We start from the raw sequence: 288358 nt of genomic DNA, 5'->3' as shown, positions 1-288358 counted from the left end.
ATTTGGGCTGTACAGATAGGATTAGGCTGTAAAGTTGACTGTACAATCTTATGTATACTGTGGTCATGCTCTATTGTCTGCACGGGTGTTGTTGTGTTAGTCTCTGGCTTTGCGGTTTTGCTCTTGTTATTGTAAAAGACAAATGTGTTCTCAATAATGTACCTGGTTACAAACGCAATGAAGAAATACATCTTGACATACAAAGAAAATACAATAAGTCTGCACTGAGACTAAACGATTCCGAACACACTATTTCATATTTGAATAATAATAGGGACTTGTTTTTCCTAACTGTATGCATGTTTATTGTTGATGTAGAGCCGACTCCAGAGGAGCTAGCTGCAGTGACCATCCAGTGGGCCACTCAAGGCCTGCTGGCCAGGTGAGAGCGGGGCTGGAGACAGAAGGGAAAACAGAAGTACGAAGACCTTATGGATCATTTACACTTTAGCAGACACTCTTAGCCAGAGAAACTTACAGCAGCAATTAGGGTTAAGTGCCACATCAACAGATTTTTCACTTAGCTGGCACGGGATTCAAACCAGCAACCATTCGGGTACTGGCCCAACTCTTTAACTGCTAGGCTACCAACCTACCTTCTCACATTGAGAAATAGGCTTTAGCTAATTAGCTATAATAATGGTGTTAGGTTTGGATTTATAAAGCATATTAACATTTTAAAATGTTAAATTCTGAGTCATAGAACTCTTGGCATTACACGTTGACTCAGATCTCCTCCTTTGTTCTTCTTTTAAATAGCATCCGTGAGTGTGCCTATGAGTGTGTTGTAGCGTACAATCAATGTGACGCCATTGTTTCTGAAAATTACAAGTGTGTGTGCCCTGATAAGTGTGTTTTGATTGGCCTGCAGTCTTTTATGGCACTACTACGAAGAGAACAGGAATAGGCAGAGCGTGAAAGGAAGAAGGAGGAAGACAAGAGAAAGAAGGAAGAGCAATTTCTATGAACCCGACTTCTGGAAGCAGTGTTTGATGGAGAGGCAGAGGAAGTGTTAGCAATTCCAAAGGTGGCGTGACTGATATCTGTAAGATCTGTGGGGACGTGTAATGAAGACATGAGTAATTGACAAAAAAATGTATAGATGCACATGGGCCACATACTAAAGTGAAAAAGCTGTTGTGAAAAATGTTTATGTGGCAAGTGACAATGACTTACTTATCCATAACTTGGAAAAATGTTTTTCTTTGTCTTTATTATTGTGGCATCAATATAATCCACAATAGTATACACAGAATGTACAAACCATTAGGAACACCTTCCAAATATAATGTTGCACCCCCTTTTGCCCTCAGAACAGCCTAAATTCTTTGAGGCATGGACTCAACAAGGTGTTGAAAGCATTCCATAGGGACGCTGGCCCATGTTGACTCCAATGCTTCTCCCAGTTGTGTCAAGTTGGCTGGATGTTGTTTGGGTGGTGGACCATTCTTGATAAATACGGGAAACTGTTGAGCATGAAAAACCCAGTAGCGTTGTAGTTCTTGATACACTCAAACCGGTGCACTCGGAGAGCGCTGAGAGTCTGGAAGCATGTTCAGGGAGTGAGTGTTTTAATAAATAAAAGAAACAATGAACACAAACAACGTACTGACATGAAAACAGAATCAATAACGCCTGAGGAAGGAACCAGGAGGAGTGACAGATACAGGGAAGATATTCAAGGAGGTGATGGAGTCCAGGTGAGTGTCATAAGGCGCAGGTGCGCTTGACGATGGCGACAGGTGTGCGGGATAATTAGCAGCCTGATGACCTAGAGGTCAGAGAGGGAGTATAATCAGCAGCCTGATGACCTAGAGGTCAGAGAGGGAGTATAATCAGCAGCCTGATGACCTAGAGGTCAGAGGGAGTATAATCAGCAGCCTGATGACCTAGAGGAAGGAGAGGGAGGATAATCAGCAGCCTGATGACCTAGAGGAAGGAGAGGGAGTATAATCAGCAGCCTGATGACCTAGAGGAAGGAGAGGGAGTATAATCAGCAGCCTGATGACCTAGAGGTCAGAGAGGGAGGATAATCAGCAGCCTGATGACCTAGAGGTCAGAGAGGGAGTATAATAAGCAGCCTGATGACCTAGAGGTCGGAGAGGGAGTAGAATCAGCAGCCTGATGACCTAGAGGTCAGAGAGGGAGTATAATCAGCAGCCTGATGACCTAGAGGCAGGAGAGGGAGTATAATCAGCAGCCTGATGACCTAGAGGAAGGAGAGGGAGTATAATCAGCAGCCTGATGACCTAGAGGTCAGAGAGGGAGTATAGTCAGCAGCCTGATGACCTAGAGGTCAGAGAGGGAGTATAATCAGCAGCCTGATGACCTAGAGGAAGGAGAGGGAGTATAATCAGCAGCCTGATGACCTAGAGGAAGGAGAGGGAGTATAATCAGCAGCCTGATGACCTAGAGGAAGGAGAGGGAGTATAATCAGCAGCCTGATGACCTAGAGGAAGGAGAGGGAGTATAATCAGCAGCCTGATGACCTAGAGGTCAGAGAGGGAGTATAATCAGCAGCCTGATGACCTAGAGGAAGGAGAGGGAGTATAATCAGCAGCATGATGACCTAGAGGTCGGAGAGGGAAGATAATCAGCAGCCTGATGACCTAGAGGTCAGAGAGGGAGTATAATCAGCAGCCTGATGACCTAGAGGTCAGAGAGGGAGTATAATCAGCAGCCTGATGACCTAGAGGTCAGAGAGGGAGTATAATCAGCAGCCTGATGACCTAGAGGTCAGAGAGGGAGTATAATCAGCAGCCTGATGACCTAGAGGTCAGAGAGGGAGTATAATCAGCAGCCTGATGACCTAGAGGTCAGAGACAGAGTATAATCATCAGCCTGATGACCTAGAGGTCAGAGAGGGAGTATAATCAGCAGCATGATGACCTAGAGGTCAGAGAGGGAGTATAATCAGCAGCCTGATGACCTAGAGGTCAGAGAGGGAGTATAATCAGCAGCCTGATGACCTAGAGGTAGGAGAGGGAGTATAATCAGCAGCCTGATGACCTAGAGGTCAGAGAGGGAGTATAATCAGCAGCCTGATGACCTAGAGGTCAGAGAGGGAGTATAATCAGCAGCCTGATGACCTAGAGGTCAGAGAGGGAGTATAATCAGCAGCCTGATGACCTAGAGGTCAGAGAGGGAGTATAATCAGCAGCCTGATGACCTAGAGGTCAGAGAGGGAGTATAATCAGCAGCCTGATGACCTAGAGGTCAGAGAGGGAGTATAATCAGCAGCCTGATGACCTAGAGGAAGGAGAGGGAGTATAATCAGCAGCCTGATGACCTAGAGGTCAGAGAGGGAGTATAATCAGCAGCCTGATGACCTAGAGGTCAGAGAGGGAGTATAATCAGCAGCCTGATGACCTAGAGGAAGGAGAGGGAGTATAATCAGCAGCCTGATGACCTAGAGGTCAGAGAGGGAGTATAATCAGCAGCCTGATGACCTAGAGGAAGGAGAGGGAGTATAATCAGCAGCCTGATGACCTAGAGGAAGGAGAGGGAGTATAATCAGCAGCCTGATGACCTAGAGGAAGGAGAGGGAGTATAATCAGCAGCCTGATGACCTAGAGGTCAGAGAGGGAGTATAATCAGCAGCCTGATGACCTAGAGGAAGGAGAGGGAGTATAATCAGCAGCCTGATGACCTAGAGGTCAGAGAGGGAGTATAATCAGCAGCCTGATGACCTAGAGGAAGGAGAGGGAGTATAATCAGCAGCCTGATGACCTAGAGGCAGGAGAGGGAGTATAATCAGCAGCCTGATGACCTAGAGGAAGGAGAGGGAGTATAATCAGCAGCCTGATGACCTAGAGGTAGGAGAGGGAGTATAATCAGCAGCCTGATGACCTAGAGGTCAGAGAGGGAGTATAATCAGCAGCCTGATGACCTAGAGGAAGGAGAGGGAGTATAATCAGCAGCCTGATGACCTAGAGGCAGGAGAGGGAGTATAATCAGCAGCCTGATGACCTAGAGGTCAGAGAGGGAGTATAATCAGCAGCCTGATGACCTAGAGGTCAGAGAGGGAGTATAATCAGCAGCCTGATGACCTAGAGGTCAGAGAGGGAGTATAATCAGCAGCCTGATGACCTAGAGGTCAGAGAGGGAGGATAATCAGCAGCCTGATGACCTAGAGGTCAGAGAGGGAGTATAATCAGCAGCCTGATGACCTAGAGGAAGGAGAGGGAGTATAATCAGCAGCCTGATGACCTAGAGGTCAGAGAGGGAGTATAATCAGCAGCCTGATGACCTAGAGGTCAGAGAGGGAGTATAATCAGCAGCCTGATGACCTAGAGGTCAGAGAGGGAGTATAATCAGCAGCCTGATGACCTAGAGGAAGGAGAGGGAGTATAATCAGCAGCATGATGACCTAGAGGTCAGAGAGGGAGTATAATCAGCAGCCTGATGACCTAGAGGTCAGAGAGGGAGTATAATCAGCAGCCTGATGACCTAGAGGAAGGAGAGGGAGTATAATCAGCAGCATGATGACCTAGAGGTCAGAGAGGGAGTATACGTGACACCTACTGTACTACCATACCCTGTTCGTGCCCATTCACCCTCTTGTGTAAGTGTGCCATTCAATGTCTCAATTTTCTGAAGGCTTAAACATCCTTCTTTAACCTGTCTCCTCCCCTTCATCTACACTGATTGAAGTGGATTTAACAGGTGACATCAATAAGGGATCATATCTTTCATCTTTCATGGAAAGAGCAAGTGTTCTTAATGTTATGTACATTTACAGGACATTTCTAACATAATTGTGCTTTGGTACTTATCTAGGTCTATGACAGAGACACAAAACACGCCAGTGGCTGCTAAACCAACTTCGCATGATCAACATCACAGATGCCATCAGCAACACATCGGTGTCAGAAGCAGAAGGTGGGGTCAGCTGGAGGTTACCACCCTATTGGTGGAGAGAACACACTGGTGAGATAATACAGCACTAACAGAAATATTAGCTCTTGGTTAGGTGAGATTGAGTGTTCCCCCACCAATTCCCATTGACATATACAAACTATTGATAGGCAAACAAGCATGACTTGACTTAATCCCTTTCTTTGGGGAGCTTAGGTCATACACAAACTTCCTCCAGCAGGGAAACAACTTCTGAGTATTGGAGTTAGGTGTCCATGCCTAAGGCCTTAGCAATTGCATAAGTATGTCAGGTAGTGTGTTTTTTTATTAGGGTGTGTTTGGATGGCCGCCAATCTACAGAGCTCCTTTTTGGGGGCCATCTTGGAGCAGTTCAGCTGGGGGCAGACCCGAGGACCCACGCGGATGATGGCAGCACTCCAGAGCAAGCATGCAATAATCAGGGTTATATATATATATGTGTGTGTGTGTGTGTGTGTGTGTGTGTGTGTGTGTGTGTGTGTGTGTGTGTGTGTGTGTGTGTGTTTGAGAAAGAGAGAGAGACAGAGGGTGTCTGTGTATTTGTGTTTTACAAGCCTTGTTTGGGCTTATGTGTTTGTTGGCATGTTCCAGGCGGCTTCTTGGGATGGCTGTGATTGCCACTTTACGGAACTGGGATCTGAGTGCCATTGAATCCATGCTGAGGAAGATGAAGGCGGAGCAACAGAGTAGGACAGAGGAGGAGCTAAAGCAGAAAGAGGCTGAAACTGACCGGTAACGCCAAACTGTTCAGCCCCACCCACTCAAGAGACATTTCATAGAGTTAGACACTCAAAACATACAGTGCATTCAGAAAGTATTCCAACCCGTTCACTTTTTCCACATTTTGTACATTACAGCCTTATTCTAAAGTTGATTAAATTTCAAAAATCCTTGCACCATCCCTATTTTTTTTATTTGTAATAAATTTGCAAAAATGTTTTTGCTTTGTCATTATGGGGTATTGTGTGTAGATTGTTGAGGGGGAAAAACAATTGAATCAATTTCCAAATTAGGCTGTAACGTAACAAAATGTGGAAAAAGTCAAGTGGTCTGAATACTTTCCGAAGCCACTGTACATGCTCCCAAACATTCTAATTAGGTCATGTTTCATGTGTACAGCATAAAGAACAGAGTAGGATACAAAATCTATCCAGAACACTAAGAGAAACTGAATAGCTTATCCAGAAATCAGATGTCGTATGCACCCAGTATGATGCAATGTGTTAACTATTTGTAATATCTACTTCCCCTCCCCCTTAACCAAACTCTCGAGCTCACAAAGCAGCTTGTTGATCCTGTTAAGTCACATATCCATGATTTCCCCACACATTGTTCACTGATAGTGGGGAAACAGTGCAAACATAACATTACGCAACTTTCACTGGGGATGGCGGGGGGGGGGGAGACATGTCACCCCCACATTCTGAAATTACATTTTTGTCTCCCCCAGTTTTATCATTGGAATGTGATACAAAACAACACAACGGTGTGCTTTAGGACCATGCAGATGCCTCCGAGCGGTCGGGTAGGCTGTTTGGAGTGTTTATCCAACTGGACACTTTTTTTAAATGAATTGCCCCCCCCCCACTTCTAAAACCAAAGTTGCGCCCCTGGTTTTCCCTCAGCCTGAATGTGGAGGTAGAGCAGCTCCAGAAAGGGCATGAGCGATGCCAGTGAGAGGTAAGACACATCTGGAATCAATAGCTCAAAGATTAACAGGAAACATTTTCTCTGTGTGTGTTTATATAGCAGCAGAAGGCCTTAGTTGAGCTGAATAAAGCCCCGTTTCCACTAGCACTTAAAATTAGGGCCAAATTCGAGCTGACTGGAATGGAATTCTCAAAATCGAGCTCAGTCAGGGGTAAACACAGGCCAGCGCAGCCCATTTTCAAAACTTGTGCTAGCTTGATTAGAATGCAACCACCAGCTGTTCACTGCTGGATGCTGACACCATGTTTAGCTAGCTCGTCTGGGCCTGTTGCTGTTAGCTAGTACATGGACAAGCAGTACTGCAGTAGTCAGACATGATACCAATTACCACCATAGCTGGATCCTTCATTCATTTTTGCACTAAATAAACTTTTATGAGAACAGTCAGTCGTAGAATGCTAGCTACCTAACGTTAGCTAGCAAATCAGAGTTGAAAAAAGCTGGCTAGCTAATGTTAGCTAGCAGGAATTTTAGCTGGCCAGGTCTTATTGAAAGCTAGCTCGCTAGCTAGCTACATCATATCAAACCTGTCGTCTGGTATGCTTGGTTAGATGGCTAGCTAATAGCCAGTCGAAAATCCCTGTTAGGGGTATCATCTCATGCAAGACCAAGGGAGTAATCTATTCCATCACCTGTTCATGTGGGAAAGCCTATGTAGGACAAACAAAAAGACAATTAAAACAACGCATAGCTGAACACAGCAGCTCAATCAGGTGTAAGAACATTGACTATCCAGTAGCAGCTCACTTTGTTGAAGCTGACCATCCCATCTCTTCTCTCAAATACACAGGCATTGAGCATGTTGCTCTACCAAGGAGAGGAGTTAACACCGAGATCCTACTACTACAAAGGGAGGCTTACTGGATATCATATCTAAAAACATTGACCCCTAGTGGTCTGAATATTGACTTTGACCTCAGGCCCTTCTTATGAACAATTCTCTCTTTTTTTTTCTTTTTTTTTCTCATATCCAGAGCAACTTACAGTAGTGAATACATTTCATACATTTTTTTTCCTTTTTTTTTCTTTTCGTACTGGTCATTTTATGAACATAAATAATAAATGGATACACCCAATATGTTCCCCCCTGTTGATGAGGCTTATTATGCATTATGGTTGAACCAAAAGATTACATGGAACAAAACAATGTAATGAAATAGGTAACAATTACATATATATGTTAAATTGAATTAAACAATAATGTATGTTGATGCTAATATTATGTACAATATTTATGTTTCCATATGATAACAATAGCATAATATATTCAATATGCTATAAACTATTGTTTAACAGTTTCACTCAATTCATTCTAATTAACTTTAATTATGACACACCCCTCACTATTGTCATTGGTTGCACTAATTGTCTACATAACCTGGTTCAAGTATTCATGACATTACCCTGAAGAAGGCACAGCGATGCCAAGAAGTTGGTGATTTACCCAATAAATTACTGGGAGTTTATTTATATATATATATAGAGTGTGCGAATCTCTTTACTTTTACAGCTAATATCCAATGCAAGGGCAAGCAAGGTAGGAATTAAGCTAGCTAGATAACTTGTTACGCTAGCAACGACACTAACCATTTAGCTAGCTAGATAATGTTAGAAAGTAGAAACCCAATTCGAGCTTGCCCACTAAGGCCAGCCCAACCTGGGTTGACTTCAAAGTGCCAATGGAAATTAGGCTTTAGAGGATCATAGAACATGACAAATGTGTGAGGAGGGTATTGACGCCAGCTGACTTGCTTAGTTAAATAACGGTTAAATAAAAAAATATATAAAAAGAGGAGCAGGCTAGTCAACTTGCAACTGTACCCTTTCAGCACACTGATGAAGTTGTATTTTCTCAGTACTGATGGACTAATGTATTGTTTTGAGATTAAAAATCAACAAACAAAACAGGTATAACAAGCGCAGTCAACACCACACAATGTCATACAAGTACCTCCAGTCCATGATAAATCACAAAAGAGAAATACAATTGAATGTACAGATTTGGTCAAGCCTCCCAACCATCTCCCACCAACAGCCCGTAGCCATCTTCTCATATAGCAAAGACAATCCAAAAGAAACACAAAAGGGGAAGAGAAGTAGGTCGTTCTACCAGTTGGTCCCTTATGACAGAGGACAACCCTGAATTAAAATGGATTAAATGTACATTTTGTGTCACCTGATCTACACACAATAACCCATAATGTCTCCCGAGTAGCGCAGCGGTCTAAGGCACTGCATCTCAGTGCTAGTGGCGTCACTACAGACACCCTGGTTCAAATCCAGGCTGTATCACAACCGGCCATGATTGGGAGTCCCAGAGGGTGGCACACAATTGGCCCTGCGTTGTCTGGGTTTGGCCGTCATTGTAAATAATACATTTTTCTTAACTGACATTCCTAGTTAAATAAAGGTTACATTTCTTTTTTTTGAATTAAATAATAATGTCAAAGTGGAATTATGTTCTTAGAAATGTTTACAATGGGGCCACAGTGTCTCCCGACCCCTCCTGTCTCAGCCTCCAGTATTTATGCTGCAGTAGTTTATGTGTCGGGGGGCTAGGGTCAGTCTGTCACATCTGGAGTATTTCTCTTGTCTTATCCGGTGTCCTGTGTGAATTTAAATATGCTCTCTCTAATTCTCTCTTTCTCTCTCTCTTGGAGGACCTGAGCCCTAGGACCATGCCTCAGGACTACCTGGCATGATGACTCCTTGCTGTCCCCAGTCCACCTGGCCGTGCTGCTGCTCCAGTTTCAACTGTTCTGCCTGCGGCTATGGAACCCTAACCTGTTCACCGGACGTGCTACCTGTCCCAGACCTGCTGTCCCAGACCTGCTGGAACTCTGACCTGTTCACCGGACGTGCTACCTGTCCCAGATCTGCTGTCCCAGACCTGCTGGAACCCTGACCTGTTCACCGGACGTGCTACCTGTCCCAGACCTGCTGTTTTCAACTCTCTAGAGACAGCAGGAGCGGTAGAGATACTCTCAAAGATCGGCTATGAAAAAGCCAACTGACACTTACTCTTGTGTTGCTGACTTGTTGCACCCTCGACAACTACTATGATTATTATTATTTGACCATGCTGGTCATTTATGAACATTTGAACATCTTGGCCATGTGCTGTTATAATCTCCACCCGGCACAGCCAGAAGAGGACTGGCCACCCCTCATAGCCTGGTTCCTCTCTAGGTTTCTTCCTAGGTTTTGGCCTTTCTAGGGAGTTTTTCCTAGCCACCGTGCTTCTACACCTGCATTGCTTGCTGTTTGGGGTTTTAGGCTGGGTTTCTGTACAGCACTTTGAGATATCAGCTGATGTAAGAAGGGCTATATAAATACATTTGATTTGATTTGATTTACAGTTACAGTTTTGACTCACTCTGTGTGCAATAATAGTGTTTAACATGATTTTTTTAAACGACTACCCCATCTCTGTACCCCACATACAATTCTCTGTAAGGTCACGCAGTTGAGCAGTGAATTTTAAGCACAGATTCAAGCACAAAGATCAGGGAGGTTTTCGATTGGTTCACAAAGAAGGGCACCTATTGGTAGATGGGGGGGATAACTGAGGATGAATCATAAACATGTTAGTTACTCTACAATACTAACATAAATTACAGAGTGAAAAGGAAGCATCCTGTTTGCAATAAGGCACAAAAGTAATACTATAAAAAAAATGGGTCAAAGAAATGTACTTTTTGTCCTGAATACAAAGCGTTATGTTTGGGGCTAATCCAACACGTTACTGAATACCACACTTCATAATTTCAAGCATGGTGGTGGCTGCATCATGTTATGGGTATCCTTGTCATCGGCAAGGGAGTTTTTGGGGGGGGATAAAAAGAAACAGAATAGACAAACTCACCTTACAATAGGACAATTACCTAAAACACAAGGCCAAATATACACTGGAGTTGTTTACCAAGACGGCATTGAATGTTCCTGAGTGGCCTAGTTAGAGTTTTGACTTAAATTGACTTGAAAATCTATGGCAAGACTTGTAAATGGCTGTCTAACAATGACCAACAATCAACTTGACAGAGCTTGAAGAATGTTAAAAGAAATAAATGGCAAATATTGTACAATCTAGGTGTGCAAGGCTCTAAGAGACTTACCCAGAAAGACTCACAGCGATAACCGCTACCAAATGTGATTCTAACCTGTAATGACTCAGGGGGGTTTAATACCCATCTAACCAATATATACATTATTAGTGTTTTATTTTCCATAAAAACATTTTTTTCTTCCACTGACATTAGTATTTTGTGTAGACAGTTGACAAAAAAATACAATTAAATCCATTTTAATTCCACTTTGTAACACAACAAAATGTGGAAAAAGTCAAGGGGTGTGAAAACTTTCTGAAGGCCCTGTATGCATTAATTAAAGCAGCAATTTTAAAATCAAATGATACATTTGACTTTGTTTTTACCAATCTAACTACATAACGACATAATGGTAATAATGTTTTTTTAAAGGTAAATCTCTTGATAAACTGGGTAAATTAAGATGGCATAGGCCTATTCACAATACAGGTGAATGCAGTTATTGAGTTGTTTTAGCTGATCAGCGGAGTCTATGGTGCTACAGATGACAAACAATCTGTTTGCCTTCCATTTGGGGACTTATATTAGCCTACTGATCAACACTTTTTTTTGTTGCATAGAAGCATCACTCTTGCGTGTCACACTTGTATGGAAGGACATCATATAGGCTCTGTTGTTAGTTTGAGAATAAAAATATATATATTCGATGCAAATGGGTCCAACATAACATCATGATTTGTGATAATTTATGAAACAAGTATTTTTTGTCATTTTCTGTGATTGGGAGATGTTTTTTTTTTTTTTTGCTGTCAGGACTCATCTCTAATCAATTTGGTTGCCAGGACAAATTCGAAACAACTCAATTGGGCAAGGAAGTGTTCAGGAAAGATCATCGCAGACCCATTCCACCCTGGTCACCACCTCCTCCAAAAATTTGCCTCTGGCAGGGCGGTTCAGGTCACTCATGATCAAAACCTCCCGCCACCTGAAAAGTATCTTCCCCCGGCTGTGGCCCTCACCAACCGGCCTATATAGACTAAAGGACTATGCACTTTATGCTGAACACTGCATCAAGCCATCTGTGAACTGCACACAAAATAACTGCCCTACACTGCATTGCACTCTGTCCATCTCGCTGCATTTAGATATACTGTATTCTTACTGATATTGTAAATGTGTACATCCACTGTATATCAACCGTATACCCACGGTACATTTGTATATCTGCTCATTCTCTTATAGCTCTATGCTCACTCTACCTAGTATGTAATGCATGTCAACTTTGTTTAAACTCAGCTGTCTGTATGTCTCTAAATGTTGTTTATCAGTAGCAGCACCATATCACCAAGAACAATTCTGAGTATGTATAAATGTATTGTACTTGGCTAATAAAGGCGATTATGATGACTCAAATCTTCCAATAGTTTAAGTGGGAACGGACACACACACACACGGTGATCTACAGCGTTCTTGGTCCATAAACATGCAGGAAGATTCTTACTATGCTAAAGCTATTGCCAACCTTTATTTAGGCATTTTAAAACACTTCTTTCCCTATTACGACAATCATTTAATCCGACTATCAATGTACGGGTACGACTGCGGCTGGTCAGATCAGCACACCAGTAAATAGCTAATGTTACAGCGCAAATCAGATGGCTCGTTGCTGAAAATGGTGCATGTTCAAAATGATAACCAGCTAATGTTAGCTAGCTACGTTGGCTAAATAGCTCCTATCGAATATCATAGCACCATGTTTATCTAGCAGGCTAGCTAGCATAGTAGTTCATGTAGCTAGCAAGCTAACACCACATATGAATGGGTTAGTTATCGTAATATTTGGTGACAGGTCACATAGCTTGCTTATTGCATGCATGTCCGGTGCACGTCGACTCAAGCCTTATTTGCAACATTAGTTCGATTTTGGTCACTGTGTCAATTAATCCGTTTCTCAATACTGCACCTTGCTGTTGGAGAATGAGCTATCTTGCTGCTGATTTTCCCAACTAGACATTCCTCGGCATTGTCCAGTGTCCGTGGCTCAGGCGGTGAGTGTTGGCTGGCGTAGCAGCAGTTTTGCTATGTACAGTAGTCGATAGACTAGAAAAGATTATCGGTCGTTCATATAGATATTCCACTATACTCAGTGATTGTGTCTTTGCTGACACCACCAGGTGAAGAAAATTACTCGAACATAACTGTTGTAATTACTTCATTACAAAAAAAGGGAGATTGTAGCTAGTAAATTAAGGATGGCAAAAACACTTAAAAAGAACATTTGGTTTGAGAGCCTGTCAAATATAGGTTTGGTCTTCCTCAGGTCTACAAAGAGATGCTTCAGAACCAATCGTTTGTGGGCTGTATCAACCCCCAGTGCTCTGCTCAACACCACCAAATGTAGGTCAGAACCACATACCTTAATGTACACGGCACATTCGTTGTACAGAGTTGCATGTAGAAGTGCTTTAATAATGATATTTCTCTGCTATATAAATGCATGTTAGAAGTATTAATATGAGGTTCCTCAAGGTTCTGAATATTTAGCTTTTTTTCTTTTTCAGCCAGGAGCTATTCTTCCCCCAAATATTATACGACTTCGGCAACTTGTGGTTTTCTGTAAGTGTAACAGTATAGCTTCCGTCCCTCTCCTCGCCCCTACCTGGGCTCGAACCAGAGATCCTCTGCACACATAGACAACAGCCACCCTCGACGCATCGTTACCCATCGCTCCACAAAAGCCGCGACCCTTGCAGAGCAAGGGTAACAATTACTTCAAGGTCTCAGAGCGAGTGACATCACCGATTGAAACGCTATTAGTGCGCGCCCCGCTAACTAGCTAGCCATTTCACATCGGTTACATATGTATGGTGCTCATCAATGCCTGGAAAATTAATTGAGGTACCATACTAGAGATTGGTACTTTTCTTATAACCAGAGGCTGTGATTCTGGGCCTGTTTTCAGTAATAGTTTGAGTGGGAGTTCTGATCTAGGATCAGTTTAGAAATTCAGATCATAATAAATAAGATAAGGACAGGAATAACCTGATTCTAGATCAGACACTTTGAAAATACATGCACAAATACTTGGCTCTGAGTGAGTTTGTGACGTTGTATTGTTGCTGGAGCTTGCACCACTCTATGACCAGGCCATAAGATCAGTGTGTCTTGTTTGCAGGAAGGAAATCTTGCTGGTTTGCCATTGCTGCTTGACAACTACACCCCTCCTATGGAGGGTCTGCCCATGTTCATCCTACATTTGGCTACTGGGGTGTGAACTGTGAACTATTCTTATCCATGACCATGTCCTATCAATATCTGATCAATATGTATCAATAAGTTCTTCTAGACTAGAGTGACTAATTGGAAGGTTTGTGTTATGTTGCGTACTTGAACTGGGACAATCACAAGGATTGCTTCAGAGACTTCAGCAAGGAGTGCATCCTGTTCTATTCCATCAGGAAACAGTAAGTCCTGGAGGTGGAGGTAGGAGAGGGTTGGTATTTCACATGCACCATCTTGGGTTGTGTTCATTCGGCACCAAACAGAAGAAAACGGACTGACATGGAAGGACTACTGGACTTTGCCAATAACAAACTATCATTTTTGTTTTCTTTTGCATGCCTAATAAATACAACCCTGTTGAGTGATTAGGATGGGCCTTGCACTTGTCAATCTAAGATAAGTGGGCAGTTGATGGCATCTAGATTACATTTAGTAGGTACCAAGAAAGGATTCAGGAGCAAATCTTTTGAAATGGAAGAAGTACTTCCAGAATGCCAAATAGGAACCCAGTCTTGTGTTTTCAGTTTAAACTTTTGGTCCGATTAAAGGGATACTTTGGGCACTTTGTCTACTTCCCCAGAGTCAGATGAACTCGTGGATACCAGTTTCACGCGCCAATAATAACTAGCATTAGCACAATGACTGGAAGTCTATGGATATCTGCAAACATGTTGCGAATTCTGTAACAGCAAACCCACAGGGATTTAAAGACAACTACTATTCATTTGAAAGGAATTCATTTGCCTATCAAAAGTAAAAAAAAGTTTTGACTCAGCTTAAAAGAGAAAAGGTACAGATTGCGCTCCTACAGGAGACGCATCTGACTGACTTGGAACAGGAGAAACTAAAGCGAGACCAGATTGGCAAAGTGTTTTACTCATCCTATAATTCTAAAAGCAGAGGTGCTGCAATTCATATTCACAAAAATCTCCCTTTTACACTGGATAACATTCTGTAGGTAGATATTTTATTATTACTGGTTTTCTATATGGCAAGCATATTCAGCTGGGATCAATTTATGCACCTAATGTTTACAAAAATACCTTTATTGCAAAACTTGTAAATGATGTGGCCTCACTGGCAACACCATTGTCATAAGCGTCGTAATGATCGGACCAAACTGCAGCGGGTGTGTGAAACATCTTCTTGATTTATTAAAGAAATGAACACTGAACAAAAGCATGACGAAAAACAGTCCTGTAAGGTACTCTGACTATACATGGAACAACCACCCACAAAACACAAGACAAAAACCCCTACTTAAATATGGCCTCTAATCAGAGGCAACGAGATACAGCTGCCTCCAATTAGAGACCAATCCCAAACAATACCACATAGAAATAGAAATACTACAAAATCAAACATAGAAATAGAAAACATAGAACATAAACCAAAAACCCCGAAACACACAAAACAAACACCACCCTGCCTCGCCCTGACCAAACTACAATAACAAATAACCCCTTTTACTGGTCAGGACGTGACAACCATTCTGTGTTTTAGGAGGAGACTAGAATTGTCCATTGAACCCACTGGTCGATCAAAAACCTCCCAACCAGAAGGTATCTAGGATAACTAAGGGTATACATATTTGTGATGATTTCTGTCTGCATGATGCCTGGAGGATAATGCATCCAAATGAGAAGGACTCTATTTTTTACTCCGCCAGACTAGAATTGACTACTTTCTAACTTCACAACAGGTATTAGACCGAACACAGTCTTGTGATGTCGGTATCATGTGTTTGTCAGACCATTCCCATGTCAGCATTGTAATTTACCCACCTTACAGGGATCCATCTAAAAGAAGGTGGCGTTTAAAACCTATGCTATTTAACACACCTGAATTCACTGTCTTTTTAAAGAATCCATGGAATCTCTATATGGAGAATAATGACACCCCCGACATATCTCCTTCAATAATTTGTGAAGCAGGCAAAGCAGTTATGGGAAGGAATATTATTTCCTATGTCACAGCTAAAAGAACGAAAACATTTAAAGTACAGTTGGAATTAGAGATAGAAGTAAGGCAACTTGAAGATGAAGTTGACTTCTTCCAAACAGCTCTTCAAAGAATTACAAGCTGCAAGATCAGCATTAAACCAACATTTTACAGACAACACAGAAGCACCTATTTTCCAGGCTAGACAGATTAAATGAACATGGAAATAAGCCAAGTCGAATCCTCTCAAGACTGGCAAAGAACAGAACAGAACCAGATCCTATACCCTCATTAAAGGATCAATCAGGGGTGGAACGATTCACCACTAGGGAAATGAATACCATTATGAGGGACTACTACTACTTGTCACCCTACTGTTCTGACTCCAGCAATAATCTGGCTGACATGCAATCCTTTCTGAACAAACTCTCTCCCATGTGGGAGACAGAATTATTATGCAAGGTGATTTACAAAGAAGAAATACAAGAAGCGATTAAAACCCTTAAAAATAGGAAATCCCCAGGACCTGATGGGTTTGGACCAGAGTTTTATAAGAATTGTCAAGATTTCATAATGTAACCGCTTCTCAGAATGTATACAGACTAATTTGCCAGGGGCGAATTCCCTCCCACTTCAAACCTTGCTAATATTCTCATTCTTAAGAAAAATAAGCAAGCCGAACTCTGCTTTAGCTATAGGCCTGTGTCCCTTATTAATGTGGACAGTAATTTCCTATCTAAGATCCTGGCTAGGAGACTAGAAAGATTTCTACCAACTTTTTAATAAAGCCGGACCAAACTGGTTTTATAACGCAAAGGCATTCATTTACAATTGTCAGACGTCTCCTCAGCATAATACAACACTGTGAGCAATAGAGCAGTGTCTCTATCATTGGATGCCGAGAAGGCATTTGTCCGAATAGAATGGCCAAACCTATTTAAAGTAGGAAAGTAAGAGAGAATTTTGTTAACTGGATAAAGTTGATATAACATGCCCCAGGCCGCTGTGATAACAAATGGAATGCAGTCACCCACTTTCTTTTTGGGTAGAGGGGCACGCCAGGGTTGCCCAATGTCACCTCTGTTATTTGCCTAGGTTTTAGAGCCTCTGGCAGAGGCTTTACGTACTCAGGAAGGTCTTACAGGTGTCGAGATTTAGAAAACAAACTCACATCTCTCTATATGCAAATATTATGCTATTCATTTCTAAACCATAAACCTCTGTTCCCTTTCTTATTGACTAAAGAGGTTTAGATCTTTTTCTGGCTCCAAAATAATTCCAATACATCAGAAGCTATGCCCCTAGGGAGCTTGAGTGAGCGACAACAATTTGAATGACTTCCCATTCAATTGGACAAATTTCTTTTTGCTTATCTTGGTATAAAAATCACAACATCACAACCTGTCTAACAGCAACTTTGTACCTGTACTTCGGCAGTTAAGGAACACCTACATAGGTGGATGGACCTGCCATTATCATGGTTGGGTAGAATTCTTAAAATGACCCCAGACTTTTGCATCCCCTTTAGATGGTCCCAGTGCATTTGTAAAGTATTCAGACCCCTTGACTTTTTCCACATTCAGTTACAGCCTTATTAAAAAAAAACCTACGTGCTAAAAAACATTTTTTTTACTCTATAATAAGTAATCAAAAACAGTTTTTTTGATTTTGAAAACTGAAATATCACATTTACATAAGTATTCAGACCCTTTACTCAGTACTTTGTTGAATCACCTTTGGCCGCGATTACAGCCTCAAGTTTTCTTGGGTATGACGCTACAAGCTTGGCTCACCTGTATTTGGAGAGTTTCTCCCATTCTTCTCTGCAGATCCTCTCAAGCTCTGTCAGGTTGGATGAGGAGCGTCGCTGCACAGCTATTTTCAGGTCTCTCCAGAGATGTGTGATCGGGTTCAAGTCCGGGTTCTGGCTGGGCCAATCAAGGACATTGAGACTTGTCCTTAATCCATTCCTGCGTTGTCTTGGCTGTGTGCTTAGAGTTGTTGTTCTGTTGGAAGTTGAACATTCCCCGCAGTCTGATGTCCTGGGCAGGTTTTCATCAAGGATCTTTCTGTACTTTGCTCCATTCATCTTTCCCTTGATCCCGACTAGTCTCCCAGTCCCTGCAAAACATCCTCACAGCAGGATGCTGCCACTACCATGCTTCACCGTACAGATGGTGCCAGGTTTCCTCCAGATGTGAAGCTTGGCATTCAGCGAAAGAGTTGGTTAAATAAGACCAGAGAATCTTGTTTCTCATGGTCAGAGTCCTTTAGGTGCCTTTTGGCAAACTCCAAGCGGGCTGTCATGTGCCTTTTACTGAGGAGTGGCTTCCGTCTTGCCACTCTACTATAAAGGCCTGATTGGTGGAGTGCTGCAGAGACGGTTGTCCTTCTGGAAGGTTCACCCATCTTCACAGAGGAACTTTGGAGCTCTGTCAGAGTGACCCTCGGGTTCTTGGTCACCTCCCTGACCGAGGCCCTTCTCCCCCAATTACTCAGTTTGGCCAGGAGGCCAGCTCTAGGAAGAGTCTTGGTGGTTGCAAACTTCTTCCATTTAAGAGACCTTCAATACTGCATAAATGTTTTGGTACCCTTCCTCAGATCTGTGCCTCGACACAATATATCTTGGAGCACTACAGACAATTCCTTCGACCTCATGGCTTGGTTTTTGCTCTGACATGCACTGTCAACTGTGGGACTATATAGAGACAGGCGTTTGCCTGCCCAAATCATGTCCAATCAATTGAATTTACCACAGGTGGACTCCAATCAAGTTGTAGAAACATCTCAAGGATGATCAATGGAAACAGGATGTACCCACGCTACATTTCAAGTCTCACAGCAAAGAGTCTGAATGCTTATGTAAATAAGGGTATTTCAGTTTTTTATGTTTAATACATTTGCAAACATTTCTCAAAACCTGCTTTGTCATTATGGGTTATTGTGTGTAGATTGATAAACAAAATGTAATGCATTTTAGAATAAGGCTGTAATGTAACAAAATGTGGAAAAAGCCAAGGGGTCTGAATACTTTCCAAATGCACTGTATAACAAAAAATAATTTAATAAATGGAATAATACACAAACGTATGTGGACACCCGTTTCTGACAGGTGTATAAAATCGTTCACACAGCCTTGCAATCTCCATAGACAAACTTCAGCAGTAGAATGGCCTTACTTTAGAGTGCAGTGACTTAACGTGTCACCGTCATAGAATGCTACCTTTCCAAAAGGTCAGTTTGTCAAATGTCTGCCCTTTTAGAGCTGCCCCATAGTTCCATTGAAGGGAAATCTTAATGCTACAGCATACAATGACATTCGAGACGATTCTGTGCTTTCAACTGTTATGACAAACTCAAAATGTCGGTTACAGCAAAGGGAACTGACAAAGAAAATCACTTTAACAACAAAACAATACAGAAAGGGGTTCAAAATGGGTTCTGAAAAGCACCCACTGAAAGTTGGCAAAGCCCCTAGTAATGGGTTCTAAAAGACAACCACCATGGATGCCCACTAGGTTTGCCTCTGCAAAGACAAACTAAAAGAAATACCCACAACAACTTAGGATAGAGAGTAAAAAGACTATGGAGCAAAACACAAACACTCAGGCTTCTTTCAAAGTTAAATAGGTAGAGCTCAAAATCACACCATAGCTGAAGTGGTTACCATAGCAACACCCACCTGTAGCACGCGCTCCAGCAGGTATATTGCACTGGTCATCCCCAAAGCAAACACTTCCTTTGGCCGCCTCTCCTTCCAGTTCTCTGCTGTCAACGACTGGAACGAATTGCAAAAATCTCTGAAGCTGGAGTCTTATATCTCCCTCTCTAACTTTAAGCATCAGCTGTCAGAGCAGCTTACCGATCACTGTACCTGTACACAGCCAACTACCTCATCCCCATATTATTACTTACCCTCTTTCTCTTTTGCACCCCAGTATCTCTACTTGCACATCATCTGCACATCTATCACTCCAGTATTAATGCTAAATTGTAATTATTTCGCCTCTATGGCCTATTTATTGCATACCTACCTACTCTTCTACACTTTCACACACTGTACATAGATTTTTCTATTTTTCTTTTCTATTGACTGTACGTTTGTTTATCCCATGTGTAACTCTGTGTTGTTTTTGTCGCACTGCTTTGCTTTATCTTGGCCAGGTCGCAGTTGTAAATGAGAACTTGTTCTCAACTGGTCAACCTGGTTAAATGAAGGTGAAATAAAAACATTTCAATAAAGAATTAAAGTGTAGCTCTCCCCAACATCTCTCAAGCTCCACTGGAGCACTGGGCCAGGCACTCCTAAATAGCACCTGGGCCAACACAGGTGAAACACCTTCCCACTAACGAGATGGCAACCAACAGAGGTGTTACACATACTAACTGACGAAGTGACACCAATCGATGCACCCTACGTGCTATAAGTGCAAGTCCAATTTCATAACATAAATGGAAAAACCAAAGCCTATATTTTTGTTGGACAAGTTTGCTCACCACCAACAGAAAACAACTTCCATCGCACAACATAATCAACTTAAATGTGTCGCTACTTATGCATCGCCTTCTCCAAAATAAAGTGGCTGTCAATCATTAAATACAAGACAAAAACAGCCACTTAAAATAAATAAAATATATATATATCTATTTTTTTATATAGCTGCCGAAAACGTAGACGTTTTGAAAAACGTACATACATTTCTATAACTCTCATCCCCCTGGTACGAGTGCAACCAAAACAATATTCATATCTAAAACGGCAAAACGTACAGTCAAAATAAATGGTGAGCCAGGGCTACACACGGCTAAAGACAACACAAAACTTATGAACTGACCACCCTTGAAAGACAATCAACAACCAAGTTTTCCTTACCACAGACTTGTCTGATTTCAAGGGGAAACTCCTACAATATTCTTAGTAACTTTCCTCTCTTTAAAGGGTTCACTCGATAGGCATGTTGTTGGATCGGGGCAGAGTCCCCAATGTCAATGTCATGCTCGAGTACATTTGTTTGGGTTGGCACGTCTGAGAATAAACCCTAGTATTCTAAAAGCAGTGCAACAATGTCGCCTTTTTCCTCCGCAGACAAGTATGCAAAAAATACATCAAGGTTTTCCAAAATCTCAGTTGCTCAACCGTCCAACTGGCACAGGGTGTATTGGGCTTTCCTCATACTATTGAGAAGACTATAGTCAACGGTGACAGCAATGGCCACAGGCAGAACATGATTACTGGTTTCCACCAACTTTGCCGCCAATCGTAGTGGGTGAAGTGTGGTTTCAACATGTTGACATGACACAGCCGAGTTTCTCCTGTGCTCTGGTGTGGCAATGATGTAATCCAGATTACATTTTTTTTTCTCATTATGAGGTAAGGGCCTGAAAAGCGAACCTGCAACAGTGACCCCAGAACGGGCAACAAAACCAGGACTTGGTTACCCACATCGAAAGTGCGGTTTCGGGCCTTTCGATCATACCAAACTTTTATTTTGTTTGCGCCTTCTCCAGATTCTCACTGGCAAACTCACAGGCGTGGTGTAATCTGTATTGAAAAGCGCTAACGTGCTCTGACAAATTTAAATAGGTTGTGCTCGAAATCGCACCACAGCTGAAGTAAAGTGTAGCTCTCCCCAACATCTCTCATCAGCACTGGGCCAGCCACTCCTAAATAGCACCTGGGTCAATACAGGTGAAACACCTTCCCACTAACAGCATGGCAACCAGCACAGGTGTAACACATACTGACTGACGAGGTGACACCAATCAGTGCACCCAACATAGTGACGACCCATCATTCAGGGCCTGTTTTGCATGTTATTTTCGCATTAATACGTGTCACATATCAGTCTGCAATGTAAAAAATAAATAATCATTGAGTTAATAAAGCCGCATACAACAGGTATATTAGCATACAACAGGTATATTACCGTGAAATGCTTACTTACAAGGCCTTAACCAACAACTCAGTTCAATAAATAGTTAAGAAAATGTTTACTAAATGAATGAAAGTTAAAAAAAATGAATAAAATCAAAAAGTAATAATAATAACAAGGCTATTATACAGGGGTTACCGGTATCCAGTCAATGTGCGGGGGTACAGGTTAGTCGAGGTAATTTGTAAATTGACTAAAGGGGGGGGCAATGTAGATAGTCCTGGTGGCCATTTCATTAATTGTTCAGCAGTCTTATGGCTTGGGGGTGAAAGCTGTTAAGGAGCCTTTTGTTCCTAGCAGAGAGAACAGTCTATGATTTGGGTGACTGGAGTCTTTGACAATTATTTGTGCCTTCCTCTGACACCGCCTAGAATATAGGTCCTGGATGTCAGGAAGCTTGGCCCCAGTGATGTACTGGGCCGTACGCACTACCCTCTGTAGCGCCTTACGGTCAGATGCCGAGCATTTGCCATACCAGGCGGTGATGCAACCGGTCAGGATGCTCTCGATGGTGCAGCTGTAGAACTTTTTGAGGATCTGGGGACCCATGCCAAATCTTTTCAGTCTCTTAAGGGTGAAAAGGTGTTGTCGTGCCCTCTTCACAACTGTCTTGGTGTGTTTGGACCATGATAGTTCGTTGGTGATGTGGACACCAAGGAACTTGAAAATCTCAACCCGCTCCATTTCATTAAGATTTACCCATTGAGTAAAATCTTCTGAGAAAACGTCAAAACAGAGCTTGAGGGCATGTTCATATGTCCTATAAGAATGAACCCATGGCTATTTGTACTGGGTGTCGTCGGGAACAGGCCCTCACTTACTTTAGCACAGCTCAATCTTCTTAAAAAAGTATCATTTCTGGCCTGCAAATGCATTCTCCTTAACTGGATAAAAGATCACCCACCAACAATAAATCAGTGTATTGTGAGATCTTGAAAGTGTTACCACTGGAGAAAATTAGTGCTATATTTAGGAACAAAGGAGATTTCTATACAATATGGGACCCCTTTTTGCCATCTCTTCCCCCTAATCTTGCAGATACTCTGAGAGGTGTCAATATACAAATTTGATTAATTTATGGGTCAACTGGACCTTGGTCACTTTCTTGTATAAAATAAATATCTTGTTGTGTAGGTATTTTACACACTACAGCCACAGTGTTGCGAGTCAAATTATTAATAAAGGTATGTAAGGAAGAAAAACAAAGTGTTAATGAAATGTAAAAATAAAAAATACAATAAAAAGCAGAGCACTGAAAGGGAATGTATAATCATTGTTTTAGTATTTGTTGGTTATGTTTTATGTTACCGTTTTGGAATTCAAATATATGTACATACTGTATGTACAGTTTGTTGATGTTGACCCAAAACAAGGAAAATTATATAACAGTAATAAAAAATATCTAACAATTTGTTCATGATTGTTGGAAAAATGTTACAAAAAAAGGCCAGTATAAATCTGGTATAGAGTTTATTCATAGAGTATTTCAATGCAGTAGGTGCCCCAGTCACAATCACTGTGTGGTCCTGAGACTTGAAACTGCTTGGCTTTCAGAGCAATGAACAAGGTTTGAGGACAAAGTGGAATGTAGTGCCGTCTTCTGTTGCTGTACTTGCCTTTCTTTTTTAGCTCAAAGAACCCTGAATCATCACTCCTCTTAAAAAAAGGGAATTCACTGTGCCATAACCCATGCAAAAAAATAAATCCACCTTATATATACACACAGTTCTGTCATTTGCACATTTATTTTCAAGAAATCTTTTAAAATATATATATATTTTTAAATTCTTTATGAAATCTCAAAACAATTGGTTCTATATATTTCATCAAATCATGACTGCACCTTTAAATACATTATTTTGTACAAGTTATTATATTTGTTTAAAATCTTAAGATAATGTAAAACCCTCAGTCTCTAGGTGTGAGAAGGCACTTCACTGTGTGAGGGATTATAGATAGGTGCAGGCCAGAGAGAGCAGCCTTGAGGGTTTAACAGTTCAAAATAATCATAATACTCATTCATGCAACTTATCAAAAAATACAAAACAAAGAAATAGCCAAGCACCCAGCCAGAGATAAGTAAAACCTTGTGAATAACATGTAGTCCAAAGCATTGAAAAATAAAGTCATGAGTTGCGAATTTATTAGAGTCATCATCATCCCCTAATAACTATGGTTTAATAGGTTTTTGAGGTTCCCTTTGAAAGACACTGGCACACAAAAAAGACAAACCAATGCCTATATTTTATTTAAAAAATACTTCTGCCTCTCTGCTACCAGTGTTGCTTTTTTCTGTAAGTGTTTTTGGTTTTGCTACACAACAAGTGTTACTGAGGAAGAATGGAAACGTGCTCCAGACGCAATATGGCAGTCAAAGGTACGAGTTTAACGGCTTCTGTGGCAATCCAGCGGCCTTCACTGCTAAGACAGAAGGTCGTTCCGATTGGCCTTCATCTTCTCAAGGCGCTTTACTAGGTGGTTGTTGGTCATCTCCATCTCCTCAATCTTATCTAGTGCAATCCGCAGCTGTGGGAAAAAGAGGGGAATGGTTAGAAATGAAAGGTTAGACTATGTTTTATGTCAAATCAAACATCGGCCACTGACATTTTTTATCTATTGTTTTGTTCCTTACCTCTCTTTGAAGTTTCCTTTTTTCAATTTTCAGTTCATCTTCTATTTTCTCTGAGTTATCCGCTGATGCCTTGTATCTGGACACTTGTCCTTCAAGTCTGTTGATCTAGATATGAGGATAATGAAACAGAAACAAAGTAAATGCAACCTTCACATCTGACGCTGACATTTATTTTCATTTTCTCATTCAAACACTAAAATGTATGTATATTAATGTGTCTGGTTCAGCAGTTTGCATTTGGTCAGCTAGGGTACATATGGAAAGTATGTCAGTGTTTCCGTGACTTACGTTTTGTTCCATTGTGCCCATTTCCTGTTCTGCCTTCGAGAGCTTGAACTTGTATTCACTTATCTGTCTGTTGGCATCTCCTGCAGAGAGTAAAACATTAGAACATTTGAGTTAGTACATTTACATTACACAGGACAAGGGAATTAAGATGTGAGCCTTGCTGTTAGTTTCTTTTTGGCAGTGTGTGTTTAATGTAAAGAGAAAGCCTTTTAGTGAGTGTGCATAGGCTTTGTATCAATGGTGACGTTTATGCCTTTGTATGTTTTGTGTGAATGGTAGTGTGAACTTTTGTAGGTTTGGGCAGGAACGGGACTTACTTTGCATCTCAATGAAGTGCAGGTCAGTGCCATTCTCCATCCTCTCTCCATCTGTGAAGGCATTCTCCATCCTCTCTCCATCTGTGAAGGCATTCTCCATCCTCTCTCCATCTGTGAAGGCATTCTCCATCTTGGAGTGCTTCTGCCTCTCATCCTCCAGACACATTTTCAACTTCCTGATCTAACGGACACCACACAGTATGGACAGCATGACTTATTATACCTGAACAGACAGTTAAAAAAGACCATGAGAAAATAGTCAAGAGGAAACTAGTATAGCCCTGCCAGACATCACTGGGATCGAAGAGGAAAATTATACATGTACCTGGGCTAAGAGTTCGTCCTTTTCATCCGCAAGCTTTTGTATCCTAACATCTGCAAAGATGAAAAAATATAATAATTATAAAAAAGGTGCCTTGCAACTATGACCGCAACACCATTGTGCTAAAATAACAATGAAGTTCGCCCCCTGGTGTATTATTGACTGAATAACACATGTACATCACAGATATTAATTCATTTATTTCTCCCACCGCTCCCTTTAGGAGAACCTGTTCTGTCCCCTCCACTCACCCAGAGACCCTTCCCCTGCTGACTCCAGCACCTGGGCAGCCTCCTGTGCGACCCCGGTGATCCCTGTGGCTGGGTCATTATGGTTGATGTCCCCGTTAGGCATTCCCTCTGGGATGATGGCCAGGCCGTGTTTCTAAGGAGTCAAAGGGACACAGGGTTAAAAGAGGATCTCAACACAGAGAGGCTATGTCCCAATATCAACACTAGCATACCACTCAGTGTGAATTGGACCATGATAGTATGGTCATTGAAACTTGGCTAGAGTGAGGCAGCATAGAGGGGTTTACAACTTATTGTATTTCACGGTTTGAAATGCAATAAGCCACAGAGCTGTGTGAAGTAACGGTTTACTGAGGTTTCCATTGCTTGTACACAGACTGACAGACACACAGCATACACTTAGTATACAAAACATTAAGAACACCTGCTCTTTCCATGACAGATTGAACAGGTGAAAGCTATGATTCCTTATTGATGTCACTTGTTAAATCCACTTCACTCAGTGTAAATTCAGGGGAGACGACAGATTAAATAAGGATTTTAAGCCTTGAGACAATTGAGACATGGATTGTGTATGTGTGCCATTCAGAGGGTGAATGGACAAGACAAAATATTTCAGTGTCTTTGAACTGGGTATGGCAGTAGGTGCCAGGCACACCAGTTTGTGTCATGAAATGCAACGCTGCTGGGTTTTTCACGCGCAACAGTTTTCCGTGTGTATCAAGAATGGTCCACCACCCAAAGGACATCCAGCCAACTTGACACAACTGTGGGAAGCATTGGAGTCAACATGCGTCTGTGTAAAGCTTTTGACACCCTGTAGAGTCCATGCCCTGACAAATTTAGGCTGTTCTGAGGGCAAAGGGGGGTGCAACTCAATATTACGAAGGTGTTCCTAATGTTTGTTATACTCCGTGTAGTTCAACACATTTGTGGAAGAAACAACCTAGTCGGAAAAAAGACAAAACAAACTTAGGTACACAAGAAGACATACATAGCTACATACATTACATTACATTTACATTTTAGTCATTTAGCAGACGCTCTTATCCAGAGCGACTTACAGTAGTGAATGCATACATTTCAGACATTTCATACATTTTTTCCCCCCGTACTGGTCCCCCGAAGTAAAATGCACAGGCCAATTGAGCCAACACGGACATATAAATATTCAATCTGTAACTTTTTACCTTGATTGGATATATGTTGTGGTCTGATTTTTCTCTAGGTCCTTCATTTCTCTGCTTGTGTTTGCTTAGTTCATTATACAGTATATATGCCATTCTGACTGTCTCTTCATGTTCCCTTGTTTGTAGAGGAAAGCTACATCAGCAGATTCCATCTTTATCCGTTCATAATATGGTATACCTTTTGTTTGTTTGCGGGTTCGTTTTCTCCGTGTAGATTGGATCAGTGGTGTATAGTACTTAAGTAAAAAAAGACTTTAAGGTGCTACTTAAGTCGTTTTTTTGGGGGTATCTGTGCTTTACTATTCTCTGACTACTTTTACTTCACTACATTCATAAAGAAAATAATGTACCTTTTACTCGATACATTTTCCCTGACACATGTTGTTTCTAGCAAGCTTATTCCTGGAACCTACTTCGTCTATTCAATGGGGATATAGACTAATCCCAGCCCTCTGGTGGTGAGACCTACCTCTCCTGTTTTGGCCTTCGCCTTGATGTCAGCCAGCTCATCCCTCTCATTCCCAATGCAATCAAATAACTCTGTCTTTCTAGGGCTTGGTGACCACACGCAGGAGGGAGAGAAGACAAAAGGAAAGAGAAAGGAGAGAAGACAAAAGGAAAGAGAAAGGAGAGAAAAGAAGTGGAGGAATGGTTGGAAAGACTGATATACGTACAGTATATGCATGCACACTACAATGACCTTTGTAGATGCATATTTGTCTGTATAGACATGCAAACGGTACACCAGAATGGTAAGGTTGAGTTGGAAAGGCAAAGCGACAGATGTTGACACAACCACCACATGCTCACAGATAAAACACCACATGACAAAACAGTTATGTAAGGGAGAGCTAAAGGCCAAATAAAAATATCAATCTGACACTAGAGAGGCAGAGCTTTAAGTCTAGGCCTATATAACTTAAATGGATTTCATGCTGTCATTTCAGGGTAAATAAAATATGAGTTTTAAAAAGGGAGAAATTTCTCTTTTTTTCCCCCGATACACATCAAATGCTTGAAGGTTCACAGTTTCCCTTGCACTGACTAAACTTTACAGAGTGCACACAAAACCTACATCTTAACCTAAAATGACCACAGCATCAAAAGTTTATGAAATTAGTGAGCCCACAATCATCATATCACATGCAAATTTAGGGAAACTCCAAACTGTGAATTAGAATTGGTCCAACAACTACTGGCTATTATACAGAGTCCCTGTCGTGCAACTATGAGAGGCAATAAACTGTTTAGGACCAGTCGATTACCTGATACAGATTTCATTGATCGGTGAATCAGCACCAAGTTTCCTTCAGGAAACTCTAGAGGTTTATATGGGTGGTCCGATTCCTTAGCCTTCTGCTGAATTGTACACTCATAAGACTTCCCCTCATGGATTTAAAAGGAATTGGACTGATGTAAGGAATATGGTGGAAACTCCCTCCAGCCATGCTTGCACCAACCCAATGCTTTTAAATACACGGGAAGGGAGTGAACGACTGTACACTTCTGGGTGAAGGGTATTGAATCTAAACACAAACCTTCAATTTCCATTTGGTCAGAGAGAAACATACAAACCAAAACAACACAAGCTGTCTGTGCACATCTATTGCCTCTCACAATCCTTCAGAGCCTCCCCAAGCGTGACCTCCTACCCCAATGTTTTTGTCCTTCCAGTTTATCGGTTCCTGCAAGGAAAACACCTCTCTGGTGAGGGTATCTAACTTAGTCTGGATTTGCTGGTTCTCCTTTAGTGGTATTGCGTACAGAGAGTGAGATACGGGATACAGGGTAAAATAGAATGAAAAACAGAATAAAATAGATGACAAGGATGGAAAGAGAAATGACAGGATGAAACATAAAAAATGTAGATGGCCTTGAATAGAAAAGTGAGTGATAGAGTGATGAAAAGTAAGGGACCAGAAAAAAAGACATGTGGCCAGAAAATGATCTGGAATAGAGATCATTTCAGTATAGAGAGACGAGGCAAAGAAAAGTGACAAAGACCAGACAGAGAAAACAATGAAACAGGAGAGGAGACACTGGGATGAGTGTGAGACTATGAGAGAGAGAAGTATAGTCTCACACTATGGATCTTTATCAAGCTACTGCAGTACACAGACTACAGGACTGTAAAGAATGGAAGTGTAGGTGTGAAGTGATGGCCACCAAATGTTGGTTTTCTTAGTGCAGCCATACCGCAATGTGCTCATCTCTTTGGCGGATTCCCTCCTTTAACTCCACTTGTTTGTGCTGCAGGATTGTGCATGTGTGCTTTTGTCTTTCTAGTTCCTGGAATGAAAGAGGGCCGTTGTAAGAGTCACAATCAATCAGAAAGTGCAACCATTCTTCATTACACAAGTTAAAAATCTCAAAACCACCCCAAAAAAAGAGTGCAGTCATGGGCAGTGAGCAAGATTCCATTGACGTTTACACCATAGACGTTTACACTCTAGCCAGGTAATTGGATCAGGGAGAATTTTGATTTGGCCTTGTTTCCTCTGGAATTATATAGCTACACCCATTGTCAGCAAAGAGCAGTGGATCTCATGGTCAGACAGACAATGGTGCAGTTGGACTTGGCCGCTTTGCTGATTATAAGACCTGCACACATGAATGAGTTAAAGTATGTGAACAAGTTGATAGTGCGGTTGGAGACTTTGCTGCAATTTGCATATGCTCACCTCTGTCCGAGTCTGCATATGTTAACAGCAGATGATAACGGTTATCTACTATGCTGTGTGTGAGAGAGTGTTTAACACTTCACCTTAGACTTGTCCTCAGTTTCCCTACGCAGCTCGGCCATCTGCTCTTCCATCTCCTCGATGACATCTTTGAGTGTGTCCACGTAATAGATGAGGTTGGCTTTGTCGTTGTCCAGCTGTGCGTTCGACACCATGGCTTTCTTATACTTCTCCTCCACCTCCGACAGCGACTCCTACCAGACACACACACACACACACCTCTTTACAGAATGAACCATGAGGGAGATACCACAGAACAATAATTACTATTATTACTATAGTAATTACAGTAATAATAGTACAGCTCTGCACAACCACACTAGGGTTGGGCAATAGTATCGTCTGTCGACGATGATTAACAGCCATCATCAATGGTGACAACATCGTGATGTGACAGACAACGATGGTTTAGCTTATTTGAACTTGACTGGCGCCGCGCAGTAAAGAAAACAGTCTCGCAGTGCACAGCAGGGCAACACACAAGTGACATTCCGAGTAATTTGCCTATTTCTTTTTGCTATAGCCTATTTCAATAAATATTCTATATAGCCTACAGAATGCAAGAGAGGAATGTAGGCCAGACAGAGCGGAGAATTCCACCAAAGCGGCGCAAAATGTCCATTCAGAAAATATTATTTCTCTCTCTCTCCCATTCATGGGCATTTAGGCTATAGCCTAAACCTATTTATTATTATTTTTATTATAAAGGACACTAGTGAGATTGACAAGTGATAAAACTGATCCACTTGATATCGATGGTGCATTGATTCAGTCGGTGGAATGATTCAAGCCACTGATAAAAAATTAATAAATAAGGAACTCTCAATTCCAAAGAACAAAAATATATCAAACTGGAGTGAGTTCAGCTATTGCGTTTCAGTTCAACCAAAGTGCAGGACATGCCAGGAATCAGGTGTGTTAGTCAATTACCCTTTTAAACACAAATAGTTTGCTCCATTTTATGAGGCAAATAAAGCAACTATTATCCAGTTCTGAAGAATGCTTCTATCCAGGCCATGATGTAGGCCTATAACATCATCAGACAGTCACTGCTCCATCATGTGCACACCACAGACACAAATAAACCTGTCCAACTCCTCCACCAGAAAGGAATATCAGAAAAGATTAGCATTGCCTGCACTTAGCTTCTGCCCAGGCTTTCAACATCATTTTTCATCAGGATTCGTCCAGTAGCATCGCATATCACAATGTTTTATGGGTAGATAAATCACAATAGGACAAAGGTTGATGTCTCCCAACCCTAGACCACACTGATAATAGGAGCAACACACTAAATGTATTCGTACGTTAATTTAGTCTCTCAACTAGGAAACCATGTTTGGGATGTTTGAAACACACTGGCGAGTCTTAAATGCAACCTCAACCTTCAAATGACTCATTCAGTATGACACATTTAACAGTGACTCGAGTTCTTACATTAAATTAACAATACTCATATCAAGACACATAAAAGGTATGAACGTTAGTCATATTTTAAATACGATCTATAACAGAGGAAAGGTAACTTTTCTCAAGTGTTCCATCAGTTGTCCAACTCAGGTTTGATTGTGTTTGAAAATATGGGGTGTTGAAACTTCATCACAATGCTCCCTCTGAAGCCCACCTTGGAATTGGCTTACATTGTAATCAATTTCACAAAACCCGAGATGGACAAGTGATAAAAACAGATCCACTTGATATCGATGGTGCACTGATTCAGTCTGAGGAATGATTCAAAGCACTAAATAAATTAAATAATTCAAAAAGAAAAATCTTGAGAACAAAGATCAAAAATATATCAAACTGGAGTGAGTTCAGCTATTGTGTTTCAGTTCTACCAAAGTGCAGGACATGCCAGGAATCAGGTGTGTTAGTCAACTACCCTTTTGAACACAAATAGATTCAGAGAACAGTGAGCTTTTAGAGTGACTACAGAAAAGAAACCAGGAGTTCCTCAGAGCTGTGTGAATGAAAGCGAATTATAGATTTTAGCGTAGGACTACAAACCTGGAAACCCATCCAACAGACAGAAGATTGTTGAAAGACAAGACAATTCATGGTCTTGTTCTTACTCCCCAAGCACTGCTAGAGTTCAAACGAGGTTTTCAATCCATGCCATAAACAGTGCGTTTCAAACTGAGCAGGAAAGGTCATGCAGGGAACATGCCATCAGACTGAGTGTTTTTGGTGTTACAGTTAGCGGTTACAGTGTGGGGCCCTAGAGGGGGTGAGATGTAGGTACAGTGGGGTTAGTGATGCCATAAGGCTACCAGGGGACAAGAGAAGGCACACTGAGCTCAGGTCTCTCTACCTTCAGCTCTTTAAGTCCCTGCATGTACCGCCCCTCTACATTCTGAATCTGGTCCTTTAGATCATAGATGTCCTGTAGAGCAGATGGGAAGAAAGGGTTCATGGGTTGGGGTGAATAGGGGGAAACCAGGAAGAATTAAGGACAGATTTCAAACAAAGCACCCATGCTGTTGGCATCTCCAGACAGTAATTTACGTAATGGAAATGATATGATTAAAGGTTTGACTAAATGATTTCACCCTGAAAATGTATAACCGAGTGATTATAATGTTAATGTACTAATGTGTGTGCATGGGACAAGCTGAGACTTTAATATTTAGCAATGTAAGTGAGACGTTCAAGGAAAAGGGGAATTGTTAACAGACAACTTGGGACCACGGAGGAAGTGATAACAGGAAGAATGTCTCCCCACCCAGGGAGGGGAGAAACCTTGAGGCTTACAGTGGATTGGGTACCAGGTGCAAGATATGAGAAACAATGTATGTGTTGTAGCAAAGTTTGTAAACTGCATCGTCAGTGTTAGAGAAGAGGAGGGACATTTGTATGACGAAATGTGTAATATAAAAGGCTGTTTGCATTGTATGGATTTTAGAGCTCTCGTAAATAAACGTTCTGATCATTGTAGGCTGGGTCTCAGTCTGTTTCTTTCAACCAGAACCTTACACCTTCTGGTATACAAACTGAGTAGTTAAATTGAAGTTCGGTTTAAGAACATTGATAACTTAATTCCCGTAACATTTACCCAACGGTAGGCCCAGACATGCAGGATGACAGCTTTATAGGAAGTTTAAAAAACATGTCACATACAATCTTCCCGTGCATACATGAAGCCCACATGTTAAATGAGGTGCTGAGTAGCAACGCACATGCCCCGCCCACCTGAGGATCTGTCTTTTTAAGCAATCTATTTCCTGTGTTTGAGGGACGCAAAATCCACTTGTCACTTAAATCTCGCTGGATTGATTGCTTTCATTTTACTCCAGCGACTCTTTCATACTCTTGCTTGTGCCTGTTGTTTTCCCCCGTTAAAGTTACGAACGCGGAAATGCTTATAATGACCTGTCAAACACCAAAGTGAAAACTTGGATAATAGTGATGTCTGATCTCACAATGTAAAGTATGTATAGATAGGTGTAATCTAGAGCCAAGCATGTTGATTTTTGATCCGAGGGTATCTTGCTATTGACACGCTTGTTGAATTATGCAACAGAACGTGACAACAGTAATTAAATGAGGAAATCTAGACAGTGCAGGATAGTGCAGGTAGGCCTAGACAAAGAAAGTTTGTGGTTCCAGCCCTGTTCCACCCCTTTATATTAATGTATTCATACCCCTTGACTTATTCCACATTTTGTTATGTTACAGCCTGAATTCAAAATGTATCATTTATATATATTTTTTTTTACCAATCTACACACAATATACCCCATAATGACAAAGTGAAAACATGTTAAGAATATTTACAAATTGATTGAAAATGAAATACAGAAATATCTAATATACATAAGTATTCACACCCGAGTCAATACTTTGTAGAAGCACCCTTGGCATCGATTACAACTGAGTGCCTTTCTGGGTAAGTCTAAGAGCTTTCCACAAGAGGATAGTGCAACATTTGCCCATTATTCTTTTAAAAATTCTTTAAATTCTGTGAAATTGGTTGCAGATCATTGCTGGACAACCATTTTCCGCTCTTGCCATATATTTTTAAGTAGATTTAAGTCAAAACTCTAACTCGGCCACTCAGGAACATTCTCTGCCTTCTTGGTAAGCAACTAAAGTGCAGATTTTGGCCTTGTGTTTCCTGCTGAAAGGTGAATTAATCTCCCAGTGTCGGGTGAAAAGCAGACAACCAGGTTTTCCTCTAGGACTTTGCCTGTGCTTAGCTCCATACTATAGATATTTTATTCTGAAAAACTCTACAATCCTTAACGATTACAAGCATACCCATTACATGATGCAGCCACCACTATGCTTGAAAATATGGAGAGTGGTACTCAGTAATTTTCTCCAAACATAACACTTTGTTATTCAGATCAAAAAGTGAATTGCTTTACCATATTTTTTGCAGTATTACTTTATTGCCCTGTTGCAAACAGGATGCATGTTTTGTAATATTTTTTATTCTGTACAGGCTTCCTTCTTTTCACTCTGTCAATTAGGTTAGTATTGTGGAGTAACTACAATGTTGTTGATCCTTCGTCAGTTTTCTCCCATCACAGCCATGTAACTGTTTTAAAGTCACCATTGGCCTCATGGGGAAATACCTAAAGCGGTTTCCTTCCTCTCCGGCAACTGAGTTAGGAAGGACGCCTGTATCTTTGTAGTGACTGGGTCTATTGACACACCACCCAAAGTGCAATTAATAACTTTGCCATTCTCAAAAGAATAATCAATGTCTGCTTTTTTTTTTTACACAACTACCAATAGGTGCCCTTCTTTGCGAGGCATTGGAAAACCTCCCTGGTCTTTGTGGTTTGAAATTCACTGCTCAACTGAGGGACCTTTCAGATAATTGTATGTGTGGGGTACAGAGATGAGGTAGTCATACATTTTTTTTAAATGTTAAACACTATTATTGCACACAGAGTGAGTCCATGGAACTTATGTGACTTTACTCTTGAACTTATTTAGGCTTGCCATAACAAAGGGGTTGAATACTTAGACTCAGAACATTTTAGCTTTTCATTTTTTTATAACATAGTTCAGTTCCACTTTGACATTATTGGGTATTGTGTGAAAATTTCAATTTAATGCATTTTAAATTCAGGCTATAACACAAAATGTGGAAAAAGTCAAGGGGTTTGAATACTTTTTGAAGGCACTGGACATCCAGTATATTTATGCAAATAAGGCAAATCTAATTGTCTTTATTTTAACACAAAATAAATACCTGATACCATTAGAAAATGTATGAGTGAATTCTAAGAAAAAAAAACTGAAATTTGACAAAATGAATACCTGAATTCCCACCAGAATCCCTGAACTCCATTCTTAGTCCGTGCCAGTAAAACGTTTTAATGCGCTATAATTCAGTCAATACCAGATGCATACCAGTTTGGAGTATCTTCATCATTGTCCAACTGTTGCATTTATTAGAATTGTTTAAAACATGAACAATTTTGATCACCGTTGCTACGGAAAGCCGAGAGAAGTGTGGATGTTTCAGATATTATTCTCTGACCTCAAATAAAACAGTAGTGCGGAAGAGTAAACTACTACACAAATGGTTCACTGTAAAAAGTAAATGGATTGATGTTTAAATGTTAGTGTTTATTAGAAAACATTGGTATTGTTACTGGTACTGACACGTAACACTTATCTAACAGGTTGTAATGACACCTAATGGTGGTTATGCAAGTGGAGGTGTGTGTTGGCGCGCAGGCATCTTACCCTAAATTCACTCAGACTGGTGTCAGGGTCGACAATACTGCCCGTGTCTGCACTGCCCCGTCTCAAGGAGGTCCCCCCCAGGGAGGCCAAGTTGCCCGCAGAGAGACAGGGAGTCGTGCAGCGCGAAGACGGCTGGAAAACAATATAAAACAAAGCACCTTAGTTAGAGCTCAAGTCAACATAGCAAATAAAAACAGTCAACACACCCCAGGACTGTCATTCAACACCAACCCTGCCATCTGACACCACCGGGCCTTGGCTTCACTTATTCTCCCACTAAGCTTGAGCAGTATACAGTATATACCCTGTATACTGGGGTATTCTGAAATACCAACTATTTTGGGGGGGTTGGTGGCCACTGCTTATTATAAATTAACTATCTAAGATGTACCAAATAAATTATCTCCAGCTCAGGGCTCAAGCTATGCCCCCTTCCATAGACCTACATGGTAACTATTTGTAAGTCGCTCTGGATAAGAGCGTCTGCTAAATGACTTAAATGTAAAAAACTATGACGAGTTCCGGAGGACATCCTCTAACCAATCAAAGCTTTTGCCGTATGAACTGATATGTTGTCCATCCAATTAGAGGATCAGAGAATGAACCTAGTATTACGCATGTGATTTAGAAGCTTGGTGAAATGATGACATTGTTGGATAGATTGAGATAGTTAAGCATTTTTTGTATATTATTCAATTCAAATTAGTTTATTCAATCTACAGTTTTCTTAGTTTTAGAACTTTATTTTCGTGTCAAGTTAGCAAGGACATTTTTTTTATAAATTGCACAAATTTGTAGTAGCAAGCAGCTAACTAACTACCAGAATCCAGTTATATCCACCAGAATGGCTAGCTAATGACAATTTAGTGGATTTTAATTTTTTCTTAAGAACCCTTTTTATTGAAAAAGCTGCATAAATCAGGTAATGGATGAAGGTCTGCATATTCAAACTGCAACTCAACGAGAAGGTAAGAAGAAACAGACTTTGACACTACTGCATTTTTGGGCAACACATAGTACCAGTCCAAAGTTTGGGCACACCTACTCCAAAAAATTGCTAAACAAATCCAAATATATTTCATATTTGAGATTCTTTAAAGTAGCCACCTTTTGCCTTGAGACTTTACACACTCGTCACATGGTTGTCTAAGTCTTAACTGAAAGGAAAAAACACTAGGCCCTCCATGGAATGAGTTTGACACCCCTGGTCTAAACCATTCGATTATGAGACGAGGGTGAAATACAAAGTTGTGCACATTTTTGAAGATAAATATTGATACATTACTAGCTCAAACACTTTTACATTTGACAAATTAATTAGTGTGTGATTGTGATTTCAGATCAAATGGGAGGGGGGGGCTCAGCTCAGGTGCCTACATACACATGATTTACACACACACACACACACACACACACACACACACACACACACACACACACACACACACACACACACACACACACACACACACACACACAGACACACAGAGATCCAGCTCAGAGAGCTCATAAGCTCCATTAGCAACAGATTTTCATTTAGAATGGAAAATTAATGTGTTAATGCAACAAATGTTTGTGCATCGAATCAAATAGCATTGAACCGAATCACATCGATTCGTTCCTCTAATCAAACCAAATGGTTTTAAACTAAAACGTATTGTTCCTGTATCGTAACCCATGTATCTAGATACACATCGAATTGTCTTGAAAGGAAAAGATGCACATCCCTACTGGTTAATATGTCTAAAAACAAGTTTGTGGGTGTCCTAGCAAGCTAAACAGCCAATTAGCTAGCTTGTCAGTGACCGTAAAAGTATGTAAAAGCTTTTTTTTCCCGCATGGCTGAAACCACAGACATCAACTGTCACTCGCAGTTGTAAGTTATAGCCAGTAATGTGGATGATCAGGGCTTTATTCAAGAACGTTTCTTGGGCTGCATTGATGTGTCAAGTGGAGGGCACAGGCCCACCCACTTGGCAGCCAGGCCCACCCACAGGGAGGCCAGGCTCAGCCAATCAGAATGAGTTTCTCCCCACAAAAGGCCTTTTTACAGACAGAAATACCTCCTTTTTTTCTTACCCTCGCCCCCCTTCTTAGATATTATGCACACTGATAGCAAATGTCCTTGCCATTTGATTAATCATAGTAGCAGGCTAACAAGAGGCAACAGCAGTCTGAATGATCAGACTGAAACAGAAGTGAAAGTGATCGGGTGAAATTATGACACGAGTGGACAGAGAAATACAGCTTCACTATCCAATCAGAGCAGCAGGACCAAGGTACACCCCGCCCTTCTCTTTACAGACAGGCAAACTAGCCAGTTGAGTTATTTAGACCATGTAGAGCCTCACTTGACTGACCGACATGAGAAAGATGCATGCTGGCACCAGAATATATTTTTTTCACCCTGATCACAGATAATTACAAAATATATTTAGATCGTAATCATATTCAGAAAATTGCCCATATCTGTTACGATACTAATTTTGTCTGACTACAAGGCCTCTACTTCTTAGCAAAGAGTAATAACTCAAACAAGAATTTTGCAAGGACCATCTGGGAGTGGTCTGAGTGGGGAGGAGGAAACTGAAAATGAGCTGTTATTGGCAGAGAGGTTTGGAACTCTTTCCTATTGGTCTATTAACTAATTTAAAACTCTATCCCACCAAAACAGGCTGAAATTTAAGGCAACCTTTTCAAACAGCTCTTACACAAAGGGCATTATCATTTTCACAATATTATTCCAACCTCATAGTGCGGAAATAAAATGAACAAAAATATGAACGCAACATGTAAAGTGTTGGTCCCATGTTTCATGAGCTGAAATAAAAAAAATCTCAGAAATGTTCCATATGTACAAAAAGCTAATTTCTCACATTGTGCACACTTTTTTTTACCTCCCTGTTAATAAGCATTTCTACTTTGTCAAGATAATCAATCCACCTGACAGGTGTGGCATATCAAGAAGCTGATTAAACAGCATGATCATTACACAGGTGCAACTTTGTGCTGGGGACAATAAAAGGCCACTGTAAAAATGTGCACTTTTGCCACACAACACAATGCCACAGGTGTCTCAAGTTGAGGGAGCGTGCAATTGATATGCTGACTAGGAATGTCCACCAGAGTTGTTACCAGGTAATTTAATGTTAATTCTCTACCATAAGCCTCCATTGTTTTAGAGAATTTGGCATTACATCCAACCGACATCACAACCGCAGACCAAGTGTAACCACACCAACCCAGGACCTCCACATCTGGTTTCTTCGCCTGCGGGATCATCTGCATTTTATCGATGGCAATTTGAATGCAAAGAGATACCGTGTTCCTGAGGCCCATTGTTGTGCCATTCATCCACCGCCATCACCTCATGTTTCAGCATGATAATGCACAGCCCCATGTTGCAAGGACAGGGTTCTACAGTGTGAGTATTTCACTTGCATTTGCCCCTAAAAATAGAAATGTGCGAGCAGAGTGTGGGAGTAAAGATTACAACCTACCGTGATATATTCCCCCCCCGCTGCTAATTGTTTAAAAACTACAGGTCCCTACATTCCACAAGCGGCATGCGCCAATCACAGTAGAGTTTTCTGTGATGACGCAGTCTAGTCAGAGTGAGAAAGGTGAACAACACTGGAAAAAAGTATCGGTATAGGCTATAAATTCATTTGCAAGACATCTCTAAAAATGAAGCCCATACAATTTTATTTTAAGCGAAAAAGAGACGAGAAAGAAGAATCCGGCGAGGGGAATTCGCAAGGTTCAACTAATGAAGCCTTTTCACAAGGTTTTCCTGAGGTGGATAACGTTAGGGATGCTGAGAACAACTTTAGCGAAGCTGCTGAGAAAAATGTTAGCGAAGCTACCGTGACCCCCGCTGTCACTTCAACGTCCACTGTAGCCGGCGGAGGGAGAACATATAGATTCAATGCGAATTGGCTCAAAATGTTCCCACGGCTAGAGTTCGAAAACAACGTCATGTTCTGCAAATATTGTAGAGGGCAGAAACAGGCTCGTCCTTCGTGTCAGGAAACTCGCACCTGAAAAGAGAACATTTCGCGGCGGCATATCCAGTGCAGAGATCTGTACCTGTTGAGACAGGAGAAACCATCAGTCGGGGTATCAGCAGCATTGAGGAGGCAAGTGCTGCTGTCTGAAGAGTAGGCAGCTGAAATTGAAGATAAACATCGCATATTCATTGTGAAGGAAGAAACTTCAGTCAAATTTGGGCCGCTTATCAGACTCCACCACAAAAACGGAGTTAACATTAATCCCACATACGACAATGAGGTAAAATGTGCGGAGATGATCGGTCAAATTGCTGACATAATGAGAGAGCCTGTCAGCAAAGCTGAAAGCCGCAAAGTATCTTGCCGTTCTAATAGACACTGATATATCCAACACCAAATGCAAGATTTTCTATATGCCTTGTTGGAGGATGGGAAGCCAGTCAGTCTCCTGGTCGGACAACAGACCCTTGAGCACTCCCATGCCATTGGTAAATTGTTTCTCCTTTATAGGCTTTATTCTTGTGTCAAGTTTAATCATTATTTGTAATGGAGATACTTTTGTATAATCGTTTTTTTGTGTTGTCATTCAAGATGTTTTGGATGCCATCAAGGCTGCATTTTGTGCTGTTTGTCCAAAGGATGGAGGGTCATGGATAAAGTGCCTCTCCTTCGGGGCAGATGGTGCCAACGTGGGGGAGTGATTGCCCACTTGCAGAGAGAGGCAGGGGGGCATATACACTGCTTGCACAATTATTAGGCAAGTGAGTATTCTGATCTTATCATTATTTCTATTCACTTTTTCGAACTCCAAACCATATAAACTTGAATTCTTATTGGATTTAATCATTTTCAGGTGATATGTATTTGTGTAATGAGGGAGGGTGTGGCAAAAGTGAATATCACCTTATACCAAGGTGTGCATAATTATTAGGCAGCCTCATTACCTCAGGTAAAATAGGCCAAAAAAGAGATTTAACTGACACTGAAAAGCCAAACGTAAAATGCCTTTCAGACGGATGCGACACTCTTTAAATAGCTAAACTATTGAGGTGTGACCACCGGACAATCAAACGTTTTGTTGCGAATAGTCAACTGGGGCGCAAAAAACGCATGGGGAAGAAAAGGCGCAAATTAACTGCAAAAGACTTGAGAAGAATTAAACATCAAACTACCAGGAACCCATTATCCTCCAGTGCCACCGTATTCCAGAACTGCAACCTACCTGGAGTGTTCAGAAGTACAAGGTGTCAAGTGCTCAGACATGGCCAAGGTCAAGAAGACTGAAACAAGACCACCACTGAATAAGATTCACAAGTTGAAGCGTCAAGATTGGGCAAAGAAATACCTGAAGACAGATTTTTCAAAGGTTTTATGGACAGATGAAATGAAAGTGACTCTTGATGGACCAAATGGATGGGCCCGTGGCTGGCTCAGTAATGGACACAGGGCACCACTTTGAGTCAGGTGCCAGCAAGGTGAAGGAGGGGTACTGGTATGGGCTGCTATCATTGAGGATGAGGTAGTTGGACCTTTTCGGGTTGAAGATGGACTGAAACTCAACTCCCAAACCTACTGCCAGTTTCTGGAAGATTCTTTCGTCAAACAGTGGTACAGGAAGAAGTCCTCAGCATTCTAGAAGGCCATGATCTTTATGCAGGACAATGCTCCATCACATGCATCCAAGTACTCCACTGCTTGGCTAGCCAGCAAGGGCCTCAAAGATGCCTGAATAACGACCTGGCCCCCTTCCTCACCTGACTTAAATCCTATTGAGAACTTCTCAAATGTGAAATTTACAGTGAGGGAAGACAATGCACCTCTTTGAACAGCATTTGGGAGGCTGTGGTTGCTGCTTCAGCGAAAATTGATCGTGAACAGATCAATAAACTGACAGACTCCATGCATGGAAGGCTCATGGCAGTTCTTGAAAATAAGGGTGGCTATATTGGTCACTGAATATTTGTGAAAGGCCAACATTTTTTGATAATTGTCATTTTGTGTTACTTATCTGTTACACTTACTCTAAAAATTGAGAATCAACAAGTGAGTTGAGATTGTTTTTGTAATTTAGTTGCCTAATAATTGTGCACACTTATATTTCCATGAGAAAGACAACTCACTTTTCCTTTGTTAAACATTCAGGTTTGAGGTTCAATAACATTTTGGATTGTGTTTGTATTTGTTCAACAATAAAATTAATCCAGAGGAATACAATTTGCCTAATAATTGTGCACACAGTGTAATCTCAATCCACTATATGCCACAGGTTTGTAACTAATAAATTCTCTATGATTTAGTTTTATTTGCTTGCAGAGAATGTTAAACAATACTGTGTCTGTCTGTGCTAAGTGCTGGAATGGTAAATACCATAGAATTGTTTTCTGTTGGCACAAGAGACAGGGGGGAAGGAGACGTTGAATTGTTTGGAAGATTCTGTTCTGACTTTCACAGGCTAGAGCTGGCCAATACTGACCGTTCAGAAGAAAGAGCCAAAGGTGTCTGTCATGTACCACCTTCTGAATCTGATATGGAAGATGTATCACTTCAGCGGAAGATCCAAATGAGAGCTCTATGTTCCCGGGCAAGAGCTCGGTGTGGATATTTGCACACCGTCAAGGGAACTCACTGGAACCCCATGTCCACAGAACACTCAGTGTTCTTGCAGCATGGACAAGGCAAGGACCTTGCCGACGAAGGCCAGTACTCCGTTGTTCTGCAGGACCTGGCCGTAGTATCAACAGCGGAAATTCAAGGGCGGGCAAAGAAGTTCAGTTTTACACAGGAAATGTAATACCACACTAGTTTTAAAAAATTGGTTCAAGACTCAAACTTTCAGAATCAAGTAATTGACAGGTGACAGTTTATTTACTCACTACTTAACAGATAAAGCGGGAAATGGAGAATGCACTCTTGTATATTCTGCCATTTTCTCAGACATGCTTGAGGAGCTATCCTCACTTAGCCTCACTCTGCAAAGGAATGACCTGATCCTCCCCCAAGCCACATCAGAGTTGAGGAAGACCGTGACCAGACAGGAAGCACTAAAGCTTAGGGCAAAGGCAGGAGGCATGCTGGAGAATATCCAGACCATGCTTGCTCAGCAGCAGGGTGATGAGGAGATTCCAAGTGTGTTAGGATGAGAGCTTGTTAGGATGTAAGAGAAATCGATGATTACCGTAATTTCCGGACTATTGGGCGCACCTGAATATAAGCCGCACCCACTGAATTTAATTTTTATTTTTATTTTGAACATAAATAAGCCGCACATGTCTATAAGCCGCAGGTGCCTACCGGTACATTGAAACAAATGAACTTTACACAGGCTTTAACGAAACACGGCTTGTAACAACAATAAATAGGCTTTAATGAAACACGGCTTAAAATAAAAAATTAGCAGTAAGCTTTAGTTGTCTTTTTGCACTGAGTCAATTCCTCACACTGCTGTTTCCAACGTCTTATCATCCACTCATTAAGACCAAGCTCCCGTGCAGCAGCTCTATTTCCTTTTCCAACAGCCAGATCAATCGCCTTCAACTTAAACTGCATCATTTGCAATTCTCCGTGTCTTTGCCATGATGAGGGTGACAAAATGACTACCGTAATCAGAATGATGGGAAGTTTGAGAGCGCTCAATTTAATCTAAACAGTAAACAAAAAAGTTGTTTGACATTAACCCGTTCGGCAATTTCATTGGTCTAATGAAAGCTTCATGCCGCCAAAAACTGAGCACATCACAGAATGTGTTTTTTTTTTGAAAATAAAATTGAAAGCGGGAAAAATCCATATATTAGCCACGTCATTGTTTAAGCCGCGAGGACAGATTCTCGGTGTGAGAATCAATGTACGTTGCCCAATAGAATGATTTGAGGATAAGGAGGGAAATGCAGTGGAGGAGTCTTTAAAAAATGTTTTATGGGAGACAGACAAATGGCCAAACATTTCATTGTGTGTGTGTGTGTGTGTGTTATTTCTGTTAAAGGGAATAACACTGAAGGGGAATCTGAAAGGCTTCATGGACCTCGCCAATCCCCAGCTGAAGCAGCATATGGAGCCGGCCATCAACATCGGCATGGATGATCTCAAAGCCAGGTTTGGTGGTTTGCTGAAGGATGAGGGTGTCCAGACCGCAGTGGAGTCTTTCAGAGTGATAAACCCTGACACATGACCAGAAGACCAGGCCAGCCTTCTCACCCATGGCGATGATGGTGTGGCAGACCTGATGAGGCATTTCAAGGAGCCCTAGAGAGGTAAGAATTTATTTCACACTGCATTGCCATATGAGAATGTTATGTTTGCATATTTGCAAACTCACTTGCTCTGTTCAATCGGGGTGTGACATGGCTGCAATCCAGGATGAGTGGCAGGGGCTGAAAATCCTGGTCAGCCACAATTTCAAGGACAAGTCCTACAGTGGCCTGTGGGAGACCATGTTGACAAAGGACCCCTACAGGCACAATTACAAGGGAGGCTAACAGTCCTGAGTGGTTATGAATGATATCCTTCTATGGTTGGTTTTGATAAGTTAAAACCTGTTATGGCTTGATCCCGTTAGTGGTCTCATAATAAAAATTCTTCAAACATACAAGTATTATACACCATTTTAAAGCTTTACTTGTTAATCCAGCCACAGTGTCTGATTTCAAAAATGCTTTACGGCGAAAGCAAACCATATGATTATGTTAGGTTAGCGCCAACACACAAAAACACAGCCATTTTCCAGCCATAGAGAGGAGTCACAAAAAGCAGAAAGAGGAAAAATTAATCACTAACCTTTGATCTTCATCAGATGACACTCATATGACTTCATGTTACACAATACATGTATGTTTTGTTAGATAAAGTTCATATTTATATCCAAAAATCTCAGTTTACATTGGCGCGTTATGTTCAGTAATGTTTTGCCTCCAAAAACATCCGGTGATTTTTGCAGAGAGCCACATCAATTTACAGAAATACTCATCATAAATGTTCATGAAAATACAAGTGTTATACATTGAACTTTAGATAACCCCCCCCCCCCCCCCAGGAAGAAGTAAACATTTCGCGCCCCCCAACTCTCCGCCGCGACTGTAAATAGTATAATTTGTCTATAAAATTGTTATAAAGTACACCTCTGCATAATTGTGTCCTTATTAACAGTAAAGAAAACAAAAAAGAAAAATATAGATCAACTTACAAAGAATAACTTTAACATTGCTTTTTAGTCTGTAACAGAAAATACTTAAAGTGCATCAATTTGCCTGAAATGTAAAAAAAAATTCAACCCTTATTTAAACTGTAAACATTTTTTGACCATTTTGATACTGAAAAATAAAATTAAAAATAAATAATAATATATTCAAATTGATCAGCAACATTAACTCGGAGCACAATATATGAAACACTTTGACCTATAAAACAAAAATGAAAACAATGTGCTGATTTTTTATTTTTTTTTTAAATCAAAATGAGGAAGTCAGGATTAATGGCTACAATGAGCACGTTTTGCAAAGCACAGCTTTTCGAAGCGGGGTTTGAAGCATGATACTGCAACTGTCAGCTCCTGCTCAATGTTTAGCTGGGACCTGTACTTGGTCTTCAGTGCAGCAACAGCAGAGAAGCCAGTCTCACAAAGATAAGATGTTGCAAAAGGAAGAAGAATGCCCATGGCCCTCTGCCCTAAGAGTGGATACTGCCTCTCTACACTCAGCCAGAATTCACTCAGTGTCTGTGATGTGAACCTCAGTCTCAATGTGGAGTCAGACGTCATATCAATGAACTGGTCCTCCTCTGCAGAGCTGAAACCAGTTGGAGCTGGTGCATTGAAAGGATCTATCACCCAGTCATATTGGGAACTGTTTTCAGGTAAGTACTTTTTAAAGAATCCCATCAGTGATGAAATATGCTCCTTAATATATGGAATCACTGAGGTGGCATCATAGTCAGTAGTGTCAACAAATTCATGCAGGTTCTCGAATGAATCAGTATTTCCTTCATCAAGTCACCTGCCCCACATTGCAAGCTTTCGAGTGAAAGAGCTGATCTTGTCTGTGACCTGAGGGAGGTGTTTATCTTTCCCTTGAAGCTGTAGATTTAGTTCATTTAGCTTTCCAAATATGTCACTCAGGTAGGCCAGTTTTGCCAGGAAGTTCTCATCACAACATTTTTCTGCGAGGTCATACTTGTGCTCCTGCCCCAAAAACATTATCTGCTCTCTGAGCTCAAACTCAGGACAATACTTTTCCTCGTGACAGCCGCCTTGCTTCACTGTGAAACAGCACAGCTTGATGTTCAGCTCCCATCTCCTCACAGATAGCAGAGAAGACTTTGTTTTTAGTGGTCTGGTCTTTATAAAGTTGACTACACCTACAATGTCAGTCATAACCTCACTTAATTCAGAGGAAAGGTGCCTTGATGCCAGTGCTTCTCTGTGTATAACAGTGTGTCCACTCAGCATTAGGTGAGGCCTTCTTGATGAGTGCCCGAAGTCCTTTTCTCATCCCTGCCATGGTCTGTGCACCATCACTGCAAACACCAATGCAGTTCTCCCACTTTAGCCCATTCTCAGTCAGGAAGCAGTCCAGCATTTTGAATAGCTCTTCAGCTGTGAGTCTGTCTCTGACATATTTACAAAAAAGTAGATCCTCACACAGGGAGTTTGTCATGTCAAAACGTACATAAGCGATAAACAAACAGTCTTTGTTGCTGTCAGTTGCTTCATCGAACTGTAAGGCAAAACGTTTGTCTTTATCTACCAGCTGTTCTTTAAGATCGTTAGCAATGTCATTTATACGTCTGGCGACAGTGTCATTGGACAGAGGGATAGTTTTTATTTTTGCAGCACTTGCGTCATCCAGCATGACAGAGACTATGTCTAATGCTGCAGGCAGTATCAGCTCCTCTGCTATGGAGTGGGTTTTTTTGCACTGAGCAATTTGGTACGCCACCTTATATGATGCTAACAGTGCTCGCTGGTTTACTGAAGTAGCATTTACAAAGCGGACGATTGTTGGCAATATTCGGCACGTTTTCACTGAAAACTCAAGCGGCTTATCAGCGTGATTGGGGTGTAATGTCTTTAAGTGACGCCTTAATTTATTTGGCTTCATGCTTTCCGCTGCCAACATTTTTAGACACAGTAAACATACCGGTCTCTCCTCGTCTCCCACCATAGTCACAGTGAAGCCAAGCGCTACATACGCTTCGTCATATTTCCTCGTCTTAGCTTTCGGGAGACTTACGTTTGTCTCATTATCTCCGTCTCTCTCCGCCTTTCTTTTCATCCCTGTTAAATATTTTTCCATGGTGTCTCTTAAGGGTTTGTTATCTGCACTTCATATCTTCTGCTCTGTGCTGTGTGCTCCTGTTTGGTGCAAAAAAACCCTACTCCCTGAGGCAAAAAAAAGCATGTTCCCCGGGGTCACACGTGCCCCCCCTGGCATCGCTGCCCCACTATTTGATAAGGACTGCCTTAATGCAACCACTGTCAGATTTCAAAAAAGCTTTACCGAAAAAGCAATAATCTGAGTACGGCGCTCAGACACAAAAACATGCCATACAATATATCCGCCATGTTGGAGGCAACAATAGTCAGAAATAGCATTATAAATATTCACTTACCTTTGATCTTCATCAGAATGCACTCCCAGGAATCCCAGGTCCACAATATATGTTTGTTTTGTTCGATAAAGTCCATCCTTTATGTCCAAATACCTCCTTTTTGTTTGCGCCTTCAGTTCACAAATCCAAATTCAGGACGCGCATGTCAGACGAAAACTCAAACATTTCCATTACAGTTCGTAGAAACATGTCAAACGATGTATACAATCAATCTTTAGGATGTTTTTATCTTAAATCCGCAATAAGTTTCAACCGGAGAAATCCTTTGTCTTCAGAAATGCAATGGAACTGAGGTACCTCTCACGTGAGCGTGCATTCCTGAGGCTCATGCCCTGCTGGCAGTGTTCTGACTGCAGGAGCTCTTATTCATCATCACTTTACAGTAGAAGCCTCAAACAAGGTTCTAAAGACTGTTGACATCTAGTGGAAGCCTTAGGAAGTGCAACATGATCCCACAGACACTGTAGTTTGAATAGGGAATTAATTGAAGTCCTACAGACCACTTCCTGTTTGGATTTTTTGTCAGGTTTTTGCCTGCCATATGAGTTCTGTTATACTCGCAGACATCATTCAAACAGTTTTAGAAACTTCAGTGTTTTCTATCCAAATATACTAATAATATGCATACCTTAGTTTCTGGGAGTGAGTATCAGGCAGTTTACTCTGGGCAAGTCAGTCATCCAAGCTACTCAATACTGCCACCATCCATAAGAAGTTAATGGTAAGAGTTTAAATGCAATTGAAAGAATCTTTTCCCTAGAACATACTGGAGTTTATGCTGGCGCTGCCCAGTGTGAGCGAGGCTTCTCTGCGCAGAACCGGATTAAGAATTTGACAAGAAGCTGCCTTGGGACCTCCACCACCGAAGACCTGATGAGGATCGGCCTGGATTGGCCTTCTGTCGAGGAGTTCAATCCCACTCCTGCCGTGGACCGCTGGCTGACCTCTAAGCGTGCCCGACGGCCAACATACAAAAGCAGCTGGACAACTGATATCCTTTGTGTCTAGTAGGCATGGGTCAATGTGTGATTTTGGTGGTTTGTGCTGTTGCACAGATGTGTGTCCCTTAGTACACGTACACACACGCAGTATAAATATGTAATGAATTGTTTGTTAATTATTATTTTTATTTTTTATAAATTTCACTGTGCTCCTAAATGTCTTTCTGTGTTCCTACATTTTTTTCATTTAGGGAAAAAAAGTTTGCATTGAGCCCTGAAGGATCTTGCACACAATTGCCAGATGCTGAAAATGCTCAGACATGTCACCCATTGAGAATGTTTGGGATGCTCTGGATTGACGTGTATGACAGCGTGTTCCAGTTCCTGCCAATGTCCAGCAACTTCGCAAAGCCATTGAAGAGGAGTGGGACAACATTCCACAGGCCACAATCAACTCCATGCAAAGGAGATGTGTCGCTCTGCATGAGGCAAATGGTGGTCACACCAGATACTAACTGATTTTTCTGATCCACACCCCTACCTTTTTTTAAGGTATCTGTAACCAAGAGATCCATATCTGTATTCCCAGTCATGTGAAATCCATAAATTAGGGCGTAATGAATTTATTTCAATTGAAAGATTTCCGTTAACGAACTGAAACTCAGTAAAATTTTGAAATTGTTGCATTTATATTTTTGTTAAATATATACAGTTGAGTTCTAAACTTGAAATATTGTTAGTTATCAGGTATCCTATTGGAATATTGAGTGCCATAGTCTAGTTGCTACACAAGAAGTTAATGGTTATCTGTAGGGGGAATGTATTGAGTAAAGGAAGGGAATTGTAATGTTAAGGTGCATCAATACATATGGATTGCTGGATGATACGGTACAATTAATTACATACAAGGCTCATAATCTGTCTTGCGTTAAGACCCAAGGATGAAAATGAAGGTGATGGGCATGTGGACCCATGGTCATAGAACAGAGCGGACAGAGTTTCCCCTCCCCCAGTCTTAGTCGCTTCAAGGGTGGTATGAAATGATTGAACATGTATTTTCTCTCTTCCCTGTTCAAGTCAATATGTTTTTTTAGGTGTCGTGGAACATAAGAGTGATCATTGTTCCATATTGACTAATTGATTTGAGAATGTTTTAGTATGGCTATAACCATAGTAGTGACTAATGTGTTACGGGCTAGATGGAATGATTTATGTGCAAATGTATTTGCAGCCTGTGTTTGAGACAGAATGTTTGCATAAGGCTGTTAATCATAGAGTCTGGGCTCATAAATTAAGGAAGTGGGTAATAGTCTCTGGGGAACGATACCACTCCTATGTATATTGTTACAGGGGATAGCTCGTAGGAGAGGAAGGACAGCTAACTGTGCACAATATAGAGACTACTATGACGTTAAATTGAACGTCACAAATACCCAGATCATGGTGAGTAGCAGAGATAGTGTTGTCATTTCAGACAATATTGTCCACTTTCAAGAAACCTGTGACTCAGAGTTTTGTTTGGTGGGATAGTAGCAATAGTAGTAACTGAAGGATACTAAGGTAACAGGAAGGAATTGGACTAGGGTGCAAATGAGGGATTATAAGGTATGAGTCATGGGCAGTGTTAGTAGTAGCAGGGGTTACTTTAGTAGCATTGTTGGTGTTACGAATCCCTTTGGCCCTGCAGTCTAGGGGGATGGAGACGAGACCCGTAACATAACGCATGCAAATTATAATAGTGATAAAGAACAGTGAGAACCAAAAACCACAGACAACTTAACTCTACCGTCAAACTCTTAGGGTTTATTTATGAACACACGGTAATGGGGGTGTGAGAAAAGGGGCTGAGCTGGACCCAAGCAAAGAAACAATCCAAAACACCCTTAAGCTAGATTAGCCTACTTCAACAACAGCTAGCTAACTAACCAAAAATACAGTGGGTGGTCTGCCCAGTTCTAACTAGGGTACTTAGACAAAGTATTCCTACGGGTAATGTATGCCCATGGGCGACTTGTCTTGGTACCCCCTTTCCCCAACAAACAAACAGTCAACACTTTAACAAAAACAATACTCACAGGTGGGATGGACAAAGTGACATGTAGTTGGAAAAACGAGAGAGAGCGAGAGAGAGCTACATAGAGAGAGAGCTACATAGAGAGGGAGAACTACATAGAGATTGATCTGGGGAGAAAACAACTGACTGGGTTTTTAAACCAAGGGAAAGGGGATGTGATTAGTTGAGGGGAAAGGAACAGGTGTCTTCTGATTGGGGAGTGATGATTGTCACCTGTGAGGAGGAGAAGGAGAGAAAAGATATACACACACAGGATACCTGTATCCGTAACAGTTGGGATATCATTTTCTGAGGGGATTGATGTTGAAACGTATATACAGTGCTGAGTTACCTCAAGAGGAGGTAAAGTTGATTAAGGCCACCACACGTACAGTTGAAGTCTTAAGTTTACATCCACTTAGGTTGGAGTCATTAAAACTCGTTTTTCAACCACTCCACAAATTTCTTGTTAACAAACTATAGTTTTGGTAAGTCGGTTAGGACATCTACTTTGTGCATGACAAGTCATTTTTCCAACAATTGTTTACAGACAGATTATTTCACTTATAATTCACTGTATCACAATTCCAGTGGGTCAGAAGTTTACATACACTAAGTTGACTGTGCCTTTAAACAGCTTGGAAAATAACAGAAAATTATGTCATGTCTTTAGAAGCTTCTGATAGGCTAATTGACATCATTTGAGTCAATTGGAGGTGTAGCTGTGGATGTATTTCAAGGCCTACCTTCAAACTCAGTGCCTCTTTGCTTGACATCACGGGAAAATCAAAAGAAATCAGCCAACAATGTAGACCTCCACAAGTGTGATTCATCCTTGGGAGCAATTTCCGAATGCCTGAAGTTACCACATTCAAGTATAAATACCATGGGACCACGCAGCTGTCATACCGCTCAGGAAGTAGACGCGTTCTGTCAACTAGAGATGAACGTACTTTGGTGCGAAAAGTGCAAATCAATCCCAGAACAACAGCAAAGGACCCTGTGAAGACGCTGGAGGAAACGGGTACAAAAGTATCTATATCCACAATAAAACGAGTCCTATATCGACATAACCTGAAAGGCCGCTCAACAAGAAAGAAGCCAGTGCTCCAAAACTGCCATAAAAAAACTGATTACGGTTTGCAACTGCACATGGGAAGAAAGATCGTACTTTTTGGAGAAATGTCCTCTGGTCTGATGAAACAAAAACAGAACTATTTGGCCATAATGACCATCGTTATGTTTGGAGGAAAAAGGGGGAGGCTTGCAAACCGAAAAACACCATCCCAACCCTGAAGCATGGGGGTGGCAGCATCATGTTGTGGGGGTGCTTTGCTGCAGGAGGGACTGGTGCAATTCACAAAATAGATGGCACCATAGGGCAGGAAAATTGTGGATATATTGAAGTAACATTTCAAGACATCAGTCAGGAAGTTAAAGCCTGGTCGCAAATGGGTCTTCCAAATGGACAATGACCCCAAGCATACTTCCAAAGTTGTGGCAAAATGGCTTAAGGACAACAAAGTCAAGGTATTGGAGTGGCCATCACAAAGCCCTGACCTCAAACCTATAGAGTATGTGTGGGCAGAACTGAAAAAGCGTGTGCAAGCAAGGAGGCCTACAAACCTGACTCAGTTACACCAGCTCTGTCAGGAGGAATGGGCCAAATTTCACCCAACTTATTGTGAAAGGCTACCCGAAGTTAAACCCAAGTTAAACAATTTGACCCAAGTTAAACAATTTAAAGGCAGTGAACCAAATACTAATTGAGTGTGTAAACTTCTGACCCACTGGGAATGTGATGAAAGAAATAAAAGCTGAAATAAATCATTCTCTCTACTGGTGATCCTAACTGACCTAAGACGGACTTTTTACTAGGATTAAAATGGAATTGATATCTCAACTAAAACACAGGTAAATCATGGTTTTGACTGCACTGGGCCATGAATGATTTAGGCCTGCATTGGTCATATTCATCAATGATACAAATAAAATGGCCTAAAGACGAACAATAGAAAGCTCTCTTGCTCGTACTCACCCGGCTATAGTCTACGAAGGTCTTATCACATTTTTCCTCCAGCTGAAAATAAGGAAACTATTATTAACAGACATGCCAAATCCGTTCATAGCCTGCAAATCAAAAAGAGTTAGTCGATAGAATATGAGTAAAAGGTACTGCTGCATGTTCATAGATCACACCAGGCATAGACCATCGAACACACACACACACTCATTATGAGCCAATAAAACATACACAGGTTATTCAGAACAGATAACTTTATTTAATTGTCTTTATTTGTACCAAACACATGCTGTTAAGACACAAACATATCCATAATACTATTCATAACTAGTCCCAGATTTTTATTTCACCTTTATTTAACCAGGTAGGCTAGTTGAGAACAAGTTCTCATTTACAACTGCGATCTGGCCAAGATAAAGCAAAGCGACACAAACAACAACACAGAGTTACACATGGAATAAAAAAGCGTAAAGTGAATAACACAATAGAAAAAAAAGAAAGTCTATATACAGTGTGTGCAAATGGCGTGAGGTGGTAAGGCAATAAATAGGCCATAGTAGCAAGTAATTACAATTTAGCAAAATGAACACTGGAGTGATAGATGTGCAGATGATGATGTGCAAGTAGAAATACTGGTGTGCAAAAGAGCAGAACAGTAAATAAAAACAATATGGGGTAGGTAGATTGCATGGGCTATTTACAGATGGGCTATGTACAGCTGCAGTGATCGGTTAGCTGCTCGGATAGCTGATGTTTGAAGTTAGTGAGGGAAATATAAGTCTCCAGCTTCAGCGATTTTTGCAATTCGTTCCAGTCATTGGCAGCAGAGAATTGGAAGGAAAGGCGGCCAAAGGAGGTGTTGGCTTTGGGGATGATCAGTGAGATATACCCTGCTGGAGCATGTGCTACGGGTGGGTGTTGTTATCGTGACCAATGAGCTGAGATAAGGCAGAGCTTTACCTAGCAAAGACTTGTAGATGACCTGGAGCCAGTGGGTTTGACGACGGATACGTAGTGAGGGCCAGCCAACGAGAGCATACAGGTCGCAGTGGTGGATAGTGTATGGGGCTTTAGTGATAAAATGGATGGCACTGTGATAGACTACATCCAGTTTGCTGAGTAGAGTGTTGGGGGCTATTTTGTAAATGACATCGCCGAAGTCAAGGATCGGTAGGATAGTCAGTTTTACGAGGGTATGTTTGGCGGCATGAGTGAAGGAGGCTTTGTTGCGAAATAGGAAGCCGATTCTAGATTTAATTTTAGATTGGAGATGCTTAATGTGAGTCTGGAAGGAGAGTTGATAATCTAACCAGACACCTAGGTATTTGTAGTTGTCCACATATTCTAGGTCAGAACCTTCCAGAGTAGTGATGCTAGTCGGACGGGAGGGTGCGGGCAGAAATCGGTTGAAGACCATGCACTTAGTTTTACTAGCATTTAAAAGCAGTTGGAGGCCACGGAAGGAGTGTTGTATGGCGTTGAAGCTCATTTCAAGGTTTGTTAGCACAGTGTCCAAAGAAGGGCCAGATGTATACAAAATGGTGTCGTCTGTGTAGATGTGGATCAGAAAATCACCAGCAGCTAAAGCGACATCATTGATATATACAAGTTTCTGCAGGGGATGTTGGATGTTAAGATGTTGGCCAGGGTAGTGGTAGCCAGGTGGAAAGCATGGCCAGCCGTGGAAAAATGCTTATTGAAATTATTGATTATCGTAGATTTTTCAGTGGTGACAGTGTTTCCTATCCTCAGTGCAGTGGGAAAATGGGAGGAGGTGCTCTTATTCTCCATGGACTTTACAGTGTCCCAAAACATTTTGGAATTAGTGCTACAGGAAGCAAATTTCTGTTTGAAAAAGCTAGCCTTAGCTTTCCTAACTGACTGAGTATATTGGCTCCTGACTTCCCTGAAAAGTTGCATATCGCGGGGGCTATTCGATGCTAATGCAGAACGCCACAGGATGTTTTTGTGCTGGTCAAGGGCAGTCAAGTCTGGGGTGAACCAAGGGCTGTTAAGTCTGGGGTGAAGAGCAACCAGGCATCATCTACTGACGGGATGAGGTCAGTATCCTTCCTTCCAGGATACCCGGGCCAGTTCGATTAGAAAGGCCTGCTCGCTGAAGTGTTTTAGGAAGCGTTTGAAAGTGATGAGGGGTGATCGTTTGACCACGGACCCAGTACGCACGCAGGCAATGAGGCAGTGATCGCTGAGATCCTGGTTGAAGACAGCAGAGGTGTATTTAGAGGGCAGGTTGGTCAGGATGATATCTAAGAGGGTGGCCATGGTTACAGATTTCGGGTTATACCTGGTAGGTTCATTGATGATTTGTGTGAGATTGAGGGCATCTAGCTTAGATTGTAGGATGGCCCGGGGTGTTAAGCACGTCCCAGTTTAGGTCACCTAACAGTAAGAACTCTGAAGTTAGATGGGGGGGGGGGAGGCGATCAATTCACATATGTTGTCCAGGGCACAACTGGGGGCCGAGGGGGGTCTATAACAAGCGGCAACGGTGAGAGACTTGTTTCTGGAGAGGTGGATTTTTAAAAGTAGAAGCTCGAATTGTTTGGACACAGACCTGGATAGTAAGCCTGCAGAGTTCTGTCAATATCTGCAGTAGATTGCAACTCTGCCTCCTTTGGCAGTTGTATCTTGTCGGAAAATGTTATAGTTAGGGAAGGAAATTTCAGGATTTTTGGTGGCCTTCCTAAGCCAGGATTCAGACACGGCTAGGACATCCGGGTTGGCGGAGTGTGCTAAAGCAGTAAATAAAGCATCTAGACGTTCCGCTAGCGGAACACTTGATCCAATATCAAATGATGGGCGTGGCGCGAAATACAAAGTCCTCGAAAATCCGAAAACTACCATTTTTCAAACATATGACTATTTTACACCATTTTAAAGACAAGACTCTCGTTAATCTAACCACACTGTCCGATTTCAAAAAGGCTTTACAACGAAAGCAAAACATTAGATTATGTCAGCAGAGTACCCAGCCAGAAATAATCAGACACCCATTTTTCAAGCTAGCATATAATGTCACATAAACCCAAACCACAGCTAAATGCAGCACTAACCTTTGATGATCTTCATCAGATGACAATCCTAGGACATTATGTTATACAATACATGCATGTTTTGTTCAATCAAGTTCATATTTATATCAAAAACCAGGTTTTTACATTAGCATGTGACGTTCAGAACTAGCATACCCCCCGCAAACTTCCGGTGAATTTACTAAATTACTCACGATAAACGTTCACAAAAAACATAACAATTATTTTAAGAATTATAGATACAGAACTCCTTTATGCACTCGCTATGTCCGATTTTAAAATAGCTTTTCGGTGAAAGCACATTTTGCAATATTCTGAGTAGATAGCCCGGCATCACAGGGCTAGCTATTTAGACACCCACCAAGTTTAGCCCTCACCAAAGTCAGATTTACTATAAGAAAAATGTTATTACCTTTGCTGTTCTTCGTCAGAATGCACTCCCAGGACTTCTACTTCAATAAGAAATGTTGGTTTGGTTCAAAATAATCCATAGTTATATCCAAATAGCGCCGTTTTGTTCGTGCGTTCAAGACACTATCTGAAAGGGTAAAGAAGGGTGACGCGCCCGACGCGTTTCGTGACAAAAAAATTCTAAATATTCCATTACCGTACTTCGAAGCATGTCAACCGCTGTTTAAAATACATTTTTATGCCATTTTCCTCGTAAAAAAGCGATAATATTCCGACCGGGAAACCGTGTTTTAGTTCAAAGAGAGAGAAAATAAAAACATGGGGTCGCCTCGTGCACGCGCCTCAGTCTCATTGTCCTCTGATAGACCACTTACCAAAGGCGCTAATGTTTTTCAGCCAGGGGCTGCAAAGACATCATTCAGCTTTTTCCCGGGTTCTGAGAGCCTATAGGAGCCGTAGGAAGTGTCACGTTACAGCAAAGATCCTACATTTTCAATAAAGAGAGTCAAGAAGCCCAAGGAATGGTCAGAGAGGGCACTTCCTGTACAGAATCTTCTCAGAATCTTCAAACAGTTTTAGAAACTTTAGGGTGTTTTCTATCCAAAGCTAATAATTATATGCATATTCTAGTTTCTAGGCAGTATTAATAACCAGATTTAATCGGGTACGTTTTTTTATCCGGCCGTGTAAATACTGCCCCCTAGCCCTAACAGATTAAGGAGGAGGCTACTAATGTTAACATGCATGAAACCAAGGCTTTAACGATTACAGAAGTCAACAAATGAGAGCGCCTGGGGAATGGGAGTGATGCTGGGGGCTGCAGGGCCTGGGTTAACCTCTACATCACCAGAGGAGCAAAGGAGGACTAGGATAAGAGTACGGCTAAATGCTAAAAGAACTGGTCGTCCACAGCTTTCGGAACAGAGAGTAAAAGGAGCAGGTTTCTGGGTGCGGAAGAAATGGTTCAATTCATTGTACTTCCGGCGCCGACAGAGATGGCCGCCTCGCTTCGCGTTCCTAGGAAACTGCAGTATTTTGTTTTGTTTATGTATTATTTCTTACATTGTTACCCCAGGTAATCTTAGGTTTTATTACATACAGTCGGGAGGAACTATTGGATATAAGAGCAACGTCAACTCACCAACATTACGACCAGGAATACGACTTTCCCGAAGCAGATCCTCTGTTTGGCCTACCACCCAGGACAATGGATCGGATCCCAGCCTGCGACCCAAAACAACGACGCCATAGAAGGGGCAGACGAAGCGGTCTTCTTGTCAGGCTCCGTAGACGGGCACATCGTGCACCGCTCCCGAGCATACTACTCGCCAATGTCCAGTCTCTTGACAACAAGGTAGACGAAATCCGAGCAAGAGTAGCATTCCAGAGAGACATCCGAGACTGTAACGTTCTTTGTTTCACGGAAACATGGCTCACTCGAGACACGCTATCTGAGTCGGTACGCCACCTGGTTTCTTCACGCATCGCGCCGACAGAAACAAGCATCTCTCTGGTAAGAAGAAGGGCGGGGGTGTATGCCTTATGATTAACGAGACGTGGTGTGATCATAACAACATACAGGAACTCAAGTCCTTTTGTTCACCTGACTTAGAATTCCTCACTATCAAATGCCAACCGCATTATCTACCAAGAGAATTCTCTTCGATCATAAACACAGTCATGTATATCCCCCCCAAGCAGACACATCGACGGCCCTGAAAGAACTTAATTGGACTCTATGTAAACTGGAAACCACATATCCTGAGGCTGCATTTATTGTAGCCGGGGATTTTAACAAGGCTAATCTGAAAACAAGGCTCCCCAAATTCTATCAGCATATCGATTGTGCTACCAGGGGTAGCAAAACCCTGGATCATTGTTATTCTAACTTCCGCGACACATATAAGGCCCTCCCCCGCCCTCCCTTCGGAAAAGCTGACCACGACTCCATTTTGTTGCTTCCAGCCTATAGACAGAAACTAAAACAGGAAGCTCCCGCCCTCAGGTCTGTTCAAAGCTGGTCCGACCAATCGGATCCCACGCTTCAAGTTTGCTTCGATCACGTGGACTGGGATATGTTCCGCATTGCGTCGAACAACAACATTGACGAATACGCTGATTCGGTGTGCGAGTTCATTAACAAGTGCATCGGTGATGTTGTACCCACAGCGTCTATTAAAACATTCCCCAACCAGAAACCGTGGATTGATGGCAGCATTCGCGCAAAACTGAACGCGCAAACCACTGCTTTTAATCAGGGCAAGGTGACCGGAACCATGACCGAATACAAACAGTGTAGCTATTCCCTCCGCAAGGCAATCAAACAAGCTAAGCGTCAGTATAGAGACAAAGTGGAGTCGCAATTCAACAGCTCAGACACGAGAAGTATGTGGCAGGGTCTACAGTCAATCACGGACTACAAAAGAAAAACCAGCCTCGTCACGGATCATGATGCCTTGCTCCCAGACAGACTGAACAACATTTTTGCTCGCTTTGAGGACAATACAGTGCCACTGACACAGCCCGCTACCAAAACCTGCGGGCTCTCCTTCACTGTAGCCAACGTGAGTAAAACATTTAAACGTGTTAACCCTCGCAAGGCTGCAGGCCCAGACGGCATCCCCGGCCGCATCCTCAGAGCATGCACAGACCAGCTGGCTGGTGTGTTTACAGACATATTCAATCAATCCTTATCCCAGTCTGCTGTCCCCACATGCTTCAAGAGGGCCACCATTGTTCCTGTTCCCAAGAAAGCTAAGGTAACTGAGCTAAATGACTACCACCCTGTAGCACTCACTTCCGTCATCATGAAGTGCTTTGAGAGACTAGTCAAGGACCATATCACCTCCACCCTACCTGACACCCTAGACCCACTCCAATTTGCTTACCGCCACAATAGGTCCACAGACGACGCAATCGCCATCACACTGCACACTGCCCTAACCCATCTGGACAAGAGGAATACCTATGTAAGAATGCTGTTCATCGATTACAGCTCAGCATTTAACATCATAGTACCCTCCAAACTTGTCATTAAGCTCAAGACCCTGGGTCTCGACCCCGTCCTGTGCAACTGGGTCCTGGACTTCCTGACGGGACGCCCCAAGGTGGTGAGGGTAGGTAACAACATCTCCACCCCGCTGATCCTCAACACTGGGACCCCACAAGGGTGCGTTCTCAGCCCTCTACTGTACTCCCTGTTCACCCATGACTGCGTGGCCATGCATGCCTCCAACTCAATCATCAAGTTTGCAGACGACACTACAGTGGTAGGCTTGATTACCAACAACGATGAGACGGCCTACAGGGAGGAGGTGAGGGCCCTCGGAGTGTGGTGTCAGGAAAATAACCTCACACTCAATGTCAACAAAACAAAGGAGATGATCGTGGACTTCAGGAAACAGCAGAGGGAGCAGCCCCCTATCTACATTGACGGGACAGTAGTGGAGAGGGTGGAGAGTTTTAAGTTCCTCGGCGTACACATCATGGACAAACTGAAATGGTCCACCCACACAGACAGCGTGGTGAAGAAGGCGCAGCAGCGCCTCTTCAACCTCAGGAGGCTGAAGAAATTCGGCTTGTCACCAAAAACACTCAAACTTTTACAGATGCACAATCGAGAGCATCCTGTCGGGCTGTATCACCACCTGGTACGGCAGCTGCTCCTCCCATAACCGGGTGCAAACTACCTGCCCTCCAGGACACCTACACCACCCGATGTCACAAGAAGGCCAAAAAGATCATCAAGGACAACAACCACCCGAGCCACTGCCTGTTCACCCCACTATCATCCAGAAGGCGAGGTCAGTACAGGTGCATCAAAGCGGGGACCGAGAGACTGAAAAACAGCTTTTATCTCAAGGCCATCAGACTGTTAAACAGCCATCACTAACATTGAGTGGCTGCTGCCAACATACTGACTCAACTCCACCCACTTTAATAATTGGTAAAATTGATGTAATCAATTTATCACTAGCCACTTTATATTATATCATGTTTACTTACCCTACATTACCCATCTCTTATGTATATAATGTACGCTATACCATCTACTGCATCTTGCCATCTGATGTAATTAAATGTATCACTAGCCACTTTAAACAATGCCACTTTATATAATGTTCTCATACCCTACATTGCTCATCTCATATGTATATACTGTACGCTATACCATCTACTGCATCTTGCCATCTTGATGTAATGTATCACTAGCCATTTTAAACAATGTCACTTCATATGTTTTCATACCCTGCATTGCTCATCTCATATGTATATACTGTACTCAATACCATCTACTGCATCTTGCCTATGCCGTTCGGCCATCACTCATTTATATACTTTATGTACATATTCGTATTCATTCCTTTACACTTGTGTGTATAAGGTAGTTGTTGTGAAATTGTTAGGTTATGTTACTTGTTAGATATTACTGCATGGTCGGAACTAGAAGCACAAGCATTTCGCTACACTTGCATTAACACCTGCTAACCATGTGTATGTGACAAATACATTTGATTTGAAGGCATAATGTACAGACAAGGGTATGGTAGAATGTGAGTACAGTGGAGGTAAACCTAGGCATTGAGTGACGATGAGAGAGGTTGTCGTCTCAAGAGGCACCATTTAAGCCAGGTGAGGTCACCGCATGTGTGGGGGGTGGAACATAAGGGCTAGCTAAGGCATATTGAGCAGGGCTGGAGGCTCTACTGGGAAATAGGGCAAAAATGACTAACCAAAACAGCAATAGACAAGGCATATTGACATTATTGAGAGGCATGTGTAGCCGAGTGATCATAGGATCCAGTGAGTAGCTAGGTGAGCTGGAGGCACGGCGATTCAGACATGTGTATCGGAATGGCATGCGTTTGCCTTTTTAAAGTAGGTCCTGAATCCTAAGGTGGTTTTTAGAAATTAGTTGTGCCTAGACACAATCTTGTCTCGGAGCTCTACGGACAATTCCTTCAACATGGCTTGGTTTTTGCTTTGGCATGCACTGTCACCTGTGGTACATTATATTAGACAGGTGTATGCCTTTCCAAATCATGTCCAATCAATTGAATTTACAACAAGTGGACTCCAATCAAGTTGTAGAAACATCTCAAGAATGATCAATGGAAACAGGATGTACCAGAGCTCAATTTAGAGTTTCATAGCTAAGGTCCTGAATACTTATTTTTTGGCTTATATATTTAAAACATTTCTGAAAACATGTTTTTCGCTTTGTCATTGTGGGGTATGGTGTGTAGATTGCAGAGTCTTTGTTCTTTTTTAATCCATTTTAGAATAAGGCTGTAACGTAACAAAATGTGGAACAAGTCAAGGGGTCTGAATACTTTCCAATGGCACTGTATATCACTACTAAATTTACCGTTAATTCCCATAATTTCTAATCTACAATGTTTGGTTACGGACATTTATGTCAATATGTTATTACAGTCGTTTACCTTTCTCATTGTCGGAATGACACATTGTTTGCAGAGCACAAAACCTATGCTACACTTGTAAGAAACCAATTTTTGGTTTATTTCATTATATTTGCGAGATGTCCATTTATTCATTGTACAGTGCATTCGGAAAGTATTCAGATCCCTTCCCTTTTTCCACATTGTTACGTTACAGCCCTACTCTAAAAGAGCGCTCATGACCTCAGATGGCGGCGAAGGTTTACCTTCCAACAGGACAACAACCCTAAGCACACAGCCAAGACAACGCAGGAGTGGCTTTGGGACAAGTCTCTGAATTTCCTTGAGTGACCCAGCCAGAGCCTGGACTTCAACCCGATCTAACATCTCTGGAGACCTGAAAATATCTGAGCTGCAACGCTCCCCATCCCACCTGACAGAGCTTGAGAGGATCTGCAGATAAGAATGGGAGAAACTCCCCAAATACAGGTGTGCCAAGCTTGTAGCATCATACCCAAGAATACTCGAGGCTATAATAACTGCCAAACGGTGTAAAGGGTCTGAATCTGCCTGCCTGGAGCACTCCTGTCATATTGAGTAAGGACGCGCACCTGATTATGCAAATTAGTAAAAATAGGCTACCTGGCCTGTGCGCAAATGTATAAATGTGCCCATTTAGGGAGGTCTCAGTATTTCTGATCCTCTTAACTCACCACCACTAATGAGCTGTGGAGTATTTTTTTTTGCTTCCCCTCAAAAACAGCAAGTAAACAAAGTATTTTCACATTCATTGAGAATGACAATAGTTCCTCAATGTATCCAGCCATTTCCCTTTCAATAACTGGGTTTTGGCATGAAAAAGAAAAAAAATGTCATGCTCTGATTCAGTAGAAACATAATAAAATACCAGATTACTTGTGTCTTTCCAGAGCTCACTGGCACAGGAGACTGAGGGCCCAGAATAGTTTATACAATGTTGCAAGTTTGCTAGTGATAGCTGCTGGCTATACCCAGTTGATACAATGTTTCAAGTTATTTGCAGACAGGCTTAGTAGAGTGATGAATGCGATTGAAGAACATGAACAAACCCCCAAGCATAGCCAGTGACTTATAGGATATTTATTTATAAAATCAGGATATTTCCTACATGCAATGTTTTTATTTGTTGGCTTTATGTAGACCATTTTAACCTAGTTGAAAATAGAACAAAAATACCTACCTACATACATACATACATACATACATACATACATACATACATGCATACATGCATACATGCATACCTGCGAGTACCAGTCAAATATTTGGACACTTAATAATAAGGGTTTTTCATTATTTTTACTATTTCATTATTTTTACTATTTTCTACATTGTATAATGTATAAAATCCTCCCCTTCATCTACACTGATTGAAGTGGATGTAACAAGTGACATCAATAATGGATCATGGCTTTCACATGGATTCACCTGGTCAGTCTATGTCATGGAAAAAGCATGTGTTCCTAATATTTTGTACACAGTATATGGGAAAATAGGTTAAAAAAAATATGTAGCAATCCATTGGTCAAAAGAACAGAAGACTCTCGGTCGGGGACAGCCCTATCGGACTGACAGACATGCTATGGGAATGCGTGTTCACAATGCAGATTACAAGAGTCGTGAAAACGAATGGCACACCAAGTCATAGCTACATTTTGAGGAAGTAATTCAACAGTTAATGATAAGTTGAATATATTTTGGGGTTAGGAAAATACGATAGTGCTTCATAAACAATTAAAATGTCCATTGCTAACATGCCGATTAATTTGAGGTAGCCAAGTAATTTGTCTATATTTAGACTTAATAACGCCATCTCAGCTGTTTGAATGTTGTTAGGAGCCACATAGCCATAGGATCTTAGCCTACCCCATAACAAAATATAGCACTGCCTAATATATACACTGAACAAAAGATAAATGCAACAATTAAAGATTTTACTGCGTTACTGTTCATATAAGGAAATCAGTCAATTGATATGAATTAATAAAGGCCCTAATCTATGGATTTCATGAATGGGCAGGGGCGCAGCCCTCAATCTCACACAAATCATCAAGGAACCTACCAGGTACAACCCCAAATCCGTAAACACGGACATCCTCAGATATCATCCTAACCAACCTGCCCTCCAAATACACCTCTGCTGTCTTCAACCAGGATCTCAGCGATCACTGCCTAATTGCCTGCGTCCGTAATGGGTCTGCGGACCACCCCTCATCACAGTCAAAAGCTCCCTAAACACTTCTGCGAGCAGGCCTTTCTAATTCACCTGGCCCGGGTATCCTGGAAGGATACTGACCTCATCGTGTCAGTAGAGGATGCCTGGTGATTCTTTTAAAAGTGCTTTCCTCGCCATCTTAAATAAGCATGCCCCTTTCAAAAAATGTAGAACTAAGAACAGATATAGCCCTTGGTTCACTCCAGACTTGACTGCTCTTGACCAGCACAAAAACATTTTGTGGCGTATTGCATTAGCATCGAATAGCCCCCGCGATATACAACTTTTCAGGGAAGTTAGGAACCAATATACACAGTCAGTTTGAAAAAGCTAGCCTTTCCTTTCCTAACAGAAACTTGCATCCTGTAGCACAAACTCCAAAAAGTTTGGGACACTGTAAAGTCCATTGAGAATAAGAGCACCTCCTCCCAGCTGCCCACTGCACTGAGGCTAGGAAATACTGTCACCACCAATAAATCCACGATAATTGAGAATTTCAATAAGCATTTTTCTACGGCTGGCCTTGCTTACCACCTGGCTACCCCTACCACGGCCAATAGCTCTGCACCCCCCACAGCAACTTGCCCAAGCCCCCCCCCCTTCTCCTTCACCCAAATCCAGATAGCTGATGTTCTGAAAGAACTACAAAATCTGGATCCCTAAAAATCAGCTGGACCCTCTCTTTCTAAAATTATCCGCCACAATTGTTGCAACCCCCATTACTAGCATGTTCAACCTCTTTCGTATCGTCTTGAGGTCCCTAAAGATTGGAAAGCTGCCACGGTCATCCCCCTCTTCAAAGGGGGAGACACTCTAGACCCAAACTGTTACAGACCTATATCCATCCTGCCCTGCCTTTCTAAAGTCTTCAAAAACCAAGTTAATAAACAGATCACCGACCATTTCGAATCCCACCATAGCTTCTCCGCTATGGAATCTGGTTTCCGAGCTGGTCATGGGTGCACCTCAGCCATGCTCAAGGTCCTAAACGATATCATAACCCCCATCGATAAAAGACAGTACTGTGCAGTTGCTTCATCGACCTGGCCAAGGCTTTCGAATCTGTCAATCACTGTATTCTTATCGGCAGACTCAACAGCCTTGGTTTCTCAAATGACTGACTCGCCAGGACAATATGAACACCAGGACAATGTGTGTCAAATCGGAGGGCCTGTTGTCCGGACCTCTGGCAGTCTCTATGGGGGTGCCACAGGGTTCAATTCTCTGGCCGACTCTTTTCTCTGTATATATCAATGATGTCGCTTTAGCTGCTGGTGATTCTCTGATCCACCTCTACGCAGACGACACCATTCTGCCCCTTCTTTGGACACTGTGTTAACAAACCTCCAGACGAGCTTCAATGCCATACAACACTCCCTCTGTGTTGCCTCCAACTGCTCTTAATTGCTCGTGAAACTAAATGCATGCTTTTCAACCGATAGCTGCCCGCACACGCCTGCCTGACTGACTAGCATCACTACTCTGGATGGTTTGGACTTAGGATATATGGACAACTACAAATACCTAGGTGTCTGGTTATAGTGTAAACTCTCCTTCCAGACTCACATTAAGCATCTCCAATCCAAAATTAAATCTAGAATTGGCTTCCTATTTCGCAACAAAGCCTCCTTCACTCATGCTGCTAAACATACCCTCGTAAAACTGACTATCCTACCGATCCTTGACTTCGACGAAGTCATTTACAAAATAGCCTCCAATGCTCTACTCAGCAAATTGGATGCAGTCTATCACAGTGCCATCCGTTTTGTCACCAAAGCCCCATATACTACCCACCACTGCGACCTGTATGCTCTCGTTGGCTGGCCCTCGCTTCATATTCATCACCAAACCCACTGGCTCCAGGTCATCTATAAGTCTTTGCTAGGTAAAGCCCCGCCTTATCTCAGCTCACTGGTCACCATAGCAATATTTCACTGGTCATCCCCAAAGCCAATTCCTCCTTTGGCTGCCTTTTCTTCCAGTTTTCTGCTGCCAATGACTGGAACGAATTGCAAAATTCACTGAAGCTGGAGACATATCTCCCTCACTAACTTTAAGCATCAGCTGTCGGAGCAGCTTACCGATCACTGCACATAGCCCATCTGTAAACAGCCCACCCAACTACCTCATTCCCCAAATTGTTATTTATTTTTGTTTGTTTTTCACCCCAGTATCTCTACTTGCACATCATCATCTGCACATCTATCACTCCAGTGTTAATGCTAAATTGTAATTATTTCACCACTATAGCCTATTTATTGCCTTACCTCCCTAATCTTACCACATTTGCACACACTGTATATAGATTTTTACAAAATGTGTTTATCCCTATGTGTATCTCTGTGTTGTTGTTTGTGTCACACTGCTTTGCTTTGTCTTGGCCAGGTCGCAGTTGTAAATGAGAACTTGTTCTCAACTGGCCTACCTGGTTAAATAAAGGTGAAATCATTTTTTTAAATAATTTGCGAGCGAGGCCCATCCACTAGGGAGGCAGGCCCAGCCAATCCGATTGAGTTTTTACACACAAAAGGGCTTTATTACAGACAGAAATACTCCTCCCTTTCATCAGCTGTCCGAGTGTCTCGTCTCAGACAATCCCACAGGTGAAGAAGCCGGGTAGTGGAGTTCCTGAGCTACCGTGGTTACACGTGGTCTGCGGTTGTGAGGCAGTTTGGACGTACCGCCCAATTCTCTAAAACGACGGAGGCAGCTTATTTTAGACATCTGTGACATTGCTGTATGACAAAACTGCACATTTTAGAGTGGCCTTTTATTGTCCCCAGTACAAGGTGCACCTGTGTAATGATCATGCTGTTTAATCAGCTTCTTGATATGCCACACCTGTCAAGTGGATGGATTATCTTGGCAAAGGAGAAATGCTCACTAACAGGATTGTATACAAAAATTTGAGAGAAATAAGCTTTTTGTGCATATGGGACATTTCTGGGATCTTTTATTTAAGCTCAAAACATGGAACCAACACTTTACATGTTGCGCTCATGTTTTTGTTCAGTATAGTCCAGCTATCTTTCTGCCACCCAGCTGTGAATTCAACACTGGTCTTTTATAGGCCAGCAAACCCATCCCTGCTTCCTTTCTGCACAAACAGTCATGCCATCCATCCCATCCAATCTTTACCCTGAAGCATACACCACCAGGTCTCTTCAACAAGAGGTGCTGGCCCGGCTTTAATGAGATGCCCAGGTTTCGCAATGAGGCCGACTTCAAAACCAGAACAGACACATCACAACATAATTACTCAAGGAACATTGAAGTATTCCAATTTCCATGTTATACATGATCAAAGTCTAACAATTAGACATAAGCCAATGCAATTTCGACAAGGTCAATGGCTTCAAACGTCAGTGTGGCCTTTCCAATAAAATTCTACATCCATATTAAATAGACTAAAATAAATCGCATGACATCGTCAATGAGATGTAATGTACACACCCTGCAGCTTCCAGTGCTGTGGACCAACATGACATCCTGTTGCGGAGAAACATGGGGGACAGAAATAGGACAGGACAAGTTAGGACGTAAGGTGAGAAAGAGATATGAAGTAAAGGATACAAACCCGGCAATGATGGCTACTGGATCTACTAGTGCTCCAGAGTGTCGGCCATTTCTGTGTCAGCCTGGAAATGGAGGAGAATGTTGGTAACAAGATGAGGGAGATGAAAGGAAGAGGAGCACAGTAAAGGTAAACACAAGAAGATACAACAGGCTAATATTCTACATGCGATGGCACAACCACGCAGAACATCTTCTTGGAAAAAATAAATTGCCAACAAGCTGTGCAGCTCCATTAATCCATCAGAAACACTGCAACAGGAACTGTTCAACCACAAATGGACAGAACATAAGGGAGAAAGGGGCTTGCATTCTCCAGGTTTCCACAAAGAAATACCTTTGAAAGATTACTAGCTAGATACACTATTGAACACTCCTGTAATTTCACTATGTGACTATCACAATATACTAGAGTCAGTTCATTCCAAGTAGCATAACCAAGGCCGAGTTTTGGTTGGGGGCCCATGCAACCCATCAGGGGTAAGTTTCCATAAAACATAAAGATCTTTAGCTTACCATTGGACTTAATAATCTTAGTGCACAAAATTATCTTCATGTTTTTGGGAACTCACCCAGTTTCAGCAATGCTCACTCAATAGGGGTTAGAGAACAGAAAACAGGATCAAACTGCCTCATTCCAATGAAATTCAACATGAGCCCCAAACTGCCTCATTAAATAGCATAAGTCTAAAATAAGGTAAGACGCCAAAGCCAACTCTAAACCCACAGATAAAGGCGTCTCCAAAGCAAATATATGGCAAAACAATATTTGTAATGTGATGCAAGGTTCTGTTAAAGGGCACTGTTCAGGGGGATAGAGGCCAAATTCCACAACAGAGCAGACTGCTAGTAGAGAGAGGACCATGCTCCTTGGCCTAGCGTTACCATCCATTGGCGGATCGAGCCCCAGCTTTTCCTGCTGCTGGATGAGGAATGGTGAGAGGAGAGCTGGACAGAACAGGGGGAGGGAGAGAGTGCTAGGGAGTTTACACACAAATACCTTATATGATATAGACTCAGTCAGTCACAAGGTTAATAATTTGCATACAAGGGAAAGAAAAATAAATACAGATCTGGATTTGATCTGTGAACATGCAGCACTTGTATACCCCAACATCTCCTGGTTCAACAGAAATGGCGGGAACTCTTTCTTGAATGAATCAAAGTTGACTGTACCTGTATATGTGTGGCACGATATACAGAAACTTCAATTACTTTTGAGACTCGAACATAAAAAACGGTTTGGTATTAGATAATTTTTTACTTTCAGTACTTCTGTCAAATGTCTCACGTCATCCACAAATTGAGAGGATTGAGTCGGTCTAGCAATTTGTTGGAATCTTTTCAAGAGAGCAGCAGTAGGCTGGATACTTGCGCTTGCAGCGGACACAGCACAAGCCACTTTTGAGAAGCAAGCGAGAGGAGAAAATGCAGACAGCATGGCTAATGAAAACATACCTCCACGCCCGCAGCTTGTTGACAAAACTGGCTCCAGAAGCGAACGTTGGGAATACTTTGCTAACAGAGGAGATGAGGCCCAGCCTCAAAAGGTGTTACAAAGCAGTGCAAGGGAGGTTTGCACTTGAGATTAATAAGCTTCTTGTGCGTATACTTTTGTTCAGTGTATTTAGAAGACTTCATGTTTGTCTGGGCTTGCTATCGGTAGCCAGCCAGCAACCCTTGGTTGAGTATTGCACCCTGGGAGTTGAAATACACAGCATACCATGACTCCGAGTGTAAAACCTATTGTGTCTACGATTTATAGACTATATTGCAATATAGAAGCTTCAGATATGAGCTTCAAAGTGTTGTTGTCATTTTGGGACCAAAACTATTTAATACGTGAAATGATTTACCTGTAATGAATCATAGGTCTAATTAATGTATTTGACCCAATATTATGACTATAGATGAGCATTTTTAACCTTGATATGTACCAAATTAGATATCATTGGAAAATTGTGTATGCTCTGAATCTCAGATGGTATTTTACCAAATAGGGCTGGGTCCATATTATGGCAAGAATAGCTCAAATAAGCAAAGATAAACAACAATCCATCGTTACATTAATAGATGTAATAGCAACATCTTGCTAAGTGGATGGGTCTGTACAGAAGGTGTAAACGGTACACCGGAATGGTTACTTGCAAAGTAGCAATATCAGAAACAGATTGTGTCAATAAAGAAAATAATATTGAGTATGTACAAGAACAATAACGATATCAGTGATTGATGAGGTAGTTATATGCATACAATCAGGGGTAAAGTGGTTGAGCAGCAGGATAAAAAAATTGAAGCAGCAACAGTGTGTTAGGCGAGAGTCATTTGAATAGAGGCACTGCAGATAGTGCTGATGACTGGGAACTCGCCCCCAGTGATGAACTGGCGCATCCGAACCACGCATGAACAAGATAATCTATATTCGGAGAGGCTGTTTCTGTTCTGCCCTTGACATTGGAGCAGGAAATGTGATGTCCATAGCCTCTTCGTCGCAAAACTCCCTGATCTCCCCAAAAAGATAAGTTTGACTAGCTGTGCCCAGTCCAGGTGGTGCTTGTACAGGGAGACCATCTATGGGAGGAAGGATATCAGCGTTGCGCAGCAGCTGAAACCTGGTCCCGACGGAGTCCGAACACTCCTTGGCGACAACACCAGGCTCCAGAGCATCGAAGCTGTAAAACAGGAAATAACAAAAAATAGGCTGTAAGATCAATAAAAGTAGGTCCAATCAAGCTGGAGGTAAATTAAATAATCAAAACGTGTTGTTTATGCTTTACATACCAAGTATTGTCATTGATTCCTTGTAGAGACACCACACCGCTGCTTGTCGTCACATTGGATGGCAGCAGCTTTCCACCAAGTGTTTGTGTTCTGGATGGCGTACTGGTAATACTATTTATTGCATTATCCTCTGCGTAGTTGTTGTTGATGAAGTTCACTCGCTGCAAATCCTCATGCTTCAGGTGTAACCTGTGCTTGCATGGGCCAGCTCTCTTTTTGATGGGAAGCAATGATGGGAGACCATTCTCCTTGTATGACTGGTGGAGGAGAGTCAGGCGTGTTCTACTGATGCTGAAAGACAAATTCCAGATACAAATATGTCTGCATTTTTATACGATAGCCGTAATCACCGTCAGAAGTGGAGTCTTTTAGACATGCTAGCTAAACAATGAGCCATAATCCTAATCCATAGGACTAGCAATACAAACCGGTTGTCATAGCTAGCTAAAGTAACCCAAATAGTTTCAATGTTAGCTAGCTAGCATTAGGCAATAACTAGAAATGCAAATTGCATTTGAGATACTACACACAGATCATAAACGTAATGTTAGCTAGAGAGCCAGCCATCTAAATGTCAGCTAGCTAACAGTAAGCTTTAACTTGCAATGAAAATAACTTTCTGACAAAATTAGAAACCTATATCTGAAACTGTAGCTAGACTCATACCCGTATACATGGATGAATGCTTCACGGCAGACAGCAACCCCGTTCATTAAATAAGACGTCCTGTGTCGTTTCCGTTTTGTTTGTACAGCTTGCTTGGCCTGTTGTGTCAAGTCACTCTGGTTCACACTGAATGTGTGCAATGCCATAAGAATCATCTTAAGCTTTAGCCCCCACCCAAGCTCTGACCATTTTACTCGCCCTAGCAGAGCTGGTTAGGCTGTTTTCATGTTATCCAGAGCGTTGGTGACTAACTGTGCTCCTGGCAACAATTGAATTATGCTTTATTGCAGAGGTTTACTGACACCGGCCATATTCAACTGGTGTTGAGCATATGTAAATTCATCAGTTATTCTGTGCTCTGGCACACTCAGACGAGAGTGCTCTGAAACGGTTGTTGCAGTGACATTCTATTGAAATGGATACTTGCATAGTGGCGTCTTTTGTTAAGTTTTACTACGCGATACATTTTTTTTTTAAAGCCATGTTAGACAGGATTACTCAGACATACTGACCTGTTCAAATAGACAGAAGCGTGCTATATGGCAGACCAATTCAAGCTCATCTCTCGGCATGTCCAGCCGACTCATTATCTTAGCCAATCATGGCTAGCGGGAAGGTAGCTGGCTTTTTCTGTGGCTAAACCAATTTGTCTCGTAATTTAACAATTGCATTCGTATTTACAGATGGCATACAAGTGTTTCATGAAAGTTCACATGTTCCAGAAGGGAACATGATAACATTTTTGATAAAATAAAAAAAAAGTTTACATTCAAACGGCTCTCCTGTGAAGTAGTGACCAGCGACATTTACATTTACATTTAAGTCATTTAGCAGACGCTCTTATCCAGAGCGACTTACAAATTGGTGCATTCACCTTATAATATCCAGTGGAACAACCACTTACAATAGTGCATCTAAATCTTTTAAGGGGGGGGGGGGTTAGAAGGATTACTTTATCCTATCCTAGGTATTCCTTAAAGAGGTGGGGTTTCAGGTGTCTCCGGAACGTGGTGATTGACTCCGCTGTCCTGGCGTCGTGAGGGAGCTTGTTCCACCGTTGGGGTGCCAGAGCAGCGAACAGTTTTGACTGGGCTGAGCGGGAACTGTGCTTCCTCAGAGGTAGGGAGGCGAGCAGGCCAGAGGTGGATGAACGCAGTGCCCTTGTTTGGGTGTAGGGCCTGATCAGAGCCTGAAGGTACGGAGGTGCCGTTCCCCTCACAGCTCCGTAGGCAAGCACATTGGTCTTGTAGCGGATGCGAGCTTCGACTGGAAGCCAGTGGAGAGAGCGGAGGAGCGGGGTGACGTGAGAGAACTTGGGAAGGTTGAACACCAGACGGGCTGCGGCGTTCTGGATGAGTTGTAGGGGTTTAATGGCACAGGCAGGGAGCCCAGCCAACAACGAGTTGCAGTAATCCAGACGGGAGATGACAAGTGCCTGGATTAGGACCTGCGCCGCTTCCTGTGTGAGGCAGGGTCGTACTCTGCGAATGTTGTAGAGCATGAACCTACAGGATCGGGTCACCGCCATGATGTTAGTGGAGAACGACAGGGTGTTGTCCAGGGTCACGCCGAGGCTCTTAGCACTCTGGGAGGAGGACACAAGGGAGTTGTCAACCGTGATGGCGAGATCATGGAACAGGCAGTCCTTCCCCGGGAGGAAGAGCAGCTCCGTCTTGCCGAGGTTCAGTTTGAGGTGGTGATCCGCCATCCACACTGATATGTCTGCCAGCCATGCAGAGATGCGATTCGCCACCTGGTTGTCAGAAGGGGGAAAGGAGAAGATTAATTGTGTGTCATCTGCATAGCAATGATATGAGAGACCATATAAGGATATGACAGAGCCAAGTGACTTGGTGTATAGCGAGAATAGGAGAGGGCCTAGAACAGAGCCCTGGGGGACACCAGTGGTGAGAGCACATGGTGCGGAGACAGATTCTCGCCACGCCACCTGGTAGGAGCGACCTGTCAGGTAGGACGCAATCCAGGCGTGGGCCGCGCCGGAGATGCCCAGCTCGGAGAGGGTGGAGAGGAGGATCTGATGGTTCACAGTATCAAATGCAGCAGATAGGTCTAGAAGGATGAGAGCAGAGGAGAGAGAGTTAGCTTTAGTAGTGCGGAGAGCCTCCGTGACACAGAGAAGAGCAGTCTCAGTTGAATGCCCAGTCTTGAAACCTGACTGATTAGGATCAAGAAGGTCATTCTGAGAGAGATAGCAAGAGAGCTGGCCAAGGACGGCACGTTCAAGAGTTTTGGAGAGAAAGGAAAGAAGGGATACTGGTCTGTAGTTGTTGACATCGGAGGGATCGAGCGTAGGTTTTTTCAGAAGGGGTGCAACTCTCGCTCTCTTGAAGACGGAAGGGACGTAGCCAGCGGTCAAGGATGAGTTGATGAGCGAGGTGAGGTAGGGGAGAAGGTCTCCGGAAATGGTCTGGAGAAGAGAGGAGGGGATAGGGTCAAGTGGGCAGGTTGTTGGGCGGCCGGCCGTCACAAGACGTGAGATTTCATCTGGAGAGAGAGGGGAGAAAGAGGTCAAAGCACAGGGTAGGGCAGTGTGAGCAGGACCAGCTGTGTCGTTTGACTTAGCAAACGAGGATCGGATATCGTCAACCTTCTTTTCAAAATGGTTGACGAAGTCATCCGCAGAGAGGGAGGAGGGGGGGGAGGGGGAGGAGGATTCAGGAGGGAGGAGAAGGTAGCAAAGAGCTTCCTAGGGTTAGAGGCAGATGCTTGGAGTTTAGAGTGGTAGAAAGTGGCTTTAGCAGCAGAGACAGAAGAGGAAAATGTAGAGAGGAAGGAGTGAAAGGATGCCAGGTCCGCAGGGAGGCGAGTTTTCCTCCATTTCCGCTCGGCTGCCCGGAGCCCTGTTCTGTGAGCTCCCAGTGAGTCGTCGAGCCACGGAGCAGGAGGGGAGGACCGAGCCGGCCTGGAGGATAGGGGACAGAGGAAATCAAAGGATGCAGAGAGGGAAGAGAGGAGGGTTGAGGAGGCAGAATCAGGAGATAGGTTGGAGAAGGTTTGAGCAGAGGGAAGAGATGATAGGATGGAAGAGGAGAGAGTAGCGGGAGAGAGAGAGCGAAGGTTGGGACGGCGCAATACCATCCGAGTAGGGGCAGAGTGAGAAGTGTTGGACGAGAGCGAGAGGGAAAAGGATACAAGGTAGTGGTCGGAGACTTGGAGGGGAGTTGCAATGAGATTAGTGGAAGAACAGCATCTAGTAAAGATGAGGTCAAGCGTATTGCCTGCCTTGTGAGTAGGGGGGAGGGTGAGAGGGTGAGGTCAAAAGAGGAGAGGAGTGGAAAGAAGGAGGCAGAGAGGAATGAGTCAAAGGTAGACGTGGGGAGGTTAAAGTCACCCAGAACTGTGAGAGGTGAGCCATCCTCAGGAAAGGAACTTATCAAGGCGTCAAGCTCATTGATGAACTCTCCAAGGGAACCTGGAGGGCGATAAATGATAAGGATGTTAAGCTTGAAAGGGCTGGTAACTGTGACAGCATGGAATTCAAATGAGGAGATAGACAGATGGGTCAGGGGAGAAAGAGAGAATGTCCACTTGGGAGAGATGAGGATTCCAGTGCCACCACCCCGCTGGCTCGATGCTCTAGGGGTATGCGAGAACACGTAGGCAGACGAGGAGAGAGCAGTAGGAGTAGCAGTGTTATCTGTGGTAATCCATGTTTCCGTCAGCGCCAGGAAGTCTAGGGACTGGAGGGTAGCATAGGCTGAGATGAACTCAGCCTTGTTGGCCGCAGACCGGCAGTTCCAGAGGCTGCCGGAGACCTGTAACTCCACGTGGGTCGTGCGCGCTGGGACCACCAGGTTAGAGTGGCAGCAGCCACGCGGTGTTTTGCGTTTGTATGGCCTGAGCGACATATGCCTAGTTTCCTGAAACAGGTCACATTTGAGAAATTTACCAGACAGAGGATATTTGAACATAACTATGGATTATTTTGAACCAAACCAACATTTGTTATTGAAGTAGAAGTCCTGGGAGTGCATTCTGACGAAGAACAGCAAAGGTATTAACATTTTTCTTATAGTAAATCTGACTTTGGTGAGGACTAAACTTGGTGGGTGTCTAAATAGCTAGCCCTGTGATGCCGGGCTATCTACTTAGAATATTGCAAAATGTGCTTTCACCGAAAAGCTATTTTAAAATCGGACATAGCGAGTGCATAGAGGAGTTCTGTATCTATAATTCTTAAAATAATTGTTATGTTTTTTGTGAACGTTTATTGTGAGTAATTTAGTAAATTCACCGGAAGTTTGCTAGTATGCTAGTTCTGAACGTCACATGCTAATGTAAAAAGCTGGTTTTTGATATAAATATGAACTTGATTGAACAAAACATGCATGTATTGTATAACATAATGTCCTAGGGTTGTCATCTGATGAAGATCATCAAAGGTTAGTGCTGCATTTAGCTGTGGTTTGGGTTTATGTGACATTATATGCTAGCTTGAAAAATGGGTGTCTGATTATTTCTGGCTGGGTACTCTGCTGACATAATCTAATGTTTTGCTTTCGTTGTAAAGCCTTTTTGAAATGGGACAGTGTGGTTAGATTAACGAGAGTCTTGTCTTTGAAATGGTGTAAAATAGTCATATGTTTGAGAAATTGAAGTAATAGCATTTCTAAGGTATTTGAATAACGCGCCACGGGATTCAACTGGCTGTTGAGTAGGTGGGATGATTTCGTCCCGCTGACCCTAGAGAGGTTATTAACAATGTTTTCGAATAGTAATTTTGTAAATTGTAGCGCTGATTCACCAGAAGCATTTGAGGGAAAATATTTTCTGAACGTCACGCGCCGATGTAAAATGCTGTTTTTATATATAAATATGAACTTTATCGAACAAAAAATGCATGTATTGTGTAACATGATGTCCTAGGAGTGTCATCTGATGAAGATTGTCAAAGGTTAGTGCTGCATTTAGCTGTGTTTTGGGTATTTGTGATGCATGCTAGTTGCTTTGAAAATGGCAGTGTGATTATTTTTGGCAGGGTACTCTCCTAACATAATCTAATGTTTTGCTTTTGCTGTAAAGCCTTTTTGAAATCGGACAACGTGGTTCGATTCAGGAGAGGTGTATCTATAAAATGGTGTAAAATAGTCATATGTTTGAGAAATTGAAGTTATAGCATTTGAGGTATTTGTATTTCGCGCGACGCGATTCCACTGGCTGTTGACTAGGGTGGGACGCAAACGTCCCACGTTGCCCAGACAGGTTAACAGAACATACAAGTGGAGGATGCAATGATATGCGGTCCTTCTTACCCAATTCTGATGCGCACTTTGAAGATTGAAAATGTGGACCGTATTCTTACAACCAGAAGGCATGCCTAGGCTACATTTAAAAGTTCAAAAGTTATGAGTCTGATTCAACAAATTAGAACATTCAACTTAAATTGATAAACTAATATTTCTTGACATTCTTGCACAACAATGCGCACAAGGCAGTAGGTAACGCGCAAATGTTCATTCCATAATGCAATTAGCAGGAAAACATGCATGTTGGAAATAACAAGATTATGTTATAATACTTTTATTGCATCAAATGGTTGTTTTATGCAACAGAATAAGGGGTTGTTAGAACGCTCATCTGTGTGTGTTCTACTGAGGATGGGCCTCTGGGAGATAATACTGACAGGAGATTTACGATGTCTTTTGGGTGATAAAACCTAAAGAGACCGCATTCCAGAGCATGAGTTAATGTTTCTGTTCTATATGGTACCAGGGAGAGATGACCCCAGGGGCAGACCGTGGTCTCTACACAAAGATAACTGTTTTTACAGCAGATACTTATAATTCACAGCAGACAGTATCTTTCATACAAATCTTCACCTTGTGACCCATTCTATACATCTGTTGTTCGTCATGTAGGTTGAAAGGGGTGCATCTTGGCTATAAAAGACCTTTGTACTTTTGTTTCTGGGCTCTCAACGAATCATCTGAGGGTGATTCGTCGACCAGCCATCATTATCGAAGAGCACTCAATTGGTTGTCTTTATATGTGTGCGTTGTATTGACCTGCTCCCTTAATAATCAAAGATTTAGTTTATGTATAACTGACTTGTGTGATAAGTTTGTCTCTCCTCATTTGATAGTAAAGAAATTAACCATCACACACAGAAGCGATTTCATGTGACAGATGAAAATATCCATTAAATATTTAGAAAGTTGGGAGATCTAATAGGCTATGCAACAACTAGCTTGGGTTGCTAATGACTAGGATTGTACCTTTGGCTACTGGACAATGAAAGAGAGTTGATATAAAATAATTGCCTCCACAGATGGTCTGATTTTGGCTAGGTTACTTTATTATGCCTCAATATGTAGTAAAACATTCAGGTTTTAAAAATTAAGCATGTTCCCAAAAATGCATACTGCCTTCAGCTCATTGTGTGAGGTGCTGATGAAGCCTGCCTTCTGTTGCCTATGCATTTGCAGTTTGAGACACTAACAGCGTTGTACGCATGTGATAAAGATAGAACAAATATACTTTACACACAAATGTAATTCTAATCAATTATGCAAATGAACCAAAAGACTGATAAGCATCATCAGTCAAATGTATTTCCATAAATGAATAGGCTAAAAAGCATTATTTCCCAATGGGATTTCCTCTTCTGCAGAACAATTGGCTAGTGCCAATTTTATTTATCTGCATTTCTATTTATTTAAAAATCAGAGCGAGAGAGATCAGTTAAGACAGATCCAGCTCAGTGAGTTTATGCAACATATGTTAGTGCATCGAATCATATTGCGTCGATTCGTCCCTCCAATCCAGTGGCTCCCAAAAACTTTTTATAGTCCCGTACCCCTTCAAAACACTCAACCTCCAGCTGCATACCCCCTCTAGTACCAGGGTCAATGCACTTTTTTGCCATCATTGGAAGCCTGCCACACACACACACAAATACATTTATTGTCACAACCCAGCTCGTGGGAAGTGACAAAGAGCTCTTATAGGACCAGGGCGCTAATAATAATAAATAATTTTACTCTTCATTTAGCCATCTTACATATAAAACTATTTGTTAATCGAAAATTGTGATTAACTCACAGGTTAATGAGAAGGGTGTGCTTGAAAGGATGCGCATAACTGTGCAATGTTGGGTTGTATTGGAGTGTCTCAGTCTTAAATCATTTCCCACACACAGTCTGTGCCTGTATTTAGTTTTAATGCTAGTGAGGGCCGAGAATCCACTCTCACACAGGCACATGTTTGCAAAGGGCATCAGTGTCTTAACAGCGCAATTTGCTAAGGCAAGAAACTCTGACCGCAGCCCTATCCAGAAATATGGCAGTGGCTTCTGATTCAATTCAATTTTCACAGAACCTCTTGTTCAGATATCGGTAAGTGGACTGGAGGCAGGGCATGACAGGAATAACGAATCCAGTTGTTTGTGTCGTCCGTTTCGGGAAAGTACCTGCATAATTGCGCACCCAGCTCACTCAGGTGCTCCGCTATATCACATTTGACATTGTCCGTAAGCGCAGGTTCATTTGCACACACACGCAAAAAACTTGAGTTCATTTGCACACAAAAAATCATACAATGATGGAAAGACCTGTGTGTTGTCCTTGTTAATGCAGACAGAAAAGAGCTCGAACTTCTTGATCATAGCCTTAATTTTGTCCCGCACATTGAATATAGTTGCAGAGGCCCTGTAATCCTAGATTCAGATCATTCAGGTGAGAAAAAGTATCACCCAGATAGACCATGCGTGTGAGATACTCATCATCATGTAAGCAATCTTTCGAAGATGTCAGGAATTCCCTTGGCAGCAAGAGCCTCTTTGTGGATGCTGCAGTGTACCCAAGTGGCGTCGGGAGCAACTGCTTGCAGGCGCGTTACCACTCCACTATGTCTCCCTGTCATGGCTTTTGCGCCATCAGTACAGATACCAACACATCTTGACCACCAAAGTCCATTTGATGTTACAAAGCTGTCCAGTACATTAAAAATATCCTCTCCTGTTGTCCTGGTTTCCAGAAGAGAATGTCTTCCTTAATTGACCCCCATAAACGTAACGGACATATACCAGGAGCTGTGCCAGACCGCCACATCTGTTGACTCATCCAGCTGTAACACATAGAATTCACTGGCTTGTATGCGAAGCAGTAATTGTTTCAAAACATCTCCTGCCATGTCACTGATGCGTCGTGAAACAGTGTTGTTTGATGAAGGCATTGTCTGTAGGGATGCACAATATATCGGTGAACATATCACAATCGGCCGATATTAGCTAAAAATGCCAACATCGGTATTGGCCCGATGTCTAGTTTAACGCTGATGTGCAAAACAGATGTCAAAGCTGACGTGCATACCTATATAACGTAGGTACATAACGTAATGATACCACGTAAAATGTTGCTCTACATGTGCAACACAACATTCCTAACCTAGCTCACAATGTCTGCTGTGTGGATCGAGCACTCAACATGTCGAGCAGTCATTTGAGAGTAAGAAAATTTCAGCTAAACAACTCATGCGAAATCCATTAACGCCAAGATAATTGAATTCATTGCCCTTGACAATGAACCGTTCTCTGTCGTGGGCGATGTTGGCTTTCGCGACTGGTCCAGCACCAGTACACACTACCAAGTGCGCTATTTTTCAGATGTTGCACTACCGAAGTTACACAGTAATAGCGTCACTGCCATTAGCTTCACGACATACTATGGAACACAGTTTGGGTCTTTGCGTGCCAAAAAACATACACGTCAAATAACACTATTTGATGCGTTAAATAATATTTTAATTTGACACGTCAAATAACACAGTTATAATATAGAATGTTGGGTGTTCTGAATTTGCACATGCAAGCTAAGCGCCACCACTACAATCAGTAGCACTGTCAAAGCTGTACAAAAAAGTCTGCAAACAAGCAAATACCGGCCACGAACGATGTGTTTACAACCGCAACTTCTGGGGTACCTAGCTAGCACCAATACAACAAGCCTGAAAACAATGACCAGCAGAAACTGCAGTCATTTTCATTATTATTAGCAATGATTTAGGAATCTTTGTGAGTAAGTATTAGCTAGGTAGCCACTTGTTGTTCGCCTATTGAAATTGAACTTCAGTTCATGAAAATAAATAGTTAGCCAGCTAGCCTTGTTGCCGAAAGCTAACGTTATAAGCAGCCTGCTAGCTTCATCTGGCTCGTAAGGCTTGACCGGAGCGGGTTGTGTTGTGAAGCTAGCCACAATAAGTATTAGGCACAATAGTGGAATTTGCGGTTTGCCTTCAAAATAAAAGAACCTCTTTAAAAGTGATGCAGAAGGTTACAATTGGTGGAACCATGCCATATTTAGACTAGATAATGTTAAATAAGGTTGGAATGTGAAGCAATGAAATGGGGTATCAGTTTACTCGGTGACACCCACAGAACACAACTGTGAAGAGTTTACGCAAATATTAGCGTTGTAGCTCTTATCGCAGGACTGTGACTGTGTGAAATCACCTCCCCAGTCAGCCTATTGTGTGTATTGACATTCATATAGCACTGTACAGCTTTACCTATGGATTGGGGATCAATGAAATGGGGTATCAGTCTACTCAATACCCAAGCTATTTTTTCCCCAACGTCCTCTTTAGAGTTATCAGACTCCAAAACATCCACGCAGTAATGTTTTTCCTTGGGAATAGTGTTCAATACACACAGGTTGACAATAAACGTGGCTCAATTCACAGTTGTTTCAGAGTCCCACAATAAGAGCTATGACGCTAATGTTCTCTGGGTGTCACTGAGTAGACTGATACCTCATGTCATTGATCCACAATCCATAGGTAAGGCTGTACTGTGAAATAAGTATGCTCCCAATGCAATTCTAAAGTATAATACATCCAGTGTGATTTCAACAGAATTTTGTCAAATTAACAAATTATTGTCTTTTGTTGATTTTATATAACAACATTCCAAACTTGTTTAGCATGATCTATTCAATTATGGCATAATTCTACTATTTGTATTCATTTGCATCACTGTCAGTGTCATACTTTTATTTTGAAGGCTAACCACAAAGTCCACTATTGTGCCTAATCCTTATTGTGGCTAGCTTCACATAGATGGGTCTGACCACCATTAATAAAATAATAACTGCCATATAAATTAGGGTTATTTTAGATGATGACACCTAGCTATATAGCTAGCTAACTATAGCGACTGAAACAGATTGTCATTTTGCTATGTTTTTGGGGAAGAACATTGTTTGCGTCCATGAGCTAGCTAGCTTTTTTTTGACCAGCACTGTAGGTGCGCGAGACAACTTTACCAGCATCATAGCATATGTATCAATGAATCGTTGTGACATATGAAATATGAGCGATAGTGTAATCAATGTGTAACAACTACGTAAAAAAATTATGAACGCGTTACGTTGTGACGTGCAGCCATATTCAGGTCCTGATTGGTCAACAAGCTTATTAGTGTTTTGACGTGTATCTTTTTTTGACATGCAAAGATCCAAACGGCGTTCCACAGAAATCCTGGTTGAGAATGAAATGACTGAATAAATGAACAACGAAACAGCACAGCAAGTAAGTGAAAGAAATAGGTTTTACTGGTAATGGGGACATATGTAAATGCCAACAAAATAACTTTTTGGTCACTGTGTGTGTGTGTGTGTGTGTGTGTGTGTGTGTGTGTGTGTGTGTGTGTGTGTGTGTAACCTATATTTAACTAGGCAAGACAGTTAAGAACACATTCTTATTTACAATGATGGTCTACTCCGGCCAAACCCAGACGACGCTGGGCCAATTGTGTGCCACCTTACGGGACTCCCAATCACGGCTGGTTGTGATACAGCCTGGATTCGAACCAGGGACTGTCGTGACACCACTTGCACTGAGATGCAGTGGCTTAGACCGCTGCGTCCATGTGTGTGTGTTTTAACTATTTAACTGTACTAGAATGCTTAAAAGGATCGGTTATCGGTATCGTTTTTTTTGGGAAGGAAAATATCGGATAATGGTATTGGCCAAAAATGTGATATCGGTGCATCACTAATTGTCTGGATAGTGTTTTTGGGCCTTTTCCCCCAGTATTGTCTATTCTCGCTCAAAAAACTCCCGTGGCTTATTTTTCAAATTGTCATGTTTCGTTTCTAAACGTATGCGCAAGAGTGAAGGTTTCCCATGAGAGAGTAACAGTTATGTGATTGGATGTTAATTATTTGACTAGGCTACCTGTTTTTGACATTGTGTTGTTATTTCTTTGAACACTAGATGGTTTAATTTTATTTTTGGCAGTGAAACGAGGCCACTCAGGTGAGAAAAAAACCTCACCCAAATGTTGGAAAATTTTAATGTAATGTTTGATAAAAAAATATATATATTATAAAAAAAAAAATGTTAATCACATTTTTATTTGGCGTACCCCCGACGGCATTGCTCGTACCCCTGGGGAATACCTGTTCTAACCCATCGCTTTTTATTACATATAGTAATACGATTAAATTATAACTTTACATTAAAAACCAAAGTCTATCAAAATTCCAGTCAATACAATAAATGGTATACCCCTTGATCTTCAAGAATAGGACTTGGAAATATGGAAGTATAGGTTAGCCATATTGTTTTACCTGAGTATAACCCCAAAATTAAGGACTTATTAGCCAGCCCTACTCTGTTGTTTATGATTTTGATGTCATGGAGGACTGATTTGGCTCATTGATTCCAGTTGAAAAATAAATGCTGTGCTCATGGAATGGCATGTCATGAGCACTACTGAAAAGTGCTATTTACATGTGAAAAATGAATGCCATATGCTGCATTTGCTATAGGCCTATTGTTTACCTTTTTGTTGGTGACACTTTAATATCTTGATAATATGCAGCTTTATAAAGGGCAAATCTACAGATGAAACAATAACAAAACGGCCACCCCGCCTCTGTTTAGGTTAAAAGCTGAGGGATTGGCCTGGAGAAATATAAGGCCTGACCATCCATGATATCAACATTATTGTATTTACCATGTTATGAGGCTATACAGTGTTTGTCAAACCATTGGACACTGCTGAGCCGGAGAAGCTGACCACGACGCAGTGCCACGAGCATATCAGAGAGAGATAGAGCTGGTTTTGGGGCTGTGTTCACAAACACAACCAGACCCCACAGAGCCCCAGGAGTGCAATACAATTGGACCCAACCAAATGATGAGAAAGCAAAAAGGAAGCAAAAACTATTTGACACACTGGAAAGAATCAACTACAAACCTGAGCAAATTGGAACGCTATCTGGCCCAAAACAGAGAGTACAGTGGCAGAATACCTGACCACTGTGACTGACCCAAAATTACGAAAATCCTTGACTATGTACAGACAGTGGGCATAGCCTTGCTATTGAGAGAGGTCACCATAGGCAGACCTGGCTGTCTCTGAGAAGACAGACTATGTGCCAACTGCTCACACAATTACGTGGAAACTAAGCTGCACTTCCTAACCTCATGCTAAATGTTTGACCACAAGGAATACACATTTCCTACAGAGCCACAAAGAATTTGAAAACAAATCAAACATTGATAAACTCCCATATGTTAGGCGAAATACCACAGTGTATAATCACAGCAGCAATGTTTGTGTCCTGTTGCCATTAGAAAACGGCAACCAGCGGAGCACAAACATTGTAAATATCACCAATTGTCACATCTACTCCTCTCTGGTGTTCGACGTCGCCGGTTAACTAACCACCGGACCTGACATTCATCATTACGCGCACCTGCGCTTCATCATTAGGTACAGCTGGACTCCATCACTTCCCTGATTACCTCCCCTATATTTGTCACTCCCTTAGCTCCATTCACCAGGTAGTATTGACTATGTGTTTCATGTCTGTACGCTACTCGTGGCCGAATACGATACGTCTCATAACATGAAAAATAATTGTCCGTTTTTACAATGTAAAAAGTCGAATAAACGCAACTAAAGTTAATTCGAGTTGCCCATTTGTTAGATTCCCCCCATCTCTCTCAGAACTAGAATCAGATTGACTTTCTCTCCCCCTCACTCTCTGTATTCTGATAGATATAAACCTTTAACTCTCATCTATCCAGCACTGCACTTCATTTATTTCCTTATAGAGCCGCCCGAAGGGTTCTGGAGGAGCTGCAGCACGCCTGAAATTGACATACATTTGCCAACGTTAGTTACGGCTGTCTGTTCAGAAATTAATTAAATAATAGCCTAGTACACCACGAGAAAGCCTCAAATGTAGCTACAGAGTATAAATAGCTTCCTTAAGAAATAGCCTAACTGTGGAGTATAGCCTACAGTCGGGAACGCGAAGCAAATCTGTCAGTGAGCAGACAAAACCGGCCTTTCGCAATATTGCAAATAGTCTACAATAGCGGGAAAACACAGTTTGGAAAGAAAATGGCGCCTGCTGAAAAAAGAAGACTAATCTGTCAACTGTAGGCTACCTAAACATTTGATCAACTGGTCTTCCAAAAATAGTTTTACAAAGTAAAATGAGAGAGAGAAGAGAGGCTTTTGGCACGAGCACATATGCCATCACCAGGGAGAGAGCTGCGCATCATTGGGTGAGTCAGTGAAACTGGAAAGCATTTTTAGGACTATAATTTCCTCCTCATATTGTAAACATACAATGTCTCCACAAACCTAGGCCTAGGCTATTAATGGATTCAAGACAAGGTCGTTTTCATTGGTTTAATATTCTCAGTTTGTCCGTGTCAACGTAGCCTGTCATTTGGAATAATTTGTGCTTTCAAGACAACTGGGAACTCGGAAGAAACACTAGGTCGAATCATGACGTCAGTGATCTTCAGGTCGGAAAGCCAGAGCTCTAGAAGTTGCCAGAGTCCTCCACTTATTACCATATCTAAGGATCAACAGGAAAGATGCTCATTAAATTGTATACCTATTATTGAAAAAAACTAAAAGTTGAACCATTGGTTGCAGAGGGATTTATCCTTGAAAGGTCGAGTATTGCTTTCTAAAGCTGAAGGTATCTCCAGACTTTCTTATGCAGCCCAGTCCCTATATCTTGACAACAAAATAGGTAAAGCGGTTGACCAGGTGCTTTTCAACTTCATCTGGAAAAATCGTACACATTATATTACGATGAACTCGTCGCTATGAACTCCTATGAATATGGTGGTCTCAATTTTTTTGATTTTCCTACTTTTAATAATACTTAAGATAAATTGGGCTAAACATTTTTTAAAGAATCCAACTTCAATTTGGAATTTCATCCCTCATATCTTCTCCCGTTTTGGTGGCCTCAATTTTATGTTACTTTGTAACTATAACAAGTTTCCTGCAAAATTATCTGGTGCTTCTACACCTGCATTGCTTGCTGTTTGGGGTTTTAGGCTGGGTTTCTGTACAGCACTTTGAGATATCAGCTGATGTAAGAAGGGCTATATAAATACATTTGATTTGATTTTCATAGACAAGTATTCATAGCGTGGTCGTTAATATATAAACAATTTTTCCCGCATAGATATTTCATTTGGAACAATAAGAACATTTTGTATAGAAACAAGTTTTTATTTTTTAAGAACTGGTTCAATAATCATATCCTGCTGGTGAGTCAAGTTTTGAATGCAGAAGGATTGTTACTCAATTATGATGAATTTTTATCTCGTTACAATATCCCTGTAACACCTAGAGAGTTCGCCATAGTCTTTGATGCTATTCCATCTGGAACTCTCATGTAATTTAGAGGTGTAACCAGACCTCACCTTCTTGACCTACCCTCGCTTAATCTAGTTGACTCTCCAATAGGGAAAATGTTTATCTTTGCTCCCTCAGAACAACAGATCTATATGTGCTTTGTTTCAAAGGGATATTGTATCCATTCCTTATGTCACAAGTTACTGGAATACATTGGTCACTAATATCTGTTGGGGAAAAGTCTGGTTATTACCACACAAATACTTGCTTGTTAACAAGGTCAAAGTGGTCTCTTTCAGAATGATCCATAAGTATTACCCTGCGAATCATTACCTCAAGAAACTCAAAAAATACATTAACATTGATTGTACTTTTTGTGTTGAGCATCCAGAAACAGTTTCGAACTTATTTTGGCATTGTCTACATGTAAAACAATTATGGAAAGATATTCACAGTTTTATAATTGTTAATATTCTTGAAGACTTTTGTTTGTTGTGGGAGAATGTGCTGCTCGGTGTCCTTAAGCATAATAAGGATTTATAATATTTTTTTTTTTTTAGAGTCCCCCACTTGGAATTCCGAGCTGGATGACCGTTCAAAACAAATTTTCCCAGTCAGAGCTAGATTTTCCCCAATTTCCCAGTTGTCTTGGAAGTAGGAGATTTTACAGCTCCGAGTTCACAGTTTTTCTGAACGCAGCATTAAAAAAAGATTATGCTAAAGTCTCCAGTCATGTAAAATGAGGTAGAATGCAACTTCTGTAAGTGCCTCTACAATGCTGCTCTATGCCACTACACAAATGTGATGATATGAATGCAATGCTTTATTAGAAAGGTGATATTTTTTAAATCACGTGTTCTGATACCTCAGAGCTCCTCAGGTCATCCCCCTCTCGCGCTCACTTTTTGTTCCGGCACCTTCGGCTGTACAATTTAAGCACAGGGCTACAGTCACATTAGCATCGTCAGATTCTATAACTGTTAACAGCCGAACCGATGTTAGCAATGCAGCACTGCAAGCCGAAACTTCAACAAAAAAACCCATCAAACTATATCAATTCGGTAGTTGGTGGATTTTAAAAGGATTTTTTTAATGCACGTAATGCTGAAATAATCGATGTAATTTTGTAGTCTGGGACCGGGTCCTAAATTCGGACTATTGTCTCGAATCTACATTGGGTCTGATAATTGCCACGGGTCTCGGTTATGTGAAATTACAATTGATTTATATACTGGACCCGCCCTCTGTTCATTTAATGTGTGTGTGTTAGGTGATTAGAACGGTGCGAGCTTGTTATCTGTGTCAGCCAATTGAATCTCAATAAAACATATAGTTTAGAGTGCATTCGGAAAGTACCCTTGACTTTTTCCACATTTTGCTACAGCCTTATTCTGAAATTAATTAAATTGTTTTTTTCGTCATCAATTTACACACAATACCCTAAAATTACAAAGCAAAAGCAGGTTTTTAGAAATGTTTGCAAATTTAGAAAAAAATGTAACTGAATTATCACATTTACATAAGTATTCACTTTGTTGAAGCACCTTTGGCAGCGATTATAGCCTCGAGTTCTCTTGGGTATGACGCTACAAGATTTCTCCCATTCTTCTCTGCAGATCCTCTCAAGCTGTCAGGTTGAATGGGGAGCCTCGCTGCACAGCTATTTTCAGGTCTCTCCAGAGATATTGGATTGGGTTCAAGTCCGGGCTCTGGCTGGGCCCCTCAAGGGCATTCAGAGACTTGTCCTGAAGCCACTCCGTCATTGTCCTGGCTGTGTGCTTAGGGTCATTGTCCTGATGGAAGGTGAACCTTTGCCCCAGTCTGAGGTCCTGAGCACTCTGGAGCAGGTTTTCATCAAGGATCTCTCTGTACTTTGCTCCGTTCATCTTTCCCTCGATCCTGACTTGTCTCTCAGTCCCTGCCACTGAAAAACACCTCCACAGCATGATGCTGCTACCACCATGCTTCACCGTAGGGATGGTGCCAGGTTTCCTCCAGCCGTGACACTTGACATTCAGGCCAAAGAGTTCAATCTTGATTTCGTCAGACCAGAGAATCTTGTTTCTCGAGGTCTGAGAGTCCTTTAGGTGCCTTTTGGCAAACTCCAAGTGTTCTGTCATGTGCCTTTTACTGAGGAGTGGCTTCCGTCTGGCCGCTCTACCATAAAGGCCTGATTGGTGAAGTGCTGCAGAGATGGTTGTCCTTCTGGGAGGTTCTACCATCTCCACAGAGGAACTCTGAAGCTCTGTTAGAGTGACTATAGGGTTCTTGGTTACCTCCCTGACCAAGGCCCTTCTCCCCCGATTGCTCAGTTTGGCCAGATGGCCTGTTCTAGGAAGAGTGTTGGTGGTTCCAAACTTGTTCCATTTAAGAATGATGGAGGCCACTGTGTTCTTGGGGACCTTCAATGCTGCAGAAATGTTTTGGTACCCTTCCCCAGATCTGTACCTCAACACCATCCTGTGTCGGAGCTCTACAGACAATTCCTTCGACCTCATGGCTTGGTTTTTCCTCAGACATGCACTGTCAGCTTTGGGAACTTATATAGACAGGTGTGTGTCTTTCCAAATCATGCTCAATCAATTTAATTTACCACGGGTGGACTCCAAACAAGTTGTAAAAACATCAAGGATGATCAATGGAAACAGGATGCACTTGAGCTCAATTTGAAGTCTCATAGCAAAGGGTCTGAATACTTAAAGTAAATAAGGAATCTGTTTTTCATATGTAATACATTTGCAAAAATTCTAAAAACCTGTTTTCGCTTTGTCATTATGGGGTATTGTGTGTAGATTGATGAGGGAAAACAAATATTTAATCAATTTTAGAATAAGGTTGTAATGTAACAAAATGTGGGAAAAGCCAAGGGATCTTAATACTTTCTGAATGCACTGTATGTCCAGCTGAAACTGGGTCTGGCTGCTCAACTCACGTGTGCCTAAACTTTTTATTTTCATATTTATCATTCGTTTTATTATTATGGTATATTATTAGTATTGTAGGCCTATTTAAGAATTTTAAACCAGTTCTTTAAATATGCAAAAGTGTTTTGTTTCATTTTGTTGAGACATTTTCGTTGGCTAAATTAAGTTTGAACTGTCTTTTTAATTTTGTTGTCCGTATTTAGGTTAAAGGTAGGCCTGTTTTAAAATAAATAACATTAGCCTTGTTGTCATTTGTTGGGTAGTTTGCCTTTGTTGGTAATTGCTGCAATATAAGCCTGTTCAAAACTTTTGAGACATTTTCTTTGGACAAATTAAATCCCATCTGTAATGTGTTTGACGCAATATAATAGAATTACTGGTAGGCCTACTATAGGGCTACTCGCACACATGAAAAGGCAAAACTAAAGAGGGCGAGATGGAAACTTAATTTGATGCCGCAATATAACTTGTTCATATTTTCCCTATAAACAATGACTTGACTTAATTTTATTAGTTTAATATCAAAATTAAGAAACTTTTGTTTAGGTTTGGTGGGGTATGGCTATTATTAGGCTTAGCTACTGCATGCCTACGAATGCAGTGCGCAACAGCGTTACAACGGAAACCAGACAGTTGAACTTGAGGTGAGGAAGAATGTTGAAGGCCTACCAGAGTTAATCTAACAATGTTTATCTTTATAAAAAATATTCTGATTGAACATTTACAAATTAGCCTCATTTACGCCTATATCTGTATAGCAGTAGTAGACTATCTGTCGGGAACATGGCATCAACATATCTCTCTTTCTCTAGGGCTGTGGTCACCCACCGGTTGATCGCTATCGACTGGTGTATCTGCAACACGTTCCATGTCGATCACCAAACATTTCTGTAAAAAACCCAACGATAAAGCCTTGCGTTCATATTTTTGTTATTCGTTTTACGCTGTTGACGGTAGGTGCACCCCGGAAAGGCAAAGTGTTCCCATTATTAACAATTTCATTTGTTTGAAGGTAGAACTCTGCCTACCCGGCAGGCCCAGAGATCAAATCAAGTGCACCTATAGTTCTACCGCTGGCCAATCAGACATCTCAGATCATCATGTCTGAAAAAGTTTCCTCAGACATCTCAGATCATCATGTCTGAAAAAGTTTCCTCAAGCTATATACTGTAAAAAGAAGCCTCGAACGCACAGATAAGTTGACACGGTGAGATTTCAAAACTTTTAAACCATGACTAGAGCGAGACGAATACAACAAAAAGCTGCTGTTATGTGTAAGTTCATGTTTAAGTTTTTATTCAGCACTGTCAGCAATTTGTTCAACACCTTTATAAGCCATAAAATGTGCGTTCTCCCTACGCTACAACCAGCACCGCAGCTGCAATGAATGAGTAGAGGAAAGTGTTCCGATTAGCTTGCGTTGTTATTATTACTGGCTTGTGTTTTTTATATCGAGGAACATTTCACATTCTTTAGTCATAGGAGTAACAACATGAATTGGTGCATGAGACAAAATAATGCTGTGCGACATGAGTTTCGCCATCAGCTGGAAGACTGTCCCCTTTTCTCAGCGGGACGGTGAGTCGGGTGACAGGCAGCCTCAGTGCTGCTCCCTCCCTCCCCTCAGACTGACCATCAGATGCAGGCCATCAGTGAAGTAAAAACATGTTTTTTTATTATGCCCTCTTAGCTGTGCCTCAAGTTCTGACGGCACTGTACATGCACTGGTAACTTTTTTATTTGGGAGACTATAATTCTCAAAATTGGGGAATAGGAATAGAAGAGCATCTGCTAGGCTAAATTAACAAACTAGGCATGCAAAGCTCACCGCATGACCCTCAAACCAATGACTGGCCAAACTCGTGTTTCTAAAAGTGAATTCAATGACATTGTAGAATGACTGTATAGCCTCATTATTTTGTTGTTTAATTGTTGTTTAGTTAAGTCATTTAATTGTAATTGTATACAGCCTAAATGCAAAATGTATAGGCATGCTGTTGACGTGCTTTTGTTGTTTAAATGCTGAGTGCTCCTGCCAGCCTTTCGTGTGTCACAAATGCTTCACAATTTATTAAATGGCATGCTATAGCCTTGAAATAATAATATAGCCTAAATAATTAATTTTCGTTCTTAGGATACCTGGCTTGCTCCTGACTTATTTAGAGTTAGTATGTTGTTTAATAGCCTGTTGAAATGTTGAACGTCAATTGATAGTGAGAGAATCACACATTACTTCCCAAGTCCATTTTTGCCCCCCGGCTGTAAGGGTTGTTGCGCAGCCTCTGAATGTCAAAGACGAACCAAAGATATCCCATATGCGTCGGAGTCGCGTCTTTCCCCGGCATTTTAAAACTTGTTTCTAGCGTAAAACATTGTGGACTAAAACATTGTTATAGATCTCTTTATATAAATCAGGTACATTTATTTTATTTTTTATCGAAAGCTAACAAGGGCTAGGCCTATGCTTTTAGCCATTTTCTTTAACAAAAGCCACAATACCCTCACAATTTGAGCCCTGGTTTTAACTTACCACACCAAGCCCTTCACTGATACTGAGATATTTAAAGAACGCATGGTGACAAAGAATTGGCTGACAAAATCTATGGATAGTAGACTGTGGCAGTGGAATCAACCAATCACAATGTGACTTGTAATGAGTGGGCCTGTTTTTACAAAAAACGTATGGAAACTTCTGCCTTGTCAAAGGCCAACAGGTCACTGCGCAATAGTTCTCCCATGATCTAGCTAGCTTTCTTTTGTTGTAGGCTAGTTTGCAGTGGCGGCGGCAGGTGTTTATTGAAAATCATGTTTTTGGTCATTTGTTAGCGTCTCCCTTTTCAAGAATAACTTTCAACAAGGAGTTAACCTTTTACTGCCATGGGCTGAATCAGGATCACAGGGTGATTCTTGGCAGTCTTAAACAACTCTACATTGAAACCAAAGAATGCACCTCACACATGGTTATGGCCTTGGCACCTGTACCATGTCAGATAGAGTTGAAATGTATTCAATTTTAAGTTTGCATCCCAATATTACACTGAGTATTTTTGTAATAATAATGTATTTTGTTTTTGCTCAATCTGATTGGGTGGGCCTGGCAGGGCCATGCCTACATCCCTGATACAAACAGCACATGATTACCGAATTGCACATCATAAATAGCCTACCAACCCAGACTTTGTACCAAACTTTTTCAATACCTGGTACTTGGTAGAGTTGAAACGTCTTTCCTACCTACCTTACCGGCCACCGATGTCATTCTTCTGTGAGCTGCTCCATGCCAAAACCAGATGAGAACTGCGCGCAGATGATATTCCGCTGAAACCAGGCTGTGTGCTGCACGCATGTGAATATATTTCACGTGCTTTGTGATTGTGTAGGCTACTTTGTGCATGATTTCTCTACTGTACTACATCATTGATAAATCAGTGGGGATTGAGGGAGTATACACAATCCCCACTGAAAAATAAGTGTGTATACGGCTTATAACTGCATATAGCATCCCACTACACCACTGGCCATTTGTGTTTTACAAAAAGTGCACTCCTACATGAGTATGCTCATCTTATTGTTGCTGTCCTTTCAGCATCACAAACCAGTCACACACTGACGACCAAGGTCCAATAGGTTCGCCACTGCGTAAACATGTCAATAATAGATATAAAGACTGTTCACGTATGTCCCAAGAAAGGAGTGTATATATTTGGCCTGGTGAAGCGGTTTTAAGAATTTACTCTGCTGGTCTCTTCAAAAGGGGGAGACACTCTAGACCCAAACTGTTACAGACCTATATCCATCCTGCCCTGCCTTTCTAAAGTCTTCAAAAGCCAACTGAACAAACAGATCACAGACCATTTCGAATCCCACCATACCTTCTCCGCTATGCAATCTGGTTTCCGAGCTGGTCACGGGTGCACCTCAGCCACGCTCAAGGTCCTAAACGATATCATAACCCCCATCGATAAAAGACAGTACTGTGCAGCCGTCATCGTCGACCTGGCCAAGGCTTTCAACTCTGTCAATCACCGTATTCTTATCGGCAGACTCAACAGCCTTGGTTTCTCAAGTGACTGCCTCACCTGGTTCACTAACTACTTCTCAGATAGAGTTCAGTGTTTCAAATCGGAGGGCCGGTTGTCCGGACCTCTGGCAGTCTCTATGGGGGTGCCACAGGGTTCAATTCTCAGGCGACTCTTTTCTCTGTATATATCAATGATGTCGCTCTTGCTGCGGGTGATTCTTTGAGCCACCTCTATGCAGACAACACCATTCTGTATACATCTGGCCCTTCTTTGGACACTTAACAAACCTCCAAACGAGCTTCAACACCATACAACACTCCTTCCGTGGCCTCCAACTGCTCTTAAATGCTAGTAAAACTAAAATGCATGCTCTTCAACTGATCGCTGCCCGCACCAGCCCGCCCGAATAGAATCACTACTCTGGACGGTTCTGACTTACAATATGTGGACAACTATAAATACCTAGGTGTCTGGCTAGACTGTAAACTCTCCTTCCAGACTCACATTAAGCATCTCCAATCTAAAGTTAAATCTCGAATCGGCTTCCTATTTCGCAACAAAGCCTCCTTCACTCATGCTGCCAAACTCACCCTCGTAAAACTGACTATCCTACCAATCCTTGACTTCGGCATTTACAAATTAGCCTCCAACACTCTACTCAGCAAATTGGATGCAGTCTATCAGTGTCATCCGTTTCTTCAGCAAAGCCCCATATACTACCAACCACTGCGATCTGTATGATCTCGTTGGCTGACCCTCACTTCATATTCGTCGCCAAACCCACTGGCTCCAGGTCATCAAAAGTCTTTGCTAGGTATAGCTCCGCCTTATCTCAGCTCATTGGTCACCATAGCAACACCCACCCGTAGCACACGCTCCAGCAGGCATATTTCACTGGTCATCCCCAAAGCCAACACCCCCTTTGGCCGCCTTTCCTTCCAGTTCTCTGCTGCCAATGACTGGAGAAAAAAATAAATCACTGAAGTTGGAGACATATCTCCCTCACTAAATTTAAGCATCAGCTGTCAGAGCAGCTTACCGATCGCTGCAGCTGTACACAGCCCATCTAACCAACTACCTACCTCATCCCCATATGTTTTTCTGCTCTTTTGCACACCAGTATTTCTACTTGCACATCCTCATCTGCACATATCACTCCAGTGTAAATTGCTAAATTGTAATTACTTCACCACTATTGGCAGATTTATTGCCTTACCTCATTTGCACACACACTGTATACAGATTTTTCTATTGTGTTATTGACTGTACGTTTGTTTATCCCATGTGTAACTCTTGTTGTTTGTGTCACACTGCTTTGCTTTATCTTGGCCAGGTCGCAGTTGTAAATGAGAACTTGTTCTCAACTGGCCTACCTGGTTAAATAAAGGTGAAGAAAATAAATAATAAAGTCTCGGGTAGATATTACAAATGTATCCGATATCGAGACAAGACCCAGACACTCAAAACGTTGTCTCTAGACCAGACTCCAGTACTACAACATTGGAATCAGGAATGAGGGGCAGCGTCGGGCACACGTCGAGATATAATAAGCAACTAATTCCCAAACATTGAGCAATGACATTTAATCGATTACAAATTACATGACCCTCCCCTGGACTAAATTTAAAAAAATAAACACTCCCCGATTGAAATATAAAAAGCATGACCCTCCCCCATTTTCCTCATGGTGATAATTGTGTAAATTTCGACCGCTCCCTAAGAACATTTTAAGCATTAATTTATAATAAAAAACATGTATTTTTCGTCATTAACAGTGTGCAGGTCTCTCTTTTCTATCAATAACTCTAATAATAATTGGATTTATATTGCGCTTTTCCCTATATTCAAAGCACTTTTCATTGTATGGAGGGGAACTCTCCACATAACAATCAAGTAATGAGATCAAGCTGAACCTCCAGGAAACATGATTCTGCGATTGCATAATTCAATGCATAATCAACTATTGTGAATACAAAGCTGTATGAAACCTCACATCTTACAATGCCTAAGGGATTTGATGATAGCCCATTTACCTTTTTATTTTGTCATTGTGTAAACATGACCTCACTTTTAGAAATGACTACAAAAACCTATTGATTAGCTTCCAACTTACACCTATTCCAGGGTACTCCAACCCTGTTCCTGGACAGCTACCCTCCTGTAGTTTTTCAATCGAACCCCAGTTGTAATTTACCTGATTCAGCTTATAAACCAGCTCATTATAAGAATCAGGTGAGCAAGATTAGGGTTGGAGGGAAGACTTACAGGATGGTAGCTCTCCAGGAACAGGGTAGGAGAGCCTCTGAACTAGTCCCTATATAGTACACTATTTTTGGGTCAGGCTCAATAGGAGCAGGAGGACCTGCTACCCAAAGGGGCTGAGGACAGCTGTCCAGCAGCCATACAGGGAGTTCAGGTGTGTATGTGCTTGTCTTCACTACAGGGTGTTCTTGGCTATAGCGTTCAGAGAGCGGACTTTGCTCACGTCTGCCACCTTCAGGCCATACTCAGGAGCTGTCAGCGAGGCGCCCATGTTCACACAGGAGTTTCTGCAGCGGAGAACAGACAGAACTAATAAATGAAGTACTAATTTCATTTATGTAGCACTTTTAACTAAACGCATTGTCACAAGTGCTTTATGGGTAAACGGGTTTGCTTTATAGCAAGGACTGACCTGAACTTCATGGCAGAGTCCTTACTGGAGCGAGCAGAACAATGGAACTCCAGAACCCCAGAACTTTCTAGAATCCTCTGGAGATTCCGCTCTGTAATACCCCCTCCTAGAACAGACACACACATTAGAAAGATAAGAACATTAGGTACATTGTTACTGCAGACTTGTATGCAGTATCCAGTGATGATCAGCTGAAAGGGGGAATTCACTTGACTTATACAAATGTAGGGCACTTACCAGGCATAATGGTTATTCTCCCTTTAGCCTGTTGGATGAAAAGACAGGATTGGTGAAAAAGTAGCAAAGGACAGATCAGAAAACATGTAAGGTTACAGAGGGGCAAGACAGCTGACATGATGGGTTGGATAAATAAGGTGTGAAATTAGTTTTGAAACCTATTTCTTCGAAGGTAAATGGGAGGACATTAGGCGAGAAAGTCTCTTCAGACTATTGAGATGCACCCTGTGTGTAGGGAGTTTGGGGTTGTTTTGGGACTGGGTAGTAGGAGAAAGTTTTAGGATTGGATCCCTGCCTATTGTTCCAGACTCTCACCTGTTCCACCAGGCGTTTGATGAGAGGCAGTCCCTCCAGAGCTGAACAGTCACATCCGCTGGTCAGAACACGCTCAAACCCCAAAGACACCAGCGTCTCCAAGGTAACCATGGGGTCGTGCACCATGTCAAAGGCTAAACACAGCAATCAAAGGTCAGGGTTGGGGTCAATTTCTTTCATGTGTCAGCTGTTGCTTCTATGTCTTAACATAAATGTCACCAAGACCAGACCAAACCAATCAGTCATGAAACCATAGGAATCTGTTTTACCTCTGTGAAAAGTAACAGGTAGAGGACGAGAAACAGCTGGTGGAGAGAGGGAATAAAGGAATAAATTGGATTAAATGATAATCTGCATCACTGACAGTTTCTGTCGATTTTCAAACACTCGCTCAAGGATCCCAGGAACCTCAGATGGCAGGGCCAAGACTCTGTGCCCACTTAAATTGCATGAACTCATGCACACTCCTACCTAGCAATTCCATACAGAGTTCAGCGTCTACTCTCCCATCCTCAGTCAGAGCTCCCAGCACCAGTCCATCTGCCCCATGACTCCTCACCAGCTCAATGTCCTTTCTCATCACCTCTACCTCACGGTCCGAGTACAGGAAATCCCCCCCGCGTGGACGGATCATGGTATAGACCGGGATACGTACATACTGCTTCACCACCTGCAGCAGACCTGGGCCAAACCAAGTGATGGAGAGATAGGGGGAAAGAGAGGTTACAACACAGCATTGATACTTAAGTTATGAAAAGTGAAGACAATACTACAGCCTTTTCATTACCATGTGAAAACACTACCTTCATACAACATAAAGCACAGACAGTGAAAAGCCCTACATGCACGCAATCTTTTTGCCATCCGTTGACAGACACCCATAAACATGAATTGAGATCTGTATGGGTTTACCCATATACAGGCTGTGGGTCTCACCCTCACCTATACTGGGCGTGATTCCTCCTTCTAGCAGACTAGAACACAGCTCCAGCCGACCAGCACCTGTGGGTTATAAACATACACCCCAAGTATTTATTTTGATTTAACTAGGAAGTCAGTTAAGAACAAGTTCTTATTTACAATGACGGCCTACTCTAGATAAAGCTGGGCCAATTGTGCGCTGCCCTATGGGACTCCCAATCATGTTGTAGCACTTCCGGTTTGGAGCGAGCAGTTGCACTATGCTTCGCTCCACAGGTAATATTACACTTCACTACATTACAACGGTTTGATTTGTTTGATCTGAGCAATTCTTCTTAGCTAGCTACATAGCCGTCTTTGTATCAAAGATAATTGTGTAGTTTAGAGTAATTAGAGTAATTATCGAGGCTAGCTATCTTCGTCCTCCTAACGTAGTCAACACTGCTAGCTAGCTAGTCAACACTGCTAGCTAGCCAACTTCTACCGACTAGCAGCACTGTAGAAACTATTACATTACAACGTAACGACTTGATTAGTGTTAGTGTTAGTTAGCCAGCTACATAGTTGTCTTTGCTGTCTCTGTATCTAAGATAATTGTGTAGTTTAGAGTAATTATCGAGGTGAGCTAGCCAGCCGCGACGCGATGCCAGACTTAGTCAACACACCGAGTCATCATTAACCCACTGCTAGCTAGCCAACCGTTATCGACTAGCAGCGCTGTAGATACTAATACTTTACAACGGAACGATTTCACTAGTGCAGTGTTAGCTAGCTAGCTACATAGTTGTCTTTGTCATAGCTTGATAATTGTGTAGTTTAGTAATTATCGAGGTTAGCTAGCCAGCTATTTCCGTCCCCCGCGACGCCATTTTTCCAAACCCAGCCAACTATTACCGACGAGCAGCATTGTAGAAACTAAATACATTACAAAGGAACGTCTTGATTAGTGTTATGTTAGCTAGCTAGCTACAAAGTTGCTTTGTATCATGACAAGGTGTAGTACTGAAACTATCGAGGTTACCTAGCCAGCTACACGTTCAAAGTCAACAACGCAGCCACTGCTAGCTAGCCTACTCCACCAGCCAGCAGTACTGTATCATTTTCGTCATTTTAGTCAATAAGATTTTTGCAACGTAAGCTTAACTTTCTGAACATTCGAGACGTGTAGTCCACTTGTCATGCCAATCTCCTTTGCATTAGCGTAGCCTCTTCTGTAGCTTGTCAACTATGTGTCTGTCTATCCCTGTTCTCTCCCCTCTGCACAGGCCATACAAACGCTCCACACCGCGTGGCCGCTGCCACTCTAACCTGGTGGTCCCAGCGCGCACGACCCACGTGGAGTTCCAGGTCTCTGGCAGCCTCTGGAACTGCCGGTCTGCGGCCAACAAGGCTGAGTTCATCTCAGCCTATGCTACCCTCCAGTCCCTAGACTTCCTGGCGCTGACGGAAACATGGATTACCACAGATAACACTGCTACTCCTACTGCTCTCTCCTCGTCTGCCCACGTGTTCTCGCATACCCCTAGAGCATCGAGCCAGCGGGATGGTGGCACTGGAATCCTCATCTCTCCCAAGTGGACATTCTCTCTTTCTCCCCTGACCCATCTGTCTATCTCCTCATTTGAATTCCATGCTGTCACAGTTACCAGCCCTTTCAAGCTTAACATCCTTATCATTTATCGCCCTCCAGGTTCCCTTGGAGAGTTCATCAATGAGCTTGACGCCTTGATAAGTTCCTTTCCTGAGGATGGCTCACCTCTCACAGTTCTGGGTGACTTTAACCTCCCCACGTCTACCTTTGACTCATTCCTCTCTGCCTCCTTCTTTCCACTCCTCTCCTCTTTTGACCTCACCCTCTCACCTTCCCCCCCTACTCACAAGGCAGGCAATACGCTTGACCTCATCTTTACTAGATGCTGTTCTTCCACTAATCTCATTGCAACTCCCCTCCAAGTCTCTGACCACTACCTTGTATCCTTTTCCCTCTCGCTCTCATCCAACACTTCTCACTCGGCCCCTACTCGGATGGTATTGCGCCGTCCCAACCTTCGCTCTCTCTCTCTCCCGCTACTCTCCTCTTCCATCCTATCATCTCTTCCCTCTGCTCAAACCTTCTCCAACCTATCTCCTGATTCTGCCTCCTCAACCCTCCTCTCCTCCCTCTCTGCATCCTTTGATTTCCTCTGTCCCCTATCCTCCAGGCCGGCTCGGTCCTCCCCTCCTGCTCCGTGGCTCGACGACTCACTGCGAGCTCACAGAACAGGGCTCCGGGCAGCCGAGCGGAAATGGAGGAAAACTCGCCTCCCTGCGGACCTGGCATCCTTTCACTCCCTCCTCTCTACATTTTCCTCTTCTGTCTCTGCTGCTAAAGCCACTTTCTACCACTCTAAATTCCAAGCATCTGCCTCTAACCCTAGGAAGCTCTTTGCTACCTTCTCCTCCCTCCTGAATCCTCCTCCCCCCCCCCCCTCTCCTCCCTTTCTGTGGATGACTTCGTCAACCATTTTGAAAAGAAGGTTGACGACATCCGATCCTCGTTTGCTAAGTCAAACGACACCGCTGGTCCTGCTCACACTGCCCTACCCTTTTTCCCCTCTCTCTCCAGATGAAATCTCGCGTCTTGTGACGGCCGGCCGCCCAACAACCTGCCCACTCGACCCTATCCCCTCCTCTCTTCTCCAGACCATTTCCGGAGTCCTTCTCCCCTACCTCACCTCGCTCATCAACTCATCCTTGACCGCTGGCTACGTCCCTCCCGTCTTCAAGAGAGCGAGAGTTGCACCCCTTCTGAAAAAACCTACACTCGATCCCTCCGATGTCAACAACTACAGACCAGTATCCCTTCTTTCTTTTCTCTCCAAAACTCTTGAACGTGCCGTCTTTGGCCAGCTCTCTTGCTATCTCTCTCAGAATGACCTTCTTGATCCTAATCAGTCAGGTTTCAATACTGGGCATTCAACTGAGACTGCTCTTCTCTGTGTCACGGAGGCTCTCCGCACTGCTAAAGCTAACTCTCTCTCCTCTGCTCTCATCCTTCTAGACCTATCTGCTGCCTTTGATACTGTGAACCATCAGATCCTCCTCTCCACCCTCTCCGAGCTGGGCATCTCCGGTGCGGCCCACGCTTGGATTGCGTCCTACCTGACAGGTCGCTCCTACCAGGTGGTGTGGCGAGAATCTGTCTCCGCACCACGTGCTCTCACCACTGGTGTCCCCCAGGGCTCTGTTCTAGGCCCTCTCCTATTCTCGCTATACACCAAGTCACTTGGCTCTGTCATATCCTCACATGGTCTCTCATATCATTGCTATGCAGACGACACACAATTAATCTTCTCCTTTCCCCCTTCTGACAACCAGGTGGCGAATCGCATCTCTGCATGTCTGGCAGACATATCAGTGTGGATGACGGATCACCACCTCAAGCTGAACCTCGGCAAGACGGAGCTGCTCTTCCTCCCGGGGAAGGACTGCCCGTTCCATGATCTCGCCATCACGGTTGACAACTCCCTTGTGTCCTCCTCCCAGAGTGCTAAGAGCCTCGGCGTGACCCTGGACAACACCCTGTCGTTCTCCACTAACATCAAGGCGGTGACCCGATCCTGTAGGTTCATGCTCTACAACATTCGCAGAGTACGACCCTGCCTCACACAGGAAGCGGCGCAGGTCCTAATCCAGGCACTTGTCATCTCCCGTCTGGATTACTGCAACTCGCTGTTGGCTGGGCTCCCTGCCTGTGCCACTAAACCCCTACAACTCATCCAGAACGCCGCAGCCCGTCTGGTGTTCAACCTTCCCAAGTTCTCTCACGTCACCCCGCTCCTCCGCTCTCTCCACTGGCTTCCAGTTGAAGCTCGCATCCGCTACAAGACCATGGTGCTTGCCTACGGAGCTGTGAGGGGAACGGCACCTCCGTACCTTCAGGCTCTGATCAGGCCCTACACCCAAACAAGGGCACTGCGTTCATCCACCTCTGGCCTGCTGGCCCCCTTACCTCTGAGGAAGCACAGTTCCCGCTCAGCCCAGTCAAAACTGTTCGCTGCTCTGGCACCCCAATGGTGGAACAAGCTCCCTCACGACGCCAGGACAGCGGAGTCAATCACCACCTTCCGGAGACACCTGAAACCCCACCTCTTTAAGGAATACCTGGGATAGGATAAAGTAATCCTTCTAACCCCCCCTTAAAAGATTTAGATGCACTATTGTAAAGTGGTTGTTCCACTGGATATTATAAGGTGAATGCACCAATTTGTAAGTCGCTCTGGATAAGAGTGTCTGCTAAATGACTTAAATGTAAATGTTGTGCAGCCTGGATTCGAACCAGGTACTGCAGTGACGCCTCTTGCACTGAGATGCAGTGTCTTAGACCACTGCGCCACTCGGGAGCAGATTGGTGTAGGGTCTACCTTTTTAACTCGGCAAGTCAGTTAAGCACATATTCTTGTTTACAATGACGGCCCACGGTGTGTAGTGATGATCAACTACATACCGCGCCCGCCAAGTTAAGCCACGCGAGAGCTGGGTTCAATAGGGTCTGGCTTCAGACATGTGTGCTAGCTAGCTAGCGTTGTACATGCTAGCTAGCACACGCTAGCACTACCTAGTTGTACTCCTACAAGTACCCTCAATGACAGTGAGTGCCACTATAACCTTCAACCTGGCATTTCTGCTTTCCACAACAGCACTGTAGTTCCACCAATCTGTCTTAGTCTCTGCATATGATACATCATGACTGATTATATATCTCAACCTCTCTGCACCTGGTATCCACCGAATGCTGCACTATGTTCCCCTCCACAATTACAACACTTAACCTTCACATTGCTCCCACATATTCACCATAATCATGTTCCCCCACACTTGGCACATATTTTCTTTCCTTTACACTGAACAGCTACATGTCCCATTCTTTGACACTTAAAACACAGCAATGGGAATGGTGACAAATTCTCTGACATTGAAACTACGGAATCCTATCTGTACTTGTCCAGGCAAAACCTCAAACCTCAGCAGCACTGATACGCTTTCACATCTTTGACCCTTTTTCCTACTGATCAACCTTTTGGCCTCAATCACTGCCTCCCTTCACATTAATATATTCTATGGACATAGATATTGGAACCCCAGCGATGACTCCCTCAACCTAGCATAAGCACCAGGGACATGGCTTTTAATCTTCTCTTTTTTTATTGGCAGGATCTTCCCTTGCTGAGCCGGACTACCACAAAATATTATCAATCTACCTTCAACGAACCGGGCTAGTTTGACTTCACCTCGCTCTTTCTCTACGACATTGGTTAGTCGGATGTGGTGTAAATGAGGCCTTGTGGTCTCACCAAACACCATCACCACTTTCCACTCCAACACATTATTACTTGTGCATCTGACCTTGGCCTTCTTTATGATCGCTCTTCTTCCTTCACCCTCATCCTCCCGCTCCATAGCAATCAGAACTGACACCAATATTGTTCGCATTCCAGCACAGCTGTTGCTTCTCCAACCTTTCCTCCATGTCGTCCACAGTACTGGCTGCCATTTCCAACCCGAGCGTGTTGTCAAGACCTTTCTCACACTCAAACAAGGGCCAGCCTTATCATGTTTTTGATGAGGTAAATAACATTTAAACTGTTTTCAGCGTCACAAGTCTACTCCTCTTTGGCAAGCACACACCCAACCCTAATCTAATCTAATGCACCTGATTCTAATAATTAGCTGGTTGATAAGCTGAATCAGGTTAGTTACAGCTGGGATTGGATTGAAAACCTACAGGAAGGTAGCTCTCCCGGAACAGTATGGCAGAGTCTTGGTCTAAAGTCAACTTCACTTAGGGGAGGTTAGTTTACACTATAGCATTACAGCAGCATAGCCTACCTCCCCTCTCGGCGTTGATGGCAGACTCCACACTGTCCACACACACCTCCATCAAAAAGCCCTCTGCCATCCTACACACACACACACACACACACACACACACACACACACACACACGGAGAGAAATATTGTTTCCATGAAATGCCAGACTGGTGTAACGTTACTCAAAATCAATTCACACAGCATATGTCGACAAATACCAAACTTTTATGCTATTTCAAGTTGACGTCCGTGTTCACCTACCCGTCAACCAAAGATTTGTATTACTAGCTCCTTGTTCTGTGTGCGCGTCAACTCTCCACCGTTTCAGCCTTCACTAGTAGTCAAGATCCAACCCTTCATTCGGCCATTGGTCACGCTCATCTGTTTTGCCCTATCTGTGATCGATTAATCGTCCTGGTGAAACGTCAATCATAGAAAGAGTTGATTGAATATGGGTTTTTAATCCACAAGTATCAATACATGTATGTTTGTGATGTTAAAAATGTTTTAAATAGTACAACTGTAAAATGTTATTTGCGTAGCCTCGATGTGACGTCAGAGGTCAGAGTTGAATTGCATGGCTCTGTTAGGAAACACTTACGGTTGTGTAACGTTTTTTTTTTTTATCGATGCCCCGTCTTCCTACCGCTGTTGTGTGAGAGGACCATTTTAAATAAGGATGCTGCTCCCTTCGTTACGGACGTTGGTGTCGTGTGGCTGTCGAAATGCTGGGAGAGGATTTCAGCAGAGCAATGTAAGTTTTGGAAATGGGCTAGCTAGCAAGTTGCTAACGTTATCATGACTGACTAAGCTGTATCATGTCGGGAAAAATGGTCATATCATGACGTCAGTGATTTTCAGGTCGGAAAGTCGGAGCTCTAGAAAGATGCCCGATTTCCCGACTTGGAATTCTGGGTTGAATGACCGTTCAAAACTATTGTTCCCAGGCGGACCTGGTTTTTCCACGGAGTTCCCAGTTGTCTTGAACGCACTGAAATCGGAGTTTCGAGTTCCCTGTTTTTTTTGAACGCGGCATAAATTTCACTCCAAGGTGAAGGAAGCATACAGTAGATGCGGTAACTAAAGAGGGCAATGCAGACCGTGGGGTATAGAACAAGGACGCTCGATTGAAGCACATTAAACAACTCTAATCTAACAAACTGGATATTCGTCATGATTGATGTATTGTAACACGCCCACAGTGTGGTTACTAAACTCCAATTTGGATATGTGGCTGTTTTTCGCTGCATAACATTTAGAAGTTGTTCCTTTTCACATTTAGAAGTGACTGCTAAATGCTAAGTCCAGTTCATATAAACTGGTAACATAGCTAGCATACAGAAATCGGTGCTGGTAGGCAGTCGTTTTTAACTGCAATGCAGTTGATTGGTGACGATTACATTTATGGGGTCATTTTCACGCCATATGTATTGAATTCCAAATAAATTAATTGTTAACATGAAAAATAGAGTTGAGAATGTAAACATATTTTCGAGGACGGGTTAAATAATGATGTTGGAAGCAAAAACTTGTTAGCAAATCATTTTAAAGCGAGAGCAAAACTCTGTGACATGATTAAAAAATATTTGAAAACGAATGCAAAATCGTTTTCGGTTAAACTTTCCCAGCAATCAATCCTATTGAATACATTTTGCCTACGCCCTTGCCTGCATGTACTACCTTTTGGTTGCGCCACTCGTATCTTTGCTTTCACTGCCAGTCTTTTCGATTGCGAGTTTTGTCGTTATTTTTCCGTGAAGGGCGGGGTTTAGAGGGAAGCGTAGACAATGAGTCTCCATTGGTCCGCTAGTTTTGGAGTGACGGTTCGTCTTAACCCAATCAAATGAACATGATAGACAGGCTTTTTTCTTCTATTGCCTACTTAAGTAGACGGTCTGACTTCACCTCTTTAGGGTTTTTAGCTAACGTATTTCAAAATTGTCAGTCACTGGTCAGTAATGTACGGATATTAGAAGCATGTCTATCTAAAACATTTAATGACAAACTATCTAACGACTTGGTTAAACATATGAATTACCTGTTGTACAGGTGTGTATGGCAAACCAGTTACCAACACCTGCGCCGAACGTTACGTTGTGCAACAGGTAATTCATATGTTTAACCAAGTAGTTAGATGGTTTGTCATTAAATGTAATGGATAGACATGCTTCTAATATCCGTACATTATTGACCCATGACTGACAATTTTGAAGTACATTAGCTAAAACGAGGTGACGTCAGACCGTCTACTTAAGTAGGCAATAGAAAAAAAAGCCTGTTCAGGAGACTCCAAGATGGCAGCTTGAGCACATGCTTCCTTCTGAGCTCTGCATACCAAATTTTTGGACACATAGTGAGAAAAGTGTATTATTTTGAACTATCAAATTAATACTTTGCTTGCTAAAAATACCAGGTTATTGATGATTTAAGATTATATTTTCCAAAATGTGACAAAGAGAAATCTTGGCTACCTCCTCGGCTAGCAATGCTCAGGCATCATCCAATGTTATTATACAGGAGGTAAGTGCTTTGATTGACAACTGCCACAGCTATACTGGCCTGACAGACTGAGGATTTTCCTTCTTTGCATATAATCCCACGCAAACCTCCAGCTTCCAAGAAAGGCATGTTTGAACTGGGCCCAGATGCCACTGGCAATAATGATGTTATCGCCACTCTTTCCAGGCTCATCAATGCAAGGCTGATGCCATAGAGAAAATGGTCAGTGACAACGCAATGAAATAGAGGGCTTAAAAACAGTTGACTTTGCATGCATGGAAATCAAGAATGTTAAGGTCACCCACATCGAAAGCGTGTCAAAAAGGAGGGAAAGATGGACTTGTACTGAAGAAGAATCGCGGAACTCGAAAGATACTCCAGACGGTGGATTCTGAGACTATGGAGTTCCCGAGGCAGATGGGGAGAACGTGCGGCAAGAGACCATCAAAGTCTGCCAAGCTATCCTACCTAAGGAGAAGGCTAAGCTAGCAGATGTTGTCGACACTACATTGCCTCGACACGAGAAGGCAGGGTGACTCCAAGCCCAGAGGTGTCATTCTCCAGTCCACATCACGGATCTACAGGGATGCCACTTGGAAAGCAGCCAAGAAATCTACCTTCCTACGTGACAGCAACCTGCGGTTTGCTGAATACCTCTCGAAGGCAGACAGAGAAAGGAGAGAGAAACTGTGGCCAGCTATGGAAAAAATCACGAAAAAAGGGGAAAGGGGCTTACTTCATCAGAGGGCGCGCTTTCATCAACGGATCCGAAATCAACGTTCCTCCATGAGGACTGTCAGACTGTGCCTGGTGATCAGCATAGGCTACCTAGATAGCTAGCTCTGTGATCAGATCCCACTCCCGGCTCTAAGGTTATTTAACTTTCATTCTAACTGCACAGGACTACTGGAGTAATGGATATTTACTATTTGATTTGTTCTCTGACTTCTGATATTTTTATCTGCAGTATAGGCAAGCTCTTTTTAAAAATCTTTTATGCTAAACTATTCTCACTCAATCATTTATATCTATATGGTGTGCAATGCTGGTTTCTTTTCATTCTGACTCGATTTGCGATTGTTGTTTAGCTTGTAGTACTTTCTGTTCTGTATTCCACTTTGTCGTTGTCTATAGTTTCACTCAATAAAGCTAGGGGGTTAAGAAATAATGTAAAGCGGAAAGCCTTATTTTTATTTGCCAAACAGCTTAAAACAGATTTATGTTTTTTTCAAGAGTCTCATTCAGTTTCTACCGATGTCAACTTCTGGAGATCTCAGTGGGGAAATTATGTATGGCTGTCATGGTTCTGAACGCTCTGCTAGAGTTAATACTCTAAAGAATAATTTCAATGGAAGCTTTTTTCACTCTGACTGTGACTCTTTTGGTCACTTTCTTTGCCTTGTTATTAACTGCAACATTATTATTATTATCACCAACATTTATGGTACAATTCCATACTTGAAAATGATCAGTTAGTTGAATCTTTGGAAAAGTGTATTCTCCATTGGCTAACCAAGTTCCCTAATGCTTTACTTATAGTAGGTGGGGATTTTAATATTTCTCAGAATAATTTAATTTATAGATGGCCTCTGGGACAGTCCAATTCTACGAATACAAGTTTGAGGCAGTTTATGGAAAGGTTTGATATTATAGGTATTTGGAGAGTAAAGTTTCCTAATGACAAGTCTTACCTGGAGTAATAAGGCACACTTCAGACAATCAGGCATACATTTTTGGCTGGTGTCTAAATATTTTGATTAACAGGGTAGTTCTGTTAACATCCTTGCCACTCCCCTTACTGATCAGAGCTATTTATATTGACATTCAACTTTTAATCTCTGATTATGGTCTTGGCAGAGCATCCTACTGGAAGCTTAATAGCTCTATTAAAACATGAGTTGGTCAAGATGGAGATAAACAATTTAATCACACACTTCTGGAGCAAAGCTGTAAATGCCAATTCATACAGTATTAACTGGGAGATTTTTAAATATGAGGTTGGACAATATTTATGAAACTATGGGAGTATTCTTGCCAAGAAGAGGAGAGCTGAAGAAGTGTAATTACAAATATCACCTGTCTTGTTCAAAAGCCTGTTGAAAGTCTCTCAGAGGAGGATAACACAAGTTGGAGGATATGTATTAACTTAAAGCAGAGGGAGCCTTTGTCAGATCTAGGAAGAAATGGCTAGAGGGTGAACAAAATTCATATTTTTTTCAGGTTAGAAAAATACCACTCTAAAAATAATACAATTCAACAATTAAATGTTAATTTTCTCATCACAGATGATCCCAAATTAATCTAACTTTAGTTGCAACTTCTACAGTAATTTATATAGTTCTAAGTTTTGTGAGGTTTCCTCAACTCTCTTTTTTTTTTACTCTGGGGAATGTGAAATGAATTGGGGAGGCTGAGAAGGAACGGTGTGATGACCCTATTATAGTTGAAGAGGTAATTTATTCTATTGAACACCTTAAAAATAATAAGTCTCCTGGGACTGATGGTATATCTGCTGAGTTTTACAAAACTTCTCAACAGTTAGCCCTATTTCTGTTGGAGGTCTTTTCTGAAAGCATTGCAAATAATGCTTTCCCACCCAGTTTGACTCAAGGTCTGATTACATTAATATCTAAGCCCAAGAAAGACTTGCTTCTCCTCAGTAATTGGTGTCCAGTCTGTCTGCTCAATAATGACTACAAAATATTAGGCAGTATTGGACTCAATTATATAAGAGACCCAATCTGGCTTCATGAGAAATAGACATATATCTAATAAGATCCGACTGGTGTAATTGGCATTACCTTATTGACTATTCTGATCTAATCATCGAAGATAGTTTTGTCTTCTTAGACTCTTATAAAGCCTTCGATACATTGGAACATGCATTTCTATTTCTCTCCCTTGAAATTTTGTTTGGGGGAATTATTTTGTTGTACTATTAACTATGAATGGGAACAGTTCCATTACATTAAAGCATGGCATTTCTCCTAGATTTGATTTGAAAAGAGGAATTAGGCGAGGTTGCCCAATTTCGCCTTACCTCTTCCTGCTTGCAACCCAACTTCTTACAAGTTCTGTTAAATCCAGCAATATAAAAGGGATCTCTATTGCTGACAGAGATATTATCATAAGTCAGCTTGCAGATGACACCACCCTCTTTTTGAAAGATGCTGACCAGATTCCTAGAGCAGTCGATGTGATAAATATTTTTTCCAAAGCATCTGGTCTTTGCCTAAACCTTAAGTGTGAATTGTTTGCTGTTAAACACTGTGATACCCTCTATATGCAATGTTCCAGTCAAGGAAAAAGTAACATACCTTGGGATTACCGTATCTAAGGATCAACAGGAAAGATGCTCATTAAATGTCATACCTATTATTGAAAAAAATGAAAAGAAGATGAACCATAGGTTGCGAAGGGATTTATCCTTGAAAGGTTGAGTATTGCTTTCTAAAGCTGAAGGTATTTCAAGCCTTACTTATGCAGCCCAGTCCCTACAAGTATAGGTAAAGCGGTTGTCCAGATGTTTTTCAACTTCATCTGGAAAAATGGTTCACATTATATTAGGAAATCTGTCGTTATGAACACATATGAATATGGTGGTCTCATTTTTTTCATAATAATGCTTTTAAGATAAATTGGGCTAAACATTTCTTAAAGAATCCTACTTCAATTTTGAATTTCATCCCTCATATCTTCTCCTATTTTGGTGGCTTCAATTTCATGTTACTTTGTAACTATACTGCTCAAAAAAATAAAGGGAACACTTAAACAACACATCCTAGATCTGAATGAAAGAAATAATCTTATTAAATACTTTTTTCTTTACATAGTTGAATGTGCTGACAACAAAATCACACAAAAATAATCAATGGAAATCCAATTTATCAACCCATGGAGGTCTGGATTTGGAGTTACACTCAAAATTAAAGTGGAAAACCACACTACAGGCTGATCCAACTTTGATGTAATGTCCTTAAAACAAGTCAAAATGAGGCTCAGTAGTGTGTGTGGCCTCCACGTGCCTGTATGACCTCCCTACAACGCCTGGGCATGCTCCTGATGAGGTGGCAGATGGTCTCCTGAGGGATCTCCTCCCAGACCTTGACTAAAGCATCCGCCAACTCCTGGACAGTCTGTGGTGCAACGTGGCGTTGGTGGATGGAGCGAGACATGATGTCCCAGATGTGCTCAATTGGATTCAGGTCTGGGGAACGGGTGGGCCAGTCCATAGCATCAATGCCTTCCTCTTGCAGGAACTGCTGACACACTCTAGCCACATGAGGTCTAGCATTGTCTTGCATTAGGAGAAACCCAGGGCCAACCGCACCAGCATATGGTCTCACAAGGGGTCTGAGGATCTCATCTCGCTACCTAATGGCAGTCAGGCTACCTCTGGCGAGCACATGGAGGGCTGTGCGGCCCCCCAAAGAAATGCCACCCCACACCATGACTGACCCACCGCCAAACCGGTCATGCTGGAGGATGTTGCAGGCAGCAGAACGTTTTCCACGGCGTCTCCAGACTCTGTCACGTGCTCAGTGTGAACCTGCTTTCATCTGTGAAGCGCACAGGGCGCCAGTGGTGAATTTGCCAATCTTGGTGTTCTCTGGCAAATGCCAAACGCCCTGCACGGTGTTGGGCTGTAAGCACAACCCTCACCTGTGGACGTCGGGCCCTCATACCACCCTCATGGAGTCTGTTTCTGACCGTTTGAGCAGACACATGCACATTTGTGGCCTGCTGGAGGTCATTTTGCAGGGCTCTGGCAGTGCTCCTCCTGCTCCTCCTTGCACAAAGGTGGAGGTAGCGGTCCTGCTGCTGTGTTGTTGCCCTCCTACGGCCTCCTCCACGTCTCCTGATGTACTGGCCTGTCTCCTGGTAGCGCCTCCATGCTCTGGACACTACGCTGACAGACACAGCAAACCTTCTTGCCACAGCTCGCATTGATGTGCCATCCTGGATGAGCTGCACTACCTGAGCCACTTGTGTGGGTTGTAGACTCCGTCTCATGCTACCACTAGAGTGAAAGCACCGCCAGTATTCAAAAGTGACCAAAACATCAGCCAGGAAGCATAGGAACTGAGAAGTGGTCTGTGGTTACCACCTGCAGAACCACTCCTTTATTGGGGGTGTCTTGCTAATTGCCTATAATTTCCACCTGTTGTCTATTCCATTTGCACAACAGCATGTGAAATTTATTGTCAATCAGTGTTGCTTCCTAAGTGGACAGTTTGATTTCACAGAACTGTGATTGACTTGGAGTTACATTGTGTTGTTTAAGTGTTCCCTTTATTTTTTTGAGCAGTGTATATCCACAGTAAAAGGAGTCCTATGTCGATCAGCAAGGAAGAAGCAAGGAAGAAGCCACTGCTCCAAAACCGCCATAAACAAATCCAGACTACGGTTTGCAACTGCACATGGGGACAAAGATCATACTTTTTGGAGAAATGTCCTCTGGTCTGATGAAAAAAATAATAAAAAATAGAACTGTTTCACCGTAATGACCATCGTTATGTTTGTAGGAAAAAGGGGGAGGCTTGCAAGCCGAAGAACACCATCCCAACCGTGAAGCACGGGGGTGGCAGCATCATGTTGTGGGGGTGCTTTGCTGCAGGAGGGACTGGTGCAATTCACAAAATAGATGGCATCATGAGGCAGCAAAATGATGTGGATATATTGAAGCAACATCTCAAGACATCAGTCAGGAAGTTAAAGCTTGGTCGCAAATGGGTCTTCCAAATGGACAATGACCCCAAGCATACTTCCAAAGTTGTGGCAAAATGGCTTAAAACCTCTCTAGGCTAGGCGGGACGAATTCGTCCCACCTACGTAACAGCCACTGCAAGCCTGTGGCGCGATTTTCAAAACGTTAAAAATCCTATTACTTCAATTTCTCAAACATATGACTATTTTACAGCCATTTAAAGACAAGACTCTCGTTAATCTAACCACACTGTCCGATTTCAAAAAGGCTTTACAACGAAAGCAAAACATTAGATTATGTCAGCAGAGTACCAAGCCAGAAATAATCAGACACCCATTTTTCAAGCCAGCATATAATGTCACCAAAACCCAGAAGACAGCTAAATGCAGCACTCACCTTTTGATGATCTTCATCAGATGACAACCCTAGGACATTATGTTATACAATACATGCATGTTTTGTTCAATCAAGTTCATATTTATACCAAAAACCAGCTTTTTACATTAGCATGTGACGTTCAGAACTAGCATACCCCCCGCAAACTTCCGGGGAATTCGCTAACATTTTACTAAATTACTCACGATAAACGTTCACAAAAAGCATAACAATTATTTTAAGAATTATAGACCTCCTAAGACCTCCTCTATGCACTCGATATGTCCGATTTTAAAATAGCTTTTTGGTGAAAGCACATTTTGCAATATTCTAAGTACATAGCCCAGGCATCACGGGCTCGCTATTTAGACACCCGGCAAGTTTAGCACTCACCATAATCATATTTACTATTATAAAAGTTTGATTACCTTTTGTTGTCTTCGTCAGAATGCACACCCAGAACTGCTACTTCAATAACAAATGTTGGTTTGGTCCAAAATAATCCATCGTTATATCCGAATAGCGGCGTTTTGTTTGTGCGTTCCAGACACTATCCGAAATAGTAAAGAAGTGTCACGCGCATGGCGCAATTCGTGACAATAAAATTCTAAGTATTCCATTACCGTACTTCGAAGCATGTCAACCGCTGTTTAAAATCAATTTTTACGACATTTTTCTCGTAGAAAAGCGATAATATTCCGACAGGGAATCTCCTTTTCGGCAAACAGAGGAAAAAATCCCAAAGGCGGGGGCGGTCGGGGTCACGAGCATAAGCCCAGTGTCCCTTGATCGGCCACTTGAGAAAGGCGATAATGTGTTTCAGCCTGGGGCTGGAATGACGACATTCTGTTTTTTCCCGGGCTCTGAGCGCCTATGGACGACGTGGGAAGTGTCACGTTAGAGCAGAGCTCCTTAGTAAATGATAGAGATGGAAAAGAAGTTCAAGAAATGGTCAGACAGGCCACTTCCTGTAAAGGAATCTGTCAGGTTTTGACCTGCCATTTGAGTTCTGTTATACTCACAGACACCATTCAAACAGTTTTAGAAAATTTAGGGTGTTTTCTATCCATATGTAATAAGTATATGCATATTCTAGTTACTGGGTAGGAGTGGTAACCAGATTAAATCGGGTATGTTTTTTATCCAGCCGTGTCAATACTGCCCCCTATCCTAAACAGGTTAAGGACAACAAAGTCATGGTATTGGAGTGGCCATCACAAAGCCCTGACCTCAATCCCATAGAACATTTGTGGGCAGAACTGAAAAGTGTGTGGGAACAAGGAGGCCTACAAACCTGACTCAGTTACACCAGCTCTGTCAGGAGGAATGGTCAAATTCACCCAACTTATTGTGGGTAGCTTGTGGAAGGCTACCAAGGCAATACCCTGAATTAGTATTTGGTATCATTCAAACTTCTGACCCACTGGGAATGTGATGAAAGAAATAAAAGCTGAAATAAATCATTCTCTCTACTATTCTTCTGACATTTCAGATTCTTAAAATAAAGTGGTGATCCAAACTGACCTAAGACAGGGAATATTTACTAGGATTAAATGTCAGGAATTGCGAAACACTGAGTTTAAATGTATTTGGCTAAGGTGTATCTAAACTTCAGACTTCAACTGTACAATATACAGTATATATTGTACTTCAAACTGTATATTGTACTTCACATTACTCTCTGGTAAACACACTATGTCAAATAAAATCTGTGTATTTGCACAGGATACAGGTGTAAATGGTACAGTGAAATGGTTACTTGCATTAGTAGCGATATCAAAAACAGAAAGTGTCCAGATAAATATTTTATAAATGTTTTATAATTATTGAACTTGTCTTAATTGATGGGTCATATGAAGGAAATGCTATAACCACCAACATTTAGCTAAGTGGATGGGTCACTATTGTCTAGACATGTACCCATGTTCATGAAATATAGTAGATGGCTGTAATCACCCCCAGACACACCTGGCTAATTTGATGGATCATGTAATCATCTGGTGAAGTGGAGTCTTTTCTTTAGACATGTAGCTAGTTAAACAATGACCGGCATAATCCCAACTCATACTACTACCAATACAAACATAGCTGTAGTATGAATCTGCAGGTAGGTAAAGCTAACCAACTAGGTTCAATGTTAGCTAGCTAACATTAGGCTATAACTAGCAATGCAAGTGGATTTCTGAGTCGAATAATATTACTACACAGATCATACATGTAACGTTAGCTAGCGAGCCAGCAAGCTAACGTTCGCTAGCTAGCTAACAGTATGCTTTAACTTGCAATGAAAACTAAATTAGAAATTATAATATCTGAAAATGTAGCTTGACTCTTATCCATATACACAGACGATCGCTTCACGGCAGACTGGAACCATTTAACTATGTTTTGTTTGTAGCTACATCTTGTTTGGCTAGCGTTGTGTCAAGTCACTCCGGTTCACACTGACCATGGCATGTGCAGAAAGTAGCCCATCACTTTTTGCTACTGATCTGTCGATAGCGCCTGCTAAATTCGGGGCATCAATGTTGGTGAGAAAAGTAGCAAACCTTTTGTAATTCTCAATGGCTAACGTTATATCTTTGAAAAACGGCGCGGTAGAAAGGACTATCAACACATACTGAACAGCTCACGTTATAGACAGAAGCGGGCTACATGGCAGACCAATCCTCCAAACTCATCTCCCGGCATGTCCAGCCCATCCATTATCTTGTGGAATAGACATCGGCTGGAATGCGGTTTTAACCAATCAGCATCCAGGATTAGACCCACCCATTGTATAATTAAGCAATAAGACCTGAGGGGTGTGGTATATGGTCATTATACCACGGCTTAGGGCTGTTCTTAGGCACAACGCCCTTAGCCGTGGTATATTGGTCATATACCACAAACCCCAGAGGTGCCTTATTGCTATTATAAACTGGTTACCAACATAATTAGAGCAGTAAAATAAATGTTTTGTCATATCCGTGGTATACGGTCTGATATAGCACGGCTGTCAGCCAATCCGCAGCATTCAGAGCTTGAAACACCCAGTTTATAATCCCGGTATATCAGCACAGTAGAATTCAATGGATAAAGTTCATTCTTGCATGTTCTATGTTTGCGCTGCCTTAGAAGCATAAGTCTAATTGAAAACGTTGTCATTGTTGAATTCTATTTTCAAAATAGCAAGCCAGGACCGATGGTTTGGTTAGCTAAACTAGCAGGTTTGTTTTGTTACCATGGCAATGTGCTAGCTACTTCAATGAATGTTGAACACATTTCTACCTGAAAATGTATTAAATTATAGCCATTGTATAAAAGGATTAATCAACTCGGCACTCTGTCTTCTCTCAAAAATAATGGTACTCTGGAAAGGGCAATTTCATGAATATTCATGAGTCTCGACATAGAACCCACCGTGTGATTGGTTGAGCCTTCTTGAGTGCGTGACGTCACACAGATGCTCTACAAAGCCTTCTGTTTAGCAAGCTCGTGCCACCGGCAAATTGTCAGAAATTGTCAGTCATGTTTTAGTAAGGGTTCAGAGAGACGTCACGCAACCAAGAGGGCTAAACTAATCACCCGACAGATTCTATGTCGTAACTCATGAAATTGCCCCCAGCCTTCCTACGAAAGGAATTTTAACTTACCGCATCCTATAGAGATCCTATTAAATACTAGAGGGGTTATGTCATAAACCCTAAAAGTTCCATAATGGGGTGAAAATGGGAGCCATCTTGGTCAGGGAGAAATCCAAAACCAGTCTAATTGGAATGAATGGCAGTAGAGGCATCCCACCTAGAAAAAATGTTGTAAAGACAACTGCCTGACATCCAATCTACGCTCAGTTTTGGTTGAAAGTGAAAGTTAAAGGACACAATTTTCAGGTCGTGGTTTCAATGACTTGAAACAATTTAATTTCAATATACTTGTTACCTATACGCATGGACGCAGTATAAAAAATTATTCTATGAACAATTTTATTAACAATCATACATCACTCCAGTATTTTTTTACAACATTCAAGTGCTAATTGTTTTTATTCCACTGTTGAAGAAGCATGACTCAAATCATCATACCTACTCATATTTCAAACATCCAGCGTGACAAGACATTTTTCCATGCCTCACTATTAACTTAATTATTGCCAATACATATTAAGAACGTTTTTTATTCTTATTTTGACCTAATTTTCAGGTCATGTAACATTTAGTCATTATTATTTATGCAACCAACTGATAATTGTTTTGTACACTTATATTGTTTACCAAAACAAGCTGGACATTACATCCGATTCTTACTCTTTTAATCAATGGCATCAACATATTTCAAAACCAATGAACTGACCAATCAACCGACTGTTGCAAAACCAATGAACAAATATGTGCAAAAACAACACATCCTTGTCCATCTTAGTATGAGAAACAAGGGCCTCCCGAGTGGTGCAGAGGTCTAAGGCACTGCATCGCCGTGTTGAGGCATCACTACAGCCTGGGGTTCAATCCCAGGCTGTGTTACAGCCGGCCGTGACCTGGAGTTCCATAGGGCGGCGTACAATTGGCCCAGCGTCGTCTCGATTAGGGGAGGGTTTGGTCGGGGGGCTTTACTTTGCTCATCGTGCTCTAGCGACTCCTTGTGGCATGACTCGACCTTGCAGGGATGAGACAAGATCACATTTTGATATCACGAAATTGGGCAGAAAAAGGTGGTAAAAAAATAAAAGGCGGTATACATTCATAAAATTGTCCATGGTATGTACTGAGTGTACAAACATTAGGAACACCTTCCTAATATTGAGTTGTACCCCCTTTTGCCCTCAGAACAGGCTCAATTTGTTGGGTCATGGACTCTGTAAGGTGTCAAAAGCCTTCCACAGGCCCATGTTGACACCAATGCTTCCCACAGTTGTCAAGTTGGCTAGATGTCCTCTGGGTGGTGGACCATTCTTGATACACATGGTCAACTGTTGAGCGTGAAAAACCCAGCAGTTTTGCAGTTCTTGACACACTCAAACCGGTGCGCCTGTCACCAACTACCATACCCCGTTCAAAGGCACTTAACTTTTGTCTTAGCCATTCACCCTCTGAATGGCGCACATACACAAACTTTAACCTGCCTCCTCTCCTTCATCTACACTGATTTTTTTTTTAAAGTGAATTTTAACAGGTGACATCAATAAGGGATCATAGCTTTCACCTCGTCCGTCTGTCATGGAAAGAGTAGGAATTTCCTAATGTTTTGTACACTCAGTGTATAGCTGATGGTCTAACATCCCTCTCTTCCATAACAACAGCGGACTCCTCATTTGCGGCAATGGCTGGCGAAGAGAAGCCAGCACTCCATCACAGCAGAGGCAGGAGTCAACACAGCTCCAGCTACAGTTCCCAACGCGGCCACCAATCGGATCCTCGGCCGATGGCTGTTGGGCTGCAGTGGACTGGTGGTCGGGGCAGTGGTTTTGGGTGGTGTCACAAGGTAATGCAACACATCATGGAAGTGAAGCGATGTATTATGTACTGTAGTTGTAACCACATTGGTTGGATCTTCAGTGTTCAAGGGAATTACAACTGAGAATGGGTCTACTTTGATTTAATGTGAGATGAAAAACTTGGAGCTGCAAGACCTAGCTAGTTAGCTGTAATGGTTGTGAAGACGACTCCTACGTAATGTATTGAGAGATCCTGTTTGTGTGTGTTCTCCCTATCCAGGCTGACGGAGTCAGGGCTCTCAATGGTAGACTGGCACCTGGTGAGAGAGATGAAGCCTCCTCAGACTCGGGCCGAGTGGGAGGCTGAGTTTGCCAAGTACCGGCAGTTCCCAGAGTTCAAAATGTGAGTGCCTGGCCTGTATGTATAAGTCTTGATAGTTAGGCTACCTCAAAGTCTACATCAACAGAACATGTATAATTATGTTTTAAAGGGATACTGGGAGATTCTCCTGTTTTTTCTACTTAGTGTTTGATGAACTCGTGGATACAATTTTTTTGTTTGTCTCTGCGTGCAATTTGAAGGAAGTTAGCAGTAGTTTTGCGAGCCAATGCTAAGTGGTGTTAGAGCAATGACTGGAAGTCTACAGGTACGCTAGCATTCTTCCTCTGACTTCCTTCATACTGCACACAGAGACATGCAAATGGTATCCACAAGTTCATCTGATTTTAGAATCTTGCAGTATCCCTTTAAGAACCTGTTTCTGACCTTTCTAAGATACTCGACAGTGGTGTGAAAATGCTCAATTTATAGCTGCCTTAGAAAATAAGTCCTCCAAATGTCCTCTTAAAATGCTAAAGGAATTAACTATCTCAAACCATTGGTTAGATTTAATTTCACCTGGGAATCACTCTAAAATAGCAAGCCTTTCTGTCAAATATAGCTTGTTGCAAACGACTTTTGACTACTCATCTCATTGTTGACTCACTGTCCACTCTGTTTTTCTCCAGAATGAACCATGACATGACTCTACCAGAGTTTAAGTTCATCTTTTACATGGAGTGGGGCCACAGGATGTGGGGCAGGCTGGTAGGGCTGGCCTATGTCCTCCCCACCATCTACTTCTGGAAGAAAGGCTACTTCAACAGATCTATGAAGGGACGTGCACTGGGACTCTGTGGATTTGTCTTCTTTCAGGTAAGCGAGTAAGGGGGGGGGGACGGGGTATAGTTCAACAAATTTATGATGGGATGCGCACTGAGACTCTAGATTTTGTCATCTTCCACCTATGGAGGAGGGTTGGAGGATGAAGTGATGGAGAGGGAGAAAAAGAAAGTGAGAGCGAGCACACGATAGTTCAACACAGATAGGGACGTATACTGGGATTTGTTTTCTTCCAGGTGAAGAAGGATGTGATTGAGGGTGAGGGAGGGAGGGAGTTATTTTATACTTGCCCGGGTTGAACCTGGAACGGGCGAAAGCGGGGAGGGAGGAGTGCCCTTCTCAAATCGAAAAGTAATCTGCGCCACTCGGTCATGATGTCAACAAGGCAGCATGGTGTATCGTCCAGAAACGTACATCTCTTTTCCATAAAATAAATGCTGGAATTGAACTCATTTTCATTGGGGAGGCATGTAAAACGTGTTCACTTTGCATGGGAAGACACAGAATCTTACTAATTACAACATGTGCCTAATTCCGCCACTTTGTTTTGAGCCGGCTTCGCCATCAGACAGAGCATGGCAACTGACTCACACTCAACACAGCCTGGTTCCACATCGAATCCAATCAACTTTCAGCCGGTGCAAAACATGCCTACACGGGCGCCCGGGCGAGATTAATCGAACCCCCTCAGAGTGAGAGGGAAAGGATAGGTCAACCGATCTATGAAGGGAATGGCGGCGTACTGAAGCACTGTGGATTCGCAGACCTGACAACCTGCAGGCATTTTGCGTATCATGCACACAATTAGAGGTAAAAATATGCTGGTACAAAAAACTATAAAATATGCACAAAAAAAATATTGCTTATTGTTGGCACGTTGTGGTTTTTGACTCAACCGTCTGAAGTTGGAGCTGAGCCAATCAGGGGGGCATCTCATATTGTATGTGTTAGTCAAGCACATATCCACAATTCTTTTGTAATTTGCTCCTTAGCTAAGGCGACATTATGACGAAGGTAGTTAGCTACAGCGGTTAGTCAACTAAGCGAAAAACGTTCTTGCCCGCACGTGCTTTATCTCTGCAACGGTAGCGAGGCCATTGATGAGTAACGTGAGGTGTTGCCAAAGTTCAGTGCGCATCGCTGCGTGGATGGAAACAAACATGGCAGATACCGTCCTTCAGAGAGCTATGTTAGACTGTTAAAGATTTAGTAGGCTTATGTTAGTTAATCGGTTCTTGATCTGTCCTCTTGATACAGCTGTATGTCAACAGTAGGCTGCAAATGATGTGATAATAGTCAGTTCACCAATGTCAACAAGGCATGTTGAATGAATGGGAGCCTAGTAGTCAGACCTAACTTGATGGATTAGGTCAGGGATGGAGACAATGACTGAATAAATGAAGATGATGGAGCTCTGAAACAAGCTCATATAGACCTAGTTCAGTTGCTTCATATTCTAAGTAACCTACAGTACGCTAGACTTCAAGATGGTATCCAGTCATTTAATTATTCCGAATTTTCTCCCCAACAAAATGTAAGAATAAGACAATTTATATTTTCACTAGACTATCCACATAAAAACACCTATTAATTAGAATAATAATTACCACTAAATGTTACCTATGAAAGTGTCATGGAGACCACCTTAATTTCATTAAATATCAAACACAAGGCTTTTGCTATAATTTAATGCTGACCACCTCTGGACCTCCCCCCTACCCAACCTTAGGCTTACATCAGCACCACCTTGTCTGAAAATCCTAGGGAGAGCCCTGATTGTACATTTAAACGTATTTCTAGTTAGCTACTGAAGAGCAGCCAATTACCTAGTACCCATAACTCTATAGCCTACCATTCCTACCGAGGCAGTCTTCTGCCAACATCATTATTAGGCAAAAAAAGGTGCATTTGCCTATGACTTGAGCAGTGTGAGTGTCGCTTGCGCAGTTGTGGGGACCAGCCACGATGCTGAAGTGGTACTCATACAAATTATTCAAGATTGGCAGGTCTGGATTTGCCTCTTCCAGATGATACAGTACACAAATGTTCTGGGACTGTCTGAGAACCTAATTTGTACATGGCTTCTACAGTCTTAAGTTGTCTAAAATGGTTTCCCCATCTCTTTCCATTCCCTTCTTGTAGGGCCTCCTGGGCTGGTACATGGTGAAGAGTGGTCTGGAGGAGAAGCCAGAGTCCTATGATGTCCCCCGAGTCAGTCAGTATCGCTTGTCTGCTCACCTAGGGTCAGCTCTGCTGCTCTACTGTGCTAGTCTATGGACTGGACTCACACTGATGGTCGAGCCGCACAAGGTACTGAAACACGCACACACGCGAAAGCTCAAACTTTGCATATTAATCATGTTTTGAATCCGTGTCCCCTTCCTCTACTCCTAGTTGGCTAATACTAAGCGTCTGAACCAGCTGAGGGGGTTTGCTAAGGGCACTGTAGGATTGGTCTTCCTCACTGCACTCTCAGGTAATGGTGTGTGCTGTGTGTGCCAAAGTGGCGGTTGTAGCAGGTTTGGATGTGCATTGTGTATATACAGTGCCTTCGGCAAGTATTGAGACCCCTTGACTTTTTCCACATTTTGTTAGGTTACAGCCTTATTCTAAAATTGATTAAATCATTTTTTCCCTCATCAATCTACACACAATACCCCATAATGACAAAGCAAAACAGGATTTTATCCATTTTCGCTAATAAAAAAAAGAATATATTACATTATGTAAGTATTCAGACCCTTTACTCAGTACTTTGTTGAAGCACCTTTGGCAGCGATTACAGCCTCAAGTCTTCTTCGGTATGACGCTACAAGCCTGGCACACCTGTATTTGGGGAGTTTCTCCCATTCTTCTATGCAGATCCTCTCAAGCTCTCAGGTTGGATGGGGAGTGTTGCTGCACAGCTATTTTCAGGTCTCCAGGGATATTCGATCAGGTTTAAGTCCGGGCTCTGGCTGGGCCACTCAAGGACATTCAGAGACTTATCCCAAAGCCACTCCTGCGTTGTCTTGGCTGTGTGCTTAGGGTCGTTGTCCTGTTGGAAGGTGAACCTTCACCCCAGTCTGAGAGCTCTGGAGCAGGTTTTCATCAAGGATCTCTCTGTACTTTGCTCTGTTCATCTTTGCCTCGATCCTGACTAGTCTCCCAGTCCATGCCGCTGAAAAACATCCCTACAGCATGATTCTGCCACCACCATGCTTCACCTTAGGGACGGTGCCAGGTTTTCTCCAGATGTGACGTTTGGCATTCAGACCAAAGAGTTCAATCTTGGTTTCGTCAGACCATAGAATCTTGTTTCTCATGGTCATTGTAAATAGTGTTTGGCCAATATTCCATTAGACCAATTTACCATAAAGGCCTGATTTATGGAGTGCTGCAGAGATGGTTGTCCTTCTGGAAGGTTCTCCCATTTCCACAGAGGACCTCTAGAACTCTATCAGAGTGACCATCGGGTTCTTGGTCACCTTCCTGACCAAGGACCTTCTCCCCGGATTGCTCAGTTTGACCGGGCGGCCAGCTCTAGGAAGAGTCTTGGTGGTTCCAAACTTGTTCCATTTAAGAATGATGGACGCCACTGTCTCAGCTCTACAGACAATTCCTTTGATCTCATGGCTTGGTTTTTGCTCTGACATGGACTGTCAACTGTGGGACCTTTATATAAACAGGTGTGTGCCTTTCCAAATCATGTTCAGTCAATTGAATTCACCACAGGTGGACTCCAATCAAGATGTAGAAACATCTCAAGGATGATCAATGGAAACAAGATGCTTTGTCATTATGGGGTATTGTGTGTAGATTGCTGAGGATTTTTATGTGTTTAATACATTTTAGAATAAGGCTGTAACGTAACAAAATATGGAAAGAGTCAAGGCTGTGATCAAATCAAATTTATTTATTTAGCCCTTCTTACATCAGTGATGAGACCAGTATTGTAAGGCTGTGATGAGACCAGTATCGCAACTTTTTCCCAAGGGAAAAATAAATAAATGTGACTCTGGATGACGACAGGGCGGCAGGTAGCCTAGCGTTGGGTCAGTAACCGAAAGGTCGCTGGTTCGAATCCTCGAGCCGACTAGTTGAAAAATCTGTTGTTGTGTCCTTGCTTCTGTAAGTCACTCTGGATAAGAGCGTCTACTAAATGACAAAACATTTAAATGTAAACATAATGATGCTTCCAACATTAGGGCTGTTTTCCTAAAGACTTTAAATACGCTTCATATTTTGTTTTCTTGCCACGATACCAATGCGTATCGCCATGCTGGTATCGTCCCGTCCCTAGTTTTGTTTCCTTGCCACAATACTGGTATCATCCCAGCCATAATAACCCTAACATGACTGACTATGGTGTGTGTCCGTGTTTGTGTGTTACAGGTGCGTTTGTAGCAGGGCTGGATGCTGGGTTGGTGTATAACTCGTTCCCTATGATGGGAGACAGATGGATCCCTGACGACCTTCTGGCCTTTTCTCCAACACTCAAGAACTTCTTTGAGAACCCCACCACTGTTCAGTTTGACCATCGGGTTCTGGTACATAACGCACCCAGCCTCGTTTTATTAATCTGATTTCTGTTATTTATGTAGGTTATTGATTTCGCACTTCATACCTTTTACAAAACAATGCAGCTTACGCTCATGCATGCATACATTTTCGTATGGATGGACCCAGCGGCAATCGAATCCATAATCCTGGCGTTGCAAGCGCCGTGCTCTACCACCTGAGCCACAGATGACCACTAAACAGTAACTGTTACTCCCTGCCTCTCCCTCCAGGCAATCTCGTCTCTGACGGCCATCACAGGTCTCTATATGTTCTCCAGGAGGATGATGCTACCTAGGAGAGCTAAGATAGCCATATCCTGCCTTACAGCTATGGCCTATGCGCAGGTACACACACACACACAGTACGTCATACACGAATGCTTTCTTTTACACTGATGCTTTTAAGTCTGTGAGGGGAGAGTGTTTTTGAAAATCAGTATGTACAATGGGTGTTAATTTGTCCCTGTGTTTTCATCCTCAGGTTGCCCTGGGCATCAGTACCCTGCTTCTTTACGTGCCCACTCCCCTGGCAGCGACCCACCAGTCAGGCTCTGTCGCCCTGCTCTCATTGGCCATCTGGGTCCTCGCAGAGCTCAGGAAGGTGGCCAAATAGATGCCCACTTTGCCATGACTCGAACAGGCCTCCAGAGACAAACCAGTCCAAGGAAGAAAAAAAAAAAAAGATATTCACAAGATGTTCCAGGAAAAAAGAGAGGAGAGAAGAGAATCATTCTATAAAACAATGGTTTGGGTCTTTTGATACTATGTCGGGGAACTTCTATGTTGCAAAGCTGCAAGCTCCTTCCAAGGGTTTTAAGTTATATCATAACATTAAAATTAAGTCATATAAAGGTTGTTTTGATTGATGAAATGGCAAGAATGTTCAAGCTTATTTTACTACATTTTTCCCCTGCAGTGCAGTGGTTGGGCCAGGAGGTGAGTCGCCTGTAGTTCAGAAATCTCACTGAAAGGCATTACTGTAGCTGACGACAGATGTAATTTCAATGTCACTAAATAGTGACTATTAATAAACTGAAATTGAATTGAGCAGAACGGCCACAAATTCAGTTCAGCTTTCCAAGTTTGAAAACAGATTCTGCTCCGGCGGGAGAAATCAATAGGTGACTATCACAGCCAATCACAACACTGGCGGGTAAGTAATACTGTGAAACACTGATTCCACTGTTAGTGGCAGACATATTATGGACATTTTCTGAAATTATATTGCAAAAATTCTAAAAAGAAATCCTATGTCGGCACCTTTTAATGCCTTCAGAAAGTATTCATACCCCTTGACTTATTCCACATTGTTGTTACAGCCTGAATTTCAAGAAATAAAAAAACTCATCCATCTACAGTGCATTCTGAAAGTATTCAGACCCCTTCACCTTTTCCACATTTTGTTACGTTACAGCCTTATTCTAAAATTGATTCAGTCGTTTTTTTACTCTTCACACTACCCCATAATGATAAAGCAAATACAGGTTTAGAAATGTTTGCACTCTCCCCTCACATATATAAAAAAACGATCATATTTACGTAAGTATTCAGACCCTTTACTCAGTACTTTGTTGAAGCACCTGTTTTAATTTTGTCATTATGGGGCATTGTAAATTCAGGCTGGAACGCAAAAGTCAACTGATCATTTTAAAGGCTTGCATACAATAATTACATAATACTAACGGGGACATAGGAAGTGTGTGTGTGTGTGTGTGTGTGTGTGTGTGTGTGTGTGCCTTTTGCTTCTGAAACGGACAGGACATGAATGCTTTTGACTTATTGAGTTGTTTCTCATCCTTTGACTTCTGTCTGTTTCTGCTGATCAATGCACTGCCTCTTGATTTTTCTGTATTTTCATACTGGGGTGAATATTAATGCTTGCGGTAACCACAGATCTCGGATCAGTTGCCCAACCCCCCCAATCCTTACCTGAACGATTGAGGTATACCGGCATGTCTGAGCCAGGATCAGTGGCTGGAGGGCAATCTTTGTATGTTAAATAATGTATTATATATTGCTTTAGGGCGTGAGTGTCTGTGTGATAAATACATATGGAATCTTGGGTTTGTTTTGTTACTCGAGATGTCTTTAAATAAAGGCAATGTTAGACCATATCAGTATTTTCAGAGCTTCATAACTCCACACACTTTCCTTCTCAATGGACACAGTTTAGGAATAGGCTGTAGTTACATAGTGAAATTGCGAATGAAGCAAAATGATCACTAAAAACCCTTCACACAAGAAGATGCATAGCAATGTGATTTTTATTCTCTGTACAAAATATACACATCTTAAATATGCAATGCAACAGTTGAGGCTAGCCAACTTACTAGACACGGTCAGTAACAATGGGTTAGTAGGTATCATTGCTTTATGACAGTACATGCGAGTATAGACAGGTTTCACTGGTGGTCAGTTCAGGAAATCTCCTACGGCACCTGCAAGGGGGCAATCAGAGCCAGACCACTCCCCCCGCCTCCCCAAAAAAGAGATGTGAAAACATTCAATTGGATAAAATGGAAATGTAAAGAAATCAGAAGTTACAAATACTGTGTTGGAAGAAAGTGCAGGTTATTACAACAAGGGTGTTAACCGATTAATAATACACTCTTGGTGGAAGTTAGCCTTAACCAGAGTTCTAGGGTCAGTTATCCTTCGCAATCATAATCAGTATGTGACTGTAGGAAAATTGGAGTCTGGACCAGTGGGTTAGGGGCAACTTTTATCTATTCCCAGGAGTAGGTAAAAGGGGGTAAAATATGGACATTTTGCTTATGCCACTGTTGTTGTTTTATTGACCCACCTGATGGCATATTATAATTTTTTGGGGGGTTGAAAGTGAAGTAATTAATGTAATTTAATGAAAGACACAGGAAGTAGTTGATGGATACAGGTAGTGTTATCTTACAAAAGATCAGCATTCTATTCAGAACCACGAGGCAGGCGTTCCACCCCATTTCAAACAGCATTTTTTTAAACACCCAGTAGGAAACGGCATCAAGTTGGCAAAGAATTGGGAAACTGTACTATTCAATCGACAAATCTTCACTCTCTCACAATGTACACACAAAAACACTCATACTCTCCTTTCCACTCCAATCTCTCTTTCTCTCCTCCTCTCTTCCCTCTCTCTCACATTTCACAAATGTGTCTATTTATACCCTGATATAACTGAGGGTGGCTTTAAATACTTCAGTTGGTGTGCCTGACTCTTTGGTGTCAGTGTGGGGGAAAGGCAGGAAACATTGGTGGTGTCTTCATACCCACACACCCACATGCACACACGTAGACATGTAACAAGAGGCTTAATTTGGATTATGAAGGAGATTAAATTGTTCTTGACATGTTGCTGCTCTTTCATAGTTGATCTAAACAGAAATGCTTTCAGTTTCAACTGTATGATCAGTATAATGCAAAATAATCATATCATGTATTACAGTATTGAACTTCAATTCCCATAATTCACTGCATCAGTTAGTCACCTGTAAATACAGAAAGGGGTCTTCGGGAGCCTAGATGGTCCAACCAGCATGTTCATCAATATAGCGGCACAGACTGTTTAGTAGTTCTTGACCACAGGGTTATTGGAAGAGGTACAACAGTCAGCATACACCTACAGCTAAGGTGACAGGTATAAAGGCCAGAGGGTAAGTTAGTGTTAGTACGAAGGAGGTCTCATGGGGTTGAAATCTGAATGGGTTCCTACCGGAGACGGGAATGCCAGTACAGCCTCTCTCACATGCACGCAAATACGTACACACGCATGCACATTCGCACACACATACACGGAGCGAGGCACCTGTGGGTGACTCTAGGACCAGCAGACAGACAACAGACAGGCTGTAGTATTTCTGTAAATATATATAGGTTATTATTAAAGACATCATCATGCGATATTAAAATCAGTCCCTTATTGAAAACAACTAGGTCTCTTCTGTTCGTGAAGAGTGAGTCTCATCCTTCAGATCCTCAGTCCCTTCTGTTCTGTTCTCTTTTCCAGGTGTCCTTTCCTCCTTTTGTCCACTAAGTGGCGCTAGTTACCTCTGTATTAACGACAGAAGTTTCAGGAGTCAAGCTGCTCTGGTAGAAGTTGGATCCGCTGAACCACTCCTGACCCTAACCTTAACAATTAGGTGGGGATATGCAAAACTGACCTTAGATCAGTGAGTAGGGGGATTTAATCCTATGTTGAGTCCAGCCAGCAGGCTACAGCAGCTTTCTCAGAAACGGGAGTGTTTAATAATAAAATGGTTAATGAAACGAGTGTATTCAATGAGGCAAATCACCTCGAACGTTGCAGATAGACAAATAGAGCTGACACGATTGACTCCCTATTACAAACGACAGGAAATCATATCTGTTCTGCACAACACATTTCTATCTGAACATTCTGTAATGTTGCACATTCCTGAACAGGTCCTTGGTGTGGTTGTGGGTGTGGATCAGAGTCTATGAGCCAGCCCCTCTCTTCTCTTTGTCTTTGGAAGAGATGAAGGGTTGGATAAGAGGAGGTGCCTCCTTTTGGCTTGGAGTGGGTGCGGAGAGAAAGGAGCTACAAGGAGGGGTTAGGATTGGGGGGGGCTGAGGGTCAATGTCCAAGGCCCTCTCGGAGCCCCCCCACAACACACAAATGCACGCACACACGTGCACAAACACACAAATACAGGCGCACACTCACACCCACACCTCCCCTGTTCTCCAGCCCCTTTTCTGTGTCAGAGGCTCCTAGATGACGTTGTCAAACAGCTGCATGGACTGCATGATGTTCTCATCCTGAAGAGAGTGAGAGAGAGAGAAGGAGAGATAGAAATCTTAGTTAAAGAGAGACAGCAAGTTTCCAGAGGCACAATGAAACCCTGTTTGTTTCAGCTTCTTGTTCTTTCTCATGGGAATCTGAATCCCTAAAACAGAGATGACAGTAGAGGTGACCCTCAGAGTAGTCTCTCCCTGTCGTCGGAGTGCATGCTGGGAGTGAGTCAGGAAGCAGGCGCGAATGTGGTATCAACTGGAATTATTTTAACTATATTCGGTAGTTGAGTTGTTTTAAGGTTATATTGTCTCACTATCACTGACAACGTATAGGGGTGGTGGGATCGTTGAGGTTGGTTCTCTCCAGGGCGCAACCAGTGGGAGAGGCTGGTTGTAATGGCCACTCGTGGAGGTTTAGAGTTTGAAAAACTTCGTCAGGGGCATGGGGTGAATATTCCAGTTGCGGCAGGGTGTTCGGTGGAAGAATGTAGTTTAGCAGTGGGCGCTATCATTGGGTATGATAGCATAAAATCAGCCTCAAAGATGAATAGCGCTGTAGTAATATTCTTAGATTCCATTTAAAAGGTGAATACGATAGTTGAGAGTGGTGTTGTGTTGCGGTAGACACAGACCTCGGTATTCCCTCTGTTGAATCCGGCGAAGAAAGTTATACTTTCTAACGTGCCCCAATGTGTTAGAGATGAAAGTGTTGGAGCGAGAGTTCTCGTCATGGACAACTTGTATCTACAATAAAGAATCTTATTTTTGGATGCAAATCTCCTTTGCTGAAACATGTATCTCATAGGAAACAAGTGCACATGATTGTAAAGAAGGATACTGACGAATTGAATTGAGCGTTTTAGTTTCAGGGTTGATGGCTTTGATTATGTGTTCTACGCTTCTACTGAGTCAATGAAATACTTTGGGTGTGGATGAGGCATTTGGTGCGTAATTGTCAAGAGAACGAGCGCGCAGAGCCCAGTAGCAGCTCTAGCGCTGGTGCAGCTGAAGCACCACTGAGAAGGGATGAGCAGGCTAAGGGTTCAGGAGAAGGGAGAAGGTGGGCAGATGTGGGAAAAATAGGAAAGGAGAGCATGTGGCTTTGGGGGCAGTGCCCATGTGACAACAATTTTGGACCCCCTTGTGGCCCCCCTAAATGTGGAGTATGAAATCATTTTTACATAACTAATTTTTGCTATCGTTCTTTTTTTACATCCATTATTAGACAGTGGCAACGCAGAACATGGTATTTTGCCTGCTACCAGTGAAGAAAACGATATGACAACAATAACGTCTAATGTAACTGGCCCCTCTAACAGTACAACTGGCCCCAGCTTGGCCCCCCCAGTCGAAATGGTCTAGAACCGCCACTGGTAGTTGAGGGGAGGTTATTAAAAGTTAGAGCGAGATATGAAAACATCACTATGTGATTAATAAATGTATTTGCCCCAGTAGTGGCAGTTGAGAGGGTATGTTTTTTAGAGACATTATCAAATACCATTGAGAAATGTAGTATTTAGGATTATTTATTTCTTGCTGGGGATTTTAACTGCACAGTCAGTGATTTAGATAGAAATCACAAAGAACCTCATATAGCCACAAGGACTTTTTTAAAAGGCCTTATTGTAACACATTAACTATGTGATATTTGGCGGAGTCAAAATGGAGGCACGAGACAGTACACATGGGCCAATGTGAGAGAGAACACCATCTCTCTGGCCAGGTTAGATAGGTTTTATTGTTTTGAGCACCAATCTCAGGTCTGTAAATCAAGTGTGATAACCCCAGTGGGATTTTCTGATCATTGTATAATAACTGAGGTGGTGTATATTAACACTGTAAAACCTAAAAGTGCATACTGGCATTTTAATATAACTTTATTGAATGATGCTCACTTCAGGAGAAAAAAAAAAGGTATCAAAAGGACAGTTTTGTATCCTTTCAACAGTGGGGGGACATAGGGAAAATCCAGATTCAACAATTATGTAATCAGTACACGATGAATGTCACCAGAGACATCACCAGATCAATGAACGCCCTAGAGTCTGAAATAGTAGAACTCCTGACGTTAATTGAGACCACGGGAGATCGAGGCCATACTCAGGCACTCAAGAGGAAATAAGCCGCATTGGCAGACCTGCTGGGTATCAGAGCACAGGGGGCATTGGTGAGAAGTAAGTTTCAGGGAATCTCTGAAATGGATGCCTCATCCCCAAAAAATGTTGGTTTAGAGATGGACGAAGAATGGACAAAGAAGAATTATTCATTGCCTCAAATCACCTGTTGGACAGGAGCTCACTAGACCTAGTGAAATTAGAAAGAGGGCAGTAGAGTTCTATGCTGAGCTCTACAAGTGTGAGTACAAAGAGGATAAAACAGTGACACAGGAGTTCCATGATGGGCTTCCACAGGTTGCTGCAGAAGCTCAGATTGAACTAGAGCAACCATTGTCTTTGCAGGAGCTATACACTGCATTAAAAGGCATGGAATATGGAAGGACACTGGGTATTGATGGGCGTCAGATATCCTCCATGACTTTTTTAAGTCTTTTTGGGATAAGTTTGGAGAGGATTGGCTAGCAGTAGTTAACGATAGTTTGACCGGAGGGTTACTACCGATAAGCTGCAGAAGGGCTGTCCTCACCCTACTGCCATAAAAGGGTGACCCTAGGGAGGTGAAGAACTAGAGGCCGGTGGCCTTACTTTGCACTGATTATAAGATCCTGTCCAAGGCTTTGTCCAACAGGCTGAGGGAGGTGATGGGGCAAATCATACACACGGACCAGTCCTACTGTCTTCCCGGCAGGCAGACAGGGGATAACATTTCCCTGAATCAGGATTTTTTGGACATCTCTAGGGCTATTGGATTAGATGCTGGTCTAATTTCAATTGATCAGGAAAAGGCATTTTGAGGCTTTTGGTTTTAGCTCTGATTTTATTGCCATTATCAGGGTGATATATGGTGACATTGAAAGTGTATTGAATGTTAACGGTGGTTTGAGTGCCCCTTTTAAAGTGTGTAGAGGAATTAGGCAGGGGTGTTCTTTGTCAAGAATGTTATATACCATCGCTATAGAGCTACTACTAAATAGCATTAGAAGTCACATTGAAGGGGTGCACCTTTCAGAGGATATTCCTCCTATTCGTCTCTCAGCCTATACTGATGATGTAGTTATTTTGGTGAAGAATCAAGCAGAGGTGGATAGTTTGAGTCTCATGGTTGATCAGTTTAAGGGATTATCCTCTGCAAAGGTAAATTGGGAAAAAAGTTGTGCTTTACAAAAGTTGTGCTTTACCTGGGGCGGCAGGTAGCCTAGTGGTTAGAGCATTGGGCCAGTAACCGAAATGTTGGTGGCTTGAATCCCCGAGCTGACAAGGTAAAAATCTGTCCTTCTGCCTCTGAACAAGGCAGTTAAATAAATGTTAAATAAAATAATAATAATTACAGATTGGGAAATGGTCTGGAGGGATCATGGCTTTGCCAAGGGGGTTGGAATGGTGTAAGGGAGGTTTTAAGTATCTTGGAGTGTACCTAGGGGATAAGGGGACAATGGAAAAAAATGTAATGGGGTGCTTGAAATGGTGGAAGGAAGGATGAGGAGATGGCGTTGGTTGTTATCTTGAATGTCATACAGGGGTGTACTATTATTGTTAACAATGTGGTTACCTCTGCACTGTGGCATCGGTTGTCATGTTTAGAGCCACGGTCTGGCCTTCTGGCTAAGATACAGGGAATTATTGTAGATTTATTTTGGGATAAATATAATTGGGTTCAACAAAGTGTTTTGTATTTGTCAAAAGAGGAGGGGGGACAAGGTCTTGTACATCTTGCTAGTAGGGCTGCTGCTTTCCGGTTTCAGTTTATTCAAAGGTTGCTTTATGGACCGAAAAATGTGGTGTGGAGGGGGGTGGCAGGTCTGGTATTACAGAAGGTAGGGGGATTAGATTTAAAGAAGGCTTTATTTTTGGTTGATAGTAGCCAGATTTCTAGGGATGGAGTACCTCCATTTTACAGAGGCCTTCTTAGGGTTTGGAGTATAATGAAGGTGTCCAGACACACTAAGGTGGAGTCAGTGCATTGGCTGTTGGAGGAACCTATGATGTATTATGGGGCAAGACTGGATTGTACAACTGAAGCTGTTCCACATTTCTCCAAGATGCTGGTGAAGGGCAAAATCATCACCCTAAGGAAGTTAATGGACATGGCTGGGCCCACATTAATGGATGGAGGTCGGGTGGCTGAACATTTGGGGGTGAGGTCGGAAAGGATTGTTGGACAATTGCTGGAAGTTGCAGGAAGGCTCTGTCAGCAGAAGAGTGGATTATGCGCAAGAGTCACAAGAAAATGCCCCAAGATGAAGACACCCATTTTCCAAGACTTGGGATTACACCTAATATCCCAGAGTCAGACAGAAAGGTTTAATTACTGGATTTGAGAGGGTTGGAAGAGGTGGGTTTGGATGAGGTGAATGGGAAGGAGTTATATAAGGGGTGTGTCAAGGTTTAAAATAAAGATACATTGAAAAATAGAAAAGACACTCCTTGGAGGGTAAAACTGGGCCTTGATGACAAGGTAAAGCCAGCATGGAGAGCACTGTACAAGCCACCGGTACAAAAGGGCACTGGTGACATGCAATGGAGGGTGATGCATGGCATCATTGCAGTTAATGCTTTTGTATCTGTCATTAATTCAGATGTTGGAGATGGATGTCCTTTTTGTAATATAAGAAACAATTTTTCACTGTTTTATGGTGAGGATAAAACCTATTTTTGAAATACTATATATAAATGTAATGTAAATGTAAAAATACTAGAGCCTTTGTTTACAGCTGTAGCAGAGATTTTCAATAACACTGTTTTTATTTTGGGGTTTCAATACAGTAAGCAACAGAAAAGAAAATGTCAACTGTTGAATTTTATTTTGGGACAAGCTAAGATGTCAATTTTTCTGAGTAGGAAAAATAAAATAGACATGGTAAGGATGTAAGATGTGTTTTTAAAGGATTAATAAAAGCGAGAATAAAAGTGGATTTTTAGTTATTCTCGGCTGTAAAATATCTCCCATTGTGGACTTATGCGAAGTGGACTTATGAAGGAGTGGTATGTTTTGTGGAGGAGGGGAAACAATTTTTTCTTGATGAAATAAGTTGAATGTAAATTATTTAACATTTTTATTATATATTTTTATATATATATATATGTTTATTTAAGAATGACACATTGTTGTGTAATTTCCGAAAAGGCAGTGTGCCAATATTTGTTTTAATACTTGGGTATAAAATAAAGTCTCCCTCCCTCCCTCCCTCCCTCTCTGGTCACTTAAATAACTTTAAATAAAAACACACAACCTACCTTTTGGCATGACTCAATGAACTCATCAATAGTGACCACCCCATCATTATTACGATCCATTTTCTAGAAGGGAGAAAGGGGAGGAAAAATGGGTCAAATGTCAAGCAGTGCCTGCCTGTGGAACAGTTTGGGGGTTAAGTGCCTTGCTCAAGGGCTTTGATAAACACAAAGTGTCTGTTGACCTGGAAGAAGCTCTCCACATGTTCTCTGGGCGCTTCGTCCTGCATACAGGGATATGTGTACTTCCCCATCATATCATAGATAGACTTCATTATATCCATCATCTCCTACAGAGAGAGGGAGAGGGAAAGAGAGCGAGAGATGACACAGGGTATACTTCCACAGTACAAGATCTGTCAATCACTCTCCAATTTGAGATTGATGGTCAATTTAAGAACTGTCCATTTTAGAATAGACTTTAGATTTCTGTCTGATTTCTCTATTGAGGCTTATGTCAAATGTAAGTGATTTGCTTATTTTTTACGTTTTTAAAAGTATAGATATCATACAGTGTAGTTTAGTAAACCTGGGAAGATATGCTGCTTTAAAAGTTGATAAACTTGTTATCCCATTTAGGAGACAACTTGGAGTAAATTCCCTTAGCAAGAATTTTGCTAGGACTCTCTAGGAGTTGTTTTAATGGGGAGGGCAAAACTGAAAATGTATTAACCACATGTTGATTTCATCATGGAAGGCAAAAACAGCCTGAATTTCCAGGGTGTCTTTTCAAACAGCTCTGACACTAAATGGGCATTATCATCATTTTCACAATTTCAAAGTATTATTCCAACCTCATAGTGTGGAAATATATATAAAACACAGGAAAATCACATTTTTGTGAGTCAGCATAGCATTGTCCTCCAGAAAGTAGTCTCTTTACTTAAACCCAGCTAAATTATCGTTAATGCCGTTTTTGGTGTGCTTATCTATGATTTTTTAAACATTTTTATCAAGTCAAACAAAAGTGTACATTGCGTGAAGTTTAAAATGCATTCTGTCATTACTAAATGTGTAATGTGATATATTTTAACATTTTACAGAAAAAACTAAAACATTTGATTAATAAAATATTAAATCAGTTGTCTTCCTTAAATGAAGGGGATGATGATGCAATCTTTGCAAGAGGGAGGGAATCTGACTTCCTTGGTCCTCAACTCGTGGCTCAGTCATTTGATTCAGGGTAAGTGAAGTTAGCCGTGAGTTAGTCTGTTAGCCAGGTTAGTTGTGAAGGATTCGTTGACATAGAAATGTATCTGGCTAAAAGGTGAGCCACTTTCGTATGACCGGTTAACTCGAGTTGAACTCAGAGTTGACCAAAGTTACCTCGCTAACTCCTCAAACCTGCTTCATAGGATACCCCTCAGGGAAGCCCCCATTATGTTATAGACAGAAGCTTGTAACATGACAGACCAATCAGGACTTATCTCTCTGCATTTCCAACGACACAATTATGTCAGCCAATCATAACTAACCAGGAAGTATCCTGTCTTTCTCCCTGAATAGCTCAGTGCTTTCTCCTTTGGTAAACTAGGCCATTTTTTTCTTGATATTTACAGATCTCATACACATTTGTAATTAAGGCACATGAAAGTTCACATGTTCAAGAAGGTTTTCAAAAAAAATGTAAATAATGATTTTTAATGGCCTGTGAAGGAGGACATAGTGTCAAACGCCTCCTGTAACCGGTCACATTTAGAACAAAGAAAGCTCAGAACTTAGAACTTCAGAATTCAGAATGGTAGGTATATTGTGTGCGTGTGTGTGTATATGTATGTGTGTGCATCCGTGTGTGTTACCTCTTTGGTGATGCAGCCGTCTTTGTTCAGGTCGTACAGGTTGAAGGCCCAGTTTAGCCGGTCATTTATCGTTCCTCTCAGAATGATAGACAGACCGAACACAAAGTCCTGTGAAAAGACAGAAAAAAATCCTCGCCACCTGTCACACCAGCATTCAACATTTACCTTTTTTCCACCACTACAAGTTAATAACCATCCATATAAGCTGTTTAAAGCTATGCACTGACATTGAGTGAGAGGAAGGGCATATATTGTGTTGTGATATCACAATACGAGTTGCCTGGGGCTATAGCATCAGCAAAGAAGATTATGTGGCTCACTGCAATACATTATATGCTCACCAGTGTGTTCATCAACAATGTTGCGACCCTTAGGTTGTGTGTGTGTGTGTGTGTGTGTGTGTGTGTGTGTGTGCGTGTGCGTGTGTGTGTGTGTGTGTGTGTGCGCGTGTGCGTGCGTGCGTGTGCGTGTGCGTGTGTGCGCGTGCGTGCATGCGCGTGCGTGTGTGTGTGTGTGTGTGTGTTGAAAAGGAGAGGAAAGGCATGTATTCTGTTACAGCTGCATATTTACAGATGGAGAGTTTTCCTCACTCCCTTAGGAAGTAGACAATAATAAAAATAGTCTTACCTCGAAACTAACTGATCCATTCTTGTTAGTGTCAAAGGCTTCAAACAAGAAATGTGCATACGCACCCGAATCTGAAAGGACAGAGATGTACACAATGTATCATAGAAAATATATCTGGGAATACTTCATACAAAAAAAATATACTGAGAACAAGACCCAAAGACCCTTTCCTACTGTAACTTGATCAAACAAGTTGTGAGTACATAAATGTCACTTCAAACAAGGCACTATCCACCTGTGACAAGCAGTTGAATAAAAATTCAACCTAAATATAATTTCAAACACAGCCGTGTAATGTTTAAAAAATATATTCAATGGGGCATCACATAAATACAAGTGTCATTGTTGTTAAATGTTGCCCTCCTTGTTCAATTTGTCAGTTACTTTGGGGAGTATCAGATCTTTGAAATACTATGTTAATTAAAAACTCACCACCCTGGGGGAAGAATTTAGAGTAGATGGTTTTAAAGGTTTCCTCATTCACCACTCCACTCGGACACTCCTACAAACAACAACACAGAAAAGAACAGGATCAGAGTCAATTTGCAAGTCTGCTACCATCTATATACTTCTACTATTACAGTTGAAGTCAGAAGTTTACATTCACTTAGGTTGGAATCATTAAAACTCATTTTTCAACCACTCCACAAATTTCTTGTCAACAAACAATAGTTTTGGCAAGTCGGTTAGGACATCTACTTTGTGCATGACACAAGTCATTTTTCCAACAATTGTTTACAGACAGATTATTTAACTTATAATTCACTGTATCACAATTCCAGTGGGTCAGAAGTTTACCTACACTAAGTTGACTGTGCCTTTAAACAGCTTGGAAAATTCCAGAAAATTATGTCATGGCTTTAGAAGCTTCTGATAGGCTAATTGACGTCATTTGAGTCAATTGGAGGTGTACCTGTGGATGTATTTCAAGGCCTACCTTCAAACGCAGTGCCTCTTTGCTTGACATCATGAGAAAATCAAAAGAAATCAGCCAAGACCTCAGAAAAAAAATGCAGACCTCCACAAGTCTGGTTAATCCTTGGGAGCAATTTCCAAACACCTGAAGGTACCACATTCATCTGTACAAACAATAGTACGCAAGTACAAACACCATGGGACTATGCAGCCGTCATAAAGCTCAGGAAGGAGACGCATTCTGTCTCCTAGAGATGAACGTACTTTGGTGCGAAAAGTGCAATTCCAGAACAATAGCAAAGGACCTTGTGAAGATGCTGGAGGAAACAGGTACAAAAGTATTTATATCCACAGTAAAACGAGTCCTATATTGACATACCCTGAAAGGCCGCTCAGCAAACAAGAAGCCACTGCTCCAAAACAGCCATAAAAAAGCCAGACTACGGTTTGCAACTGCACATGGGGATAAAGATCGTACTTTTTGGAGAAATGTCCTCTGGTCTGATGAAACAAAAACAGAACTGTTTGGCCATAATGACCATTGTTATGTTTGGAGGAAAAAGGGGGGGGCTTGCAAGCCGAAGAACACCATCCCAACCGTGAAGCACGGCTGTGGCGATGCTTTGCTGCAGGAGGGACTGGTGCACTTCACGAAATAGATGGCATCATGAGGCAGGAAAAGTATGTGGATATATTGAAGCAACATCTCAAGACATCAGTCAGGAAGTTAAAGCTTGGTCGCAAATGGGTCTTCCAAATGGACAATGACACCAAGTATACTTCCAAAGTTGTGGCAAAATTGCTTAAGGGCAACAAAGTCAAGGTATTGGAGTGGCCATCACAAAGCCCTGACCTCATACTATAGAAAATGTGTGGGCAAAACTGAAAAAGCATGTGTGAGCAAGGAGGCCTACAAACCTGACTCAGTTACACCAGCTCTGCCAGGAGGAATGGGCCAAAATTCATCCAATTTATTGTGGGAAGCTTGTGGAAGGCTACCCGAGACGTTTGACCCAGGTTAAACAATTTAAAGGCAGTGAACCAAATACTAATTGAGGGTATGTAAACTTCTGACCCACTGGGAATGTGATGAAAGAAGTAAAAGCTGAAATAAATCATTCTCTCTACTATTATTCTAAAGTGGTGATCCTAACTGACCTAAGACAGGGAATTCTTACTAGGATTAAATGTCAGGTATGGTGAAAAACTGAGTTTAAATGTATTTGGCTAAGGTGTATGTAACTTTCCGACTTCAACTGTATATATCAAAACAGCTTTGCTTAAAGAAAAGCTTGTGAAACCCCTGTAAAGAACTTGAAGTTTCCTCCCCTTTCCCAACTCCCATCCTCAGCGGCGGGCTTCTAACATCCCATAACTCCATCCCCATACCCTCTCCCGCATCCCCAGACTCACATTCTTGAAGCCCCTGTAGAGAACTTGTAGTTCCTTCTTGGTGAACTTGGTCTGCTCCTGTAGTTTGTCCAGACCCTCTGGTCGATGGCACACAGTGGACAACTCAAAGTCATCTTCTACGCTGTCTGTGGGACAGAGAGATGTACTGTATGTTATATATACGTACCTATAGGCTACTCCTACAGGTGCCTGCCTGGCACACCTTATAATTGGTGCTAGTACACTGAGTGTACAAAACATTAGGAACACCTGTTCTTTCCATGACATCGACTGGCCAGGTGAATCTAGGTGAAAGCTATGATGCCTTATTGATGTCACTTGTTAAATCCACTTCAAATCAGTGTGGATGAAGGGAAGAGACAGGGTAAAAAATGTTTTTTTTTAATCCTTGAAACAATTGAGACATGGATTGTGTATATGTTCCATTCAGATGGTGAAAAGCAAGGCAAAATATTTAAGTGCCTTTATGGTTGTAGGTGCCAGGTACACCAGTTTGTGCTTAGAACTGCAACTCTGCTGGGTTTTTCAAGCTCAACAGTTTCCTGTGTGTATCAAGAATGGTCCACCACCCAAAGGACTTTCAGCCAACTTGACACAACTGTGGGATGCACTGGAGTCAACATGGGCCAGTATCCCTGTGCAACTCTATATGTTGAAGGTGTTCTTAATGTTTTGTACACTCAGTGTATATCAATGTTAATGATCAACTTTTGAAATATCATTAAACTATTGTAGCTTTACCTGAACATACAGCTAGATGAGTAATCGTTACATTTACATTATATTACAATTCTCCTAAACTGAAGAGCACAAAGGAAGACACGTAGTTGTCAAGTCATCAATAGAAAATATCAACATCACACTGTCAGTTTCCTGAATATCTATGCAGTGGTTAATATAGTAAACTGATGTACTCATTGACGATAACGTTCAGTGAAAGTAGTGGTAAGTAGTGGTAACCTATCGAAACAACAGTGTAACAACAAAAAACATCAGATCTTCAACCAAAATTATATGATCCTCACATTACATCTCTCCCTCCTCATCCATTTCTCTCTCCACTCATCCCTCTCTTCCTCTATCCCAACCTCCTTACACACACGGTCAGCTAAAGACAACCATCCCCCACTCGTTCTCCTATCCCAACAGGTATAGCATGGGTGACTGTCTGTCCCCATCTCACCTCTGCACATCAGACTCCATCACACACCATATCAGACAAAAATATCATCATTTTCCCAGGAGTCCAAAACACACAGTCCAATGATACTGAGATACAGTATATCCAGGTATATTGTGTGTGTGTGTGTGTTTCCGTGGGTGTGTGTGTGCGCATTTGCGCTCCCGTGTGTTTGTAGAGAGTGAAGAGTCACTTGCATTGACTGACTGAGGCGGCAACGGAAGGCGTGCAGCAGGGGAGCAGCTTGAGGAATCTCTGCTTTATAGTCTTTTTACTTTTGATGGTGGGAGTGTTACCTGTAATCACCAACCATAGCAGAGGTTAGACAGAGCACACACAGAAACACAATCTCACAGACGTAGACCTGCACATGCACATAAAATGACATGCAAACCCACAGCCATGCACGCATGCATGCACACACAGCATAAGCAACACGCATTGAAGCATGCGCGGCAGTCTCCCATAGTAAGGGCAGCGGTTTGCGGTTTGGTTCGCTGACCTGGCTTTTCTAGGACGGGCGTCCATTTCAGCTATTAGTTTACACCACCATACACAGACCTCTACGGGGGAGTCATTGGTAAACACAAACAAATCATGAATACTCAGTATGAAGCCATAATTACATCTTTAGTCTGAACCGATTATAGGGAACTGAGGGAAGTCAATGGCAAACAGAGCAAGATAAAAGGTTCTTATGAGGTAGGAATCACATTTATGTAATATTTTCAGAGAGATTAAGGAATTAATGCAGCACAATTTCTAGACAATTCCTAGGCTACCATAATACGGTAAGCCAGTTGAGGGCAATTCCACAATAACAGATTTGTCAGTTAAAATGTATGACACACAAAAAACATTGATTTCAAAGTTGAACAAACCATACTACTCAATGCACAAGGACTATTTTTAACAATTTACATTGAACAGATGCAAAGTTTGGTACCAGACTTTCAGTAAAATCTCCCTCAGTTTATGACTATGACATGACACATTGTCTTTGAAAAAAACTATTTTGGTTATTGAACTACAGTAAGTGAAGTGGGTTTACACACGGTAACGGAATTGCGGTAACGGAATTTCATCATGGTTCCCTGATCTGTACTACAAAGAAATGCATAATTATGGATATGAATGTAATTCTTTTCATGGTGATAGGTACAGAAAGGTATAAATATTCAATGTCCTCCTTTGCATATTTGGGTATTATTCTACACACTGGCTATTATTTTAATGAACTTTGCCCCCAAACAAGACTACATTTGGTTGGTCCGGACCAAATCTGAACCAATCATAGACGTCTATGTTTTACAAGTTTGGACGTCAAAGTAAAGCACAGTAGATCACAGAACAGTAGAGTTCAGTACAGTAGAGTTCAGTACAGTAGAGTACTGTACAGTAGAGTTCAGTACAGTAGAGTTCAGTACAGTATTGTGAACCTAAACCTGTGAACCCAAATATGTTTTTTTAATACTACGATTTGCCATTGTAGCCAGTTGAATTGCAGAAATTCAGCCACCGATTTGGTAACGGAATTTTGAGTTTGAATCACTTAATGGGAGCTTGGTCATAAAAAAAATTGATATCAGTAAAAACACTAACTTATTGATAGTTTTACATTTACTTGTTACTTCTATGAACTTTCATTATTCTAAAATATCTTAAAGATATGTGGGTTTTTGGTAACGGAATTTCAAGGCACAAGGCAATGTTTCTTAAACTTATAGAAGGCAGAAAATTTATCCTAAACTAAAATGTGTTGCTATAAGTTGGCAGTGGTCTTTACTTCAACATTGTTATTTTTTTTATATATTTCTAACACATTTTAAGACTTTTTTATTCCTAATTTTAAGGATACAAAATGGTTGAAAAATGTATATATGCCTTCTTTTCTCAAAAATAGTTTTCATTTGACACCCAATTTGACATGCTCCTATGAACTTCACATGTTGGTGCTCATGGCTCCTATTACTTGGAAACGACCTTGAGCTATCTGTTCGATCAAGATTCACAGGGACCTTAATCGAACGACACAAACCCCACCAGTCCTCACATTCTCACAGAGCAGAACTCATCCACCAGAACTCATCCATCAGAACTCCAAAACAAATCCATCACAACTCATCCACTAGAACTCATCCATCAGAACGTCTCCATCAGAACTCATCCACCAGAAATCAGCCCATGTTACGCGCTGCTCACCCCATCTTCACCTTATCACACAAACAGTACAAGTACAACCCAAGTATAACAATACTGCATCCCTCTGTGTCCTAAAGGTTAAGGCAAAGAGAAGAAGAGAGGGACTTACTCTTGCGTCTCCATGGTAACAGCAACTTCACACCTTTGAGTAGAACTCCAGCAGTCTGAGGGATGAAGGCCATGATAGAGACCAGCACTGTATAACCTTAACCCTAACTATACCAATACATTAATACACTTCTGTACTCTGTATTGTATATCAGTTCTCTCTATCTATCTAACTCTTTACCTCTCTCTTTCTCCATGTCTCTTCCTCTCTCCTGGTCTGTGCTGGTCATTGGGAGTCTGTTGTCGTCATTTGAAGGCTGACCATGCAGCCAATTAGGCCTCAGATAATACATCTGGCCACGTCGCACAGTTCCAGTCAGCCCTCTGCCCCAGGGTGTGTGGTGTGTGCACTTGAGAGAGTGTGTGTGTGGATGGGATTCTGCCAGCAAGTAATGTACTTTATAATTTGTGCTTATCAATGCAGTGTTTTGCCATTACAGAGATTGAATTACACAAGTAAAGTAGTGGAATACAGCTCAGAGGGATGTACCAGAGTGGTTTTAGGGGCAGCGTAGGGGCAGCGTATAATCATGACAGCTGCTACTGTATCTGTATGATATATTACCTTATTTTTTCTGCAGAATTTCTTATTTACTCCAGTCTGAATCAGCTAAAGAGATGAAAACTCTTTACCCAGGTGGGAACTCTGTGTATGCAGTTGTGAAGGCCAGGGGGGGGGGTGAATAACAGATGTCTCACTTTGCACACAATAGCTCTATATTGCTCTCTGTCATCTGGTAACCTGAATGTCCCACGGCAGCCCCCCCAACATGCACTAATATACACACAAACACACACACACAGGTTGACATAACAATGACTATGTTTCAGCGACAAGCTGTTGACCTGTCTTACCGTAATTTCCGGACTATAAGCCGTTACTTTTTTCCCACGCTTTGAACCTCACAGCTTAAACAATGACGCGGCTAATATATGGATTTTTCCCGCTTTCAAAAAAATGTAAAAAAATAACACATTCTGTGACGTGCTCAGTTTTTTGGCGGCATGAAGCTTTCATTAGACCAATGAAATTGCCAAACGGGTTAAGGTCAAACAACTTTTTTGTTTACTGTTTAGATTAAATCGAGCGCTCTCAAACTTCCCATCATTCTGATTACGGTAGTCATTTTGTCACCCTCATCATGGCAAAGACACGGAGAAATGCATATGATGCAGCTTTCAAGTTGAAGGCGATTGATCTGGCTGTTGGAAAAGGAAATTGAGCTGCTGCACAGGAGCTTGGTCTGGAGCAATGACTTTCTTGGTAGGCTACTGTTTACTGCAAATTTTTTATTTTTTGTTACAAGTCGTGTTTCGTTAAAGCCTATTTATTTTTGTTACAAGCCGTGTTTCGTTAGAGCCTGTAAAGTTCATTTGTTTCAATGTACCGGTAGGCACCTGCGGCTTATAGACATGTGCGGCTTATTTATGTTCAAAATAATATTTTTTTTTAAATTCAGTGGGTGCGGCTTATATTCAGGTGCGCTCAACAGTCTGGAAATTACGGTACCTTGTCCTACCCCCTACAGGTGTGCTGCCAAAATAGGTAGCTCAAGGTTAGATATTAGAGCTAGAGGTACTGACACACACACACACACACACACACTAGCATGGTTTCACACACACACACACACACACACACACACACACACACACACACACACACACACACACACACACACACACACACACACACACACACACACACACACACACACACACACACACACACACACACACACACACACACACACAGTAGCCCAGGGAGATGGGATGTAGTGTGTGTGTTTGTGATCTGGCCCACGCAGGGTAATCACAGCCATATGGCCACCAGGGCTAAGTCACTCACATACTGCTCCGTCTCTAGCCAAAGCGCACGCACACACAGGGTGACATTATTACCTATGTAATGAGGGAAAGCAGTTGATGAAATGGACCCTATCATCTCAAGTCAAAGAATGTCTGGAAAACTCTGCCTTGTGTTCCCTTGAGGGTACCCATACACAAACCACGTTTAGGAAAAACATGTTTACTATTAACCTCAAACTGCCACAATCCATGACCCACTATCCAAAAAATGTCATCTTTCCAGTACAAATATAAACTCTAGACTGTCCCAGTCCACAGCTCATTAGGCACAGAGAAGAGTGCGAGAGGACAGAGAGAGTAGACACACATGCAGAGCTATTTCTGCCCCACATCTCCCAAACCATCGACACACACACACACCTGATGATAGGGAGAAATCAGGTCACGCTAATTTACTACGTATGTTTGGGTTAGGGCGCATTAGCATGGCTTCACACACACACACACACACACACACACACACACACACACACACACACACAAGCATGGTTTCACACACACACACACACACACACACACACACACACACACACACACACACACACACACACATATACCACTTGCTTAGACATACAACAACCTGAATTATAGCCAATAAAGTCCACCATTTATCGGACAGCTGAAGGATTTAGTCTTCTTGCCGCACAGAGACGTTCCTGTCTTGAATAACAACCAGAAACATTTCCCTCCTTTAATATTTTTATTTTCTCTTTCCCTTCTTCTTCCCCTACTGTTATCCCTACCCCGGCCTGAATCACCACCTTCTACACCTACTTCTGCCCCAGAACATGCTACTGCCCAAGCCTGACTATCTTTTACCGAAACTCTAGTGTTACCCCTCTGCCTCCTACCTTTCCCTTTCTCCGGAGGTTATCCTCATCCTAATCGCAACCTACCCCTGTCCCCAAACCTAATCCATGTCCCTAACCCTCTCCCTAACCCGAAACTCCTACTTCTGTCCCCAGCCCATAAAATTGCCTATTCTCCTACCCATATCCCTACCTATGCCTGTCCCTTACCTCCCCCTGTCCCCTGTCTCATATCCATCCCTCAGCCCCCTGTATCTTACCTTCTGAGGAGAAATCGATGAGCCCCAGGAAGTGCATCAGTTTGAGGGAGCTACAGACCACCAGGAGTATCCCCACGGTTTGCAATCCCTCCATCTCCCACACCTCATGGAAAAACAACAACTGCATCTTGACACACTGTCCCAGAGAGAGAGAGATAGATCTCTCCCTTCCCTCTTTCTTTTTCTCCTTCTCTCGGTCTATCCGTGTCAATCCAAGAGAGCCCCCCCTTAGCTCAGACCCCCTCCGGTCTCTCAAAGTCGCATTTATATCTCTGTCCACCTTGATCTCTCTCTCTTGTTCAGTCTCCCACTATCTGCCAGTAGAAAGCCATGGTACGTGCACTCAGGTCAGAAGTGATGACGATGTAGAGTTTCACTCTCTCTGTCCCCTCTACTCTGTCTGTAGTAGGTAGTACTGACATTGCAGAGTTGACTCTGTCCATAGTAGCAGACCTGTCAAGAACAGCTCACAGGTGGTTGTCTGTCAAAGGTATAGAGAAGGTCCTCTGTAACTCAGCCCTACGGGTTGACCTGTCAGCCAGCCTAGTCAACTCTCATCAATCGTCCGTTACTTCTAATGACCGTTATCTGGACTAAGAAGAACTCTCCAATATCATTAGGTAGTTAACCAGAGTAAAGAGGTGATCATAGTTCTCTGTAGATCTAAGCTATATCTAAGGTTCATGATTTTACTCTCACTCCTATACACTTAGAATAAACGGTTCCAAAAGGGTTCTTCGACTGTCTCCATATGATAACCCTTTTTGGTTCCACACCCTCTGTCGAAAGGGTTCAACATGGAACCTAAAAGGGTTCTACCTGGAACCAAATGGGTTCTTCAAAGGGTTCTCCTATAGTGACAGCCAAAGAACCCTTTAAAGTTCTAGATACCACCTTTATTTCTAAGCGTGTATCTATCTACCTACTCCCTTTTCTTTCTGTAACTCTGTTTGTTTCTCTTCCCTCCCTTTTTCCATCTCTCCATCACCTCCTGCTCAGTCCCTCCTAGTGTGTAGTTGGGTAGGTAGCATGAGTTTGGATAGAGGGAGGAAAGAGTGAGGAGAGAGGGATGAAAGGAGGTGAGAGGGGAGAAGAAGGAGGAGAGGAGGAGATGGTGGAGAGAAGAGACAGGATGGTTGAGTCGGGGGAGAAGAGAAGAGGGAAGGAAAGGGGTGGAATGGAGGAGGTGAGGGAGGAGAGGGAGTGACATGCAGCTAGGATTCACACGTCGCTGGCAGCTGTGGCCAGACTCACAGATGTGGCTCTCTTTCCCATGAGTGCTTCCCTTGGCTTGCATATACACTAACATACCCACATGAAGGTAGGTGTGTGCCAGTGAGCTGTAATGTGTAAAATTGGGTGAAATCTGACTCCGGGTGTATCACGTCTCTGTGCCAGTAAGATGCCAGACCTCAGGATGTTTAGACTGGATGTCATAATAACACCACAATTGCCAAACTAACACCATGCCAACATACCAAAAACTGACACCAAACCAACAGTAAACCAACCAATTAGACTAACAGACCAACCATAGTTCAACTTACCTAGCCAAACAAAGCAGAGACTGACAAACTATAGCCACAGTTAAACTAACCAGTGAAACTAAGTGATCAAAACTAAACCGAACCAACACTAAACCAACACTACGCTTAAGCCTAAAAAAAATGATCTCACTTTATAGCAAAAAGAGAAAGACATTGTGTCACAACCTTTTAGGTACAAGATGTGGGACATCAAGTGGAACATTTCAACAAGTGGAAATATATCCACTCTCAAGGAGATTGATAAAACTGTGGAAGAAGAGTAAAAAGGAACAAGGGATGAGATGGAAAGTGAGTTGAGGATCAAGGCTGTGTGTGTGTGTTCTCAAGGAATTTTCACTCAAAAAAGCAAAAGGGGGAAAAAGGGGGGTGAGGGGGGAAATAGAGGGGTGAGAAAGGGGGGAGAAGAGTGAGGAGGACTGGTCTGTTTGCTCAGTGATTAATAATGCTCCACAGGCACTATTGGAACTAAGCTCCTTGGCAAAAGCTCTTAAGGAACCATGGAACACTCAGCCACACCACTGAGCAAAATGAGTCCTCCAAGATTCAGTCCTTGCTAAATCAAATAACCTCACTCAACACACACACACACACACACACACACACACACACACACACACACACACACACACACACACACACACACACACACACACACACACACACACACACACAGTAGTAAGGAATACCTGGGATAGGATAAAGTAATCCTTCTACCCCCCCTTAAAAGATTTAGATGCACTATTGTAAAGTGGTTGTTCCACTGGATATTATAAGGTGAATGCACCAATTTGTAAGTCGCTCTGGATAAGAGCGTCTGCTAAATGACTTAAATGTAAATGTTAAATGAGATGGGATGTAGTGTGTGTGTGTTTGTGATCTGGCCCACGCAGGGTAATCACAGCCATATGGCCACCAGGGCTAAGTCACTCACATACTGCTCCGTCTCTAGCCGTCTCTGTCTTTTAACCCTTTGAATTGCATAACAGTTCAAATGAAATGCCCCTAATATACAGTGCATTCGGAAAGTTTTCAGACCCCTTGACTTCTTCCACATGTTGTTATGTTATAGCCTTATGTAAAATGTATGAAATTGTTTTTTTCCCTCATCAATCTCCACACAATACCCCATAATGATAAAGCAAAAACAGGTTTTTAGAACATTCTGCAACTTATCAAATAAAAAAAACGGAAATATCATATTTACATAAGAATTCAGACCCTTTACTCAGTACTTTGTCGAAGCACCTTTGGCTTCGATTACAGCCCCGAGTCTTCTTGGGTATGATGCTACAGGCTTGGCACACCTGTATTTGGGGAGATTCTCCCATTCTTCTCTGCAGATTATCTTGGATGGGGAACGTCGCAGCACAGCTATTTTCAGGTCTTTCCAGAGATGTTCGATCAGGTTCAAGTCCAGGCTCTGGCTGGGCCACTCAAGGACATTCAGAGACTTGTCCGAAGCCACTCCTGCGTTGTCTTGGCTGTGTGCTTAGGGTCGTTGTCCTGTTGGAAGGTGAACCTTTGTCCTAGTATGAGGTCCTGAGCGCTGCCACCACCATGCTTCACCATAGGGAAGGTACCAGGTTTCCTCCAGACTTTACGCTTGACATTCAGGACAAAGAGTTCAATCTTGTTTTCATCAGACCAGAGAATCTCTAGGAATAATCTTAGTGGTTCCAAACTTTTTCCATTTAAGAATGTTGGAGGCCAGTGTGTTCTTGGGGACCTTCTGTGCTTTGACACAATCCTGTCTCGGAGCTCTACGGACAATTCCTTCGACCTCATGGCTTGGTCTTTGCTCTGCTCTTACAGTATATAGACATGTTTGTGCCTTAACAAATCATGTCCAATCAATTGTATTTACCACAGCTGGACGCCAATCAAATTGCAGAAACATCTCAAGGATAATTAATGGAAACAGGATGCACCTGATTTTTTTTATTTCACCTTTATTTAATCAGGTAGGCCAGTTGAGAACAAGTTCTCATTTACAACTGCGACCTGGCCAAGATAAAGCAAAGCCGTGGAACAAAAACAACAACACAGAGTTACACATGGGATAAACAAACGTACAGTCAATAACACAATAAAAAAATCTGTGTACAGTGTGTGCAAATGAAGTAAGGAGGTAAGGCATTAAATAGGCCATAGTGGCGAAGTAATTCCAATTTAGCAATTAACACTGGAAGTGATAGATGTGCAGATGAGGATGTGCAAGTATAAATACTGGTGTGCAAAAGAGCAGAAAAACAAAAACAAATATGGGGATGCGGTAGGTAGTTAGATGGGCTATTTACAGATGGGCTGTGTACAGCTGCAGCGATCGGTAAGCTGTTCTGACAGCTGATGCTTAAAGTTAGTGAGGGAGATATGTCTCCAGCTTCAGTGATTTTTGCAATTCGTTCCAGTCATTGGCAGCAGAGAACTGGAAGGAAAGGTGGCCAAAGTAGATGTTGGCTTTGGGGATGACCAGTGAAATATACCTGCTGGAGCGCGTGCTACGGGTGGGTGTTGCTATGGTGACCAGTGAGCTGAGATAAGGCGGAGCTTTACCTAGCAAAGACTTATAGATGACCTGGAGCCAGTGGGTTTGGCGACGAATATGTAGCGAGGATCAGCCAACGAGAGCATACAGGTCGCAGTGGTGGGTAGTGTATGGGGCTTTGGTGACAAAACAGATGGCAACTGTGATAGACTGCATCCAATTTGCCGAGTAGAGTGTTGGAGGCTATTTTGTAAATGACATCGCCAAAGTCAAGGATCGGTAGGATAGTCAGTTTTACGAGGGTATGTTTGGCAGCATAAGTGATGGAGGCTTTGTGTAATGTTGCCTTTAGAGAGAGCGGACCAAAACGCAGCGGAGTTAGTGTTCGTCATTTTTAATTGAGAAAACGGACACTATATAATACAAAACTCTGGCTGATCCGGCATGGCGGGCCACTCTGGCTGATCCGGCATGGCGGGCCACTCCGGCTGATCCGGCATGGCGGGCCACTCCAGCTGATCCGGACAGGCGGGGCACCCTGGCAGATCCGGACAGGCGGGCCACTCTGGCAGATCCGGACCAGGATTCACCAGGCTGGGGAGACATGAGGGAGGCCTGGCTCTGGGCGCAGGCCCTGGACTCACCAGGCTGGGGACACCCGCTGGAGGCCTGGTCTGAGGAGGCGGCACAGGAGAGACCAGGGTGGAGGGATCCACCGGAGGACTGGTCCTTGGAGGAGGCACAGGACGAACCAGGATGGGGAGACCCACTGGAGGACTGGTCCGAGGAGGAGGCACGGGCTTGACCAGGATGAGGAGACCCACTGGAGGACTGGTCCGTGGAGGAGGCACGGGCTTAACCAGGATAGGGAGACCCACTGGAGGACTGGTCCGTGGAGGAGGCACGGGCTTGACCAGGATAGGGAGACCCACTGGAGGACTGGTCTGTGGAGGAGGCACAGGCTTGACCAGGATGGGAAGACATGCAGGAGGCCTGGTTCTGGGCGTAGGCACAGGACGTGCAGGGCTGGGAAGACATGCAGGAGGCCTGTTTCTGGGCGCAGGCACAGTCTTCACCAGACAACCAGCACGCACCTCAGGACGAGTATGGAGAGCTGCCTCAGGTGACATCATTTCCACGACACGCTCCGTAGGGCGAATGCCGTGCCTTATGCACCAAACTAGCAGCTCTCTCATCTCTCTCTCCTTTAATTTCCCCATTAACTCCGTCACAGTCTCTGCCTCGTACCCCTCGCTCACCTCCAATGTCAGCCCGACTGGCTCTGGTTCCGACCTCGGCTCCGCCGACTGTCCCTTGTGCCCCCCCCAAAAAATTATTGGGGCTGCCTCTCGTGCTCGTTGCGCTCTCTCTCCTCATAGTATCGCCTCTCCGCTCTCGCCACTTCAATCTCCCACTGCGGGAGGCGATACTCCCCAGCCTGAGTCCATGGTCCCTCTCCGTCCAGTATCTGTTCCCATGTCCACGAGTCCATCAAGCTGTTCTCCTGTTGCTCCTTCCTCCTCCGCTGCTTGGTCCTGGTTTGGTGGGTAATTCTGTAATGGTTGCCTTTAGAGAGAGCGGACCAAAACGCAGCGGAGTTAGTGTTTGTCATATTTAATTGAGAAAACGGACACTATATAATACAAAACAATAAACAGACAACCAAAACAGTCCTGTCACGTTAAACACAGTAACACGAACAGAAACAGAAACATAGAACGCCCACCCAATGTAACACCCTGGCCTAACCAAAATAAAGAACAAAAAAACCCTCTCTATGGCCAGGGCGTTACACTTTGTTACGAAATAGGAAGCCGATTCTAGATTTAATTTTGGAATTTTAATAAATTTTCAATTTTTTTTAACGTGTTTTCATTTTGGGGTATTGTGTGTAGATTGATGAGGAAAAACATTTATGTAATCCATTTTAGAATAAGCCTGTGACGCAACAAAATGTGGAAAAAGTCAAGGGGTCTGAATACTTTGCGAATGCACTGTATAGTGTGCTGCTGATGTTTTCCAGTTGTTTGCTTGTGATGTTGACCATGTCACGGACAAGCCAAACACCAATTTTCTACATGGATTCAATTTCCATCTATTCTCAGTGATAGTGACAGTTCTGTGATATGTAGGTCATGTGGTGCCATGCTAGAGAACGTCTTGTTTGTCTGTTACCTGCGAGAGCGAGTTCTGAGCGGTACTCTGGATCTGACTGGTGCAGGTTTGATATGTGTATGTTTCAAATGACAGTTTGGAAGTAGAGCAAACTGAGAAACCTTTTCCTTTTCAAACCGAGTTGTCTTTATACTGCAAACTTTTATGCTCAGACTGAAGAGATGATAATAGGATAATTATTTTCTATATCTTGATTGCATCTGTATGTGTGTGTGTGCGTGTCCTGATATCCTGAGAATGTACTCCATTTCACTGCAATTAGCTTAGTTAAATGGGCTGTCTGTCTGTCAGACATTCTAGAGACATGCGTTCAATAGCTCCCATTCCATGTCATACTAACACACACACACATGCATGCACGCACACAAACACACATTCTTGACCTGGATCAGGTCCTTCATAGATTCTGAGCTTATTGCAAATGGCTGGGCTAATCAAATACAACATTGTGTCTGATGAACATCCTGCTGAAATGAACTCATATTCCAAACAGGCTCCTCTGCTCTAGCTCCTCACTGTGTAAAAGCAATTATTCATTCATCATTGTATTCTCTACCTTACAGGAGGTGGCGACAGGTAGAGAAAAGCTGGAAGATTGTTAGTTTAAATATGGAACAAGGGGGAATTGAACTGGAAACTGGAGGGCTGCTAGTTTCAGATGCCAGGTAAAATCTACTATCATTAGGTAGACCAACATCTTACTATGAACACCTACAGTAACTGTAAGATAATGATATGTGAATACCTGGTCCTCCATCTCTGTCTAAACACAGCTTGAGGCAGCAGAAATGTTGACATATTAACCACGCCCTGTCTGAAACGGACCTGTATCCCTCTGTCTATTTAAATCCTGTACAGTCTGTCTTGGTTTGATGACTGCTGCGTCCCTGTAGGGGTGTCTGTTGGCCTGCAGAGTAGCAGGTAGGGCAGGATGGACACACACAAACACACACACAGACAGCCTTACACAGCCCTACACAGAAAAAAGGGTTCAGAAAGGGTTCTTTGCAAAGGGATAGGGTTCTACCAAGAACCGTTTTCATCTGAAGAACCCTTTTTGGAAGTAGAGGGTTCTTTGTAAGGCAAAGGGTTCTACCTAAAACCTTTAACATCCTAAGAACCGTTTTCTTGGAAGAAAAGGTTATTTGATGACTCAAGAAGGAAGGCAGTAAGGATTCTTTGGAAGGCAAGAAGGGTTCTACATACAGTAGAACCCTTCTGAATCTGATAGGCTTTTTTATTGTCTTTTTTTATTTATTTTAAATAGTTAGTGTTAGTGTTTACCTCAGTGTTTATCCTTTAACATCAGGAGTTTGAGTAATCTTCTAAGTTTAAAAAGATACTTGTGAGAATGTTTTAAAATGTACCTATATGGGAATATTTGCGCATGTATCTGGCATTCCCTTAATCATTTTACATACAGTATACAGTACGGACATAGTTGATCTCTTTGACATGATTTCTATCTTTCAAATTAGTATTTTCTGTGATTTTATTGAGCAGAGCGTAGGAGAATAGAAGGGAATGAGTGAACCAGCAGTGTATTGTATGGTAAACAGCAAATTGCCCAGTTTTACTTAGTGCTGATTTTTCAGTGTAACATGCCTAGTGTTGATTCAGGAGTTAAATTAACGCAACACTCAGTGGTGTAAAAGAACCTTGGTGTTGGTGTTAAAGAGCCACTGAACACGCCGATGTGCTCGTGTATTTCTGTTGCTCACTAGAAAAATTCGATTTCAGTCTTGGAGGTGTGTTTCCTGACCGATTCTGTATTTGGTTAATGACATTTGTCCCCTATGAGACACTGTGGCCTATTTCACTTCCTCGAAATCCCTAGAATGCTGATGGGCAGGTCTGTCTCACTGTCTATGCTGTAGAGAGCAATCACCGCAGCTGTTCACTCCATGTAAGTGAGTAAATGGACATTGACAAATCAAAACCCAACCTTCATTTACACATTGTGATGCACAGATGTTCCAAACTCCATTTTAGACAAGACTGACTTTATGACCAAAATGATCCTATTTACACTTTGTAGTCAATTTTGACACTAGAATAACTGTTTCTGACTCATATCGATGCCACATAGGTCATTTTCATAGGAATTTGTTGCTTTTTTAGCAAATTTTTACTCTGTGTAGAGTAAAACACTCAAAACCACACCCGTCATTAACATATTTCCCAGCATGCTCTACTGCAGGTTGATTTTCAGAATTGCAGAATATCTGTGTTTTTGTATGTATATTGTTTGGTTGATTAATATTATGCTACACAAAGATAAAATATATTTTCTAAACGAATCTAATCTGTTCATAGTTGGAGTTATTGCACATGTTACTGAGATGGTTGTTCCAGTTTAGATTTTTTTTAGGTAATCTCCTTACTCAATTTTCCCTATTCTGGCAGTCATTCTGAATTCAGGATGCAGGTGATTAAAAGCTCCAATTGTTGGATATCCTCACTCTGGCTGGATTCCAATAGGCAACTCCTGGTTTACAGATGTGGCCTGTAAACCAGGAGTTTCCTAACACCACTGTGTTAGGATATAGCTAGGCCCTCAAAGAAGGTCTTATGATATAGGCCTGTGTAATGTATTGTCATAAAGAGTTTACTTTTTTATTTTATTTTTTATATTGTGTGCATATCCTTGTATTTTTAATTTGTGTGACTGTCCTTGTCTATTAGTTTATCAGTGTTTTGTTACTTTTCATGTTTTGTGTTTTTTTGTGGACCCCAGGAAGAGTACCTGCTGCTTCTGCAAAAGCTGATTAAAAAAAACTAATAATAAACAAATAAAGGCTAATAAGGCTGGTGGAACTCTTTATAGAGGGTTCTGGGAAGAACCCTTCAAAGATGAAAGGGTTCTTGGTAAAACCGTTTATAGAGGGTTCTGGGAAGAACCTTCAAAGATGAAAGGGTTCTTGGTAAAATCGTTTAAAGAGGGTTCTAGGCATAACCCTTCATATAGGTTTCTAGATAAACAACATTTACAGAGGGTTCTATGAAGAACCCTACATAGAACCCTACATGGTTCTACCTTCTTTTCTAATCAGCCGAACTGTGTATTAGTTATGAAGATGAATACTTTGGAGCGGGAGCAGGCGTGACAGTTATTGTGAAGTGGAAACATCTAGGAGCAACAACGGCTCAGCCGCGAAGTGGTAGGGCACGCAAGCTCACAGAACGGGAGCACCGAGTGCTGAAAATTGCTCCTCGGTTGCAAGACTCACCAGACAGTTGAAACACCTCCAGATGTAGACTTCTACCTTTGGAATTATCCCTCTGAAAAGATAATAAGCGAATTAAAATATCTAGCTGTGTGTGTGTGTGTGTGTGTGTGTGTGTGTGTGTGTGTGTGTGTGTGTGTGTGTGTGTGTGTGTGTGTGTGTGTGTGTGTGTGTGTGTGCACGCATGTGTGTGAGTGAGTGCGTGTGTGTGTGTGTATACTGTAGGTGAGTGAAAGAGGGGGGCATTGACGAATGGCGCTCAAAATTGGGTAACATGTTTCCAATTACTGTAAGTAAATGAAAGGGGAGATCATTTGCATAGATCATTAGCTTAGGGGAGTTTTTTTAAATAGGGATCTGAAACAAAAATAGATTAATTACAATAACTAAGCCCTTTTGGCATGAACTACACCAACGGACAAATCTGACTACAAAGTAGGAAAAATCTTCACTGTGTTCAAAACAGAAGCATGTGCGCACACACACATGCACTGAACTGGCAGCATTGAAGGATCTGCTTTGAGGATGTCTTTTTAGTCACATTATCAACGTTTTGTTGAAGCCTCCTTTCTAAGCCAAAATACAGCATTACCTTTACCTTATTCTGCTCAAATTATGTTATTCTTGCTCATTGGTACCTAATTTTAATAATGCATAATAAACTAGTCATAACAGTCATTAATCAATTCATGATTGAAATTCACTAACATTCCTCCCGAGGGCAGTGTTGTATAAATCAAACAGAGCATTATCATTAACATTTGTATTCAACAGTGATTTGTCTGTCTAAATTCCACCTCCTTTATTTCTTCCTGTCTGCCTGCCTGCCTTTCCTGCCTGCCTGCCTGCCTGCCTGCCTGCCTGCCTGCCTGCCTGCCTGCCTGCCTGCCTGCCTGCCTGCCTGCCTGCCTGCCTGCCTGCCTGTCTCCTCTCCCTTTCTGTAATTGTCCTTCATTCAGATTGTGACTGCGCAGACAAACAGTGGGAAGGTAATGAAGGATTATTGGTTATAAAAAGACATGAACACAGCACAGAACTTCACAGTATGGGATCCGGTTCTTACTGAAACGATTTATACATAAATATTTTGTGGGTGTTAATGGTTATGATTATGATTATCATCAACATCATAACCATTTTTTATTTAACTAGGCAAGTCAGTTAAGAAAAAAATCTTATTTACAATGACGGCCTACTCAACACTGAGTAAACCAAACATGAGCATTGGCAGTAGAATGGTCCGTACTGAAGAGCTCAGTGACTTTCAATGTGGCACCTTCATAGGATGTCACCTTTCCAACAAGTCAATTCATCAAATTTCTGCCCTGCTAAAGCTGCATCGGTCAACTGTAAGTGCTGTTATTGAAAAGACCTACGCTGGTGATGAGAAGCAGGTACAGGGAGTTGAACATTTAATGCGGAACAGACCGGTAACAAGACAGGAACAGCGTCAGCACACGGGTAACAACAACATTCGGGCATTTAATGCAGCTTCAGGGAACAGAGCTGGGGAACAGACAAATATAGGGGAGGTAATAAACAGGTGATTGAATCCAGGTGAGTCCAATAATCGCTGATGCGCGGGATGGGCGGAAGGCAGGTGTGCGTACTGAGGGTGGCAGGAGTGCGTAATGCTGGGGAGCCTGCCGCCTTCGGGCCACGCTACAGGATACAATGACATTCTACACGATTCTGTGCTTCCAACTTTGTGGCAACAGTTTTGGGAAGGCCCTTTCCTGTTTCAGCATGTCAATGCCCCCGTGCACAAAGCGAGGTCTATACAGAAATGGTTTGTCGAGATCGGTGCGGAAGTACTTGACTGGCCTGCACAGAGCCCTGACCTGAACCCCATCGAACACCTTTGGGATGAATTGGAACGCCGACTGTGAGCCAGGCCTAGTTGCCCAACATCAGTGTCTGACCTCACTAATGCTCTTGTGACTGAATGGAAGCAAGTTGTTGTGGCAATGTTCCAACATCTAGTGGAATGCCTTCCCAGAAGAGTGAAGTCTGTTTAGCAGCAAAGGGTGGACCAACTCCATATTAATGCCCATTATTTTGAATGAGATGTTCAACGAGCAGTTGTCCACATACTTAGTGTATTTTGTCTTTCCCATTCACCATCTGAATGGCACACATACACAATCCATGTGTCAATTTTCTCAAGGTATAACAAAACATTTTTTAACCTGTCGCCTGCCCTTCATCTACACTGATTGAAGTGGATTTAACACGTGACATCAATAAGGGATCATAGCTTTCACCTGTAATTCACCTGGTCAGTCTATGTCATCGAAAGAGCAGGTGTTCATACTGTTTTGTATACTCAGTGTATAGCGGTGTTACATAAAAATCAGCAGTAACTAAGATCAAATCAAATCAAACTTTATTTGTCACATGCGCCAAGTGTAGACCTTACCGTGAAATGCTTACTTACAAGCCTTTAACCAACAGTGGAGTTTAAGAAGAGTTAAGAAAATATTTACCAAATAAACTAATGTAAAAACAAAAAAATTATAAAAAGTAACACAATAACATAACAATAACGAGGCTATATACAGGGGGTACCGGTACCGAGGCAGTATGCGGAGGTAGAGGTTAGTTGAGGTAATTTGGACATGTAGGTAGGGGTGAAGTGACTATGCATAGATAATAAAGAGCGAGTACCAGCAGTGCACAAAACAAATGAAAGGGGGGGTCAATGTAATAGTCTGGTGGCCATTTGATTAAATGTTCAGCAGTCTTATGGCTTGGGGGTAGAAGCTGTTAAGGAGCCTTTTGATCCTAGACTTGGCGCTCCGGTACCGCTTGCCGTGCGGTAGCAGAGAGAACAGTCTATGACTTGGATGACTGGAGTCTCTGACAATTTTATGGGTTTTCCTCTAACACCGCCTATTATATAGGTCCTGGATGGCAGGAAGCTTGGCCCCAGTGATGTACTGGGCCGTATGCACTACGCTCTGTAGTGCCTTCCAGTCAGATGCTGAGCAATTGCCAAACTAGATGGTGATGCAACTGGTCAGGATGCTCTCGATGGTGCAGCTGTAGAACTTTTTGAGGATCTGGGGACCCATGCCAAATCTTTTCAGTCTCCTGAGGAGGAAAAGGTTTTGTCGTGCCCTCTTCACGATGACTCTTCATGTCTGGTGTGTTTGAACCATGATAGTTAGCTGGTGATGTGGACACCGAGGAACTTCTATCTCTCGACCCGCTTCACTACAGCCCCGTTGATGTTAATGGCAACCTGTTAGGCCTGCCTTTTCCTGTCGTCCACGATCAGCTCCTTAGCCTTGCTCACATTGAGGGAGAGGATGTTGTCCTGGCACCACACTGCCAGTTCTCTCACCTCCTCCCTATAGGCTGTCTCATTGTTGTCGGTGATCAGGCTGTTGTGTCGTCAGCAAACTTAATGATGGTGTTGAAATCGTGTTTGACCACGCAGTCGTGGGTTGAACAGAGAGTACAGGAGGGGACTAAGTACACACCCCTGAGGGGCCCCAGTGTTGAGGATCAGCGTGGCAGATGTGTTGTTGCCAACCCTTACCACTTGGGGGCGGCCGTCAGGAAGTCCAGGATCCAGGTGCAGAGGTAGGTGTTTAGTCCCAGGGTCCTTAGCTTAGTGATGAGCTTCGTGGGCACTATGGTGTTGAACGCTGAGCTGTAGTCAATGAACAGCATTCTCACATAGGTGTTCCTTTTGTCCAGGTGGGAAAGGGCAGTGTTCAGTGTGATTGAGATTGCGTCATCTGTGGATCTGTTGGGGCACTATGTGAATTGGAGTGGGTCTAGGGTACCTGGGATGCTGTTGATGTGAGCCATGACCAGCCTTTCAAAGCACTTCATGGCTACCGACGTGAGTGCTACGGGCGGTAATCATTTAGGCAGGTTACCTTCGCTTCCTAGGCCACGGGGACTATGGTGGTCTGCTTGAAACATGTAGGTATTATAGACTCGTTCAGGGAGAGGTTGAAAATGTCAGTGAAGACACTTGCCAGTTGGTCCGCGCATGCTTAGAGTAGACGTCCTGGTAATCCATCTGGCCCTGCAGCTTTGTGAATGTTGACCTGTTTAAAGATCTTGCTCACATCGGCTACCGAGAACGTTATCACACAGTCATCCAGAACAGCTGGTTCTCTCATGCATGCTTCAGTGTTGCTTGCCTTGAAGCGAGCATAAAAGGCATTTAGCTCGTCTGGTAGGCTCTCGTCACTGGGCAGCTCACGTCTGGGTTTCCCTTTGTAGTCCGTAATAGTTTTTAAGCCCTGCCACATCCGACGAGTCTCAGAGCCAGTAATCCTGTATTGACGCTTTGCTTGTTTGATAGTTCATCTGAGGGCATAGCGGGATTTCTAATAAGTGTCCGGATTAGTGTCCCGCTCCTTGAAAGCTGCAGCTCTAGCCTTTAGTTCGATGGGGATGTTGCCTGTAATCCATGGCTTCTGGTTGGGATATGTACATACTGTCACTGTGGGGACGACGTTGTCGATGCACTTATTGATGAAGCCAATGACTGAGGTGGTATACTCCTCAATGCCATTGGATGAATCCTGGAACATATTCCAGTCTGTGCTAGCAAAACATTCCTGTTGTGTAGCATCTGCATCATCTGACCACTTCCGTATTCAGTGAGTCACTGGTACTTCCTGCTTTAGTTTTTGCTTGTAAGCAGGAATCAGGAGGATAGAATTATGGTCAGATTTGCCAAATGGAGGGCAGGGGAGAGCTTTGTATGCATCTCTGTGTGTGGAGTAAAGGTGGTGTAGAGTTATTTTCCTTCTGGTTGCACGTGACATGCTGGTAAGAATTTGGTAAAACTGATTTAACCTGTTAGGGCTAGGGGGCAGTATTGAGACGGCTGGATAAAAAAACATACCCGATTTAATCTGGTTACCACTCCTACCCAGTAACTAGAATATGCATATACTTATTACATATGGATAGAAAACACCCTAAATTTTCTAAAACTGTTTGAATGGTGTCTGTGAGTATAACAGAACTCATTTGGCAGGCAAAACCCTGAGACATTTTCTGACAGGAAGTGGATACCTGATGTGTTGTATTGCCTTTAAACCTATCCCATTGAAAAACACAGGGGCTGAGGAATATTTTGGCACTTCCTATTGCTTCCACTAGATGTCACCAGCCTTTACAAAGTGTTTTGAGTCTTCTGGAGGGAGATCTGACCGAACAAGAGCCATGGAACGATGATGTCCCATTAGACACCTGGCGCGAGTTCATGTTGGGTACCCTCGTTCCAATACGTTATAAAAGAGTATGCATTCGTCCACCTTGAATATTATTCATGTTCTGGTTAAAAAGGCCCTAATGATTTATGCTATACAACGTTTGACATGTTTGAACGAACGTAAATATATTTTTTCCCCTCGTTCATGACGAGAAGTCCGGCTGGCTTAGATCATGTGCTAACAAGACGGAGATTTTTGGACATAAAGGATGAGCTTTTTTGAACAAAACTACATTCGTTATGGACCTGTGATACCTGGAAGTGACATCTGATGAAGAGAATCAAAGGTAATGGATTATTTACATAGTATTTTCGATTTTAGATCTCCCCAACATGACGTCTAGTCTGTATCGCAACGCGTATTTTTCTGGGCGCAGTGCTCAGATTATTGCAAAGTGTGATTTCCCAGTAAGGTTATTTTTAAATCTGGCAAGTTGATTGCGTTCAAGAGATGTAAATCTATAATTCTTTAAATGACAATATAATGTTTTACCAATGTTTTCTAATTTTAATTATTTAATTTGTGACGCTGACTTGACTGCCGGTTATTGGAGGGAAACGATTTCCTCAACATCAATGCCATAGTAAAACGCTGTTTTTGGATATAAATATGAACTTGATAGAACTAAAAATGCATGCATTGTCTAACATAATGTCCTAGGAGTGTCATCTGATGGAGATTGTAAAAGGTTAGTGCATCATTTTAGCTGGTTTTATGGTTTTGGTGACCCTGTCTTTGAATTGACTAAACATTACACACAACTCTTGTAAATGTACTGTCCTAACATACTCTAAATTTATGCTTTCGCCGTAAAACCTTTTTGAAATCGTAAAACGTGGTTAGATTAAGGAGATGTTTATCTTTCAAAGGGTGTAAAATAGTTGTATGTTTGAAAAATTTGAATTTTGACATTTATTTGGATTCAAATTTGCCGCTCTTGAAATGCACCTGCTGTTGATGGAGTGCACCACGGGTGGTACGCTAGCGTCCCACCTAGCCCATAGAGGTTAAGTTTGCCTGCATTAAAGTCCTCAGCCACATGGAGCACCGCTTCTGGATGAGCCTTTTCTTGTTTGCTTATGGCCTTACAGAGTTTGTTGAGTGCGGTCTTAGTGCCAGCATCGGTCTGTGGTGGTAAATAGACGGCTATGAATAATATAGATGAGAACTCTCTTGGTAGATAGTGTGGTCTACAGCTTATCATAAGGTACTCTACCACAGGCGAGCAATACCTCGAGACTTCTTTAATATTAGACATTGCACAACAGCTATTATTGACAAAAACACACACACCCCCACCCCTCGTCTTACCAGACGTAGCTTCTCTGTTCTGCCGGTGCATGGAAAATCCCGCCAGCTCTATATTATCCGTGTCGTCGTTCAGCCACGACTCAGTGAAACATAAGATATTACATTTTTTTTATTTCCCGTTGGTAGGATAATTGTACATTTTATTCTCCAATGATTGCATATTAGCAAGTAGAACGGATAGCAGTGGGAGTTTATTCACTTGCCTACGGATTCTCAGAAGGCAGCCCGATCTGCGCCCTCTTTTCCTCCGTCTTTTCTTCACACAAATGACGGGGAGTTGGGCCTGTTCCCGGGAAAGCAGTATATCCTTCTTGTTGGACTCGTTAAAGGAAAAAGCTTTTTCCAGTTCGGTCAACGGATCATGTCTGTAAAGCACTCCCCACAAATTGTGCTTGCATTGCTCTTCTCACTTCCATCTGTGTGTGTCTGTGTATGTGTGTGTGTGTGTGAGTGAGTGTGTGTGCCTGTGTGTGGGTGTGTGTTTATGTATGTGTACGCGTGCCTGTGTGCATGTCTGTGTCTGTTTGTCAGGCTGCCTTTAACTCTAAATTGTGTATGTATAGCTTTCCACACTTCCTTAATGTGATTACCATCTCTGACCAATCAGAATCACCCTGACCGCAGCAAACCAAAATATTAATTCAGGGAAGCTCCCAAACCATCAATACCCACGCCTCACGCTATTGGCCATTTGATAGCCAATTGGGTCTCCGCAACACTTGCACTGCCGCGTTTGAGGAGAAGCAGTCTGCCTGCTGCCAACCAGCTAGTACGATTAACTGACAGATAGCAATCTAAATGCCACGCTATATGTAAACTAAGCAAGCTAGCACACTAATTAGATATGGTTACGAGTAGAATTGCTTGTTTTCAGATACAGAAATATAGCTAAAGTTGAATCATTGACATTGTAAAAGAAATAGCACCATTGCATTGATTGGTATGTCGTGTTGGTGGCGACTTTGACAGACTGAGCAGTAGCCTACTGGAAGAAAGTGAAGAAAACCACTCACTGGGGTAGTGTCGCGGAAATTACCACCAGGGACACCTGAAGTCAATCTTAAATTAATCATTCTGTTTATTAACAGCAAGCTGGAGAGGTCACAGTCGAACTTAAATGCATAAAGTACCAGTCTGAAGTGAGCTCCACCTGGGCAGTCCTGTTAGTTCTCTTATATACTGCTTACACAGACAAGTTATTTTTGCATGATTTAGCTTATTCATATTGAATTCATCATTAACGTTTGGTTCATACATGCGACTGACCAATTCCTCACAAGGCTTCTTCTCTCCAACCTGAGACCTTGAAACTGAGATATCCTTTTTGTTCTCAAAACAAGGTTCTGGGCATACTGCCAAATTGTAGATACTGATAGGGAGGATTCTTCCCAGGCACGATCAGTCACTTGCATGAACCCAGTCAAATTGGTTATTAGAGACGCACAAACATAACATTTTCCTTCACAATAGCTAGCTACTATAATGTATCTATCTGGCTGTGATGTGTTAATCTGATCCCTTCCAGAATGTCAACAAAATTACAAGATGTCTATACACCTTCCGGAGACACCTGAAACCCCACCTCTTTAAGGAATACCTAGGATAGGATAAAGTAATCCTTCTACCCAAACTTAAAAGATTTAGATGCACTATTGTAAAGTGGTTGCTCCACTGGATATCATAAGGTGAATGCACCAATTTGTAAGTCACTCTGGATAAGAGCGTCTGCTAAATGACTTAAATGTAAAAGTAAAATGTAATTCCAATAGAGTGTGCATGTCCTTCCATATAAAACAGCATGCACCAGTATCATGAAAGGTAATAGGTAATTGACCTAATGGTAAATGCTAACTTTGAATTGTGGTCATGTCTAGCATTTGACATTTATGTTTCCATCATTCCCCGCCCCTGGTATGGTGAAAAGCTGAGGGATGGGCCTGGAGAAATGTAATACCACTCTCAAATTCATAGACAGATGCAAGGACTGACCATTCATGATATCAACATTATAGTTTTAACCATGTTGTGAGGCTATATAGGGTTTGTTTACATTTTCCTTGTTTAGTAAAACAAGCTTATACTTTGGGTTCTGATCGGGTATGACAGTTGAACTAAAGTTCATGAGGCTTTTACAAGTATATTCTTCAAGAATCAATAAATACATATAATTAAGTAAGAAAATTGATGTTACAACTGCTGATTGCCCCTTTAAAGTTTGCACATTGGAAAAACTATCCATCAATGCCAATTGGAGGCTACCCCAGTGGAAGAAGAGGTCAACCACCTCAGGTGTCAACTGCCTGTCTCTGCCACCTCAGAAAACGCAGTGCCTTGCCCACACAAAGGTAGTGACAAGGGAGACGGAGGCAAAAGCACCAGTCAAGATCCAGGGAGGAAACTGCTGGCAGACCATGCCAGGGCTGCCCACAACAGAGAACAAAGAAACATAGGCCTATCTTAAAATACTTATCTCTCAACTCCTACTCTATAAAAAGGCATATTATGCAATAAAAAGGCATATTATGCAATAAAATGTAGCCTAAGCTATGATATTGGATAGCCTATTAGTATGAAGTATCTATTATCATAGTGTTTATGATGGAAAGTAAAAATTGTTATCAAATGATTAATAGGCATCAGGTAGGTGCCTGTAATGGTGTTCTGTAATGTCCGTATTTATGCTGTTTCAGAGTTTGATGAGGGCGGCATTTTCTGTGCTAAACTGACCAAGACGCACCTCCAACAACACATAACACCTCACATTATTCTGCCCAAAAACAATGAGAACTTCTCTCACCCAGTGGCGTAGGGGCTATTTAGGTGAGCGCTGATCCCATGATAGGCAGTGCCCACTTTGCCAAAGGCAGGGGCGCAAAATATTTAGCTCCACCAACACTCCAACAAATTAATTGAACGTTATGTTGCCTACGTTGGAATGAGTAGTAGCCTATGTGGGTTTTTCTGTAGCCCATAGACTGGAGACCAAATGTATCACAATGTCATGAGACAGACACTTTTTAAATCATTAAGATATTAACGAGGAGAGAGAGTGCAAGATAGAGGCAGTCACAATGCCCAAGCGATAGGCAACTAAAGAGCACCATGCATGGTGCAGCTCATGTAAGAGACCTGTGATTTTGGAAAAGGCCTGAATGTGTACAAGCAAGCACATACAGGAATGATGTGCACACACACACACACACACACACACACACACACACACACACACACACACACACACACACACACACACACACACACACACACACACACACACACACACACACACACTCTCCCCTGGACAGGACCAACGATACTCCATATCTAAATCATGTTACTTGGCAACTTCCTACACCACTCTGAACAGACTCTGCCAGCCTCACAACTTCCTACACTACTCTGAATAGAATCTGCCAGGCTCACAATCTCCTCAAAGTACAAATGAGCAATACATACACTTTTGCCAACTGACATTCAAGGAGTGGGGAGAGGAGGAAGGGAAGAGGGGTGGAGGAGTAATGAATGAGAGGTCCTTTGGCTGTGTGCCCGGAATGAGGTAAAAAGTAGAGAGAAATAAAATGAGAGAGAGAATGGGAGAGACAGAGAGAAAGAGGAAGGAGGGAGAGAGGTGGAGAGAGTGAGACAAATAGAACATCCTCTCAGAGTAATAAGTTATCAAAAGGATTAAAGATCAGCTCACTCAGTGTGTAGGTGATGTGTAAGTGTGTGTGTGTGTGTGTGTGTGTGTGTGTGTGTGTGTGTGTGTGTGTGTGTGTGTTATATGTGTTATCATGGTCCTCCAGCCCCCAGTCAGCAGAGCAACAGCGCATCAATACGACCTGTTCTCTTATTCACTGACAGAATTACAGTAATGGATGCCACACAGGCAACACACACAAGTCTCTGTCCAAATCCGTCTGATCGGCATGAAGTAGTTAGGGGCTAAATGTTGATTTGGAAAGGGAGATCACACAAGGCATCCTTTCATTCATGCATTATACCTCTGCTCGATCTGACTAAAATCATTGAGATCGAAAACTTGTCTATAAAGGTGGTAATTGCGATCATATACAGTGTGCTGGCCTTTCTGTTCTTTTTATGTATACTATATTAGCACAGCACCTAAGTTTTTGTGTGTATAACCACACAGTTTTTTTATACAGATGTAGGATCTTAATTTGATCCCTCTTTTGTTGCTGAGAATTTTCCTGCATCTCAGGAGATGTAGATGAGCGTTATGATTGACATGAATTCACAGAAAACACGCAATAACACATGGTTAGATTAACAAGATTGCACTTTCATGCAGCCAAATTTTCGCCAGCTAATAGCCAAACCACCGATGAAGCAACATTATGGACTAAACGTTAAAATCCTTTTGCGGCAGAATTTTTTTACTGCGCCAATATTGGTCAAATTAAGATCTTACACCTGTACCTCTTCTCTCCAATATACACTAAGTGTATCAAACATTAGGAACAACTTCCTAATATTGAGTTGCACCCTCTTTGACCTCAGAATCTTGTCAGGGCATGGATTCTACAAGGTGTCGAAAACGTTTCACAGAGATGCTGGCCCACGTTGACTCCAATGCTTCCCACAGTTGTGTCAAGTTGGCTGGATGTCCTTTGGGTGGTGGACCATTCTTGATACACACGGGAAACTGTTGAGTGTGAAAAGCCCAGCAGCGTTGCAGTTACTGACACACTCAAAGCGGTGCGTCTGGCATCTACTACCACACCCCGTTCAAAGGCCCTTCAACTTTTTGTCTTGCACATTCACCCCCTGAATCCCTGAATGGCACACATACACACATCTCAATTGTCTCAATGCTAAAAAATCCTTATTTAACCTGTTTGGGATTAGGGGGCAGTATTTTCACGGCCGGATAAAAAACGTACCCAATTTAATCTGGTTACTACTCCTGCCCAGAAACTAGAATATGCATATAATTAGTAGATTTGGATAGAAAACACTCTAAAGTTTTAACTGTTTGAATGGTGTCTGTGAGTATAACATAACTCATATGGCAGGCCAAAACCTGAGAAGATTCCATACCGGAAGTGCCCTGTCTGACAATTTGTTGTCCTTCTGTAGCATCTCTATCGAAAATACAGCATCTATGCTGTAACGTGGCATTTTCTAAGGCTTCCATTGGCTCTCAGAAGGCGCCAGAAAGTGGAATGACGTGTCTGCTGTCTCTGGGCGAAGAACAGCAGGAGAATTTGTTAGTGGTCAGCCTGGGAACAGTGAGACTGAGAGGCGCATTCACAAGAATTCTCAATTTTTTTCTTTCAGCCTTTGAATGAATACAACGTCGCCCAGTTGGAATATTATCGCTATTTTAAAAGAAAAATAGCATAAAATTTTATTTTAAACAGCATTTGACATGCTTTGATGTACGGTAATGGAATATTTTGACATTTTTTGTCACGAAATGCGCTCACCCTTCGGATAGTGACCTGAACGCACGAACAAAACGGAGCTATTTGAATATAACTATGGATTATTTGGAACCAAAACAGCATTTGTTGTTGAAGTAGAAGTCCTGGGAGTGCATTCTGACGAAGAACAGCAAAGGTAATCCAATTTTTCTAATAGTAATTCTGAGTTTAGTGAGCACCAAACTTGGTGGGTGTCAAATTAGCTAGCCTGTGATGGCCGAGCTATCTACTCAGAATATTGCAAAATGTGCTTTCGCCGAAAAGCTATTTTAAAATCTGACACCGCGATTGCATAAAGGAGTTCTGTATCTATAATTCTTAAAATAATTGTTATGTTTTTTGTGAACGTTTATCATGAGTAATTTAGTAAATTCACCGGAAGTTTGCTGTGGGTATGCTAGTTCTGAACATCACATGCTAATGTAAAAAGCTGGTTTTTGATATAAATATGAACTTGATTGAACAAAACATGCATGTATTGTATAACATAATGTCCTAGGAGTGTCATCTGATGAAGATCATCAAAGGTTAGTGCTGCATTTAGCTGTGGTTTTGGTTTTTGTGACATATATGCTTGCTTTGAAAATGGCTGTGTGATTATTTTTGGCAGGGTACTCTCCTGACATAATCTAATGTTTTGCTTTCACTGTAAAGCCTTTTTGAAATTGGACAATGTGGTTAGATTAACGAGAGTCTTGTCTTTAAAATGGTGTAAAATAGTCATATGTTTGAGAAATTGAAGTTAAAGCATATTTGAGGTATTTGTATTTCGCGCCACGCTCTACCATTGGATATTGGTGAGGCGTTCCGCTAGCGGAACGTCTGTCCTTAACCTGTCTCCTCCCCTTCATCTACAAGGCATGACATGGATTTAACAGGTGACATCAATAAGGGATCACATCTTTCACCTAGATTCACCTGGTTAGGTCATCGAAAGAGCATGTGCTCCTAATGTTTTGTGCACTCAGTGTACCTATAGTGCATTTCGGAAAGTATTCAGACCCCTTCACTTTTTCCACATTTTGTTAAGTAACAGCTTTATTCTAAAATGGATTAAAGAAAATAAATGTGCTCATCAATCAACACACAATACCCAATAATGACAAAGCGAAAACAGGTTTTTAGACAGTTTTGCAAATGTATAAAAAACCAACAGAAATACCTTATTTACATAAATATTCAGACCCTTTGCTATGAGACTCGAAATTGAGCTCAGGTGCATTCTGTTCCATTGATCATCCTTGAGATGTTTCTACAACTTGATTGGAGTCCACCTGTGTACATTCAATTGATTGGACATGATTTGAAAAGGCACACACCTGTCTGTAGAAGGTCCCACAGTTGACACTGCATGACAGAGCAAAAACCAAACCACGAGGTCAAAGGAATTGTCCGTAGAGCTCCGAGACAGGATTGTGTCGAAGCACAGACCTGGTGAAGGGTACCAAAACATTTCTGCAGCATTGAAGGTCCCCAAGAACCCAGTCACTTCCATCACTCTTAAATGGAACTAGTTTGGAACCACCAAGACTCCTCCTAGAGCTGATCGTCCGGCCAAACTGAGCAGTCGGGGGAGAAGGGCCTTGGTCAGGGAGGTGACCAAGAACCCGATGGTCACTGACAAAGCTTCAGAGTTCCTCTTTCGAGATGGGAGAACCTTCCAGAAGGACAACTATCTCTGTAGTATGGTAGAGTGGCCAGACAGAAAACACTTCTCAGTAAAAGGCATATGACAGCCCGCTTGGAGTTGGCCAAAAGGCACTGAGGGGAGTCTCAGACCATGAGAAACAAGATTCTCTGGTCTGATGAAACCTGAATGCCAAGCGTCACACTCAGGACCTCAGACTGGGGTGAAAGTTCCTTTTCCAATAGGATAATGACCCTAAGCACACAGCTAAGACAACACAGGGACAAGTCTTTGAATGTCCTTGAGTGGCTCAGCCAGAGACCAGACTTGAACACGATCGAACATCTCTGGAGTGACCTGAAAATAGCTGTGCAGCGATGCTCCCCATCCAACCTGACAGAGTTTAGGAGGATGTGCAGAGAAGAATGGGAGAAACTCCCCAAATACAGGTGTGCCAAGCTTGTAGTGTCATACCCAAGAAGACTCAGAGGTTGTTTTCGCTGCCAACGGTGTTTTAACAAAGTACTAAGTAAAGGGTCTGAGTACCTACACTACCGTTCAAAAGTTTTAGAACACCTACTCATTCAAGGGTTTTTCTTTATTTTTGACTATTTTCTACATTGTAGAATAAATAAAACAAATGATAATCACACTAAGCCCAAACCAGATGGGATGGCGTATCGCTGCAGAATGCTGTGGTAGCCATGCTGGTTAAGTGTGCCTTGAATTCTAAATAAATCACAGACAGTGTCACCAGCAAAGCACCCCCACACCATCACACCTCCTCCTCCATGCTTCACGGTGGGAAATACACATGCTGAGATCATCCGTTCACCCACACCGCGTCTCACAAAGACACGGCGGTTGGAACCAAAAATCTCCAATTTGGACTCCAGACCAAAGGACAAATGTCCACCGGTCTAATGTCCATTGCTCGTGTTTCTTGGCCCAAGCAAGTCTCTTTTTCTTATTGGTGTCCTTTAGTGGTGGTTTCTTTGCAGCAATTCAACCATGAAGGTCTGATTCACACAGTCTCCTCTGAACAGCTGATGTTGAGATGTGTCTGTTTCTTGAACTCTGTGAAGCCTTTATTTGGGCTACAATTTCTGAGGCTGGTAACTCTAATGAATGTATCCTCTGCAGCAGAGGTAACTGGGTCTTCCCTTCCTGTGGTGGTCCTCATGAGAGATAGTTTCATCATAGCGCTTGAAACTTTCAATGTTCTTGAAATGTTCCGGATTGCCTGACCTTCATGTCTTAAAGTAATGATGGACTGTCGTTTCTCTTTGCTTATTTTGAGCTGTTCTTGGTATTTTACCAAATAGGGCTCTTATGTATACCATTCCTATACCATGGAAAGAAATTCCACAAATTAACGTTTAACAAGGCACACCTGTTAATTGAAATGCATTCCAGGTGACTACCTCATGAAGCTGGTTGAGAGAATTATAAGAGTGTGCAAAGCTGTCATCAAGGCAAAGGGTGGCTAATTGGTTACTACATGATTCCATATGTGTTATTTCATAGTTTTGATGTCTTCACTATTAATCTACGATGCAGAAAATAGTAAAAATAAAGAAAAACCCTTTGATGAGTAGGTGTTCTAAAACTTTTGACTGGTAGTGAATGTAAACGTGATGTTTTGTTTTTATTTTTATTTTTCAGAAAACAATTAAAAACCTGTTTTTGATTTGTCATTATGGGGTATTGTGTGTAGATTGATAATATATATATTTTTAAATCAATTTGATAATAATGCTGTAACGTAACAACGTGAAAAAAGTCAAGGGGTCTGAATACTTTCCGAATGCACTGTACATGTATAAAAAGCAGCATTTTTCCTTCTCTCTCTGGTTTACCTTTATATACTAAAGACCAGTGATACTTTGCATTGTGAAGAGATCAGAGGCCCATGTAATGCAAAGCAAAAGAGACAAAACAAAAGAGACCCTTTCTATCCCTATGGAATAGACAGCTGTAAATGTACCTCAGACTCCCCCAATTTTGTTATTTTTACAAATTTAATGCTAGGGCTAGAGTCCTTTTTTTCTCAATTTCCGCCTGACTGATGTGCCCAAAGTTAACTGCCTGTTGTTCAGGCCCTGAAGCCAGGATATGCATATAATTGGTACCATTGGAAAGAAAACACTTTGAAGTTTGTAGAAATGTTAAAATATTGTAGGAGACTATAACATAATAGATATGGTAGGAGAAAATCCAAAGAAAAACCAACCGGAAACTTTTTTGTTTTGAGAGCCTATGCTCTTACAATGGAAAGTATAGGGAAATAATGAAATCTAGCTCCCAGTATGCAATTCCTCTGGTTTCCATAGGTGTCAGCACTCTATGTTCAAGGTTTCAAGCTTGTTTCTTCCAAAACAAGTAAGAAATATGAGTTTTAGTACTGGGACACACACAGGTGTTTGGGCGTGCGATGAAGACAAGACGCACCAGCTAATATCGGTTTCCTATTGAACGTACTTCTTTCTGTATGAAATATTAAAGCTTGATAAAATTTTAGGGTATCTCAGGAGTCAATAAAAATGTATTTTGACTTGTTTTAACCTCTTACATCTAGATGTTCCGCTAGCGGAACGCCTCACCAATATCCAATGGTAGAGCGTGGTACGAATTACAAATACCTCATAAATGCAAAAAATGCAATTTTTCTAACATATGACTATTTTACACCATTTTAAAGACAAGACATTATATCCTAGGACATTATGTTATACAATACATGCATGTTTTGTTCAATCAAGTTCATATTTATATCAAAAACCAGCTTTTTACATTAGCATGTTTTGTTCAGAACTAGCATACCCACCAAAAACTTCCGGTGAATTTACTAAATTACTCACGATAAACGTTCACAAAAAACATAACAATTATTTTAAGAATTATAGATACAGAACTCCTTTACGCAATCGCGGTGTCCGATTTTAAAATAGCTTTTCGGTGAAAGCACATTTTGCATTATTCTGAGTAGATAGCCCGGCCATCATGGCTAGCTATTTTGACACCCACCAAGTTTGGCACTCACCAAACTCAGATTTACTAGAAGAAGAATTGGATTACCTTTGCTGTTCTTCGTCAGAATGCACTCCCAGGACTTCAACACCCAATGTTGTTTTGGTTCCAAATAATCCATAGTTATATCCAAATAGCTGCGTTTTGTTCTTGCGTTCAAGACACTATCCGAAGGGTGACGCGCCGGTGCATATCGTGACAAGAAATGTCAAAATATTCCATTACCGTACTTCGAAGCATGTCAAACGCTGTTTTAAATCGATTTTTATGCGATTTTTCTCGTAAAAAAGCGATAATATTCCAACCGGGAGAGGTTGTATCCGTTCAAACACTGAAAGAAGAAAAATGGAGTCGTCACATGCACGCGCACGCCAGTGTCATTGTTCTCAGAACGACCACTTTCCAAAACCCCTACTATTTTTCGCCCAGGGACTGCAGAGTTTTCATTCCACGTTCTGGCGCCTTCTGAGAGCCTATGGGAGCCTTAGAAAATGTCACGTTACAGCAGAGGTCCTATATTTTCGATAAAGAGGCTACAGAAGGCCAAGAAATGGTCAGACAGGGCACTTCCCATATAGAATCTTCTCAGGTTTTGGCCTGCCATATGAGTTCTGTTATACTCACAGACACCATTCAAACAGTTTTAGAAACTTTAGGGTGTTTTCTATCCAAATCAAATAATTATATGCATATTCTAGTTTCTGGGCAGGAGTAATAACCAGATTAAATCGGGTACGTTTTTTTATCCGTCCGTGAAAATACTGTCCCCTACCCTAAACAGGTTAATTAACAAAGTTTAGCAGTAGATTTTTGGATTCCTTTCTCTGTATGTTGAACGAGTGGTTAACTCAAATCGATGGCTCCAACTTAACTGACTTTTTGGGATATAAAGAAGGATTTTAATGTAACTATGTCACCGAATATGTCGTACTCTTCGGCGAATATGTCGTATGTGAGAGAGAAGGACCAAGGCGCAGCGGGAATATGGATACTCATATTTTAATTTAAAAAAAAAGAGTAAAGCATCCACTGAATAAACAATAAACACGACAGTGACAGTCTTACAGGCATACAAAACGCAGTGCAAGTACAACCACCCACAAACCCCAGTGACAAACAACTCCTACATATATGACTCCCAATCAGGAACAACGATTCCCAGCTGTTCCTGATCAGGAGTCACAAGACACACAAGACTGCCACGTCCTGACCCCCAAACTACTACAACAGCTCCATCTGCTGGTCAGGACGTGACAAACTAGTTGACTCTGAATCAGATTCCCTTTTCTACCCTAGGGTTTTTAGGCTAGAGTACTTGAAAGTTCATACATGTGGTCCCTAAAGAGACACCTATGAAGTTGTAGCTCTTTGGTCTCAGGTAAAACAATAGCAATAGGTAGCGTTCATACTTTGTTGTCTTTGCTGATGACAATGCCCAGGTTTGTGAAATCCTCAATGCAACCTCCAGATTTATAATCCCCCATGTCAAACTTCTAAAAAGCCAAATACAAATCCCCATGTTGAACCAAATACACGTCAACACGTCCTGTCACACGTCAGTCAATTCCTTGGCGATATCTGAGCGTGATTTACCAATCCGAAGCTCACTATAGATTCCAGCCCCTATTGGATTGGCTGTTGATACCTAGCACTACCTACCATGCTACTAGGTGGCATGGAGAGGATCTGTGTCTGCACCACGTGCTCTCACTACTGGTATCCACACAAATAAAATAAAATATTATTTGTCACATGCCGAATACAACAGGTGTAGGTAGACCTCACAGTGAAATGCTTACTTACAAGCCCTTAACCAACAATGCAGTTATAAGAAAAATACCAAAAAAATAAGAAATAAAGTAACAAATAATTAAAGAGCAGCAGTTTGATTAGATGTTCAGTAGTTTTATGGCTTGGGAGTAGAAGCTGTTTAGAAGCCTCTTGGACCTAGACTTGGCGCTCCGGTACCGCTTGCCATGCGGTAGCAGAGAGAACAGTCTATGATTAGGGTGGCTGGAGTCTTTGACAATTTTTAGGGCCTTCCTCTGACATCGCCTGGTATTGAGGTCTTGGATGGCAGCAAGCTTGGCCCCAGTGATGTACTGTGCCGTATGCACTACCCTCTGTAGTGCCTTGCGGTCGGAGGCCGAGCAGTTGCCATACCAGGCAGTGATGCAACCAGTCAGGATGCTCTCGATTGTGCAGCTGTAGAACCTTCTGAGGAACTTGAAGCTCTCAACCTGCTCCACTACAGACCCATCGATGAGAATGGGGGAGTGGTCGGTCCTCCTTTTCCTGTGGTCCACAATCATCTCCTTAGTCTTGAGCGCGTTGAGGGAGAGGTTGTTGTCCTGGCACCACATAGCCAGGTCTCCGACCTCCTCGCTAAATGCTGTCTTGTTGTTGTTGGTGATCAGACCTACCACAGTTCTGTCATCAGCAAACTTAATGATGGTGTTGGAGTTGTGACTGGCCATGCAGTCATGAGTGAACAGGGAGTACAGGAGGGGACTGAGCACGCATCCAGGGCACAGTTCTAGGCCCTCTCCTCTTTACACCAAGTCACTTGGCTCTGTCATATCCTCACATTGATTCTCCTATCGTTGCTATGTAGATGACACTCAACTACTCTTCTCCTTCCCCCCTTCTGACACCCAGGTGGCGACACGCATCTCTGCGTGCCTGGCAGACATCTGAGCTTGGATGTCGGCCAAGAGCAACCTTGACAAACACCTTCTTCCCAGGAAAGTCCTGCCTGCTCCAAGACCTCTCCATCATGGTTTCCCCCTCCCAGAGTGCAAAGAAGAGGATGCTGGTGGGAGAAGCTGTAGGAGGACAGGCTTATTGTAATGGCTGGAATGCAAAAGATGGAACGGAGTCAGCCTTGTCTTAGGACGTCCACCTGGCCGTGCTGCTGCTCCAGTTTCAACTGTTCTGCCTGCGGCTATGGAACCCTGACCTGTTCACCGGACGTGCTTGTTGCACCCTCGACAACTACTATGATTATTATTATTTGACCATGCTGGTCATTTATGAACATTTTAACATTTTAACATTTTGACCATGTTCTGTTATAATATCCACCCTGCACAGCCAGAAGAGGACTGGCCACCCCTCATAGCCTGGTTCCTCTCTAGGTTTCTTCCTAGGTTTTTGGCCTTTCTAGGGAGTTTTTCCTAGGGAGTTTTTCCTAGCCACCGTGCTTCTTTCACATGCTTTGCTTGCTGTTTGGGGTTTTAGGCTGGGTTTCTGTACAGCACTTTGAGAATATCAGCTGATGTACGAAGGGCTATATAAAAATAAATTTGATTTGATTTGAAATTTGAAACGAGGTTTTGAAATATTTGATACCATTCCATTGATTCCATTTCAGCCATTTCAATAAGCCCATCCTCCAATAGCTCCTCCCATCAGCCTCCACTGGTGAAAAGAACCTTGGTGTGACCCTGAACAACACCCTGTTGTTCTCTGCAAACATAAAAGCAGTGACTCGCTTTTATGAGCTGGCGGGATTTTCCATGCACCGGCAGAACAGAGACGCTACGTCTAGTAAGACGAGCGGAGGGGGTGTGTGCCTTTTTGTCAATAACAGCTGGTGCGCGATGTCTAATATTAAAAAATCTCGAGGTATTGCTCGCCTGAGGTAGAGTGCCTTATGATAAGCTGTAGACCACAATATCTACCAAGAGAGATCTCATCTATATTATTTATAGCCATCTATTTACCACCACAGACCGATGATGGCTATAAGACAGCACTCAACACACTTTGTAAGACCATAAGCAAACAAGAAAAGGCTCATCCAGAAGCGACGCTCCTAATGGCCAGGGACTTTAAACAGGTCAACATTCACAAAGCAGCAGGGACATATGGATTACCAGGACGTGTACTCAAAGCATGTGAGGACCAACTGGCAAGTGTCTTCACTGATATTTTCAACCTCTCCCTGACTGAGACTGTAATACCTACATGTTTCTAGCAGACGAGCATAGTCCCTGTGGCCAAGGAAGCGTAGGTAACCTGCCTAAATTATTACTGCCCCATAGCACTCACGTTGGTAGCCATGAAGTGCTTTGAAAGGCTGGTCATGACTCACATCAACAGCATCCTTCCACATACCCTAGACCCACTCCAATTCGCATACCGTCCCATTAGATCCACAGATGACGCAATCTTAATTGCACTCCAAACTCCCCTTTCCCACCTGGACAAATGGAACACCTATGTGAGAATGCTATTCATTGACTACAGCTCAGCGTTCAACACCATTGTGCCCACGAAGCTCATCACTAAGCTAAGAACCCTGGGACTAAACACCTCCCTCTGCAACTGGATCCTGAACTTCCTGACGGGCCGCCCCCAGGTGGTAAGGGTTGGCAACAACACGTCTGCCACGCTGATCCTCAACACTGGGGCCCCTTGGGGTGTGTACTTAGTCCTCTCCTGTACTCCCTGTTCACCCATGACTGCGTGGTCAAACACGACTCCAACACCATCATTAAGTTTGCTGACGACACAACAATGGTAGGCCTGAACACCGACAACAATGAGACAGCCTATAGGGAGGAGGTCAGAGAACTGGCAGTGTGGTGCCAGGACAACATCCTCTCCCTCAATGTGAGCAAGACTAAGGAGCTGATCGTGGACTACAGGAAAAGGCGGGCCGAACAGGCCCTCATTAACATCAACGGGGCTGTAGTTGAGCGGGTCGAGTGTTTCAAGTTCCTTGGTGTCCACATCACCAACGAACTATCACAGTCCAAACACACCAAGACAGTTGTGAAGAGGGCACGACAAAACCTTTTCCTCCTCAGGAGACTGAAAAGATTTGGCATGGGTCTTCAGATCCTCAAAAAGTTCTACAGCTAACTATTGAGAGCATCCTGACCGGTTTCATCACCGCTTGGTATGGGAACTGCTCGGCATCTGAATGTAAGACGCTACAGAGGGTAGTGCATTCGACCCAGTACATCACTTCCAAGCTTCCTGCCATCCAGGACCTATATAATAGGGGGTGTCAGAGAAAATTGTCAGAGACTCCAGTCACCCAAGTCATAGACTGTTTTCTCTGCTACCGCACGACAAGTGGTACTGGAGCGCCAAGTCTAGGACCAAAAGGATCCTTAACAACTTCTACCCCCAAGCCATAAGACTGCTGAACATTTAATCATATGGCCACCGGACTGTTACATTGACCCCCCGCACATTGGCCACCAGACTATTACCTCAACTAACCTGTACCCCCGCACACTGACTCTGTACCGGTGTCCCCTGTATATAGCCTCGTTATTGTTATGTTATTGTGTTACTTTTTATTATTTTAATTTTTTACGTTAGTTTATTTGGTAAATATATTCTTAACTTTTCTTAAACTGCACTGTTGGTTAAGGGCTTGTAAGTAAGCATTTCACGGTAAGGTCTACACTTGTTGTATTTGGCGCATGTAACAAATAAAGTTTGATTTGATCAAGACAAGAGAGACAACACAACACTACATAAAGAGAGACCTAAGACAACAACACAACATGGTAGCAACACAATATGACAACAAAATGGTAGCAACACAACATGGCAGCAGAACAACATGGTAGCAGCACAAAACATGGTACAAACATTATTGGGCACAGACAACAGCACAAAGGGCAAGAAGGTAGAGACAACAATACATCACGCAATGCAGCCACAACTGTCAGTATGAGTGTCCATGATTGAGTCTTTGAATGAAGAAATTGAGATAAAACTGTCCAGTTTGAGTGTTTGTTGCAGCTCGTTCCAGTCGCTAGGGATGTGTGTGCTTTGGGACCCAGGGATGTGTGTGCTTTGGGGACCTTTAACAGAATGTGACTGGCAGGACAGGTGCTGTATGTGGAGGATGAGGGCTGCAGTAGATATCTCAGATTGAGGGGAGTGAGGCCTAAGAGGGTTTTATAAATAAGCATCAACTAGTGCGTCTTGCGATGGGTATACAGAGGTGACCAGTTTACAGAAGAGTATAGAGTGCAGTGATGTGTCCTATAAGGAGCATTGGTGGCAAATCTAATGCCCGAATGGTAAAGAACATCTAGCCCACTCGGGAGCACCCTTACCTGTCGATCTATAAATTACGTCTCCGTAATCTAGCATGGGTAGGATGGTCATCTGAATCAGGGTTTGTTTGGCAGCTGGGGTGAAAGAGGAACTATTACGATAGAGGAAACCAAGTCTAGATTTAACTTTAGCCTGCAGCTTTGATATGTGCTGAGAAAAGGACAGTGTACCATCTAGCCGTACTCCCAAGTACTAGCATGAGGTGACTACCTCAAGCTCTAAACCCTCAGAGGTTGTAATCACACCTGTGGGCAGAGGGGCATTCTTCTTACCAAACCACACTACCTTTGTTTTGGAGGTGTTCAGGACAAGGTTAAGGGCAGAGAAAGCTTGTTGGACACTAAGAAAGTTTTGTTGTAGAGCGTCTAACACAAATCCGGGAAGGGGCCAACTGAGTATAAGACTGTATCATCTGCATATAAATGGATGAGAGAGCTTCCTACTGCCTAAGCTATGTTGTTGATGTAAATTGAGAAGAGTGTGGGGCCTAGGATCGAGCCTTGCGGTACACCCTTGGTGAAAGGCAGTGGCTGAGACAGCAGATGTTCTGACATTATACACTGCACTCTTTGAGAGAGGTAGTTAGCAAACCAGGCCAAAGACTCCTCAGAGACACCAATACTTCTTAGCCGGCCCACAAGAATGGAATGGTCTACCGTATCAAAAGCTTTGGCCAAGTCAATAAAAACAGGAGCACAACATTGCTTAGAATCAAGGGCAATGGTGACATCATTGAGGACCTTGAAGGTTGCAGTGACACATTTGCATAGCCAGTTTGCATAGCAGAGAGAATACTATAGACATCAAGAAAGCCAATCAGTTGATTATTGACAAGTTTTCCCAACACTTGATAAACAGGGAAAAATAGAAAGTGGCGTATAACAGTTAGAAAAGTGAAGGACGACCGTTATACCGATGACGTGTTTCTGCTCATGAGCTTAGCTAGCCAACGTCGCTTACAAGTGTGATCAGGGATTTCTATTGGAGAAGCAGTTCCTGCCTATCTTCATACTGTACTTTCTTTGTTTCTATTATATTTTACAGCATATTTTATGCAGCAATTTAGCAACAAACTGAAAATAGCTGTTATTTTGATAGGGTCATTAAAGAGAAAATATTAGTGTGCCATTCATCTTCATGACAAATTAATTCATGTTTTCTGTATGTTCTCTCTTAATCTATCAATTTCTCTTTCAGTCTGTCAAATCTGACCTGCAGAAATGACGTTGATTCTAGCTGAACTTGTTCTGATTCTTTTTGTGGGGGCTCAAACCAACATGTGGGCTTAAGCCAAAGCTAAAGCCAAAATGGTAGCCAAATAGGCCAAAATGCCAAGTTCTCTGTAGTAGCCACTCAAGGTTAATATCTAGACTTTGCAACATTTTCTACTGATAATAAAGTGTAAGTAAATTGAAATAAATACAAATTGTATAGAATTTGATTAAATACAATTATTTCAGAAATATTAATAACACACTCACCCCCCCCGTCCATTACCTTCCTCTCCTACAACTTCGAAGAGTCCAAACTGCTCCAGGACTTTGACGATCAGTCCCATCACCACCAGGACAGCTATCATCTCCAGCCCATCCAGACTCAACATCCTGGGGACACGATCTCATCAAACCAGGCCCAGCCAAACCCAGTCCCTTGTGCCGGATTACACCTATATCCTTTGCCTTTTCACCCAAAAAGAGCAGTACATCTGCCTGTACCAACAGAACTAAGCTGGGCCAACCAGATTCAAGGTGGGTACACCCAAGTGGTCACCAAGTATCCACAAAAAAGTCCTGTTATCCCATAATCTCCTGCAGCAACAGTTGAGAGAGCTAGTTGGATTTCTCTGATCCCTCCTCCAGAACCCGTCCTCTCCTCTGCGCTCGCTCCCCGTTCTCCCCATCCTGGGATCAGATGGCCCGTCAACACCCCCCCGGAGCTAGAAATAGGTGTCCATACAGCCCCAATAATGTATCAGTCCTGGACTACCATCAGGTAAAAATTCCCCCTTCAACATCACAGGGAAAGAGTGAAACTCTTCTCCTCTACTCGCTTCCCTTCTTCTTCTCCTTTCTGCTCTTTCCTGTCCTCCACCCCCTGTTTGAGTAAAATAATCCGGGGAAGAGTGCTGTCTGCTAGTCCTTTGGCTGTGTGTGTGTGTGAAGGAGAGATGACTGAGTGAGGTAGATGCGGGAGACAGCGGGAGGGAGAGAGAGTGAAGGGGAGGCGGGAGAGTAAGAGAGAAAGGGAGGAGAGGGTGGCATGCCCAGTGATATTACTTTCATTGATTTGCCAAATGTGGTTTCCAAGGTAACTGGCTGAAAATGTTTGGAAGAACCAAACACGACAACATGCATGTCTACAGAAGCAACATTTAATCTCGCTTTTAAAGAAATAACTATTTCACTATGACAGAAATAACTGTTTAACTTTTTTAAATAAATGTCTAATTAGAAGTTTTGGCAGTCTCAATACACTCTCTTGCAGTATGCAGTAAACCTCTACCGAAATAATGAATGCAGTATTTCATTATCTAGGTTACGTAAACACCAACACAAATTCCCTTCAGTATTAGCATTAGGAGAAGCAGCAACAGATGCATCTTAGCAATGAGTGGGTGGAGGCAACAGTTAGATGGAGGAACACTGGTAAAATTGAATGGCTTAGACTGATGTTTAATCAAAACAATGAATCACAAAAATGGACCCAATCACAAGAAGGTAGAGACAGATCAAAACCCGATTAATTTAAAACCAGAGTAGTATTTCACTACGTGACAGGGGGAAAGAAGAAGGGAGTGAAACAAATAGAGAGTGCATGAGAGCAGAAAAAGGTTAAAGAAAGAAAATAAGAGAGAGAGAGATGAGAGGGTCACTCCTCCCCACTTGTGAGTGTAACTCTAGCTTATTCATTTCTGTATTCTCTCCTAGACCAGGGTTTCCCAAACTCGGTCCTGGGGCCCAACATGGGTGCACGTTTTGGTTTTGTCCAGCACTACACTGCTGATTCAAATAATCAAAGCTGGATGATGAGTCAGTTATTTAAATCAGCTGTGTAGTTTTAGGGCAAAGAGCTCTTCTCCCATGCTTTGTGAATACAGAAAGCATCCATGGGTGGTCAACTAAAATAAAATGCAAATAATATATATATATATATATATATATACAGTGCCTTTGGAAAGTATTCAGACCTCTTGACTTTTCAAATTTTTGCTGTTACAGCCTTATTCAAAAATGTATTAAATAAAATTAAAATCCTCATCAATCTACACATAATATCCCAGAATGACAAAGCAAAAACAAGCTTTACATTTTTTTTTTAAAATACCCGATATAAATAAATATTCAGACCCTTTGCCATGAGACTCGCAATTAAGCTCAGGTGCATCCTGTTTCCATTGATTGAGATGTTTCTACAACTTGACTGGAGTTCACGTGAAGTAAATTCAATTGATTGGACATGATTTGGAAAGGCAAACACCTGTCTATATAAGGTTCCAAAATTGACACTGCATGTCAGAGCAAAAACCAAGACATGAGGTGGAAGGAATTGTCCGTAGAGCTCCGTGACAGGATTGTGTTGCGGTACAGATTTGGGTAAGGGTACCAAAAAATGATGGTCATTCTGAAAGAGCTCCAGAGTTCCTCTGTGGAGATGGGAGAACCTTTCAGAAGGACAACCAGTTCTGCAGCACTCCACCAATCAGGCCTTTATGGTAGAGTGGCCAGTTGGAAGCCCCTCCTCAGTAAAAGGCACATGACAGCCCGTTTGAATTTTGCCAAAAGACACCTAAAGACTCTCTGACCATGAGAAACAATATTATCTGGTCTGATTAAACCAGATTTAACTTTTTGGCCGGAATGCCAAATGTTACATCTAGAGCAAACTTGGCACCCTCCCTAAAGTGAAGAAAGGAGGTGGCAGCATCATGCTGTGAGGATGTTTGTCAGTGGCAGGGACTGGGAGACAAGTCAGGATTGAGGAAAAGATGAACGGAGCAAAGTACAGAGAGATCCTTGATGAAAATCTGCTCCAGAACACTCAGGACCTCAGACTGGGATGAAGGTTCACCTTCCAACAGGACAACGACCCTAAGCACACAACCAAGACAACGCAGGAGTGGCTTCGAGACAAGTCTCTGAATGTCTTTGAGTGGCCCAGCGATAGCCTGGACTTGAACCCGATCGAACAACTCTGGAGACCTGAACATACCTGTGCAGTAAAACTGCCCATCCAACCTGACAGAGCTTGAGAGGATCTGCAGAGAAGAATGGGAGAAACTCCCGAAATACAGGTGTGCCAAGCTTGTAGCTTCATACCGAATAAGACTCAAGGCTTTAATCACTGCCAAAGGTGCTTCAACAAAGTACTGAGTAAAGGGTCTGAATATTTATGTAAATGTGGTATTTCAGTTTTTTTAAACAGTTTTTGATTCATCATTATGGGGTATTGTTTGTAGATTGATGAGGGGAAAAAAGAATGATGAGGCTGTAACGTAACAAAATGTGGAAAAAGTCAATGGGTCTGAATACTTTCCTAATGCACTGTAAATGTGATATCTCAGTTTGTTTTATTTTATAAATGTGCAAAAATGTCTAAAAACCTGTTTTTCCTTTGTCATTATGGGGTATTGTGTGTAGATTGATGAGCGGAAAAAATGATTTAATCAATTTCAGAATAAGGCTGTAACGTAATAAAATGTGGAAAAACTCTAGGGGTCTGAATACTTTCCGAATGAACTGTAATCTCTCTCTCTCTCTCTCTCTCTCTCTCTCTCTCTCTCTCTCTCTCTCTCTCTCTCTCTCTCTCTCTCTCTCTCTCTCTCTCTCTCTCTCTCTCTCTCTCTCTCTCTCTCTCTCTCTCTCTCTCTCTCTCTCTCTCTCTCTCTCTCTCTCTCTCTCTCTCTCTCTCTCTCTCTCTCTCTCTCTCTCTCTCTCTCTCTCTCTCTCTCTCTCTCTCTCTCTCTCTCTCTCTCTCTCTCTCTCTCTCTCTCTCTCTCTCTCTCTCTCTCTCTCTCTCTCTCTCTCTCTCTCTCTCTCTCTCTCTCTCTCTATATATATATATGCAAGGGGCTTTATAGGCATTGGAAACATATGTTTACATTGCCAAAGCAAGTGAAATAGATAATAAACAAAAGTGAAATAAACAATAAAAATGTAACAGTAAACATTACACTCACAAAAGTCCCAAAAGAATAAAGACATTTAAAATGTCATAGTTTGTCTATATACAGTGCTGTAACGATGTGAAAATAGTTAAAGTAAACAGGGAAAAATAAATAAACATAAATATGGGTTGTATTTACAATGGTGTTTGTTCTTCACTGGTTGACCTTTTCTTGTGGCAACAGGTCACACATCTTGCTGCTGTAATTGCACACTGTGGCATTTCACCCAAAGGATATGGGAGTTTATCAAAATTACATTTGTTATCAAATTCTTTGTGGGTCTGTGTAATCTGAGGGAAATATGTGTCTCTAATATGGTCATACATTTGGCATCAGGTTAGGAAGTACAGCTCAGTTTCCACTTCATTTTGTGGGCAGTGTGCACATTGCCTGTCTTCTCTTGGGAGCCAAGTCTACCTACGGTGACCTTTCTGAATAGCAAGGCTATGCTCACTGAGTCTGTACATAGTCAAAGCTTTCCTTAATTTTGGGTCAGTCACAGTGGTCAGGTATTCTGCCTGTCACGGTTCTCGTCGGTAGAAATGGACCAAAACGCAGCAGGCATGCGGTTGTTCATTTTGAACATTTATGCACTCCAAAACGAACACAAAATGAACAAAAGAGAACGAACGATAAACTGACAGTCCTGTAATGTTGACATACACTAACACGGAACAATCTCCCACAAATGACAAACACAAACACACCCTAATATATGGGACTCTCAATCAAAGGCAAATAGACAACACCTGCCTTCAACTGAGAGTCCCAACCCCAATTAACCAAACATAGAAACAGACACACTAGAGTAAACATAGTATACGTGAAAATCAAACAGTGCCCAAAAACCCCGGAATACTTAAATCAAATGCCCCTTCAACAAACACACCACCCCGAACCACATAAAACGAATACCCTCTGCCACGTCCTGACCAAACTACAATACCAATTAACCCTTATACTGGCCAGGACGTGACAGTACCCCCCCCCTTAAAGGTGCTAACCCCGGAAGCACCTTAACAAAAATAACCCCAAGCAACACCAAAAAGAAAAATTCCCCTCTACTAAAGGGAGGGAAGGGAGGGTGGCTGCCGTCAACGACGGCACTGTGCTACACCCCCCCCTCCCCAACCCACCTATCTCTGGAGGTGGCTCCGGCTCTGGCCGTTCCAGGCTGTCGGGGCGGTCTGGCAGCTCGGGACAGTCTGGGCGGTCTGGCAGCTCGGGACAGTCTGGGTGGTCTGGCAGCTCGGGACAGTCTGGGCGGTCTGGCAGCTCGGGACAGTCTGGGCGGTCTGACGACTGTTGACTGGCGGGCGGCTCTGACGACTGTTGACTGGCGGGCGGCTCTGACGCCTGTTGACTGGCGGGCGGCTCTGACGACTGTTGACTGGCGGGCGGCTCTGACGACTGTTGACTGGCGGGCGGCTCTGACGACTGTTGACTGGCGGGCGGCTCTGACGACTGTTGACTGGCGGGCAGCTCTGATGACTGTTGACTGGCGAGGCTGGGTTTACGCACTTGAAGGCTAGTGCGGGGAGCGGGAACAGGACGAGTCGGACTGGGTTGACGCACTTCCGGGTCCGCACGAGAGACAGGAGCTGGAAACCCAGGGCTATGGAGGCGCACAGTCGGTCTTGATCTTACCTCCTGCACAACGCGTCTTGGCTGGATGGAACTAGTAGCCCTGTACGAGCGGGGTGCTTGTACAGGGCAGACTGGGCTGTGCAGGGGCCTGATGGTAGCCGTGTGTAGAGCGGGAGTTGGGTAGCCTGGTCCTCGGAGGCGTACCGGCGACCAGATGCGCTGCGCAGGCATCCTCCTACCAGGCTGGATGTCCGCTCTAGCACGGCACCTGCGAGGGGCTGGAATGATGCGCACCGGACTGTGCGTGCGTATGGGTGAGATAGTGCGCTCCTCAGCGAAACATGGCGCTCTCCACCCCATACGCTCCTCCATATAACCACGGGTAGCTGGCTTCCGGCTCTTCATAGGCCTAGCCAAACCTCTCGTGCTTCTCCCTCAGCGCGTCCATGGCCTCGTACCTCCGCCTCTCTGCCTTGGCTGCCTCAATTTCCCACTGAGGGCGGCGATAATCCCCAGCCTGGTGCCAAGGTCCGGCCCCGTCCAGAACTTCCTCCCAGGTCCACTTCTCCCGCCAGTCCAACTCGAAGTCCCTCTGCTCCTTCCTCTGCTGCTTGGTGCTTAGTTGGTGGGAGATTCTGTCACGCTTGTCGTCGGTTAAAGAGGACCAAAACGCAGCAGGTATGTGAATGCTCATCTCGACGTTTTAATAAGTACCAAATGAACACAAAAATAACAAAAGAGAACGAACGATAAACTGACAGTCCTGTAATGTTGACATACACTAACACGGAACAATCTCCCACAAATGACAAACACACCCTAATATATGGGACTCTCAATCAAAGGCAAATAGACAACACCTGCCTTCAACTGAGAGTCCCAACCCCAATTAACCAAACATAGAAACAGACACACTAGACTAAACATATAATACATGAAAACCAAACAGTGCCCAAAAACCCCGGAATACTTAAATCAAATGCCCCTTCAACAAACACACCACCCCGAACCACATAAAACGAATACCCTCTGCCACGTCCTGACCAAACTACAATACCAATTAACCCTTATACTGGCCAGGACGTGACACTGCCACTGTGTACTCTCTGTTAAGGACCAAATAGCATTCTAGTTTGCTCAGTTTTTTTGTTAATTCTTTCCAATGTGCAAGTAATTATAGATATTTTGTCTCATGATTTGGTTGGGTCTAATTGTGTCGCTGTACTGGGGCTCTGTGGGGTCTGTTTGTGTTTGTGAACAGAGCCCCAGGACCAGCTTGCTTAGGGGACTCTTCTTCAGGTTAATTTCTCTGAAGGTGATGGCTTTGTTATGGAAGGTTTGGGAATCGCTTCCTTTTTGGTGGTTGTAGAATTTAACGTCTCTTTACTGGATTTTTATAATTAGCGGATATCGGCCTAATTCTGCTCTGCATGCATTATTTGGTGTTTTAAATTGTACATGGACACTCTCTCTCTCGCTCTCTCTCTCTCTCCCTCTCAGTGCATGCTGGGAGTGTTTGTAGTTGAGAAGCAGTGAGAAGGGCTCTGTTCTTACTTACTTTCTTGCTTCTTAATTTTGACTTTTTTTCTCCAAAAATGTTTTTGTATGGTGTGCCATACGGTGTACTAAACCAACGCACTGTTAGTTTAGTGGTACCCACTGTTTTTGTTCAACGTTAGGGATGAAGGGGACAGAGTTTTGGTTTCCTGGGGTTTGAATGGTGTGTTGTGCGCGATGGCTTCGCAGCCTAGTGTGGAGGAGATGCTGTCATTAGGGCATGTATTCAGGTGTGTTCCTGAGAATGGAGTTAAGGTGGAGGAGGTGCTGCTCACGGATCTGTGAACAGGTAGGAGCTGAATTTATGCAGTCTGCATCCAGAATGAACAAAGCTGTGGTTGTGTTCATGAAAAGAGAACATTTAGTGGGCAGGCTGATTGTTAGTGGAATATTTGCAAGGGATGTCTTGGTGCCGATTTCTCCTCTTTCGACAAGGGTTGTATTTGCGAATCTGCCTCCGTTTATTACGGATGATCAAATCAGGAAAGAGCTGAGTTGTTTTCGTAAGTTTGCTAGCAATTTTCGTGTACTGTCGGCAGGTGTTCAGGCTGATGCAGTTAAACATATTGTTTCGTTCCAGAGGCAACTGTTCATGTTTCTGAAAAACAATGAGCAACAGTGAAATGCGCATTTCAAAGTGAGGCATGAGGAGGGGCTTTACGCAGGTTTGCCAGCACAGATAGTTTGCGGTGTTTTGAGTGTGGGGATTTGGGGCTTAACCTCTATACCCGTGGTGCACTCCATCAACAGCAGGTGCATTTCAAGAGCGGCAAATTTGAATCCAAATAAATGTCAAAATTCAAATTTTTCAAACATACAACTATTTTACACCCTTTGAAAGATAAACATCTCCTTAATCTAACCACGTTTTACGATTTCAAAAAGGTTTTACGGCGAAAGCATAAATTTAGAGTATGTTAGGACAGTACATTTACAAGAGTTGTGTGTAATGTTTTGTCAATTCAAAGACAGGGTCACCAAAACCATAAAACCACCTCAAATTTGATGCACTAACCTTTTACAATCTCCATCAGATGACACTCCTAGGACATTATGTTAGACAATGCATGCATTTTTAGTTCTATCAAGTTCATATTTATATCCAAAAACAGCGTTTTACTATGGCATTGATGTTGAGGAAATCGTTTCCCTCCAATAACCGGCAGTCAAGTCAGTACCACAAATTAAATAATTAAAATTAGAAAACATTGGTAAAATATTATATTGTCATTTAAAGAATTATAGATTTACATCTCTTGAACGCAATCAACTTGCCAGATTTAAACATAACCTTACTGGGAAATCACACTTTGCAATAATCTGAGCACTGCGCCCAGAAAAATACGCGTTGCGATACAGACTAGACGTCATGTTGGGGAGATCTAAAATCGAAAATACTATGTAAATAATCCATTACCTTTGATTCTCTTCATCAGATGTCACTTCCAGGTATCACAGGTCCATAACGAATGTAGTTTTGTTCAAAAAAGCTCATCATTTATGTCCAAAAATCTCCGTCTTGTTAGCACATGATCTAAGCCAGCCGGACTTCTCGTCATGAACGAGGGGAAAAAATATATTTACGTTCGTTCAAACATGTCAAACGTTGTATAGCATAAATCATTAGGGCCTTTTTTAACCAGAACATGAATAAAATTCAAGGTGGACGAATGCATTCTCTTTTATAACGTATTGGAACGAGGGTACCCAAAATGAACTCGCGCGCCAGGTGTCTAATGGGCCATCATCGTTCCATGGCTCTTGTTCGGTCAGATCTCCCTCCAGAAGACTCAAAACACTTTGTAAAGGCTGGTGACATCTAGTGGAAGCAATAGGAAGTGCCAAAATATTCCTCAGCCCCTGTGTTTTTCAATGGCATAGGTTTAAAGGTAATACAACACATCAGGTATCCACTTCCTGTCAGAAAATGTCTCAGGGTTTTGCCTGCCAAATGAGTTCTGTTATACTCACAGACACCATTCAAACAGTTTTAGAAACTTTAGAGTGTTTTCTATCCATATATAATAAGTATATGCATATTCTAGTTACTGGGTAGGATTAGTAACCAGATTAAATCGGGTACATTTTTTTATCCAGCCGTGCAAATACTGCCCCCTAGCCCTAACAGGTTAAGAGCTTTGCATGCCCACATATAGGCCGTGGACAAGGTGAGGGCGCCAGTGGGGGAAATTGAGGTCAACGTGCAGGGGGCCAAGAGACTCAGGCAGCAGAGACTGGGCCTAGTCATGCTATGGATGGTGGTGTAGATTAGGCTGGGTCTAGTCATGCTGTAGATGGTGGTGTAGCTGAGGCTGGGTCTAATCATGCTATGGATGTGTAGCTGAGACTGGGTCCAGTCATGCTATGGATGGTGGTGTTGTCCAAATTCATCTTTTCTGTCAACAGTATACAGCTCTCTCATCCTCAGAGGCCTCCAGGCTAACTTAGCTGAATTAGGTAGGGACCTGGGCAGTTTTTTCCAGGTTAAAGCAATGGGAGCACTTTTAAGAACTAGGTTCTCCATGTTTCAGGAGATGGACGCTCCCAGCTCCTTCTTCTTTGGTTTAGAAAACCGATCGATGGACCCAAGGGTATGCATTGTCTACAGCTGTCGGATGGGCAGGTGGCCACTGTGGTGGGGGAGATGCAGGAGCGGACTGTGGAGTTTTATACTGAGTTGTATAGGACAGAACTGTGTGATCCTATGTGTGCTCAGGTCTTGTGCTCCAGATGTCCCCAGCCATGGGGGTCGATGGACTCCTAGTGGAGTTTTATTCTGGGGAATAATTGGACAGGACTTATTTTGTGTGTTGAGTGAGCGCGTCAGGATAGGAGAGTTGCAGATTAGCTGTCGCCAGGTGGCTCTGACTCCTGCCCAAGAAAGTGGACTCGTGTGAATTTAAGAACTGGAGGCCTGTGGCATTGCTCTGTGCGGACTACAAAATATTTGCCAAGGTCCTTGCTAACAGACTGAAGTCCCATCTGGACTTTATACTACAGTACACAAGGACCAGACATATTGTGTACCGGGATGCTCAATCACGGACAACCGGTTCTTAATCAGGGACATGTTGGACTTGTCGAGAGTTGCTAATGTGATCTTTGGACTGGTCTCTTTAGACCAAGAGAAGGCTTTTGATAGAGTGGACCATGAGTGTCTGTTTAATGTGATGTCTGCGTTTTGGTTTGGGGAAAGGTTTTGTCCTGTGTGAAGATGTTGTATGCTGGGGTGTCATGTATGATCAAGGAGGGAGGGGGGCTCAGTAGGCCAGTCTGGGTGAGGTGGGGCATTAGACAAGGATGCCCTCTATCGGCGCAGTTATATACACTAGCTATAGATCCTTTTTTAGGCCTGCTACGCTGGAGACTGCGGGGCGTGTGCTGGACAGGCATGGGTGTGTTTACAGGCATAGCAGTGTCGGCATACGCAGATGACATTACATTTTACATTTTTTTTGTCATTTAGCAGACGCTCTTATCCAGAGCGACTGACAGTAGTGAATGCATACATTTCAACAACAACAAATCCGTACATCTCTGTGATGGTCAGGGATGGGCAGGACATGCAGGCACTAGAGACTAGTCTGAAGGTGTATGAGGGAGCTTCGTCAGCTAAGGTGAATTGGGGTAAGCTCTGTTAGGTGTGTCTTTCAGGGGTTTTGCAGTTGGGTTGTGAAGGGCTTAACATTTTGGGGGTGTACCTGGGCTCTGAGAGGTGGGTCAGGAAGAACTGGGAGAGGCTGTCACAGGCAGTGGTGTCAAGACTGGCCAGGTGGAGGTGGCTTCTGTCCCAAGTGTCATATAGAGGGAGGGTGCTGATAATCAACAACCTGGTGGCATCCTCCCTGTGGCATAAATTGTCGGTCCTCAACACCCCCACTGGTCTGCTCGTAGACCTGCAACGCAAGCTGGTGGATTTTTTTCCGATTGGGCCATCACTGGCTGAGGGCGGCAGTGTTGTACTTGTCCATCCACGAAGGAGGACAGTGCCTGGTGGAACTGGAGAGGACGGTGGCTGCTTTCCAACTAAATGCGGCGCAGAGACTGCTGTACCATACTTATGTCGCCTGGAGGGAACCAGCATGCGCGCTGCTGAGGAGAGCTGGCGGATTAGGGTTCCTCATGAAGCTGGAGAGGCTGAGTACAGCAGGTCTCTCTGACTTTTACTTTGTGGTGCTGAGGGCCTGGCAGCTGCTAGAAGAGGGTGTGGAGCCTGGGCTGTGGGTGTGGGAGGAGCCTATCTTCCACAACCCAGCCATCCTTTTGAGATCAGTTCAGTTGGCCACCCTACAGAGGTGACTGATGGCATCAGGTTTACTAAGGCTGGGTGACCTGCGGCTACTGGGGGAGGAGGGGTGGAAAAACCCAGAAGTCCTGGAACAACAAACAGGACTAACATCTCTTAGGCTGCTGGAGAGATTCCTGGGGGAGGTCCAGGAGGCACTGTCTGAGCCAGTAAGGGGGGTATTTGAGCAGCCAAGAGGGAGCGGCCTCCAATGTTTCTGCCACTGCAGGTCACGGCAGAGACTGGGGACTGGCAAGGGGGTCTGAAGGACTTGTTAGAATTTGAGGGGGTTGGAGATAAAGCCCTCTACAACCTCTGCATTAAGGTGAGGAACATTAGGAGCCTAACAGGAGTGAAGGCACATCAGTGTCAGGAGGTATGTGGGGCGGAGAGTATGGTGAGTTTTAGATAGAGGGGGCTCTATAAACTCCCAGTATCAAAGAGGTCAGCGGACCTCCAGTGGAGGGTTCTACATGGAGCCCTGGCCACTAACAGCTGGTTTGCACGGGTCGACCCGGGACTCGGACAGGGTTGTCCTTTCTGTGCCATGAGTGAAACTGTGCGTCATGTGATTTCTGTGTGCTCCAGGTTAATGCCATTACTGTCTCTGTTGGAATGTCTGTGTGTGAGGTTGGGGGTGGAGTTTACTGTTGGGATGTTTATAATGGGGTACAGGTATTCGAAGAAGGAAAAGGCCAAATGTGTGTTGTTGAATTTTCTGTTTGCTCAGGCGAAGTTGGCTTTTTGGCTAACAAGGAGGAACAGGGTCAAAGGTGGAGGGATAACAGACCCTTTATTATTATTTAATGTGATGGTCTCTGCACGCATTCGGGTGGAATTTCAGTTCTATAAAATGATGTGTGGAGTGTGGAGATGTACAGCTGGGGAAGATATACGGTTGTAGAAGTGGTGAGGTTTTGGTTATTGTGATGTGTGGCGTTGTTTTATATCATGGGGTAGAGGGCAAGGTGAGTATGCAGCACAGGGGCTATTTGTTTTTAAAGGGGGGTGGGGGGGGTGGTGAGGTTTTAATTAAATTAAATGAGGATATATCATTAAAGAAAGACAAAAAGTCAACAAAAAATGTGTCTCTCTCTCTCTCATTTCAATGCCTTTCTACTTCCCCCTCTATATGTTTGTGAGTCATGTCTGTGTTGTTTGAGAGTCTCTGCACTAGACATCTCATTAATATGATGGCTTTCTCAGCAGTACACAACACCAGGGAACACCACGGCATGACATGCCGACTTAGCCTGTCCTTGGCTGACACACTACAGGTGGGCATACAATATGATAGGGAACACAATCTGACATAACTGCTGATATCTGTGGGGGTTTGACAACAAAGCAAACACCATGCTGTGACCTGTTGCTCCAATCAATGTTGACAGTAATGTATATGTCTGTATTAAGCACAGGCTACTTTCAAAAACATACTAGCCTCCTGTCGGCACACACACACGTACATGCATGAGCACACATGCATGCTCACACACGCATGGACACACACACACACACACACACACACACACACACACACACACACACACACACGCTCAGGAGGAACATTTGTTAGAGATGACTCTTGGATGTATTGATGAGATGTCATCTACTAAGCCAGGGATGAGAGGAGAGAGAGGGAACAAGGGATTATTTCATAATAATTACTGTGTAAATGAACATGCACAATGTAATCATGTATGTGTGTCAAAGTGTGTCAAATATGTAAGTTGAACACGTTGTATGTTAAAAGCACTGTTTGTGTGTGTGGGTATCCCTAACCTTGCCAACAGACAAAGAGCTGTAAATGGATCAGTGGTTCACCAATCAGGGCTTGATGGGCTCGGCAACAGCCAGTGTGGTGTGTAAAGAAACATTACTTTTTTCAGAGAAAGTTTCTTTGGGAACATCAGGCGACGTCCTAAAAACTTATTTAGGGACATCCCCGGAACAAGCTGGGAACTAAACATAAACCTCCGATGGACCATGACAGAACGTCCTATGTTTTATCCATTATTGGACACAGGAATGTTCTTGCAACGTCTCCATGAAATGTGTCTAGAATATTAATATCTTATATTCTGAGAACATGCATGGCAATCGTATTCTATGTATGTTTGGTGTGACATTGATGGAATATTCTCCTAACCCTCAGAAAACTGGACATCTGAATGTTCTTGCAATGTTCCCATGAAACGTGTCTCGAACATTAGTATTAAAAAGTCTGAGAACATGGTAACCATGTTCTGGATATGGTCTGTTCGACATTAAGGGAATGGTCTCTTGGAAACAGTCCTTGCACATCATTGGACCATTCCTATGAAAACGTTATGTAATGACCTAATGATTCTCGTAAGGGAACGTTCTCTAAAGTTGTGAGAACGTTTGTTGTTAGCTGGGTAAGGTCTGACGACATTGTAAGTGTCAGGGAGAGAACGACAGAATGAGGAGAAGAAAAACCATCCCTACTTTATTACCCTCCATGACCTCTTTTCTCCTGCAGTATTCTTCACCTCATTGTATCTGTCAGATGGTAAATTGGCCTCGCAGATGTGTTCTCTAGTTGTATAATCAGCTCTCCTCCCTCTTCTCCTCCATCCGCTCTCTTCTATACTCTACTCTTCTCACCTGCTCCCTCTTCTGGTCCTCTCTCCTCTGATCTCCTCTCTCTCTCTCGTCTTCTCCCCAAACATCCCTGGTCATCAATACACAGTTATACACAGGGCCAAAGCCAAAGCTATTGATGAAGTATAAAAAAGCCAATACTATAAACACACACACACACACACACACACACACACACACACACACACACACACACACACACACACACACACACACACACACACACACACACACACACAGTGTTGCTATTTAATTCACCAGTCTCAGTGAATTAATAAACATCACCTCAGAGAGTTCATCTAACTAGCGCTAAACAACACACACAGCTTTCATTTAGCCTTAGCGCCTGCCTCTCTAACCCTCCATACAATAATGCTGTTATCAAATACACTCACTCATCTGTCAGGATGAGGTCCGGGTACAGAGCGGAGTGGGAGGCGGAGGAGGGGACACACAGACACAAAAAACACATAAAGACCATCAGAAAGATGTTTACACGCACACACACACACACACACACAGTCCATCAAAACCAAACACAGCCTATTATAAATGAAGAACAGCTTGCCTTGTTCTAAAGCTCTCTGAAGCCTTGGTAAGGAATGAGATAGAGGGGACAGGCAGCTCTGACTGTTCCTGTTATTTCCGAGGCGTATGGATGACTGCTGTATTCACACACTGAGCTGGGATAACTAAAACTAATGAGCTCCATTCAATACTCACTCCACTCCATATTCTTTTAGTCGTATATTTTGAACCTCTTTCTCTCTTTCTCTCTCTTGATCACTTTAAACAGGCCAAATTATATTCTCTACAGCAGTGCTTAATTTGTAAATGGGGAGGTGTCGGAACAAAAAGTGAGTGCGAGAGTGGGGTGACCTGGGGAGCTATGACGTACCGGAACGCATGAGAGAAAGATCACCTTTATAATAAAGCATTGCATGTGTATCATCACATTTGCTACCTAATAACTAGCTAATACAAACAAATCTAAGTAAAGGAATGGAATATTTATATATTCATGTAAATACACTGCTCAAAAAAATAAAGGGAACGCTTAAACAACACATTCTAGATCTGAATGAAAGAAATAATCTTATTAAATACTTTTTTCTTTACATTGCTGAATGTGCTGACAAAAAAATCACACAAAAATAATCAATGGAAATCCAATTTATCAACCCATGGAGGTCTGGATTTGGAGTCACACTCAAAATTAAAGTGGAAAACCACACTACAGGCTGATCCAACTTTGATGTAATGTTCTTAACAAAAGTGAAAATGAGGCTCAGTAGTGTGTGGGCCTCCACGTGCCTGTATGACCTCCCTACAACGCCTGGGCATGCTCCTGATGAGGTGGCGGATGGTCTCCTGAGGGATCTCCTCCCAGACCTGGACTAAAGCATCTGCCAACTCCTGGACAGTCTGTGGTGCAACGTGGCGTTGGTGGATGGAGCGAGACATGATGTCCCAGATGTGCTCAATTGGATTCAGGTCTGGGGAACGGGCGGGCCAGTCCATAGCATCAATGCCTTCCTCTTGCAGGAACTACTGACACACTCCAGCCACATGAGGTCTAGCATTGTCTTGCATTAGGAGGAACCGAAGGCCAACCGCACCAGCATATGGTCTCACAAGGGGTCTGAGGATCTCATCTCGCTACCTAATGGCAGTCAGGCTACCTCTGGCGAGCACATGCAGGGCTGTGCGGCCCCCCAAAGAAATGCCACCCCACACCATGACTGACCCACCGCCAAACCGGTCATGCTGGAGGATGTTGCAGGCAGCAGAACGTTCTCCACGGCGTCTCCAGACTCTGTCATGTCTGTCACATGTGCTCAGTGTGAACCTGCTTTCATCTGTGAAGAGCACAGGGCGCCAGTGGCGAATTTGCCAATCTTGGTGTTCTCTGGCAAATGCCAAACGTCCTGCACGGTGTTGGGCTGTAAGCACAACCCCCACCTGTGGACGTCGGGACCTCATACCACCCTCATGGAGTCTGTTTCTGACCGTTTGAGCAGACACATGCACATTTGTGGCCTGCTGGAGGTCATTTTGCCAGGCTCTGGCAGTGCTCCTCCTGCTCCTCCTTGCACAAAGGCGTAGGTAGCAGTCCTGCTGCTGGGTTGTTGCCCTCCTACGGCCTCCTCCACGTCTCCTGATGTACTGGCCTGTCTCCTGGTAGCGCCTCCATGCTCTGGACACTACGCTGACAGACACAGCAAACCTTCTTGCAACATCTCGCATTGATGTGCCATCCTGGATGAGCTGCACTACCTGAGCCACTTGTGTGGGTTGTAGACTCCGTCTCATGCTACCACTAGAGTGAAAGCACCGCCAGCATTCAAAAGTGACCAAAACATCAGCCAGGAAGCATAGGAACTGAGAAGTGGTCTGTGGTTACCACCTGCAGAACCACTCCTTTATTGGGGGTGTCTTGCTTATTGCCTATAATTTCCACCTGTTGTCTATTCCATTTGCACAACAGCATGTGAAATTTATTGTCAATCAGTGTTGCTTCCTAAGTGGACAGTTTGATTTCACAGAAGTGTGATTGACTTGGAGTTACATTGTGTTGTTTAAGTATTCCCTATATTTTTTTGAGCAGTATATATGGATGAGCAACGACAGAGCAGCATAGGCAAGATGCAATAGATGGTATAAATGACAGTATATACATTTGAGATGAGTAGGCAGCAGCCTCTCTGTGTTAGTGATGGCTGTTTAACAGTCAGATGGCCACGAGATAGAAGCTATTATATTTGCATTGTTGCATAGTGCAGTAAGTAGAGCCACTTACAGAAGTTGCACACATGGGAAACATTTTTTGTGGTCTAGGGCACGGGAAATTACTGGCCTTTTATAAACGCATTTCATGCAATTCTACATAATTTTACATGACTGGAGACTGGAGACTTTGACAAATCTATTTTATGCCATGTTCAAAACAACTGGGAACTCTGGGCTGAGAAATCTCTGATTTCCAACTTCAGTGTGTTCAAGACAACTGGGAAATTGGGGAAGAACGAGCTCTAACTGGGAAAATTCATTTTGAACAGTTATCTAACTCAGAATTCCAAGTTGGTGTAACGACCGTCCAAAGGAGTAGACCAAGGTCCCTTTCTGTCTTCTACACCTCTCTCCCCACCTCGTCTTTCTGCCCCGTTTTATAATGCACACCATATATGTATTGAAGTACAGATTGAACTTGTATTTATAATATTACAATTATTATAATTATAATGCATTTATGTATTTATAACACCTGGATAATGAAGTTCTTTCAATAAAGCCTTTGACATTCTCCACTGGTTGAAATTAAGTATCTCATTGAAATACTATCCTGTGTCCTCAGATTAATGCAGATGAAGGGAGTTAGAAATGCATAGGTTTTTTTCTTCTGTATATATGAATTACAAATCAATCATGTTTCTAGTCTATTGCATAGTTACAATATGTAATCATTAATGTCCCAGGAGTAAACACTGTTGAAGTGTATAATTGTAATACATACATGCAGACACAGCATCATTAAAATAATGGAGTTTGATATGACTGAAAAAGAATGTCTCAGAGATTCATACCTGAACTGCACCTTCATTTACCAAGGAAGAGTACATGATCAGTGAATATATTCAATGTCCATGCTACAATGTGGGGATCTCATGCATGGTAATAACTACAGTACATGTGTATATAGGACTTGCATCCTTGGCACAATAAAGTTATTATATTCTACTCTATCCATAGGCTTCATTAATGCCATTCAGACTTGATGTTGATACAACAACTATGATAGCTGAGGTTCATAGATTGGTATGAATATTAGTTCAGAAGCTAACGTTTTAGGGTCCATACAGAGATCGGCTACATACTGTAGTTAGCTACACATCCATAGGCATACAGTTATTTTTATTCTCCACTACACAATAAGCAAGTAAATAGTTAGCTAGCTATGTTACTTCAGCTGCATTGCAAGGCAAGCTTACACAATTGTACATTGAGTTTGCAGTAAATGCTTTAGCTAGCTTGATTCTTTACATCCACTGTTTCACAAGACGACAGCCTGGTTTGCTGGTTTTCTCAGGAGTCCCTAAAACATTAAACAACACAAATTACAAATTCATTCTTCTAACACTAGCTAGCTGGTTAATAGTAGCTAGTCAGATAACTTGATAAATAGAGATTTTTGTAAATTAACTTTCTGACCAAATAATATGCACAAACGTTTGTCTCTACGTTAACTACGATATTCCTCTCAATTGTAAATGTTTTGCTTGACTCGTTATGACGTTATAACAACTTACATCTGGTTCCACCGTAATGTTTTGTCAGCCATCTTTGTTGAAGAACGACACAAGGAAAGGGTGGCTCTCGTCAAAATTCGTCATTGGAACCACTCGATATGATTGTTTATATAAAAACCTTGGGACCCAAATGCATAATGAGTGCTCTATCTCCCCCTTGTGGTGATGCTGGGTACCTCTAAGTCCAGTGGGGAAAGCTCGCAACTTTTAACCTCTATGGGCTAGGTGGGTGTCACGTCCTGGCCAGTAAAAGGTTAATTGTTTTTGTAGTTTGGTCAGGACGTGGCAGAGGGTATTTGTTTTATGTGGTTCGGGGTGTTGTGTTTGTGTAAAGGGTGTTTGATTTAGTATTTCCGGGTTTTGGTTTATGTTTAGTTAATTCTATGGTTAGTCTAGTGTGTGTGTTTCTATGTTTGGTTGATTGGGGTTGGGACTCTCAGTTGAAGGCAGGTGTTGTCTATCTGCCTTTGATTGAGAGTCCCATATATTAGGGTGTGTTTGTATGTGTTATTTGTGGGTGATTATTCTGTGTATAGCCTTGTGCCTTACCAGACTGTTTATTTGTCGAGTGTTCGTTTTTTTAGTTATTTTGTATGTTCATTTTTGAGAGTAATTAAAAATCAAGATGAGCATTCACGTACCTGCTGCGTTTTGGTCCTCATTCACCGACAACAACCGTGACAGAATCACCCACCACCAAAGGACCAAGCAGCAGAGGAAGGAGCAGACGGAGTTCGAGTTGGACTGGCGGGAGAAGTGGACTTGGGAGGAAGTTCTGGACGGGGCCGGACCCTGGCATCAGGCTGGGGATTATCGCCGCCCGCAGTGGGAAATTGAGGCAGCCAAGGCAGAGAGGCGGTGGTACGAGGCCAGAGTGGACGCGCTGAAGGAGATGCACGAGAGGCACCCCCAAGAAAAATAATTTGGGGGGCACACGGGTAGTTTGGCTAGGCGTAAGAAGAGCCGGAAGCCAGCTACCCGTGGTTATATGGAGGAGCGTATGGGGTGGAGAGCGCTATGTTTCGCTGAGGAGCGCACTATCTCACCCATACGCACGCACAGTCCGGTGCGAGTTATTCCAGCCCCTCGCAGGTGCCGTGCTAGAGCGGGCATCCAGCCTGGTAGGAGGATGCCTGCGCAGCGCATCTGGTCGCCGGTACGCCTCCGAGGACCAGGCTACCCAACTCCCGCTCTACGCACGGCTACCATCAGGCCCCTGCACAGCCCAGTCTGCCCTGTACGGGCACCCTGCTCGTACAGGGCTACTAGTTCCATCCAGCCAAGACGGGTTGTGCAGGAGGTAAGATCGAGACCGACTGTGCGCCTCCATAGCCCTGGGTTTCCAGCTCCTGTCTCTCGTGCGGACCCGGAAGTGCGTCAACCCAGTCCGACTCGTCCTGTTCCCGCTCCCCGCACTAGCCTGGAGGTGCGTGTACATAATCTGGTAAGCCCAGTACCAGCACCACGCACCAGGCTACAAGTGCGTCAACCCAGCCTCGCCAGTCAACAGTCTTCATCAGAGCTGCCCGCCAGTCAACAGTCATCATCAGAGCTGCCCGCCAGTCAACAGTCATCATCAGAGCTGCCCGCCAGTCAACAGTCATCGTCAGATCTGCCCGCCAGTCAACAGTCATCGTCAGAGCTGCCCGCCAGTCAACAGTCATCGTCAGAGCTGCCCGCCAGTCAACAGTCATCGTCAGAGCTGCCCGCCAGTCAACAGTCATCGTCAGAGCTGCCCGCCAGTCAACAGTCATCGTCAGAGCTGCCCGCCAGTCAACAGTCATCGTCAGAGCTGCCCGCCAGTCAACAGTCTCGTCAGAGCTGCCCGCCAGTCAACAGTCGTCAGAGCTGCCCGCCAGTCAACAGTCGTCAGAGCTGCCCGCCAGTCAACAGTCGCCAGAGAGGTCAGACTGCGCTGAACTGCCGGAGAGGCCAGACTGCGCTGAACTGCCGGAGTGGCCAGACTGCGCTGAACTGCCGGAGTGGCCAGACTGCGCTGAACTGCCGGAGTGGCCAGACTGCCCTGAACTGCCGGAGTGGCCAGACTGCCCTGAACTGCCGGAGTGGCCAGACTGCCCTGAACTGCCGGAGTGGCCAGACTGCCCTGAACTGCCGGAGTGGCCAGACTGCCCTGAACTGCCGGAGTGGCCAGACTGCCCTGAACTGCCGGAGTGGCCAGACTGCCCTGAACTGCCGGAGTGGCCAGACTGCCCTGAACTGCCGGAGTGGCCAGACTGCCCTAAACTGCCGGAGTGGCCAGACTGCCCTGAACTGCCGGAGTGGCCCGAGTGGCCAGACTGCCCAGACTGTCCCGAATTGCCAGACTGCCCAGACTGTCCCGAATTGCCAGACTGCCCAGACTGTCCCGAATTGCCAGACTGCCCAGACTGTCCCGAATTGCCAGACTGCCCAGACTCTCCCAAATTGCCAGACTGCCCAGACTGTCCCGAATTGCCAGACTGTCCCGACTGCCCCCCGGCGATGCCAGACTGGCCCGACTGCCCCTCGGCGATGCCAGAGTGGCCCGACAGCCTGGAACGGCCGGAACCAGAGCCACCTCCAGAAATAGGTGGGTTGGGGAGGGGGGGTGTAGCACAGTGCCGTCGTTGACGGCAGCCACCCTCCCTTCCCTCCCTTTAGAAAAGGGGATTTTTTTTTTTTTTTTTTGGTGTTGCTTGGGGTTATTTTTTAAGGTGCTTCTGGGGGGGTACTGTCACCTTTAAGGGGGGGGGTACTGTCACGTCCTGGCCAGTATAAGGTTAATTGTTTTTGTAGTTTGGTCAGGACGTGGCAGAGGGTATTTGTTTTATGTGGTTCGGGGTGTTGTGTTTGTGTAAAGGGTGTTTGATTTAGTATTTCCGGGTTTTGGTTTATGTTTAGTTAATTCTATGGTTAGTCTAGTGTGTGTGTTTCTATGTTTGGTTGATTGGGGTTGGGACTCTCAGTTGAAGGCAGGTGTTGTCTATCTGCCTTTGATTGAGAGTCCCATATATTAGGGTGTGTTTGTATGTGTTATTTGTGGGTGATTATTCTGTGTATAGCCTTGTGCCTTACCAGACTGTTTATTTGTCGAGTGTTCGTTTTTTTCGTTATTTTGTATGTTCATTTTTGAGAGTAATTAAAAATCAAGATGAGCATTCACGTACCTGCTGCGTTTTGGTCCTCATTCACTGACAACAACCGTGACAGTGGGACGCAAGCGTCCCACCCGTGGTGCACTCCATCAACAGCAGGTGCATTTCAAGAGCGGCAAATTTGAATCCAAATAAATGTCAAAATTCAAATTTTTCAAACATACAACTATTTTACACCCTTTGAAAGATAAACATCTCCTTAATCTAACCACGTTTTCCGATTTCAAAAAGGTTTTACGGCGAAAGCATAAATTTAGAGTATGTTAGGACAGTACATTTACAAGAGTTGTGTGTAATGTTGTGTCAATTCAAAGACAGGCGTCACCAAAACCATAAAATCAGCTAAAATTATGCACTAACCTTTTACAATCTCCAACAGATGACACTCCTAGGACATTATGTTAGACAATGCATGCATTTTTAGTTCTATCAAGTTCATATTTATATCCAAAAACAGCGTTTTACTGTGGCGTTGATGTTCAGGAAATCGTTTCCCTCCAATAACCGGCATTCAAGTCAGCACCACAAATTAAATAATTAAAATTAGAAAACATTGGTAAAATATTATATTGTCATTTAAAGAATTATAGATTTACATCTCTTGAACGCAATCAACTTGCCAGATTTAAAAATAACCTTACTGGGAAATCACACTTTGCAATAATCTGAGCACTGCGCCCAGAAAAATACGCGTTGCGATACAGACTAGCCGCCATGTTGGGGAGATCTAAAATCGAAAATACTATGTAAATAATCCACTACCTTTGATTCTCTTCATCAGATGTCACTTCCAGGTATCACAGGTCCATAACGAATGTAGTTTTGTTCAAAAAAGCTCATTTATGTCCAAAAATCTCCATCTTGTTAGCACATGATCTAAGCCCGCCGGACTTCACTTCATGAATGAGGGGAAAAAATATATTTACGTTCGTTCAAACATGTCAAACGTTGTATAGCATAAATCATTAGGGCCTTTTTTAACCAGAACATGAATAAAATTCAAGGCGGACGAATGCAAAATCTTTTAAAACGTATTGGAACGAGGGTACCCAGCATGACCTAGCGTGCCAGGTGTCTAATGGGCCATCATCGTTCCATGGCTCTTGTTCGGTCAGATCTCCCTCCAGAAGACTCAAAACACTTTGTAAAGGCTGGTGACATCTAGTGGAAGCAATAGGAAGTGCCAAAATATTCCTCAGCCCCTGTGTTTTTCAATGGCATAGGTTTAAAGGTAATACAACACATCAGGTATCCACTTCCTGTCAGAATCTGTCTCAGGGTTTTGCCTGCCAAATGAGTTCTGTTATACTCACAGACACCATTCAAACAGTTTTAGAAACTTTAGGGTGTTTTCTATCCATATATAATAAGTATATGCATATTCTAGTTACTGGGTAGGATTAGTAACCAGATTAAATCGGGTACATTTTTTTATCCAGCCGTGCAAATACTGCCCCCTAGCCCTAACAGGTTAAAGGAGGAACCATTGTAGGTGTGTGGAGACATATTCTATGCTACAATATGAGGAGGAAATTATAGTCCTAAAAATGCTTGCCAGTTTCACTGACTCATTCAATAATGCACAGCTCACTCCCTGAGGATGGCATATGTGCTCGTGCCAAAAGCCTCTCTCTCTCTCTCTCTCTCTCTCTCTCTCTCTCTCTCTCTCTCCTCTCTCTCTCTCTCTCTCTCTCTCTCTCTCTCTCTCTCTCTCTCTCTCTCTCTCTCTCTCTCTCTCTCTCTCTCTCTCATTTTACTTTGTAAAACAATATTTGGAAGACAAGTTGATCAAATATTTTGGCCTACAGTTTACAGATTAGAGAATACTCTTTTTAGCAGGAGCCATTTGCTTTCCAACCTGTGTTTTCCCGCGATTGTATACTATTTGAAATATTGCGAAAGGCTAGTTTTGTCTGCATGCTGTTTTTTCACTGACAGATTTGCCACGTGTTCCCGACTATAGGCTATGTCTTGTTATTGGGCTACACTCCACAGCTAGACTATTTTTAAAATAAGCTATTTATACTCTGTACTCTATACTTTGGGGCTTTCTCATGGTGTAGTAGTGCTACAGATGAGGGCTACAGTAGAATGAGTCTGTCAGCTAGAATAGGACTCCTAGTGGACTCCTAGTGGGCAGAGAGATTAAAAACAAGACCCAAAGACAACTGTTGAATATAGAATATGACTATTCTTCAAAATAACATTTATGGCATTTAGAGCCTTCAGGGACTGTTGGTCTAAACAAATCCTTAAATATGCAAACATTCAAAGAAAGAACGAGACACACATACTCGTGCGCACACACACACACACACACACACACACACACACACACACACACACACAGTGGAGCTAAACTCACCCTTTCCAAACAGAAGATAAAATAGAGGGAATAGAGACATGATGACGACAGCGCAGAGACCTCCCATCCCCTTCTCTGGGGAGGCTTGGAAATGCCAATGACCCGACAAGCATAGCCAACACAGAATGTGTGTGTGAGAGAACAAGTGTGTATTTCAATGTGTGCGTGAGGAGGTATATTCTGACCTACTGCCACACCCAAGTGTCCCCTCCTTTCTAAACAAGAACACACAATCAAAAACACACCCATCCATGTACCATCACCTGTGTTCAAAATGTGTTATAAAAATGGTTTACCGAAACTTAGCCAGTGTTTGCAGCTATAGGTAAATATATGTGATTTATGTGTGTGAGTTATTAGCCCTGTTTAGCTATTCTGATTGTGCCCACATTTTAGGACAGGTGTAGACAATTAAAAGACGCTTTGGGATCTGATTGTGATTAGATCTTCCAGACCACCTCTGGAGGTATCTGGATATCAATCAAGTGTAAACTGATCCGGATTATCAAGTCATTTATATCATCATTATACTGGCCTCTAAAATCATTGACACCATCAGTACCATGACTTCTGGCATCAATAAGGGTCTTCAAATATATACACACAGTGGGATATGCTCTCTCTCTCTCTCTCTCTCTCTCTCTCTCTCTCTCTCTCTCTCTCTCTCTCTCTCTCTCTCTCTCTCTCTCTCTCTCTCTCTCTCTCTCTCTCTCTCTCTCTCTCTCTCTCTCTCTCTCTCTCTCTCTCTCTGATATGATTGAACACACTCTCATACAGTGTGACAGGATCACTGCCTGAAAATGTCAATTTCCAAATTTCCACACAAAAACACAGCCCCCAGCACACACACGCACCAACACGTACAGAAGAAAGACAAATTGATTCAATGTTGAGTGGAAAAGACAATGCAGAAATGTGAGCTCTGTATAAAACTCAGGGAGAGTGCAGAATGACAGAATAAACAGAACGGGGAAAAAATAATAACAGAAAAGAAAGACAGGAAGAGACAGACATAGAGCGAGAGAGATAAGAGAGGGAGAAAGCAGAGGGTGCGAGAGATTCATAGGGAAAAGCACTAAAATAGAGAGGGAAAGAGAAAGAGAGACAGAGGAAGAAAGTTCACTCAATCCACAGAGAGAGAGGAAAAGCGAGAGAGAGATATGAGGTGTAGAGAGCTAGATGAAAGCTATAGTCAGGGCATGGAGCATAGACACCTATATTAATGATGTTGGTACTCTCAGAGAGATAAAAACTAAGGACACACACACACGCCACTCAAAACTGACTTTATGAGCTGGCAGTTACTCAGTACACATTCCCTACTGGCCTGCAAGTCTCTCACTAGCTCACTATTCTGTATTTCTGTCTTTCTCATAGACACATACGCTACATGACCAAAAGTATGTGGACACCTGCTCATCAAACATTTCATTCCAGAATCATGGGCATTAATATGGAGTTGGTCCCCCCTTTGCTACTATAACAGCCTCCACTCTTCTGGGAAGGCCTTCCACTATATGTTGGAACATTGTTGCGGGGACTTGCTTCCATTCAGCCACAAGAGCATTGGTGATGCACTAATGTTGGGCAATTAGGCTTGGCTCGCAGTCGGTATTCCAATTCATCCCATAAGTGTTTGATGGGGTTGAGGTCAGGGCTCTGTGCAGGCCAGTCAAGTTCTTCAACACCGATCTCAACAAACCATTTCTGTATGGACCTCGCTTTGTACACGGGGGCATTGTCATGCTGAAACAGGAAAGACCCTTCTCTAAACTGTTGCCACAAAGTTGGAAGCACAGAATCATGTAGAATGTCATTGTATGCTGTGGCGTTAAGATTTCCATTCACTGGAACTAAGGGGCCAAGCCCAAACCATGAAAAACAGCCCAAGACCATTATTCCTCCTCCACCAAACTTTACAGTTGTCAGTATGCATTGGGGCAGGTAGTGTTCTCCTGGCATCCGCCAAACTCAGATTCGTCCGTCGGACGGCTAGATGGTGAAGCACGATTCATCACTCCAGAGAACACGTTTCCACTGCTCCAGAGTCCAATGGCGGCGAGCTTTACACCACTCCAGCCGGCGTTTGGCATTATGCAAGGTGATCTTAGGCTTGTGTGTGGCTGCTCTGCCATGGAAACCAAACTAAAATAACAAATAACGCCTTATACTGGTCAGGACGTGACAATATCCACAGTAAAACGAGTTCTATATCGACATAACCTGAAAGGCTGCTCAGCAACGAAGAAGCCACTGCTCCAAAACCGCCATAAACGATGGCCATAAAAAAACTACGGTTTGCAACTGCACATGGGGACAAAGATCATACTTTTTGAATAAACGTCCTCTGGTCTGATGAAACAAAAATAATGACCATCGTTACGTTTGGAGGAAAAAGGGGGAGGCTTGCAAGCCGAAGAACACCATCCCAACTGTGAAGCGCGGGGGTGGCAGCATCATTTTGTGGGGGTGCTTTGCTGCAGGAGGGACTGGTGCACTTCATGAAATAGATGGCATCATGAGAAGGAAAATGATGTGGATATATTGAAGCAACATCTCAAGTCATCAGTCAGGAAGTTAAAGCTTGGTCGCAAATGGGTCTTCCAAACGGACAATGACCCCAAGCATACTTCCAACGTTGTGGCAAAATGGCTTAAGGACAACAAAGTCAAGGTATTGGAGTGGCCATCACAAAGCCCTGACCTCAATCCTATAGAACTGAAAAAGCGTGTGCGAGCAAGGAGGCCTACAAACCTGACTCAGCTACACCAGCTCTGTCAGGAGGAATGTCCCAAAATTCACCCAACATATTGTGGGATGCTTGTGGAAGGATACCCGAAACGTTTGACCCAAGTTAAACAATTTAAAGGCAATGCTACCAAATACTAACTGAGTGTATGTAAACTTCTGACCCACTGGGAATGTGATGAAAGGAATAAAAGCTGAAATAAATCATTCTCTCTACTATTATTCTGACATTTAACATTCTTAAAATAAAGTGGTTATCCAAACGGACCTAAGACAGGGAATTTTTACTAGGATTAAATGTCAGGAATTGTGAAAAACTGAGATTAAATGTTTTTGGCTAAGGTGTATGTAAACTTCCGACTTCAACTATATATATATATATATACTGCTCAAAAAAATAAAGGGAACACTTAAACAACACAAAGTAACTCCAAGTCAATCACACTTCTGTGAAATCAAACTGTCCACTTAGGAAGCAACACTGATTGACAATAAATTTCACATGCTGTTGTGCAAATGGAATAGACAACAGGTGGAAATTATAGGCAATTAGCAAGACACCCCCAATAAAGGAGTGGTTCTGCAGGTGGTGACCACAGACCACTTCTCAGTTCCTATGCTTCCTGGCTGATGTTTTGGTCACTTTTGAATGCTGGCAGTGCTTTCACTCTAGTGGTAGCATGAGACGGAGTCTACAACACACACAAGTGGCTCAGGTAGTGCAGCTCATCCAGGATGGCACATCAATGCGAGCTGTGGCAAGAAGGTTTGCTGTGTCTGTCAGCATAGTGTCCAGAGCATGGAGGCGCTACCAGGAGACAGGCCAGTACATCAGGAGACGTGGAGGAGGCCGTAGGAGGGAAACAACCCAGCAGCAGGAGCGCTACCTCCACATTTGTGCAAGGAGGAGCAGGAGGAGCACTGCCAGAGCCCTGCAAAATGACCTCCAGCAGGTCACAAATGTGCATGTGTCTGCTCAAACGGTCAGAAACAGACTCCATGAGGGTGGTATGAGGGCCCGACGTCCACAGGTGGGGGTTGTGCTTACAGCCCAACACCGTGCAGGGCGTTTGGCATTTGCCAGAGAACACCAAGATTGGCAAATTCGCCACTGGCGCCCTGTGCTCTTCACAGATGAAAGCAGGTTCACACTGAGCACATGTGACAGACGTGACAGAGTCCGGTGACGCTGTGGAGAACGTTCTGCTGCCTGCAACATCCTCCAGCATGACCGGTTTGGCGGTGGGTCAGTCATGATGTGGGGTGGCATTTCTTTGGGGGGCCACACAGCCCTCCATGTGCTCGCCAGAGGTAGCCTGACTGCCATTAGGTAGCGAGATGAGATCCTCAGACCCCTTGTGAGACCATATGCTGGTGCGGTTGGCCCTGGGTTCCTCCTAATCCAAGACAATGCTAGACCTCATGTGGCTGGAGTGTGTCAGCAGTTCCTGCAAGAGGAAGGCATTGATGCTATGGACTGGCCCGCCCGTTCCCCAGACCTGAATCCAATTGAGCACATCTGGGACATCATGTCTCGCTCCATCCACCAACGCCACGTTGCACCACAGACTGTCCAGGAGTTGGCGGATGCTTTATTCCAGGTCTGGGAGGAGATCCCTCAGGAGACCATCCGCCACCTCATCAGGAGCATGCCCAGGCATTGTAGGGAGGTCATACAGGCATGTGGAGGCCACACACACTACTGAGCCTCATTTTGACTTATTTTAAGGACTTTACATCAAAGTTGGATCAGCCTGTAGTGTGGTTTTCCACTTTAATTTTGAGTGTGACTCCAAATCCAGACCTCCATGGGTTGATAAATTGGATTTCCATTGATTATTTTTCTGTGATTTTGTTGTCAGCACATTCAACTATGTAAAGAAAAAAGTATTTAATAAGATTATTTCATTCATTCAGATCTAGGATGTGTTATTTTAGTGTTCCCTTTATTTTTTTGAGCAGTGTATATATATATATATATATATATATATATATATATATATATATATATATATATATATATATTGTACTCATTAATATATGTACAAAAGAGGTTTATCTAATAACAAAACTTGCACACTGATTGTCACACACTTCCTACCAGCACATACGGGATGCCTGTATGTTCATTATGCAGACGCTAAGGGGCAGTGTAGTCTCTAGTAGAACAATATGCAGATAAACACAGATCTCTCAGTTGGAGCATCAGAGTGTGTTTGTCCTGATGACTTTGCGGTGCTCTCTAAATGTCAGCTAAGGAGATGATATTCCATAGTAGAATTGTATTCATGCCATGGTTTAAAAACACCTTCAAGCACTTATTTGAAACAGAGAATAGTGTGTGTGTATGCGTGCGTGTGTGCGTGTGTGTGCGTGCATGCGTGAGTGTAGACATCTGTGCAGTATTTATGTGTGTGTTTGATAGTGTTTTTTTTTTAAACGTCAGGTGTGAAATCTTTAGACAGGTGTAGATGATTAAAAGATCTGATTGTGATCAGATCTTCCTGACCAGCTCCGGAAGTAGTCACAGACTAATTGTATCTGGATATGAATCAATTGGAAACAGATCTGGACGGTCAAACCATTTAAATCATCATTATACCGGCCAAGAAAATCCTTGACAGGTAGCACCATTGACTTACGGCATCAATAACTGTCTTCAAATAAATACATTCATATTATCTTGAAAGAATGTCTATCAAAAAATGTGCATACAGGGAGGCACCAGGAAATATGGTCACAATGCAGACACAGTGGCTGGACAAACCTTGATCAGTTAGTGATTGGATCATATTGGTGAGATCACGAAACCCACGTTAGTGGAAGGTGTAAATGAGGCCTATTTGTTGTATAGAAATTAGGTTAGCCCAGACCGTAGACAACACGTCTTTCCTTTAAATCAGCCATTTTCAAAGTCTGAGACAGTGGGCCTCCCTTCAGAGAACATCATGACAACTGCTTTAAAATTTGTTTTTTTCCCCATTCAGAATACACTTTACTTCAGTCTATATGCACAAACAGACAAAAGGTACCTGTCATAAACAAAGATCCCCAGCGACCACAGTACCACAAATTTACATTTAAGAAAAGACAAACTACACTCAGTATGATGAGAGATACGCTATCTCGCTCAAATCATCTTTACATATGGGATTTTTACTGTAATCTCATTTCTTTATACGACATAGTTCAAAGTGGTTGTGGTGAGTTGAAAGCTGCTTGGCAGGAGAGGCTGTTCTCTCTCTGGCCTCTCTCCCTCTCTCTCCTTCACCAATTCTGTTGTTCAGTGGTGTTAAAATGCAAACACCATGTTCACACCCTGATACCTTTTCGATTTTATTTTATTTTATTTCACCTTTATTTAACCAGGTAGGCCAGTTGAGAACAAGTTCTCATTTAGAACTGCGACCTGACCAAGATAAAGCAAAGCAGTGCAACAAAAAACAACACAGAGTTACACGTGGGATAAACAAAAATCCAGTCAATAACACAATAGAAAAATCTATATACAGTTTGTGCAAATGGAGTAAGGAGGTAAGGCAATAAATAGGCCATAGTGGCGAAGTAATTAGAATTTAGCAAATTAACACTGGAGTGATAGATGCAGATTATGTTGTGCAAGTAGAAATACTGGTGTGCAAAAGAGCAGAAAAAAGAAAAGAATACAATATGGGGATGAGGTAGGTAGTTGGATGGGCTATTTACAGGTGGGGTGTGTACAGCTGCAGCGATCGGTAAGCTGCTTAGATAGCTGATGCTTAAAGCTAGTGAGGGAAATAGAAGTCTCCAGCTTCAGCGATTTTTGCAATTCGTTCCAGTCATTGGCAGCAGAAAACTGGAAGGAAAGGCGGCCAAAGGAGGTGTTGGCTTTGGGGATGATCAGTGAGATATACCTGCTGGAGCGTGTGCTACAGGTGGGTGTTGCTATGGTGACCAGTGAGTTGAGATAAGGTGGAGCTTTACCTAGAAAAGACTTATAGATGACCTGGAGCCAGTGGGTTTGGCGACGAATATGTAGCGAGGGCCAGCCGACGAGGCCATACAGGTCGCAGTGGTAGGTGGTATGTGGGGCTTTGGTGACGAAACGGATGGCACTGTGATAGACTGCATCCAGTTTGCCGAGTAGAGGGTTGGAGGCTATTTTGTAAATGACATCGATGAAGTCGAGGATCAGTAGGATAGTCAGTTTTATGAGGGTATGTTTGGTAGCGTGAGTGAAGGAGTCTTTGTTGCGAAATAGCAAGCCAATTCTAGATTTAATTTTGGATTGGAGATGCTTAATGTGAGTCTGGAAGGAGAGTTTACAGTCTAGCCAGACACCTAGGTATTTATAGTTGTCCACATATTCTAAGTCAGAACCGTCCAGAGTAGTGATGCTAGTCGGCGGGCGGGTGCGGGCAGCGATCGGTTGAAGAGCAGTCATTTAGTTTTAATAGCATTTAAGAGCAGTTGGAGGACACGGAAGGAGTGTTGTATGGCATTGAAGCTTTTTTGGAGGTTTGTTAACACAGTGTCCAAAGAAGGGCCAAATGTATACAGAATGGTGTTGTCTGCATTGAGGTGGATCAAGGAATCACCCGCAGAAAGAGCGACATCATTGATACGTACAGAGAAAAGAGTTGGCCCGAGAATTGAACCTTGTGGCACCCCCATAGAGACTGCCAGACGTCCTGACAACAGGCCCTCCAATTTGACACACTGAACTCTGTCTGAGAAGTAGTTGGTGAACCAGGCGAGGCAGTCATTTGAGAAACTAAGGGTGTTGAGTCTGCCGATAAGAATACGGTGACTGACAGAGTCGAAAGCCTTGGCCAGGTCGATGAAGACGGCTGCACAGTACTGTCTTTTATCAATGGCGGTTATGATATCGTTTAGTACCTTGAGCGTGGCTGAGGTGCACCCGTGACCAGCTCGGAAACCGGATTGCACAGCGGAGAAGGTACGGTGGGATTCAAAATGGTCAGTGATCTGTTTGTTAACTTGGCTTTCGAAGACTTTAGAAAGGCAGGGCAGGATGGATATAAGTCTGTAACAGTTTGGTTCTAGAGTGTCACCCCCTTTGAAGAGGGGAATGGCCGTGGCAGCTTTCCAATCTTTAGGAATCTCGGACGATACGAAAGAGAGGTTGCATAGACTAGTAATAGGGGTTGCAACAATGGTGGCAGATCATTTTAGAAAGAGAGGGTCCAGATTGTCTAGCCCAGCTGATTTGTACAGATCCAGGTTTTGCAGCTCTTTCAGAACATCAGCTATCTGGATTAAGGAGAAGCTGGGGAGGCTTGGACAAGTAGCTGCGGGGGTGCGGAGCTGTTGGCTGGGGTTGGGGTAGCCAGGAGGAAAGCATGGCCAGTCGTAGAGAAATGCCTCGATTATCGTGGATATATCGGTGGTAACAGTGTTTCCTAGCCTCAGTGCAGTGGGCAGCTGGGAGGAGGTGCTCTTATTCTCCATGGACTTTACAGTGTCCCAAAACATTTTGGAGTTAGAGCTACAGGTTGCAAATTTCTGTTTGAAAAAGCTAGCCTTTGCTTTCCTAACTGACTGTGTGAATTGGTTCCTGACTTCCCTGAAAAGTTTCATATCGAGGGGCTATTCGATGCTAGTGCAGTACGCCACAGGATGTTTTTGTGCTGGTCGAGGGCAGTCAGGTCTGGAGTGAACCAAGGGCTTTATCTGTTATATTTTTTGAAAGGGGCATGCTTATGGTGAGGAAATTACATTTAAAGAACAACCAGGCATCCTCTACTGACGGGATGAGGTCAATATCCTTCCAGGATACCCGGGCCAGGTTGATTAGAAAGGCCTGCTCGCAGAAGTGTTTTAGGGAGCGTTTGACAGTGATTAGGGGTGGTCGTTTGACCGTGGACCCATAACAGATGCAGGCAATGAGTGCTGAGATCCTGGTTGAAGACAGCGGAGGTGTATTTGGAAGGCAAGTTGGTAAGCATAATATGAGGTTGACCATGTTTACGGATTTAGGTTTGTACCTCGTGGGTTCCTTGACAATTTGTGTTAGATTGAGGGCATCTAGCTTAGATTGTAGGACGGCTGGGGTGTTATTAAGCATATCCCAGTTTAGGTCACCTAACAGAACAAATTCTGAAGAAAGATTGGGGGCAATCAAGTCCTATATGGTGTCCAGGGCATAGCTGGGAGCTGAGGGGGGTCTATAACAGGTGGCAACAGTGAGAGACTCATTTCTGGATAGATTTATTTTTAAAATTAGAAGCTCGAACTGTTTGGGCATAGACCTGGAAAGTATGACAGATCTTTTTAGGCTATCTCTGCAGTAGATTGCAACTCCTCCCCCTTTGGCAGTTCTATCTTGACGGAAAATGTTGTAGTTGGGGATGGAAATTTCAGAATTTTTGGTAGCCTTCCTAAGCCAGGATTCAGACACAGCAAGGACATCAGGGTTGGCGGAGTGTGCTAAAGCAGTGAGTAAAACAAACTTAGGGAGGAGGTTTCTGATGTTAACATGCGTGAAACCAAAGCTTTTACGGTTACAGAAGTCAACAAATGAGTGCGCCTGGGGACAAACAGGGCCTGGGTTAACCTCTACATCACCTGAGGAACAGAGGAGTAGGATGAGGGTACGGCTAAAGGCTATCAGAACTGGTCGTCTAGTGCGTTGGGAACAGAGAATAAAAGGAGCAGATTTCTGGGCGTGGTAGGATAGATTCAGGGCATAATGTACAGACAGGGGTATGGTAGGGTGCAGGTACAGTGATGGTAAACCTAGGCATTGAGTGACGATAAGAGAGGTTGCATCTTTGGAGGCACTAGTTATGCTAGGTGAAGTCAACGCATGTGTGGGAGGTGAGACAAAAGAGCTATCTGAAGCATGTCGAGTGGGACAACGGGCTCCGCAGTAAAATGAAACAATGATAACTACCCTAAACAACAGTATACAAGGCATATTGACATTAGAAGAGACATAAAGCGAGGCATAAAGCAATCACAGGTGTTGATTGGGAGAGCTAGCTAAGACAACAACACTAATCAGCTAAGACAACAATAACAGGTAAAATGGCAATGAATGGGCAGAGAGGGTCAGTTAACTATACACAGGGCCTGAGTTTGAGGCTGGAGCCGACAGATAAACAAAATAAACAGAATGGAATACAGTGAATAATGAACAGTCCAGTAGGCATCAGCTATGTAGCTAAGTGATCATAGGGCCCAGTGAACAGCAATAGATGAAACAGGGAAGGCGTTAGGTAGTTGTTACTACGCTAGCCGGGAGATGCTCCTGGCTTGAGGCTAACTGGTGCTAGCTTCGGGACAAGGGCATCACCGACGTCCGGCAAAGGCCGGTTGAGGGCACATCGGCCGGAATTTCATCGGCAGACCAGTCGTGATGGATCGGCGGGGCTCTGTGTCGACAAAGGGTCCAGGCCAAATTGGCAAAAGAGGTATTGTAGCTGGAGTAATTTTGTTTGCTAGCCGGGAGATGCGCCTGGCTCGAGGCTAACTGGTGCTAGCTTTGGGACAAGGGAATTAGCCACTATAGCCACTCCGGTGCTTCTGGTGCAAAGGTACAGAGCTTACGGCAGGAATCCGGTGATGTAGTGGCTTCTAGTCGTGTTAGTGAAGAGTCCGGGAGGCGCCAACTGTGTAGCCGAGTGATCATAGGGTCCACTGAGCAGGCTGAGAGATGGGCCTGGCTCAAGGCTAGCTTCGGGGCTGGGCCACTCGGTAGCAGCTAGCTTGTTGCAGTGATCCGGAGTAATGGTCCAGAGCTTACGGCAGGAATACGGTGATGTAGTGGAGAAAAACAGTCCGATATGCTCAGGGTTGATATCGCGCTGTGTAGTCTGGCAGGTATTATCCAGGCTAAAAGCGGCTGGTGTCTGAGCTAAAGGTAAAGGCCGCTAGCAGTGGCTAACAATGACTAAATAGCTAGTAGCTAATTAGCTAGTTAGCTTCTGATGAAGGTTCTGGCTAAGGTCTAAAAATAGAGAGCACTCTCTCCGCTCCGGAGAGAGTGCTCTTATTGACAAATTAACCTCTACACCTCTTTCCTTTCCCCTTTTCTCTTTCCTTTCCCACCTATTCTCCTTGAATAATTGTCTCCTCTTGTCTGTCCTTCACATATTCTTCTCCTCTAATCTCCACCCTCTCTATCATTCTCCTCCCTCCCTTTTTCATTCCCTGATGGAGGTGTATTGTCTTTAGCCTAAGAGTTGATTGCAGTGCTTCACTGATAAATTATCTCTCACAACACTACACTCACTGTTGCAGACACCTGTGTATGGTCCAGTGTGTGTGTGTTTGTGTGTGTGTGTACGTTTGCGCGTGTATTTGTGTGTGTGTTTCAATAAGAGTGTTAAGAGTGTTGTGCGTACAGCATACCGGCCACACACCCAAGCACACCCCCATACATTCACACACCCAAGCACACCCCCATACATCACACACACACACACACACACACACACACACACACACACACACACACACACACACACACACACACACACCTGGATCAGTCAGAAGAATCAGAAAGAAGACAGTCAGAGAAAGCAGAGAAGACAGAAATAACCTCCCATATTAGATATTACCACTACTGCAATACACAGGGTTGAGGAGTTACGGCTTACATGTAATCTAAGGGATCTAAGGGACATTCAAATCAGCATTGAAAAAAGGCGCGAGTTTAAGTTTGTTCTATCTGAGCGAGTCTGACTACAAGTCAGAGACCACTATGATGACACACCAAATGTGTTTGGTGGATCGCGGGAAAGAGCAGGAATAGGCTTTTGTAGGCTACAGTCCAAGCTATGTCTCCCAATGGTGTTACTGCTCCGGCATCCAAAGATTATCCAATTTGAGTAAACGCTTGGAGGTAAGGATGACAGCAGTGGTGTAGTCTACGGTGATACGGATATCACTTATTATTGATATCTACATGTCGAATTGATGTGAACCACACTGCTGCTCTCTCATTTAGCCATTTGCGTCTTACGGATTGTGGTTGTAGTGGATGGCTGTTCACAAATCTAAATGTGCTTTGGAATCCAATAATGGTTGAATTCAAGAAGTTTAAGCTGCATATCAATCATTGTTTTTGAAACCAGTGGACAGCCAGTGAAAAATGCGCTTGGGCAACAGCTGCATAGTGCGGATCCCAGCCCATGGAATAAAAGTGGGGCTTTTATTGCTCAATTTAATTAATGCTTATTAAAAATAAAAATCCATAGGCCTAATGGACACATGCTCAAACTCGCACACTTTTGATAGATTTAGAGGGGCAATCTGTAGTTGCTATATCCATTTTTGGACTTATAAATTATATATATATATATATATATATATATATCCATTGATTATTGAAGGATATAACTTAGAAATGCCTCATGAGCTTAGTTCAACTGTCACATAATGAGTCCAATCAGTCCTCCATGACATCAAAATCATAAACAACAGAGTAGGGCTGGCTAATAAATCCTTAGTTTTGGGATTATGCTTAGGTAAAACTATTTTGGCTGACCTATACTTCCATATTTCCAAGTCCTATTCTTGAAGATCAAGGGCTATAATATTTATTGGAATGACTGGAAATCTGATAGACTTTTGTTTCTAATGTAAAGATATCATTTAATCGTATTATGTGTAGTAGAAAGAGATGGGTTAGAAGAAGCCTAGATAACCAACCCATAAAGTAAAATTTAACATCCATATATGGCCAGCAACTTTAACATTGATTTATCCTGCAATAAATGTCGTTCAATTGGTAACATACATGTTTGTCTTCTTCTAATGGCTCTAAAAGTAACTGAATGTAATCAAATTATGTTACTTAGCTTGGGTAATTATTTTTTAAAATGTTTTATTTAACATTTAACTAGGCAAGTCAGTTAAGAACAAATTCTTATTTACAATGAAGGATTACACCGGCCACACCCAGACGACGCTGGGCCAATTGTGCGCCGCCCTATGGGACTCCCAATCACGGCCAGTTGTGATACAGCCTGGAATCAAACCAGGGTGTCTGTAGTGACACCTCAAGTCCTGAGGCCTTAGACCGCTGCGCCACTCGGGAGCCCTATCCAAAAGTTACGTTACTGATTACAATTTTGGACAGGTAACTAGTAACTGTTAAGGATTACATTTAGAAAGTAACCTACCCAAGCCTGGCAATACCATAGCAATGATGATAATGGGGATGATAGTTCAAATCAAATCAAATCACATTTTATTAGTCACATGCGCCGAATACAACAGGTGTAGACCTTACATGCTTACTTAAGAGCCCCAAACCAACAGTGCAGTTAAAAAAAATACTGATAAGATTAAGAGATAAAAGTAACAAGTAATTAAGGAGGAGCAGTAAAAAATAACAATATATACAGGGGGGTGCCGGCTACAGAGTCAATGTAGGTAGAGTTAATTAAAGTGATGATGATTGATGGTAATGACAACGATTGAATCTGAACACCATACTATAGCAACAGTATAGCAACCCTAATCTCAACCCCAACCCCATAAACACCATTCAATAAAACATGCATGTTCCAAACTGACAGAACCCACACGTTGAGTCAAGGATGCCATACATAAATAAGTAATGAACTCTTATGGAATCAAATATGTATAGGAATGAAAATGTGTTCTGTATATGTTATTCTGATGTGCACTTTAAATACGTTTTAAACTGTACTTCTAAATATATACAGTGAAAAAAGTAGTAGTTGATCCCCTGCTGATTTTGTACATTTGCCAACTGACAAAGAAATGAAGAGTCTATAATTTTAATGGTGGGTTTATTTGAACAGTGAGAGACAGAATAACAACAAAAAAATCCAGAAAAACGCATGTCAAAAATGTTAGAAATTGATTTGCATTTTAATGAGGGAAATAAGTATTTGGCCCCTCTGCAAAACATGACTTAGTACTTGGTGGCAAAACCCTTGTTGGCAATCACAGAGGTCAGACGTTTCTTGTAGTTGGCCACCAGGTTTGCACACATCTCAGGAGGGATTTTGTCCCACTCCTCTTTGCAGATCTTCTCCAAGTCATTAAGGTTTCGAGGCTGACGTGTGGCAACTCGAACCTTCAGCTCCCTCCACAGATTGTCTATGGGATTAAGGTCTGGAGACTGGCTAGGCCACTCCAGGACCTTAATGTTCTTCTTCTTGAGTCACTCCTTTGTTGCCTTGGCTGTGTGTTTTGGGTCATTGTAATGCTGGAATACCCATCCACGACCCATTTTCAATGCTCTGGCTGAGGGAAGGTTTGACGGTACATGGCCCCGTCCATCGTCCCTTTGATGCGGTGAAGTTGTCCTGTCCCCTTAGCAGAAAAACACCCCCAAAGCATAATGTTTCCACCTCCATGTTTGACGGTGGTGATGGTGTTTTTGGGGTCATAGGCAGCATTCCTCCTCCTCCAAACACGGCGAGTTGAGTTGATGCCAAAGAGCTTCATTTTGGTCTCATCTAACCACAACACTTTCACCCAGTTGTCCTCTGAGTCATTCAGATGTTCATTGGCAAACTTCAGACGGGCATGAATATGTGCTTTCTTGAGCAGGGGGACCTTGCGGGCGCTGCAGGATTTCAGTCCTTCACGGCGTAGTGTGTTACCAATTGTTTTCTTGGTGACTATGGTCCCAGCTGCCTTGAGATCATTGACAAGATCATCCCGTGTAGTTCTGGGCTGATTCCTCACCGTTCTCATGATCATTGCAACTCCACGAGGTGAGATCTTGCATGGAGCCCCAGGCCGAGGGAGATTGACAGTTCTTTTGTGTTTCTTCCATTTGCGAATAATCGCACCAACTGTTGTCACCTTCTCACAAAGCTGCTTGGCGATGGTCTTGTAGCCCATTCCAGCCTTGTGTAGGTCTACAATCTTGTCCCTGACATCCTTGGAGAGCTCTTTGGTCTTGGCCATGGTGGAGAGTTTGGAATCTGATTGATTGATTGCTTCTATGGACTGGTGTCTTTTATACAGGTAACAAACTGAGATTAGGAGCACTCCCTTTAAGAGTGTGCTCCTAATCTCAGCTCGTTACCTGTATAAAAGACACCTGGGAGCCAGAAATCTTTCTGATTGAGAGGGGGTCAAATACTTATTTCCCTCATTAAAATGCAAATCAATTTATAACATTTCTGACATGCGTTTAAAAAAATTGTTTGTTGTTGTTATTCTGTCTCTCACTGTTCAAATAAACCTACCATTAAAATTATAGACTGATAATTTCTTTGTCAGTGGGCAAGTGTACAAAATCAGCAGTGGATCAAATACTTTTCCCCCTCACTGTATAAGCATCTGGCTTAGTAAAGTAGGACAGGATATGGCATAACGGAGCCATAGTTGTAGATTCTGAATCATTTTCTTCTTGTGAGTGTCAGTGTTTTGTCTGCATTGTTCTTATCTCTTGTGTTTAACACAAATAAAAACTATGTGTTACATGGCAATATAGATTCAGATTGTAATAACATGTCAGGCAACATGTCACATACAGTAGAATGTCCTTGATCTATTCTGTATTCTGACTCTCCTACCTACAGTACCTACCCAACAGTAAAAAATTGGCTGTGTAACCTTCTGACAACTCTGTCAAGGTGCTTCATCTTGATAGAGAGACAGAGAGACAGAGAGACAGAGAGAGAAACAGAGAGAGAGAGTGAGAGAGAGCTGAGTGGTCACGAGGTAGGTCTACTGTGAGTAAAAACACCCTGTGTCATCCCTCCCTAGATAGAGAGAAAGGTATTTCATGTGGAAAGAGTGAATGTGTGTGTGTGTGTGTGTGTGTGTGTGTGTGTGTGTGTGTGTGTGTGATAGGTGAACACATCTCCCTCCCTTCCTGCTGTTTTCTCACCTTCAGTTCACTCCCCTGCCTCCTTGTGAGATGCATAGTGAGACCCAAATGAGACACAGATGAGACGAGAAGAGACGAGACAAGACAACAGGAGACATGACTCTAACGCTCCATATCTAATAATAATACTGTCTTCGAAAGCCACGCCATCCTGAGAGCAACACATTGTTTACACGTACACAGACAGACAGAAGGACGGACAAACAACACTCCAAAACACTCCTCCATGAGAATACATTCAGCGAGAGAGGGGGAGGGGGAGGGGGGGGCAGAGAGAAAGAGACAGAGTAACGGATGACAGACGAATGACAGAACCACAGCAGACATGGTGATGAACATGAAGTTTGAAAAGAGGGGCAGAACTCAGACTTGTTCATTATCACATGCAATGGAGAAAGTCTTAATGGGAGTTTCTTATTGGACAAGAAAAGATGGTTTCTTTATTAAAATGATTTGTTGTCAAGATACTGTATACAGACATACTGCGCTTTCGGAAAGTATTCAGACCCCTTGACTTTTTCCACGTTTTGTTACGTTTTTGTTATTCTAAAATTGATTAAATAAAACATTTCCCTCATTAATCTACACACAATACCCCATAATGACAAAGCGAAAACAGTTTATTTGAAATTTTTGCAAATTCTGCAGTGATACGCCATCCATCCCATCTGGTTTGCGGTTATTGGGATTATCATTTGTTTTTCAACAGGACAATGACCCAACACAACTCCAGGATGTGTAAGGGCTATTTGACCAAGAAGGAGAGTGATGGAGTGCTGCATCGGATGACCTGGCCTCCACAATCACCTCAACCCAATTGAGATGGTTTGGACTGCAGAGTGAAGAAAAAGCAGCCAACAAGTGCTCAGCATATGTGGGAACTCCTTCAAGACTTTTGGAAAGCATTCCAGGTGAAGCTGGTTGAGAGAATGCCAAGAGTGTGCAAAGCTGTCATCAAGGCAAAGGGTGGCTACTTTTAAGAATATAAAATATATTTTGGTTTGTTTAACACTTTTTTGGTTACTACCTGATTCCATATTTGTTATTTCATAGTTTATGTCTTCACTATTATTCTACAATGTAGAAAAAAGCAAAAATAAAGAAAAACTCTGGAATGAGTAGGTGTTACCAAACTTTTGATTGGTACTGCACATCTCAGATATGTGGAGTGAGGAATCATGCAGGTTATTTTCCTGGCATTTCTATCTGCAAGATTTGGTATGTTACACATTTCTGACTGCAACCCTGGTCTCACTGGCATTCAAATCAACAATGTGAAAATTTTCAGAGAGATTACAAATATATTGAATATTCAGATGCATGTATGAGAGTTAAATAATGAAGTCATGAGTGACTTGATGTAGGAGGAGAGAAACGATAAGGAGCTAACAAGTGTCTTATTCAGAAACTTGATGATTCATTGCTCTCTCTCTCCTCACTGTTTGTTTATTTTACATTGGCTTCTCTTCCCCTTTCTCTGTCTTTCCATCTCCCTTTCTGCCATTTAGTTCACTCTCTCGCTCTCTCTCTCCCTCTCTCTGTCAGCCTCTCTCCCTCATATAACTTCAACTCCCCCTCCTGCTCTCTCTCTGCAGTACTCAGTAGGGGACATAGTGAGAGTGTTTCAAGGTCATCTCTCCCCAAGGTCTCGTCTCGTCTCACTAGCTCACTGGAGTAGACAAGCAATTCCCAGAGGGTAGTCACATACACATTTAGTGGCCCACACACACATGCATAAACTCAGGCGCACATATGCACACACACACACACACACACACACACACACACACACACACACACACACAAGGGACGCAGGCACGCACACACACAAAGAATGTGTTTGTGTAAGTATGTGTGTTTCTTTGTTCTGAAGCTGCTGCACACGCACATACACAGGTTAATCTTGGCTACTAACCCAAAGTTAATAAAAAGTTAATGGAAAAGATAGACAGGGAACGAGGCAAGTATGTGTGTGTGTGTGTGTGTGTGTGTGTGTTTTGTGTGTACTTTATGTGAATAGAGAGATCCCTCCTGCGTTTAATAGCTATAGTTAGACTAGATTTATTCACTGATTAGAAAATGTATGATTTATCAATTATACTACAAAAAATGTCCATGACATCATTAACTAGTCATTATGTTGAAAAGTGAATGGGAATGATTGCTATGTACAGCCTCTGTCAGTCTCTAGGGGTGTACACTTCGGCTGTCCCCATAGGAGGACCCTTTGTAGAAGCCTTTTGGTCATAGTAGAACCCTTTTTATGTAAGAGTGTAGTACACTGGATATAGAGACACTGTGGAATAGCTCCCCCAAAAAAAGCCTGGTGATACAGTATATGACAAACTTTTGTGTAAATGAAACCAGCAGGAGGTTGGTTTGCCCATACACACTACGCGCAGCAGCTCCCAGTCACACAGGGCCAACAGCTGGTGGAACTTGAGGAGGGTGGCATCTACTCTCTCTCCTAAATGAGTGAGTGTCAGTCACACAACTACAGGTGTATGCATGTGTGTGTGTTTCCAAGCACATGCTCATAAATTCTCAATGGGAAAGTGGGGGGGGTGAGTGATGTCTATGACAGATCTAAGGCTGCATAGGCCATGGGAGATCTCGAGAGGCAGGGACAGATGTTCATTAAGCCTACCTTGAAATGATCTCTCTCGCACGCGCGCACACACAAACCCAGACACACACACCTCCTCACGCTCTCCTCCATTATCCACTCATCTCCTTATGTGCATGCTTAATCTTATTTCTCGCTTCTTTCTCCTCTCTTCCCCTTTCCCTGTTCTTCTTTACTTTTCATCAACTCATCTCTTTCTCTGTTATCCTATCCTCTCCTCTCCTCATATTTTCCTCTCCTTCCCTAACCATTCTCCTCTCATTTCCTAACCATTCTCCTCTCCTTCCCTAACCATTCTCCTCTCCTTATGTACACTTTGTCTCTTTTCCGTGTTCTCATCTCTTCCTCCCTGTCAGACTGCTGTTAATAGGAATGTATTTTTAGTGTGTGTGTTTTTTAGTGTGTTTGTGAGAGGTGTGTGTGTCATTGATGGATGAAGGTGATGTTTCACATAGGGATGTAATAATTGACCGATATGCATCTGTCCCTGGTTGAAATGTTTAAAGATATGAGTGCATCGGTCCGCAGGACCCCAAACCAATCCAAATGTAGGATGCATCGGTCAGAAAATGTATTCAAACGTTAAGAATTGGCCGTTCAGAATTGTTTTTTGCTCAAGGTACTTTCTTTCTACTTTCCAAAAATGCCTCTCATCTTTTGTGACAACTGACGCGTCCTTACCTTCAGTGTTGAATTAAGCATGTAATTGTCTTGACAGTCATTGATCTACAAGTCATTTTGCATGCCGCCCAACCGCAGGCAATATCAGTAGCCTAGTCAATCTGCACGCTGTGCGCAGCTTTGGGCACTGACCAAGGAGAGTTAGGCCTATTCTTGATCTGGCACATCTGCAGGTCACTTTCAGCATTCAAATGTTTGTAAAATGGCTAGCGCAATATTAGGCGTTATTAGCTAAGTGACAATAAGTGCAATTTGCTAAAAGCAAACAATTCCCCCCCCTAACCGATAGTGGGGAGGTAGATGCCCAGTTTCCCTTATGTTACCCAAGATGGTAACAATTTATTTGGATAGCCCTTACCATGGACAACCCTTATCCAAACCCTAACCTTTAGCCTAACCCTTATTCTGAACCTTACCCTAACCCTAAGCATAACCTTAGCAAGCAATTGCTTATCAACAGATAGTAAGTTGCTTATTAATAGATAGTTTGTTGATATACTGAACAAAAATATAAATGCAGCATGCAACAATAAAGTTCATATGAAAAAATTGGTCAATTTAAAAAAATTCATTAGGCCCTAATCTATGGATTTCATATGACTGGGAATACAGATATGCATCCGTTGGTCGCAGATACCTTAAGGATCTTGTCATGGTATTTCTGTGTATTCAAATTGCCATCGATAAAATGCAATTATGTTCATTGACCGTAGCTTATGCCTGTCCATACCATAACCCCACCGCCACCACGGGGCACTCTGTGCACAAAGTTGACATCAGCAAACCGCTCACCCCCCACAAGACGCCATACACGTGGTCTGCGGTTATGAGGCAAATTTTCGAAAACAATGGTAGAGAAATTAACCTTCAATTATTTGGCAACAGCTCTGGTGGACATTCCTGCCATCAGCAGGCCAATTTCACGCTCCCTCGAAACTTGAGACAACTGTGGCATTGTGTTGTATGACAAAACTGCAGATTTTAGAGTGGCCTTTTATTGTCCCCAGCACAAGGGGCACCTGTGTAATGATCAGGCTGTTTAATCAGCTTGTTCATATGCCGCACCTGTCAGGTGGATGATTATCTTGGCAAGGGAGAAATGCTCTCCGACAGGGATGTAAACAAATTTGTGCAATTTTTTTCCCGAGAAATACGTTGTTTGTGCGTATAAAAAATGTATGGGATCTTTATTTCAGCTCATGAAACATTTAAACATGGGACCAACACTTTACATGTTGCGTTTATATTTTTGTTCAGTGTAGTATAACCGTTGGTAGAGTTACTACAGATGGACTATCCAAATAAAGTGTGACCAAGATATTTACATAATTTACACACACACACACACACACACACACACACACACACACACACACACACACACACACACACACACACACACACACACACACACACACACACACACACACACGTCAGTGCAGACAAATCTAGCTCAGAGAGGCCTAGCTCATGAGCCTACAAGCTCTCACAGTATCATGTCAGAATTAGACGTTCATCCATGTTCTCAAACGTCACATTTTGAAGTTGTTCCAAACCTCAAATTTCAAAGTGTTTAACGTTAAGTTTAGGCATTAACACCAGCTTTTTAAAGTTAGGGTTAGGGTTAGGGTTAGGGTTAGATTAGGCATTGACTCTGAATGGTTACGGTAAGGGTGAAGGTTTGAGATAGGCTTAAAACAAAAATATCAAAAACAACTAACTATCACTGAATTCAAACATGCAAACATCTCCCGACATTCTCAGACATGGATGGACGTCAAATGCTGACTTGTATCACAGGTGACCTGCCTGTATTTTTCACCACTTCCAGCTATATCTGGTCTCCCGTCCAGGGACCGACCAGGACCGGCCCTGCTTAGCTTCAGAGGCAAAAGAGTAGTGGGATGCAGGGTGCTATGTTGCTGGAATGAATGTGCCAAAATGTTCAACTGAAAAAAAGGAAACAAAAGCAAAGGCCAGGGTTACTGAGGGAAAATTGCAGCATAGACAGAGGTGTTTTATTTAATCGCGTTTTCGAGAAAAAAAAGGAAACTCTTTTTTTTTTGCATCCATTTAGAATTAATTTGTTCTCGCATTTCAAAATTTTTCCTTGCAATATTTTGTTTTGCTATCAATACTTTTGGGTTCATGATTTTCTTTCAATATCATACATTTTTTGTTGCAATATTAAGAATTTTGTTCTCGGCTTCAGAAGTTTTGCTTGATATTAATGGCACACAAGTAACTCACTCCTAGATTTGGGGACTGTGAAGAGACCCCTGTTGGCATTTCTGGTGGGGTAACTATGTCTGTCAGAGCTATTCGCCTTATTCTGGAACATCACAGTGATCGCGGTGAGGTAGTTGCAACTGCGTTTCTCTTTCCAGCAACATTCGCTAGCGCATGCAAAAGTGGTACTTTTAGTTGAGAGCTTAAATAGTTTTACACTGACAGAACCTCACAAAATCCTAAAATCGATCAACATGACAAGCATTATATGTTCAGTACGAGGTTGTCGCAATAGTTTTTACAACAGCAATGTTTTGAACATCAACCTCTACGTCTATCTGAATGTACCTGTGGAGCCCCGTACGACCTGCGCCCACCTCCTAAAGACGCAGTCTTTGCGGCACTGGCTCAAAGCGTTGAACCTAAAGAAACGTCCCTTTGTGTGCTCCTACCACTTCTTTGACAAGAAGCCTACAGTGGAGCATCCTTCCCCAGAAAAATGGCTTGCCTACGATGCTCCACTCATGAAGAAGCATGAGCAGATGGTCTGCTCTCATTTTGTGTCTCCCTCTCCCTTTTGTGTCTCCCTCTCCCTTCTTCTTGTATCTAAGCACAATCTCATAATAGCACAATTCATTTCCTCCACAACTCAATAAAAAAATCCCATTTTATATATACTTAATTATTATGATTATTAAATTTTATTAGGAGCGTCCATGCAGTATGGTGTTTTATTGTACGGTTTTGCTATTAATTGTCCATTGACTTAACTGGGGGGGGGGGGGCACCTTTCGTCTGGATCATTTTTTTACCCGTTTAATCTGTTTCTTACCCTCCCCAGTAACTAGAATATGCATATACTTATTATATATGGATAGAAAACACTCTAAAGTTTCTAAAACTGTTTGAATGGTGTCTGTGAGTATAATAGAACTCATTTGGCAGGCAAAACCCTGAGACATTTTCTGACAGGAATGTATATTTTTTTGACTATCTTGAAAAACACAGGGGCTGAGGAATATTTTGGCACTTCCCATTGCTTCCACTAGATGTCACCAGCCTTTACAAAGTTTTTATCTTCTGAAGGAGATCTCTCCCTTCCATTTTTGAATATTTTTCATGTTCTGGTTAAAAAGGCAAGCCTAATGATTTATGCTATACAACATTTGACATGTTTGAACGAACGGAAATATATTTTTTCCCCTCGTTCATGACGAGAAGTCCGGCTGGCTTAGATCATGTGCTAACAAGACGGAGATTTTTGGACATAAATGATGAGCTTTTTTGAACAAAACTACATTCGTTATGGACCTGTGATACCTGGAAGTGACATCTGATGAAGAGAATCAAAGGTAATGGATTATTTACATAGTATTTTCGATTTTAGATCTCCCCAACATGACGTCTAGTCTGTATCGCACGCGCGTATTTTTCTGGGCGCAGTGCTCAGATTATTGCAAAGTGTGATTTCCCAGTAAGGTTATTTTTAAATCTGGCAAGTTGATTGCGTTCAAGAGATGTAAATCTATAATTCTTTAAATGACAATATAATATTTTACCAATGTTTTCTAATTTTAATTATTTAATTTGTGACGCTGACTTGACTGCCGGTTATTGGAGGGAAACGATTTCCTCAACATCAATGCCATAGTAAAACGCTGTTTTTGGATATAAATATGAACTTGATAGAACTAAAAATGCATGCATTGTCTAACATAATGTCCTAGGAGTGTCATCTGATGGAGATTGTAAAAGGTTAGTGCATCATTTTAGCTGGTTTTATGGTTTTGGTGACCCTGTCTTTGACTTGACAAAACATTACACACAACTCTTGTAAATGTACTGTCCTAACATACTCTAAATTTATGCTTTCGCCGTAAAACCTTTTTGAAATCGTAAAACGTGGTTAGATTAAGGAGATGTTTATCTTTCAAAGGGTGTAAAATAGTTGTATGTTTGAAAAATTTGAATTTTGACATTTATTTGGATTCAAATTTGCCGCTCTTGAAATGCACCTGCTGTTGATGGAGTGCACCACGGGTGGCACGCTAGCGTCCCACCTAGCCCATAGAGGTTAACAAGCCATACTGGTTTCTTAACAGATGACACAACAGGCTCACGTGTTTACCAAATTGAAAATGGGGATTGGCCAACACAGATAGAAGGAATGGATATGCCTTCAGAGAAGGATGCCCAAACCCAATGGGAAGACCCATCTCTAAGTGATCACAATTACAGCTCAGGTGATCATGTAAAGCCCACTACCTGTGAGGCAGGGACACCCAGCAGCAACTCTCTACAAAACCCTGCTGAGGAACAAAGCACTCTGTCAACTTCATACAGGCTTGTCTCTTGCTGCCTTTTCTACCCTGGCAGAATGTCTTCTACCACTCTACAAAGGCAGCTTTCAGTTAGACCTGACAGACCAACTCCTGATGACACTGATGAAGCTGAAGCTCAACTTGCTGCAGCAGTACCTAGCAGAACAGTTTGGTGTTTCCAAGAGTATTGTCAGTCGAGTGATTAGTTATTGGATTGACATGATGGAAGAGAATCTGAGGGATTACATTCCATGGCTGCCAAGGGAGACCATCCGTGCTACAATGCCACAATGTTTTAAGGACCACTACCCAGGAACAACCTGCATTATTGACTGCTCAGAAACTGCTTTACAGAAGAGCAAGAATCTGGATTCAAGGAGGGAGTCATTCAGCCATTGCTACGCCCAGAACACGATCAAGTACCTGGTGGCCATTGCACCTTGTGGTCTAGTGATGTTCATCTCCTCAGCATATGGAGGTATATATAACATCGGATTCTGGGTTCCTGGAGTACCTCTGTCCAGGTGATGAGGTCATGGCTGACCGGGGCTTCACAATCCGTGATCTGCTACACGAGAGGAAGGTCAAATGAACAATTCCAGGCTTTACAAAAAGAGGCACACAGCTGTCAGAGGAGGACACCACATGTACAAGACAGATAGTTAACGTGAGGGTTCATGTGGAATGTGTAATTCAAAAGGCTCAAATGGTTTAGAATCATCTCACAGAGAGTGCCAATCAACCTCTCATCTAAAATTAACAAAATACTTAGAATCTGTGCTGCCCTGTGTAACCTGCGTGGTGATATCATTCATGAAGATGCTGAATGAACTGACCAGTCAAATGCCATGCACAGGGTCGATTTCCCAATATGAATTAAAGTTGTGTCAAAAGTTACGTTAAATATTTCAATTAATTCTATAACATCTCGACTTAATTATTTGTTTTGCATTATCATTAATAAAAAACAAGGCCATAAAAACAATTTCCACAATACTGTGACTGTTGATGCATTAAGGCAGGCTTTTGAATTGAAAAACAATGTGTTAATAGTAACTGCAAACAGGAGAGACATCTGAATACATACTTCTACAGAGCTGCATATATTTGTGACAATCTGCCTGCCTGATGCTCCACAACAATAAATGGCAGCATGTGTGTAAAGTACAATGCCTTCAACCTCAGGAGAGGCTCTGCAGAGAACTGTGCATCATAGGGAACAGGGATCATAACTTGCTGGGATGGAGTCCAGATGAGCACCTTACATTCTCCCAGTCCTGTGTAAAACATATCAATTTGCATCGGCATGTAGTAGCTACGTGGCCCATGTGGTTGCAGTTGGGGTGTGCCCTCCAGCTCCTTCACATCACAGGCTTTCCCACTGAAGACATCATCCAAAGAATCACAGCCCGTCCCCAGGACAGGACACTTGATCTCCAACAGCTCCTTTGGAGTTCAGCACTCCGTCATGGCTTGCTGATAGTCATGGCTCTTCAACACTGACAACAGTGCCTCTGTGGTCCACAGAGTATCCACAGTCTTCCAGCCACTCATTATCTTTCCCTTTGTGTGTGGCTGCATTCCCTCGGAACCTGGGATACAGATGCTCTTGGAGAAACTTTCCAGGGTTGGTGGATTTCTTGACAGGGACCTTCTTGGCTGAGCTTGTAGTTACTCAAAGCTTCCTTGAGTCATGCCCCAAGTGTGAGGCACTCTGCTCCTTTGTGATCTGTTCCAAAGCAGTCGAATGGGTTGGGTCAAGTTTCACAAATTCATTGTAGAAGGATAGGCACTTCTGGCAGTTGTGACATGCTCGCCATGTGGCTGGGAAAGAGTAGATCATCAATATGAAGTTATTATATGGAGTTAGAAAGCATTGATCAGAAGAGACACACATCAGTTCAAATACATTAAAATGGTACAGCCACAAATAAATATTCATTTCAGTCCAATTTTACCTGGGATTCTACTGGCTGTGATATTATTGTCAGTTCAGCATTAACACACTCAAAGAGCAGACTCCCCACAAGCAGATTCAGGTGTCTCAGGCTCCTATTCAATTCCTCCTGTGAGTGGAATGCAGGAGTGGGAGGCAGGAGTGGACATTCTGGATGCTTTTCTGCATATTGGTCACTGGCCTTATGGTGTGTGAAGTCAATGCTGTTTAACCTCTTTGGCTCAAGTTTCCTCCGTGTCCCTGCATTCCATTGTCGCTGCTCGTCTTTGCAGTCTATGGCAGTTAGCCCACTGGACACTGCATTCTGCACCTGTGATGGAATGTTTGTTACAATATAAACATTCAGAGAAAATCCCATTAACAATTGTGACTGAGGACAATGTGATCAACTTAATCAAAACACATGCAAGTTTCATCATAAACTTATCTTGCTATTGTTCCAAATGAGATGAGACCACATGTACTTACCATACTTTAGGCATTACCCCCAACCACAAGGATACAAACCTTATTCACCCAGAAAAACAATAACACTAAAGAAATACATATGATGCTGACATGTTTAAACACGTAAAACCCTACTCACATGGACTCCATAAACCTACCTTGCTTCACCAACATGACATTTGACATACAGCAGTTCTGTTGATTCACAAATACCTGTTAACATCACCAATAAATCATGACATTCTCAATTCAGCTTTCATCCAACAAAACGTTTGAACTGCTATGTTAAGCCTGACTATTGTATCATTCTGTGTCTAGATAAGGTAGTATTGCACACTTTCATCTATAAAAGGAATGAAGAAAATAGGCTATAAACATAAATTACAAGAAGACCAAGTAACGCAGAGATTGATCATAGATATCATCTGAGAACTCTATCATAACGTTAGCCTATGGATTATAGTAACTGTCACCACATGTAGGCTGCTTGTATGCTGTAAACGTTTATGTCAAGTAATGTTAGACATAGAAATGCAAGGGACTTTGCTTATTAGCCTACCGTCTACAAAATTGAGGCTGCATGACTTTCCAAGGCCAGCGATGCAAGTGCATCCAGTCGTCTCTACTGATCCGTTGTTGGATACCAGTACCCATGCAGAGTGGCAAGAGCTGCTTGATTGGCTGGGCTGAACATCGGCCTTCAAAAATACCAATCCTTTTCCCTCCTCCTGGTGAAGAATGTGAGCCATGTTCTGTTTTTGTTTATTTGTTAAGATGTGATAATGAAGCGCGTTTTTTTTATTATTAGCTAGCCCCCGTTCTGAGGTCATTCGCTAGCGTTGACGGACGTTGTGAAACGGAAACACAAAAACAATCGCGTTTGAATGGAACTGTGTCAAGAGCTCGGGGCCACATAAGGCTAATATGTAAGTTGATTTATACAGACAATTTTGAATTTTTAACACAATAATATAAATCTCTTCTACTTTGAGCCAAGACAGACTGACATGCATACTGTTGACATTAGCCTGCAGTTTACATTGCAGGGCAAGACGTGCTACTCTGTTCTGGGCCAGCTGCAAGGTCCTTCGTTGCAACACTTAGCCTGCAGGACTTGTTTGGTCGACTGTGGTGTTTCCGGACCGGACCCTTGAGCCACCAGTACCCAACTTCCAATCCTCACTCTGGCCCCCACTCCCATCACAAGACCCCAAACTGGAATACATCTCTACCCAACCCGCAGGCCTCACTCTGGTCTCCATCCCCATCATTTGCCCCCCTCCCTGGCTGGGATCCAACTCTACCCAACCCCCAGGCTTCGTTCTGGCCTCCTGCTGGGCCCTGATATTATCTATTATACAGTGTCTATCAGAGCGTCTCTCTCTCTCACACACACACACACACACACACACACACACACACACACACACACACACACACACACACACACACACACACACACACACACACACACACACACACACACAGCGGAGTGTCTCCTCTATTCTTCCTGGCGACAAAGACAGAGACACAGGGAGTCCCACTGTGTAGACATGGGGTTTGTTTTGAGTGATTTGTCCTTATGGAAATGAACATTTCTTCTCCTGTGGCTACTATTGACACACTCTTGGATAAAATGCTGCAGTCCGTTAGTCATTTCACACAAAATACACATGTATGTGTGCACAAACACACACAACAAGTAAGCATGTGCACACATACACACACAAACCACACCTCTGCAAGTACTCCCAACACTTCAGTTGTCATGTCAGCCAGGATGTGGTTAATTCATGATCATTTATATGTTCACAGTTTAAATCAATTTAATAATGAAGAGAATACGTGATAGAGAGACAGAAGCAGGAGAGATAGGCAGGAAGAGAAAGACAGGGGAGTGGAAAGGTGACATCATTAGACATATAAACTCTCGCAAAAGTGCATAGAGGTTCAAAAAGGCATGACTAAAACAGGTTTTTCTTTCTGTGTGAGTTTACATTGGGTTCTGTATGGAATCAATAATTGGACCATCTATTCACAATGCACCTGACCTTGCAGCTGTGCAAGTATTTACTGTACAATTAAGTAATGTGCAACAAGTAAGAAACCGTTACAAAGCATGTGAAAACCTATTTTACCTTGTTAGTGAACCACTGATATACAATGGATGTAGTGTGTTTGTGTGTGCGTGTGTGTGTAGATAAGTATAGCACCATGGGGACTGTGAAATCAGAGGGCATGAATTAATAGTGTGTGTACTGTATTAACGTTCCCAGGACACTGAAGAATGAACACTTTGTTTCCTTTAGCACCATGTCACTCTGACTAATTACTGCTACTGGTCGCAAGAAGGAAACAAACGTGATTTTAAACGCCCTTTGCTGCTGTGTGTTGCCTACCTCTTTTTCACTTCTCCTTATCCTCTATTCCTTCAATCACCACAGTAAGTGTGTGTGTGTGTGTGTGCGTGTCTGTGTGTGCATGCGGTCACAGCCGTACATGTGTGCAAGCCTTTATCTACGGTAAATGAGTTAGAGAATAGGGCCGACTGATTTCAATCTGATCATAAGAGACAAAACACAACAAAAGACAAGGCTCATACCATACAATCGCAGAATAGCTCATTAGCCATCTGGCAAAACAAGAAGACAATACTTTACTCCGCTGGCATATATTCTACAAGCTCTCACAGTCTCATGTCAGAATTAGATGTTCATTAGATGTTCAGTTTCTTAAACGTCAAATTTCGAAGTTCTTCCAAACTTAACCTTAACTTAAGGATCATGTTTATGCATTAACTTAAAGCAAAAATATAAAAAACGACTTTCTATCGCTGGATTCAAACATGCAACCTTTAGAATCAGAGGCAGATGCTTACGCCCATCTGCCATCCCTGTCCACAATGCCCTAGCAAACCCAAAATCTACAGTAAAGGTAACAGAGCTCATCTCCCGACGTCCTCACACATGGATGGACGTCAAATAGCAGAGGTGGTTCATTGAAATACGCTCAGGTAATGAGTACCTTGCTTGAGACCTGAAAGACCCATGTCAGCTCCCTGAGCTAATGCCTATGTTATGAATCAGATATAGGATATAGGCCTAGGACTGTCTGGATATTTGGTTTCTTATCATTCAGAGAATGACACAACCCAATGGATATCTTATCAGACAGACAATCAAATGACTCAGACAAACAACACAAAACAAGAAACAAACAGACAGCCTAGAGGGACTGAGAGAAAGTGGAGAGAGCAAGGAGAGAAGGAGAGAGGGAGGGAGGGATAGTTTTGCCAAATAGTGTTTAATGCCTGTTAATTAGTCTAAGTAGAGATATGGTTTCACAATAATATAACAGAGCCCTAGGGCAGAAAGGAGAACACACACACACCTCAAAACCCAGGCCTATGCTGTGAGAGCCAGTTTAATTATAGTTTTACCATACAGATTTGATTATCACAGTTACAGTTCTCTCTCTACCTCCCTCCTTTCTCTCCCTCAGAAATAGTGGGAGGTAGAAAAACTCAAGTTGGTTCACTCTACTAAAAGAATTATGTGAGATTTCTATGGGTTGCTCAAACTGTGCGGCATAATGTTTTTCCCCTACAATGAACTTTTACCAAAGTAATTGTTTTGAACCTATTTAAACTCATTCTGTTATTGTATTAAAATCCTACAGGTTTTCATCGTTCCCCTCTAATCATGGACTGGGGGTCAAAAGTATAGACTTAGTGTACCAAACATTATGAACACCTGCTCTTTCCATGACATAGGGTGAATCCAGGTGAAAGCTATTGATGTCACTTATTAAATACACCTCAATCAGTGTAGATGAAGGGGAGGAGAGAGGTTAAAGAATGATTTTTAAGCCTTGAGACAGTTGAGACATGGATTGTGTATGTGTATCTTTCAGAGGGTGAATGAGCAAGACAAAATATTTAAGTGCCTTTGAACCAGGTATGGTAGTAGTTGTCAGCTGCACCGGTTTGTGTAAAGAACTGCAACGCTGCTGGGCTTTTCACACTCAACAGTTTCCTGTGTGTATCAAGAATGGTTCACCACCCAAAGGACATCCAGCCAACTTGACACAACTGTGGGATGCATTGGAGTCAACATGGGCCAAGATCCCTGTGGAACGCTTTTCGACACCTTGTATAGTACATGCACCGACGAATTGAGGCTGTTCTGAGGACAAAAGGGGGGTGCAACTCAATATTAGGAAAGTGTTCCTAATGTTTTGTACACTCAGTGTATATGTATAGTCCAAAAAATGTGTATCCATCTAGTAAATGTTATCTACTGTTACAGTTGATTGACTATATATTAGCTGGGCCCCTTTACATTGTCCTAAAATACCATGATGCTGAAATACAAACCATAATTGACATTGATGAAATCCCTACATACTATTAGCTAGCTCCCATACAGAGGTCCACATTCACCTCTATCTATCAATTTCTTTACCTCTGTCTCTCTATTTTCTCCATCCCCCTCTCTCCATCTCCACCCCCTCTCTCTTTCTCGCTCTCTTCCTGGAACAGACACACAAGACCCGGTTGTCATAGAAACCTGGCTCTCTCAGTAAACGTACATTTAAGTACACACACACACACACATGCTGTATTTAATAAATACTTAATGGATCTGCTGAGGGGGTTATTATAAGACCACTGACTTACTGACTGGACTGACTGATGTACAGTATTTCTGATAGAAGCTCTGCTGCATGAGTGTGTGTGTTTGTGTGTGCACTTTCTGAATATGAAAACACTCCTCTGCAAATGTCAAAGTCTAACGAGAGAAAGAAGAACAAGATAAATGAAAGAGTGAAAATGGAGGATGAAATATGTACCTTGACATAAGCTTAGGTCAAAGTGCATATTTACAATAACACACAGTAAGAACTCAATCCCACGTCTTCCTTTCCTCCTTTGGCTCTACGGGGATTTGGAAATTTCATTCATCTACAGCTCAACGCATCGGAGAGAAGAAAAAACTAAGGAAGGAACTCATTGACCAGATACTCCTCCTTCTCCCTCCCTCCCTCCCTCTCTTCCCTCTGGTCCATACAAGAGCTTAGCATACAGATGTATCTTGCCTGCATTGTAGGGTCAGAGTTCCCTTCATTCCTTGTTGGGTCAGAGTTCCCTTCCTTCCTTGTAGGGTCAGAGTTCCCTTCCTTCCTTGTAGGGTCAGAGTTCCCTTCCTTCCTTGTAGGGTTAGAGTTCCCTTCCTTCTGGTAGGGTCAGGTTTAGAGTTTCCTGCCTTCCCAGTAGGCCAAGTATGTCCTGACCCTCAAGTATGTCTTGTGTAAAAAACTAAGGAAGAAACTCATTGACCAGATACTCCTCCTTCTCTTAGCATAAATATGTAGGATCTTCATTTGATCACTCTTTTGTTGCACACAGTAACCGACTGAACAGGTTATCTGGTATAATTTCCTTGCTCAACAGTTTGTACACTATAAAAAAAATATAAATTAGGGGCTTATTAAATATTACATCCCCAAAAATGTACATAAAAATGCAGGTTTCTGGTTTTATTTCAATACTTGAATACCTTACTTCATTTTCATTTGTTCAAAAAGCATAACATTTGAACATGTAAATTCAATTCAATATACTGCAAAATCTGAACAATTATTTTTGAGTTAAAATGACAACAATGGACATTGTGTTTAATTGGCTTATAATATTTTAAATCAACTTGCCATGTGGCTCAGTTTTTAGAGGATTGTGGGTACTTTTACACAATGTTACAGTATATGCATGTCTATTTCTATACCAGTATTAAGCAGTTTGTTGTGATATGAGGTGTAATGGATCATGATGAACTGATATCAAAACAGTTGGGCATATTGACGTTCAAAGATGAGATCACACTGCCCACTGGGCACTGCACCCGCCCAATCAGGTCAGATTGTTACCCACTGGGCACTGCACCCGCCCAATCAGGTCAGATTGTTATCGTCGTCCGAAGGGAGAAGACGGATTTGTCGCAGGACATTTTTGTTGTTGACAGTAACACGAATGTCTGAAAGTTGTGCGTGCATCGAAATGTAAGTTGCGTGGGGGGTGGGGGGGGGGGGTATTGTGGTTTTTACATGTTGTGCAATAATAGGTAATTATCACTAATTACTTCATGTTACTTAGATAAGTTTCAGCCATATGTTCTACTGTACTTCTGTTAGTATTATTTAATGTTAGAGTTGCCAATGCTGCTTTACGTATTGTTTATCGTATGTAGTATTATTCCGTACTGCCATAAGCGTTATTATTGCATTGGTTGCACAAGTACTTTTGCAGAAGTGGTTTAATTGTTGTATTGGTAAACATAGTCTTTACATGCACACTCTACCACATCATTTTCCATAGTGGCCTTTATTGTGCTGTCATGGGCGAGCTTCTAGAGTCACCCGAGACAGTTCTTGGAGCTTGCTCATGTGCAGATTAATTTACTATAACGTTTCAGGTAAGACCCAAATGCAGACCATGTTGAAATAACAATGTTTATTACAGCAACAGGGGCAGGAAAACAACAGGTCAAGGCAGGCAGGGGTCGATAATCCAGAGTAGTGGGGCAAAGGTACAGGACGGCAGGCAGGCTCAGGGTCAGGTCAGGCAGGGGTTGATAATCCAGAGTAGTGGGGCAAAGGTACAGGACAGCAGGCAGGCTCAGGGTCAGGTCAGGCAGGGGTCGATAATCCAGAGTAGTGGGGCAAAGGTACAGGACGGCAGGCAGGCTCAGGGTCAGGTCAGCAGGGGTCGATAATCCAGAGTAGTGGGGCAAAGGTACAGGACGGCAGGCAGGCTCAGGGTCAGGTCAGGCAGGGGTCGATAATCCAGAGTAGTGGGGCAAAGGTACAGGACGGCAGGCAGGCTCAGGGTCAGGTCAGGCAGGGGTCGATAATCCAGAGTAGTGGGGCAAAGGTACAGGACGGCAGGCAGGCTCAGGGTCAGGTCAGGCAGAGGTCAATATCGGAAAAAACAGGAACAATCATTTGACAGGAACAGAGGGGGAAAACGCTGGTATGCTTGACGAAACAAAACAAACTGGCAACAGACAAACAGAGAACACAGGTATAAGTACCCAGGGGATAATGGGGAAAATGGGGAAATGGGGAATAATGGGAAAACACCTGGAGGGGGGTGGAGACAAGCACAAAGACAGGTGAAACAGATCAGGGCGTGACATTTACGGCCCTGTGGCGCCAGGGCAGATCTGATAAGGTCTCAGCCTGGCAGATTCTCACACAAGGCTGGAGAGAGAAGGTACCGTAAATCTTGACCCTTTGTCAATCCAAGTAATTCGTTTCTCTCTCTCTCTCTAAGAGGTGAACGTTTAAGTTTATGTTTATATTGATGCTGTGTTTATACCCCTTTATATACATGTTGTAAGTGTAATGTCATTTCACATTTATTCATGTACACTACCGGTCAAAAGTTTTAGAACACCTACTACTGCAAAGGTTTTTCTTTATTTTTTACTATTTTCTACATTGTAGAATAATAGTGAAGACATCAAAACTATGAAATAACACATATGGAATCATGTAGTAACCAAAAAAGTGTTAAACAAATCAAAATATATTTGAGATTGTCACGACTTCTACCGAAGTTGATGCCCCTCCTTGTTCGGGTGGTGTTCGGCGATCGACGTCACCGGCCTTCTAGCCATCATTGATCAGTTTTTGATTTTCCATTGGTTTTGTCTGGTCTCTTTACACACCTGTTTCATATCCCAGTAATTATATGTTGTGTATTTAACCCTCTGCTTCCCCTCATTTCTCTGTCGGTGATTGTTTGTTTGTTATGTACGTGTTGTTTCTGTATCGGTGTGCGACGGGTTATTGTTTTACCCGGATTATTTTTCTACGTTGGTTTGGAAATAAATACTCAATTTTTTAACCACTCTGTTTTCTCCTGTGCCTGACTTCCCTGCCACCTACATACAGGGACTATGACAGAATCACCGACCAATTTTTTGAAGTCAGCAGGAGAAGATATCCCGGACAGGGAGGTGGAGGAGCGCATCCAGAAGAATGCAGAGAGACTATCACATCTATGCGCTGCTATGGATTGCGCTGTTCTGCTGATGGACCGCTTGGAGAGACGGGAGATTCAGCCAGCGCCTCCACCAGCCCAACCGGGGTCGATCCAAAACGCCCCTTGTCAACCTGAACCGGGTGGTATCCGTCTAGCCATGCCTCGGGGTTACGACGGAAGTACTACCAACTGCCGGGGTTTCCTGCTCCAATTAGAACTTTTTCTGGCCACGGTCCACCCAGTCCCATCAGACCGTGAGAAGATTTTCGCCCTCGTCTCGTGCCTCACCGGGAGAGCCCTGGAATGGGCCAGCGCTATGGTTGAAGGAGGAGATTTTTCTACGTTGGTTTTGGAAATAAATACTCAATTTTTTAACCACTCTGTTTTCTCCTGCGCCTGACTTCCCTGCCACCTACATACACGGACTATGACAGAGATTCTTCAAATAGCCACCCTTTGCCTTGATGACAGCTTTGCACACTCTTGGCATTATCTTTTTTTTAGTTTACCTTTATTTAACTAGGCAAGTCAGTTAAGAACAAATTCTTATTTTCAATGACGGCCTAGGAACAGTGGGTAAACTGCCTTGTTCAGGGGCAGAACGACAGATTCTGACCTTGTCAGCTTGGGGATTTGATCTAGCAACCTTCAGGTTACTAGTCCAACACTCTAACCACGAGGCTATCTGCCAACCCATCTAAACCAGCTTCATGAGTTAGTCACCTGGAATGCATTTCAATTAACAGGTGTGCCTTCTTAAAAGTTAATTTGTGGAATTTCATTCCTTCTTAATGTATTTGAGCCAATCAGTTGTGTTGTCACAAGGTAGGGGGTTATACAGAAGATAGCCCTATTAAGTCTATATTATGGCAAGAACAGCTCAAATTAGCAAAGAAACGACAGTCCATCATTACTTTAAGACATGAAGGTCAGTCAATATGGAACATTTCAAGAACTTTTACATTTTCTTCAAGTGCAGTCACAAAAACCATCAAGCACTACGATGAAACTGTCTTTCATGAGGACCGCCACAGGGATTTAAGACCCAGAGTTACCTCTGCTGCAGAGGATAAGTTCATTAGATTTACCAGCCTCAGAAATTGCAGCCCAAATAAATGCTTCACAGAATTCAAATAACATACACATCTCAACATCCACTGTTTAGAGGAGACTGTGTGAATCAGGCCTTCATTGTCGAATTGCTGCAAAGAAACCACAACTAAAGGACACCAATAAGAAGAGAGACTTGCTTGGGCCAAGAAAAACGAGCAATGGACAATAGACCAGTGGAAATTTGTCCTTTGGTCTGGAGTCCAAAATTGACATTTTTGGTTCAAACCACCGGGTCTTTGTGAGATGCGGTGTGGGTGAACGGATGATCTGTGCATGTGCATTTCCCACCGTAAAGCATGGAGGAGGAGGTGTTAATATGTGGGTTTGCTTTGCTGGTGACACTGCCTGTGATTGATTTAGAATTCAAGGCATACTTAACCAGTATGGCTACCACAGCATTCTGCAGCGATACGCCTTCCCATCTGGTTTGGGCTTAGTGGGACTATCATTTGTTTTTCAACAGGACAATGACCCAACACACCTCTAGGCTGTGTACTGGCTATTTTACCAAGAAGGAAAGTGATGGAGTGCTGCATCAAATGACCTGGCCTCCACAATCCCCCGACCTCAACCAAATTGAGATGGTTTGGGATGAGTAGGACCGCAGAAGGAAGGAAAAGCATCCAACAAGTGGTCAGCATATGCGGGAATTCCTTCAAGACTGTTGGAAAAGCATTCCAGTTGAAGCTGGCTGAGAGAATGCCAAGAGTCTGCAAAGCTGTCATCAAGGCAAAGGGTGGCTATTTAAAAAATATCAAATATATTTAGATTTGTTAAACTTTTTTTGGTTACTACATGATTCCATATGTGTTATTTCATAGTGTTGATGTCTTCACTATTATTCTACAATGTAGAAAATAGTAAAATTCATAAAAATCCTTGAATGAGTAAGTGTTCTAAAACTTTTGACCGGTAATGTATATTGCATAGTTATAACTCTTAACTAATGTGTGCCTATCATTGTCTTACAGAAGCACAACAATAAGATTCCAATTCATTCAGATTCCCAAAAACCGTATAAACATCCTCAAATGGAAACAGCTGTGTCTGTGTGTGTGTGGTGGTGACTATCAAGAGTACAGTGATGGGCCTCAACGTAATGCTCTAACCGGACAGCACTATAGAGGGCAGAACCAAACTAATCAGTTTTACAGTTGAAGTCGGAAGTTTACATATACATTTAATAAACTCAGTTTTTCACAATTCCTGCGATAAAAATTCTCTGTCTTGGGTCAGTGAGGATCACCATTTTATTTTAAGAATGTGAAATTTACATACACTCAATTAGCATTTGGTAGCATTGCCTTTAAATTGTTTAACTTGGGTCAAACGTTTCTGGTAGCCTTCCACAAGCTACCCACAATAAGTTGGGTGAATTTGGCCCATTCCTCCTGACAGAACTGGTGTAACTGAGTCAGGTTTGTAGGCCTCCTTGCTCGCACACGCCTTTTCAGTTCTGCCCACAAATGTTCTATAGGATTGAGGTCAGGCTTTGTGATGGCCACTCCAATACCTTGACTTTGTTGTCCTTAAGCCATTTTGCCACAACTTTGGAAGAATGCTTGGGGTCATTGTCCATTTGGAAGACCCATTTGCGACCAAGCTTTAACTTCCTGACTGATGTCTTGAGATGTTGCTTCAATATATCCACATAATTTTCCTCCTCATGATGCCATCTATTTTATGAAGTGCACCAGTCCCTCCTGCAGCAAAGCACCAAAAACACATGATGCTGCCACCCCCATGCTTCACGGTTGGGATGGTGTTCTTCGGCTTGCAAGCTTCCCCCTTTTTCCTCCAAACATAACGATGGTCATTATGGCCAAACAGTTCTTTTTTTGTTTCATCAGACCAGATGACATTTCTCCAAAAAGTATGATCTTTGTCCCCATGTGCAGTTGCAAACCGTAGTCTGGCTTTTTTATGGCAGTTTTGGAGGTGTTGCTTCTTCCTTGCAGAGGGGCCTTGTTTCACTGGACTTGTTTTACTGTGGATATAGATAGTGTTGTACCTGTTTCCTCCAGCATCTTCACAAGGTCCTTTGCTGTTGTTCTGGGATTGATTTGCACTTTTCACACCAAGGTACGTTCATCTCTAGGAGACAGAACGCGTCTCCTTCCTGAGCGGTATGACGGCTTCGTGGTCCCATGGTGTTTATGCTTGCGTACTATTGTTTGTACAGATGAACGTGGTACCTTCAGCCGTTTGGAAATTGCTCCCAAGGATGAACCAGACTTGTGGAGGTCTACAATTTGTTTTCTGAGGTCTGGGCTGATTTCTTTTGATTTTCCCATGATGTCAAGCAAAGAGGCACTGAGTTTGAAGGTAGGCCTGGAAATACATCCACAGGTACACCACCAATTGACTCAAATGACGCCAATTAGCCTATCAGAAGCTTCTAAAGCCATGACATCATTTTCTGGAATTTTCCAAGCTGTTTAAAGGCACAGTCAATTTAGTGTATGTAAACTTCTGACCCACTGGAATTGTGACACAGTGAATTATAAGTGAAATAATCTGTCTGTAAACAATTGTTGTAAAAATGACTTGTGTCAATCACAAAGTAGATGTCCTATCCGACTTGCCAAAACTATAGTTTGTTAACAAGAAATTTGTGGAGTGGTTAAAAAACTAGTTTTAATGACTCCAACCTAAGTGTATGTAAACTTCCGACTTCAATTGAATGTATATAGCGGGTGAGGGCATTCACAGCTGACCGCTTAGACTGGTGAGGGCATACCAGCCAAGTGTTTTTATGTGGTCCTTTTAGACGGATTTAGTTACCAACAGTTTTTCACATGGTCCGTCATTTCTCCGGATTTAGCGACCAATATTTTTTACATGGTCCTTCAAGCTGGATTCTGATCCGCTATAGTTGAGATGAAGTACCCAGCAAATGAGTTGTTTCCATGCCCCAGGATGCAGACGAGTTATCCTGCATCCCTAAGATGTATGAGACGCCTGTCACCACCCACCTCAGCCCATACGAGGTCCTACACACCTCTCTCATCTAAGAGCCTACCAGCCCTGCTCCAGGCCTCCTCAGTGGTCAGGGAGTAACCACACCCTCACCAGTTGGGAGCTGATGAGGGACTACGAGTACCTGCATCATGAGCAGCAAGAGATCAGGGAGCGTACTCTTGGACCACCCGGCCTGAGTCACCGCTGTGGGAGCACTCTTACCACCCCCGCTACTCTTACCACCATTGCTCAAGGCCTTCCCGGCTATGATGGTACTCCCTGAGTCGGCCCGGCAACTCTCCTGAGAGACACTACTCCAGGCCCTCCGGGTTCCTCCACGGAACCATTGGGACCCCCACTACATCCTGAGGTGGCCTAGCTATTCAACAGATCTTTGTCGCTACAGGCCCCCCCGGCTGGAATCTACGTTGTATATGCCCGAGTGTCGGGAGCGCCACCTCCCCCCAGAGGCGGTCGAGTTGCTCTCCCGACCGACGTCCCTCTAAGCCCCCCCCCCGGCCAGAGGCACAGGAGCGTAGGGTCCATTTCTGCTCTCCAGAGTGGCCTAGCTCTCAAGCAGATGAAGACAACTCCAGAGTGCACAGTCCATGACACCAAGGTCTGCACCCTCCTCAGCCAGCTCCTCCAGTAGCCACATGACTGGAGACTCCCGCTCCAGTCATGGAGCCACAGCCAGCCGCTGCCATGGGACCTGTTCTGGTTGCCGTTGCGGAGTCTTCCTTTCCTCCCAGTGGGAATACCCTGCTAGTAGAGGCAGACGCTCGGGTGCCCGAGGTTCGACTGTCTTCAACCCTGGAACCTTCAGCCACAAATACCCCTGCTCTCACCCCTGCTCCTCACAGCTCCTGGCCCAGAGTGCAAGCCCACGTTGAATTTGTTGCCCGCTCCTTGGAAGGAGCCACAGCCTGCAGCTACTGCAGAGGCCAAGTACATGCCAGACATTGAGGCATCTCCAGTCACAGCCTGGTGGGACCTTCTGATCCCAGGCCTGGAGCCCCTGCTGTCCCCACCTGCTAGCACCGTGGTAGTTCCAGCCCCGAGGATCTTGCTACCTCCAGATATTGCTTCAGGTGACCTGCCAGACATCACCACAGGTGATCCACCAGAAATCACCCCTGATGTCTGCCCTGACCTAGTTGTCCAGCTCCATTCCTTCCTGGTAGGGTCAGGTCAGAGTTCCCTTCCTTCCTGGTAGGGTCAGAGTTCCATTCCTTCCCAGTAGGTTTACAATTCCTTTCCTTTCCGGTAGGTTTTGAGTTCCCTTCCCACCTGGTAGGGTTAGAGTTACAGTTTTGGGCCAACCTGGCAGGTGAACCGTGTCCAGGCTTTGAGTTTATTGCCACTCAAGTAGGTCCAGTGTATCCTGCCTGCATGGTAGGGTCAGAGTTCCCTTCCTTCTTTGTAGGGTTAGAGTTCCCTTCCTTCTGGTAGGGTCAGGTTTAGAGTTTCCTGCCTTCCCAGTAGGCCAAGTATGTCCTGACCTTCAAGTATGTCTTGTGTAAAAAACTAAGGAAGAAACTCATTGACCAGATACTCCTCCTTCTCTTAGCATAAATATGTAGGATCTTCATTTGAACACTCTTTTGTTGCACACAGTAACCCACTGAACAGGTCATCTGGTAAAATTTCATTGCTCAACAGTTTGTACACTATAAAAAAAATAACCCAAGGCTTAGTATATATTATCCCCCCAAAAATGTACATAGAAATGCAGGTTTCTGTTTTTACTTCAATATTTCAATACCTTACTTCATTTTTATATGTTCAAAAAGCATAACACCCGCTATAAGTATACAGAGAGAGCATTCACAGCCGACGCTCAGACGGGTGAGGGCATACCAGCCAACCATTTTTACGTGGTCCTTCTGGCCGGATTTAGTGACCAACAGTTGTTTACATGGGCCCGTCATTTCTCCGGATTTAGTGACCAATAGTTTTTACAAATATTAAACAATATGACACGATCACTGAAAGTAACTAATCAAAAAGATGAAGTAAATCTAACGGATTATAACATTTTTTGGAATTGATAAAATTATGTTGGATCTAAGCAATTTTTTAGATGCTGGACTTAATATATTTAGTGTTTGTGAAACACCAAAAGTTAAGTATATTATACATCAAAATATCCCATGTTGGAAATACTCAGAAACCTGATGTAAATAGTTGACTCATTTTTTCAAACTAGAACTAACACGATATTTTTTACAGTGTAGAGGACAAATGTGTTTTGGTTCTGGAGAGCAATCCATTTGACTGCTGAAGAGAGAGAAAAGCTAAAAATTATTGAAAGGGAAAGAGAGAAAAGAAGGAGAGAAAGAGGGAGAGAAAGAGGGATTCATGGAGAGTTCACTCAGTCCAATTTTCCTTTCATTCTACATCCACAGCTCAATTACAGCTTATAGAGTCCTGGCTTGTTAACAAAGTGTTAGCCTACCTGTCAGACCTTTACAAAAAACAAAAACAAAACAAATGTGAAAAAAAACACATCGTTTACATTTACTTTGTTTACAAACATTGGAGTAAAACAAGCTTATATTTTGGGTTCTGATGGGGTACGACAGTTGAACTAAGCTCGTTAGAGATTTATACGTTATATTCTACAAGAATCAATGGGTACATATCATTAATTTATAAGTCCAAAAATAGATGTAGCAACTAAGGATTGCTACTTTAACAGGCAGTGACCTTCATACAGCAGCAGAACTAGAGTGTGATTCAATAACCTGCCCCCCAAAAATATATTCTGTCCACTGTTCCACGAATGTCCCACAAAATCATTCCCATGTCCCGCATTTTGGCTTTTAGATGCGGTCACCATAAGTTCACCGGTGTAAACATTGCTACTGCAACATGTCAAAACCATCTTTTCACATGTGAAGAGAATAACATTATTTCAACCCCACATGTGAATCTGCAAATTTGATTTTCACATGATTGTTTTTCACATGTGAACTTGTGAAACTGCTAATTTGACTTTCACTTTCAAATGTGGAATTGCAAGTTCACATGTGAAGTAAAAATATGTTATTCTCCTTACATGTGAAAAGGTGGTGTTAATATGTGAAGTCTACATTTAATACATGGAAAAATATGGTTTCAAGTGTGAAATTGAAGCTCAACATGTGAAAACAGCTATTTCACATGTGAAAACATTACGGAGAGTACAATGTCTCACACAGTATCTCTATCTCACATACACACACGCACGCACACACACACACACACACACACACACGCTCACACACACACGCTCTCACACACACGCTCTCACACACACACACACGCACACACGCTCACACGCTCACACGCACACACACACACACACACACACACACACACACACACACACACACACACACACACACACACACACACACACACACACACACACACACACACACACACAGCTAATATAGAAAACCACACAGAACCAAGAGATATAAAATATCAGATACCAGCAGTACCACATAGCTAAAACACTCCAACTCCTAGACCTAGAATGACAAAGCTGGAACCACATAGATAGAACCATTGGGCTAGATCACTCCAGCTCCTAGACCCAAACAATCGTAGATTGAAGCAAGGTGAGCCCGGTGCAGGGGTCTAGATTAGAAGTATAGGGGGTTTAGGAGCTGGAGGTAAGGGAGGTTAGAGTGGAGAGACTGCCTACCTTTCTCGAGTGTCCCTGTGAGGAAGCGGTAGAAAAATCGAAAGACTTTGGTCAGCTGTCGCTTGCATCTCTTCCTGCAATGGCTCATCTTGACTCTGTAGTGGCTAACGATAGTCACAAATGTTGGGGTAAACGCGAGTGTTGGGGGGTATCGACTAGGCAGAAAACAAGTGAAAAGAGGAAAGGAAGTAAAGGGGGCGTAAAGTGTAGCTGCTTGCTGCTCCTCTCTCGCTCGCTCGCTCTCTCTCTCGCTCTCCTCCTCTCTCTCCGTTTATTCGTGGCTCCACCTGTAGGACTATAGACTGTTAATCAAAAACAGTGTTCTGTCTCCTCCCCTTTATCCTTTGAGAATCCCCTCACTCAATCTGATTGGCTGGGAGGAGAGTGGTAGAAAATTCCGGACCAACTGACTTGTACTACACAACTACTCTTGAGTGACAGGTTGTTTTCCTCTCCTATTTTCTCTCCTCTACTCTTTCTCTTTTCTTCTCTTCTCTTGTTCCTCCAGTTACTTTTTATTTTCTCCTTCTCGTCTTTCTCCTATTGTTTCCCTTTACTTGCTGCTTTCAAAGAAACAAACACTGCCTGGGAGGTTTGTTTTGGTGCGAGCCAGCAGGAGAGTAAGTGTGCCTGCCTGTTGTGTTTGTGTGTGTGTGTGTATTTGTGCCAGAGGGAGGGTAAGTAATGCGACGGGGAGAAACAAAGCAAACACGGCAATTAGCGCCACGCACCACTCTCCTCTCCTTCCTCCCTCTCGCATATTTCTCTCTTGCTCTCTCTCTCTATCTATCTTATTCATCTCCTCTCTTCTCTTCTTCTCTCCTGGTGTACAGATTTATCATCTTAACTTGAGCCAGTTTGCTACAGCAGGAAAATAATCCCGCAGTAACAGGACAATATTATGTGGATTATAATTAAATTACATTTTTGTAGGGGTTGATACATTTTTTGCTAAGGCAAATCAAGTCTGACATTTTAAAGTGGAAATTACAAACTTTAGAAGCCTTTTTAAACCTTGAATACAGTACAAGTTAGCATTTCCTGCTGTGCAGGAACCTTCTCAGCAACAAAAGAGTGATCAAATTAAGATCCTAAATCTGTACCCTAAACTCTAGTATGGACCAGAGGGAAGAGAATGAGGGAGGGAGGGAGAAGGAGGAGAATCTGGCCAATGAGTTCCTTCTTTAATTTTTTTTCTTCTCTCCGATGCATTGAGCGGTAGATGAATGATAGGTCCAAAGCCCAGTAGGGCCAAAGGAGGAGAGGAAGACGGGGAGTGAGTTCTCCCTCTACAAGTAGTACAGTAGCGGAAACCCCAGTAGAGAGAGGAGTGGAGGAGAAGGAGAGGGGGAATACGTTTTTCCACTTGTAATAGTAATGCCAGTTGATGGAGAAAAATAATGAGAGATATACTAGTATCAGTCTGTCAGACGAGAGGACTAGGGTTCTAATCCTCTAAAGACCGCCATCTCTCTTGCTCCCGTTCTCTTTCTCTGTCACACATCTGTCTTCTCTTCTCCTTTCTCTCTTACTCTTTCGCTCCTGTCCTCTCAGTCCCTGACCCATCACTCAGTCAGTACAGTGGAAAAAAACAGAACTCAGTTGAAGTCTCCCTCGCATTCTAGTAGACCCTGCTTTCACCTCTCATTTTATCTCTCTCTGTCTATCTAGTTAGGTAGACTAGAGGATATTCCGTTGGGCCAGTAACCAAAAGGTCGCTGGTTTGAATACCCAAGCCGACAAGTGTGCCCTTGAGCAAGGCACTTAACCCTAATTTGCTCCAGGTCCGCTGTAGTACTATGGCTGACCCTGTAAAGCAACACATTTCACTGCACCTATCTGGCGTATGTGACCATAAAACATTCTCTCTCAGCTGAATTAGAGCTGATTATGGTTGCCAAGGCAACCACAGATTTCCCCCCAAAAAGCTTTGCCAACTTTTGCTAGAAGAGCGACTGAGATGATGTTGATCAATGCTGACTATTGAAAACTCTGATGTATGCACTCACTCTTTCTATCTTAGTACAACTTTAATTCACACAAGCATGCAAACACACACGTATGCAAGCACACATACAGCGTCAGAGTATGATCTGATGATAATGTAGGTAGTTAATATTTGATGGACTCTGCTATGCCCTGAGGCAAATCCAGGAGAGAGTGAAAGGACTACCCAGCATTCATCTCTCTCTCTCTCTCTCGCTCTCTCAGAACAACAGACAGTGACTGAATCAGAATGCCAACATCCGACCTCAGGTTAGTGGAGAGTGATTGTCCCAGGTGAAGCTTCAACTGCTTTTCAATTAGTTAATAACCACCAGTACAGACATAGACACAGAGTCAAACACACCGACAAAGGTTTGACAAAATCTGTGCAGGAAGATAGGAGTGAGAACCAACATGTGGTGTGTGTGGGGACCGAGAGGTATGTTTGTGGGGGGCCTGGAGGTGTTTTTCTTCTAACTGTGTGACACATGTACAGGAGACGAGCCAAAACACAGCGGCCAGCTCTCAGTCTGCGCAGTGTGTGAGTCACCACAAAGACTTACAGGGTGAGAGGCATATTGAGACAGGTTTTGCCTAAATAGAGAGAACAAGAAGAACTCACAGACCCCCCAGGGACCCCCCGCCCCCCCGCGCACACACACACAAACCTGAACACATGGCCATAACCAACAGACATGGTAATAATCTATCCTTTCCTCCAGTTCTCTTCGAAATCAAATTGTATTTGTCACGTGCGCCGAATTCAAGGGGTGGACTTTACCATGAAATGCTTGCTTACGAGCCCTTCCCAATGATGGAGAGTAAAATAAATAAATCATAAAACATAAAAATAGTAAGACAAGAGGAATAAATACACAAGAATGAAGTTATATACAGGGAGTACCAGTAACAGATAGAAGGTATTTGAGGTAGATATGTACATGAGGCAGGTCACCGGTGACACAAGTCAGTGGCCAGACACGCCTCCAACTTAATCGTCAAGTTTGCAGACGTCACAACAGTTGTAGGCCTGATTACCAACAATGACGAGACAGCCTACAGGGAGGAGGTGAGGGCCCTGGCGGAGTGGTGCCAGGAAAATAACCTCTTCCTCAAGTCAGCAAAACAAAGGAGGTGATCGTGGACTTCAGGAAACAGCAGAGGGAGCACGCCCCTATCCATGCCAATGGGACCGCAGTGCAGAAGGTGAAAAGCTTCAAGTTCCTTGGCGTACACATCACTGACTATCTAAAATGGTCCAAACACACAGACAGTGTGCTGCAGAAGGCGCAACAGTGCCTCTTCAACCTCAGAAGGCTGAAAAAATGTGTCTTGGCCCCTAAGACCCTCACAAACATTTACAGATGCACAATTGAGAGCATCCTGTCAGGCTGTATCACCCCCTGGTACGGCAACTGCACAGCCTGCAACCACAGGGCTCTCCAGAGCGTGGTGCGGTCTGCTCAACGCATCACCGAGGGCACACTGCCTGCCCTCCAGGACACCTACTGCACCCAATGGCACCAGAAAGCCAAAAAGATAATCAAGGACATCATCCAGCCAAGCTTCTATCTCAAGGCTGTTAAACTGTTAAATAGCCATACCTTTTGCAGAATATCAGTCTGTCCCTGATGTTTTTCCTGGAGAGACGTGGCTTGTTTGCTGCCCTCCTTGACACCAGGCCATCCTCCAAAAGTCTTCGCCTCACTGTGCGTGCAGATGCACTCACACCTGCCTGATGCCATTCCTGAGCAAGCTCTGTACTGGTGGTGCCCCAATCCCGCAGCTGAATCAACTTTAGGAGACGGTCCTGGCGCTTGATGGACTTTCTTGGGCACCCTGAATCCTTCTTCAGAACAATTGAACCGCTCTCCTTGAAGTTCTTGATGATCCGATAAATGGTTGATTTAGGTACAATCTTACTGGCAGCAATATCCTTGCCAGTGAAGCACTTTTTTGTGCTAAGCAATGATGACGACACGTGTTTCCTTCCAGGTAACCATGGCTGACAGAGGAAGAACAATGATTCCAAGCACCACCCTCCTTTTGAAGCTTCCAGTCTGTTATTCGAACTCAATCAGCATGACAGAGCGATCTCCAGCCTTGTTCTCATCAACACTCACACCTGTGTTAACGAGAGAATCACTGACATGATGTCAGCTGGTCCTTTTGTGGCAGGGCTGAAATACAGTGGAAATGTGTTTTTGCGATTCCATTCAATTGCATGGCAAAGAGGGACTTTGCAATTAATTGCAATTCATCTGATCACTCTTCATAACATTCTGGAGTATATGGAAATTGGCATCATACAAACTGAGGCAGCAGACTTTGTGAAAATTAATATTTGTGTCAATCTCAGAACTTTTGGCCACGACTGTAGCTGTACCGTAACAAAATGTGGGAAAAGGCAAGGGATCTGAATACTATCCGAATGCGCTGTATACACACTATATACTTACTCACACACACACACACACACACACACACACACACACACACACTACACTGGCATTTTCACACAAGACCCACACACATTCCCATACACTACACACACAAAACACACACATATAGACACTACGCACACATACATACACACACTTTCACACTCATCATATGCTGCTGCTACTCCGTTCTTTATTCTTACTCTCATGATTATCTATCCTGATGCCTAGTCAGTCAATTTACCCTGCCTTTATGTACCAACAAGCTCTCACAGTCAAATGTCAGAATTTCTTGCATGGAGCCCCAGGCCGAGGGAGATTGACAGTTCTTTTGTGTTTCTTCCATTTGCGAATAATCGCACCAACTGTTGTCACCTTCTCACCAAGCTGCTTGGCGATGGTCTTGTAGCCCATTCCAGCATTGTGTAGGTCTACAATCTTGTCTCTGACATCCTTGGAGAGCGCCTTGGTCTTGGCCATGGTGGAGAGTTTGGAATCTGATTGATTGATTGCTTCTGTGGACAGGTGTCTTTTATACAGGCAACAAGCTGAGATTAGGAGCACTCCCTTTAAGAGTGTGCTCCTAATCTCAGTTTGTTTCCTGTATAAAAGACAGCTGGGAAACAGAAATCTTTCTGATTGAGAGGGGGTCAAATACTTATTTCCCTCATTAAAATGCAAATCAATTTGTTGTTATTCTGTCTCTCACTGTTCAAATAAACCTACCATTAAAATTATAGACTGATCATTTCTTTGTCAGTGGGCAAACGTACAAAATCAGCAGGGGATCAAATACTTTTTTCCCTCACTGTATATCATTGAGTTAATAAAGCCACATACAAACATGTAAGGCAGCTCCAAAATGCAGGTGTTTCAGCCTAGCTCAGTCAGCAGAAAATAGGAGCGTTGCGCCGTGATTGGCTCAGTGTTCTGTCACTCATGGGGACACTACGTCACGGCCAAGCAGTAAAGGTAGACATCGAAAATTCAAGCCCTTTGGCTCCTGCCATAGAATTACATTAGTAGTGCCCTTCCAAGAAAGCTCAAGGTCATTGGCCACAGATAAAATGACGTCAAATCTCGTTATATGTACAGTAGCTTTGATTGGTTTGATCATGTCAACATCTTACTTTCAAAATCTTAGCTAGCAGTCATCATCATAAATCATTTCGACAATCTACTGGCAAATCATTTTTAATCCTTGTCATTATGAAGAGAAATAATGAAGAGAAATTATAGATAAAACGTATAGATGCTCATCAGCCACTGGACATAAATGTCACGCAACAAGTTGGAAATCGCAAATTCAACAATGAGTGGTTTGGAAGGAATCGGTGACAGTGGCGAACTGCAAGCATTGCAACTTGAAAGTCAGGCATAAACGAGCCCAGACTGGGAAAATACGTTTTGAATGGTCATCCAAATCCAACTCGGAATTGTAAATCCGACCTCTTTCTCTTTCTTTGATGACAAAATTTGCCCACGAAGGATCGCCGCACCACCTTCCTGTTCAAGTGAGCACATCACAACAAGGTGAGTCCAAAAAATGTATTGTATGCTGCTGCATAAATGATGTAATATGCCAGGGAGATATGTATACTGTAGCTAAGAAAGTAATACTAAGTGTATGTTGTGTAGTAAGTTGTTAGTATCCCATGTGCCTCACCCTAATAATTTGGTCTATTTTTACCTCGTTATTTCGATTAACGTTACTGTTCTGACTCGGTGGTGCACATGCAGCCTATAACCTGTTTTTGAGAAATGTAATCATCAAATATTGTAAGAACTTTCCTTGTCTGCTTATATGCCCCCTTTATTTAGCCTACCATTCTGACTTGGTGTACAGGGAAAACACTGTAAGAACGGCCCATGCTCTGAATTCTGTCGCTGTACATTTCAAAAGTGCTGAACAAATAGTTATATTGACTACGTCCATCCTGGCTCGTTCATTAATGTCTTAATTGAAATTACGGATTGCCTCTTATCCGCTTGTCGTCCCCTTATGCCATAGTTTGTACATCTCAATTGTCAGTAGAAACCACATTTGTTTAAGCAAGTCAGCCATATCAGCTATGTTTTTTTAAAAGGCTGTAAATGAGGCTGAATGAACTGTTTCGCTGCCAGATAAGGCTCCGCTGATAGCCAGGTGTAGCGGGTGTTGGGACAGCTTTATGCAGGCCCTAATAGTTTGTCGGCATTGTTTGACACCGTTATAGTGCAATTCATGTATTGTTTAGTGTTGTGTTGTGTAGTGACTTTGCTGGCATGCATCCCACTTTTATTTTTTTTGCCCCACCAAGATTTATGTGATAAAATCGCCACTGGTCCGGATCGAGGGAAAGATGAATGGAGCAAAGTACAAAGAGATCCTTGATGAAAACCTGCTCCAGAGCACTCAGGACCTCAGACTGGGATGAAGGTTCACCTTCCAACAGGACAACGACCTTAAGCACACAGTCAAGACAACGCAGGAGTGGCTTCGGGACAAGTCTCTGAATGTCCTTGATGGCCCAGCCAGAGCCTGGACTTGAACCCGATCGAACATCTCTGGAGACCTGAAAATAGCTGGGTAGCAACGCTCCCCATTCCACCTGACAGAGCTTGAGAGGATCTGCAGAGAAGAATGGGAGAAACTCCCCAAATACAGGTGTGCCAAGCTTGTAGCGCCATACCCAAGAAGACTCGAGGCAGTAATCAATGACAAAGGTGCTTCAACAAAGTACTGAGTAAAGGGTCTGAATACTTATGTAAATGTGATAATTCATACTTTTATTAGTCAAAAATGTACAACAGTTCCTAAAAACCTGTGTTTGCTTTGTCATTATGGGGTATTGCGAATAGATTGATGAGGGGAAAAACAACTATTTAACCATTTTAGAATAAGGCTGTAATTAACATACATTTTTCAAGTCAAAGGGTCTGAATACTGAATGCACTGTATATAGTCTCGTAAGTGTGGATAGAGTCAGTGCAAGATAGGGTCAACGCAGATAGTCTGGGTAACCATTTCATTGACTATTTAGCAGTCTTATCGCTTGGAGGTGGAAGCTTTCTCGGAGCCTGTTGGTCCGAGAACCAATGTTACGGTAGCATTCGCCGGGCGGTAGCAGAGTGAACAGTGTATGGCTTCGGTAGCTGAAGTCTTTGGCAATTTTTCGGGCCTTCCTTTGACAGCCGCCTGATATTGAGGTCCTGGATGGCAGGGAGCTCGGCCTAAGTACTGTATTGGGCCACTCTCTGTAGCGTTTTGCGTTCATCACGATTTTTGTGTTCTAAATTATCCACAATGTGGTTACTCATATCTGGCTATGGATATATTTTGCTGTTTTTTCTAACCCGAAAATGACTATTTTCGGTTAGAAAAAATGTCTGCTACAGTAAATGCTAATTGCCGTTCATTCAAGCTGGTAGTTAATCTAGCCATATAGAAATCGGTGGTGGTACTTGAAGCTGTTTTTAAACGTAGTGCAGTATTAGGGTTAACTTCCATATAAGCATTCTACTCTGATTTTTTTTTACCCCCAAATAGTGTGAAATAGACATATAAACAATAGCCTAAATGTAGGCTTATTTTGATGGGGGGCAATGAGGAGATTTTGAATCTTTCCCTGACGGGAAAGCGTGATTGGTGTTGCCATGGCATTTCCATTGCTTTGGTCGAGTTCCTTTGATATATTTACCGCATCTATAATCGTGAGTTAGTAATGTCATCTTTTCCTTGAATTCCAACCCTGGTCTGTCTCCATAGCACACAGTCACAAACGAATGCAAACAATCTGCCCTTCTGATAAACTGAGTCAAATATGTCCTACTTTGAACAGTTTATTCATTCCTTTTCTCATCACAGGGCGTGATTACTCACTGATGGCAGAGAAAACAGAGAGAGGAGGGGGTGAGGGTAAGTGTCAGAGAGAGAGAAAGAGAAAGACAGAATAAGAGAGAGCAGAAGAGAACTGAATTGAATGCACAGAAAAGGGAAGAGAGCAGAAAAGGTAATACAAATATGTTTAGAAAGTAGAATAAATCTCTTTGTGCATGAGATGAGGAGCCAGAGAACATCTGTGATATGACACGCACACACATACATACAACCTATTCACGTGGCATGCAAAAGCACCAGCTGGTATGACACACTCAACACTCATTTCAACGATGGAGGGAGCGAGAGAGAGAAACAGAGAGATGGAAAGAGGGAGGCACCAGGTGGAAGTGCTTGTGTCAGAGAACTATGCTGACTAATGTTGGACAAGCATGCACACAGGCACACGAACACACCCACACACACTTTCATCTTTGGTAGTAAAGCTTTAACTTGAACGCAAACACCATATAGTTCTGGGGTCATATAGAGGTTAGGGGTCAGGGACAGGGTTCAGGAACTGAAAGGATGAAAAGCGCCAGGGCTAACCAGGGCTGATTACCAATGTATCCTGTTATGAGGGGGAGTGATCGAGTGCACAATTCAGAGTGAAAGGACACAAAACAGAATGATGCCATCTCCCATCTAGAGGTTGAAGTGGTTGAGACACCCAGACAGATCTGTCATGTCTCTCTGTCATGGGTAGCTGAGATAAGCAGAGCCCTCAGGGCGTTTAACATGTGGACATTAGTTGTTTGTATAGCCAGCCAGGCATGGAATTGACTGTTAAGTACAAATATTAGCAAATATTGATGAGGCACATTTGAATCTCTGTAGTTTATTTGAAATAAACTTCAAAGAGGAACTTTTATCAAGTGTCATGCATGTCATGTACATCATACATATAGATAGCAACAGCTATTTCTAGACTAGATAGAAGCAGTGGGACTCTTCATCAGCATAAATCAGATACAGTATATTGTTGATCAAACAACATCACCACTATGTGTGCAATTCAAAGACATGAGACAGCTAGTTAAGATCAATAACAGACCAGGTTTGAATAACCTAAACATGAGTTTTACAGTCGGGACAGAGTGCTCGGCCCGAAATGGAGTGAGTGACACAAGCGACAACGTTCAAGCAAGCTATAGCCAGCCAGCAAGCTAGCTAACTATTTTCCAATTAAGGCTTTTGTTTAATTATCCATCTAATGTTGCTTGCTAGGTTATATACATACAGTGCATTCGGAAAGTATTCAGACTGATTCCCTTTTTCCACATTTTGTTAGGTTACAGCCTTATTCTAAAATTGATTAAATATTTTTCTTTCTCATTGATCTTCACACAATACCCCATAATGACAAAGTGAAAAAAGGGTTTTAGAATGGTTTGCAAATTTATAAAACATAAAAAAACATAAATACCTTATTTACATAAATATTCAGAACCTTTGCTATGAAGGTCAATTTATTTCACGTGCATCCATTTACCATTAATCATCATTTAGATGTTTCTACAATTTCATTGGAGTTCCCCTGCCGTAAATTCAATTGATTGGACATGCTTTGGAAAGGCACACACCTATTTATATAATGTCCCACAGTTGACAGTGCATGTCAGAGCTCCGAGACAGGATTGTGTCGAGGCACAGATCTGGGAAAGCAAACCAAGACATTTCTGCAGCATTGAACGTCCGCAAGAACACAGTGGCCTCCATAATTCTTAAATGGAAGAAGTTTGGAACCACCAAGACTTTTCCTAGAACTGAGCAATCGGGAAAGAAGGGCCTTGGTCAGGGAGGTGACCAAGAACCCGATGGTCTCTTTGACAGAGCTCCAGAGTTCCTCTGTGGAGATGGGAGAACCTTACAGAAGGACAACCATCTCTGTAGCATTTCACCAATCTGGCCTTTATGGTAGAGTCGCCAGACAGAAGCCACTTGGAGATTGCCAAAAGGCACCTAAATGACTCTATGACCATGAGAAACAAGATTCTCAGGTCTGATGAAACAAAGATTGAACTCTTTGCCCCGAATGCCAAGGGTCATGTTTGGAGGAAACCTGGCACCACCCCTACGGTGAAGCATTGTGGTGGCAGCATCATGCTGTGGGGATGTTTTTCAGCAACAGTGACTGGGAGACTAGTCAGGATTGAGGCAATGATGAACGGAGCAAAGTACAGAGAGATCCTTGATGAAAGCCTGCTCCAGAGCGCTCAGGACCTCAGACTGGGGCAAAGGTTCACCTTCCAACAGGATAACGACCCTAAGCACACAGCCAAGACAACGCAGGAGTGGCTTCGGGCTAAGTCTGCAGAGGATCTGCAGAGAAGAATGGGAGAAACTCCCCAAATATAGGTGTGCCAAGCTTGTAGCGTCATATCCAAGAAGACTCAAGGCTCAAAGGTGCTTTACCAAAGTACTAAGTAAAGAGTCTGAATACATGTAAATGTGTCATTTCAAATATATATATATTTTTTAATTAAAAACCTGTTTTTGCTTTGTCATTATGGGTTATTGTCTGTAGATTGATGAAACGTTAAAAACAAACCAATTTTAGAATATGGCTGTAACCTGACAAAATGTAGAAAAACTCAAGGGTCTGAATACTTTCCAAAGGCAATATATATATATATATATTTAAGTTGAAGTTGGAAGTTTACATACACTTAGGTTGGAGTCATTAAAACTCGTTTTTCAATCACTCCACAAATTTCTTGCTAACAAACTATAGTTGACAAGTTGTTTAGGACATCTACTTTGTGCATGACACAAGTAATTTTTCCAACAACTGTTTACAGACAGATTATTTCACTTATAATTCACTGTATCACAATTCCAGTGGGTCAGAAGTTTACATACACTAAGTTGATTGTGCCTTTAAACAGCTTGGACAATTCCAGAAAATGGCTAATTGACATCATTTGAGTCAATTGGAGGTGTACCTGTGGATGTAATTCCAGGCCGACCTTCAAACTCAGTGCCTCTTTGCTTGACATCATGGAAAAATCTAAAGAAATCAGCCAAGACCTCAGAAAACAAATTGTAGACACCCACAAGTCTGGTTCATCCTTGGGAGCAATTTCCAAACGCCTGAAGGTACCACGTTCATCTGTACAAACAATAGTACGCAAGTATAAACACCATGGGACCACGCAGCTGTCATACCTGTCACACTTATCTTCGGCTTCTGACGATATTGAAAAGTCCTCGTCAGAAAAGGTAGACCAATACGCAGCAGAGGTCGTGTTCATCTTTGAATTTAATAAATTTCTAATGTGAACACGATACAAAAAAACAATAAACAACGATAGTGCAACAGTTTGACAGGCTACAAAACACGCAATGCAAAAACAATCTCCCACAATTAGACAAACAAACACACCCAACTAATATAGGACTTCCAATCAAAGGCAACACCACACAGCTGCCTTCAATTGGAAGTCCACCCCAATTAACCAAACATAGACATACAACTAACTAGATAACACATAGAAATACATAACCACAGACCATAACCCAAAAACCCGGAAATACTAAATCAAACACCCTATTTTCCAAAACACCACCCCGAACCACATAAAACAAATACCCTCTGCCACGTCCTGACCAAACTACAATACCAATTGACCTTATACTGGCCAGGACGTGACAGTACCCCCCCTTAAAGGTGCTAACCCCGGAAGCACCTTAACAAAAATAAACCCAAGCAACACCAAAAAAGAAAAATTCCCCCCTACTAAAGGGAGGGAAGGGAGGGTGGCTGCCGTGCTACACCCCCCCTCCCCAACCCACCTATCTCTGGAGGTGGCTCCGGCTCTGGCCGTTCCAGGCTGTCGGGGCAGTCTGGCAGCTCGGGACAGTCTGGGCAGTCTGGCAGCTCGGGGCAGTCTGGCAACTCGGGACAGTCTGGGCAGTCTGGCAACTCGGGACAGTCTGGGCAGTCTGGCCACTCCGGCAGTTCAGGGCAGTCTGGCCACTCCGGCAGTTCAGGGCAGTCTGGCCACTCCGGCAGTTCAGGGCAGTCTGGCCACTCCAGCAGTTCCGACGACTGTTGACTGGTGGGCAGCTCCGACGACTGTTGACTGGCGGGCAGCTCCGACGACTGTTGACTGGCGTGGCTGGGTTTACGCACTTGAAGGCTAGTGCGGGGAGCGGGAACAGGACGAGTCGGACTGGGTTGACGCACTTCCGGGTCCGCACGAGAGACAGGAGCTGGAAACCCAGGGCTATGGAGGCGCACAGTCTGTCTTGATCTTACCTCCTGCACAACCCGTCTTGGCTGGATGGAACTAGTAGCCCTGTACGAGCGGGGTGCTTGTACAGGGCAGACTGGGCTGTGCAGGGGCCTGATGGTAGCCGTGCGTAGAGCGGGAGTTAGGTAGCCTGGTCCTTGGAGGCGTACCGGCGACCAGATGCGCTGCGCAGGCATCCTCCTACCAGGCTGGATGCCCGCTCTAGCACGGCACCTGCGAGGGGCTGGAATAGCGCGCACCGGACTGTGCGTGCGTATGGGTGAGATAGTGCGCTCCTCAGCGAAACATGGTGCTCTCCACCCCATATGCTCCTCCATATAACCACGGGTAGCTGGCTTCCAGCTCTTCCTAGGCCTAGCCAAACTACCCGTGTGCCCCCCCAAAAAATGTTTTATTGGGGGTGCCTCTCGTGCTTCTCCTTCAGCGCGTCCATGGCCTCGTACCTCCGCCTCTCTGCCTTGGCTGCCTCAATTTCCCACTGCGGGCGGCGATAATCCCCAGCCTGGTGCCAAGGTCCGGCCCCGTCCAGCACTTCCTCCCAGGTCCACTTCTCCCACCAGTCCAACTCGAAGTCCCTCTGCTCCTTCCTCTGCTGCTTGGTCCTGGAGTGGTGGGAGATTCTGTCACACTTATCTTCGTCTTCTGACGATATTGAAAAGTCCTCGTCAGAAAAGGTAGACCAATACGCAGCAGAGGTCGTGTTCATCTTTGAATTTAATAAATCTCTAACGTGAACACGATACAAAAAACAATAAACAACGATAGTGCAACAGTTTGACAGGCTACAAAACACGCAATGCAAAAACAATCTCCCACAATTAGACAAACAAACACACCCAACTAATATAGGACTTCCAATCAAAGGCAACACCACACAGCTGCCTTCAATTGGAAGTCCACCCCAATTAACCAAACATAGACATACAACTAACTAGATAACACATAGAAATACATAAACACAGACCATAACCCAAAAACCCGGAAATACTAAATCAAACACCCTATTTTCCAAAACACCACCCCGAACCACATAAAACAAATACCCTCTGCCACGTCCTGACCAAACTACAATACCAATTGACCTTATACTGGCCAGGACGTGACAATACCACTCAGGAAGGAGATGAGTTCTGTCTCCTACAGATGAACGTACTTTGGTGTGAAAAGTGCAAATCAATCCCAGAACAACAGCAAAGGACGTTGTGAAGATGCTGGAGGAATCAGGTACAAAGTGTCTATATCCGCAGTAAAACGAGTCCTATATCGACATAACTGCTCCAAAACCTCCATAAAAAATCCAGACTACGGTTTGCAACTGCACATGGGGACAAAGATCATACTTTTTGGAGAAATGTTCTCTGGTCTGATGAAACAAAAATAGAACTGTTTGGCCATAATGACCAACGTTATGTTTGGGGGAAAAAGGGGAATGCTTGCAAGCCGAAGAACACCATCCCAACCGTGAAGCACAGGGGTGGCAGCATCATGTATGGGGGTGCTTTGCTGCAGGAGGGACTGGTGCACTTCACAAAATAGATGGTATCATGAGGAAGGGAAATTATTTGGATATATTGAAGCAACATCTCAAGACATCAGTCAGGAAGTTAAAGCTTGGTCGCAAATGGGTCTTCCAAATGGATAATGACCCCAAACATACTTCCAAAGTTGTGGGAAAATGACTTAAGGACAACAAAGTCAAGGTATTGGAGTGGCCATCACAAAGCCCTGACCTCAATCCTATAGAAAATTTGTGGGCAGAACTGAAAAAGCATGTGCGAGCAAGGAGGCCTACAAAACTGACTTAGTTACACCAGCTCTGTCAGGAGGAATGGGCCAAAATTCACCCAACTTATTGTGGGAAGCTTGTGGAAGGCTACCCAAAATGTTTGACCCAAGTTAAACAATTTCTGAGGCTGGTAACTCTAATGAACTTATCCTCTGCAGCAGAGGTAACTCGGGGTCTTCCTTTCCTGTGGCGGTCCTCATGAGTCCTAGTTTCATCATAGCGCTTGATGGTTTTTGCGACTGCACTTGAAGAAACTTTAAAAGTTCTTGACATTTTCCATATTGACTGACCTTTGTTTCTTAAAGTAATGATGGACTGACATTTCTCTTTACTTATTTGAGCTGTTCTTGACATAATATGAACTTGGTCTTTTACCAAATAGGGCTATCTTCTGTATGCCAACAGATGTCTACATTTTTTTGTGTAAACACTGTTTAGGCTACATCTGTTAACCCTCCACCACACCACTGGATGTGACCACAAGCAACAGTGTGAACCAAAGATATTGTGAGGCACCCACACAGAGCCTCTGTGCAAATACACATCAGTTCGATTCACACTTCTCTAATGTGATTGCTGCATGACAACTACTGCTGAGGAAATTCTCTTCACGTTGCACTGTCTTTGTTTGTTTCTCTTTGCTAATACTAATTTATATCTCATATCGCTGAGTCTACTTTTAAGGCCTGACACAAACAAAAAAACGGGTTGGAATCTGTAGATTATAATCCAGGACTAGAGCAGCTCAGGAGGACAGGAGTACAACAACATGAGAGGAGGTTAGAGGTGAGAGACAGAGGAAGGAGAACAGGAGAAAGAGAGAGGGAGTGAGAAGAGCGGAGACAGTGGGAGTGAGAGAAACCATCTGAAACAAATATTAAATCTCTGCTGCCTGGTTAAAAAAAGGTGAAAAAAAAAATAATAAAAAAAGAACAATACACTTACATTTAGGTGACCAAGCCTGGTCCCAGATAGCTACAGTGTGCACGCTTTTGTTCCAGCCCTACACTAACACACTTGATGCAACTCATCACAGTCCTGATGAGAAACTGGTTGGTGTAATTTGGCGTGTTAATGAAGGACTGGAAATGAACCCTGCACAACATGTAGCTGATGTGTAGGACTCTGACTACACTAAACTCAGACTCTGGTGACATGTAGTGGTCCAGATTTAGTATTACAGTTTGCCACACCAACATAACCTCAGTTTATTTCTACTATTCAGTCTGCTCCATCTGAATAAAGAAAATATGATTTTAAGGCAAAGGTTTCACAAATGATGTGTGTGGCTCAGTTGGTAAGAACACAATGCCAAGGTCATGGTTTCATTCTCACAGGGATCAAGTACACGTACATATTATGAACTTGCTCCTGTACTGTAAATTGCTTTGCTTTGAATAAGTGTCTGCTAAGTGGGAATTCCTGTAGACTGGATTAATAGGATACATATAAACAATATGGTAATATCTTCATCTTGCTTTTGATTAGCTGGGTGAAAAAGTTGCCGTTTTGTACACTCCCATCCAATCCTCTCAAATCTACAGGAATGACTAGGAACAAGGGTCTAGGCCAGGGGTTTTTTAGGAATTCAGCACTGGTGAATGTCATGTACAGTCCAATTGGTGCCAACAGAGGGCAGCCTAACCAAGGTGGAGCCAGGTGGAGTTACATCTCATCATCAGTGTTCAACCACAAAGAGAAAGTGCAAAAATAAACTTGAATCATTGCAGGTGTCCTTTTCACAAAAAAAAGAGTATAGACATACTTTTTATTTTACCTGTTGTTCTATGTTAAATTCCCTTCAGCCTATGAAGGCCAGCGTTTAAAAAGGAACCTCACCCGCTGACTTGGCCTTGGTTTTTGCCTTGCGCCTCCAGAAATGCTGGTAGCCATGACAGAAGCCAAACTTTACATAATACCATAGAAGTAGTGTTCTGCTAATATAACAATGTGCACCTTTCACCTTTCATTGTCATTCACAGCCGATACAGATACTGTGCCTATCAACATTCTGTCTGCTGGTAATGGGGCTACATTGGCAAACAGAGTGGTCATTCTGTACTTTCTTGTGTGGTGTCCTGTATACAACAAGAGTTCCCTGATCCTAGTGCAGAATAAACAGGGATTCTCTCTCCCCATATTGACAGATACTAATTCAATTCAATAGTAAAAAAAGACAATACAAGTAAAAGTTGTGTCTAGTAAAAATGTTATGCCGAGTGCCAGGTCTCTCTCCATTCAGAGACGTCAGTATCAAGCCTGCCTGTCAGTCAGGACTCCATCACATCATCTTGCAAGTCTCCAAGTGCTGGCTCCATAGTTGCATCTGTGAACACTTACACAGTCACTGTTCTATTACCAATGGCAGTTAGGATAGGTGATACTTGACAAACAAACATATACTACGTTGAAGTTTGAACAGGTCAGACTAAACCTACCTAATTCTGGTCTCCCCATTGATGACCGTTGGTGAGCAGGCAAGAGGTGAAACTGGAGGTGAGGTCTTTGCCAGAGCCCCACTGATGGGCATAGCAGCATTGATCAGCTCCTTGCCCCTCAAAGTTACTGGTCGGTCACACAAACACACACACAGAGCACTGATTACATTATCAATGGTGGTTATGATTAGCATGGTGGAACCAACCTGATCGCTGCATTCACCTTTCTATTTCACTTCATATATCATGATATGTGAAGTGAAATAGAATGGTAAACCCATAGATCAGGCTAGTTATGTAGGTGAATTGGGACTAATCTCGAAACTGCTCAGGTCAAATGTCATCATCTTGATTCAAGTGCCCTCCCTTTTCCATTTATACGAATGCTCACAGCGAGGGCAATAGACAGCCAAGTGGTAAATTGCATTTTGTTATGAAGAAAGGACAAAGCTTTTTTATAATGCACTTCACAACCAAAATGACTACTACTTGTATCTATCTGCTTGGCTGGGTAATTAACCGACTAGTTTATCAAACAGGGTATTGTTTCATACAACTTTCCACATAACATGGCAGTAACTTGGGTCAAGCTAATTCAAGGTCCTCACTAATTACCACAGCCACAAAGTCATAAAGCCCGCCTATTTCTAAAATCTTATTAAAATCTTATTTTAAACCTAACCTTAACCACCACTCTGCTAACCTTATGCCTAACCTTAAATTAGGTCCAAAAAGCTAATTTTTGTTTTCATACTGTACCAGTCAAAAGTTTGGACACAGCTACTCATTGTAGTTTTTAATTTTTTTGTAAATTTTGTACATTGTAAAATAATAGTGAAGACATCAAAACTATGAAATAACACTTATGGAATCATGTAGTAACCAAACCGTTTTAAACAACAAAATATATTTTAGATTCTTCAAAGTAGCCACCCTTTGCCTTGATGACAGCTTTGCACAGGCTTGGCATTCTCTCAACCAGCTTCACTTGGAATGCTTTTCCAACAGTCTTGAAGGAGTGCTGAGCACTTGTTGGATGCTTTTCCTTCACTCTGCCATCCAACTCATCCCAAACCATCTCAATTGGGTTGAGGGGTGATTGTGGAGGCCAGGTCATCTGATGCAGCACTCCATCACTCTCCTTCTTGGTCAAATAGCCCTTACACAGCCTGGAGGTGTGTTGCGTCATTGTCCTGTTGAAAAACAAATGATAGTCCCACTAAGCACACACCAGATGGGATGGCATAATGCTGTGGTAGCCATGCTGGTTAAGTGTACCTTGAATTCTAAATAAATTACAGACAGTGTCATCAGCAAAGCACCCCCACACCATCACACCTCCTCCTCCATACTTCACCGTGGGAACCACATATGCGGAGATCATCACCTACACTGCGTCTCACAAAAACCCAGCGGTTGGAACCAAAAAACTCAAATTTGGACCAAAAGGACATATTTCCACCGGTCTAATGTTCATTGCTCGTGTTTCTTGGCCCAAGCAAGTCTCTCTTATTGGTGTCCTTGAGTAGTGGTTTCTTTGCAGAAATTCAACCATGAAGGCCTGATTCACGACATCTCCTCTGAACAGTTGATGTTGAGATGTGTCTGTTATTTGAACTCTGTGAAGCATTTATTTGGGCTGCAATTTCTGAGGCTGGTAACTCGAATGAACTTATCCTCTGCAGCAGAGGTAACTCTGAGTCTTCCTTTCCTGTGGCGGTCCTCATGAGTCCTAGTTTCATCATAGCGTGTGATGGTTGATGGCCTCCCTGTGGCTCAGTTGGTAGAGCATGGTGTTTGCAACGCCAGGGTTGTGGGTTCGATTCCCACGGGGGGGCAGTACGAGGAAAAAAATAAAAAGGGATGAAATGAATTGAAATGTATGCATTCACTACTGTAAGTCGCTCTGGATAAGAGCGTCTGCTAAATGACGTAAATGTAAAATGTAAATGTTGATATTTTTTGCAACAGCACTTGAAGAAATTTTCAATTTTTTTTACATTTTCCAGATTGACTGACCTTCATGTCTTAAAATGTCTTATTTGAGCTGTTCTTGCCATAATATGGACTTGGTCTTTTACCAAATAGGGCTATCTTCTGTATACCACCCCTACCTTGGCTCAAACGCTCAAATGCTCAAACGCATTAAGAAGGAAAGAAATTCCACAAATTAACTTTTAACAAGGTACACCTGTTAATTGAAATGCATTCCAGATGACTACCTCATGAAGCTGGTTGAGAGAATGCCAAGAGTGTGCAAAGCTGTCATCATGGAAAAGAGTGGCTACTTTGAAGAATCTCAAATATATTTTGATGTGTTAAACACTTGTTTACCACATGATTCCATATGTGTTATTTCATCATTTATGTCTTCACTATTATTCTACAATGTAGAAATAGTAAAAATAAAGAAAAACCCTTGAATGAGTAGGTGTGTCCAAAATTTCGACTGGGACTTTAAACGTTTACGATATAGCCAATTTTGACTTTGTGACTTTGGTAACTAATGGAAACCCTAATTCTATGCTTTGCAGATGACTGTACATTAGCTCCAGATTGGATTAGATTCAGGCCGTTGAAGCCGTTATGGTTTGTTGCTCTTAGTTCACTATACAACTCAGACTCATTATTTAGTTTTGCCATAGACAATACAGAATACACTTGTATGAGCTATGAACTAACTTGCAAATCCAACTTGTAGGCTAACGTTAGCTAGTTATCTAACATTAGTTAGCCTGTAACCAGCTAGCCTGCCCTGCAAGCATTATCAGATGATTACGTTACATAACCAGCAGTATCTAGACAATACACAATAAACTTGTATGAGCTATGACCTAACTAAGTTATAATGAAGTAGCTAGCTAGCTAGTAGGTAATGTTAGCTAAAACTTTAGCTAGGCTGCCTTGCTAGTTAACATTAGCTAGCCTGCCTCGCTTTATCACAAGATAGCTACCAACATAACCAGCAATAACATTATCTAATGTCGTTAGCTAAATTATACCAGAGAGGTCATTATAGTCCAATATCTCTGGTTATAATCACCACCACCGGTCGTTGCACACCAAGCTAGCATTACTGGTGCAGACAAACTCCAAGCACCTATTTCGCATACTGATTCCTTTCGCAGGGCATGCAAACAATAGAACTTTGGTTGTGGAGGCATGGTCAATCCGTATAGGTCCCTTGATCCTTTGAAAGCGTTGGGGGCGATAAAACATAGGAGCTCTATTCAATAAAGGGAAGCAATTTGCACATGGAGCTTGGCAAAACGGGACATGATTTGTTGATGGGTTGTAATCCAAACCCAACCTTCATTTACTCGTTAGGACACACTGAGGTTCCAAACTCTATTTTAGAGGAGACAAAGTTATCCTATTTACACTGTGTAGTACATTTTTTCACTAGAATAAATGTTTCTGACTCATATCGATGGCACATAGGCCATTTTCAAAGGGATTAGTTGCTTTTTAGGGGCAGTCGCTCTTTATAAGGAAAAAGAGAAAGTCCTCCACACACAAATGCACACACGCAGCAGCAGTTATACTAGACTATAGATTACTAGTGTGAACAAGATTAGAAGAGAACTTCTGTCTGCTTGATTATCTTTCTTGCTCTCTCATTTAGCTGTGTTCTCTCCCCCCACTCTCCCTTAACTTCTTGTATACCGTGTGAGTGCATTCGTGTGAGCATGTGGAACCACACCAGGGCTTACACAAACCAGATACAGCTAGTGTGCAGCTATGTAGGAGGGTTTGGGGCATTAGGGCTCTGGAGGAGAGACGGAGGATCAGGGTACAGATTGAGGTGGCTCAGAAGCCTTTGATGTCTTGGGACTCACTTGGATCACCTCACTGGGGAACCAGTGGTATTCACACCACTCTGAAATATTTAATATGACACACACACATATTCTCCAATTATCTCTCCATCTCTCCCTGTTTTTAAGGTTTTCTACCTTTGGCCACAGTACCTCTCACTCTGTTCTCCTCCATGCATAGATTACCACACCCCCTCGCATTAGTACTGCCTTCTAAATAGAGTCTACCTGATTGTCTCCACCCATTCCTAGGAATGTATTTACTTGTCCATTCCTACTGTAAATAGAAAAAATAGAAAAAACATTTAGCGATTTACAGTAATGTGTGCACAATTGCTTTTATGTTACACCTCGACTCACATTTGTTGAGTGGCTTGTACTTCTTTCGTTCCAGATATAGATGTGTGTGTGAGTGCGTGCATGTGTGTGAATGTCAGACACTGAGCTCTACCAGTGTGTGTGTATGTAGGAATCTTTCTGGAGCAGGAGAGCGCTTACTCCGCCCCCACCCCTCAGTCACATTGTTTGAACAACAGTGTGTGTGTGTTTGTAGCTGTGAGTGTTTGTGTGTGTATTTGTGTGCGTGTGTTTTTGTGTGTGTTAGAAATTATGAAAAAGAAAGAGGGTGAGGGAGGGGTCAATGTGCAGCATGGACTAATATGACAAAGATGTTAAAACCTGTTGGGGCTAGGGGGCAGTATTTTCACGGCCGGATGAAAAACATACCCACTTTAAACAGGTTACTACTCTGGCTCAGAAAATAGAATATGCATATTATTAGTAGGTTTGGATAGAAAACACTCTGAAGTTTCTAAAACTGTTTGAATGGTGTCTGTGAGTATAACAGAACTCATATGGCAGGCAAAAAACCTGAGAAAAATTGAATCAGGAAGTGGGAGAAATTAGAAATGTAGTTTTTCTTTTGAATCCCTTGAAAAACTGCAGTGACATAGGATTTACGTTGCACCTCCTAACTCTTCCATTGGCTGTCAACAATCTTTAGGAACTGGTTTCCTCCGTCACCTGTTACCGGGCAGAAAATTGTGGCTCAGTCAATCACTGGCCAGTCTGAGGACAGGTGTCTTATGATGCGTGTGCACGTGACTTCGTTGTTTTTTATTTTTCTTCTGGGATGAATACCTATTGCCCGGTTGTAAAATTATCGCAATTTTACGTTAAAATGGTGTAAAATAGTCATATGTTTGAGAAATTGAAGTACTAGCATTTCTAAGGTATTTGAAAATCGCGCCACGGGATTACACTGGCTGTTGCGTAGGTGGGACGATTTCGTCCCGCCTAGCCCAGAGAGGTTATGTAGCCTAATAATGAACCCATGTATTGACAGGTTCCTACTTACACTACCGTTCAGAGTTCCTCTGTCCAGTGTCTGTGTTCTTTTGCCCATCTTAATCTTTTCTTTTTATTGGCCAGTCTGACTGAGATATGGCTTTTTCTTTGCAACTCTGCCTAGAAGGCCAGCATCTCGGAGTCGCCTCTTCACTGTTGACATTGAGACTGGCGTTTTGCAGGTACTATTTCATGAAGCTGCCAGTTGAGGACTTGTGAGGCGTCTGTTTCTCAAACTATACACTCTAATGTACTTGTCCTATTGCTCAGTTGTGCACCGGGGCCTCCCACCCCTCTTTCTATTCTGGTTAGGGCCAGTTTGCGCTGTTCTGTGAATGGAGTAGTATACAATGTTGTACGAGATCTTCAGTTTCTTGGCAAATTCTCTCATGGAATAGCCTTCATTTCTCAGAACAAGAATAGATTGACGAGTTTCAGAAGAAAGTTCTTTGTTTCTGGCCATTTTGAGCTTGTAATCGAACCCACAAATGCTGATGCCCCAGATACTCAACTAGTCTAAAGAAGGCCAGTTTTATTGCTTCTTTAATCAGCATAATAGTTTTCAGCTGTGCTAACATAGTTGCAAAAGGGTTTTCTAATGATCAATTAGCCTTTTAAAATGATAAACTTGAATTAGCTAACACAACATGCCATTGGAACACAGGAGTGATGGTTGCTGATAATGGGCCTCTGTACGCTTATGCAGATATACCATAAAAAAATCTGCCGTTTCCAGCTACAATAGTCATTTACAACATTACCAATGTCTACACTGTTTTTCTGATCAATTTGATGTTATTTTAATGGACAAAAAATATGCTTTCTTTCAAAAACAAGGACATTTCTAAGTGAACCCAAACTTTTGAACGGTAGTGTATATAATAAATACAGAAATATATGGAATAAATAATAGTGATTCAACTATTTGGCTAATATTAGGCCTAGGCTTGATCCATTTTAATTACAGTTAGTGACTTTTAATGGGTTACGGAGTACACTGAGATTTTCTACAGATTTATTTACAGTTATTTACAAGAGTAATTGTATTACAATTCATGTTATTGAGAACTATTTGCATCGTTCTGTTGATTAGTTTACGCTACTGAACTGCAAGTAACAGAATGCCTTGCGACAGAAAGTGAGAACAAGAACGCTCCACTTATGAATCCAACAAGTGACAAGTTATTACCCAAGCAATGCTAGCTATCTTTATTAACATTTCGTCTCATAACCGACATCCTGAGTCATTACTTTGAAGATAGTAATTCCATAACAGTAGCTGCTCATCATCTGAGAAAACATATTTTGTCAATTACTTCAACTTAACGATGGCCAGATGAAGACGGTGGCCGAAACAATGCAGTATTGTCCAGCTGTTTAGCTCCATGGCTTTTACCATGTTGGATGCGTTGTCAGTTGTAAAACACACAAGTGCATCCCTCAGCCCTAGGGTAAGCAACTCTCCTGCATGGTCCTCTGGGAAATAAGCCGTCTGCAAACATCTGCACTTCAGCTCCCAATCATCAGTTATGAAATGCAGACAGGCTAATGTAAGGTTCTGATGTACGGCTTGACCATAAGTCGGTTGTGTTGGCAAAGTGTGCCACGTTCTCGATCTCCCTCTCCACTTTTTCACCACATTCTGTGTACTTATTAGGCAATGCTGTTCCGCTAAAGTAATTTCAGCTTGGCAGTACATACCTCGGATCCAAAGTTTCGACCATGCTTTTAAATCCCTCCTTATCCAACGTCTGAACCATGTCCTTGGCGATGTGTAGAGTTATTGAATCCGTAATGTCCTTCCATCATTTGCTTTTCTTGTTGTAAGGGCACCCACCGGAAAATGAAGCGCCAGTGTACTTTGGTTCAAACTTGAAGTAGTTTTATGCCTGGCACCGGGGGATGTAGGAGTGATGGGCCTCTTCATACTTTCGCCATATTCGACCACATGGCAGGCTTTAAGGTGGCTGAAGAGGTTACTTGTGTTTCCTCCTTTCGCGACGACAGACCGCTTGCACAACTTGCAAATTATGTTTTGCTGTTCTGTGTCAGTTTTCTTAAAACCAAACCATGTCCACAATATCAATGTTGCAGCTTTCTTTGGCAAGAATTATTCACTTATCTGGGAAGTTAGCGGAGTCCCTAAGGCAGCAATATGACTGTCCGCATCCATCGTGTCTTCACTCAATGTCTGTTTCCCACATGTTTGTTTACGTCAACACAATGCGCATGACATTCTTTTCGTGGTTGGTGGAGGCGCCTTTCATTCCAAAACAACGTTCTTCTCATTCATCACAGCGCTCTGAATCACACTGTAATTGGTCAGTAATTAAATGTAACATAACATTAAAATACCATTATAGAAGGTAAAGTAAAAATCCTAAATGGTAAATAAAGACCACCGGTCTGTAAATGAAGAATGGTATATAATTGTTTACTATACCGTCGAGTCCTAATGGAGAGTGGACTGCAACTAAGTGGACCACTTACAGTGCTACAATAATTCCACAGCTAAATACTTAAATTCCCAGCAAGCCTTAACATCTACTAGACTAGAGCTTTCTCAAGGAGCTCTCTGTACATCTCTCAACCAACACTTATTTAAGTACACTCAATTCCACCTCTCCTTTTCTATGTCTCTTCTCTTTCTCACCCTGTTTTTTAAATTTAACTAGGCAAGTCAGTTAAGAACAAAATGTTATTTACAATGACGGCCTACCCCAGCCAAACCCTCCCCTAACCCGAACGATTGTGTGCCGTCCTATGGGATTCCCAATCGCGGCCGGTTGTGATACAACCCATGATGCAACCAGGGATCGAACCAGGGTCTGTAGCGGCACCTCTACCACTGAGATGCAGTGCCTTAGACCACTGCACCAATTAGGAGCTGTTAATAGCTCAGACTTTGCTGATAGCTATTTTATTGATGAAAAATGTTTTTACTGTGACTGTGATATGTGGTTGGCCCACCTAGCTATGTTAAGATGAATGCTCTAACTGTAAGTTGCTCTGGATAAGAGCGTCGGCTAAATTACACAAATGTAAATGTCTCTCTCGCCTTGATCTCTCTCTTTCCTTATGAAGTGTCAGTACTCCTGGCTGCCCCCCCCCAATCGCTGCACATGTGTTCCTCTGAAGTGTATTCTCTAGTCATAGTACTCTCATGCATCTCTCTTTCTCTCGCTCTTTCTCTCTCTCTCCCTCCCTCTCTCTGAAGTACGGCCCTGAAGTTCAGCCTAGCAGCTACCAGCTTTCTCCTCTCTCCTCTTATCACACAAACACAGACAGCAACTCCCACTGGAAAACACCCCTCTGTCTCTCTCTTTATCCCTCTCAATTCTCCTCTCTCATTCTCGGTCTACCCCTCTCTCTTTCTACCTACCTCTGTTTCTCAACGTCCTCAAAACCCACATGTTTACAACAGAGAGAACTACAGGAGCCAAAGAACGGCACACTCACAACAACAACAACAAGTGTGATTAGTCAGTGTAATGACCTTGAACTAGAGAGAGACAAAAGGTAAATTCTACACAGAAAGTCTCAATATTGTCCCAGACACAAACACACATGCTCTGTTCATATCAGCCCCACTGTTGGCTACAAGGGGTTTAGGGAAATACCAGGGCACTGGGGACTGTAAGCTGGCAAATACAAGCACAAGCACACACACACACACACACACACACACACGTGTCAGACACACTCTGTAGACAATATACCCTGTGTCAATCTTAGACATTAGATGTGTTGAGGTCAATATGAACATACTCAACTGAGCACTTCATCACTGTATGACTTAATTCAAGCTAATATTAAAACAAATTATCATGAGAAAACCACAGCAAAAACAAAGAAGAATCACCAAAAAACGAGTGTGAAGTTAGAGTAAAAAATGTATCTGAGACAAGAAACAGATATTTTGATTTGCTAGGTAGCTAGCTAGCTAACGTTAGTTCACATTAGCTTACTTGTCCAAAGTCCAGCAGCTAGCCTCTCTAGCTAACTAGCTAGCTAACACCAGTCAGATGAAAGCTAGTTAGCTAACAAACAGGCAAATAAAGGTAGCTAGTTATATTCCTTTATGAAAGGTTTGTTACACATATAACGTTTGCCATTATCTAGCTAGCTAAAGCCAGATAACAACAGCTGACTTCGACACAGAAGCTCGCTAACGATAGCTAGCTCACGTCCAAATGCATTTTTCCACAAAACATAGCTAGCTAGCTACATCAGTTCAAAACCAACACCAAACTTCGGACAAATTGTCATGCTGCTACCTTACAATGCTTACAATGCAATGGGATTTTGCAACACTAACTAGCTAGCAACCCATAGTCCAAGCTACGGTAAGAGCTAGCCATATTTCACTGTCAGACAGGACACAACTCAAACTATAGCTAAAAAAAATACAAAAACGCACACGTAAACACCGTGCAAATGCATGCTTGATGGCATCAAGAACATCCAGAATAGATAACAGTATGATCCTTCTATGGTCTTCTTGACATTTTAATCCAAATATGTGCTTATCAACAGTGCCAAACTAACAACTCTGCCATTTGACTGTGTTGATTGTACAGCTGAAGTTGGAAGTTTACATACAGTTAGGTTGGAGTCATTAAAACTCGTTTTTCAACCACTCCACAAATTTCTTATTAATAAACTATCGTTTTGGGAAGTCGGTTAGGACATCTACTTTGTGCATGACACAAGTCATTTTTCTATTCGCTAACTTTGTGAGTCAACAGACAACAACAATTCAGCCTCACTGAAATTTGTCCAGAAAAATGCAGTGTACACATTCCTTTGAGTTGCTTATTGTGAAGGTAGGCCTATGTCACTGTAAATAACATCATAACTCACACAAGCCCAGAAAACTGAGTGAGGATTCTCTCCCAAAAAATGTGAATCAGGTCACTGTCCATTATTGTCCAACCCTACTAAAGTCCTTACCCCACCTAGTTAAAGTAGAGTAGAGTCAGCATTACAACAAGGCTGGACAGTCATGGGTGGCTTGACCCGTGTGTTGATGTACACAGTGGATAGGAATCTGACAGCACTGTCTTGACTGTATACACAGAGAGAGAATCCCTGCCTGATTCTCAGGTCCCCCGCTCTGTGCAACTGAGTCCTGGACTTCTTGACGGCTGCCCCCAGGTGGTGAAGGTAGGAACCAACATCTCCACTTCACTGATCCTCAACACAGGGGCCCCACAAGGGAGCATGCTCAGCCCTTCCTGTACTCCCTGTTCATCCATGACTGCGTGGCCACACACGCCTCCAACTTAATCATGAAGTTTGCAGACGACACAACAGTAGTAGGCCTGATTACCAACAATGACGAGACAAGATGTTAATTGACAGGCAATGCATTTGGTACAGAGTATGATTTATGATTTGACTAAGTCACAACCTTGTTCTAACCGGCTCATCAAAACAATGTTCAAGAAGTTGGGCTATTGTATTAGTAGCTAGCTATATTGCTATAAAAGTATTGGTCCACATTTTAGCTAGTGTCCATCACTGATATAGGCAACAGTTGCTTTCCTTGGCTCCCTACAAAAAGCTTTAGGGCAAACTGTTATATTGGTTGCCGTTAATAATGGCTGATCCCTGGCCATGACCCCACTCTGCGAGGGTCTCAAGGGGAGTTGGGATGTGCAAAAAACACATTTTCCTTTCACACCTCACACATGTACAGGTTACCCATTTGTACATGCAATGAAACAGGAAAAATATAAGTGCCCCCGAATGGACCTTTTTGTTTGTAACCAGCTAGTTGGGATACTATTAAACATTACAACTAGGTTGTTCCATCTGTTGTTTAGTTAGCTGGCCAGGTAGCTAGCTAGTTAACAAGCTAGCTGCATTTCGAGTGCAGTAGCTAGCTGGCTACAAACTACCCTACCTGGATAGCTAGCTAGCTTTATTGGTCCAGGGAGTAGGTTAGCTAGCTTCAAGGTTCACCAGTAAAACTCCAGTATTACCGCTAAACTCTGTATTCATCCTTTATCATTAAATACCGTTGCAGAAGAGGGAGGAGGAGAGTGGATGGTCCATCGCCTTGTCGTAGCTACCATTAACTGTCCTGTGCTCTATAGCAATGAGCTAAGCTTCCCTGATCCTGACTGTTTGCTTTTTGTATTTGGGCTGTGACCGTACGGCTGTGCACAGACAGAGGACTTTTTACCAAAGTAAAAAACCCAATTTCAAATTTTGCTACATAAGACCGAATCCACGTTGTGTGTCACAAATGTGCCTACTCTGGTCTTGGCACATGTGCTCTAGCCAACTGCTTGCAGTTACAGTGCGGGTAGGCTAGACTACATGATGAGATTATTATGGATAAGAGCGAGACTATTTGTATTTGTTAAACGGCAATCAAGCATCGATCATCATATCACCAGATTTAGACCCTTAAAACTTCTTTGGGATAGGGGGCGGTATTTTGATGTCCGGATGAAAAGCGTGCCCAAAGTAAGCTGCCTGCTACTTAGGCCCAGAAGCTAGGATATGCATATAATTGGTAGATTTGGATAGAAACCACTCTAAAGTTTCTAAAACTGTTAACATAATGTCTGTGAGTATAACAGAACTGAAATGGCAGGCGAAACCCCGAGGACAAACCATCAAAAAAAAAAAAGAATTCAGCATACCACTGATTTCAATGCCTGGCACATCTATAATAGGGCGAAATCGTCCCCGATTGCAGTTCCTCGGGCTTCCACTAGTCAACAGTCTTTAGAAAGAGTTTCAGGCTGGTTTTGTAAAAATGAGGGAGAAGTTATAGTTCTTCTAGTGGCTCCTATTTTGACTGTAGTGTTCTTTTTGTTTATCTCCGGTAAAGACAATAACGATTCTCCGTCTTAAATAGTATTGTTTATTTGCATATTAGGGTACCTAAGGTTTGATTATAAACGTTGATTGACTTGTTTGGATAAGTTTATTGGTAACTTTGGGATTCATTTTGTATGCATTTTGAAGGAAGGAAACCGAGTGGATTATTGACTGAAGCGCGCCATCTAAACTGAGTTTTTATGGATATAAATAAGGAATTTATCTAACAAAAGGATCATTTGTAATGTAACTGGGACATTTTGGAGTGCCAACAAAAGAAGATCATCAAAGGTAAGGCATTTTTTATATTGCTATTTTTGACTTTCGTGTCGCACCTGCCTGGTTGAAATATGTTTTCATGGTTTTGTATGCGGGGGGGCTGTCCTTAGATAATCGCATGGTGTGCTTTCGCCGTAAAGCCTTTTTGAAATCTGACACAGCGGCTGGATTAACAACAAGTTAACCGTTAGTTTGATGTATTAAACTTGTGATTTTATGAAAGTTAAATATTGATAATTCTGTAGTTTGAATTTCGCGCTCTGCAATTTCACCGAATGTTGGCCAGGTGGGACGGTAAGAAGTTAATGAGGTGTTTAGCGACACCTCATTGGGTCGCTGCCCAAGGACGCCCGGGTTTTCGTGTCTTCCTGCTCCACCTGCACACAGAGCAAGACACCTAGATACCTCCCCGATGGCAAACTCCACCCGCTGCCGGTTTCACAATGACCCTGGTCCCATCTGTCCATGGACTTTGTCACAGACCTTCCCCCCTCGGAAGGGCATACCACCATGCTGGTCGTTGTGGACCGGTTTTCCAAAGCCTGTCGTTTGATTCCTCTGCCTGGTCTCCCTACAGCCCTGCAGACCGCAGAGGCTCTCTTCTCTCACGTCTTCCGGCATTACGGGATCCCAGAGGATATCATGTTTTAACCGTGGTCCTCAGTTCACCTCACGTGTCTGGAAGGCCTTCATGGAACGACTGGGGGTCATGGTCAGCCTCATCTCAAGGTACCGTCCCCAATCTAATGGGCAGGTGGAAAGAGTAAATCAGGAACTGGGTAAGTACCTTCGTAGTTACTGTCAGAACCAAATGTGCCAAAAAAAATTCTCCAACCGCTGTGTCTTTGTGAGATGCAGAATAGGTGAACGGATGATCTCCGCATGTGTGGTTCCCACCGTGAAGCATGGAGGAGGAGGTGTGATGGTGTGATGGTGCTTTACTGGTGACACTGTCAGTGATTTCTTTAGAATTCAAGGCACACTCAACCAGAATGGCTACCACAGCATTCTGCAGTGATAGGCCATCTCATCAGGTTTGAGCTTAGTGGGACTATAATTTGTTTTTCAACAGGACAATGACCCAACACACCTCCAGGCTGTGTAAGGCCTATGCTGCATCAGATGATCTGGCCTCCACAATCACCCAACCTCAATCCAATTGAGATGGTTTGGGATGAGTTGGACCACAGAGTGAAGGAAAAGCAGCCAACAAGTACTCAGCATATGTGAGAACTCCTTCAAGACTGTTGGAAAATAATTCAAGGTGAAACTGTTTGAGAGAATGCCAAGAGTGTGCAAAGCTGTTATCAAGGAAAAGGGTGGCTACTTTGAAAAATCTAAAATATATTTGGATTTATTTGTTTAACCCCTGTGCGGCCCATCCAGCGAAAAATCATATCGCCATTAGCATAACAAAATTTTATAATTTATTTTTTTCAATTGTTTTTCAAATTATATTGTTTTATAGATACACCTCTCCTGAAACGAACCACGTTGTCCGATTTCAAAAAGGCTTTACAGCAAAAGCAAAACATTAGATTATGTTAGAGGAGTATATCGTAAAAGTAGCCACATAGCCATTTTCCGACCAACCACATGCATCACAAATAACCAAAAAACAGCTAAATGCAGCACTAACCTTTGACAATCTTCATCAGATGACACACCTAGGACATCATGTTACACAATACATGCATTCTTTTGTTTGATCAAGTTCATATTTATATATAAAAACAGCATTTTACATCGGTGCGTAACGTTGACTAACTATTTTCCCTCAAATGCATCCGATGAAACAGAGCTACAATTTACTAAATTACTATTCGAAAACATTTTTAAAATGTAATATTGTCATTCTAAGATTTATAGATGAATATCTCTTGAAAGCACCTGTAATGCCAGATTTAAAATTAACTTTACTGGGTAATCATACTTTGCGATGAAAGGGGATGCGATACTCTGAAAAATAGGCTAACGTTACAGGTCAGCGCCATCTTGGATCAATTGTTTTCATCAGAAAGCACTTCCAGGAATCCCAGGTCCACAACAAATGTATTTTTGTTCGAAAAAATTACTCCTTTATGTTCCAAGAGCTTGTTCTTGTTAGCGCGTCTGAAGGCTGATCCAAATGCTCCGTCGGCCGCGGGACAGCCATTTCGAGAAAATGCATTTTTTTCCCATTTAGGTTCGTTCAAACATGTCAAACGTTGCATAACATAAATCTTCAGGGCGTCTTTCAACAAGAGAGCCAATAAGATTCAAGGAGGATGATTGCATTGTCTTTCAAAACGTTTCGAAAGGGGAGGGAAGCCAGGGCCGCCGGCGTCATAATGGTGATGGCCCTCCTCATGTGACCAATTTCAACAGCGTCTCATTCATTCAGTTTTCACAGTAGGAGACTGAAACCACTTTGTAAAGACTGGGGACATCTAGTGGAAGCAATAGGAAGTGCTCAATGAACCATAGCTCACGGTGTGATTAATAGGCAACGTGATGAAGTTGAGTTCGCAATTCAGAATTCCACTTCCTGTTTCGATCTGTCTCGGGGTTTTGACTGCCATATGAGTTCTGTTATACTCACAGACACCATTCAAGCAGTCTTAGAAACTTTAGGGTGTTTTCTATCCACAAGTATTAATTATATGCATATCCTAGCTTCTGAGTTTGAGTAGTAGGCCATTTAAAATGGGCACACATTTGTTTCAAAATGCGCTGTGGCGCCCCCTATCCTAGGCGAACGTCAAGAGGTTAACACTTTTTTTGGTTACTACATGATTCCATATGTGTTATTTCATAGTTTTGATGTCTTCAACTATTATTCTACAATGTGTGTGTGTGTGTGTGTATATATATATATATATATATATATATATATATATATATACACACACACACACACACACACACACTACCGGTTACTTAGAAATGTCCTGTTTTGTCCATTAAAATAACATCAAATTGATCAGAAATACAGTGTAGACATTGTTAATGTTGTAAATGACTATTGTAGCTGGAAACCGCAGATTTTTTATGGAATATCTACATAGGCGTACAGAGGCCCATTATCAGCAAACATCACCCGTGTGTTCCAATGGCACGTTGTGTTAGCTAATTCACGTTTATCATTTTAAAAGGCTAATTGATCATTAGAAAACCCTTTTGCAATTATGTTAGCACAGCTGAAAACTGGTATGCTGATTAAAGAAGCAATAAAACTGGCCTTCTTTAGACTAGTTGAGTATCTGGAGCGTCAGCATTTGTGGGTTCGATTACAGGCTCCAAATGGCCAGAAACAAAGAACTTTCTTCTGACACTATCAGTCTATTCTTGTTCTCCGAAATGAAAGCTATTCCATTTGAGAATTTGCCAAGAAACTGAAGATCTCTTACAACGCTTTGTACTACTCCATTCACAGAACAGCGCAAACTGGCTCTAACCAGAATAGAAAGAGGGGTGGGAGGCCCCGGTGCACAACTGAGCAAGAGGACATGTACATTAGAGTCTATAGTTTGATAAACAGACGCCTCACAAATACTCAACTGGCAGCTTCATTAAATAGTACCTTCTAAATGCCAGTCTCAATGTCAACAGTGAAGAGGCGACTCCGGGATGCTGGCCTTCTAGGCAGAGTTGCAAAGAAAAAGCCATATCTCAAAAAGAAAAGATTAAGATGGGCAAAAGAACAGACACTGGACAGAGGGAGATTGGAAAAAAGTGTTATGGACAGACAAATCTAAGTTTGAGGAGTTCTGATCACAAAGAAGAACATTTGTGAGACGCAGAAAAAATGAAAAGATGCTGGGGGAGTGCTCGACGCCATCTGTCAAGCATGGTGGAGGCAATGTGATGGTCTGGGGGTGCTTTGGTGGTGGTAAAGAGGGAGATTTGTACAGGGTAAAAGGGATCTTGAAGAAGGAAGGCTATCACTCCATTTTGCAATGCCATGCCAAACCCTGTGGACGGATCTTGATTGGAGCCAATTTCCTCCAACAACTGGACAATGACCCAAAGCACAGCTCCAAACAATGCAATAACTATTTAGGGAAGAAGCAGTCAGCTGATATTCGGTCTATAATGAAGTGGGCAACACAGTCACCGGATCTCAACCCTATTGAGCTGTTGTGGGAACAGCTTGACCGTATGGTACGTAAGAAGTGCCCATCAAGCCAATTCAACTTGTGGGAGGTGCTTCAGGAAACATGGGGTGAAATCTCTTCAGATTAGAATGCCAATGGTCTACAAGGCTGTAATTGCTGCAAATTGAGGATACTTTGAAGAAAGCAAAGTTTGAAGGACACAATTATTATTTCAATAAAAAAACATTATTTATAACCTTGTCAACATCTTGACTATATTTGCAATTCATTTCATGTATGTTTTCATGGAAAACAAAGACATTTCTAAGTGACCCTAAACTTTTGAATGGTAGTGTGTGTATATATATATAGATATAGATATATAGAGATATACAGTTGAAGTCAGAAGTTTACATACACTTAGGTTGGAGTCATTAAAACTCGTTTTTCAACCACTCCACAAATTTCTTGTTAACAAACTATATTTTTGGCAAGTCGTTTAGGACATCTACTTTGTGCATGACACAAGTAATTTTTCCAACAATTGTTTAACCTCTCTAGGCTAGGTGGGATGTTTGCGGCCCACCCTAGTCAACAGCCAGTGGAATCGCGTGGCGCGAAATACAAATTCCTCAAAAATGCTATAACTTCAATTTCTCAAACATATGACTATTTTACACCATTTTAAAGACAAGACTCTCGTTAATCTAACCACATTGTCCGATTTCAAAAAGGCTTTACAGCGAAAGCAAAACATTAGATTATGTCAGGAGAGTACCCTGCCAAAAATAATCACAATAACCATTTTCAAAGCAAGCATATATGTCACAAAAACCAAAACCACAGCTAAATGCAGCACTAACCTTTGATGATCTTCATCAGATGACACTCCTAGGACATTATGTTATACAATACATGCATGTTTTGTTCAATCAAGTTCATATCAAAAAACAGCTTTTTACATTAGCATGTGATGTTCAGAACTAGCATACCCACCGAAAACCTCCGGTGAATTTACTAAATTACTCACGATAAACGTTGACAAAATACATAACAATTATTTTAAGAATTATAGATACAGAACTCCTTTATGCAAACGCTGTGTCAGATTTTAAAATAGCTTTTCGGCGAAAGCACATTTTGCAATATTCTGAGTACATAGCTCGGCCATCACAGGCTAGCTAATTTGACACCCACCAAGTTTGGGGCTCACTAAACTCAGAATTACTATTAGAAAAATTGGATTACCTTTGCTGTTCTTCGTCAGAATGCACTCCCAGGACTTGTTGTTGTTTTGGTTGAATAGAAGGACAACAAATTGTCAGACAGGGCACTTCCTGTATGGAATCTTCTCAGGTTTTGGCCTGTCATATGAGTTCTGTTATACTCACAGACACCATTCAAACAGTTTTATAAACTTTAGAGTGTTTTCTATCCAAATCCACTAATTATATGCATATTCTCGTTTCCGAGCAAGAGTAGTAACCAGTTTAAATTGGGTACATTTTTTATCCGGCCGTGAAAATACTGCCCCCCTAGCCCCAACAGGTTAAAGACAGATTATTTCACTTATAATTCACTGTATCACAATTCCAGTGGGTCAGAAGTTTACATACACTAAGTTGACTGTGCCTTTAAACAGCTTGGAAAATTCCAGAAAATGATGTCATGGCTTTAGAAGCTTCTGATAGGCTAATTGCCATCATTTGAGTCAATTGGAGGTGTACCTGTGGATGTATTTGAAGGCCTACCTTCAAACTCAGTGCCTCTGTGCTTGACATCATGAGAAAATCAAAAGAAATCAGCCAAGACCTCAGAAAAAAAATTGGAGACCTCCACAAGTCTGGTTCATCCTTGGGAGCAATTTTCAAACACCTGAAGGTACCACTTTCATCTGTACAAACAATAGTACGCAAGTATAAACACCATGGGACCACCCAGCTGTCATACCGCTCAGGAAGGAGACGCGTTCTGTCTCCTAGAGATGAACGTAGTTTGGTGCGAAAAGTGCAAATCAATCCCAGAACAACAGCAAAGGACCTTGTGAAGATGCTGGAGAAAACAGGTACAAAAGTATCTATATCCACAGTAAAACGAGTCCTTTATCGACATAACCTGAAAGGCCGCTCAGCAAGGAAGAAGCCACTGCTCCAAAACCACCATAAAAAAGCCAGACTACGGTTTGCAACTGCACATAGGGACAAAGATCGTACTTTTTGGAGAAATGTCTTCTGGTCTGATTAAACAAAAATAGAACTGATTGGCCATAATGACCATCATTAGGTTTGGAGGAAAAAGGGGGATGCTTGCAAGCCGAAGAACACCATCCCAACCGCGAAGCATCATGTTGTTTTGGTGCTTTGCTGCAGGAGGGCTGCTGCACTTCACAAAATAGATGGCATCATGAGGAGGAAAATTATGTGGATATATTGAAGCAACATCTCAAGACATCAGTCAGGAAGTTCAAGCTTGTTCGCAAATGGGTCTTCCAAATGGACAATGATCCCAAGCATGCTTCCAAAGTTGTGGCAAAATGGCTTAAGGACAACAAAGTCAAGGTATTGGAGTGGCCATCACAAAGCCCTGACCTCAATCCTATAGAACATTTGTGGGCAGAACTGAAAAAGCGTGTGCGAGCAAAAGGCCTTCAAACCTGACTCAGCTACACCAGCTGTGTCAGGAGGAATGGGCCAAAATTCACTCAACTTATTGTGGGAAGATTGTGGAAGGCTACGCGAGATATTTGACCCAAGTTAAACAATTTAAAGGCAATGCTACCAAATACTGATTGAGTGTATGTAAACTTCTGACCCACTGGGAATATGATGAAAGAAATAAAAGCTGAAATAAATCATTCTCTCTACTATTATTCTTACATTTCACATTCTTAAAAAAAAGTGGTGATTCTAACTGACCTAAGACAGGGAATTTTTACTAGGATGAAACTGGAAGGAATTGTGAAAAACTGAGTTTAAATGTGTTTGGCTAATGTGTATGTAAACTTCCGACTTCAACTGTAGATAGATATATGTAAAGTAATTTTTTTCTTTTTTTCTTTGAGGTTTCTGTGACAGGATTCAGTCTTTTGATGCTCAAAGACACTGACACAAACACAAAGGTAATACAATGGCGAAGGTCCTTCAAATTAAAAGGTGTGTGTGTACATGCATGTGTGCGTGCATTCATGCATGCATGCATGCGTCCTTGTGTTCTCCCGCTCCTCGGGAGAAAGATAGAAGGATGGCGTGAAAAAGGGAGGGCCATTTTTTCAAAACTTCCTCCATAATAGATTTTGGCACTGATCTTAAATGCATCTCTACCCTCCTGTTCCCCAGTCTAACACACAAACACACTTCTCTAGTTTCACTTTTATGTGGAGATATGCAATGGCTCATATAATTTTTAAACCTCCCAGTCTTATTTCATCTGAAACAAACCGCAGCTCCAGTCGGTCTTAAATTCTCTCAAAAAATAGGTTGTGGGATTCTACTTTCTCCTCAATCTCTAGCTATTACTCCTCTATTACCTCTCTCTTTTTTCATCCTCCTCCATCTAACTCCATTGCAGCCCCTATCACTCCATGTATCTCTCCCCCCTCTCTCTATTCTCCCCTCTGTCATCTTCTGTCCCTCTCTTTCCTCCTAATGACGAGTGTCAGACTCCAGAATTTCTCTCCCCAGGGCACCACATATAAGCACACTCACACCTGTATAGAAAGAAGGACAGAGTGGAAGAGAGAACGTGAGAGAGAGAATTAGACAGAAATTAGAGATAAATAAAGAGAGACCACTGAAATAGAATGACAGAGAGCGGAGAAAAGGGAGAAAGGATAGAACACAAAGAGAGGCATTAATAAATGACAGACAGGATTAGAGAAATAAAGGGAAAAAAGAGAGTGAGAATGAGGGAGTTTAAAAGCTAGAACAGGTAGTCAATGTGTGACAAAGACACCTGGTGCAGTGAAGCGTGCGCACACACACACACAGACCTGCTGCCATCAAGCAGGGATCAAATCTACGGCTAATCCTCTCTGCTGATATATGCACAAAGACAGTGGAGAATGAGAAAGAAACTAAATGTATTCACACACACACACACACACACACACACACACACACACAAACACTTCCACGCCCACCTAACAAACGAAATTCCTATCTGACTAAACTAGATGGATGTTGTCCATCTATATCATATTACACCAACCTGGTCTCAGAGCATTTCATATTATTCTAGAAGTAAATCTGAGACACTCCATTTAGCATGATATGTTGTTACGTTTCGTAAGGTATGTATTCATTTCTGAATGACCATCACCCATTTTGTATAATATGTTACAAATTACAATTCCTATTATGTTCCGAATTTACAACAAGTACATTATGTTACGAATCTGCAAACATACTATATGTTATGCATTTTCCAAATGTATGATACGTTTTGCACATTCGTAACATATGATATGTTATGGATTCTTGCTAGGTGGCTAGCTGGCTAACGTTAGCTAGGGTGTGTATGGGTGGGTGGGTGTGGGTGGTGATGATACAGTAGTTGAGGCCATGTGTCAGAAAGGAAATAGGAAATATTTATATGAGTAACGGCCACTGACAGACACTTGTCCCCAGTCTACAGCCCCTCCCCCCCTCCCTCTCATTCTATCTTGTCCTCTTGTCAATGATGCCTCTTGTCTCTTTTGCCCACGTGTTTACCTCTGGTTTGTGTGTGTGTGTGCATGTGTGTGTTCAGGTTTTTGCCTCCAATGTCTACGCTTGTTTGGCTGTAGCTAATCTCTCCCTAGAGAGAGAGAGAGGAAATAATATACACTTCATTCAGGATTTATGAGAGGTGAACACCCAGACGTTCTGAGTCACCTTCCATTCCTGTCTGTTTTCTGATCCAGGGCATTTCTAAGCGAGATTTGGTTGGCGGCCCCCTCACCTCGTGGGCAAAACATTTTAGTGGCGGAGAGAAGACTTCGCAGCCTTAAATTGAATGTCCTGCAATTCTACACATTTTTACCATGGGGCGTAGAGAAAATTGTGCAGTTATAAAACAAATGTCATGCAATTCTAGTCATTTTGCCATGGGCTGAAAAAAATGTTGCAGTTTAAAAAGTAATTTCCTACAATTTTGCCATGGGGTTTAGAGAAAAAAATGCATTTTTAAAGTCAATTCCCAGCAGTTCTACACATTTTCCATGGGATGGAGATTTTTTTTCTTCTGTTTTAAAACACATTTCTTGCAATTTTGCTGGGAATTATGCCAAATTTACATGATATCTGAGTAAGAGTGACTAACAACATTATTGGGGGCCCCCTGGAGGTCAGGGCCCCTTGGCACATAATTCGGCCAGTAATTTCGGCCATGATTACTACAAGGTTTAGATAACTGGCAAGACTAATTTACCTAGCAATCTATAAAATGTTAGCTGACATGGGCTAATTGAGTGACTGTCAGTGACTGACTTAAGATCAGGAAAAAACTGCTGATGCACTACCAAATTCCTAAATTGTACGTTGTGTATTCTAATACCTTAACTAACATTAAGTTGAGACTGACTTCCTTTGGCCCGAGCGGCTGCTTATGTCGCTTATGTCTAGAAACAGCACTGCTCTGATGCTTCCAGTCCGACCCACATTCATATGGAAACTATTACTTCAAGTTCTACATGTAAGCTTTAAATCATTGGATCATTGGACAAATTCTTTAAGTTTAGCTTATTGTCCCTACTCAATCTGAATGTGTAATGTTTTTCTGCAAAGTGAGAAAGCAGATTATATGCACTTGAGTTGTGCTTCACACTATAAGGATTAATCACACTGTACGCACACACACACACATGCACACACACACGCCTGTACTGTACCAAGGTTTAAAGCCCCTGTGCTGTGTGCCCTCTAGCAGAGATGTCACGTCAGCATTTTAGAATGTTACCTCACCTCTTCTCCCTAAACCATCCATCCTGATTTAGACACTGGCATATCATTTGGGTTTCCCCCTGGGTGAGTGTAAGCACCCAGCCAAACTCTGTCAACAAGCACGGTACACACACACACACACACACACACACACACACACACACACACACACACACACACACACACACACACACACACACACACACACACACACACACACACACACCTTTGTTTCCCTGAAGCTAAACTTTGCAGTGGTCTGTCAATACACAGATATGAATAATAACTTCCCATTCTACCAATAGCCAGTCCCTGTTGGCCAAGTCTGTAATCAGCCTGGTCTCACAGACAAGACGTAACATAGGACATTTAAATCCGGGACACTCAAATTAGTATGATATGTTACATTTGGTATGGTTACATAAGACAGATGGTTACTTAAGGCAAAAATGAAAGTAATGTGGTTGGTCAGGGTGGATGGGTAGGCGTATAACACAAACATCTAGCAACCCAAAGGTTGCGAGTTCGAATCTCATCATGGAGAACTTTTGCTTTTGCAACTACTTAGCATGTTAGCTAAGCCTTTTCCGAACCTTAACCCTTTTAGCTAACCCTAACTTTAACCCTTTAACCTAACTCCTAAACTTAACCCTAACCTTAACCCCTAACCTAGCTAGCATAAGGGACAACCATCATCACTAACAATACAGGAGATCTTAACAAGAGAGATGGTTTGTGGAACAGCAAACAGGCAGAGAGTCAGAGAGAGAGTTGGGGTCTTTCTTATACTCATTGTTATTTCAGTGTGTTTGTGCCACTGAAGGAAACTCACTGTTCTTTCTCTCTCTTCCTTCCTTTCCTCAGCACCTCTCTTCCTCCATATCCTCTCTCTGACTAGTTGAGTTGACAGGTCTCATAAAACTTTATTATACAACATAATACTTTATGAAATATACTGCCATTAACTTTACCATCATCTTCTCATGGTATAACTTATTGCAGCTTTAAAGCTTCATTTACATGGATAGAGACTTTGACTTCTGCCCTAAATAACTGACTTTCAGCTTAACGAATTAAGGAACCACAAAGTGGTGTAGATACTGTATAGTGAAGCAATCTGTGGTATCGGCTGCATCTCTTTTAGTCTCTCAAGGACAACCATAGATCAGCATTAGTAGTGTATCCTGCCTAGACGTTATTGTGTCCACTGTGCTGTTGTTTGGAGGTCCAACACACACACACACACACACACACACACACACACACACACACACACACACACACACACACACACACACACACACACACACACACACACACACACACACACACACACACACACACACACACACACACACCTTTGTTTCCCTGAAGCTAAACTTCGCAGTGGTCTGTCACACATAGAGGAGGGATTGGAGTGCAGCTCTTGGGTGACATTAAATGGAGAGATCTCCTCTTCAGTTACATTAAGAAAGACAAGCCAATGCACTTAGAGAGAGCGGGAGAAGGGGCCGGGACGATACCAGTATCGTGATACTCGTTAGGAATGTGGCAAGGAAACAGCCCCAATGTTGGCAACAAAGATCATTATGTTGTCATCCAGCGTCACATTTATTTATTTTCCAAGCTATAGTACAAAATATTTTACACACAGCAGGATTTTAAAAGACCAAAGAGTTTTGTCTGCTTCGTGTTTTCATTTTTGCCGTGAAAGAAATATAGTGATACTGGTATTGTCCCGGCCCTAAAGGATATGGGAAGAGGGATGAGCCAACTTTTCTCATTTTGAATACTGTTCTAATTCTAAACATTCAGTTACATAGCATTATTTAAATATTCCCCATGTAATGTTATTGGGGTGCTAACATGGCTGCCATAGATTGTTGTAGAAACCTCAACGTCCCACTCTCTAAATACATACAGCCTCAAAGTTTAAAAATAGGAACGCGACAGGGACAGGGTGAGGGAGGATACCTAGTCAATTGTACAACTGAATGCATTCATTTTTTTGCGTCATCACTGCAAGCCTACATGACTCTCAAAAGTCACGACAGCCGCTGTTTACTTCTGAAGATAGCTTTAGCGCCGCCCTAAAAACCTGATACAAATGCGACACAAACCTTCCAAATAGGTATGTAATGACACATTATTAAAACTCTTTATAGTGTTTTATTTTCATTTTAGAGGTGATAAGTTGGACAGATCGGGTGAAAAAAGTAGTTTCCCCACACAGCTTATCTCCCCTTTTCCCAATCACACAGTAGGTATCGCTTCACCATTTTAAAAAAGACCCAACGGAGCTCACTGCCTTCTTCAATCATGCAGAAACGGGTAACATGAAGGTCTCGTCATTGATTTTGCTGGAAAGGGGAGAAATTGTGCTTTACAATGGTATTCATATTACAGTTGACCTGGAAGTATTACGTTTTTTGGGCGCTAAAATAAGGTCAGTTGTACGTTACAGCGTGATGTACAGAAGTGCGTTAGCTTACAGTAGTTAGCTAGCTAGTTAGCTAGCTATCATTATTCTATAACTAGCAATGCATAATGGCATTCTGAGATAACATTACTATACAGAACATTAACGTAATGTTATCTAGCGAGCCAGCCATCTAAATGTCAGCTAGCTAACAGTAAGCTTTAACTTGCAATGAAAATAACTTTGACAAAATTAGAAACCTATATCTGAAACTGTAGCTAGACTCTTACCCGTATACATGGATGAATGCTTCACGGCAGACAGCAAACCCGTTCATTAAATAAGACGTCCTGTGTCGTTTCCGTTTTGTTTGTACAGCTTGCTTGGCCTGTTGTGTCAAGTCACTCTGGTTTACACTGAATGTGTGCAATGCCATAAGAATCATCTTAAGCTTTAGCTCCCACCCAAACGCTGACCCATTTACTCGCCCTAGCAGATGGCTGTTTTCATGTTATCCAGAGTGTTGGTGACTAACTGTGCTCCTCGCAACAATTTAATTACGCTTTTTGAACCGGTGTTGAGCGTTAGTAAATTCATCAGTTATTCTGCACTCTGGCACATTCAGACGAGCGTTCCCCCCGAAACAGTTGTTGCAGTGACATTCTATTGAAATGGATACTTGCATAATGCAGTCTTTTTTGTAAAGTTTTACGGCACAATACATAACAAAAGCTATGTTAGACAGGATTACCTACACATACTGACCAGCTCAAATAGACAAAAGTGTGCTATATGACAGACCAATCCAAACTCATCTCTTGGCATGTCCAGCCCACTCATTATCTCAGCCAATCATGGCTAGCGGGAAGTTTTTTTTTCTTCTGTGGCTTAACCAACTATGCTCGTAATTCAACAATTTTATTAGTATTTACAGTTGGCATACAAGTTCGTTATTAAGGCACATGAAAGTTCACATGTTCAAGAGGCATTTCTGCCAAAAAAACGCATTTTGATTTTTAGAAAAGTCTCTCCTGCGAAGTAGTGAACCACGACATATGCCTAGTTTCCTGAAACAGGTCACAAATAGGGGAATTACTTTTGTCCCAAAATGTTAAGTAGAATTCTATGGGAAAGCCATCCATTCCTGGTGCTTTTCTACGTGCAATTATTTTATCAGTGTCTATTATCTATTTTTGGGTGATCTGTTTTTAGTGATACATTTTTGTCTGCTGATAATTGCTTCACTGTTGTTGAGTCTAAAAAGGCTGTTGGATCAGTCCAACCTTTGATTAATTCGGATTTATATAGATTTTCATAGAAGCTTTTAAAATTTGTATGTCTATCCTTTAAAATTATAATTGGTTTAACATGTATTCGTTTTGTGAGGGCTGTGAGATGTTTACCAGGTTTATTTGCGATAAGGTAGTATGCTTTATTTGACTTTAACCAGTAGTTGTTGGCTCTCTTCAAAAGTAAAATATTATATTCCTGCTTATGTTCAGAAATTGTATTTTCTTCTTTACCTTTTTTTATGGGCTTTTTCTAAAGTAGGGATTTATTTTTCATAAATTTTAATTTTTAACTCAGAATTTACTTTTGGCGAGTATGAGGTTATCATTCCCCTAATGTACCCTTGTTATATTTGGTAACACTTATTTGTTTTTCCTTCACCTCCAACCCCTTTCAATGCGTGGAACGGATGTGGGTGGGGCTAGGTCTACATAAGGGTGCTAATTAAAAAAAATTCACAAAAGCTCTGACGAAGGCTGTGAGGCCGATACGTAAGCTTATTAACCTGTTGGGGGTAGGGGGCAGTATTGACACGGCCGGATAAAAAACGTACCCGATTTAATCTGGTTACTACTCCTGCCCAGTAACTAGAATATGCATATAATTATTGGCTTTGGATAGAAAACACCCTAAAGTTTCTAAAACTGTTTGAATGGTGTCTGTGAGTATAACAGAACTCATCTGGCAGGCAAAAACCTGAGAAGATTCCTTACAGGAAGTGCCCTCTCTGACAAGTTGTTGTTCATCTTGGCTCTTTTTATTGAAGACTGAGGATCTTTGCTGTAACGTGACACTTCCTACGGCTCCCATAGGCTCTCAGAGCCCGGGAAAAAGCTGAATGATATCGAGGCAGCCCCAGGCTGAAACACATTTACGCTTTTGGCAAGTGGCCGATCAAAGGACAATGGGCTTAGGCGCGTGCACGAGTTGACCCCGTGCTTTATTTTCTTTCCTCTTTTTTACCTAAACGCAGATTCCCGGTCGGAATATTATCGCTTTTTTACGAGAAAAATGGCATAAAAATAGATTTTAAACAGCGGTTGACATGCTTCGAAGTACGATAATGGAATATTTAGAAATTTTTTGTCACGAAATGCGCCATGCTCGTCACCCTTATTTACCCTTTCGGATAGTGTCTTGAACGCACAAACAAAACGGCGCTATTTGGATATAACAATGGATTATTTGGGACCAAACCAACATTTTTTATTGAAGTAGAGGTCCTGGGAGTGCATTCTGATGAAGAACACCAAAGGTAATCAAACTTTTCTAATAGTAAATCTGACTTTGGTGAGTGCTAAACTTGCTGGGTGTCTAAATAGCTAGCCCTGTGATGCCGGGCTATCTACTTAGAATATTGCAAAATGTGCTTTCACCGAAAAGCTATTTTACAATTGGACACATCGAGTGCATAGAGGAGTTCTGTGTCTATAATTCTTAAAATAATTGTTGTGCTTTTTGTGAATGTTTATCGTGAGTAATTTAGTAAATTTTTTGTAAATTCACCGGAAGTTTGTGGGGGGGTATGCTAGTTCTGAACGTCACATGCTAATGTAAAAAGCTGGTTTTTGATATAAATATGAACTTGATTGAACAAAACATGCACGTATTGTATAACATAATGTCCTAGGTGTGTCATCTGATGAAGATCATCAAAGGTTAGTGCTGCATTTAGCTGTCTTCTGGGTTTTTGTGACATTATATGCTAGCTTGAAAAATGGGTGTCTGATTATTTCTGGCTGGGTACTCTGCTGACATAATCTAATGTTTTGCTTTCGTTGTAAAGCCTTTTTGAAATCGGACAGTGTGGTTAGATTAACGAGAGTCTTGTCTTTAAAATGGTGTAAAATAGTCATATGTTTGAGAAATTGAAGTAATAGCATTTCTAAGGTATTTGAATAACGCGCCACAGGATTCCACTGGCTGTTACGTAGGTGGGACGATTTCGTCCCGCCGGCCCTAGAGAAGTTAAAGATCAGTGATACTATGAAGAGCAGTGTGCGGTTTCCTTTTTTCTTCACACTAATGTACCCTTAAAAGCATCCCAAATTATATCGGGTGTCCTCTTTTATCTTTCCTCTGTCTACATTTGTAATGGTAAAGTTTTTCTTTTTTTCTTTTACATAATTAATACATTTCGGGTCTTGAAGATGCGCTCTGTTCATTCTCCATATTCTGTTGCTAAGTGTATTTAATGTTGGTATAATTAAGCATGATACTGGAGAATGATCCGATATCACTGTCATGGATTTTTTAACCCAGTAAATTGTTGAGAGCATTTTAGGGTTTATTCTTATTTATCAGGATGCCTACACCTCTGCTGTTACTACATTAGGTGGCAGCATAGGCCTCTACAACCCAGCTCCTCTTTGAATATAACATTTATAATTTTAAAAAATATAACTCATGCAGGAAAACCACATCTGCTGACAATCTCTTTAATTAAGTGTTTAAGAGCCATATTTTGTTGGTCTTTACTTGAATAAAATAAAAGTTAACCTTGTCTGTTCCATTTCTCATTGAAGAACCAGATAAAACATTTTAGCAGACATGTCAGGTGAGGGTGGTGGGCATTTCATGGAATGGGAGAGTAATAGTATGAATACATAGTTATTGTATACATTACACATATAGAGCATGTGAGCTGAGCAGACATTTAACGAAAAAAGGTGAAAGGTGTTCAGAGTGGTGTAATAGAATAGGATTCATACTGGCATGTGTAATAGAATTCTATTTAAACTGGCATGAGTCGATTTGAGCCTATTCATTGGTTTTCTTTCTCCTTCTAACCAGCTGCCCATTGGAGATCATCAGTGTGTGCATACGTGCGTGGCTGTGTGCGAGTGTGTTGGCACAGCCCTGCCAACCCATCATTGTGCCGGCTGTGCTGCTGTTTGTTCTGTTCTCTCATGCGCCACAAAGGTTAATTGTTGAGACAACCTTTTACTGAACAAACAATAGAGAGAGACAACAGAGAGACCATACTGGAAATGTTCTTACTGTATTTCTGTTTTCTATTTTTTATAAATGTTCAAACGCTTTGTCGCAATGGGGTATTGTGTGTAGATTGATGAGGAAAATGTTGTATTTAATCTATTTTCGAATAAGGCTGTTACGTAACAAAATCTGGAAAAAGTCAAGGGGTCTGAATACTTTCCGGATGCACTGTACCAATAGGGGTGCCTAAGGTAAATAATCCACTTCATTACAGAGAAACATTTTAATCCGTTTTTAGTAAACTGTTAAGTGAGTATGTTTGGGGCAAAACGCACCCCTTACAGTGGGGAAAAAATGCCCCCAGGGCAACCAATGGTCCCAATATTAGCATTTTACAAATCATGACCAAATCAAAGTAACTTATTTGAGTTTGTATTGCAAACAGGATGCATGCTTGGAATATTTTTTATTCTTTACAACCTTCTTTCTTTCCATTCTGTCAATTAGGCTAGCATTGTGAAGTAACTACAAAGTTGTTGATCCATCCTCAGTTTTCTCCTATCACAGCCATTGAACTCTGCATCTGTTTTAAAGTCACCATTGGCCTCATGGAGAAATCCCTGAGCGGTTTCCTTACTCTCCGGCAACTGAGTAAGGAAGGATGCCTGTATCTTTGTAGTGACTGGGTGTATTGATACACCATCCAAAGTGTAATTAATAACTTCACCATGCTCAAAGAGAAATTAATGTATTTTTTTACCTATATTTTCTTTGCGAGACATTGGAAAACCTCCCTGGTCTTTGTGGCTGAATCTGTGTTTCAAATTCACTGCTCGATTGAGGCACCGTACAAATAATTATATTTGTGGGGTACAGAGATGACGCAGTCATATGCTGTAATGGAAATAAGGCCATGTTCATAAAAAATTGTCCTCCCTGAACATAAATGGCACCGACTCCCACATAGCTAGAGCTCAAGTAAATGTTTTCAGGTATCTATATTTGTGAAGTTCAGGTACATTTAAAAAGTTTATTTGTTAGAGGTTATGTATTCCCCAGATTGTTAATATCAATGCCAAAAATATAAATGAATTCACCCTCTGTGCTAGTTCGACCTCTTTCTGTTACAATTCACTCTCTCAGACAAGGCAGACACCTCATGAAAGCCTCCCTTCAGAGGGATAGTAGGGAGTATTGGGAATTTCCAGTACATGTGTGACATCTTAGAGTAAAATAAGTGCAC

At 42.6% G+C, this 288358-nt stretch overlaps 4 protein-coding genes, 2 long non-coding RNA genes and 1 other non-coding gene across 12 annotated transcripts; 3 read left to right on the top strand and 4 right to left on the bottom strand.

The window, feature by feature from the left end:
* Positions 1-23534: 23534 nt before the first annotated feature.
* On the bottom strand, positions 23535-31962 carry LOC106604156 (leucine-rich repeat flightless-interacting protein 2-like). The gene is made up of 9 exons (XM_014198575.2): positions 31861-31962; positions 29573-29743; positions 29005-29097; positions 25619-25751; positions 25371-25420; positions 25046-25226; positions 24729-24808; positions 24441-24545; positions 23535-24334 (listed from the first exon to the last, which is right to left on the bottom strand). Exons 1-9 carry the CDS (start codon positions 31960-31962, stop codon positions 24230-24232), a joined length of 1020 nt encoding a protein of 339 aa, XP_014054050.2. The 3' UTR covers positions 23535-24229.
* Positions 31963-38880: 6918 nt separating this feature from the next.
* LOC106604482 (uncharacterized) lies at positions 38881-43892 on the top strand. The gene is made up of 3 exons (XR_001328679.2): positions 38881-39750; positions 39901-40023; positions 43242-43892. It is a non-coding gene; the product is annotated as an uncharacterized lncRNA (long non-coding RNA).
* A 49278-nt stretch (positions 43893-93170) lies between these two features.
* Positions 93171-103363, bottom strand: cutc (cutC copper transporter homolog (E. coli)). 3 transcript variants are annotated; one of them, XM_014199125.2, is made up of 10 exons: positions 103280-103363; positions 101861-102013; positions 101618-101688; positions 95771-95830; positions 95300-95509; positions 95098-95133; positions 94829-94962; positions 94514-94541; positions 94277-94382; positions 93171-94151 (listed from the first exon to the last, which is right to left on the bottom strand). In XM_014199125.2, the coding sequence occupies exons 3-10, from the start codon at positions 101685-101687 to the stop codon at positions 94040-94042; spliced, it is 756 nt and encodes a 251-aa protein (XP_014054600.1). In that variant the 5' UTR covers position 101688; positions 101861-102013; positions 103280-103363; the 3' UTR covers positions 93171-94039. The 3 variants fall into 3 exon arrangements, with proteins under 3 accessions (XP_014054600.1, XP_014054591.1, XP_014054582.1); XM_014199116.2 differs by lacking the exon at positions 103280-103363 and adding an exon at positions 102201-102327; XM_014199107.2 differs by lacking the exon at positions 101861-102013 and having other exon boundaries at positions 103280-103362.
* On the top strand, positions 102159-123410 carry cox15 (cytochrome c oxidase assembly homolog 15 (yeast)). The gene is made up of 9 exons (XM_014199095.2): positions 102159-102353; positions 115459-115640; positions 115874-115996; positions 116602-116788; positions 118898-119065; positions 119150-119231; positions 121130-121284; positions 121528-121641; positions 121778-123410. Exons 1-9 carry the CDS (start codon positions 102279-102281, stop codon positions 121907-121909), a joined length of 1218 nt encoding a protein of 405 aa, XP_014054570.1. The 5' UTR covers positions 102159-102278; the 3' UTR covers positions 121910-123410.
* A 132-nt stretch (positions 123411-123542) lies between these two features.
* Positions 123543-242299, bottom strand: LOC106604421 (Kv channel-interacting protein 2). Of its 4 annotated transcripts, none has more exons than XM_014199048.2 (8): positions 241429-242299; positions 136148-136272; positions 134252-134321; positions 133820-133890; positions 133193-133300; positions 131579-131683; positions 131397-131459; positions 123543-126069 (listed from the first exon to the last, which is right to left on the bottom strand). In XM_014199048.2, the coding sequence occupies exons 1-8, from the start codon at positions 241514-241516 to the stop codon at positions 126022-126024; spliced, it is 678 nt and encodes a 225-aa protein (XP_014054523.1). In that variant the 5' UTR covers positions 241517-242299; the 3' UTR covers positions 123543-126021. The 4 variants fall into 4 exon arrangements, with proteins under 4 accessions (XP_014054523.1, XP_014054514.1, XP_045574978.1 ...); XM_014199039.2 differs by lacking the exon at positions 241429-242299 and adding an exon at positions 176252-177209; XM_045719022.1 differs by lacking the exon at positions 241429-242299 and adding an exon at positions 142576-142694.
* A 17658-nt stretch (positions 242300-259957) lies between these two features.
* trnaa-ugc (transfer RNA alanine (anticodon UGC)) lies at positions 259958-260033 on the top strand. The gene has a single exon. It is a non-coding gene; the product is annotated as a tRNA-Ala (tRNA).
* A 22585-nt stretch (positions 260034-282618) lies between these two features.
* LOC106604452 (uncharacterized) lies at positions 282619-283648 on the bottom strand. The gene is made up of 2 exons (XR_001328675.1): positions 283179-283648; positions 282619-282829 (listed from the first exon to the last, which is right to left on the bottom strand). It is a non-coding gene; the product is annotated as an uncharacterized lncRNA (long non-coding RNA).
* Between the last annotated feature and the right edge of the window lie 4710 nt (positions 283649-288358).

Source organism: Salmo salar, chromosome ssa01 (genome assembly GCF_905237065.1).
Source record: "Salmo salar chromosome ssa01, Ssal_v3.1, whole genome shotgun sequence".
Taxonomy (NCBI): Eukaryota; Metazoa; Chordata; class Actinopteri; order Salmoniformes; family Salmonidae; genus Salmo; species Salmo salar.
The sequence above is the reverse complement of the archived record's forward strand: the minus strand, read 5'-3'. Positions and strand labels throughout refer to the sequence as shown.

Bases quoted from the DNA above. Each gene is read 5' to 3' on its own strand.
- LOC106604421 (XM_014199039.2), bottom strand. From the start codon at position 176,357: ATGTTGAGTCTGGATGGGCTGGAGATGATAGCTGTCCTGGTGGTGATG. The intron at 136,273-176,251 runs GTAATGGACGGG...TCTGTCCCACAG, and splicing joins CGAAGTTGTAGGAGAGGAAG to ACAGCGTAGAAGATGACTTT. The intron at 131,460-131,578 runs GTCAACAGACAC...TCTCCCTTCTAG, and splicing joins ATGTGGAGAGCTTCTTCCAG to AAAATGGATCGTAATAATGA.
- LOC106604156 (XM_014198575.2), bottom strand. From the start codon at position 31,962: ATGAACCCTTTCTTCCCATCTGCTCTACAGGACATCTATGATCTAAAG. The intron at 25,421-25,618 runs GTGAGTGGAGGG...TCATCTTTGCAG, and splicing joins AGCAGGGGAAGGGTCTCTGG to ATGTTAGGATACAAAAGCTT. The intron at 24,335-24,440 runs GTAAGGAACAAA...TTTTTCCCACAG, and splicing joins AAAGGAAACTTCAAAGAGAG to CTGCGGATTGCACTAGATAA.
- cox15 (XM_014199095.2), top strand. From the start codon at position 102,279: ATGCTGCTCCCTTCGTTACGGACGTTGGTGTCGTGTGGCTGTCGAAAT. The intron at 116,789-118,897 runs GTAAGCGAGTAA...CCCTTCTTGTAG, and splicing joins GTGGATTTGTCTTCTTTCAG to GGCCTCCTGGGCTGGTACAT. The intron at 119,066-119,149 runs GTACTGAAACAC...CTCTACTCCTAG, and splicing joins TGATGGTCGAGCCGCACAAG to TTGGCTAATACTAAGCGTCT.
- cutc (XM_014199125.2), bottom strand. From the start codon at position 101,687: ATGGCAGAGGGCTTTTTGATGGAGGTGTGTGTGGACAGTGTGGAGTCT. The intron at 95,134-95,299 runs GTAGGAGTGTGC...TCTCTCCACCAG, and splicing joins ACTCTGTATGGAATTGCTAG to CTGTTTCTCGTCCTCTACCT. The intron at 94,542-94,828 runs GTGAGAGTCTGG...TTCATCCAACAG, and splicing joins TCAAACGCCTGGTGGAACAG to GCTAAAGGGAGAATAACCAT.